Source organism: Lissotriton helveticus, chromosome 4_1 (genome assembly GCF_964261635.1).
Source record: "Lissotriton helveticus chromosome 4_1, aLisHel1.1, whole genome shotgun sequence".
Classification (NCBI taxonomy): Eukaryota; Metazoa; Chordata; class Amphibia; order Caudata; family Salamandridae; genus Lissotriton; species Lissotriton helveticus.
The window spans coordinates 149,198,847-149,487,204 of NC_136063.1; the positions used below are offsets into that span (position 1 = coordinate 149,198,847).

A 288,358-nucleotide genomic window follows, 5' to 3' on the forward strand; every position below is an offset into this window, starting at 1 on the left:
ACCATCTGGATGTAGTGGCCCTCCAGGAAACCCACCTAGCTAGGAGGGACGAACTTAGGCTTCGACACCGACAGTTTCCCCTCATTTACAGGGCATCTGCGTCCACTAAGCATAGAGGAGTGGCTCTAATGTTCAAGGCGTCCCTTCACTTTCAACCTCTGGGGGTGAGTGGCGATAAGGAGGGCCAATGGCTCATGGTGAAGGGGTCCCTGTATGGTCGACAATGTACTTTTGTGGTTGTGTATGCCCCTAATACTGGCCAGAATGGGTTTTTACAGGAGCTGATGGACAGGGTGGGGAACTTTGTAGAAGGGCGGTTGTTCCTCCTAGGGGATTTTAACATGGTTTGGGACAAGGGCATGGACAGCTCAGGTGCGCGCCGGGCAGACTCAGGGGTTTTTTCGGCAGAGACGCAGCGACAAGTAGAGGCTTTGGGACTGGTGGACAGCTGGCGCTTCCTACACCCGCAATCCAAGGACTATACATTCTTTTCCTCGGTACATCAATCTTACTCCCGTATAGATCACATTTTTGTTAGCCAGGCGCTTAGGGGGGATGCCCAGTTCTCTGATATATTCTCGATCTCGATATCCGATCATAGCTTGGTGGTTCTTGGCCTCCAATGGCGTGTGGGTGGGGACGGTTGGCGGAAGTGGTACTTCCCGGCGGCACTCACTCGGGATGAGGTGTCTTGTAAAGCGCTGCGGAAGGCTATTGGAGATTTCATGGCGCTTAATCCACCCTCTGATACCTCGGTTTATGTAACCTGGGACGCGTGCAAGGCTTCCTTGCGGGGCACCTGCCTCGCTCTTAACGCAAACCTCAATAAACTTAGGAGGACGGAGAGGGAGGCACTGGAGGCGGAGCTTACCCTCTTGGAACAAGCGCACAAATCCAACCCATCCAGAGTGACTCTTCGGCCGTTGACGGCGGTGAGGGGGAAGTTGAGGGCCCACTATAATAACAGGGCTGAATTCACTCTCCTCCGCCTCCGCCGTGTTTCCTACTACCAGGGGAACAAGGTTGGGAGGCACTTGGCGCGGCAACTTCATGATAAGCGCGAAAAGGACTACATTGGAGGAATACGAGACCAGGCAGGCTCTGTACAGCATGGTGACGCTGACAAGGCGGACCTCTTTGGCCGTTTTTATGCTGATCTTTATGCGAGTGACGCCCTTGACTCGGAGGCTCAATCTGCATTTCTGAATGATCTCCCGATACCGCAGGTCTCCAAGGAATGGAACGACTTGTTGGGTTCCCCGATCACTAGGGAGGAGGTTCTGACCGCCATCAAGGCGTTGAAACTCCACAAGGCCCCGGGCCCGGACGGCTACACTGCCCTGTTTTATAAGACATTTGCGTCAGAACTCTGCGATTACCTGGTCTCCCTCTTTAATACCATGGCGTCAGAGGGTAGAACTTCTGACTCTATGGCCGAAGCGTTAATCACAGTTGTCCCCAAGCCGGGAAAGGATCATACTGACTGCGCCTCCTATCGGCCGATAGCGCTCCTCAACCTAGACGCTAAACTGTATTCTTCTATACTCGCGGGGAGGATGCAGGACTTGATGCCGGCTTTGGTGCAGCCGGACCAGTCCGGCTTTATCAAAGGGCGACAAACTCATGACAATTTGAGGCGTGTGGTCCACCTGATCGAAAAGGCTACTAGATTTCGTATTCCGGCGGTCTTGATAGGTCTTGACGCGGAGAAAGCCTTTGACCGCGTCGATTGGAGCTTTTTACATCTTACTCTGACGGCTTTTGGGTTTTCATCCCGCTTCATTCGAATGCTTGAGGCTAACTATAGCAATCCTATGTCGAGGGTGTTGGTTAATGGCCACAGGTCTGGGCGTTTCCAACACTCACGAGGAACACGTCAGGGATGTCCTCTCTCCCCACTCCTCTTCGCTTTAAGCATTGAGCCATTGGCGCTTGCGATCCAGGAGCACGAAGGTATCGTGGGCATCCCCTTCGCCGGGGAACAGCATAAGATCTCGTTGTTTGCGGATGACGTGCTACTCTCACTTAAGGATCCGGAACTATCACTGCCTTATGTCCACACGGTACTCTCTGACTTTGAGAGGGTAGCCGGTTTCAGAGTCAACCTTACCAAATCATATATCCTGAACTTGACTCTCCCGCCTGAAGGGGTGCTTCGATTGCGGGCGCTTACCCCCTTATCATGGTCGAACTCTTCGCTGTTGTATTTGGGAGTGCATCTGACGCCCACACTAGGCGCCTTATTCTCGGCCAATTTTACGCCCATGTTGACTGTGATTCGCGCTGAACTCGAGAGATGGAAGCCCAAGTTCATTTCATGGCTGGGTAGGATTCATGCCCTTAAGATGGTCCTCCTTCCAAAGCTTCTATATCTCTTCCAGGCGTTACCTATCCCAGTGGAGATGGACTATTTTCGTCGACTAAAATCTCTGATGTTGAAATATGTGTGGCAGGGTGGTAGGGCACGACTCTCGTATGCAGTGCTTCGCCGTCCCCGTAAGGAAGGGGGGGTGGGGTTCCCGGATTTGAACCTGTATTATAAGGTAGCGCAATTGAGGGTCTTAGTTGAATGGTCGCAGCGACTTTCGGAGAAGCATTGGCTTCATATGGACCGGTGTGTGGCCGGTAGATCCATTTGGGATCTGGCCTGGAAGCCCAAGGCTGACCGTCCCAGGAATGCGTACATTAGTACCCCTACCAGCACGGTGTTGAAGGTATGGGATACGCTTCGTGGGGACGATCGATGGACCACCTTCCCCTCTCCCTTTACCCCTATTCATTTTAATCCGACCTTTCCCCCAGCATTGTCGGGCGGACCTTTTGAGGTTTGGAGGGAGGGCGGTTGCCGAGCGCTTACCCACCTGTTTCACGGGGCGGCGCCGCTTACCTTTCATAACTGTATGCGAGACTACGGGGTGCCGCCCACTGAACGCTTTCGTCACCTCCAACTCTTACACTGGGCGACATCGACTGCTGTCGGGGACGCCGCTATTAGACCACTGACGAAATTTGAGGCTTTTATTCTCCGCACGTCCACGATGAAGGGGACGATTTCCTTCTTATATGGGCTGTTACTCGATACTGCAGATTCCCCCCGTCCTCGATACATGGACCACTGGGAGGCTACCCTGGGTAGGGACATTTCTGACAACGAGTGGAGGAGCCTCTGGCGGGATGTGACGTCACATAACCATTCCGCGGACCTCCGAGAGGCTCATTTGAAACTAGTGTTTGACTGGTATTTATACCCCTCTAAGCTGCATCGGATCTTTCCGACTACCTCAGATAGATGTTGGCGGGGCTGTGGTCTGTTAGGGGATTTTCGCCACATTTGGTGGGACTGTCCCGCGATTCGTCCCTTCTGGTCCGAGATCCTGTCCCATATTAAAGACATACTGGGCTATCCGATTCCGGATTCAATGGATTATGTTCTGCTGGGGCTTAGAGATCCGTTGTTGGAACATCAAACGAGGGCTGATAAGCGCATGGTATGGCTGTGTTTAGGGGCGGCCAAATTAACGCTAGCAGCTGCCTGGAAGAACCCATCTGCACCGGCCATTTCATTGTGGCACGCACGGCTGTGGCGACTCTTAAGTATGGAGAGACTGTCTGATATATTTCTGGGGAACTTCAAGAACTTTATGTTTACCTGGGGACCCTTGGTGAGATTCCTATCCCGAGGTCTACCCTCTGCAGTTTGTCCCCCGGCACTTCGTGCATTACACCTATTTCAAGTTTAACCATTCCCGTATGAGAAATTGCGATGTGTGGATGATGGTCGCCACCACCAGGGGAAGGGTGTGGGGAGGGGGGGGGGGGGGGGGCTTGAGGGATGTTGGGGGGGGTTATAGTTCCTCTTGTTGCGACGTACCTTACATGTGGGAGTGACCTAAGTGGCGCTCCTGACTAGCATAAGCTTTGATTTGGGGACGCCTCCTCATGCCCAGTGGACAATCACAACAGACTTGCCGCACTCACTGATTCGGTGCTGATTGGCTACCACGAACATTGATATGGGCGGCATTGTGTCATATCTGTATGGAGGCTCTATAGCGGGGTTATTAGCACCCCCTGTGTGGGGAATTGTGGCGGTATGTCGCCAGTTCTATTGTTCTTCTCCTTCTTTTCTCCTTATTACTTTTCTTGCTTTATCTTTCCTTCTTGAGCAAATTCCAAAAATAAAAATTTTACAAAAAAAATAAATAAATAAAAATAAATGACCTCTTTAGTGTCCAACACCTTCCTCCAATATGGTTAGACTGGATAGGAGTAGTAAAAGTCACACCTTTAGTGTCCAACACCTTCCCCCAATATGTTTAGGCTGGAGTGAGAATAGTAAATGTCACCCCTTTAGTGTGCAATACTTTCCACCAATATGGTTAGACTAGAGTGGGAATAGTAAATGTCACCCTTTTACTGTCCAACACCTTACCCCAATATGGTTAGACTGGAGTCGGAATATTAAATTTCACCCCATTTCTGCCCAACACCTTCCCCAATATGGTTAGACTTGGGTAAGTATAATAAATGTCACCCCTTTAGTGTCCAACACCTTCCTAAAAATGGTTAGACTGAACAGTGATTGTCACCTTTTTTAGCATTTTAACACTTTTTAAAAAATTGGGGGGCATATTACCAATGGTGGCGATAGGCAATTATCACCGGTTTAGTGGCCGTTTTCGGCAGCTAAGCGGCGATAATTCTATCGCTCTATTAGCAAGCTGTCGCTAACTGATGTTAGCGACAGCTTTTAGGCGATAGCGAGCGGTTTGGGGCCCGCTTTGCATGTCAGCGATATTTATCGTTAATGACATGCAAAGTGGGCGTACCCAACCTGTTAGCGACTGAAAGCAGTCGCTAACGTCGCTATCGCCTATTAGCAAGGCAGGCGTAGCGATGGAAATATTCCAGCTATCGCCAAAAACTAACGCCTGCTCAGACCAGTTCTTAGCCATGTTATCCAATGGGAGGTGGATAATATGGCTAAGAGCATTTCGTCGCTAATGCGTGAATATCGCTGTATTCTCAGCGATATTCACGCATTTCGCCGCTATCGCTGGATATTTTAGCACAATGGAGAAACATGTTGTTAATAGCATGTTTTCTCCGCTAACATATCGAGCGATAGGCAGCGATAAAAAAAAACGTCGCTGAGCCTATTTAGCGATTAATATCGCTACTTGTTGGTAATATGCCCCTTAGTTGTTTTGTGTTATTATTTATCCTTAATATTTTAGTCTGAAATGTGTTATTTTAATTGTATTTTATGGTATATGTATAGTTTGAGTTGTTTTATTAATATTGTTGGTGTTTAGAACTATAATAAAAAAAATTATTTGTATGTTTGTAGGTAATTATATCAATAATAACTTTTTTTTACAGATTAACAACATGTAACACATTTTTCTTATTTCATTCATAGTTTCGAACTTTGTTTATTGTATGAATGTACAATTTTAAAGAAATATATGTACATAAAAACTTTTAAATAAAGGATAAGTAAATAGCCATTTTCTTCAATGTCTAATTATTATTAAAGGGCTTATTATGATACTGGTCGGAGTTGCCTCTGACCGTCACCGTCTCGGACTCGGACGGACCAACCTCAGGCCAACAGTTCCGACCACCTGATTACGATGCGATCGAGCATGTTCAGTAGCATATTCACTTTCCTCTATGGGAGCTTGTGTCACAGCTGTAAATCGGCCGTAATACAGGATCCTATAAAAAAATTAGGAGGGGGTGTAAAACCCTTCACTTGTGGTAGGCACCCCTTGGGGCCTGCCACACAGTGCAGGGTTTTACAGGGGGGTATGCTAGGTACCCCCTCAACCACCAGCCATAGCCATAGGCCACAGGGTGAAGGGGGCCCTGCTAGGGGCCTTTGAACTCGCTTTACTATAGCCTTTCCGTGGTGGAAAGGCTGACATGGAAAGGCTGTGGGAAACCAATATCGTAATCTCGGCGGCAGAAGCGCCATCCATAGGGGATTTCAGTGCTGTTCTGACCAGCTGGAAGACTCCAAGAGCCAGTCGGAACCAAGTCGGAATGACCGAACGGTTTATATTCTGACCGCCGGCATTGTAATCGGTCGGTCAGACCGCAAACCGACCATGTCGGTCCGAAAGTCTCAGACCACGGTCAGAAACCTTTCGACCGCGGAGAGAAAGCTTCAGACTAGCGGTCGGAAAGCTTCTGACTAGCAGTCAGAGGCTTTCCCACCGACATCATAATCGGCACCTGAATGTTGCATATTTTCCACTTTATTTTAACAATTTTAGTAACAGCGTATTAACATTTATTATATTGTATATACATGTTTTCAACATACTTTTATAGTATGTATTTGATATATGCAGATACTTCATTATTATTGAAGTCATACTTTACAATTATAAAACATCTTTAAACAACATTGTTTTACATGTTTTATATTTGTAATTTTTTTAAAACATTTTTTTAATATATTTATTCAACATTTTAACATTATTTTCCATTCATTTCTATGGGCAGGTTTGTTTTAGTTTCATTTAGTGGCCATTTTTATACCACTATCTTATGTTTTGTAATCTATGTGGCTGCTGTGCACCATGTAGAAAAATGGTACGGGGAATTTGGGGGCAGGAACACATCGGAGACTGAGAGTAGGGCAGGGGTGGGTGAAAATCAATGGAGGTCAGGGGTGATGGGGAAAGTTACTTTAGGAGGTGGAGGAGGAGGATGGGGATGAAGGAGAGGGACTACAGAGCATGAACTCTTGGAGTGCATGCCGCTATTTTTTTTTTTTTTTTTTTTAAAAGACTACCTGCTGGCCAGTGAAAGGACACTGGCCACAGTAAGAAGTACATGGTTCATGCTCCAGAGCATGGACAAGACTCCAAAGGACAGGAAGACGTCGGACACCAGGAGGGGCAGCTGGCCAATGGGAAGCAAGGAAACAAGTGACATACGAGCCAGCCAATAGTAAGTAAAGGGAACTTTTGGATGGGCTCTAAGCTCCCTTTAAGTTTTTTTTAAAAAACAACAATAGCTTTCGTTGACAGTGCATACACGTCACACTGTAGGCAAACTCTAAAAAGGGGGCCCCATCAGAAGGGAATTCAAGGAGTTGAGATCAATATGGTTACTGAGGTGAAGGATAATAGTAGCCTGGATCTGAATCCCAATGCAATGTTGAGTCAGGAGTGAAAAGAACATGTAATGGCCTACTCAAATATATTGTTCAATTTGTCAGTAAAGATATCAAAGTTATGGCTGACTCTTGTGCATAGCCTATCACTTTAAGAGCAGCCCAAGGTCGAAGAATGTGGAAGAATAAAAAAAGAGTGACCTGCAGATAACCTGGTGATTACACAAACAATACAATGAATGTTTTAGGACATTTTATGGATGATAAGAACTCCAAAGAATGCAGAACCTATGAGAAATGTACGTGGCAGTGGGTGCTATGACCAACTTATCTTGGGTTTGCCACACTAGGAAGAAATGGGAATCAGGTTAGACCCAAATGCTAACTTTCCAGTTCACATGAAAAAGTCTGGACAGAGTGATAACACTTTGGATGAAAGCCTTGGTGGAGGTGTAGGCAATATGTATGTATAGAATCTATTAGAGCGATCTGCTGATTTGTTTTAGCAGTAAATTGGGGAGAAACAGGGATTTTGAACACTGTATCTTATTGAAAGAACCTATAGAGGCAAGCTCAAACACATCCTGAAAGACCTTTGTGCCAAGGATATCACTGAACCTATTGAATCTCTGCTTTGGGTCACCAGTGTAGTAATTTCCCTCAAAAGTTCAGGTGATCTGTGTTTGTGAATTCATTTTCGAAAATTAAACAATGTGATGTGGGTAGGCCATTCCCCTTCCCAAAGACAGCCACGTTGGCTGGTGCAGCTGTCTTTTCAACTTTGCACATAGCAAGTGCCTGTTATCAGCTTGTCTCAGGAGTTTTGAGACATTTGACAGCATTTGCAACTCCTGTTCTGGATAAAAGGATGCCCCTTGGTCTAGCTAGATTTGACTGAAAGATGGAAGGGGTTGATGAAGTCATCATCTTTCAAAACAAGATAATCACATTTGATGTGGATCAAGCCCAAGGGAATAGGTGTTGTTACAACGCTAACCAATACTTTGCATGCTTTTACGAGATCTTCAGGCAGTTTTTGAAAAGGGATTAACTCTGAAGACTATTCTTAGTAAAAGTTGTAAACTCCTTTCTCAAGAAACAAACCGAATTTGTTTGCGGAGTAGAACAACAAAAGACATTTGTGTACATGCACAGAACCTTGGTGGCTCAGCCATTTTACGTTGTTTCTTTGAGGTGCTTGATGCATTTTCCAGACATTTCACAAGCCTCTCATAAGTATGGGCCCAGTTTATGGCAAATGGCCTCTTGTTCAGCCATGGGCATGGAATTCATTAGTCCATCACCCTGGTGGGAGGACTGCCCCTAGATTTATAAATGACAGACAAGCTGGTGGTCATTTATAAAGCGTTGGTAGGAACCACCATCACTGCAGTTCCTGCTAATGCTTTTTGCAGTATGGTGCAGGGCTCCGGCTGCACCAAACAGTTTACTTTTTTATTTTCGAAAAGAAGATCCTGAAATGGGATTTTCTTCTTGAAAATAAGAAAGAAAATGCCCCCCGCGCCATGAGTCAGCTCCCAAAGCGAGGGGGGTCTTATTCCTTTTTTAATGTCCGTCACTGCCAGTTTGCCTGGTGGTGACGCAAATAAAAAAAACAGCTATACGTCTTAACTAATTGGGTTGGCGGACTTATAGCCATTTCTCCAATGAGCTTTAATCCATCAGGCTATCAGATTTGTTTGGCTATAGTAGAGCCGGAGTAGGCACCACCGTAGCAAAACCTGGCATTTGCCTACGTCTACATCGGGCAGATGGATCATTATTTTGGCGGGAAACATACTCCTTTGCTGTTACAATAGAGTATGCTTACCGTACAGACTTAAATCGGACTCTATGTTATCACTGGGAGTCGGTAGCTTTTTTACAGTGAGACTGGCCAGATTGGGTGCTAAGCTTCAGGCTTTCCAGCTTGAGATAGAAAATGTGCCAGGAAAGAATAACCTGTAGGCTCACTGCATGTCCTGTCTCCTCCTGTCTTTGTTCAAGAATTGCAGGAGAATGAAAGTGAATGTGAGATGGCTTTCACTATTGAAGATATTGAGCTAACTCAGAGCCATTTGTTCAATGTGATTTTTACTGAGGAATCCTGGGATCATGCCAAGCATAGGGACTCCACTTTTATGGATATGATATCAAAAAGTTAATCACCTATTAATGGCCAGCGAAATAGAAACTACTGGGGTGGTTTAGGTTCTTAGGGCAACAATCCAGGTGGAACTGACCTGGGAGAAAGACATCCTCATGGGAAGTGATAAGGCGGCACCACCTTTTGACTCGAAGAACAGAATTTCTAGACTAGGAGCATTTTGGATTCAGGAGGATCAGTGGCAGTGATCCTCCTGGACCTTAGTGCAGCTTTTGACACCGTTAACCACCAGGTGCTGCTCCAACGACTGTCAGAGGTAGGCCTATCTGGAATGGCCTTAAAGTGGCTCGGTTCGTTTTTGCATCAACGAACCTATCAAGTGTGGGAAGGGAGTGCCCAATCTGCCCCATCCCCCTTCAGTGTGGTGTGCCTCAGGGCTCCTCCCTGAGCCCCACACTGTTTAATGTCTACATGGCCCCATTGGAGGAGGTGGTGGCACCTCTGGGTATTAAAATCATCAGCTACGCTGATGATACCCAGTTGGTAGTAGCCCTTTCCCAATTGGTGGATTGCCCAGATGTGTTGCACTCTTGTTTGTCCAGGGTGCACACATGGATGGGCAATTCAGCATTAAAATTGAACGGCTCTAAAACAGAGCTGATGCTGTTGGGACAAACGGGACCTTCCTTGCCGATAGGCAGTTGGCCGAGTTGCTTGGGTGATCCTCCTAGCCCAAAAAAGGAGATTAAAAGCCTGGGTGTGTGGCTTGAACAAGATTTGTCTTTCAAGACCCACGCAAAGAAAACAGCGGGAGTTTGCTTTGCACTGCTCCGATCAGCTCGTAAGATTTTACCTCTCCTCCCCCCAATGTCCAGGAAACTCCTTATTCAGGGGCTGATTGTCTCTAGGTTGGACTACGGTAGTGCGCTCTTTTTGGGCGCACCGGAAGCCACGCTTAATAAATTACAACAAGTGCAGAATGCAGCAGCAAGGCTGCTGATGAATATCCCTAGGAGACAGTCTGCAAAACCGGCACTGAAAGCATTGCATTGGCTTCCGATAAGGGAGAGGATAACATTTAAATCTCTCTGTACGGCACATAAAATCCTGCATGGGAAGGGTCCTCCCATTCTGGGTAACATGGTGATGCCCTACAAAGCGACCAGAGCCTTACGCTCTGACCACAAAGCTTTGCTACAAGTGCCGAGAGTGAAAAGAGCCAGAACGGGGGGTAGAAGATTTTCTGTGAACGTTGCCAAGCTGTGGAACGAGCTTCCCTCGAACTTACGGACAGAATTAGGTATCCTCCGGTTCCGAAAATTACTTAAAACCCATCTATTTCCTGCTTAATGTATCTCATCATAGGATCCTGTTTTTCGCCTTCTGTTTTCTCTGTGCCATTTCCCTGAGTCATGAACGAGCGCCGGGATGCCCAAGGGTAACTGCGCCCTATACAAGATTCCAAAATAAATAAATAAAATAAATTATCACTCAGTGCCACTTGTGGATATCCAGTACAAAGAGGAGAATTCAAAATATTTCTTGTGTCAGGCTCTGGATGAAGGAGTCCACAGATGGGTGAGGCAGTGTAAGTTCTACAATAAGAGTGCAAATGCCCTAAACCATGATTAGCAAGTCCCTTGCTAGTGAATCTACTCAAGGGTCCTAGTGAATCTACCCAAGGGCCCTTGGCGGAAGTCAGGGATAGTGAATCTACATATAGTGAATCTACCCAAGGGTCCTAGTGAATCTACCCAAGGGCCCTTGGCGGAAGTCGGGCATAGATATCACAGGCAGTATCGTTTTGAATTATTATTATTATTAGTGGCTGGAACGGGCAGTTCTAGGGAGTGTCATTTCTGATTTCACATTATCTTCTTGAAGCTAAGAGTCAGGTTCAATGCTTCCGCCATGTTATCACGAAATCTATTCAGTTAGTGATCCATGGAGGGATCAGTTGGAGTAAGTCACTTAGCTACAAAACCCCTCAAAATTTTGTAATGTGATTTTCACCATTATGACTCTAAAGGGCTGTAAAGTGTGATCACGGCTAGCTTCAGGGCGGTTGAAAGAGGGTAGTGGAATCTCTGGAGCTTCTGGACAAATAGTTTAGGAGAGACTATGAAGGAAGGTTTAGGAGAGTAAGAAGAAGATGGGACAGTATGGGTCGTGGTAGCGGGAAAAGGTTTCTGATAGAGTTCCTAGTGAAAGGGAGTTACTCCTTATCAGATTACATGGATAACTGGAGAAGTTACACTCACAGTGCTCTGACTCAGTTAGTTAGTAAAGTTTTGAATGCCGCTGTAAAAGTTGAGAGTACTGTTGTTGGTGAGCAAGACATCGAGCGTGAAAATACGATGGAAGATGTCTTTCTGGATGTTGATGCCTTTTAGCATTCAGAGCATTCTGCTCCAACACCTGACGGCTGTGAAGAGAATGCCAAGAGTCACAGTAAAGATGTAGATGTCCTGGGAATCACAACTCCATTGCAGATTTGATTCTATATTCAAAGCAGGGGATATATACTTACAAAATCCACTTACTCATTTTGTGTGGCAAATCTAAATCTGCTGCTTTCATTTTCCTCTAGATTCCACGCGTCTATACCCCCTGACGTGGACTATGAGAACCAAAGTGACTTTTATACAAAGACATTTGAATAGATATTGGATGCGAAGTTGTTTTTTAAGTTCTCTATTCTCCCAAAGTGGATCCTGAATTATTGTTTTTAATACTTTGGTCTTTTCACACACATTTTGGATCAAAATTCCTACATACACTATGACGCAGTACATTGTCCGTCAAATTGTATATCGACCACCCCGGTGTAGTTTTTAAAGGCTTTGGCTCCCCAAACGGTCCTGCATCTGCGGGAAATGTATTAAGAAAGCTGGGAGAAGTGGGCTATACCGCCTGACCAGCGGCTAGCCAGTATCGTGGTGATTCACAAATCTGGTAAGCCGGTAGATGATTGTAGTTCTTATAGACCGATCTCCTTGATCAATGTTGAGGCGAAGGTTTTAGCGAAGGTCCTCACCACGCGGCTGGGAACAGTAATATCTTCTCTTGTGCACCCGGATCAATCCGGTTTCATGCCTGGGAGAAACACAGCTCTTAATATCCGCCGGCTTCATAATGTGTTGGCGCGTCGGCAATATTTGGAAGAGGATGTAGTCATACTGTCACTTGATGCCTCTATAGCGTTCGAGTCAATCGAATGGCCCTATCTTTTTGAAGTTTTAGCGAGAGTAGGGTTGGACCCTAAATTTATACGGTGGGTGCGGCTGTTATACACCGATATCATGGCGCAGGTCAGGATAAACAACTATACGTCTCGACGGTTTGCTTTACGGAGAGGTACCAGACAAGGATGCCCTCTGTCGCCATTGCAATTCTCCCTCATGCTGGAGCCCTTGGCAGCATGGATCGGGCGCGACGTAATGACAAGAGGTATGCGATGGTCATACGAGTGCGAAGACCGAATATCTCTTTATGCGGACGATATATTGTTATATCATGCAAATCCGTATAGGTCCATCCATATGGTCCTTAACATATTTACAAATTTCGGGAAGTACTCAGGATCATAATTAATTGGAGCAAATTCGTGCTCTATGTGCTCTATGGGCAGAGCCCCCGTCTTCCGAGGGATTGTGCGCTGGTGGTCTCTGAGGAAGGCTTTAAGTACTTAGGAGTATACGTCAGACCGGACCTGGCTCTCTTTTTTAGCCGCAATTTGGCAACCCCGCTGGCAAGGCTGCGGGCTGATGTTAAACACTGTCGCTGGTGGGCCGTGCGGCCCTCTTTAAGATGTTGGCCCTTCCGCGATTTTTGTACATTCTCCAGAATTGCCCGCATCGGGTTCCGGACACGTACTTTGTTGCAGTAGAAGGGGAGATACGCACACTGCTCTGGGATGGAAAGGCTCTGAGGATTGCGCTTCAGAAATTAACGAAAGAATTGTATGATGGAGGCATCGCGCTGCCCGATATACGGCTGTACTATTGGGCCTCGCAACTGGTGACAGTTAATAGGTGGCGATACTCCCCGCTGGATGACCAGGCCTGTGCCCTGGACAGATATCAGATAGGTCGCACTGGGTATCTTGGGGATTTCTACTCCCACAACAGGAAGCAGCACTTTATATGACCCACTAAGCATACAGTACAGATCTGGAAATTAGCTCAGTCCCGTTTGGGCTGGGCGGGGGTGCTTACTAAAGCGACACCACTGTGGTCTTCACAGAAGCTCGGTATGCTCTGCAATCACCTGGGGTTTGACAGGTGGGATATGATTGGTATCTCTACAGTCCGGGACCTGGTTAAGAAGGGCAAGATCCTCATGTTCGAGGAACTACAAAAGACCTACCGACTGGCGCCGGGAGAGGTCTTTCGATATTTACAAGTCTGTCATGCCTTGCAGGCGGCGATCCCCAGCTGTGAGGACATACCTGAATCGTCCCCTCTGGAGGATCGACTGCTGGATGGGCAGTTGCACTCCAAGGCGATCTCCCTGACCTATAAAAATTCAGTAATAATATGCCTGATTCTCTCGGGAAGCTCAAGGAGTGCTGAGAAGTGGACCTTGGACCAAATGAGGAAGAGGATTGCAGACAGACACTAATGTCCTCTAGAGAGGCTGCCATCACACTTAGATTTCGACTAATTCAACTTCGTATCTTACATCGCTCATATCTGATGGGGATAACGCTAGCGAAAATTGGGTCTCGATCAGATGACTTGTGTTTGAAGGGCTGCAGACAGTCGGCCACCTTTTATCATATGATATGGGATCGCCCGCTGGTGCAGAGATTGTGGGACAGAGCCCTGACCCATATGCAATCTGCACTGGGGAAGAGGCTTACTTTGACGCCCGCTTGGGCTTGCTTAATATATGGGAAGCTACAGACCTTACTGAGACGGAGCAGCAGTTTGTGACGTTGGGCTTCACATTACTCAAGAGGGAGATAGCGAGGGGATGGGGCGGGGTGACACCGCCGGCAGTGGCGATCTGGCAGAAAGAGCTTGACAGATGCATGGTGGCTGAGAAAGAAGTGATTGTAGCTAGGGGGTGCCCGAAGAAGTGGGACAGGAAATGGTCCTGGTGGAATTCATACAGGGGGGAGATATGTGTGTCGCCCGTGGTAGAGTTGGAAATACGGAGACGGAGGGACGGGGAAAGCACTATTTAAAAATATATTTGATTGTGGCCTCAGTATGGTGCTGGCTGTAACTTGCAAATGTATTGTATAAGAAACGAATGTGTTGTCTGTCATGTAACTTTTCAATAAAAATATTTTTTTTAAAAAATTGTAAATCGACCCCTTATTTCTCTTAGATAGTATTGAGGTAAAGCACAGTGCGAGGACCAAACTGCATCTTGGAAAATAAAGACATTTTGCATTATCATGGTGTTCACCACGCTGAAGACGTGTTGCCCTCCGTAGTCGCTTTAATATGTGTGTGTGATTGGGTGTGTTCCCTTTCCTGGTTCTAGCCTTTGTATGATGGTCCATAGTTGTGTTTCTGTTCATATTCAGGTCTTGTGAATGCTGTCTTCATCTATGTTTCTATTATTTTCCTTAGTTTGGGTGTTATGTCTCCTGGTCAACGTTTTTTTTGCCTCCGTGACAGGCATAATGCTTTATGGAATGTTGAATGATAGAATGTTTTGGTGTATGGTGTCATCTGAGGAGGACTTTATACAAAGTCCAGCAGTTGGAGGGCTCTGTCGCGTCACACTTCTTGCCAGTCGCTCCCTTTGTACCCACCAGCCGCAGTCCATGCAGGTAACAGCGGTGGGAGGAGGGGAAGGGGGGGACGGGTAAGGGGAGATTTCTAGGGATGATGCTAAGGGAAAATTATTTATCTATTTAATTTTCCCTTGGCACCCTCCCTCGAAATCCACCGCTGTTACATGCACAGACCGCGGCTGGTACCCACATCATGCTGCTATTAATGCCTCTTCAGAAACTTACTTCTGTCCACTCAGTTATTTGTATTTGAACACCTGAATGCCAAATTATCTTAATTTGAGGTCGCCTTGCACTCTACAAATGTTTATCCATTCATTCAGTTCTGTATAACTCAGTGCTTCCCGTTTGTTGTTGCTTGCCCATGCGGTCCTGTGTCAATGCCTGTCTGCTGGATATAGATACTGATCTTTAATGGATATTGCTTGTTTTTTTAATCAATACAGCTATATTATAAAAAATGTGTATCCTCTACTATACTATGCCATTTTGTTAAAACAGGTAAAAGCCACAGTATGTTATAATAAGTTAGATCTACGCACAGTTAATACCTACCACATGTCCATGAAGGCAAGGAGTGGAAAACAGCCTCCTGCACCAAATATGGACTTGATATAAAATCAGATGCTACATTTTGGGCTTTATAAAGAACTGGCAGCACTGAAATTTTTCAATGTTTAAATCATTCACCATTTTGAACCTCTTTGTCATCCTCTGTATGGACAATTTAGGGCTTCCCCACAGAGCTGAACAAACACAATACTGGATATTCCTTCTGAAATATTCCAGACCCACACCCTGCACTGATGCTCCAACTTGTGTCCGTGTCAGAGCGCCCTTCCTGTGTCCACGTTTGAACTTTGCCGTGCTCTTCGGGGTGGAGGGGTCCCCTGTAGGCAATGTGTGTGTGCTTGGGGTTCCTATGAATTATATGTTTTTGTCAATCCATAGAAAACCATGTTATCTTCTTTGTAATGTCTACCTGATTGCAGATATTCATGTTTATTTTATTTTTATTTATTTTGACAGTTTTGTATAGCGCGAACAAGACCCTTGCGGGTATCAGAGCGCTTTCCAAGGCACAAAAAGGCGATATGATAAATGCATACGAGTATAGTGACTTAGCAAATACATATCTGGTAAAAGTTAGCGACTAAACACATAACAACAAGTATACATCTCAAAAGTTCAGTTGAATCTTGCTAAGAGGATCGCTTTGACTTCTTTTTTGAAGAATGCAGCGGACGCAATCAGTCTAGTTTCAGCTGGTAAGGCGTTCCAAATCCTGGGGGCCATTCCTGAGAAGGTGATGGCATGATGGCTGTAGATGTGTAGGTGACATGTTTAGGAAGCATGTTACCCGGACGCTTTTGTTGTAGCTATTTTGAACTGCTAACATGTTGAGACATCACATCGCTCTGACTATATGATTGCTACCGATGTTTCCACAGTGCACAGGGGTTCAAGCTTCAGCTCCACTCATGCACGTGGATTGTGGCTTCCCGTTGCCTGGTGACCTTCTCCTATGCAGTGGCTATATAATTGTGGGTTTGCAGTAGGCCTTGGGACTGAGGGTGTCTTGAGCATCTCCAAGCATGTCACATCCCGTTTCTGGAGGACTGTCTGGGGCATGTTTGGTACCCAAGCACCATTAAAAGATGAACTAATCAACTAAGGCGCCTTGATGCCCACGGGCTTAGTTGCACGTTATAAATTTCATTAAAAAAAAAAAACTACTGTAATATGACAGGCAATAGAACCTTCGCTGAGGACAACAGCGCTATCGCATCTGGTACTCAATTAAGAATCTTCAGTCAGTATTCTTTATCCACTTTGCCCTGGGACAGGACACTGCTTCCACAGTCAGGCCATCATGAGGCAACTAGGGACACTCAATCATCCCGGCAGGGATGGAAGTGTCTGGGGATATTCATGATCATGTATGTCCTAAACATGCTGACAGACTTGAAGCAGAGTGTGATCCTGGGTGAACAAGGTAGAGGCGTCTTATCGGGCAAGATAACAAGCTAGAGAGGACAGCTGTGAAGAAGATATGATTATGCCAGTGCCAAAGAGAAGCGATGGATCTTTAATGATCTTCTGAATTTGAGGTAGTCTGATCCTTATTGTACCTATAAATGTTTTGAGACCGAAATCTGGTTGCACAACTTTGAAAAGTTACCGACTCCTGAGTGGAGGTGGAAATGCATTGCAAAAAAGAATCCTTTCCTTTGGCGAACGTAAAAAAAGTATTGTAAAAAAATTGTAACCCAGCTTATTTTAGTGAAAACTTGCTCCATTAAAAACAAAAAAAGGTTACTTTATTTAAATGTGGTCACAGACATGGTTGTCTGCTGACGTCAGCAGGCTACAAGCCCTATGATGGGGTCCAGTCACTGTGAGTCATAATTTACAAAGTACCTCAAGAATGTTGATGATGTAAGTTGGATTGCAAGCCATTACGATCCAGAATTATTTGAACCAACCTATAGTGCATACATTGGTTCGTAAAATTTGCAAAATATAGGGTAAAATTCACAACAATCTTTGTTAGCGTTGGAAACCTTGGGTGGTTTCATGGGAACGCCCATGTACCACCCTTGACACGTCCCCATGGCGCAAAGTAATGCGAAGCAGCGCCATGCGCTGCTTCGCATTACTTTTACGTCATTTCCAGCGCTAAACAAGTTTAGCGTTGGAGTGTAAATTAGGAAAAAAAGATTTTGCGCCATTTTGTGTCACTTTTGTGATGCAAACAGCGCAAAATCTTAGTAAATCCCTTCCTGTGAATTGTGCAAAGCTTGTGTTGTCCAGTTTTCTCTGCAAATAGCTTCTTGATAGCCAAGGTAGCTGCCTTCATTCAGATGGGTGAAATTATGAAAGAAAGACAAATCCTTCAACATGAATTGTTGTAAATGTATTTAAATTAAATCCTTTAGCATAATGTAGCAATAGACTGCCAAATTGTCAAGTTACACTGAGTAGCAGTGGTGCATCTCTGAATAAATAAACATGCCATCATTAGTGCCTTATGCTAATGGGTGTTAGAGACAGACCAGGTCATAATTACCAAAGTGAAGGGTCATTGCCACTTCAGTAATCCAGGCCTGCTCCACGAGGCCCCAAGCATGAACTACCGGTGGTGCCAGGCACAACAACCAAATAGAAGGGGACCCCAGGGGGTAGCTGCCAGACGTGCAGCAGGTGCTGTGGTACCAGGGCCCAGTGATACTCCATCCATTTTATGCCTGTATTTTATCACCAGATTGGGATTAGAAGGACACTTTTCCTTGCATTTACTGTGGCCCCCTTGCTGTGCCACTGGTTGACGTCTGTGGTTGTTGGTGCTGGGGCATGGGTCCCTGGTGTTGGCAGCCAGACCTGTGTGCCCTGTAGGACATAAGATGCTGACCTTCAAGATTAGCGACACTGGGCAAGGCGGGTCCTGATAAACAAACTCTGTGGAGTGTCAGGAGGACAGCCTGCTGAGCAAACAGCCAACAGAATGAATGATCAAGAGAAGTTCCTGGCTAATGCGGTTTGTTTTGAGGCAGACATGCTACACTTTATGCAAATACTTTCTTTAGCAGTGTTTCTTATTATTGCCATAATAAGTTGTTTGCTCTTCGCAGCCCAGAAGGTGACTCATTTCCAGTTTATTTGCTCTCCTCGGTTCTGCTTTATCGTTTATTTGTGCCCGCAGTGGTGTTCTTTGGGAGAGATGGCGCCGCCCTTGTCGTGTGCAAACACTAACATCGCTACCTAGTGAGGCATCCTTTGAAGGAGGGATGCCAGAATGAATGGCATTGCCTAATTTGTGAAGTATTATCAGATGTATCCTTTTCTGCACAAGAACCAGTAATATCTTGCTGTGACTGCATTCAGTGTCAGACTTCTGCAGTTAGGAGCCTATTCACAAAATGCATTTTGTACTACGTTTAGTAGTAGTACTGTACACATACTACAAAATGCTATTCACTAACCTACAGGTGGAGGACTGCGCCTCTGCCTCTCCTGTCTTTTCTGTGTGTGAACCCCACACATGCACATGTACAGTTTTGTAGTTAAATGTGGGAGCGACTGGGTGGTGTGGCCGGAAAATGTGGAATATTTACAACTAAATGGTAGAGTTTTAGTTATTAGTCAGGAATGCTTACAGGTGGTTTAGGAAAGAACCTATGGAGGGACATACACCCACCCACATTAGAGTATGCCCCTTATGTAGGAGAGTAGGGTCTGCTTTCCTATGGTCACCCCTATTTGTGCTTTTTGCTTCACTGGTTTTTGACATAATGTGGCTGTGGGCCTGCTAATCAGACCCACAGCCTGCTGTTCTCTCTCTAAAATCAAATACAGGTACTTTAGGTACATCACCAATTTGGTACTGGACACCTTATCAGCCCCTGTACAGTGTACTATAGGTACCCAGGGCATAGGTGCATCCAAGGCCTACCAGGGGCTGCAGCATATCTTTTGCCACCCCTGGCTGGCCATCCAAACTGACACAACTGGCTGATCACTCAGCTGGGGCAAGGTCGTGTAATCACCCCTTGCTTAGATATAGTATACCTATATCTAAACCTATATCTGGACACATATATACCTATAAGTCACTCCTATGGCAGGCCTTAACAATCCTGGAGGCAGAGTGCTTGGTTTTATGTGAGATGGTGCTCTAGCATGAGCTGAGCCTGTCTGCAGCTTTCGGAACCATTTCCTTATAACTGTTCTAGGATACTGCCATACCATATACTCTTAAGTGCATTATAATCCTCGCGGTTATTGCTCACTTTGGTTTGGCTTTATCAAAACATGTCGTGTAAGGTGTCATACGCTTTGGAATACTACCCCCTCAACAGTTCTGGTGACGGGGGTAGCATTCCACCCTTCTAGAGGGAGAAGACATGTGGGTAACAGTAAACGCGGTTAAAACTAACCAGAGCCTCAGCATCACAAAATGGATGCTGCTGCCCCGACACAAGTCTGGTCTCCTGCTGCTGACCGAAACCTGGCAGGGAAGGCTTAGACAAAGAGTTTCCTGTCACAGGGAGGTGTCACACCACCCCAGACAGGAGATAGTGGATTGGAGCAGGGAGGGTTGAATGAAACTAGACACTGCCTGGGGCACACAAGGTGTCCCATGCAAAATTCAGTCAAACCGGGTCTGGGGCACTCCAGCCCCAGCTTTGGCGCGAAACTGGACAAAGGGAAAGGGGTGTAACCACCCCTTCCCTGGTCCCACCCATAGGAGGGACCTAGCAGGTAAACCAGTCCCTTGATTTGGAATAAAGGTAGTAGCTGTGCCCATGAGCATTAGATTTTTCCTGACTGAAACTTTGAAACAAAACTCTGGATCCTTCGACATCCCACTCGACGTGGAAGACTGAAGAATCTCCCTTGTGGTCAAGGAGTGACCACCCTGTGCAAACAGGTACCATCCAGCGCCCTACGGTTTGCTTTGTTGCAGTTCCCACCAGAACTTGAGCAACAGAGATCAACAAGACCCAGCGTTCCTGCCTTCCAACAGCCCGATCCACAGTCCCAGCGAATCTGAGACCGGTGGAGGCGACGTGAAGCGCGGGGCTGGCTATCTTGAAAAGACTGCGAAGTGCTGACCGTGCAGCTCCCGAGGCACCCTCGAAGTTGTGCATTGGGGTTTGAAAAGCCCCAGCCCCGAGCAGCTCGTGCACCGAAGATCTCCCCTGCACACTCACCGAGTGCTGCGTGGGGCCCTTTTGCATTTTCCTGCTTGACGCGTTGGTCTGGTCGCTTGCCCGTTGGCTAGTGGCCCCTATACCAACGAACCTTTAAATTTGCTCTACTAGTCTGGTTGCTCCAGACTAGCCCTCGCTCCCCTGAAAAGGTGCACCCTCTCCGACCTGGCTGGTCCGAGAAAAAAGCAATCTTCCAATCCTGCGTGGGTTGCCTTTGCCAAGGCCTGTTGACTCCGATCCGGAAACCGACACCGCCGACAGCGAGAGCCTTTGTAGGACAGCTTGTGATCCACTCCTGGTCATCCTCGATGCCCCAGAGTCCACGTGGCAGCGGAGTCAAGCTTCCTGTCAACCACCGGATTGCGCCCGACATCGCCTGGTTCTTTCCTGGTTCCATTCTGGTCACTGGCCAGTGACGTAGACTCTGTCCCCTCTGCTTTCAGGTACTCTACATCTTCGATCCACCCTTGGATCCAACCGGACTCTTCTCTCCTGGCCGCCAGCAGCATCTTCATCTCCAGGCTCCATAGAACTCCACGACGAAACCCGACACACTTTGGCACCTATGCACCCGCTTCCTGTGGGTGAGGTAACGATTGAACGCCGGTGCTCCTGTAGTGGTTTACACCTCTAGTGTCCTAGTTAAAACAGTAACTTTGTAACTTTTACGCACCATTGACTTTGCATTGGTGCATGCGTGTGCTTTTAGCGCTGCACCCGAATTCCGCGGGCTACTCCCGTCCTAACTGCCGTTAGTCCAGTGTAGTCCAAGCGATTCCCAAGGCCCTAGGCCTTACCATTGTTCGTAAAGTGATACTTATACCACTTATTTAGTATATGGTTTGAGTGGCCACCGGCCCTATCCATAATTGTGCAACTTGTGTATGTTGAATTTGAATTTGAATTTAAAATATTTGTATAGCGCAACATACACCATGCGGTTTCTTGGCGCTTATGAAAGCTAGTTTGACAGTGAGAACAACAAGCCAGTGAAGGGGAATTTAAAGTCAGAAAACGTTGGGAAAAGCCTGGGTAAACAAAAAAGTCTTGAGGTCTTTTCGAAAGAGGGAATAATGTCTAGCTAGACGTAAGTGATCGGGAAGGGAGTTCCAAAAGGATGGTGCCAAAATTGAGAAGTTGGTTCCGCCCCATTTCTTGCATCGGTAGCGGGGTACATGGAGAAGAGATTGGGAGGATGATCGAAGCTCCCGAACAGGGGTATACTCCTTTAACAAGGAAGATATGAAGGCAGGAGCCGTACCCTGGCGCGCCTGGAAGACCATGCAGCCAGTTTTAAAAAGGGATCGCTCCCTAACTGGTAACCAATGTAATGCCTTCAGTAAGGGGGTGGAGTGATGGGAACGAGGCAGACCATACACCAATCTGGCCGCCTGGTTTTGAACCAGCTGGAGCTTCCGCAGACTATACGCCGGTATGCCGTTGTATAGCGCGTTAGCGTAATCCAGCCGGGAGATCACCAGAGCGGACATGATTAGTTTAAGTGCAGGGGAGGAAAAGAAACGAGAAACAGAGCGAATAGTTCGGAGAACAAGAAAGCAAGAAGAGACAACAGAATTAATTTGTGAATGAAGATCAAGTTGATTATTGATCTTGACGCCCAAAGTTTTAACTGAGGAAGAGGGAGTGGGAGGGGATCCTAAGGAAGAAGGCCAGAATAAAGAGTTCCAGGGACTGGAGGGACCACCCGTAAGGACCAGTTCTGTTTTATCAGGGTTCAACTTCAGATGGTTGTGGTCCATCCAGTCCCTGATGAAAATCATAATAGTCTGAAAGTTGGAAATAGAATGGGAGGAAGGAGAGAGGGAAAAGATAAGCTGGAGGTCATCCGCATAATTATAAACGGTGACCTCCAGTTGTTGAAGAGCAAAGATCAGAGGAGAGATATAGAGATTGAACAAAAGAGGGGATAGAGAAGAGCCCTGGGGAACACCACAAGTGACCTTGAGTTGTGTGGTTGAAAAGTCCCCCAACCGGACCGCCTGGGTGCGGTCCCTCAGGAAGGATGATAGCCAAACCAGGGCAGAGCCCCCGACTCCCGCCGCTCCGACACGGGAAAGTAAGATGGTATGATCAACCGTGTCGAAGGCGGCGGAGAGATCGAGGAGTACCAGGGCCTGGTAGTTGTTCTGGTCCATACCCTCCCTGAGGTTGTTCAGGACCGACACCACGACGGACTCGGTGGAGTGCCTAGGTCGAAAGCCTGCCTGGCGAGATGCTAGGACTCCATTGGCTTCTACATGGGCACTAAGGACCGATGTTACATGTCGCTCCAACACCTTGCCCAAATAGGGCAAGAGAGAGATGGGGCGGTAATTAGCTGGAGCGGAAGGATCCGCACCAGGCTTCTTCAGGATGGGCACTATGGTGGCAGATTTAAGAGCTGGAATTACCACACCCTGAGCCAGCGAGCTATTGAGGAAGGAGATAGGCGGATTGGGACAAGTAGTATAAATTTGTTTTAAAATGTGAGCTGGGCAGGTATCTGCCGGAGATCCAGACTTTACTTTTGGAAGTATTGCCAGGAACACTTCTTCAGTAAGCCGGGTAATAGAAGAAAGACAACCATGGATAACCGGGAGGTGAGGCTCAACAAAAGTAGGGGAGGGAAGGGGAATGTTGGCTTTAATGTTGCTGATTTTTTCCAGAAAATATAAGTTTAAAGAATCACAGAGGGACTGGGTGGGGAGGGGTTTCAGAGTGGCCCTATCAGAATAGGCCAATTCGTGGACAATGGAGAAGATCTCCCTAGGTTGATTTTCTGCCACCAATATTTTGGCTGAAAAATATGCAGTTTTGGCACCTAATATGGCCCTTTTATAATCACTCAGTAGAGTCGTATAGTGAGTTTTTAATAAGGGGCAATAATGCCGTCTCCATTGTCTCTCGGCCTGCCTGAGAGTCAACTTTCTTTCCTTTAAGTTGTCGCTGAACCATCGATTGGACTCCTTAGGTCTTCGGATTGATATCCGGCGAAATGGGGCTACCTTGTCACAGCCTCCAACAAGCCAATTCTCGATTGCGGCGGCTTGAGAGATGGGAGGTAAACCCTCTAGATTAGGTGCAGAATTCAAGAGGGAAGAGGACAGTGCAGGTAGATGTACCCTGTTCCAGTTCCGCGCCCAGGTGTTTTTGGCAAGCGGACTCTTAGCTATCGACTTAAGGCAAAGGGAGAAGAAGATCAAGGCATGATCAGACCAAGGGCAGGGGGACACGGTCATGGAGGAGACCAAGATGTTGAGGGACCAGACTTGGTCAAGTACATGGCCGTGAATGTGTGTAGGAGTCTGTAAATGCGAGACAAAATTAAGGGATACAAGAAAATCGGAAAATTGCTTAGAGGCAGAACATTCGTGAAGGTCTAGGGGCCAGTAGTTAAAATCCCCTAATACCAGGATTGAAGTATGATTAATTGCTAAAGTGGCCACTAAGTCCTGAAATGCTGGTAAAAACAAATGGGATGACTGGGGAGGGCAGTACATTAATAAACAAGTAAGTGGGGGAGAAAAAGCAAGGGAGCGAGCCACCAGGTGCTCGGTAGGGATAATGGGAGAGGAGGACACAAGTTGAAAGTTGTGCTCAGTACGAGCTATAAGGGCCACGCCGCCCCCTGCCTTACCCCCAGACCGATCAGCACGGAGGGCCACATAAGATGAAGGAAGAGCGGCCAAAAGGGAAGGCAGGGAGGATTCACAAAACCATGTTTCTGTTAAAAGCAACATGTCAGGCTGGTGGGTATCAAGCAGCACAAATAAATCCTGGTGATGCTTAACAGCTGACCTGGTGTTAAGTAAAATAACGGACAGGGCGGGAAGAACGGGTAAGGGATCTGGGTCTGGGACAGGGAACAATGGAAGAATTGTGTGGGGAGGGGTAGTACAGTAAGGGGCAGGATTGAGCCCCAGAGCAGAGATGTGCCGAATAATAGGCGCAGGCAGAGGCCAATCCCCCTGAAAAGAGCGCAATGTCTCTGGAGAATAAAACAGGGCATTAGGACGCGCCCCTAGCCCCATCCGGCCGCGAAGTGGCGCCACTTCGGCGCGCCTTCGTCGCGCCCGCTGCGCTCGTCCGCTGCGCTTCCTCATTGTGCATGTTTAAGTAGGGGCGGAGCGCTGTGGGTGTGGCGCCGAGCTGGGTCGCCTGACGATCCCAAAGGAAGATGGCGCCCACACTCCACCGAGCCCCGACCAAGTAAGTTAAAACAGTTCAGCTCCTGTTGACTGGGAGCTATTTAAAACCAAGGTGAAGTCCTACGCCCCAGCTCTCGGTCAGCTGGGCGTAGCGTTCTATTCCGCCAAGCACAGTCTCGTTGCTCGCTGCAGGCGCGAACCCTCTGCCACCGGGGTCGCCTGCTTTCAGTGACAAAATGAAGGGGAGGCCACTCCTAAGTAGGGGCGGAGCGCGGTGGGTGTGGCGCCGAGCTGGGTCGCCTGACGATCCCAAAGGAAGATGGCGCCCACACTCCACCGAGCCCCGACCAAGTATGTTTAACTGTGCTTTTGTTTACACGCTTGTGCCTCTAGACTCATAAAGAGTACAGAGGATTATTCTAGTAATAAATACATATATTTTTATAATATATAACTTGTGTGGTGTCCTTTCATTTGATATTACAGGATTGCATATGGTAAAACAGCTGGCTCCACATGCCCTCTTGAGTTAAGCCTAAGACTGCTTAGTCCATGCTACCATTAGGATAGCTTGTCATTACGTTGACTTTACAACCACCACCATAAGGGATTGTTTGGACTGATACAAGGTGCTCACTAGAATAGTGAACATCATACATCAGGCCAACTTCTCACACCTTCCTATTAGCAAACTACACTCCTAAAGTTTCTACAACCAAAAAGGACCCAAAACAGAAGTAAATATACTTCAGCTCATACCTGGAATAAGTCCAGCTTTACCCATGGCCGCTCACAGGCTTTTTCAACACCTTCCCATAGAAAATATTGGAGGCAGGGACTTAAAATAAAACACCAATGAAAATAGTTACAATAAATTACTTCATTTCAACTTCAATACATATGTATATATTTATATATGCAAAAAAGAAGACCCATGTTTAGGATGAGAGCAGCTTTTATATAGAGAACCCAACAACACCAGGGACACTATAAATGTATATCTGCTTTTCTAGCAAAGTTTTTAAGCGTAGGATTAGCACGGTGCCATCATGGCAAGAGGGCATAAACTGTGGCTATTTAAACAATTGGGGTGAGTTATCATAAATGATAAAATTAGGAAATTAGGGAGTCATTCGATTAAAAAAACAAAAAGCCTGAAGCTATTTGAAAACAAACACAAGGTCACTAACATGGCTTAAGGCCCAGGGGCAAATATAAGATGTGATTGTGGCACAAGATGGGGGCATGATTTGAATCTATCTGGGGAGGGTCGGTTTGAAGAATAGGATTGAGTCACTAGAAAGAGAAACTTTATTTGATCGATACGACATTACTAGAATGATTTGCTGCACGCAAAGGATGCAGGTATCCATGAGGAAGTGCTTAATTTGAGCCGGTGGTTTCCAGTACTCGACAACGGCACTTATGACAGCTGCCACATGGTGGTGCTGTTTGTAGGATTTAGAGATGAGCACAACAACAATTGTTTATTAAATCAATATGCATTAAAAACAACTAATACCACCACAAACGACGTCGGCGGCTATGAGTGGCAGGGGTACGAGGGGTCAGCAGACCTCGAAACTGGAGAAGTACGCCTATAATAAGGACCCACCGGACGCTGCGAGGGGAGACTCCGCACGAACACCACCCCACTCCGGGGTAGAGGGAACCAACACAGAAAAGATCACTCTCCACGAAGTCATGGCGGCCCTAAAGACAATGCAATCCTCAATGGGCACCATCTCAACGGACATCTCCCTGATTCGCGCTGACTTCGCTAAAATGTCTGACCGCCTGGAGTCGGTCGAGAAGACAACTAAGGACCTTAAGGGAGACACGTCGGCGTTAAAGCGCAGAGTCCAACGGCTGGAGGACGACAACCTCATGCTAAAAGCGAAACTGGATGATCAGGAAGGCCGCTCGAGGCGAAATAATGTGCACCTGATTGGCGTTCCAGAATCAGAACGCGGCCCGGCCCTGGACCTATATGTTGAGGACCTTGTTACTAAGCAGCTCCAACCTAAAGGACTCTCGAAGTATTTCTCGGTGGAACGTGCCCATCGAGTCCCTGGGGGTCAGCCAAAGCCCGGGGCCCCGCCTCGACCTATCCTGGCACGCATTTTCAACTTCAGGGACCGAGACGCCATTTTACAGGCAGCGCGCACTCGACCTCCTATCCAAATTGACAACTCGGAGATCCACTTCTACCCGGATTACACAGCGGCAGTGGCTCAACAACGTCGCAGCTTCACGGAGGTAAAGAAAGAACTGCGTGCTCGAGAACTCAAATACTCGATGATTTTCCCAGCGAAGCTCCGTGTTGAATCCGAAGGCAAAACGTGGTTCTTTGACACGCCACAAGCGACTCAGGAGTGGTTGGAGGGATGGAGACCGGCGACAAACCCGAAGAACCGAAATCCGCAGCGCAGCCCTGGAGAGAGGAGCCCTCAACCTAACAACGAAGCAGAATGAGCAGGAGACGTCGCACTACAATCTCCGTTGGGGTCACCAAAATCTCTCAACCTTTGATTTCCACGACAGACACCAATCCCCTCACCAATCTGTTGGAAAGTGCTGGACATCCAGTGAGAAGGTGAGGCGGAAGGCCACTTGCAGAGGGCCGAATATGGTGGAACTGTGAATCAACGGGGCAAGACCCATGCAGGTATGACTATACGGTTAAGACTAGCACTGCACGAGTATCTACAGAGAGGGGGGAACGACAACGGCCACAGAAGTCTCACCCCCACGAACAAATTTCATGTGTTGGGACTGTAAGCACTCTGCTCAGTTGGGGAGGTGGAAGGTTCATTGTCCGCCGGACAAAGAGGCAGGGAGGGGGGTAGGGGTTCTTAATGTTTTTATCTTGTTTAGTTTTTGTTTTCATAGTCTATTTCTAAATTGGTTGGCTACTTACGGACACACGCAACACATACACGGTCTCTTCTTCATGCACTTAGGCTCGATGACCTGGCCGGAGCGACCAACCGGGAGCTTCCGGTCACGATTCCTTCAACGTGTCACCCACCTCACAGGCACACTGCTAAGCACACGGGAGTATGTTCTACACTACCACGCACCTCGGACCTCGGTCCGCATCCTGAATCCGATGACACTGCGACACCTGCTTACCGATGATCATGGCTGATCACGAGGTCTCTACACTGAGCCCCCAATCACAACCACTAGTTGGCCCAACACTCACAGTACTATCGTGGAATGTCAATGGCCTAGGCCATAAGATTAAAAGAGGGCTAGTCCTCCAATACCTCAAGAGGAAGTCGCCCACATTAGCTCTGCTACAGGAAACACATCTAGTAGGGACTACCTCCAAGGCCCTTAATCGCTGGGGCTTTAAGATGGTCGCACACGCCGAATTCTCGGCGGGTTCCCGTGGGGTGGGAATTCTGGCCCAAAAAAACGCCCCACTCCTCATTCAACGCACATGGGCTGATGACCAAGGGCGGTTTGCGGCGATCCATTGTCAATGGGAGGGACGACCCTATAATATACTTTCAGTATACATTCCCCCCACGCTACACCAAGGGGCATTCCAAGACCTGGGTAAACTCCTGCTTGAACTCCCGGAAGGCGAACTGATCATTGGAGGGGATTTCAATGCAGTATCGAATGCAGCAATTGACCGGCAACCTCCTCGTGGATCCACTAGATCTGACCGACTGTTTACCGACTTCCTAGAAGCAATAGGATTGGTGGACATGTGGCGACTTAAACATCCCCATGACCGTCACTACACTTTCCATTCAGGGGCCCGCAACAGTCTCTCTAGAATAGACTACATACTAACCCTGGCGATCCCCCCGGAAAAGATCACGGCCCTAGAGCTCCTCCCCAGAGGAATATCAGACCACTCCCCGCTGCACCTCACCTACACGGCACACCCCACTAGACGACGAAGAATATTTCCGATTTACCCCGGTTATCTTAAAAACAGGGCTATTTTGAAAGCTCTAAAAACCTCCACCACGCATTACTTTGAGGAAAACCCAGACTCGGTAGATTCGCCCTCAGTTCTATGGGAAGCATACAAGGTAGTACTCCGAGGACAGGCCATTTCTACCATTACCAGGCACAAAAAAGAACAACGGGCGGCTGTGGAGGCACTGGAAACGGCAGTCCAAACAGCAGAATTGGCCCATGCCTCAGTTAACTCGGAAGACACAGCTCACACATTAACATTGGAGGTACGGGAATACAAAGCATACGTAGAGGACATGACCAGAACAAAACTAACTGACACACTGCATAGGGTCTATGAGTTGGGTGACAAGACTGGTAAGATGCTCGCATGGATTGAATGTAAGGAAAGAGCCAATAGATGGATTGCCACACTAGAACGCTTAGATGGCACACGCACGACTGCCCCCCCGGAAATTGTAGAAGAACTGGCCACATATTATGAGACCGTATACACTGCACGGGGTGGGAAGACGGAAGAAGACTGCTCGCGGTACCTGCAGGACATACCCCTGCCCACATTACCGCAAGAGGACGCACAGACACTTGAGGAAGACTTTACAGGGGAAGAAATGGGAAAGGCAATAGCAGCACTGCACACTGGGAAAGCAATGGGGCCCAACGGCCTACCAGTTGAACTCTACAAAACACTCTCACGACAGTTGATCCCCTACATGCTCCCGATGTATACAGACTGCCTGTCGAGAGGTGAACTCACGGCCGACCAACGGCTGGCCACAATAGTCGTAGTACACAAACCCGGCAAACCACCTGTCCTGCCATCTTCCTATAGGCCGATCTCCCTAATGAATGTGGAGGCTAAAGTTCTGGCAAAAATTCTGGCGCTACGACTACAGCCCCATCTCACAGACCTAATACACCCGGACCAATCGGGCTTTATGCCTGGTAGGAATACCTCACTTAATCTGCGGCGCGTCAATGGGGTCCTGCACCGTATTTCCATGCTACGGGAAGACGCGGCCATCCTCTCTCTTGACGCCACCATGGCTTTCGACCTGGTCGAATGGCCATTCCTCTTTGCGGTCCTCAGAAAAATGGGATTCGGCCCTAAATTTTGCAATTGGGTCAAACTTCTTTACACCAAACCGACGGCGCAGGTAGTAGCCAATGGCCACACTTCCCGCACATTCACACTGGGACGAGGAACGAGGCAGGGATGTCCTCTATCCCCGCTCCTCTTCGCGCTTATTCTAGAACCCCTGGCGGTGCAGGTGCGAGTAGACTCCGTAATTAGAGGAATCACATGGAGGAATGGCTGGGAAGATCGCATCTCCCTCTATGCGGACGATGTCTTGATTTATTTGATGTCCCCCGCCCAATCCCTGGCGGCTTTGATGGACCTACTCAGGGCCTATGGTGAGGTATCAGGTTACACAATTAATTGGACCAAGTCACTTCTTTATGTCCTAAAAGGTAACACGCCGACGCTGCCCCCTGACTGCACCCTACAGACGGTCACCGGGGGATTCAAATACCTAGGAATCTATGTCACGCCGCTGGAATCATTATTCATGACAGAAAACTTGCTGAAACCCCTACTGAGGCTAAAATCTGACGTCACACACTGGCGCTCGTTACCACTTACATTGCTGGGAAGGGCCGCGTTATTTAAGATGCTATCCCTCCCTAGATTTCTTTACGCATTGCAAAACACACCCTTTCCGGTCCCTCTCACCTATTTTAAGTCCATAGACACGGAAATCTCAGCACTACTGTGGGATGGAAAGCCAGCCCGTATAGCACACTCCAAATTAATAAGGTCCTGGTATGACGGTGGGATCGCCCTGCCGAGTGTTAAATTGTATTACTGGGCGGCACAATTAATAGTGGTTAATCAATGGTTGCACGCCCCACAACTTGACCCAGCCTTCCGCCTTGACCGAACTGTACTGCCACCTGACCGACTCATGCGGGCGCTATACACGAACAAACGACGCCACGCTTTTACAGGCCCAACAGCTCACACGATCAAGATCTGGCATGTAGCACAGAGAGCCCTGGGATGTGAGGGAGTGCTCACGCTCGCCACGCCACTTTGGGACACGCGGCGTCTGGGTACACTGGCAAACACAAAGGGTTTCCGGCAGTGGGAATTAATTGGGATATCTAAAATCGGGGATTTATGGGACAGGGGTGAAGTAATCACTTTCGCAGCCCTTAAAGAAAAATACGGGATGGCAGACACCGAACACTATCGCTATGCGCAAATCAAGCATGCACTACAAGGGGCAATTCCGACGGGCACACAACTGATTGAATCCTCCCCCCTGGAGGACAGACTCCTTACTGACTGTCTAGAGAAAAAAGCGATCTCCCTTACATATCGCAAGCTTATCAATAACATGCCTGACCCCACAGCTGTCCTTCGAAGCAAATGGGAAATTGAACTAGGGGACATAGAGGATGAGGATTGGCTGTACGCGCTGGCATCTGCCAGGGAGGCTTCCATCCCATCACGACTCAAATTAGTGCAATTGAAAATATTACACAGAATATACTACTCCCGCACACTCCTACACCGGCTGGGCCACATTCCGGAACCTATCTGCCTGCGAGGCTGCGGCCTCCCGGGCACATTCTTCCATACCCTATGGGACTGTCCCAGGATCCAATCATACTGGGGCCGTATACTCTCTGAAATATCGGAAGCAAGTGGTGTTGAATTGTTAAGAGAACCCAGGTGTTGTTTATTAAATATTTGGTCGCCCACGGACATGAATCGGGGACTGCAGACATGGGCAACTTTGGGTATGGCCCTTGCTAAACGGAACATTGCCAGGAATTGGGGATCGGGTGTGACACCCACATGCATTCAGTGGGGAAAAGACATGGACATAGCTATGTTGGCAGAAAAGGCGGTATATGTTCACCGAGGATGCCCCAAAAAATGGACTAGAATATGGGGGAAATGGAATGACTATAGGGGCCAGCTGTGCGACCCCCCGCAAGACCTGTCTGATATTGAATGTAGTACGTGAAGGGAATGCCTTGAAGTGCTAATGACACAGTGACCCAGGGGGAGGTATTTGCCAAAGGGAGAGCCATGGACCCTAGATAGCTATCAACAGGCATGAGGGGAAACGGCTAAATATGAAAAACATTAAGATGTCTCTCTTCCCTTAGGTTGATGTTCGGGTGCACCCGTAGCCCAATGTGTTGAAGTATCACTAACTGTAGCAAAGGATAACTGCATTCTGCCTGATGTATGAGACAGAAAGGTACACTGCGAAAAATATATGGCATGTGTCTGATATTAAAACCGAAATGTCAAGTGTTGTATGTAACGTGTAAAAGCCAATAAATTATGTTTAAAAAAAAAAAAAAAAAAAAAAACAACTAATACCTGTTGCCCAGGCTATTTTTATAGCTTTGAGGGCCTGGAATAGGCTGAATTGTCACACTTGTAGCAGCCTGCTGGTTAGTAGTTGTGTAGGTATTGACATTGGCAACGCTGGCAATGGACGGCGCAAGCTGCAGTGGCCTTCTGACAAGAGCCCTGGCACTTATTGTTTGTACAAATTAAGCAGTGCCATGAAGTAGTGAGATACTTCCGTACAAAATTCTGGAATACTCACACTACTTACAAGTACAAAAGAGGTGGAAGAGCATCAGTAGGTGTGACTATTGCCTCTTTCCGCTTGAAGCAGAGGGGTTGTTTGCGTGAGGTGTAGGGCATAGCCCTACAACCTTCATAAACGACAGCCACAATGGTGAGGTTGGTCTCCAGTGGATTACAGAATTTCTGTTATATCCACTGTATGTGAGATGCATTACCTGAAGCACGGGTGTACATGCTCAAAAAGGATTGCAAAACAAAGATAGATACAAACAAATACAGCTTTATAACCAAAATCCAAACTTAAATAATGAAAAAACGACACTAGGTCTACAGAAACCACCTCTATTTGTAAAACCACACCTCAGCATTAACTCACCAGAACAAAAGAGTTTGAGTTCACTTCCTGAAGCAATGGAGTTATTCTTTCCTGTGCATTTACACAAGGAAAATAAGTGGGACAGTTTTCAACTCTTCCCCCTTTCTCGAATTTTGGCACTTGCCATAATATACTTAACCTTAGATGAGATTTACCATACTCGGGGAATGTAGCCGGAGTTCAGATACCTACAATTGTATAAAAAGTGACCTTTTCTAGAAAGGGGAGGAGTAAGACGATGCAGTTCATTGTCTTTTGCCGTCTGTTCTGCTTGCAGCTATTCTAGCGCCTACAACCGTGCCAGTCCCGTGTGCACACGAGAGCTGCTGAATAAATGTCTGCGTCACAGAATTGTGTTCAATAGTTCAGACGATGCTAGGGTTACATAAATCTGTGAGAACGCAAATGAACATTTGCAACGATATAAACAGCTGCTGACTGTTTTGTTTGGGATAGTTTTCTATAACTTTTAGTGCCTGTCCGTACTCGTGTTTACAAGGGTGACATACCTTACAAAGTGAGCAAGAAGAATGCCTCTGGCACTACTCAGGAAGCTAGACGATCTTCAGATTTCACTGTGAGGTGGAAGTATACATTTAGCAGAGGGACTCTGCAAACACAAGCCGCCTGCCCTCCAACCTCTCTTCAATCCAAGCATGTTGAAATCATCGGGGTTCTCTTTGGCAATGCTAGTCATGTGGTACCATGGGGGCGGGGGAGGGACTTGCAGAGTGTCACTCTGCGGAATTATGTGGAGTTACCTAAAAACTCAACGATATTCCGTGGAGTTCCGCGGGCGAAATTCGGCACGATGTGCTGATTTTGCCTCGCCGGGAGCTTGCTGTTTGGAGTCAAATCAGCGCAAATGGCACTACGTAGCGTGCCAGTGGGCGCGGTTTCTTTTGGCCGCTCGAGTAGATGTTCTACTCGAGCAGCAGAGTTCTCAACGTGAACAGTAGCGGCCTGCCGTGACCGCCAGCATTGAGAAATGTTGCCGGGAGGTGCTCTAGCACTTGAAAATTGTGCTACTGGACGCAAATTCTCGATCACTGTAGTATGTCGGGTTGCGCTAGCGCAACTAATTGCGGCGCCACCACGTTAATGAAACTCGGGACACCGTTCTTGGTTTCCTCGTGGCTCCGACTAACCTTGTCAACCACGCCCCCTTTATTATATAGCGGGCGCGTGACGACACGCGCCCGCGCTAGCGTGACCTCGCAGGCGCGGGTAGACTGCAACGCTACCCTGCGCCGGAGGACACTACATTCCTTCTAACCTTTATTGAAACAACAACACAATTAGACATAATGGAAATAACGACGATCTGTTACCAGTCACTAGACTTCAGTCTCTGGATGATCACACCATGAAATCAGCTAGCTGGGAGGATGGTGCTGGATTCTTGCGCAACCCATACCTGGACTGCTCCCCCCTTGACAATGGCACCGACTGTGTCATTCTTGGCGGAGTTCCGCTTTCCGGTGATCTTACTGGAGAGCTCGGCAGGCTATTCCCTGGGGTTACTAGCAGTGGCTGAGTGTCTGAGTTCATCGGCTCTCATCTTCGGTGGGGTACTGCCCATCGTAGTTCTAGGCCGTCTTCCTCTGTCAGTTGATGTGGCCGGGTCCTTGGGTGATCTGGTTCCTGTCGGTCTGGTGTTCCTGCGTGTGCCTTCTTGAAGAATGAGATGTTGCGAGTAACGACTTCAGTTCCCCTTTGGGCAGTCACCATGGTGCCAGTTCGGCGAAGAACGGTCCAATGCTTGTGCTCAAACGGGAGCCGGAATTTGCTCCCTGGATATCTATATTTGATGTACACGCTGTCTCTTTCTTGGATATCAGATTCCTTGGCTCGTCTCCTGGTGCTGGCTTGGTCATTAGAGTAGGTCCGGTTAGCCAGGGTTCTCTCCGCATCAATATGGGCGGGGGCCCAGTTCGGGTGGTTCGGGATAGTGTCCTTTACTACTCGGCCCATCGTTGCCGGCCCAGGGGCTGCCTCGGTTGTGAGGTGAGGCGTCAGCCGGTATTCTCTCAAAAAGCTATAGATGGCCCTTTCCAAGGTCGATCCGTCAGCATGTGCAATGCGTATCGTTTTGTTGAGCGTGCGCATAAATCTCTCCACCTCCCCATTGGCTTGGGGCCAGCGTGGAGTCACTTTCCTGTGATGGATTCCCCAGCTCTTTAAGCAGTCCGCAAACTCCTGTCCCTGGAAAGGTGGGCCGTTGTCGGTTTTGACCACCTCAAATATTCCGTGCGTGGCAATGGTCTTCTCGAACTTGGTAATGACCTCCGTGGCTGTCTGACTTCCTACAATCTCCACCTCTGGATACTTTGTGAAATCGTCGATGATCACTAGTGCATAGCGCCCATCGGGAAGATGTCCAAAGTCTGCGCTCACACATTCCCACGGCTTTTTGGGGTTGTCTTCAGTGATGACTGGATGAGGGCGATCTGATTGTCCTGCTGCTTGGCACCAGGTGCAGGTTCTGACCTTCTGCTCTACCATTGCGTCCATTCCTGGGAACCACACCTTGGCTCTCAGTCGGCTCTTGGTTTTCACCATGCCTTGGTGTCCCCGGTGTGCCAGGTCTACGGCTTGCTGAGCCAGGCTGAAAGGCATCACCAGTCGTGGTCCTCGTAGGAGGCAGCCTCGGCTGTCCCTAGATAGTTTGTCTTTAATCCGCATCATTGCTTCTAGTGCCGCTTTGGCTTGCAGTGTCCGTCTGCTCAGGGTGGCTTGGATCGGGCGCCAGTCGTTCGATTGGACGGCCTCGGCGGCCAGTTGTAAACATTCGTCTCCCTGGGTGGCTTCAATGATGGCTTCAAGACTCATGGGCAGAGGTCGGGCCCTTTCCAGTACTAGCCGGACGTATTCTTCGGTATCTTCTGCATCCTCTCTTTCCGCTTGAGTGGCTGTTCGGGGGTGTCTCGAGAGGTAGAGTGCTGGATTTGATGAGCCTTGTTTGTACTCTACCCGATAGTCGTATCCTTGCAGCTGAAGTATCCATTTCTCAATCCTTGGTGGGGGTTTGGAAACTTGAGCGGCTTGTGGTCCGTAGATACAGTGAAGGGATGACCATATACATAGACATGAAAGTGCTGGCAGGCCCAGTGGATGGTGATTGCTTCTTGCTCTAATTGTGAATATCACTGTTCTGTGTCCGTTAGGGAACGGCTGGCATACGCAATTGGTGCCCATTCTCCGTTGCTTTGTAGTTGGGTGAGGACTGCCCCTAGCCCATAGGGGCTGGCGTCCACTGCAACGTTGGTGGATCTGGTAGGGTCAAAGTAAAACAGAGTCGTGTCCGCCGACAGGGCTGATTTCGTGTCTTTGAAGGCTTGTTCCTGTCCCGGGCCCCACTGCCACGTAGTGGTGGACTTTGTCAGTTCCCTGAGGCGTTTAGTGAGATTGGCGAGTTCAGGGACGAAGCGTCCGCAAAAGTTCACCATGCCCAAGAAACTCCTGAGTTCCGAGATGTTGGAGGGGGCCGGAGCTTCTTGGACGTCCCTCACCTTGTCGGGGTCTGGGGCTATTCCGTGGTCCGAGAAGGTGTCGCCAAAAAAACTGATTTTGTTTCTCAGAAACTGACACTTCTCCCGGTGTAGGGTCAGACCGGATTCCTTGATCCTTTGGAGGACTCCTCTCAACCTCTGGTGGTGATCTTCTACTGATGATGCGTAGATAAGTAGATCATCGCTCACATTTAGAACTCCTGGGAGCCCGCTGAGGACTTCACGGATTGTGTTTTGGAATACCTCAGCGGCACTCGAGATCCCAAAGTTGAGGCATTGGTATCTTCTGAGGCCTACATGCGTGGAGAAGGTGGTTATATATCGAGAGTCTGGGTGTAGTGGTAGCTGGTGATAATCTTTGAGAACCATCTCGCGCCGTTCAATTCTCCCAGTATGTCATCGATGGTTGGGGTTAGGTGTCGTTCCCTCTTCACTGCTGCATTTGGGAGGCGCATGTCCACACAGATGCGGACCTGTCCCGGCTGTTTCAGCTTTCGGGCCACTACGATTGGGGCTACCCATGGTGTGGGCCCACTGACCTTTTCGATAATACCTTGTTTCTCCAGAGCCTCCAGCTCTTCTTCAACCTTCTTGCTCAGGTGCGCCTATGTCTCAGTGCCACCGGTTGGACCGACGGGTCGATGTGGAGGGAGACTTCCTTCCCCTTCAGGCATCCGATGCCCTTGAAGACGTCTCCGAATTCTTCCAGGATGGTGTCTAATTCATCTTCTAGTACCGCCATGGCGAACGATATGAGCCTCAGCTCTTCTGCTGACTGTCCGCTTATTAGCATGCCGCTGTCTTCCTTTGTGACGTACACAGTGGTGGGGACTTTGAGGCCTTGGTGTTGCAGCTCAGTTTTGAAGCATCCTATGAGCGGAATAGGTGTCTTCTGGCCATACGCGAATACTCTGATTCTTGCTTCGCGCAAGGAGGGCCGGTTACTAAGCTGGTTGTACACGTTGGCTGCCATCAGCTCGATGATGGCTGTCACCTCCTGTTGGTGAATTTTGATTCAGCACTTTGGTAGACGTGGCCTCTTCCGTCGTGGTTGATCAATCGCAAGCACATAGTGACCGTGTAATCACTCGTGTCGTCGTCCATGTCCTTGCTGTCTCGTTCCTCCACTACTGCTTGAGCAGCTTCCTTCTTTGACTTCGTTGACCGGCATACCGCCGCATAGTGGTTCATTCACCCACACGCACTGCACCTCTTCCTTTTTGCTGGGCAGTCCTGCATGCGGTGGGGAGGGCCTCCACAGTATCCGCACTCCTTCCGCTTGTCTTGCTGCTTCTTTCCGGCATTTTGGCGCGCTTTTGGTCTTACCACATTTGCTTTCTCCGCCACGTTGACTTGCTCAGTTTTGACTGGCCGGTGAAGGGCTGCTTCCATGTGGGAGGCTCTGGACTGCGACAATTCTTTGGAGCGGCCCAGGGTAAGGACGTCTGCTAGTGGCTTGCCGTCCTCCTGAAGGATGGTAACTCTGAGTTTTGAGAAATAGCACCCTTGGATTATCTGTCCTCGGATTTCTTCCTGTTCATCACGGAATCCGCACGTACTGGCCAACTCTTTCAAGCGCCCGTGGAATGCATCCAACGACTCCTCTGCTTCCTGCTTGGCCTGGCAATAGATGAACCTCTCATAGCCCTTGTTCGCCATAGGTTTAAAGTGCGCGTTTAAGGTGTTGAGGAGGGTGTGATATGTCTTGGGCGTAGCTTCCACCAATGTTTTATAGATACGGTGGATATCTTTGCCCCCTAAGTGGAGAAGTAGAGCTCTGCGCCTCTCACAAGCCGTGCCCGCCCCTTCGAAGTAGATCTGGAGACGATTAGTCCAGTCTCTCCAGCACGGAGCAAGGGACGATGAGGCCCATCCACAACAAACGGTTTGATGGCAGGGATCAACGCCATCCTGGCGCATGCGTGGCACTCCTCGCGGTACGTGCGCTGCTCACCTCTTGGGCGCACCGGTAGCTGCCTGGCCGAGGGTGGTTATGACGATGCCGGAGTTTTCTCCTGTGGCCGGCCTTCCCTCACTCTCGCCACGATGGTTGTCTGCCTTTACACTCTGCCCTATCCTTAGAGGCGGGCTCTCGTGGTACCCGGGAGTAGGCCAGCTCTTGGGCGTAGTATGGACTTTCCCCCTTGCAGGGCATAAGCAGGGGCCCCAGGGGACACTTCAGCTGCAGCGTTCAGGACCAGAAACACCTAGCAGTCAAACTCGAGGTCAGCGTGACTCCCGTGGGCCCAAAGTACAAGGACTCTCAAAGTGGCACAATCACGAGGTGAAGGAGGGATATTCTGCACAGCCTGGGGTCTTTTAGCCCCTCGCCAGTGTAGTATGTCGGGTTGCGCTAGCACGACTAATTGCGGCGCCCCCACGTTAAAGAAACTCGGGACACCGTTCTTGGTTTCCTCGTGGCTCCGACTAACCTTGTCGGCCACGCCCCCTTTATTGTATATAGGGCGCGTGACGACACGCGCCCGCGCTAGCGTGACCTCGCAGGCGCGGGTAGACTGCAACTCTACCCTGCGCCGGAGGACACTACAATCACCAACTTAACTTTGCTGAGCCACATGCAAGAAAAAATTATGCGAGGCTTCAGTTGGCTGAGTTTTTCCTGGAACTCCGCACTCCAAGTGGAGTGGGCAAAAACTCTGCAAACTCCGCAGGCAGAGCAGAATTTTTTGCCCACTCCTAGTGCCATTAACATTGCTTAGCGGTCGGCAAGTTCCTGCAGAACGCCAGAGCATCCCTCAATTAAGCGTCAACCCGAATTTACAAGATGTATTCAGAAGTGCGGCACACAAAGAATTATAAACGGTTTATGTTTTGCTCAATAAAAAAGCAGAAAGGGAAAAAAACAACATTTAACATTTCGCCACATCAATTGCGCTCTCTATTTTCCGAGCAAACAAGTGAAAGTGAAAATAATCAACTTCAATGTCTTTCAATGCAACATAATAATGCTCATATTTTGACCAGTGAAAATCAATTATGGTATATTCTCAATGTCATAAAGAAATAAAAAATGAAAACAGCTAGTTTAACACAAGGTTACTATCTAAAGCTAACACAGACCCAGGGAATTACATGTCACAAATAATTCTTTTTAGTACTGAGACACTAGTATGGTTACCAAATTACTCTGTATCCGAGGACACTATTCTCAAGTCCTAGTCTTTTCTTTTACACAGAGCAATGCAGCTATCAATTCTGCAGCAGGTGCAGTGTCACCGAGGCCCAGGTCTGTAAGGGAACCACCACCAATCCCGCTGAAGCTCTTTCCAGCATCCATGGTGTCCTGCGAATGAGGCTGCACACCTGTGCCTGAATATATGTGCGGGGTAGATGTACTAGGGTGTAGGCAGGGGTAGCAAGAGTAGGCTGGTTCAGGGGTATTAGCAGGTGCAGCCATTCCATCCTTGAAAGCCTCACTAAGCCTGTGGATAAGGGACCCTCCTCTTCTCTCCCCCTGAATGCCTAGGACCAATGACACTCCTTGGTAAAGCTGATCCCTGGGTACCACTTTCTATTGGTTGGCTATTAAAAGAGGCCTGCTTACTGCCTCCGATCCCAGATGCCAACCTACAAACCAGTCATCTCCCTGCTGACCCTACTCCCATCCTCACTGAGCCCAAGGAAAGGAGGTCAGTCCTATCCAACTTTCTGATAACCCAGAGGGACCAGGAAAGCTCAGCTCATTTATTCTCTATCCTGTACCCTGCCCAAAAATAAATTACTGCCCTCTAAATACTCTAGAATTACCTGCCTACATGGCCACTATAAAAATACAAATGTGCAGGGGGCTCTTCATATGCTAAAAATAAAAAAAAGGAGAACATCACCTTGAGGACTCCAGGTGAGTGAAACTCCATTAAGGGTGAATTTCAGAAATGAGGAAAACATTTCTTTGCAAATTTAGAAATATAAAACAAAACAAGCATTTACAATGCAATGGTCTTGGCATTATTAAAGGTAGAGCTATTGGTATTGCTCATAATTTTTTTTTTTTAATCATAAATAAATGGCATTGTCATTTACATTGCCAATATCTTAATCGTTAAATAAATGGCATTGTCATTTACAATGCCATTAGCTTAATCGCTCACAAATGCATGACCTATTGCATTTGCACCCACACAGAGCCACACACACACACACACACAGGGGAGCAAGCACAGCCAGGGAGAAGGGAAGCAAGCACAGCCAGGGAGAAGGGAAGCAAGCACAGCCAGGGGGTAGGGAAGCAAGCACAGCCAGGGGGCAGGGAAGCAAGCACAGCCAGTGGCAGGGAAGCACGCACAGCCAGGGGGCAGGGAAGCAAGCACAGCCAGGGGGCAGGGAAGCAAGCACAGCCAGGGGACAGGGAAGCAAGCACAGCCAGGGGGCAGGGAAGCAAGCACAGCCAGGGGACAGGGAAGCAAGCACAGCCAGGGGACAGGGAAGCAAGCACAGCCAGGGGCAGGGAAGCAAGCACAGCCAGGGGCAGGGAAGCAAGCACAGCAGGGAAGCAAGCACAGCCAGGGAGCAGGGAAGCAAGCACAGCCAGGGAGCAGGGAAGCAAGCACAGCCAGGGGGCAGGGAAGCAAGCACAGCCAGGGGCAGGGAAGCAAGCACAGCCAGGGGACAGGGAAGCAAGCACAGCCAGGGGGCAGGGAAGCAAGCACATCCAGGTGACAGGGAAGCAAGCACAGCCAGGGGCAGGGAAGCAAGCACAGCCAGGGAGCAGGGAAGCAAGCACAGCCAGGGAGCAGGGAAGCAAGCACAGCCAGGGAGCAGGGAAGCAAGCACAGCCAGGGGGCAGGGAAGCAAGCACAGCCAGGGGCAGGTAAGCAAGCACAGCCAAGGGCAGGGAAGCAAGCACAGCCAGGGGCAGGGAAGCAAGCACAGCCAGGGGGCAGGGAAGCAAGCACAGCCAGGGGACAGGGAAGCAAGCACAGCCAGGGGACAGGGAAGCAAGCACAGCCAGGGGACAGGGAAGCAAGCACAGCCAGGGGGCAGGGAAGCAAGCACAGCCAGGGGGTTATGCTTGGGTGCTATGCAGCAAGGGGTTCCAGAACCAGTGTGTTTTTATAAGATGACTGAAGCACAGAAAGGAGGTGTTATCCCCACTAGAAGAGTTTTCCCCAGAAAGGTCTGTGGAAGGTGCACTTCTTGGAATGTGGGATACAGCAATTTTTTTTTCTTTGTAGGATTGCGTGTTTCGAGAACTTTCGGCCAAGGATAACTTCTGAGAACGGTAACTGGGAGGGTTAACATGTATCTAGATATCTATTTTAATTATAACATAATTTGTGGCTACATCGAGGCAAAGGGCCGCAAAGGGGGTGGCACTGTATACAAAACACACATAACAAATCAGCCCTTTGCATTTAAGGGGCAGATTAGTAAAATGAAATTTTTGCACAACAATTAGGTGCTTTATATCAACACCGTAATGAGGTAGTCGAGGTTGCATTGTACCGGTGACATTAGGGCTCAAACGGGGACTTCCTTCATCATGTTTGTAGATTCTGTCCAGCGCAGCCTGAAGCAGGCCAGCTGAGATGTTAAAACCAGAAATATGAGTGCCTGGCAGTAATCCCCATTAGTGCTTATACTGCTGAGGTCACTTGAAAGCAAGTTGGGAGTGGACTTGCTTCCACTAGAGTTATGCAATTCATTAATGTTCACACATCTTCAACCACAAACAAAAAAGGAGGTCTACCTAGGAACGAGTTGACAATTTGAAAAACTAATAAATTTGCACGGGGATGATCTGGGAATCTGATGCAATCACGACTTGTGGTCTATGCAACCAGGATTCGGGCTCTGGGTGTGCTGCGCCTGCCTGGACAAGAGGGCTGCGGGCAGAAGGAAGGGGGGGCGAGGAGAGATGAAGGAGAGCTGCGGGCAGAGGAAAGGGGGGGCGAGGAGAGACCAAGGAGAGCTACGGGCAGAAGGAAGGGGGGGCGAGGAGAGACCAAGGAGAGCTGCGGGCAGAGAGAAGGGGGGGGCGAGGAGAGACGAAGGAGAGCTGCGGGCAGAGGGGGGCGAGGAGAGACCAAGGAGAGCTGCGGGCAGAGAGAAGGGGGTCAAGGAGAGACCAAGGAGAGCTGCGGGAAGGGGGGGCGAGGAGAGACCAAGGAGAGCTGCGGGCAGAGGAAAGGGGGGGCGAGGAGAGACGAAGGAGAGCTGCGGGCAGAGGGAAGGGGGGGCGAGGAGAGACCAAGGAGAGCTGCGGGTATAGGGAAGGAGGGGGAAGAGAGACAGAAACTCGGGATCAGGCTGGATGCTAACGCCAAGAAATAGATCGGAGAACGAGGCAATGGGTGAGCTGGAAATACGGGTGCTAATGCCAAGAAATAGATCAGAGAACGAGGCAATGGGTGAGCTGGAAATACGGGAATGGTGTGTCAGCGGGCGGTAGAATGGGTATGTGTGTACAAGAAATTGAGCAGCGGTGTTAGGGACAAAATACAGCGGCTTCTTTCGTTTTACCTTGACTGGAAGACGGACGGTGGCGCCCAGAGGAGATGCCACAGAGGAGCCGCTGTACGAAAGCAGCGGATCGCGTAAGACACAGTCAGGTCGGGTACAGTCATCGCGTAAGACACAGTCAGGTCGGGTACAGTCAGGTCACTGTAAGGAGGGCGCTGGCGGGTGTCAAAACTGGAAGTCTGCCTACTTGGGGAACACTGGACACCAAAAGCGAGGAGAAACAAGGGAACAGGGACATCTGGGGCAAAAGTCGGCAACGGCAAAATGGTGGCCGAAAAGCTCAGGAAATTTCTGAAAGCGGGGGCGTGTTTTGGCGTTCTGAGTGACGGGTGACGTCACAGGGCGAAAGAACACCAAAAACACGCCCCCGAATCCGAAAGAGACGGGGCTTCATGGGAGTGATGCCCCTCTCCTCCAATGGCTGGCCTCCGTTTAGGAAGGCAGCCAATGGAAAAGAGGTGGAGGAGAGAAGCGGGTTCCAAGCCCCGTCTAAAAATCATTAAATCTCCGACCAAAGACTGCGCAAGCGCGGTCTTTAGGTCCTCGACCTAAAAAACTGGAAAATGGGAGGTAGGGAATAAGAAAATCGCAAATAAAACGGTTAATGAAAATGGGGATAGGAGTATCAGAACCAGGCAGCCAGACTTATTCTCAACTTACCTAAAAGGCAGTCTGTTAGATTAGGCCTCAAACAGCTACACTGGCTGCCTGTTGAGCAACGGGTAGCTTTTAAAACCGGGTGTATTTTATTTAAGTCCTTACATCACTCTGGCCCTCTATTCATCAGAGACCTGTTTAAAAAATACGATCCCCCCCGGAATCTCCGCTCCATGCACAAATTCCTTCTGATTGTCCCCCCTTACAAGAGGAAACGTCTCGGAGGTTGCTGCTTTGACCACCTTGCAGCCACCTTCTGGAACTCTCTTCCCCTCCATCTCAAAACTTGCAATAACATTTTCAGTTTCAGACACTCCCTCAAAACATGGCTCTTTTCCCAAGCGTTCTGATGAGTTCCTCTATGCTTCCCCTGATTGACGCGTTGTGTTCCTGTCTATAGCGCCATGAAGCCCCCGGGCGTACGAGCGCTCTACAAATACATTTCAATATCAATATCAATATCAATATCAGAGAGGGGGCAAAGGATTCATGTCCAACGGGTCAGGGATTCATTTCAGCAACAACAGCAGTGCTGCACTGAGCTGGTTTACATCCAAGACTTCTCATTACAGTTACACTGGCATCCAAACAGACTGGATATGACGCAATCAATTCCAGTGACTGGGACCCTCACGCAGGAAGTGAGCTGGTGGAAGCTCAAATAGGTGTATCTCTGTTGACCTCCTACCAATAGCCCTATCAATAGGTACCAGTCATCAATTCAGGGGAAAGATGTATTGATCAGGATGGACAACCAGCTCACGAAGGAGCTTGTAAAGCGACAATGGTCTCTACATTAGCTAATTCCATGAGCCTGTGAGCAGATACTCATATGAACAACTGTCTATAGTAGACCCACTGGGAGAAGGACACGTGCCTCTGTTGAGTCAGAGGTTTCCTTTTAATATAGATCTTAATCTTAAGAAGGTGTGTCCAATGTCTTACCAAGCCTCGTAGGGAGGTCATAGTTGGATCTGTTTCCATCAAAGACTAATGCTCAGCTGCTGGTCTTCTGTTCAATGCACCAGTGTGCAGAAGCAGGGCCACTGGATGCCCTGAAGGACAGTGGGGGGGCTTGTATGCATTCCCTCAAACTCTCCTCCCGCCATAGATGCTCAGGAAGTTTCAAAGCGAGAAAGTGCACATCCTTCAGGTAGCACCATTTTGGCCAAGGGGGCCAAGGTTTTCACCTGAATTACCTTGATCCTCTGCATCTGCAAGCAGTCAATCTGGATTATAGTTGAATGTAAGTAAGTTGGGGAAGCTGTATGTCCTTGAGGCAGGGCCTTACTAATGAGGGCCTTTGAATATATTTTGGTATAACAAGTACCCATTCTAGGGGGTTAATCCAAATCCTATGATATTGATAAAGAGTATACAATTGGCAAGACACTAACCTTGGACTCCATATGTACTCTGTCACCAACGTTGGCCAGCTCCCTGATGAAGTGGAGGTTCTCTCAAGAACAAGTGATTTCCGAAGACTCTTTCTATTGCCTTATTGAAAATTTGTTGAAAACAAATTGTTGCCCAAAGTGTTCTGTAGCTGATGGCCTTCATCGTTTGACAAATAAAAGCTTCGGCATGCACTTTGCAAGGTTGGGGAAAATCAGTTTTATGTCCATGCTGATCCTAGTCCGGATGTTAGCTTTATTTATTTATATGTTTCTTTATTTATTTAATAAAGGGTGGTGTTACCTCTACTACAAAACATGGGGTTTCAACTCTAAAGAGTCATCAAACTAAAGTTATTCGCTTTTCTGGTGTTCAGTGCAAGATTTAATCCGTGTTTTATTGGTCTGTCCAGCCTTGACTACTTAAAGAAAAAGTTTATGTTTCTATTTTGGAATACTGTTCATCTAACGATACATTACATGCCATGCTTTAGTTTGAATGTGTGAGGGTTTGTTTTCAAATTGTACCCATATTTAATATTACTTGCAAACTGCAAATATTTTATTATAATTATTCACTTTATGCAAACGCATGTTTTTTTTTATCAGTGGTGCAAATACACTTGCACCTGGTACATTGATCCAATTAGATTTGTGAATATGAATAAAGATTGCAACTCCCACAATACACCTAGGTTCTTTCACGTAAAACAAGACCTTGTACAGTGTGACATTGCCTGGAGTAATCTGTACCTCTTACTCCATCGCCTGCCATGACTTGCAAAATGCAACCTTTAGAGTTCCTTCAATGGACTTCGATAGCCCAAACCTGGTACTTCATAGGAGTGTTCTGATCCCCGGAAGTGACATCCATTCCAGACGGAAGTCTCACACTCAAGCATCCAGCAGGACAACCTGCATAGTTGGCGACACTCTATAAATGCACTGTCTTGAGTATATTCTCTCGCCTGAAAATGAACTTCTGGGAGGCTTACAAAGAGCAGGCAATGAACTGAAACAACTAGTAAAATATTGGCAAGTTATTGCCTTTTCTAAGGAAGACATTTTGCAACATAGTGTTTAAGTTATTTTTTGCTCGCACCACGTTGTTCGCATTTACTGTGAATTTACCACATTGAGCAGGGGGGTTTCCACCAGATTTTTGCTGATGGCAATAGTCATGATGTTCATCGATGTATTCTTATTGGAATGTGATATGTTGCAATCCGATGTCACATATGTATCATATTTGGAAGACACATAAAAGCTCGGATCCTATTCCATTTTAAATTACCACCCATAGCTGTCAACTGACCCCATGTCACAAGGATGACTTTTAGTAAGTCCTGTTTTTTAAAACAACAGACATATATATACATGCACCTGCATACCACACATTCAACAAACATAAAACTAAAAAGTGAAACTAAATGTCTCCGCGGGATTGGCACAAAGACACCGTTATCAAAGGAGATCTGTTAGCCTGCTTGGTGATTCCATTGCAACATTAAGGCTCAAGCGCTAAGGTGTGTGAAAAAGCTGCATTTGAGGAAAAGTGCAGGTTAATTGAGTTTGAAGAATATCTGCATGGGAGGTCACTGCTCACTAAAAAAGTGAGCCTGGATGAAGAATGTTCAAATTCTACTCAACAATTAACCTCCAAAAAAAAGATAAAGGGTTTCTAAATTAGCTCTCTCGTCTATGCTACCAAGACACATACCCAGCGCTTTTCTGAGGGTCCACTGAAGTTAAGAGAATGCTTGCATTTCCTCTGTTCACAGTTTAGAAGAGATTGGGTACAAGTGGGTTACTTTGTTAGTTTCTTCCCTGGATCAGCATTGGCCTGGGCAATTGCTGTGGTAGCAACTTTGAAAGCTTGTGTGGAGACATATGGTGCATTTCTGTAAACATTTAAGATGATGCTTGGATATCCTAACTTGGAGTATTCTTCTGAAGGAGCTCTGAGCGATACCCAGCGAGGTGGCATTTATCAAACAGTATGTGTAAAGTGTGGCTAATCACCCGTGACCGTGAGGGTATCCAGCCGTTGAGTTGCTGGGCGTAGTCGAAAAGCCAGGTCTTGAGATTCTTCCTGAAGCCCGTCAACGAGGCTGATGTTCGGACATGGGGGGCGTTGGCTGTTTTGGCTTATCAGACTTGTTTTAGACAATTTGCAGCAGAAATTACCTAGGCTGGAACAAGACCTATCCGAGGACCGTTCTTTTGAAGTAGTTTGAAAGAAGAAATTAAGGACGGGTTGATTCTTTTGTCCGACATCATTTTCTGAAATGATTGGTTTAGAGATGAAAGGAAAAAAGGAAGGCCAGAGGAAGCGATTTTAGTAGTTTTCCATTTGTTCATTCAACGGTTCCAATTGAATTGTTGCCCAGAGAAGAGCCTGTTCAGGTTACAGCAGTCCTGGCAGGGGCGGCTCTAAGCTCATAGTGGCCCTGGGCAGGGAGCATAGGTAGGGGGGCCCCGGAAGAGGGGGTCCGGGCAGAGCGCGGAGACCAGTGAAGAGGGGGGGGGGTCAGGGTGTTTGGAAGTGGAACAGAGCCAGAGGCCACCAAATTCCTGCCAGGGGCCGCCACACAAATATGTATCCATCCTCAGAAGATTATTATATTAAGGATATATATTGGCGTGGTGGCCTCTGGGGTTGGGTGGTCCTGTGCAGGTGCACAGCTTGCACATGCCTAAGGCCGCCCCTGGTCCTGGGACCATTCATTGAAAATGAAAAGGAACACACGCGGAAGGCCTGTCGGTCCCTGTATTGTGGCCCAGCAGGACATCTGGTCTAGACTTGTACAGTACTATACTACCACAGAAGAATATAGGAGTGCTCACTCATCTCATGGGAAGGAGAAGACAACCAGGGTGGGTTTGCTTCCTCGTATTGAATGTTCGATGAACAACACTGACCATCATTGGTTTCTTCTACTGATTGCTATAAGAACAGAAAGAAAAGTGTAAGCACTGCGGCATTGTTAGATAGTGGCAATTTGGAAAGGTCATTGATGGACTACTAAAATCTCTATTCCAGAAAGACTGCTGAAATGATTCAAGCTGTTAATGGCTTTTCATTAAATTCATGCTGAAATGTTATCTTATGACCCAAAATTCTCTCCCAATAATGCAGTCCTTTTAGGAATTCCTTGTGTAAAGAGAAATAATCCGTATGTAAACTGATCTACTTTAATAATATCTTGCTCATCACAGTTTGGTCACTGTTAGGGTCAGTAAACAAGGGCAGGCTCACAGGATTCTGGGGCCTATGCACAGGACTGCAACTGCAGGACAGACACACACTAGGCGGTCCCACAGGACACATCAGTGCAGTCAGAAGGAATGACGTGCACCTTCAATGTATCTCTTTACCATCAGCCCTTCCAAGTACCACTCTTCAGTGGATAGGCATGCATTTTAGTGCTGGTGCCCACATCACTGTACTAAAATGCATTAGTTACCCATTATAGTGCCTTAGGTCACATCTCACGATGCTTGCTCTGCAGCCTGCCGCTGCTGCCTGAGAAACATGTCTCGTTCACAGTCAGTGTGCCAAAATCTGTAGGACTACAAGAACCACACTTGCGGTCTGTTTTGTTTACAGCAACACTCTAAAAGGCAGGCCAGGGATTCAGCTCCGTCATCAAGCCACAGCCCTTCTGACTTACCTCTGAATCGCCTCTGGGTAGACCACCCGTCCACATGGTCTGTCTCATGGGTGACACGTTCAACAGCTGCACCAGCATGTGGATGATCCCAGGTGGCACTTTGCCTCTTGTTTTCTGGCAAAGGTGGCACCCCACTGATGACCGGTAGTAGATTGGCCCGCGGAGGCACCCAGTTGGGCTATGTGGCTGAGAGACCCTTTACAGTAAATATGGGCATTTCTCGGCCTGGTGGTAGTCAGGGTGACGCTTTGCAGCCGTGGAATCTTCTGTGGTGATCACAGTCACACCCGGGTGGCCTTGTGCCAAAGTGGCAACAAGGCATCCAGAGCAGCACTGCTTTGGACGCACACAGCCACCAGCCACTGCTTGAGCTATGTCTGGAAATCAGCAAGTATTACTTGTCACCTTTCTCAGAGAAACATAATGGCCATTTCTACCTGGTTGCTTTAAAACTGAGAAAAAATGTTGAGTTTTCATCTTGTATTTATTTGTTGCTACAGCACGAGATAGAAGGTCAGGGCACTCAAGGCCTGCACCAGTAAGTCTTAAGTTTAGAAGAATTGGGCAAAGAGGGTAGTGCAAAGAGCTGAGAACGTGACTCTCCTAGTTACCACTAATTTGGATGACCAAAAACACAAGATGCACAATAGCTCAGCACCTACCCAAAAATCAATATATAACAACTAAAGTAATGCAATGCAACATCTGAAATACTAATCAAACATGAGATAATCTAAATGAATCAAGTCTTCAAATTCTTGTGAAAGATTGTTTTCCTTTTTTATTCCTTTTTGTGATATTTCTTCATCAGAAATTTTCTTCATAAAAACACAATACAATGTTCATAGCCATAGCCAAATAGGAGTGCTTGTAGTTTGGAGAGGGAGGTGTCGTTAGCAGAATAGTTAGTCATCATAGTATCATTCTTTGTTCCCGAATTTCCTTGAGAGATGCACCTTCCCAATTGAAGAAGCAGAGCAAAGTTTATGGCAGACACAATACAACTCCTTAGGTGGCCCAGTACCTTCCCCCCCCCTCTCCACCCCATTCGTTTGTTTCCCCAACTGTTACCTTATTGAGGTCAGTAACTTTACTCCGGCGTGGTCCGGGGCAAGGTGATTAGACCGGCACCCAAGCAGTGGATTTCAGAATTGATAAGTATTCTCTGAAAGCTATTGGTCGCGGAGTGATGAGATCAAGGATTCTACATTCAGTCTGACAGTGGTCATCCTCTCATCAGTGCCATTGGAGCATCATGCTTATTCTAGTTTTTTCCTCGGTCTTAAGGTTGTTTACTTCTGCCATATATGGAGTCTGATTGTGCTATTGCAGTAGAGCATTGTGCCATTGCCATGGTCTCTACTCTCCAACGTAAATGAAAGAGAGATACCGAAAGGCTTATATTTTGGATTAGCCTACACTGTTTAATGTGAAACAGACTTTAATTGGTTGTGCGGATTTGTACCTTTTATCATCAATTATTTTTTTTAAAGATAACTGGTGATATCACTCGTGTCACAGAAGAAAATCACAAAGAAAGGTTTGTCTTAAGATGATCAAGCAGAAAAAGATTTTTGCATGCTCAAGCTGATATTTGCTCGAGCTCCAATTGTTTTTTAGGTCGAGCCTATCCCATTCCGCAGGAATGGATAGGGGAGAATTATAGTGTGCAATATAAGTTCTCAAACCATCGGGCGGATTTCAAACATTTTACGTGAAATCACGTGAACACGAGCACGCGCATTTCCCCACATCAAAGCCATCAGCCTCCCTCCCACAGGTTTCCCCAGCGTGCGCAGTGCGCGCTGGCCTCACTTCTCCTCCCCCCTAATTTCTTGCACTTTCACGGCCGCCAGGCCGTGAGCTACGTCAAAGGGTTCCGCTGCCCCACCCCTGCTTCATTGCCACCAGCAGTATTTCTCCTCCCCTAATTATTCACTGCCCACAGCCGGCCCACCTTGCTACGTCACAGCCTCCACTCACCGACCCCTGGATAACATGTTATGTGAAAGCACACAACAGTAGCATCGTTAGTACTGCCAAAATACTGCATTACAGTTAACTAAATACAAAACAACCCCAATCTTTATTTAGCAGTAGGGGCAGCAGGTATTGTCTTCCAACCCCCCCTTCCTTTGGGCGTCCCTTGAATAGACCCTGTGCATGTGCAGATCGGCTCTTGTGAACACACAACAGCCCGGGCCTCTCCTTGCTGGGTTTGAGGTAGAGGCGTCAATCAAAGGGTCTCCGGGACTGAACCAGCTGTCTGAGGGCAACGCTCGCCCACCACCCCCCAAACAAAACTCCAGAAACGTATTATGCGCCTATGTTTGGTTCATCTTCGCAGCGCTGTAAATAAACACGGAGTGACACTCTCCAGACATGAACATATCAAACACATTGGCAATAAACTCCGGATTGCCCATGCAGTTATTTTCCTCCTGGTACTCTCCCTACCCCCCTTCCTGTACCGCCAACCCCTCCATTCTGCAGCCTCTTTATCCGGTCTCTCCCTACCACTCTCTCTAGCCTCGCTCACGCCCCTCACTTCGCCCCATTTCCTCTACCGATCTGTCCCAGACTTTCTACCTCGTCACCATCCTCTCTTTTACATTCAGACCCTGTCTCTCCCACCTACTCCCTTTCTCTACTTTTACTCAGGCTCTCACTGTTACGCGCTCTCTCCCCCTCCCCTCTTTCCTACATATTGCCCCTTTGTTTCTCTATTCTCTGCTTTATATCGACCGCCTCTCAATACCATTTCTTTTCCCCTCTGCCTTTCTCTTCAACTCTCCCCCGTCCACTGCTTCACACTTCACGGCCGTCAGGCCGTGTCTCGCATTTCTCCTCCCTCCCTCCCTCCCCACAGCAATGCCAATTTTTTTTTGTTACCACCTAATTAGGCGATGGGGGAAGGCTCCAGTTTTCCTGCTTGGCTTTGGCCCACCTTGCTACGTCACAGCCTCCACTCACCGACCCCTGGATAACATTTTATGTGAAAGCACACAACAGTAGCCTCGTTAGTACCGCCAAAATACTGCATTACAGTTAACTAAATACAAAACAACCCCAATCTTTATTTAGCAGTAGGGGCAGCAGGTAATATCTTCCAACCCCTCCTCCCCTTCCTTTGGGCGTGCCTTGAATAGACCCTGTGCATGTGCAGATCGGCTCTTGTGAACACACGGCAGCCCGGGCCTCTCCTTGCTGGGTTTGAGGTAGAGGCGCCAATCAAAGGGTCTTCGGGACTGAACCAGCTGTCTGAGGGCAACGCTCGCCCACCACCCCCCAAACAAAACGCCAGAAACGTATTATGCGCCTATGTTTGGTTCATCTTCGCAGCGCTGTAAATAAACACGGAGCAACACTCTCCAGACATGAACATATCAAACACATTGGCAATAAACTAAGGATTGCCCATGCAGTTATTTTCCTCCTGGTACTCTCCCTACCCCCCTTCCTGTACCGCCAACCCCTCCATTCTGCAGCCTCTTTATCCGGTCTCTCCCTACCACTCTCTCTAGCCTCGCTCACGCCCCTCACTTCGCCCCATTTCCTCTACCGATCTGTTCCAGACTTTCTCCCTCGCCACCATCCTCTCTTTTACATTCAGACCCTGTCTCTCCCACCTACTCCCTTTCTCTACTTTTAGTCAGGCTCTCGTTGTTACGCGCTCTCTCCCCCCTCCCCTCTTTCCTATATATTGCCCCTTTGCTTCTCTCTTCTCTGCTTTATATCGACCGCCTCTCAATACTATTTCTTTTCCCCTCTGCCTTTCTCTTCAACTCTTCTCTCATCTCCCTGCTCTCGCTCTCCCTCCCTGCTTACACCCTCCCCTCTATCCACACCCTGTGATGTCAGCTTACAGGCCCTCTTGACGCACATGGAATCTAGCCGTCTCTCACTGAGAGTGACTATTTTAAGTGAAAGTCGATGACATTATGTAAGGCACTGGATTTTAAATGCCGCAAACTTTTATCCCCCTCCTGTGATGTGAACCTAATTTCTGGACGTGGTCGCCTATCGCCACCTGCAGGCCAAAACTGCAGGCCTCCACCCTCTCACCCTCACTCACCCTCACACCCTCACCCATCCTCACTCACCCTCACACCTCCTCACCATCACACACCCGCACATCCTCACACCCTCACCCACCCTCACCCACATACACCCTCACTCACCTTCACACCCCCTCACCCTCACCCTCACTCACAACCCTCTCACCTTCACCCCTCACACACCCTCACCCTCACCCACCCTCCCTCCCACCCTCTCACCCTTACCCACCCTCACTCACACCTACTCACACCCTCACCCACCCTCACACCTCCTCACACCCTCACCCACCTACCCACCCTCACATACCCTCACACCCTCCCCCCTCATCCTCACTCACCCTCACACCTCCTCACCATCACACACCCTCACATCCTCACTCACCCTCACACCCACACCCTCACACCAACACACCCTATCGCCCTCCCTCTATCTATTGCCCTCCCTCTATCTATCGCCCTCCCTCTATCTATCGCGCCCCTCTATCAATCGCCCTCCTTCTATCTATCTATCACCCTCCCTCTATCTATCTATCTATCGCCCTCCCTCTATCTATCTATCGCCCTCCCTCTATCTATCTATCTATCGCCCTCCCTCTATCTATTGGCCTCCCTCTATCTATTGGCCTCCCTCTATCGCCCTCCCTCTATATATCGCCCTCCCTCTATCGCCCTCCCTCTATATATCGCCCTCCCTCGATGTATCTATCGCCCTCACTCTATCTCTCTATCGCCCTCACTCTATCTATCGCCCTCACTCTATCTATCGCCCTCACTCTATCTATCGCCCTCACTCTATCTATCGCCCTCACTCTATCTATCGCCCTCACTCTATCTATCACCCTCCCTCTATCTATCTATCTATCGCCCTCCCTCTATCTATCTATCTATCGCCCTCCCTCTATCTATCTATCTATCGCCCTCCCTCTATCTATTGGCCTCCCTCTATCTATTGGCCTCCCTCTATCTATTGGCCTCCCTCTATCGCCCTCCCTCTATATATCGCCCTCCCTCTATCGCCCTCCCTCTATATATCGCCCTCCCTCGATGTATCTATCGCCCTCACTCTATCTCTCTATCGCCCTCACTCTATCTATCGCCCTCACTCTATCTATCGCCCTCACTCTATCTATCTTTCGCCCTCACTCTATCTATCTTTCGCCCTCACTCTATCTATCTTTCGCCCTCACTCTATCTTTCGCCCTCACTCTATCTATCTCTCGCCCTCCCTCTAGCTATCTATTGCCCTCACTCAATCTATGGCACCACCACAGCATCACTCGTCGCCACCACAACATCACTCAGCGCCACCACAGTATCAATCTGTGCAACCATTCAACAACAACTGGTTCATATATGTTCTCTCAATGTTTCAAGCTTTATTACAAATGTCACAAAAAGATGGTAATATTTCACTTCTGTTCTTGGATTTTCGTCACAATAAAATACGCTGAACGTAATCTTCACAAAAGTTATTTACAAAAGTTTAAGCTATTGCCATTATAAATTACAATAACTTTTTCTTAAGTATTATTTAAAATTAAAAGCCATTGTTATTTGTAATATCAATACATCTAAGTCATGTAAATACAAAACATGTTGCATTACAAATGCTATAGGTGTCACATTTGCAAATGATAAAAGTATTGGCATTGTAAATGACAAAGCTATTAATATCACTATTTTCAAAACCAACACATAAATAAAAAATGTGTCATTTACAAGACCAATAGCTCAAACTTTCCTAATGCGAGACCTATTGCATTGCAAATGCTTGTCTTTCAAGGCGTTATTGAATCTTTTGACATAACAGAAAGTGAATAGTATTAATGAGTTCTTGTACTATACAATCAATGCAATACAAGAGACAAGCAGTACACAATGAGTGGTAGACTTGGGCCTTCATATAGTAGAAAACAATTGCAAGTAAGCATCCATACGATACAATTACAGATAATGATTTAGACAATATGTAGGACTGATTTATTTTGTTGAAGTACACTGCTTAGGATGTAAAGTCTAAAAAAAAATATTTATTTTAACACAAATATTTGTTGAAATAAACTAGTTTCCAAGAAACCTTCTTTATAGTGAAAGCTGTATGAAAGTTGTGGAGATGTAATGGCTGTTAGTTTGTATGGTAAACTAGAGAGTGGAGGAGGAAAGAAAAATAGATAAGGAAGGATCCTGAACAGGAAATGTATATCCACTGTGGCTAGAATTTGTTAGATAGAGTCAACTTCACATTATTTATAGATTGCTGTTTAAGAGTATGGGAATAAGTGAGCATAGGGGTTGAAAGTATAGTGGCGACAACAGCATGTTTATCTTCTGAAAATAGGTGTCTAACTTAGACCATAGGCTTGTTGGTGAGTCTAAATGGTCAGCTTTAGTATATATGTGGTCACTACTTCTTCGGAAGCAAATCCAAACCCACCAGGTAGTTCTTCGGAAGCAAACCCAAACCCACCAGGTATGGAGGGAAACATTATTTGAGATTTATTATTGGTTAGCAAAAGTCATACATTTAGTTAGGATACCTGGTTAATCATTACTTGGATCTCCTCCCAAAAATGTTAAACTAATCGACTTGAGAAATATATGTGATCCATGTCTCCAGGGAACTCTTTACATTTCTAGCATGGGTCAGATTTCAGAAGGCCTGGTTTGGCCAGTTTGTCTGCTACCCAGAAAGGCAAGTAAAGGAGCCAACATTTGCATTGTGCAAGTGTTGCTGCAGGACATGTGTTTCAAATCTTGGCCCAGGTTTCAATTGAGATTTGTGGTTGATTTGCTTGTGAAAGAGCAGTGTTTCATTTGTTTTGTGTTCCCAGGTTAGAGGATGATTTCTTTGAGTTTATGAGCTTACAAGATTTTAGTTCAATAGGTCCTTGCAAGATAAGTTTCTTGATTAGTGAGGGGGAAGTAGGGTTGTATGATTTTTTTACCATTTTAATTAACCCCACTTTAAGAGAATGGAATTTTATACATTTAAATTGAGTAAAATATATTTGTCTTGATTTTCAGGGTTAAGTGTACCTAAAAGTCCAATATAAAGGATTCATTTTTTTGCCCAATCTTGCCACTAAATGGTTTTATTTCTGATTTTAATGTTGAAGTTGATCAGGACTGCGGTGTGTCACTTTCTTTTTCTTTTAATTGACTTACTCCTTCAGGAGTGTCAGTTAATCTGCAGTATTCTTGCGGATACACAGAGTGTCCTCCCTAAATATATTTGTGGATCATGTGGAGTCCAGAGCTAATGTGTATCAATAAATCAGGGGAATTATAAGCTACGGTTATGATTATCATGTTGGGTTTGAGTAAAGCCGTCAGTAAACATTTAATAGGGATTGCACGAGACGTAATGCAGAATGGTAGTCAGATCCGTGTGAGACCACAGACTTCGGTCCACGGTCGTCACTCTCCCCACAGCGCTGCGGCGAGCTGCTTGCCTTCTGCTAGACAACACTCTGCCTCAGGGTTTCAGCCTCCCCTCAGCCCGCTCCCGCCCACGCTAGTTGCACTTTAATTTAATTTATTTCTCCTTTCACATCCCCTCTCAGCCTGCTCTGCTATTTCCCATTTGTTCTCCTATTTTGATTCTGCCCGCACTCCCTGCCTACTTTCCCGCCGTTTCTTCCCCCTCCCATCCCGTGTCCCGCCCCGCTCCCGCCTCTCAGCCGATAGTCCCTACCCCCCCCCTACATATGTCGGCCACTACGCTGCCGCGCCGATGGGGCAAGCCAGTCTGTGCCCATCCGCGCCTGAACCACGCCCAGCGCCAGAACCCCTGGCCCCCGGAAACAACACAACGCCCGAATGCACTACGACACCAACACCCTCCACGCACTCAATCCTGGTCGAGAACACACCTGCTACCGGGCAACCCTGAAGCGCACCCAGGGACCCTTCACCTGCCGGAACTGCAACTTCTCCAGCATCCAGCCAGCCTCACCGCCCACCAAGGAAGCCAACTACCTCAGATGCATCCTCCTCAACACCCGCTCTGCCCGCAAACACGCCGTCGAGCACTGGGACCTCCTCAACTCTACCTCCCCTGACGTCGCTTTCCTGAAAGAGACCTGGCTGAACCCTGCTTTCACACCCGACATCGCCATCCCAGAAGGATACAAGATCACACGCAGGGACCGCACCAACGGAACAGGAGGAGGAGGAGGAGGAGGAATCGCCATCGTCCACAGGAGCACCCTCGGCACCGCCAAACACATGCACTTCCAGATCCACACCGATCCCAACACCACCCTCAGAGGAACCCTCATCTACAGAACCCCCGGACCCTGACCACAGTTCAGCGACTCCATAACAGACTTCATCAGCACACACGCCCTACCCCATCTTCACCGCAAGCCCCCACATCTCCTTCAACCGCACCACCGATCTGCACTGGACCGACCACTACTGCATCCACTTCACCTTCAGGAAGACCACCAAGGACCACCGCACCCAACTACTGCCTCGACAATGCTGGAGCAAAGTCACCGTTGACCAGCTCACCACCGCCCTCACCCAGAACGCACCCTCCAACACCACCGACTGCGACACCGCCGCCTGCAATCTCAGACAATGGATCTATGACTGTGCCATAGATCCCCCCTGTGCGCCCCCCCCCCTCAGCACCTTGAGACCCTCACGGGTATGTAGTGCGCTTTACAAGTGTCCTGATTGATTGACTGATTATCTTGTGGAATATTGTGGAATGTTATGCAGAAGTTTTGTATTTCTTACAAGTTTGGGTTACATATACGTGCTATGTGTTGTGAGGGAACCAGCAGCGGAGTACTAAGTTGTGTATCAGAGACGGCACTCAGTAACCCTTAAGTGAATTTGTTCCAGTTGAGGAGAGCCTGTTATGTAAGAGTAGCAGTTCATATATAGCGTCGCTGGTCCTGCAAACTATAAGGGAGAGGATGTGTGTGGGTATAGTGCCTGGGATGAATGGTTCTTTGTGTGGGTTATGCAAATGAGTGAGCCCGCCGGCTTTGTCATTGCAACAGTTAAATAACCTGTAGCGTTCTTGCCACTCATTGCACCAGTGTGTGCTGCAAGCCTCCTCTTCACTCAATTGGGTAATCTCTTGCACGATAGGATATATCTCTTGTGTAACAGTGGTCCATCCATGGTGAGCACCTCCTGGTTGATAGTGCCCTGCGGCACAATGCTCACCGCTGCAGTCGCAGTCATGGGATGATATACCCAATTTTGCCATCATTATTGCCCATAGTCATGGATACTCTTGGCGTATTGTGGGCATCAATTCACATGTACGGCCAGCTACATGCACGTAAACCTTTGGGTGGTGGGGCATAATATTTTACGATACGCCAGCTGAAACTGATAAAATAGTTGTTGGACCTGGCCCTTTTTGCAGGGTCATCCCAGAACCTTTTGCCTTCAACCTGTATTTTATTCTGACCTGTTGTTGGTTTTATGACTTTGGGCACTTTACCACTGCTGATCAGTGCTAAAGTGCATGTGCTTGCTCTTGTAAACTTGGTGAGATTGGTCTACACCTGTTTGCCATATTTAATTTACCTGCAAGTCCCTTGTACAGTAGTATCCTATATACCCAGGGCCTGTAAATTAAATGCTACTAGTGGGCTTGCAGCGCTACTTGTGCCACCCACCACAGGAGCCTTTCAAACCTGTCTCAGGCCTCTGCCGCTGCAGGGCCTGCGCGCGCAGATTACTGCTGCAGTGACGTGGCATGTAAAGTGATTTGCTTGTCTGAAACTCCCATTTTACTACATTTAAGTCACTCCAAATGGTAGGCCCTAGCTAGCCCTTTGGGCAGGGTGCTGTGTAGGTAAAAGGTAGGACATATGCCTTAGCTGTGTGGCATGTCCTGGTAGTGACAAACAGCCTATTGTGGTTTCTCACTGCTGTGAGGCTGCCCTCTCATAGGTTTGCATTGGGGATTCCCAGATATGTGCTTCAGTGGTAATTTCTGATATGAGAGCGTGGCCATGTTTGGAATAGTAGTGATAAACCCTGCTTATTGGTGAAAGCAGATTTGTCATTACCATTTTAGAAATGCAGAGACGTGGGCATTTCTGTGCGCTTATGGATCTTTGTGCCCTGCCTGGATGTGTATTCACCATCTGGTTTTGACTGAGAGGAGAGATAGGTTGTGCATTCACTCTAGACCGTCTCAAGGGGGGTTGAGGTGTGTCCTGCCTTTCCTGGTTGACTCGGCGCTAGGTTGAATAGACCAAGGCTGCATTTAGAGTAGTGGGAGAGATAGGTTATGCATTCACTCTAGACAGTCTCAAGGGGGGTTGAGGTGTGTCCTGCCTTTCCTGGTTGACTCAGCGCTAGGTTGAATAGACCAAGGCTGCATTTAGAGTAGTGGGAGAGATAGGTTGTGCATTCACTCTAGACAGTCTCAAGGGGGGTTGAGGTGTGACCTGCCTTTCCTGGTTGACTCAGCGCTAGGTTGAATAGACCAAGGCTGCATTTAGAGTAGTGGGAGAGATAGGTTATGCATTCACTCTAGACAGTCTCAAGGGGGGTTGAGGTGTGTCCTGCCTTTCCTGGTTGACTCAGCGCTAGGTTGAATAGACCATGGCTGCATTTAGAGTAGTGGGAGGAGTTTAACTTGCAATTGAATAGGCCTAGTTTGCATTTGGAGTGGTGGGAGGAGTTGCACCTCCACCTGAATAGGGCTGTGCCTGCCTTCTAGAATGCTGTCTCAGCCCCCCGTGGTGTGTCTGGGGTGAAATGTGAATGTGGTGTTGTGCACCTCTAAACAGTGTTTGAAGTGTCCCCCAGAACAAAGCGTTTGGAATGTACAGGGGATGTGACCCCATGAAAGGAACTGCGTGGACTTCTACTCAGCCGATGCTAACTCTAGACTGCAGCTTGCCAGAGGATTGCCAGGAGGAACAGCAATTGAACTTTATTGCTTGGAGTGCTGCCCTGCTGGCCAGAGAGAACGACTACAACTCTTACTACAGAACCCCTTGTGCTGGTCTGCTTGCACCCTGGGGTTGGTGCTGCCATTGTTCTCCCAGGAGGCCTAGCACAGGAAGAGAGCTGGTGGCTGCCCTTGATCCCTGCAACTAGAGCGCATGGTGAGAACTTTTGGATTGACCTGTAAGAAGCGCTTGTAGAGCGCGGTATTGCTTTCTTTCGTGTTTGAGGGAAAATGCGTGGCGAGTGTGGTAATTGCTATACAGCGGGTAGAGAGCGCTAATTGCCAGTCCCAATACTGGCTCACCCTAGTGTTTGTAGGGCGGCACCTGCCCACCGTGGCCGAAGGAAACCAACTGAAGTGCATGGTAAGCGCTGGAGGGGGGCCTCTGCACGGGGAGGATCAAGGGCGGAGTAGGTGCCTCCGTTCAGTACGGTTGCCGCTCCGTAACCGCCCAGAACCAGAGAAGCGGTGGCTAGTTGCAGCCCAGCAGGATGCTGTGCTGAGCCACAAGCAGCAAGGACGCTCCCCAGGCGACCAGGAAGCAGCTGGAAACCAGGAGAGGTTCCGGGTAGCAGGTTTAAGCCTGGGTGTGGGCGTGGCCAGCCGGGACCGCATTACGGAGAGCCTCAGTTGCTACCCTGCTGTGGGCTGGCAAGGACTGCTGCATTCACCCTCCGCAACCAGCATCAACCAAGGAGAGCGGGAGCCGACTAGAGGAAGGATCCTTGTGACTCCTGTGCACCCCAATCGACGGAGAACCCAGGAGCTTTGGGGTCTCATGGTGAGCAGGTGGGTGGGTGCCCACGGAGTCAGATATTGCATAGCTGTGGCCTTCCGGGATTCATGCCTCTTCCCTGGGATTACAGGGGAACCCAGCAAGAAGTGGCCAGGGGCAGGGACAAGCCCAAGCCCACAGGAACCCGGGTGCACCCAGCTCCAAGGCTCCCAGGGAGCCGCTGACCACACTTTGGGCTCTCCCTGACCGAGGGAGGGTTTGTTTACTGTGGTAACCTACACTGAAATTAAGTATAACCCGTTTCTTAGTGATTGGGGCAGACTGCGCTGGGCAGTAGAAACGATTTATGGTGCAGCCACTCGTGAAATGTGAATGGCAAGGCACAAACAGGGATGCTTAGGACAATTGCCAACTGCAAGTGATATGTTTGGCAAATTGACATTGTTTCTTTACAAGATGATTTATTGGTATTATATGCATTATTATGACATGTGCCTAGTGGCACAGGGATTTATGTGAGAGGTGGTCTAAATGTATTTTAAATACTACCAAGTGATTATGATCTATGTGACGTCATGACTAGCACCTGGTTGCACAGTGATTTATGTGACTGTGGTCTGTATTTTTATGAATAATAAAAAGGATATTTTTATATAAACTTGTGTGGAGTCTTTTTGTGGTGTGCCTAGTGCTTCACTGGTGTGTGTGTGTGTGTTGCACAAACGCTGTACACATTGCCTCTGGTATGAGCCTGACTTCTCTGGCAAGCTACCAAGGGGGTGAGCAGGGGTCATCTTTGGTGTACAACTCCCTTGCCCGGACTAGAGTGGTGGGATCTGCCTGGCTTAGGTGCATGCCCTAGCCAACTAGAAACCCCATTTCTAACAATGGTTGTCCTATGGAAAAAGAAGCCAGACCGAATATTTTGGCATTGTATAACGTGTTGAGCACATTTGTTCGTCTATATATTGCCACCAATGAAATAGATTGTTCGAGAGATAGAATAGAGGGCTACCAGTTGACTCAGTGTAGCGGAAGCCAGTGGAGTAAATGCTGTGAGCAAATTGCTGTGGTCATACCAGACTAGACCTGCATGACAGATTAAACCCCGTTTATGGGTTTTAAGGGGAAGGAAACCCAGAGTGTTTACCAAAGGTGTGAAAAGAAGAAAAATGTGTGAGAAGGGGCTTGAGGCAGTACCTAATTTGGGCCGGGATGAGTTGCACGTGCAGGTTTAGGTTCATAAAAGAAAATGACGAAGGGACAACAAGGGGTGATCGAAGTTATCCTAGTCACTCATAGTACGGAGGATGGACCCAAATACTTGTTTTGTTGAACGCCAAAAATGTGTGCAACAGAAAAAAGAGGCAAGATAGCTGGAGTGCCTTATGGCAAAAAACAAAAAAAGGAATCAAAGTGGAACAAATTCAGTAATGAGACTCTTGTGGAGACGGAAGGCGCAAAGATGCTCCTTGGAGTGAACGTTGCGCTTTATAAATACCATCATTCATTCAAAGCCTGCATCAGAAATGGGACTTTCAGGTACCCAAGTAGTTCAATGATTTTGAGATGTATTAGTTAGCCATTATTCAAATGCATTCCGCGCCGGTGGTGAATAAATCTTCATGTATTTAATCTTCTGTTTTACCTCTTAATTTTGTTCGTATTTTAAGGGCCAAAGATGTTTTGCATCCTGCTCTCTCAAGGAGAATGTTGTATGAACATTCTCGTCCTTTGGAATGTTGACATTGAAAGGGAAGCTCCTTCTGTTCTGCTGGCTGCTAGGCTCCCTCCCTGTAGCTATACTCTTCAATAAACAGCTAATTTCCTTACCCTGTGCTTAGGTATCGTTTGTCAATGGAACTTCTCATGCTCATGCGAGCAGGCACTTCATACTGTAAACAAATACCTAAGAATGTTGCATATATACCTGGGAGAACAATTATGTTGTATCTGAGAGAACAAGGGTGTTGCATAGGTTTCTGGGGAAACAATGGTGTTGTATTTGTGCCTGAGAGAACAATGGTGTTGTATTTGTGCCTGAGAGAACAATGATGTTGCATATGTGCCTGGGAGAACAATACAATACAAAGCTGTTGCATTTGTGCCTGGGAGAACAATGATGTTGTATCTGAGAGAACAAGGATGTTGCATATGTGCCTGGGAAAACAATACAATACAATGCTGTTGCATTTGTGCCTGGGAGGACAATGATGTTGCATTTGTGCTTGGGAGGACAATGATGTTGCATTTGTGCCTGGGAGAACAATGATGTATCTGAGAGAACAAGGATGTTGCATATGTGCCCGGGAGAACAATACAATGCTGTTGCATTTGTGCCTGGGAGAACAATGATGTTGCATCTGTGCCTGGGAGAACAATGATGTTGTATCTGAGAGAACAAGGATGTTGCATATGTGCCCGGGAGAACAATACAATGCTGTTACATTTGTGCCTGGGAGAACAATGATGTTGCATTTGTGCCTGGGAGAACAATGATGTTGTATCTGAGAGAACAAGGATGTTGCATATGTGCCTGGGAGAACAATACAATGCTGTTGCATTTGTGCCTGGGAGGATAATGATGTTGCATTTGTGCTTGGGAGGACAATGATGTTGCATTTGTGCCGGGGAGAACAATGATGTATCTGAGAGAACAAGGATGTTGCATATGTGCCCGGGAGAACAATACAATGCTGTTGCATTTGTGCCTGGGAGAACAATGATGTTGCATTTGTGCCTGGGAGAACAATGATGTTGTATCTGAGAGAACAAGGATGTTGCATATGTGCCCGGGAGAACAATACAATGCTGTTGCATTTGTGCCTGGGAGAACAAGGATGTTGCATATGTGCCTGGGAGAACAATATAATGCAGTTGCATTTGTGCTTGGGAGAACAATGATGTTGCATTTGTGCCTGGGAGAACAATTATGTTGTATCTGAGAGAACAAGGATGTTGCATACGTGTCTGGGAGAACAATACAATGCTGTTGCATTGGTGCCTGGGGGGGCAATGATGTTGCATTTGTGCCTGGGAGGACAAGGATGTTGTATCTGGGCCTGGGAGAACAATGATGTTGTATCTGAGAGAACAAGGATGTTGCATACGTGTCTGGGAGAACAATACAATGCTGTTGCATTTGTGCCTGGGAGGGCAATGATGTTGCATTTGTGCCTGGGAGGACAAGGATGTTGTATCTGGGAGAACAAGGACATTGCATTTGTGCCTGGGAGAACAATGATGTTGCATTTGTGCCTGGGAGAACAATGATGTTGTATCTGAGAGAACAAGGATGTTGCATATGTGCCCGAGAGAACAATACAATGCTGTTGCATTTGTGCCTGGGAGAACAATGATGTTGCATTTGTGCCTGGGAGAACAATGATGTTGTATCTGAGAGAACAAGGATGTTGCATATGTGCCTGGGAGACCAATACAATGCTGTTGCATTTGTGCCTGGGAGGACAATGATGTTGCATTTGTGCTTGGGAGGACAATGATGTTGCATTTGTGCCTGGGAGAACAATAATGTATCTGAGAGGACAAGGATGTTGCATATGTGCCCGGGAGAACAATACAATGCTGTTGCATTTGTGCCTGGGAGAACAATGATGTTGCATTTGTGCCTGGAAGAACAATGATGTAGCATTTGAGCATTGGGAGAACTATGATGTTGCATATGTGCCTGGGAGAACAATAAAATGCAGTTGCATTTGTGCTTGGGAGAACAATGATGTTGCATTTGTGCCTGGGAGAACAATGATGTTGTATCTGAGAGAACAAGGATGTTGCATACGTGTCTGGGAGAACAATACAATGCTGTTGCATTTGTGCCTGGGGGGGGCAATGATGTGGCATTTGTGCCTGGGAGGACAAGGATGTTGCATTTGTGCCTCGGAGGACAAGGATGTTGTATCTGGGAGAACAAGGACATTGCATATGTGTCTGGGAGGGCAATGATGTTTCATTTGTGCCTGGGAGGACAAGGGTGTTGCATTTGTGCCTGGGAGGACAAGGGTGTTGCGTTTGTGCCTGGGAGGACAATGATATTGCATTTGTGCCTGGGAGAACAATGATGTTTTATCTGGGAGAACAAGGATGTTGCATATGTGCCTGGGAAAACAATACAATGCAGTTGCATTTGTGCTTGGGAGAACAATGATGTTGCATTTGTGCCTGGGAGAACAATGATGTTGTATCTGAGAGAACAAGGATGTCGCATATGTGCCTGGGAGAACAATACAATGCTGTTGCATTTGTGCCTGGGAGGGCAATGATGTTGCATTTGTGCCTGGGAGGGCAATGATGTTGCATTTGTGCCTGGGAGGGCAATTATGTTGTATCTGGGAGAACAAGGATATTGCATATGTGTCTGGGAGAACAATGAGGTTGGTGCACAAAGGCCTCTTAGCTGTCCCTTGCTTCAGTATATCACTCGGGGCAAAATGCCCAAGGTGGAAGGAGTAGTCTATGGAATCAGCATAACAGAAAGAAATTCTGCAGCTTTAAAAAGAGGCTGAAGACTTGGCTTTTCAAACGGGAGTGGGCGAAACAGCATCATTTTTTCTCCACAGTTGCCCATTCAAAATGTTTACTTGAGGTTTCTCCTGTTATTTGAAAGGCTCAGGAGAGTAGCTCTGACGTATTGTCACTCCAGTTTCTAAAGTTACGCAGGGAACGTGGTCAGCACATCATATATGGCTGTGGCATTTATAGTTATATAGTTCCCCTGTGACATTTTCTACCCAGCATTCCAAGAGCAGAAATGACAGAAGCAAGCATAGAGAAACCAGAAATTACATATGAATCGCATATCCCAATAATTGGGGTGTAAATGTGATCACCCTGTTGTAATAAAAACTGCACACCTATTTGTTATATTTGAGTGCTCTAAAAGTGTCATGAATGGGACAGAATCTGTGCTAGAGAAAAGTGCTGCACCAGGTGGTCATCTGATCACCCCCACCATGCACCTATTTATTCTAGCACTATAGTGGAGCCAGATAGTCATGTGGATTACATAGCAAAAACCCTTTATGCCAGAATCCAGATTTTATAACAGTTTCTCTGAAAACCCATCTATTTGCATTAGATGAACTGTTTATATTTTAATGCATTATTCTTTACTAACTCCCCCTGTTGCAGAAAACGTAAATGCAAAACAAATGTTCTCAAAATTAAATGAAAATGCAGATGGATTTAATATTTTTGAAATTGAGTCAAAGGAACAATTAAATAACACTTATTTTTCTTAAACACGTGTAGTGCACATATATAGTGAAATAAAATTGCAATTCTGCACATTTCTACCCATCATCAGTCATGATACGCTCACAGTCAGCTTTGGTTTTTAGTCAGGTGCAAAACGCCGGGTAGAAGCTCTGCCACAGTGTATGTATGCAACCAAGTTCTATACATAAAAGAGATGGCAGGGAATTAACTTTTGTATGTCCATCTGGATAAAATGTCAATATAAATGTGCTGCAAGCTACCATGGCAGACTTTCCACCGACCTGGTCTCTTATCACAGGGAAACAACAGGAACCACCCAGGGACCAAGACTGCTGCTTTCAGTTCCAGCATACTATGTGTAGTAGGGCATCCCGAATGACCAAGAATTTGGAACAGTATACGGTTTGTGGATGTCACCGCAGAAGATGGGTGAGGACCTGGGGCTAGTTCAGCCATGTCAGCTTCTTTACCAGGCTCACTTGGAGAGGAGCCGGTCTGTGTCTGGGAAAAGTGAAGGTTAGTTTTGGACCTTGAATGTTTGGAGCACTCTAGTGCAGAAGCAAAGAGTCAGTAACTCACAAACTGATTTAAGTGTTCTGGACAAAGTGTTGACTACAAAGTGGAAATAAATCAGACCGTGGAGAGCTCAGTTGTTTTAATGCGCTATTCACAAATATGTACATAAGAAGGAACAACTAGCCACAAAAGGCAGACCAGCGACAAAGTCCCATAAACTTTAGGCTACTTGATCAGTTTCCCATAACCATAGTACTTGTGACATTTTAGTTCATCACTCGCTAGGATTCACTCGACAGGGAGCAGTAGATTTATCCCTCCACCGACAGCACCCACACGGCCGCAACCAGCCACTCAAGTTTGCCAGGACTGGAGCCCGGGAAAGCGTCCATAGACCCAAGGAACCAGCATCCTACAGGTGGCGTCCTTTCATTTTCTGGCCAAGTCGTAGTTGGCGTTGAACCAATCGCAAGACTCTTGGACAGCTGAAACAGAGAGAGACAGAGAGAGGAGAAGGTTAGACTTACATAGCGGTCTTCCATTTTCATATATTTTAAGGAAAACATTACATAAAGTTGTTCATGAGTGCCACTCCCCTTATTTCTAAAGGAAAGAACACAATTAAAATGATGTATACTGCCGAGTCACATTTACAAGCATAGATAAACAGGACAATAGTTATGAGGCAACAGACCACTGAGAAAGGTTCAATGTGGATAGCAACAACAGAAATATTTGGAGATCACTTACCGACCTAATGAGCTATTACCTTTTAAAGACACAGCTGAAATATTCCAGGAATAAATCTACACTGTTTAAGCACCAAAATGGTCATTACTAACCCAAAAGCATCTTTTTGTCCTATCATGATCACAATTCATTTTAAGCCTCAGATCTCATATATTAGAGGCACACTCCCTCTCTTAAAAACAGACACTGAACTATGCTGACCACCCAGTAGAAGCACCCCCTTCATTTCCTTAAATGTGCCTAATCTATGTGCGATAGAAGATGGTGGGATGCCTATGTGAGGCTTCTTTTAGGCACCTACATATAGATTTTTTGCCAGTCAGTCATATTAAGGACTACTCTTTAAGAGAAATAAGTTTTGGAATGTGTGGAACTAGAAAGCACACTACTGATGTTTAAGCTGTGAGGCAGTCTTGCGGTGGATTGTGTGGCACCTGACTCAGCCACTGCCATAATGTACTGTGTGGACAAGGTGGAATGGAGAGAAACAAGTATACAACGCCTTGCTATCAAAATATATAAAAGTTACTCTAGCCTGCCGCTGCATGTTCCTACAGTTTGGCAACATTGGGTTGACCCCTCCATGGTCACAACATGAGGAACTCAAAATGTGTGTGGGCAGGATCTTCGTGTGGGGGCCACTGCTCGTGTTAGTGAGTGCAAGCTTCTCGATGGCAAAGCCATTTGCGAAGATGCCGGAGATGTTGGTGATGCTATTATTTCTCCTTATTATTGAGGATCTTGTGCTTCAAATGGTTGCGGCCGGCGTAAGCTTGGCATCATGTGCACAGTTCCTGCTCACTGCCAGAGTTTCACGCGCCATGCATAGCAGCCATGTTGGCTTGGTGCGTATTCTGCAATGTACATCATCTCGAGCCAAACTGGATTGGGCCGCTAAACCTTCTCTGATATCACGGGAAGTCATTGCGGTAATTTGTGTCAACTGTGATATGTACACTGTAATATAGCCTTGACAATTCTGCATTGTGTGGTGCTGAGTCTCTGATAGTTTGCATGTTGTTGGCCTCACTGATATTGTGTAGATTTGGCAGTGACTTGCACATCTGTGAACGCAACACTACTAGTTTACGTATATTTAACATTAAATATTTTGACGTGCCTACGAGTGACACACACACCTATTGTACTGCAGTACATTTCATGAGGACACTGCATCTTGCAGCAGTACTTTGAGTGTGTATTCACCGGTGGCACGCACACCTGTATTGCAGCTCCTACAAACATCTGTAGTTTTGGTGAGTGTTCAATGGTTATGCCTACACCGAGATGTGTGCTTCAATATATTCTCTCTCTCCACAGTATCCTTTCCTCCCTCATCCTGGTGAACCACAAATTAAATTGATGGGGTGGAAGGAGTACTTCCTCAATGATATCTCTGCCATTGAGGAAGTGTGTGTGGGCGAATTTACTCCTACAAGAAGGAAGAAAATGTAATTACGCTGTTTGGGTCCCGAAGGGCTGCGTATCTATGCTCAAATGGAGAAGCCCAGGGCTGATGTTGGTAATGATGTTTTTAAAACTGCCTTAGAGAATTGAAACGGTTATTACTAATCAGCAGTCAGTGCATACATTGGTAGGTATACTTTTTCCCAGCGTAAGTAAGGCAGTTTGGAGACTGTGGACAATTATGTATCAACATTTTAAAATGGCTTTCAACTTCTTGTAAATTTGGTCCACTGCATGATGAACTCATACGGTATAAATTTTTTAATAAATACTAATAATTCTAATATACAGGAAAAGTTGTGGGGATTCTTCACCTAAAGAAATAATTGCCATGGTCAAGAAGGCAGAAATGTCAGAGATATGCCGAGGCAGCCATAAAGAATTCTGAAACCGTGGCAACAGGTTCCATAAGTAAAGTGTCTGGAAATTTCTCGATGTTTGCGATTAAAAAACAGCCTAACAAGAGCTCGATCAGGAATAAGCGGAATAACCAATCAGGCAGTGACAAGCGTCCTACTTGTTACAGATGGGGAAACAAAGGACATTTAGCTGTGGATAAACATTGTCAAGCTCTTAAGTCAAGATGTACTTACTGCAGGGTCGTAGATCACTTAGCAGAATGAGTAATACTTCCTGTAATAATGCAGGAGGTCCAGGAAAGGTATTGCTACTGCTTTGGCAGAGTACTACCGGATAGTAATGGGCAACATCTGTTTGGCACCTGCATGGACTTACCAAAACAAGTTCCTCTCACATTACAAGGGTAATGTGTGTGCTTCCTCGGGTGCTCTGGCACAGAGATCTTTATCCTGGCATGATTTGCTGTGGCTGTTTGTGGTTTGCATTAAAATCCACTTTCTGATTTATTAGAATAATTAACCAAAATTGCATAGTTCTAATTTTAAAAACTTTGGAAACTGGTAACCTTGTATCCATGTCCCTCAGTGCAGTTTGTCCAGAACACACACAGTTTTCTATTTTTGCATTATTACTAAGAAGCCTGAAATCAGTAAAATAATGACTTTTCTATGCTGTTATTAAGGACCGTTAGCTCATTCCTAATGTCCTGGCGTCTAGGGTAGTATAAAGCCTGCCGACGGGGGCATTAGAAAGGCTTCTCTTGACATAAGAGGTAAAGGAATGAGTAAGGAGTAACATCTACCCCAAAGGGGTTAATGATCACTCTGATGAGGTATTTTCATGGACTTCCTACTCGAACCTACAGTTTTTAATTAAATCACAGAACATATTTCCAGGTCATGGAAGAAAAGATTTGACTTCTGAGGAAACTGCTAGCTTTTGAGTGACATTTTTGTGTTAGGAAAAGTCTCCCACAATTTAAGTTATATCATTTTGCTGGATACAGAGGGTGTAGGGTTTTTATTACAGACTGTATTTTCCTTTTAGATTGTTCATCAATACCTGAACAAATAAAAAAGGAAAATTATTCCCTCAACCTTTTGAGGATCTACTTTGTATTTGCCAGGTCAACCACTTGAGTTTGGTTTCTGGAAAGGCGACAAAGCAACGTTGGAACCATTCTACCTTTCTGTGCTGGTTTTCATTGAAACGGAGGTAATGCAGCAAAGGCATTTACCTGCTTGCGGAAACTTTTTTTGCTTTCGGAAGCTGTGGCTTGAGTAAGGTCCTGTGAGCCCTGAAGATCCTGCTGACCGGTGCGCAATGACAAATTGTCTAGATGTGATAAAACCTCACAGCAGACTAAAACCATCTGGGATGCTACTGGATTCCTGTATTGAGTCATGCTTAAAGCTTCTTCTGTAATATGCCATATTCATTGTTACTAGTTAAAGGTAAACCTAAACAACTGGGGATGCCAGAAATATAAAAAGAGAGTAATGGAGTGCCCTTAGGTAATTTGTTTTATCCAAAGTCTTCCAGTTTCTGAGCACCCTTGGGTGGAGGTACCCTAGAGAAAATTCTTGGGGCATTCATCTCTTGGTGGCAGCTTTTGATGAGATGTATTAAGACTTCATTGTGGCTTTTCCTAACCATCTTTACTGGCACTTGAAAATTACAGCATGTACAATACTGATCAGTAATACATATTGAAAGTGGCCCACCATTATAAACTACACAGTACAAGATATGCAAATCAAGGCAATATGACTTATGTCATAGCAGAATATTTGGCGGTCACTATTACCAGACTGAATGCATAAACACACCCTTTCAACATGCGCAGGCAACGGATGAGCTATTTTACGTCATGTTACAAAGTCTGGATCTGGTGATATGCACCAAGTGCAGGAATTCTATGCTGGATTAGGCAATGCTGCACCATGATAACCCCTTCCATATGCCATATGCAGTTTCTTGCAAACCAAACTTCCTCAGTCAGGCTTTTTGCCCGCCACTCATTGATCCGTTTCAGGGTGGCAAACATTCTGGGGGACCGAATAACTAGTGCCAGTATATTTGTGAGATTTTCCGACAGTAACCAAGAGTTTGAATCCCAGGAGGCTGAACTCAGGAACCACTTTCTTTCTTTCACATATGCCCTAAGCTCATGAAATAATTGTATTAACCCGTTCTGTGCTCATGACGAGCTGAGCTCGTCATGAGGCAGAGTGCTCAGGTGCTCATGACGAGCTGAGCTCGTCATGGCCCGTGGAACGCTCACACGCGGGGATAATTCCCCTGCTTTGCTGAACGTTCCACGAAAACGGGTGCGACCGTGACGAGCTCAGCTCGTCATGAGCAACTGAGCACTGTGCCTCAGGACGAGCTGAGCTTGTCATGAGCATGGGGGCACTGTGCACGCCCCCCCGGGCCCCCAGCAAAGCGGGGCGAATTACACCCGCATGCAAGGGGTTAATAAAGTTCATGTTGGTGCAGGTGAAACTGTTGGCAGGTCTGTGACAGACTTAACATAATCACGTTGCACACCGACTCCCAGTTTGGAGAGGCCTATCAGGCCCCAGGCCATGAAGCACAAAGCAAGATGCGTCATCAGCCAGGTACTAATCAACAAAGGCTTTTCCTTGGTTACCGACACAGGAATCTGGCCCATGGGAGAGCCGCTTTCCTACTAGTTCAAAACAAACCCTACGATTGTCGTAACAAAGTTAGTTGGGGTGAGTCCTCGATACAGGCCTCAGCCAAGGACTACAGCTCCAGATGGGTCAGATGGTCATGTGCTGTGAAGGCAGTAATTCAACACATAATCTCAGACAGGTTAGCCCAGAAATCCGTCAAAAGGGAACGGGAAGCATTTACCTAAATAGGTTCTGGGTACCGCACTCGCCCAGAAGAAAGAGCATATTTGAGCCAGAAATCTTCTGGAAGAAGTTCCCTTCAATGAGATACGGTAGTCTTGGAGGAAGTAAAGCAATGAACCAACAACGTTCGGATTACCAGTTAGGTGACTTCATCCACCTGTTAAGAATTTTGATGTGGACAGCAGGTAAATCTCTAAATCTGTCAATTATCTTAAACACCTGTGAACCAGACGGTTCCGGTTGGCTCGGATACAAGGGCATATTTTTTCGCTGTCAAAACACAAGGATCGCAATCCAGGTCTGGCACCTGATAATCAGCTGGAATCCATTCAGCCAATAGCTCTGCTCCTACTGCAAAGAGGAGGATATGAGAAGACCTTTGCAGCAGTGTGCCACTACCCAATGGGAGTGATGGTGAAAACTTAATTCACCCTCACTCTGGTGAAGGTTTGTTTGCATAAGAACACCCAAACCTGGAACAGCACAACACTACACACAAGCAAGTTGTGTGTGACGCACCGCTCATAAGAATATGCCCACCCGTCCAAGTTATCTCATGAGGAATGAGAAGCTAGTTCTCATGGTGTGCACCTCCACTGCCCCTGTTGTCCCCAAGGGGCGATCGCATTGATCAAGCACTAATCTTCCACCCACTGTGGATTGCACCACCTCACACCAATAACTGAAAAAATTAATGGATTCCAAAGCAAATGTCCATCCAATAATGATACAATTTCCACGTATTTCTTTATTCGTTTCAATTTCATTGGACAGCCAACGCGTTTCGTTCGTCCACTAATGGATTAGGGTGTCTAGGATATGTATAGACTAATGTTCAAAGTAGTTTTTCCTGTCTTTGTATAAATAGATGTGAATGTTGTATATAAAGCTATTTGTACATATTGTTATATATGTTTTTAAATGTTTTTACAGCCCTGATGAAGTTCTTTATAGAACGAAACACGTTGGCTGTCCAATGAAATTGAAACTAATAAAGAAGATTAAAGAAATACGTGGAAATTGTATCATTATCGGATGGACATTTGCTTTGGAATCCATTAATTTTTTCAGTTATTGGTGTGAGGTGGTGCAATCCACAGTGGGTGGAAGATTGTTTGTATAAGAATTTAACATACTGGAGGAAGATAGAGGCTGAGTTAATCTTTTAGGAGAGCAAAGAGATCACTCCATTCTAGTAGGTCTCAGAGTGTTTCAAGGTCAGGGAGCGGTGATAGTGCACCATTCATGCAATGAGCTATCAAGACGAGTTTGAGTAAATGATTGTGTTTATGTTGGTTTGAGCAGCCAGGCATAAATCGGCTATGATCAGGTGGATAAAGAAGACCATAATTCCAAGCACATAGTTTCTAGGGCTTTGTCAAGCGCCCAAGCAATCTCAATTCGATATTCTTTACCAAGTATAGCTTTTTCATGGGTCAGTGGTAGTAATTCTTTTTTATACAATTCTGTTGTTCGCTTTAATTTCACACAATTAATTCCTACTAAACATACCTTGCACAAAGGGGGTAAATTTAAAGTCTGGCAAATACTTCCTTAGTTTGCTGTTGCTGGCCGTCTTCTTAAACTGACCGTCCGATTTTGTGGTATCAAACTGACAGTGACAACAGTTAAGGAACAACTATTGCATAGATACTTTCCAACCACCACCAACCTTGACCTGTGAACTATAACGACAGCCCCTATCGATATACAGCAATACCCGAGAGCCCATAAGAGAAGTCACTTGAATACTGCAAGCTACATTTTCCCCAGGAGAAAATGTGCTGTGCCACCCCCATACAAAACAGTTTCAAAGTGGGAGTCCCCAGTGATGCAATAAGGTATGCCCCTCTCCTCACATTTCCTGCTGGCACATGCAGTTTTGTGGTTCTCACTATGGGTGCAATTGACTTACACTTGCCTTCTGTCAAAGCACTTCAGTCTTTTTAAAAGGCATGTACCACCAGCTTGAAAAAAGGTTCAATCATCTAAAAAAAAAAAAATAATAACTAAGGCTTCTCAGCAACCAAATCCAAATATACACTTGGCCACAGCAAAGCAAATACTTTGAGAAATGAAATTATGGAAAATTGAGTGGCTACAAGTACCATAAAGTCATGCATGAAACAGAGACTAAAAAAGGCTACACCTGCCGCGGCTTACAGGGGGTGCACACTTCAGAAATGAGACGCAAGAGGATTCGTTCATGGAGGAAGCGGGGGGACTGGAAGCGGCAACTTTAATTATAAAAATATAATCAGTTTAAATGCGTACACTCCACCATATTTAGTATGGATCATTCCATTCCTCCGAAGACCATAGTGAAAGGTGATGTACATCAACCTGGAATAGCAAGTACAAAATGGATGAACAGGAACATTGAATTTCTATTTGTGCCATAATGCCAAGGCTGTGACGAGCACTTGCCCAGCTACACAGGGTTCAAACAGAAAAATTGTTTAAATGAAACGTAAAGATGAAACCAAAATGACAAAATGTGCAAAACTGATATGGACGTGACCACACCGCCGTTTCAATTATATTTTCTCAGAATAGTAATACAAAGTAATACTACAAATAAGGTTGGTGCAGCCCATCGATTTTACACTGGTCACATTTTTACTAGGCCTCGAGACGACACCAGCTTAAATTCCATCTAAGCTGAGTGGCAGTCATGCGTCTCAGATCACGAGTCACAGGACCGGTGCTCTGTATTTTCATTCCTATCCTCCCGCTTAGAGTCACAAGTTCACAGCCAGTACCAGTGGATTTTAATGAAAGGATACAATGACCTCGCCTTTGAAGTCCATGGCTTTCACAATGCTCTCGGCGGCCTCCTTTATGGAAACTTCATCCTCCTCGCCAACTGGAATAGAAGAAAATACAAGTAAAATTAAAATAGATGGTCTCGAACGCGTTTACATACCGGTCACAATCGGTCTACAGTTTTTAGTGCGGGGGATTCACATGGTATGTACTCTCCTGCCACCTAGTGTTTGGTCAGGAATATTACACTTTTAGATGTAGATCGAAAACAGTCCTATCCCCGAGATCCGCTGTGACTAAGCCTTCGATTGTATTGTAATTGCATTTATATAGCGCTTACTACCCCTGACGAGGCGTCGAAGCGCTTTTTCGGCGGGTAGCACGCTACTCCGGGACCCATAGAGGATTAGTGTTGAATTAGTATAGTGAAACATGCAAGTACATTTTAAGTGGTGGATAGGTTAGTCAGTTATTTGGATTTGGAATGATAGCAGAAGGATAGGGGAGGACAAAGGTGTGTATTTATTTATCGCGTCAGACCACATTACAGTATCAAGAGAGGCTACCGGTCAATTTAGAACACTACATGCTGTAAACCCATTGTTACAGACAAGTAATGTTCCTGTTTATATGAGGTGTTGTTTTAGAACCCATCCTGTACACATGCTGCAATGCATACCTCCCCTCTCAAACGAGGCCTTGTGGAAAGCTGTGGTAGTTATAAATAACATTTTGAGAACTGTTTGGCCAAGTTGTGCTTGCCTAGTCTGCATCTCTACACATTAGTGTTTCAAGAAAGTGTGAGGTGTCCAAGCAGCTGCAGCACAGCTGTTTGCTAATTGCATTATCCGTAAAATAGCAACAGTGGTTCGATTCCTATGTGTGGAGTGAGCTTGTGTGGTGCCCAAAGTGCTTGCTTAATTTTTATGAAAATGTAATACATTTAACAACCCACCTAGTTATAACTGCCTTAGAAATTGGATGGGGATGGCAATAAAAAGCCAATTTGTCTTGCAAACTGAGTGTGTCTGGTTAATGGCACACACAAGTGCTGATTTGACATCAAGTGGAAGTTATGGCTTCTCAGAGATTTTGTGGACCGGTCAAGAAATGTTGGTGTGTAACTCCGGATTGCTAACTGAGAAGAGGACAAGGTATGGACGCACACATTTAAACCAATGCTTTGTTAGGTTAATACAGTGTCAATGTGAAACCTTTAACTTATTTCCCATAGGAATTAGACAAAGTAACAGGGTTTTAAAAACAGAAATGGGAATGCAGTGTTCAAAGTAGTACTGAAAGCACACTGGTCATGAATTCAGTCAGTGAACCTAAACCAATTCAGTAAGATGAAAACGAATTGAATGATTAGAAATAAATAAAATCACAAATTGGGAGTCACAGGATACATACATTTTTTAAGAAAATGTCAAACGACGCATATAGTAAACAACTGAGGATTAAAGTCAATGTTTGTCTACGTGCATTACTAAAAGTGCCCACCAGAGGTCACTCCTGCACCACAACATCTGGAAGAGCAGAAAAGTGCTTCCATGTGGCACAATCAAGTGCTTAACGAACATCACAAAATTCATGCGGCGAGACTGGACTACTGATTCTTCTGCTGGACACCCCAGCCAAGGGCAGGTCCCTGCTTTGTCCAAGCGCTTAATAATTTTTAGCCAGATAGCATCTCCTTGGCCACTTTTAGGGCTTTCAAAGTGTGGTGGAGCGCTCAAGCCCTCTCTCCATTCAGGGTTTCCAGAACAGTTCCCAACTAGTCTGATGGTTCCACTTCCAAGATGCTGTTCCTTTGCCTGAGGATGCAATAGTCTGGCACTTGACAAGTTGGGGTACAAACAAGGGTGGCAAGTTCAGATCTTAACCTTTCTCCAGGTAGATGCAGCAACAGATTCTCTTCTTCTGTTCTTCTTCCTAACCCAGTAACGGCCAGAGATGCTGGTGGTGGGAAGACTAATTCAATCCTAAAACAATGCCTACAGCCAAATCAGACTTTTTTGCAGCACTTCCTGTCGATGTACTGAAAGCTGACTGGAAATACTCCAAAATGGCTGGTTAGGCTGTAGGAATTGTCTTATGATTGGATTTGGGTTCAAACTCGACTGTAAACATTCCCAGGAAACCTAGTTCCGGGAACTTTCAAGATGCCAGGATCCCACGGTCTTTGTGTGAGCTCTGAATTCCCACCCAGGGACTGCCCTGTTAAAATGAAGAAACGAGGCCAGGTCTTCCCTATTAGTGATTGAAGAAAGTTTGGTTGGGAACATGCTATCAAAGGCCTTCCTCTCCTACACCCCTTTTACAATAAACATGCAAAGAGCACTTGACCCAACATGCTGATCATTGGGATACCATCTGCAGTTCACACCCACTCCCCTCTCCCACATTCCAAGAGAACTTGGGTGTACGGTCTGCAACTAACACCTCACTGTTTACTCAACATGACCATCCAAGGCAACACATCATGCTTCCATACCCAGAGGATGCAGACGAAGATTGTCAAAGAGCTCCCAATTAGCACCTGGAAAACTGTCACATGTGCCCTCATCACAAGCAAGCTAGACTACGAGAGAACTTTCTATGCCGGGGTCAACAAAAGGAAAACTCACCAGAAGATTGTAGACCGTTCAGAACTTTGCCAGAATCACTCTGAACCTCCCAAAGTGGGCTCACATCACCCCACATTTGAAAGAGCTTCACTTGCTCCCCCTTACACAAACAAGCACAATTCAAACTCCTCACAGACAATTTCAAGGCATTACATATCACTAGCATACGTCAACAATCGCATCTGCCTTTATAAACCATCCAGACATCTCTGCTCGGCCCGACTCCTACTTGCACACATCCCACGCATACAGAAACTCAGATCTGGTGGTCGCACCTTCTCCATCGCGCCTAAAGCATGGAATGACCTGCAATACACATAAAAGCCTCCTCCTCGCTTCTTGAATTCTGCAAGAAGCTGAAGACTTGGTTTTTCAAGTAATCCCACTTGGCCCTAGATTCACACCAGCTCAGTGCCAGGATAACCTCTCAGGTAATAGCGCGCTCTACAAATCAGCATAACATCACTGGTGCAGCAGATTCAGAACTTGCCTAAAACAGGTCAACCACACTTTAACAGAAACCTAGTCCAGCTCAGCGGCATCCTGCACAAACCCAACCTGATATCTTACCCCCACAGCTATCCTTCATAACACCGTTACAGGTGGTCTACTAGTAAATCTAGTAAGCAGGATATCGGGCACTATAAGTTATTTTTTGTGTCCCTAGGGCCCTTACAGAAAAGACTCTTTGCATGGTAATCAGATTGTATACCCTCAAACAATCATCACCAACAAATTTCGAAGAGGACTCATTTAACACATGTCCAGCGCCAACTTGTTCAACTGAAATTCAAGAATGAAATGTGCTCAAGCTGGACCTTAGTGAGCCAGGTGGAAACAAGCAGTAGTATTCTCATGTAATATCACCTAGGTTTGAGGATAATGAACAACCAGAACCAGGAAAACTACTAAAACAATATCACATCATAGTCAAAGTTTTAGATAGTGAAAATAGGCAAAGAAAACACTCAGTAACAAAAATCGACATGCCATACAGCGTGTAGATCTGTAGAAACTCAACCTACAAGGGACAGTAGAGAATTTTTGCTGTAAAGCTATACCAGTGTATTTTACTGAACACACGTTTGGGAGCCCACATCTTAGAATTCAGGAAGAAAGAGACACAGGCACTCTTAAATACAGACATAACTGGACCACCATAAACGAACATGTGACCCAACGCAGCTAGATCTTCAATAGACGCCAGCAGTCCATAAATCGATATTAGGCAGTGAAAAACATGGAATATACACACTATTGAAAAGATACAGCTCCCCTGTTGAGTAAAGGAGTTAAGTTCACCAAGTTTTGGGCTGTTCCGATCATTCAGTAAGACTGAATCTTATTGTGCCCATAAACAGATACACGATGACTGCTTTATCAACTGTTCATGCACTTTTCTTCTTGATGGCGATGAGTCAATGCCTATTTCCTACCACTTTCACTTTATCAACTAAATGCTTTGACGCTGCCCTCTGACAAGTATTGAAAAATAGATTTTTTTTTTATTGGACTTGCTGTTGCAACACTTAGTGATCAGGTGTACGTCTACAGTTGATATTTCTCACCTGAAAGGATGATGGGGTCTATTTCATCGTACTCCCGGAGAACCCAGATAAAGAGCTTTGCAAGATCCTACAGAGATATGAAAGAAATAGAACACTTAAGCGACATTTATTTTTTCAAGGTCTTCCGCACTATAAATTGACTTTCTATGAACAATGTGTTTGTGAACCAGACATAAAAGGGCAAGACCTATGTCAAAAAGAATTTCAACTCCATGATAGGTGGGCAATTCAGAGACAACTGACAGATGTCATTTAAGATGTGTGAACGGGAGAGGTGTGAACGGGAGAAATGTGCTTATCAGTAAAGAGAAGGTGTTAAGAATTGAAGATGAAATTGCCTATTAGGCAATCTCATTTTCCAATACCACCTCTTCTCTGTGTCCATTGTCTGAGAGATTATGAATTCAGCATGAAAATGTAGGCTATCTTCAAGGCATCTACATCAAACTGAGCATTTCTTCTAAGCCTTGCATGTCTCCTTAGCAGTAATATATTTCTAAAGAAAAATTAGGCCAGCGCATGGTTTGCAAGGAAACTGACAACTTTGTTGAAACAAGTTACTTGCCCTAAGACACCTCATGACATTTTTTAAAGAAACAGGTTTAATTGCTCAAAAGAATGACTAGGGTAAAGATGTGACATTCAGGTGCCTCAAATATGATTTGCCTGGTAAGCAAGTCTTGACTCTTGGCTAGAAATTAATAGGAACACAAACTACTTGTATTTTAATGTCTGATTAATAGAATAACATTGGCAGAGCCCTTGTGACAAATCTATAAATTCGTAATAACTTTTTGGAGGATTTTATGGACAGCTCTGCCACACATTTTTAGGCAACTCTCCAGTTCAGTGCAGCACCCAGTGCTTCTGCCTACAGACACTGCTGGTCACCAGTTCCCTGCCCTGTTAAACCAACAAAAAGATGCTTCTTCAGCAGTCCCTCCTACACAAAAGCCTCTGTCCGGTCAAGAGCTCTGCTGTTTTGCAGCTATTTGTGAAGGGAAACTCTCTGCACTCGATTTCTTTGATGGGAAAAGATATGGAAGATTCTCTCTAACCGTAAGCGCGGGGTACTGCTTTCATCCTAGAGTGGTTTGAAGAGGTGGCTCCAAGACTGCTACAGGAGGCAAAGAATATTTACTTTTTAGGTCTCGCCTACGTAGCGCGCATGCGCTGCATAGGAAAAAGACCTTTAGTACCCGCTTCAGCTTTGCAGGCAAAAACGTGCATGTGTTGCATTGCTTTGAATGGCAACGCTTAGACGTTTGGCGATTCCCTTGCGGGAGCGAGCTTTCAAAACCATCTGTTTGTAATTAACAGATGGTTTCAAAGCTCGCTCCCGCAAGGGAAACAGGCGCAGGCCCCCCTCTCTTCCTATCCCCCTGCTGCCTCCTCCTCTTTCGGCACGCATGCTTGTTCTTCTTGTTTCTTCCAATAGTACCTTAATTGAAGGGGTTCACAGATTCTCTTGGGTGTCCCCAAATGTACTTTAGGGTCCAATACCCAGAATACCTTGTGGTCAGATTGCTGTATTCCCTGCTCAAATGTCGAACGTAAAGTTCAAGGACTCTATGTAACTGTGTAGTTTTAAATGCGTGCAAGTGAATACAACAGCCTTTGGCCGAAAATGGCTTCATATTGCTGTTTATGCAATGCTAAACTCTGGAGACCACAGTCCAGAATTACCCAGGTAGCGCATTATTTTAGAACGATTTTCATTTCCTCTTACTCCTCGTTACTAGATGTCTATAGTCCCACAATATTGGCGAGCTGGGTGAAAGCGTGAGCCCTTCTTGTCCCTCATAAACAATCAGATAAGTGGAAACATTTTCTGTTAAGAGGGGGGAAAGTGAGATTACCTTACAATGGATGGAGATATTCTTCTTACCAGATTGGCTGATTGAGCTCTTGTCAATTATTAATTGGTTGCAACAACAGAAGGCTTGCATTTTGTGGATTGTGATTGGCTGAGAAAACACATACCAGCTAGTCATTGGCTAAGAGGTTCTAGAGAAAGCATGTTACCAGACGAAGCATTTAGTTGCTGCACGCCCCGCATTCCGTCGGGAGGGAGTGGGGAGGAGGGGTGAGATAGCTGCGAAGACAGTGCCGACACGCCTACTTTTTTTACTGGGTGAACTGTGTGTCCTTATTTGCCTTAGTGAATTTAAACACGAGACAGTTGGAATATTCTAGTGATCCGTGTAAACTGGATCACTGCTGTTGAGTACTTTCCCTTAAGGTTTCAATCACACTGCGACCCCTGTCCTATTTGTCAAGATCCATCGAGAGCCACCCGGTCAGTGCCTTTATCAAGCGCACATAACCCCAGGTGCCCCAACCTCCCCCGCTCCGCTCCTTCCTCGCTCCCGCCTGGAAGGTCCCTCTCCTGCTACCCAGTCACGGGGCTGCACCACCGCCTGGGCCGCTACTAGTGCGGGGAGTGCGAATTGCAACTCTTGGTTGTTGAGAGTAGGGCACCGACTGGCGCGTGGTGATGGCCTGGGATGCCCCCAGACTGACCACCTACCCCTCTGCGAGGCCGAACGGTCTGGTTCTGCACCACCGCTCCGTGGGGGCAGGGCTCATCCTCCTCAAGTTTCGCCAACGACGCAGTGTGGGGCTGCAGCTGGTCAGCTCCCACCGCCACACAGTTTGTGATGGAGCTTCGCCGCAGCGTTCCAACTCGCTACCCCCAGGCCCCACCTGACAGTTAGGGGTTGCTGTTGGATGCTTGTAATTTTTACGCCCGCTGAGAAGGTGGAAGAGAGCTCATCGGGTTTACTACCAGAGCTCCCTTTTAAGCTCATTTGAATGAAATGGACATGAGGGTGAAAGTACAGCCTTCAATTTGGCATTTTAAGCTTTTCTGTTTGTAAAAGTAATCGTCGGCTTCGTCTCGCATACATAGGTTTAGAAGCAAACGCGTCTTCATTGTGTGAAGTAAAACATCTTTAATCTAGCATGTCCGTGCCGCAGCATTCTTTTTTCAATTGTTCACTGGTGGACTCGGGATAATTTCAATAACTGCAAAATGTTGTCTTGGCAACTATACATTTAGTGGCCACGAGCTGTTGTACTTGTTCTGTCGAGGTGCCAAAACAGGGTCACACCAAAAGGCAGATTTGTAGTAACATGACCTCTAAACACGTGCTGCAAAGGAATGCAGATGCCCCCGAAAGGAATGACTTCTATTCTGGGCAGATAAATCCCTGATTATTATTCAAAGTACTTTGTAACTTTAAAATGCGAATGAGCGAATCTGCAGTACAATTCTGTAACCTAGTGGCTTCCTCCACGTTAATACTGAACGAGCGCTTCGTTCATGGTAAATACATGTTTTGAAGGAATCTCAGCAAATCAGCCGGCTGGGCTAGTATACGACGCATGTGTGGTGTGGTGTGGTTAGAAAGGATCCGCGTCTGTTCCTAGCTCCTGTCTGATCTGCACGCGCTAGCTCTGCATGTGGTTTCAGACTTTGTCTGTGGAGAGCAAGTAGCCTTGGCTCCGTGCCACTTCCTCCCTCCCCCACCCTTGTGCTCTGCCTTGTCCCAGGGACGGCTTCCTCGCTGTCCAAGTTCATCCATGTCTCGTGCTGCTATATTAAATGAGCGTGTGCAGGCAATATGTTAAAATGATCATGTACGTCGTTTTCTTTAACGTCGACCAGGACACCTGAGCGCTGTGCAGAAAATGGGTGTCTACTGCCTAAACGGAGAATAAAACAAGCATTTGCAATGCAATAGGTCTCCCATTTACGCGAGTTTGAGCTATTGACATTGTAAATAACATTGCCTTTTATTTCTGTTTTCGTTTTTAAAACATAAATAAAAGGCATTGCCATTTACAATGCCAATAGCTTAAACTCGTGTAAATGCGAGACCTATTGCATTGCAAATGCTTGTTCTATAAGGTGCCCAAGCACGACAGGAACTGACCAGGAAGCTGATTGACAGAGCTATGAGGGGAATGTGCAGAAATTCAAACTTTATTCACAACCACATTTAGATTAATATTATAACAACTGATTTAACTATACTGCTGTTGCTTTGGACTGAGAAAAAAGATGGCCTGCTTGAAAGACTTTGAACGGTGAAGAACTGAGAAGTGGCGACAATGTTGCATTTCACCTCATTTTCGGGTTGTAACATTGTCTAGCACTCTAGAACTATTTGGCATCAATGAAAGATAAACCACCTTCATAATACACTTACTCACATTGAAATGCCTGGCAGACCAACACCAGCAAAAGTAAGAAACAAAGTCAACAGATACAATGGAGAGGTCTGGGTGTGGTGTAACAAATTCAACCTGTTCTCAACCCTAAAACAAAATACAAGACCAGACACTTTAAGCAGCTGGAGTCGGTTATGGGTTTGTCTTCACAGCTCTTCTGCAGCTCTATCAACCATCTGACCTTCATAAAAAAGTGGAACCACACCCATTTTAAAATCAGAGAAGCTACACTTATCTCACCCCACCTCTTCCAAGTCTAGTAAAAAAATTTCTCAAGAACACTTCAAATCCATTACGAAATAAGGCGTTTCACAAAATGGGATCTGCTAGAATATGTCCATTCAAACTCTCAAAGAGACACTTAATCACATCACATTTGACATAATCACTGTGGATGGTGTGTTATCCCCAAGGCAGCACCTGGGCCGGTTCAGCCCCAAGTAGCAGAATCTGCAGAAGCAGTACCCCATCCCGAGCCCTAAATGGTCCTATTAGTATACAAATTGCTTGGAGCTGCTGGAGCAGTGCAACATCCATCCTGTTGCATGAATGCAATGTGTACTGTTTTTCTGCTGCTACATATCTGATTGTAGTCCTGCTGCACAAAGGTGGCTTTCCTCGAGGACTTTAAGCACCCCAACAATATTCTGCATCGATATGCTTGAAGCAGTAACAGGAGTTGGTTCAGATGAGAATAGCAGTGTTTGCGGATTAAGAGCCACACACACCCATGAACGATTGGCCATTTCAGTATAAAAGTAACTTGGAGGGATGCAACAGTCGGACTTAGTACAATGGTGTTGTGCCTGGTTTCCTGTCTATTGAGGCCAGCGTCCATGCCAGGCGGATTTAATGTGCTGCAAGAGAATACTGTTATATGTATGTCTGGCTTCCCTCAAATGCGACATCATGAGGCAACCAAAAGCTAGCATCAGGCGGGCTACATCCAGAGACTAAGCTGGAGAAGGAAAATATAGGAAAAAAGAAGAAATTACATTTGTGTCCAAAGGCATGAGGGGTGCTAATTCGCCTCCCCCCCTCCCATTTTGAACTTCTTCACAAAGGCATACTTAATTCGCTATAACCCCAATGTTTGAATTTTCAATAGTGATATCTGACTGCCTTGTAGCCATGTTGCATTCTTATATATCATTGCCTATTGTTAAATAGAAAGCACAATGACTTCTTTCAGGACAGGTGGACATTGTGGTGTACTCTGTGCCTGCCAACTCACCTTATCTAACAAGATACCAGTTGAACCTCTGCGAACGCTATAAATGACCCTGTGCAGTCAGCCTACCAATTGTTCAAAACATTTAGGCTGACCACCTAGTTCCAGGTCTTTATAGATGCTTTCTCCAGCCCTGAAATGTCCACGCATGGAAGCAGAATCTATATTGACCTGGACAGAAGCACTCTAGAAGCTTTTGATTCTAGTACAAGCATAGTAAGAGTGGTAAAAAGAAAAGTGAAACAAGAGCTGCAGCCAGCAAATGACGCGGTTCAGCTCTTACACTTTACACTAAGGGTCCTTCACATCACAGAAGACTTTGCCTGCGGTTTCATCCTTTGTTATTTCATGGGCCGGATCTGTTGGTTGCGCATTCTGATATGTTGCGGAGAGCGCATATAGACTGGATCACTGAGAAGAGACTGCAGAGTTGCTGCTCAAGGAATAGGTCGCAAGTGCAATGGAAGATGTAGGATCTGCTTCAACAATATAAAACAGTGACGGCTACTCAAACACAGAAACTTGCTTACCAAGGAGTAGATGAACTGTCTTCTGGGTTTCCCTGTACCCCAAATGGAAAGTGCTGTGCCATTTTCTGCAGACATTTAAAACAACATCGGTTAGTTATCTATATCCTGTTTTCTGTATATGGTTTAACCTAAAAAACTCTTGTTAAGAATATCTTAAAATGATAAGTGTTATTTCCATTTGTGCATTCTCTTGGTAAACTTTCTAATGCTATATACATGTCTCCTAGAGGCTTAAATTGACAAACATCTACAAACACCATCATCCAAGGCAATTTCTCCCAAACAAATTGAATCACTCAGGCCAGATATTGGTTTGGAATTCACTCGGCACGATTAGGATTGGCCCGTTGTTTGCCTGTGACAGGACCACCGGACGCAATTTTACTGGCTTGGATTTCCAGCTAGTAAAATGTCATCAGGTTTTGACTGCAACAGCAGCTCAGCCTCTGCCCTTGATCCAGTCCAACCTTTTTCTGCTGGAAGTGGGTAATGCAATGCTCACCCACCCCTGGCAGGACACTGTTCCCCTTCTCTACCTGTCCATCCCCAAACTCGTTTCCGCAGAGAGCCCCTGCTCTCATTTACCACCTGCTCAATGCATCCATTAACTTCAAACTTACTCTTTGCCTGGTAGACTTTGTGGATGAGCCCTGGAAGGACATGTCCATCCTGGATGTTGAAGTTATCGTGCGGCCCGAAGACATTGGTGGGAATCACAGAGGTGAACTTGCAGCCATGCTGTTGAAAGTACCCCCTGAGGCAGGGAGCGGGGAACAAGAAATGTGAAAGAGGAAGTCAGCTAGATTATACAAAGGAGGGGGTGAGAACAGACTGAGCCAAAGGAAGGAAGGGAAAGAAAGAGCAAAAACTGAGGGTGTGAGTGTGAAGAAGGCACTAACTGCATTTTTGGACATTTTGCCCCCAACAATCAATTTCATCTATGCAAAATGAAGCGAAAATGGGAGACACCGAGGTTGTGATTCAAAACGGATACACAGTCATGCACATTAAATTGAGAGGCCGGATGATTATTCATCGCAGACAACATAGTAATGTATCTCATTCACTACAGAAGGGCTATTTAACCCATGCTTTTCACAAGATACACAGTCCCTAGTGTCAAATATGGGATTCTAATCCACTCCTGAGATCTAGACACCTAAAAGAGAACATTAGAAGACTTTCATAAAAAAAAAGGACATGAAATTGGAGGAAAAGTGAATTGCATATACAACATCAAAATGAAAGTACGAAAATGCAGGTTATTAGATGCCTGTTTGTGATATGCCAATTGGTATTTGGGTTGAAACAACTGGCATATTTTGTTATTTAGATTTGTAAAGCACGGCTTATCACCCTGTAGGGTATCTAGGTACTACGAATCTCTACCTGCCACATGCAGGATATGTTGAGATTATGGCATTTCTCAAACTGAAGCAAATTAAACAGACTAAAATATGTTTATGTGAAATTACATCAATATCTTCAGCAGCTGCACAGTAATTTTCTGTACAAATAACATTTTCCAGCGTAAGTAAACATAGCAGGAATTTAACATTGTTTATGAGCTCAGTACTCATCTGTTACAAAGCCAAACAAATGAAGTCTCTTTCTCTGGGATACATGTTTTGTGCAGTGATGCAGAGTCTGGAAATTGAATGACCACAGGGCTTGGGAAGCTTCCAAGATGTTGCTACTGTAAACTGGTGACACGGTAGTGAACACGGCAAATGAACATGAATAGGCCTACATCTGAAAGGAGGGAGGGATAACCTCTTCCCCACTTGTCCTATGCTAGTGAATAAATCTGTGGAAGCTGTAGGTGCCCAATAAAAATAATTTGCGGTTTGGATTTTCAGCCTGTTACATTGAGAAGTTGTGCACTAGTAAGGAGAACCAGGAAGCAGGCAGGAACATGTACTTAACTCAGGCACACCATCAAGAGTTAAGGAGTCACCAGCTCAGCCACAAGCAGTAGATTGAAAGTGACAGGGATGCAACACTCACGCGCATTCAATTGCACACTCCACACCAAGGCTAGGCAAGAAGACCGGATACTACACATTTTGAAGGTCAACCAGCTTAGTAAGTGTGATGTGGGCCATTTGAGTAGCCTGTGAGTAAGTAGTAAAGGGCTTTGGCTCTCCTTGTTTCCTAACAGTAAGTTAGCATCTCATTACTATTAAATAAGTTAGAGTAGAAACCCTACACTTTCAACAAGCCAATAACAACCGCACATCTCCACTTGCATTTATTTTGAGTCTCCCATAGCACCCAGTCAGTGTCCGCATGTTGGGACTGTACCTGTTCTGCACATCTATCATTCTCTTGGCGTAAGAATATCCGAAGTTAGACTCATGTGGAGGGCCATTGTGAATCTGTAAAAAAAGGAAAAGCATTAGTAGGTTCATTCATTTTAGAAGCCACATGTCAAGCACATTTCTACATGGACTTTAAGTGTTGCAAGAGCAGATAATCAGGTGAATAAATTAAAAACAGGAGGTAGAGCCTAGGAAGACCCTCCAATGTAAGAGAAGCTGCAGCACTGGTTTGCACAGGTATTCTATGGGAGAAGCAGCAGCAACTTGAATTACAAGGATCTGGTATGGGAGAAAAGAAAGTGACAATGGATTACAAGGATCTTCTACGTTAGAAGATGCAGCAAGATTTGATTATGAAATCGATGGGAGAAGAGACGGCAATATGATATTACAAGGGTCTTCCACAGAAGAAGAGGCAGCAATATTGGCTGGTAAGGGTATTCTAAGGCACAAAAGGCAGACAGCAAAAATTCTGAGTCAGAGCAGCACCAACCTTCAAGAACAACTACCCAGGATTCTTGATTTAGAGCACGGCGTAGACAGTCATAACTGATTGCAGATTGTCTCCTTCTGCCTGCACCATTGGTCCCTGACTGAGTGGCCATTTCCCTAGGATGCCAGCTCGGCAGAGTTGTAACGGATGATGAAGAGGGCACCTACATGGTGAGGCTGTGCAGTGAAGCCTCACTAATTCCTTCACATAATAAAGAAGGCGGATGTGTGCTCTGAAGAGACACAAACATACATAGGGAAAGGATTTCATGACATTATTGAGGTTGGGTGTGAACGAGTGACAAAATGGCATCTGGAAACACATAGGGAAATGAAGGGGTGCAAAGTGGGTTGAGATCTTGGAATAAGAAGACACAAGGAAGCAGAGGTTTGCGACACACACTTGGACCCCAAATATTTTAGTCTAATTTTCTACACATTCAACAATGTGGAAACCCAAGATGACCGCGTCAGTGAAAATCACTGATGTACATTTCCACATTTGCTTTCAATACCCTTTCAGTTTCCCCAACAAATGGCACTGTTCCTTTCTCCAGTAAAATGTTACTCCCATTTACACAAAAATGGCACAGAAGTGGCCTGCTCATGTTGATATCCTTTCAGCGCAAGGGAAGCATTGAGCAATTTTTTTTGCCGCCTTCGCTTCCATAGGGTCTTTGGAAAGTCAAAGAATCAAGAGTGTCTACAAAGGAAGAAGAGTAGTTTATTGGGGCTACAGATGTCTCGCTTGTGTGGGAGGCATTACAGGTGCAATAGGCAAGTCCTACTTTTAGCAAACACATTAAGATGGACCAAGTGCTGAAACGTTTCAAACACTCATCCCCAGTCACAGATCTGGGTTCAATCCATCATCGTTCTTCTGCTTACTAAGCCAACCCAGTTTGGACCCAGCCATATGCAAATCAGTCTTGACCCTGAGCTAATGGGAACAGTCCAGCCAGAACTGCCAGGCCCTCCCTGGACTGGAAATGAGCATCCTGGGACCAGTTTTTGGGTTTCATCCATCATCAGCCAGGCTTGCTTGAATCCAGCTGCACAGTGAGCACGGGACCCACGTCAGGCATACCATGGCCATTTAGGGCAAACAAGATGGACGGAGCGCTGAAACTTTTCAAACAATCACCCCCCCAGTCACAAATCTGTGTTGAATCCATCATCATTCTTCTGGCTGACTTAGCCACCCCAATTTGGATCCAGGGTGGCTGGATCTGAACTGGGGTGGCAAAGTGAGCTAAAGAACGAGGAGGGATTCAACCCAGATCTGTGACAATCAATCAATCAATCAATCATAACACTTGCATAGCGCACTACTCACCCGGAAGGGTCTCAAGGCGCTGACAGGGGTGAGTGTCTGAAAAGTTTCAGCGCTCCGTCCATCATCTCTTTGTGTTTGCTAAGTCCTCCTTTTAGACAGACTGAAATTGTCAGTGTCTTCCTGTTAAGAAGAAGGACAAGGGGACTACGCCGTGGCCTTATACAGGATAAGGCAGTGCCAGCACAGAGATTCAAAGGATCAATCGGCAGAGGCAACTCAACAAGACATTAGTGATCTGATGGTGTAGGCAGTGCTGGGACAGCGATTACAATGATCTGGTGGCATAGGTAGCATCAGGACAGATTACAATGCTCTGCTGGCGGACGTAGTGCAGGAGCAGAGATCACAATGGTACACAAAGTGCAGATGCTGCTATCACTTAGCCTTCCATGGAAGGAGAAACAGCAGTGGAGGTGAAGTGAGAGGAGATGCAGTGGGAACAATGATAATCTACAGAAAGGCAGGGAAAAATACAAGAGTCCTCCTTAAAAAGGCAGCCGCTCGAGAGGATGGAAAAGTTGTACATTGCAAATGAGATACAGTAAGTGGAGTCATATCAGGGGAGAAGAGAGTATGGGGGAATTCTATAACCAGAATAGCGTGGGGGTAGCAGACATCATTCACTAGGGTGAGGGGGCAGGTAACTATTATGAGAAAAGTGTAAAAGCCAAAGAGAAAAAACCCACTCACCATGGTCTCATCAATAGGGTAGCTGGTTTTATCTGGGAAGATGCAGGTGGACAGGCAGGAGACCACCTTCTGAACTTTGAGCTCGTATGCCGAGTGAAGGACGTTATCGTTGATATGAACGTTGTTCCTCTGCCAAAGAAACAGATCATTAGACACACTGCAGCAGAATTTTAACACTATACTTACTGATTTACGCACACAGGCAAATCACATTATATAGGTTTTGAACAGGGCGGGAGAGAAACGACCCTTCAATATCTGCATGCCCAACAGATAGCTCTTGCAAGGGTTTAGTCAATAGAATTTCTCACTGCTGAATTTAAAAAAATTTGATTAAACTGGACATTTACATTTATTTATAAAGAAATCGTTCTGCTTTTTATATGGACTGACTTCCTAGCTTGGATCACACAGAGCTGTGCTGGACTCTGGCTTCCAAATTACTTGGAGCCTCCTACCATCTTCTCCAGCAACTCCTGATGAAGACCCTGACAACGTAGTTTATGTCATCGCATATCTTACTGTCTTTATATAATATGAATGCAAAATCACCTACCGCAAACCGAAAGAAGGAAAATTAATATAAGTGCTTCTTTTCAGGACATTAGTATGTGAACGTGCCCCATAATGTGCACTTCTTCTTTGAGGACAACCTTACACAGGATGGAGTCCCCAGCGTGTTCCTACCTTTCGAAACAGGAAAGTTGGACTTGAGCTACTCCAAAACGACTTGGGTATCCCTATTTGAGGTACTAGGATCACATGGTCTAGGGTTGCTGGCCTCTGCAAGGTTTCTTGGTACAGAAGAAATCTATGGTGAACATCTAACCTGTGGGTCCTATAGTACTGAAGGTAAAGATCTGTAAAGCAACAGGCTTTTTGCAGGTTCACCCCCACCTTTTGCTCCCAGGTGGACTACTAGGTACCGGTGTAATGGCTCTGAACTGCCTGGAGCCCTGCTAAACCGGGCTCAGTGAAGGTGCTCTGACCCTTAAAATCGTACATGTTTAAAATCACATGTATGTATATTGTCCTGTCTCCAACTGGCATAGCTCAACTTATTTGTAAGTCCATAGTATATGGTACCAAGGGCACCTTAGGCCTGTAAGTTGAAGTGTATCTCGTGGACTGCAGCACTAGTTGTGCCAACACAACAAGGTTAAGCACGGCTTCCAGTCTTCCAAAGCAGACTGCAAAGGGAGATTAAAACTGCTACCTCGACTTTGCCATTTAAAGTAATGGCAAATCCCAAAACCTCCCTTTTTAGGGCTCGGCTAGTAACGCGCTGAAAGCGCGTTCTCGCCGAGAACTATTGTCGGCGTCTCAGCAGTCTGAGACGCCGAAGTGAGACAAGACCTGGCCGCGCGCAGCGTTTCCCCATAGGATAACGTTGTGCGCGCGGCCAGGTCTTGTATCCACAGCATCGCTGGGCAGACAGGATCGCGTCGCGCGCCTCTCTGGAATGCAGGGGGAGTCTGCAGAGGGGCACACGGCGCTGTTCACGAACAAGCTAGCTGCCTCTTCTCTCACCCGCCCTCCCACCTTCAGCCTCTCCCTCTTCAGCTGTTAACTCCTCCTTGTTGCAACAGTATTTGATGGCTGCAGATTTCACACCCTGAAAGCGGTAGCATATCGTAAAACGATTTCTTTATTCCTATTGCCAATTCCACTGTATCGTGAAGGCCCTTGCCTTACTTTATGATAAACTGATTTTTATTGATTTTTATCACAAAGAGGACTCTGAGTCAAGTAATACAATAGAATCGTGTCAGTTGTGAGTTAACAAACATATACATAGCTATAGTCAGCAGAGCAAGGTTTGTAGCCCGATGTGGACCCTCTATTTTCCCAGACATTTTTATGTCTAGAAGGGCAGCACCTTGCAGCATGGATAGGTTACTTCATCTTTGCGCACTAGTTTTTTTTTTTAGGTCTTCTGTCTGCATGTTAGTAATGTCGGCACTAGACACACGGTGAATTGTGCAACCCATAGACGCACGCTATTGTTGTCTGAAGTAACACAACGTTATGGAAAGAGCAGTACTTTTAATGATGTGAAAACTGACAGAGAACAGCAGCTTCTTGTGAACCACAGAAGGGCACGAGGCATGTTCAGTACACCACATTCTTCACAGAGCTGCAGCCCTCTGTCTACAGCGCGCTGCCTTTCAGCACACCACAAAGTTAAATATACTTAATGCACAGACCCCGTGGAATCCCACCGGGGCCCCCTGTGCTGGCAGGATCTGCCATTACTAATCACAGGCCTCGGAAACCGTCGGATTTAGCAGTGGCACAATAACAAACAGCTGCGCAACGAAGACACGACGGTCAAACCACTGCCATGCACACACAGACACCACCACTGTCATGCACACACAGACACCACCACTGCCATGCACACACAGACACCACCACTGCCATGCACACACGGACACCACCACTGCCGTGCACACACGGACACCACCACTGCCATGCACACACAGACACCACCACTGCCATGCACACACAGACACCACCACTGCCATGCACACACGGACACCACCACTGCCGTGCACACACGGACACCACCACTGCCGTACACACACGGACACCACCACTGCCATGCACACACGGACACCACCACTGCCATGCACACACGGACACCACCACTGCCATGCACACACGGACACCACCACTGCCATGCACACACGGACACCACCACTGCCATGCACACACTGACACCACCACTGGCATGCACACACGGACACCACCATTGGCATGCACACACGGACACCACCACTGCCGTGCACACACGGACACCACCACTGCCGTGCACACACGGACACCACCACTGCCGTGCACACACGGACACCACCACTGCCGTGCACACACGGACACCACCACTCCCATGCACACACGGACACCACCACTCCCATGCACACACGGACACCACCACTGCCATGCACACACGGACACCACCACTGCCATGCAGACACGGACACCACCACTGCCATGCAGACACGGACACCACCCGTGCTTAATTTGTAAAAAAAAAAAAAAATGCCAGGGCTTTCAGTTGTAAAAAATTAAGTGAAAGGACACTCGTCAGGAGGCTACTGTAGTTTGCCATACACATTACGCGACTTTGAGCTAATGGCATTGTAAATGACAATGACTTTTATTTATGTTTTGGTTTTTAAAACATAAATAAAAGACCTTGTCATTTACAATGTCAAGACCTTAAACTCGCGTTCATTTACAATGCTAATAGCTCTAACTTTTGCAATGCCGAGACCGTTGCCTTGTAATTGCTTGTTAATGTATGTAGGTCACCCCTTGGAGGCATAATGAGAATTAAGGCAGGTTGTTGAATGTTAAAAGTGGAACATGTACTTTTACATGTTCCAGCAGTAAAAGTCCTATATTGTCGTTTTACTGAGGAAAGGCTAGTTGCCACATTCACATCTCGGCCTTCTAACTTTTGAATTGGACTACTAAAGTGAGTACTGTAAGGTGTCAGAAGAGTCAGTGCATAAAATCCGATTTTATGGTTAAATCAAATTTAAATGTCATTGGGGGTCAAAGTGCAACTTTAAAAGTTGCCACTTTAGTTGCCCAAGATTTCCAGTGCGTGTTTACTGTTGTACATGGGGTCTGTCATTGAGAGAACTTTCTGCTCTCCTGGGGAGACATGGTAACAACTCTCTGGGAAGAAGACAACCGAAGCCTGCACTGGAGAAATGTATTACCTACCTCATTCGGGAAGCCACAAGGGTGTTAGTCCAAAGGACGAGCTTCAAAAAGGAGAAGCCACTTTGAAAGGCAAATGTGTAACACTTGGTAGAGGGTCTGTTTTATTATTAAGATAGAAAGGATGACACTAGGTACAGGAGAGAGGAAACCTGCTGTCAAACAGTTTATGCAGCCACTCTTCTGGGTTGGGCTAGAGGGCTCTGAACACCAAGAAAGGGGTTCTGCCATGTTATAAGTGGGCAGAATTGTGATCTTACGATAGCCAAATGCCACGCTTCACAGGAAGTGGTCATCAGGAGAGGGAGAGCCTGGTATCCCATTGGGTATCTACCACATTCTACCCCAAGAGCATTTTCTGAGCATAAAAGGGGCACCCAGAACTTAGATCTCAACAGGACTGGAAGAGGGACCGAAGAAAGACTGCCTTGCTGCACCATTGAACCAGCCAGGAGAAGCTTCACTGGGGTGGACTGCACCTGTTAAACTTGGTGGCTAGCAAGGAGAAGGGAATTTGCCTGCTGTGTCCTGCTCCTGGAGGAGTAATCTCTTGTGTCCAGCCGAAGCAAGAGAATCCAAGGGTCAGTTGGCTCATCTCTTGTTTGCAGCAAAGGACTGAAAAAGCCTGCTTGGGCAAGTTGGTAGCCCAGAATCCTCAGATAGTTGCCAACTGCTAAAGTGCAGATAGTTGCCAACTGCTAAAGTGCAGCACCAGAGATCAGGATAGACACTCAAAGTTGCACCGGAGGCCATTGGATCCCGGAGAGTCCGAGTGCTGCTTGGTCACCCAGAAGACAAGTGATCCCCCACAGAAGGATTTAGCTGTGTACGCGATACCGGGCGAGGAGTAGTGCAGTGGTGACTGGACTTTTGCCAGGCCTGAGAGAACTTTGAGGGATGACGACCTGTGGCCAGGAAAAGCATCAGCCCCTGCGCAGATGAGGAGTAACTGTAGGAAACCCTCATCAACTGCACTGCATAAGCGTCTTCAGTATTCTGTGTCCCTTATATCAGGACCACTTCCACAGGAACCTATAGCAAAAGGATAAAAGTTGCTGGAACCGCCTGAAGAATGCTTCACCTACTGAGGTAGCTCTTTTTGAGTGGCTAACTGGTCCCCCTAACTGGTTACTTGTCAGAGATGGACACCCAAAGTAACTTTTACTGACGCAATACAACTAGCTAAAAGTATTTCCTCAAAAAAAGTTTCTACGTTTCAAATCTGTTAAATTTGCTAATGCTTGTTCATGGTTGAGTAAAAAGTGCATATTTACTGTACCGTACATCTATATCTCTGGAACCCTCTGGTGAATTGTATTGGTTGTGGTGTCTAAAAATAGTCTATTTTTTAATTGATGTCTGCTTTATGGAGTGTCTAGTGTAATTCTTATTGAGTTGTTTTGGTGCTGTATAAATGCTTTACACTTGTTCCATTGTGTAAGCCTTGCAGCTCCCAGCCGGGGCTGCCCAAGGTTGAACTAGAAGGTTTAACAAATGAAACAGGTTGGTAAGTATTAAATGGTGAGGCAGCACAACCACACCATATAATACACCTTATTTCCTCACAAAATCCCTCCTAATGACAGACTCATAACAGTATACAGAGTTATAGATATTAAGTAATCATATTGTTTCTTGCAGTTTTATACTAAGGTAAGCTTTCCTAATTAAACTATACATCTCACAGTTTCTCAGTTTGTTGGAAAGGTTTTTAACTTCCTTAAAGTGCACAAGAGTATGTTTTCCATATACTTTCTTCAACCTGAACATACCCTCTCAGTCAATCAAAGTGAGGTTTTGTAGGAGAAGGGAGGGATGCGGACTGTGAACATAGGAGTTTCAACACTTTGATAAGAAATTGATTGCTGTCCACATAGTTGATTTGAGGATCAGAGAAGGGGAGTATCTCTACCATGACCCAAAGTCTGACGTAAGACCCACAAGGGGAGCTAAAACATACAACAGCTGACCGAGAGGAATTTCTCATATCAAAAATGGTATGAAACATGTTCCTCATACTCATGAATCTGTGAAACACTGCTGACCACAAAATTGTGTGGGACAGGCTAGAAAAAAGGCTAAGGATAAGGACACCGTCATATCCTTGCAGTAGAAAATGAACTAAAGCAAAATTGAAATCAGGCACTCAATTTCTAACTTCTTCTTCATCATCTATGTATGCGACTTGGCAGAGCTTCTTCTGCCGCATCAAGTAAACTCTTAGAGGTATACATCCAATGTGACAGCAGACTAAGAAGTTCCTGACATCTTGTATCATGTATATATGCAGGATCACAGCTTTTCCATTTTTCCATCTGCAGGTTATACAATATCACCTGCAGAGGGAGCACTCAAGCACATCTCTACCTAGTAACTACTAAAAGTTCAACCTTGGGCTGGTTGTCTTCATCGATTACAGACGGATCCATCAAGGTTCCCTGGTCTTCATGTTGTCCAGCATGGTACCGTATTCCAAAAGTCCTGCAGAGAATATTCCAAGAAATATTCCCTGCCTGGTGATCAGAAGCCACCCAGATGAGCTTTAAGACGCTATTAAGAAATGCTTTATAAACAGGCCTTACAGATTTTAAGGGACAGCAATCACAGATCAGATCTACACTGGTCTGAAGTAGCAACAGGTTGTACGACAAGGTGGGAAAAATTTATCAATTTCACGAAAGAGGCTCTGTATCGTTCAAAAGGATTTATATATAGGTAGAACATGATTTCGTAACTAAGAACCGTTATTGAGTTTTAATCAAGTGATGAACCATAAATATAGAGGGGAAACTCTCTTCTCTGGGGGATATTTGTATTTAAGAGGCCTGCCCGCTATTTATAGAATCCATGGCCAGTGTGAGGTGAAGAGTATTAGCCAGTTTCTAAGATAGTTCGAGTGGTCCACCCGGATGTGTTTTTTTAGCGTTATAGAGCGATGCAATAGTTCGCAAAGCGAAAGAGGTTCCACCCAACGTCACTGTAAAGCATGTACGCAGTTGCTTGGAAAGCGTTGGTGGGGTCCTACTAAATGTGACTTACAGAGAGGCCTAAAGTGTTACTTAGTTTCTAGGGATAGTAATCTCAAGCGTACTCCACAGAACTGCAACCTACACAGAACAGAGATTTATTCAATTCTCAAGACGGGACAAACAAAATACATGAAGATCCCACCCACTTCAAAATTACAAAATATACACGGACAATGAAAATTAATGAACTCACCATCACTGGGAAAGATATTTGAGAGCTCCCAGATGGGATCCGGAAGAAACTTAGGTGTTCACTATATTTGTAGCAAACAGGTTTGCACTGTGAGGAATATCCGTGTATAGAACTCTGATTTGTGAAGAGGAGTGGAGCTGATCATTTTCCCCAATAGGTATTTGAAGGTTTCATTCAGGTGCACTTTTCACAGAATTTCGCTATGCCTGGCATAGAGTAAGTGCAAGGTTCGTAAAGAGGAGATGTGTGAGAGAATAAGGAGGAATATTGTGTACCCGGTGAAGGCTTTGTAATGATTGTACAACAATGTATGTTCTGTTTGTATCTTTTATGCAATGCACGTAATCCTGAGTCCTTATGTATCGCAACTGGTTCTTATGTAAAGCGCTCCGACACCTTCGGGTAATGTCCGCGCTATATAAAATTGCATTAAAATAAAAAATTAAAATAAAAAAAATTCCTGGTATGTGAATTATTATTAATACATTTATAAAGCGCCTGGTTACACTAACTAGTGTGTCCCCGCGCTAGGTCTGACCCCTATTAACTTGTTCCGCCAAGATCTTTAACGACATGTCAAATGTCCTTTGAGAACAGAAAGGTTTTTAACTCTTTACGGAAGGCCTGCTCTGATGTTTCAAGGCGTAGTTTCTGTGGTAGTTGATTCCATTGCTGCGCAGCGAGGACTCTGAAGGAGTGTCCACCCATTCTTACTCTGCTAAACTTAGGAACAGCTACACGTCCAGTTCCGCACGATCTTAACGGACGGGTAGGGTGATAGGGACTAACAGATTACGGAGATAGGTGGGTCCTTTCCCCTGATGCGATGTCCTACACACAGGGCTTTGAGTTTCACTCGTTCCCCAATAGGTAACCAGTGCAGGGATTGGAGTGCTCTCTTAGAAGAGGCCCTCCTAGGCAGCAGGAGAACCAGCCGGGCCGCCGCATTCTGTACCCGTTGTAGCCTAAGAATGCATTTTGCACTGGCCCCCAAATACAGGACGTTTCCATAGTCCAATCTGGATGAAATAAGGGCGTGCACCATGGTTTTTCTGGCAGGAAGTGGGAGTATATCCAACGTTTTCCTCAAAACTCTCAGGATGCCAAAGCAAGTCCCTGCCAATTGTTTCGTCTGTTGCTCGAAGGATATTTTATTGTCGAACCAAACCCCTAAATTTCTCACTGGGTTACTGGGGGAAGGTAGGGGACCCAGCTCAGAGGGCCACCATGCCGAGGTCCATACTGATGGCGTCTTTCCCACAATCAGAACCTCCGTCTTATTGCCGTTGAGCTTGAGGCAATTACTTGCCATCCATGCAGCAAGCTGCTGCATACACAGGGTGAAATTTGTGGCAGCCAGCTCCTTTGATTGTGTTAAGGTTACGACCAGTTGGGTGTCGTCTGCATAGGTCACGGCCCTTACTCCAAAAGAGTCCGTTATTTTTGCCACAGGGGCCACATACAGATTAAAAAGCGTCGGGCTCAAGCTAGACCCTTGCGGCACTCCCGGTTTTAAACTAATGCTTTTAGAGCGAAATTACCCCTGTGCTACTTGAAAGCTTCGATCAGACAGGAAGGATTTCATCCAATCCCATGCCTTACCTACCACTCCTCCAGTCTTCAGACACTGTAGCAAAGTGTGATGGGCTACAGTGTCGAAGGCGGCACTGAGATCTAGCAAGATCAGTGCTGCCGTTTGACCCTCGTCAGCATATTTCCTTAAAATCTCAGTTGATACCAGAAGTGCTGACTCTGTCGAGTGGAGGGCGCGGAACCCCGATTGTGTGGGGTGGAGTAGTCCATTTGTCTCAATATGAGCAATATGTGAAGCTACTCAGTTCCTTGCGACTAAAAATGTGCACTTACAAGGTATAACCACATTCAATTTCCAAGAAAAAGTAAAGGTACTTAGTCCATGGAAGGTACTAATAAATGTCCTAAAGCATGACATAACACGCTGCTCTGCTGCTAAAAAAAATATTTTGGCTGTACTAAGGTGCCATTCACAGGAATTAAGGGTTTTCGAAAGTTACTTCCCTGCTCGTGAAGGTGTTTGTGAAAAAGGATAAATGTAGCTACCTCTTTCCCATCCCACCTGGTACGAGAGGTGAGAGCTGAAGGTACCAATAGTTACCGATTTAAGGTTGTATTCTTTGTAGTGCAATGGTTATAGCACAGTGTCAAGCATGAGAAGCAGGCAGAGAAAAACTGCTCTTATGCAGATTTAGCAGTAGAGGTTCTTCAGGGCTTCTGGCTGGAAAGATTTGCAGCTTATTTGTAGAAGCAGCAGGTCAGGAGTAGGCCCCTCCAGCTACCAACAGGTGAGCTGCATCAGATGAGACCCCTTTCCTGGGATGCCCATACCAAAGGACATCCAAGCGATGGACTTCACAAGGAGAGTAATTATATAGATGAATCAATCACCTGGTGAGCCGCTGATACACAAACACACCAATCAGTGAGTGGTCTGATGAGGACATGTGACCTCAGCAACCAAAACCAATGATAGAAGTATTTTGGGCAGGGGTGGGAATAATGTAATCTGCTTTATTCAAAAAAAGGATATTAGCCAAGCTAAATGGCTTTGATTTTTGGGGATGGCAAGGAGTATAGAGGAGCAAAGCTACACCAATGGTTAAGTGATTGGAGAGCTGGGGAAGGGGCTGCAGCAATCGTGCATGAAGTGTGGATTCAAGGCTACACAGGTGAAAAAGGCTTGGTATTAACAGAAGCAGGCAAGGCTACTCAGTGTTTGTGGTGAAGAAAAAAAGAAACTGGGTGCGACTGGAGGACTGGGGACCGGGGGAGGGGCTCATTTGGTGTGTCTTTGTGGGGGGCGGAGGGGTTGGCCGAGGTGAATATTACATGATTTCAGCAGTCTATCCCCCTTTGGTCTGGACGATTTAAGAGCAGGTGATGGTAACTATGGACTATTATATTATGCAAGGGAAAGGGCACAGCACCCGGAAAGCAAATATAGGTGTTACCGTAGCGCAAGTGAGAGTGGGGGGAGTCGCAGACAGGTCACATGCCAGCCCACAAATGAAGCAGAGCTCGTTAAGAGCAGCCCCAATCTTACACATGGAGGAGGTGGGGGGAGGGGTCATGTGCCCAATGGAAAGGAGCTTGTAAAGACCTCCAACAGTCATCTATACGGTAGAGATGGGAGCAATAACCAGGCACAGAGCAGTGCACACAAAGGCAAAAAGCTCCTGATGTGTAGTCCCAACTATGCACATAGAGAAGCAGAGGTCTGGCGGGGAGAGAGGGCGGGAAATGGGAAATAGTGGTGGGGAAGGGGGGGTGGGATCTTGGGAGGGAAAGGCAAGGAAATGAGCGAGAAGGAAAAGGGAGGAACAAACAAGCCCACACAGGGCAGAAAAGTCAGAACAATTACCCACACCATGCATGGATTTTGGGGGTAGGGGTGCCCTATTGACCACATGGTTCATATGATAGGGAGAATCTAAAGAGGGCTTTTATGGAGTGACGTGAAGGGGGCAGGGGTACGGAGAAGACCAGACAAGGAGGAGGGGCCTAATACACAGCACCCCCAGTCATGCTGACAGAGAGCACACCATACAGGACACATCAGGAGGGTGTCTGAGGATTAATGAGGGACGATGAAAAAGGCAGGGCACTCAAACGGCACCTGCAGTTAAACGCAGTCAGTCAAAATCCGAATAATTCCAGCATATTTGGAAGAGAATTGGGTCAAAGGTTTTCCTCCCCGAAGAGTAGGCAGAAACCAGTGGGAAGTTGAAGATTTCATTCCCCTTGCACCTCTTTCTGGGGCTCATACGGATAAGAACTTAAACATGAACTGTGGACCCGTCCCACACTAGGTACTGCCGATGCACTGGTGATACACTTGTGAATGAGAATGTAACTGTATGGGAAAAAGTAACAAGCATTGGCATAGCCAATAGGTCTCGCCTTTGGGACCTTATAGGTGTTTAGTTATCCAGCACAATATCCTTGGTGCAACAACATCAAGTGTTGTATGGCTAAACTCTTATAAGGTCCCAAAGGTGAGACCTATTGGCTATTGATCCAGCGGGCTATAGAAAATATATCATAAACTACGCTACCCAACTTCATAACCTATAAACAAAATTCTATACTAAACATGGACCCATTTATGAACCTGATATATTTTGGGCCTACTGAATCAGGTGGTCAGAATAAATCTATATACACATTATTTACAAACTATAAACAATTTATACATTTGCAGAAAGAATATTGTCATTAGAATAAAACTCAACCATTTAAACGACCACCATAGGCGACGTGATCTAGCTAATGGTAACCTATACTTCTAAATAACCAAGACCAGCTTGTTTGTCAAAAGTAAGATTTTATTTTCTAAATTATGGTATATATGTTGTAAGTCTTATAAATGAAATTTATTTGCAATAAAGCAAGCATGATGGTAAGAAATAAGAAAAGTACAATTTAAGCAATTGAATTAACTTCAAAGAATTATATAAAGTTTAGCATTTCTAAAACATATTTTCCTAACTGAGCTAAATAGACAGAAATTAAAGTAAAGATCTTTGAGGATTCTTACGTGCTCCACGCAAAGTCCAGCAGCACATCACCCTCATCGGAAAGTCAGAAAGCAGCAGCCAGCCCAACCCTAAGGGCATGACTTTTTATACCTTTCTACGCTAACTAAACTAGCAAAGGAAAGTTTTCAGAAATACTCGACGTCCCATTGGCTGAGAGTGACAAGTGACATGTCACCCGATTCTTAAAAAGTTCCACAAAATCATGTCTTACAAAGACCATTGTCTCTTCCACGTGAAGCCAGAGGCTTCCTGCGATTGCAACTTTGTTTTAAGTCATCCTCGCAGCTTCCATAGTCTTACGGTGCAACTTCCGCGGATGCCAAGTTAAGGACTGACAAAAAGTTCACTTTCGACCTTGGCCATGTCCGACAGAATGATGTCAGCTCATCAGTTTTTTCTTTGTGAATGCAGCTTCAATAAACGTTTTAATTCAGAATGGGCGTCTCGTGACTTTCTGCAGAATTATAGTTCAACTCTCATTTTGCGGCTCAAATAGCTAGGCCTCAAAAGCAGGCAACTTATGATTTCTAGTATAAAACAAACACAAGAAAAGTATTAATGTAAGAAATAAAGTATATTCTGTATCCACCCCATGGTTTACTAAATAATTAACCCACCCGATTAATCAAAATGTTACCTAGCCATTGCAAACAAATAAAGCAGCGTTTATATTTACCAGTCTCCGTTTTTCTATGAGACCCATATGCACCTAGAATAGTAGAAATGACATCACACAGACAAGAAAAAGCAAAACAAGCACATGCTTATTTTAAGTATGCAGCAGTTAGTAATGACAAAAACGAAAACAATAAATTATTTTATTATTTTGCACGAACAAAAAGATGCAACAAATATGCACGTTTATGAGCACACATGTTAGTCCCCCCACGTGTAAAGTTTAATCTAGGTTGTATTAGCACGACATATCACAAATCATTAATAATTTTATTCATGTTATGGAAATGTGACTTTGCGAGTTTAAACAAAATTTTGTTTTCTATCTCGCTCCATCAACTCCCTCATCTGGTGATTAACAAATCACCACACCAGCACTCAAAATTTTGGTAAATTTAATTTATATGAAATCGATCCAAATTCATTGTATTAGTAAACCTAAAAGTCTGTTTCAGCATAATCTTTACAATTAACATGACGCTCTCTATGTAACTCCTGCAACTCAATCTCCCTTTCCTCTTCTTTTCTGAGTTTATAGATTCTTTTCTTTTCTCTCAAATGCTTCTTTCTTTTATGCAACAAACAACCTACTTTAGTCAAAATAAAAATGAATACTATTATAATCAAAGGTGCCAGAATCTTGCCAAGAATTGAACTTCCGATATTATGAAACCAGTTTTTAATTGCTTGAAACCTATTTGAAAGTTTCCCAGTAAAATCTTCTTCTTCTAAAGGAATTATTTCAGAATGCATTTGTGTAATATTCTTAATATACATTTCAATATTTTTACTTTCATCCGGTATATATGTACAGCAATGTTGGACATGTAAAATGCCACAGACTCCTCCCTCTTTTGCTAGGAGTATGTCTAAAGCAAGACGGTCTTGAATTACCATGGATCTAATTGCAATAACTTCAACATTCACTAATTGAAACCCATCAGCAGTGTCAGTTGATAATCTATCAACTATAGTGGACAATTTTCTGATTCTCCCTGCATTTAGGGTTATACCAACAAAAGGTATTACAGCTTGAAAAATATCTCCCAGAACTTCAGTAAAAGTTTCTCTTTTAGCTCTATTTACATAATTATGAATTTTAAATAATCCTTCTGAATCTCTGTCAACATGAAACACTTTAGGAAAAACAATTCCCACATAACAAGTTCCATACCAATGGTCTGGAAGGTTGTAGTAGGCTTTGTCACCACAAACAAAATAAATTCCAGGAAAGATAGGATCTTTTCCACCTTTAAATCCCCAACCTCCCATAATCTGATAAGTATCTTCACAGTTGCTTGCACCTACAAAATAATTATCAAAAAGTGTGTTATCTCTTCTAATGCAAAGCTTTCCACTAACAGGTTTGTCTATGTGAATTGCAATATTTTCAAGCATTTTGCCATTTAGTTTCTCATCCTCTTTTTGCCAGAATGATGACTTAGTCTGCTTGACTAATTCATTTCTCTTATAAATTGCTCTTCTCTCCTCAACCATATTCAGAAATATCTTCCCTTCAGCACTTAATTTACATGTTAGATTATTCTTGTAAGCATACTCATAAGTGAGTTCGTTAGTAACAAGGAAATATTCTCTCAATTGTTTAGCTTTCTTATGCTTATTTAAAGCATTATCAATCTTGACATTAGCAAAAATCTCATCATAATTTGAATAGTAATATTCTAAACGACCAGTTTGATAAAATAAACTAGTTAATACACTACATGTAACAGCATAAGTGAGAGGAAGCATATTATATGTTACTCCCTCAGAAACAGAAGCGGGTAACTTAACGCATACATAACAATCCTTTGCATCCATTACCTTTACATATTCACTCAAAAGCTTTGTGAAAGTATTACTTGAAAAATCACCTATTGATTTATCTTGATGAATGTTAGGCTGATGATCAATTACTTTTGCAGATGCACTATGTTTAGTTTGGCTAACCAGAGCTTTGCTTGTTAAATTAACTTTGTGTAATTCTCTATTCATTTCTAAAGGTATAATCACAGCTAGTACCAACCAGAGCAGAACTAAAATGAGCAGACACACCAGAGTCATCTTACAGCATCTTTTAAAAACAGAGCATTTTGAAGTGCTCTCCTTAATGTAAGGCATTTTTAGGTTAGTTTTAGCCTCAAAAATAAAATAAAAATAAATTTTAAAATTTATATACACCCCCCTTTTAAAATATATTTTTCTTTTATAACCCTAAACAAGATTTCTTCGACCTTATGTCATACATAAGTTTTCTTCTATTAGACAGTTTTCTTCGACCTTGTGTCAACTAACAGGATTTCTTCAGCCTTATGCCAATTTAATAAATTTGTACTTCAATCATTGTCACTAATTTCTTGGATTTCGTTTTCTTCTTCACTACTATCATATATGTCTATAACAGGTGGAATTACTAAGTAAGTCCACTCAGGAGACTTGTATTTCTGGTTTGGTCTAATTATTCTCTTCCCTTTTCTTGATATCACTTCTATTTTCCTTCCAACTCCAACCTCTTTTCCAGGACTCTTTTGACTACTGATTTCTTCAACTTGTTCTATTGGCTTTTTAATCAATCTGACTCTCAATCTTCCACCAGGCCAGTAGTCTGCTTTTCTCACGTACTTTTTCTTTGGTTCAGAATTATTCGATTCAGATTTCCAAGTCCTTTTCTTTCTGCTTTCACTTCCACCTTCTACGTCACTTTCCTCAGTTTCGTAGTCTGAAATTTCAATTGACTCAGGAACTTCTCTATACGGCAATTTCACTCCTTCAGGAACTTCACTTTGTCTTCCATCACTGGTACTCGGTAATTCGTTCTCCTCCTCTTCCTCAATTACCTCTAGCTTCCCAGATTTCGGATTTTTGTTCCTTACTTCAGAGCTTGTTCTCTGCCTTTCGATACTCTCCTGGTCTGAAACTTCTTTTGGTTCAGCTTCTTTGTCTTCAATATAGACAACCGAATCCTCAGTTATCTTTCCTTTTAGCAGATTCTCTTCACCTTCAGAATCTATTTCAATTATTTCTAAGTCTTTTCTTGTCAGATTTCCATTCACTGGCACAGTTTCCAGATGTCGACTTTCTTGTCGATCTTCAGAATCTGGAATTACTTCACCTTCTGTTCTGTCTTCTGCTTCAGAATCAGAGTCATCTGTGGTATCACTTTCAACATCAGAATTCTCAGGAGTTGGTATTGGAATAGTATGACTTGGATGAATCCAGCGCTTCAATCCTCTGCACTTTACAGCATTAGTAGTGATCAAGATTACCTGCCTAGGTTTCTGCCATCTAGGAGATAGACAATTCCTCCTCCGATGTACTTTCGTTCTGACCCAGTCTCCAGGTCTCAGATCATGTGTCAAAACTTTGTCATTTGATTGTGCTTCAGTTCCCACCTGATTAGACACAGAAGTTACCATATCAGATAACCTTTTACAGTAATCCAAAATTGCACTGTCATTTATGCTCAACAGTTTACCTACAGGTACAAAAGCTTGCCTCATAACTCTTCCCATCAAAATTTCATGAGGACTCAAACCTGTCTTTTTATCTGGTGTACTTCTTATTGACATCAAAACAAGTGGAAGAGCATCAGTCCACTTAACTCCTGTCTCTAGACACATTTTCCCAATTCTGTTTTTGATAGTTCCGTTTATTTGTTCAACTACACCTGATGCCTCTGGTCTGTATGCACAGTGTATTTTCTGCTCAATACTCATAGCTTCGCAAATTAATTTCAACAGTTTGTTATCAAAATGACTTCCTCCATCACTCTCAATAGTAACTGGAAAACCGTACCTTGGGATGATTTCTCTGAGCATTAGTTTTGCTACTGTAATTGAATCACAATGTCGTGTAGGAAAAGCCTCTACCCACCTTGAGAACAAGCATACAATTACAAGTACATATTTCAAACAGTTGTGTAAGGGCATTTCAATGAAATCTATTTGTAACCTGGTAAAGGGACCACCCTCTCGACCAATTATTCCTGTCCCCACCACTGATTTTCTGTTTGGATTCATTTGTTGGCATGACAAACACCTTTGACAAAAAGATTCTGCAATGGTTCTAAATTTGGTATTGAACCATGTTTCTCTAAAAAGTCTGACCATAGAATCTCTTCCTAAATGTGCAGGACCATGATATAATCTGGCCATGTCAGAAATCATGCAATTTGGTAAAACTACTCTGCCATCTTTGTAAACCCACACTCCATCTTCATCACGTTGTCTACAATCTGATCTTAACCACTGGTCTTTTTCTTCATCATCTGCTTCGTTTTGTAAATCTCTAATCTCATTCCATGTTTCTACAATAGTTGTTAGCATTAATGAATTTGAATCAGTTTCTGTACTTCTATTCCGATTGTAAGAATAATTTTTCCTTGCGCAGTACTTTGCTGTTTCATCTGCGAAGGCATTTCCTTTGGAAATATAATCAGTTCCTCTAGTGTGTGCTGCACACTTGACTATGGCAATTTCTTTTGGCAATTGTATTGCTTCAATTAATCTTCTAATGAAAACTGCATTTTTAATTGGTGATCCTGTTGATGTCATGTATCCTCTCTGTGACCAGAGTTGTCCATAATCATGCACAACTCCGTACCCATACTGACTATCAGTAATGATGGTAACTCTTATATCTTTTGATATTTCACATGCACGAATTAAAGCAATCAATTCAGCCACTTGTGCTGAACGAACTCCTTCAAGACATGATGCTTCTTCAACATCTTCGACTGTACAAACTGAGTATGAAGCTTTCAAGACACCACCTTCGGATCTTAAGCATGAGCCATCTACAAAGTAGACAAAATCCGATTCAGGCAAAGGTCTGTCTTTGATGTCTTTTCTTGGTTTTGTGCAGAATTCCATGACATCTAAACATTCATGTTCTGTCTTAATGTCATTAACGATTTCTGAATCAGGCAGTAATGTAGAAGGATTCAGATTCAAACATCTTGAAATCGAAACATTATCTGCTCCTAGTATGATTTTCTCATACTTTGTCAATCTGCTACTTGTTAAATGTTGAGTCTTACCTCTTGTCAGTAATATTTCAACTGAATGAGGCACAAAAACTTTCACAGGAAATCCCATAATGATTCCTTCACTTTGTTCAAGACTGATACTTGTAGCTGCAACTGCTTTTAAACAACCTGGTAATGCTTTTGCAATTGGATCAAGAACTGCAGAGAAATATGCAATAGGTTTCTTTAGGTTTCCATGTCTCTGAATTAACACAGATAATGCACATCCTTCTCTCTCACTGCAATACAGTTCAAAATCTTTTTCATAATTTGGCATACCCAAAGCAGGAGCTTGGCATAAGCTCTTTTTCAAGTTTTCAAAAGATTCCATCTCAACATCATTGAGAATAATTGGATCTTTTACATCTGATTTGGTCAGTCTTTGTAGTGGTTTCGCAATTACTGAAAATCCACTTATCCATTGTCGACAGTAACCTACCATTCCCAGGAACATTCTGACCTGTCTTTGTGTTCTTGGCGGTAACATTGCTTGAATCATTTTTATTCTCTCTATTGTTACTTGTCTTTTTCCCTTTGCAATTCTGTGACCAAGATATTTCACTTCCTGTTTGCAAAACTGTAGTTTTGCTGGGGACACTTTATGTCCTTCTTCTGCAAGGCGATTTAACAGAATTATTGTGTCTGTTACACAATTTTCTCTTGTCTTTGCAGCTATTAACAAATCATCAATATACTGCACCAACGTAGACCTACCTGGTAAGTCTAAATCTTCTAATGATCTTTTTAACAGTTCGTTAAAGATTGAAGGACTTTCTGTATAGCCCTGAGGGATTCTTGTCCATCCAAGGGTCTTACCTTGGAATCTGAAAGCAAAGATTTCATAACTGTCTGGGTGTAGAGGAACAGTAAAGAATGCATTGCAAAGGTCAATGACTGTGTACCATTCAGCATCATATGGAATCTGAAATAGAATCACTGCTGGATTTGGAACCACAGGACAACATGGAATAACAATTTGATTAACCTTTCTCAGATCTTGTACGATCCTAAATGTTCCGTTAGCCTTTTTAACTCCCATAATTGGTGAATTACAAGAGCTACTCTTCATTTCTTCCAATACACCTTGCTTGATTAATTTTTCAATTACAGGTGTAATACCTTCAATTGTCTCTGTTTTCATTTTATACTGTGGAGTGTTTGGAAATTCTATTCCCTGCTTCAATGCAATTTTAACAGGATCTACGTTTTTCATCAGACCCATCTCATTCCCAGTAAAATCCCATATTTCAGATTTCACTGTTTCTTTTAGCTCTTCAGGTAAATCTTTTTCTTCAAATGCAGGAAACAATTTTGTTTCTTCTGCTTCCATCATCATCATTGTCATTCTGTACAAACCATCTTCCTCCATTGTTTGTAACTCAACTCCTTCAGGAGAACAATATATTCTGCAATTCATTTTACATAGTATGTCTCTACCTAATAGATTTACTGGACTACTATTACAAACCACAAATCTGTGTTTGTCTCTGTAATTTCCAATTTCAACTGGTACTGGATCAGTTAAATCTGTTTTAATTTGCTGATTACTTACTCCGACAACTTGGATGGTATCCCCAGAGAGAGGTAGGTTTTCAATTTCCACTGATCTAACAGTAGAACGGGTAGCACCAGTGTCCACTAGAAAAGTGATGTCTACATCATTAACTTTCCCGTTTACATAAGGACCAGACTGGTCAACCTCAAGAGTGGCTCCAACAACACACTCTTCCTCCTCTCTCGGGCACCGTCAGCAATAATCATCAGAATCACTGTCTTGGCTTTCGGTTAATAAAAATTGTTGTGAAGCATTTTGCATTTGAACCCTTTGCTGCTTTTGCTGTTTTTGTGGTTTTATTACCTGTTCACATCCCTGAAATCCCACGTTTGGATTATATTTTTGAACTCCCCCACAATTCGGAAAAGGTGGTTGTGGCAACTGGTCCTGACGATTATTCACCTGTTGTTGTTGCTGTTGTTGTAATTGTCGCTGAATATTAAATTCATTTAACCCCTGTTGCATCTGTAGCTGTTGCTGCACGTTAACACCATTCTGCATCTGTGGATTCAATAAGGGATTCTTTAAGTTTCTAGGAGGATGAGGACACTCGTCCCTCCAATGTCCAATTTCGCCACAATTAAAACAAGGTAATCTTTGTTTCAGCTCTTCTATCTTTGGGCTAAATTTCTTTTGGAAATTATTACCTTTAAACTTTCCTTGTATCTGGTTCGTATTTCCAGTTTGAACAAAATTAGTGTTCTTATTTCCCATGCTGGCAATCTGTTGCTCAGCCACTTTTACCTGTGCCCACATGGCTTTCTCCTTCAGCTTCTTCTGTTTTACTTCTAATTCATCGCTACAATATTTTGCCTTTCTCAGAATATCATCAATAGATAGTGCTTGCCATCCGACAATGCTAGTTCTGATCATTTCTCCAATTTCAGGCTTTAGTCCATAAACAAATCTATAGATAAAATGACTCATGTCTTTCTCATCTAATTTTTCATAACCACTGTATTGTTTAAAGATTAACAGTAGTCTTTCATAAAAAGAATGAACTGATTCTTTTGTTTCCTGCTCTGTTCTTTCTATTTTAACCCAATCAACTTCTTTGGGTGGAATTTTGTTTTTCATCCAAACAATTACTTTCTCGTAAAAATCCATTACGAGTGGATTTGGGGCACCTGTTTCTTTGATTCGCTCAGGTTCTGTTTTTGGCCAACTAATAGATATTTTACATTCTGTCCAAAGATCAGATGGAACAACAATGTCAAAAAATCCATCCAAATCAATCCACAGAACTTTTGACACTTTGATAAATCTATCGACTTGCCTGTACCACTCAACAGGTTTCTCTCTTAATTTAGGAAAATCATTTGTGAATAACAGAATGTCTTGTCTCGACCATGGGACATGAACATATCCTCCACCTGCAACTTCTCTCATTGGAAATTGTTTTGACATTCTTTCTAATCTTTCATCTTCCTTCCTTTTAGTCCATTTCACTCTCCATTTGTTCAGTTCTCCTAGCTTTTTGATATAGACAATTAAATCTTTAATGTGAACTATTCTTCCCATTGAGTTCAAACTCTCAATGTCGCTTTCTGAGAAATCTAATCTGTAATGTTTTGCAAAATTCTTTTGTTTACTCACATCGATTTCAAGTTCTGCAGCTAGATCCTCCAATTGATCATATTTATTTTTCGTTTTCCATTGAATACTTTTGCAAATGAATAATAGTTCATCATCCCGATAGTAATTTAAACTATCTGGGCCAATTGTTCCAATTATTAATTCTTCTATATTCGCTTTTAATTTGGCCACATCAAGCTTTGGTGTAGTTACCCTGACTTCAGGACTTCCTACATCTGACATAGCACCCATTGGTGTTTTTGGAGATAAATCCTCATTAAAGGTTAAATCAGGCATTCTCGATCTAGAAATGTTTAATTCTGTCAAATCTGAATAAAATTTTTCAGCAGGCTTTTGAATTTCTGTATTTAAAGGAATAGTTAATCCAGTTTTGTTTGTATTTCTTTGATCAAATACAGGCTGAACAGGACCTATTGTTACTGGAACCGTGACAGCTTCCATGCTTTTTGTCATTCTTTTGATTAATTCTTCTTTAGACCTTAAATATTCATTATAATCATCATCCTCAACATTTCTTGTCTCTCTTGTATAATCTTTTGGAGGTTCCCTTGCTCTTGGAGTCATTGAAAAATGTCTACCTTCATTTCGAGCATTCTCAAATTCTGGTCTTCTAGGAGTTTCAGTGATTTCACAATTATTTGGATAAAGTTTAGGAGCTTCATTAATTGGAGGTGCACTCGGTGACGTTTCAGTAGAAACCACCGGAGTAGACCATGATCTAGGAGGTCTCGAAGGCTGATTAGGCTGTTTCTTTCTAGCAGTTGTATATATTTCTTCCATAACTGCATCCTCAGATTCACTTTCCATAGATTTTCCTGTAGGAGAACCCATTACCATTTCATGAATTAAATACAATCCTTCACTCATGTTTCCCTGTCTCCACATTCGTAATCTATCTTCATGAGTTTCTCTTTTCCATGATGGATTTTTAGAAGGTCTTTTAATTCCACTAGCTTCTCTTTGTAACTGATACATCTCATCTTCCCACTCAACTAAAGCTTCAAATTGAGTTGGTCTCGGTTTTGGAACAAGAGCATTCATTTTCTCTCGTAAGTTTCTTAAAACTCTTACATTAAATGAACCATCATCAGGCCAAGCCAAAACACCATCGTTTTTAGTATAACGTTTCCAACTGTCGAACCATAAGACAGTATGATATCCGTATTCACCTTCCATGTACGCTGTAGGTGTTTTATACTTATGAAGTAGTTTACCACCTCGCGTTTCGATTTTCTTGTCAGGTGAAAATAAATTCTTAAATTTCTGAAATAATGTTGTCTTTTTCTCAACATGTTTAAAATGATAACTCATTTTCAAAAGTAAAATTTAATTCACAAAATCGTTCGTAAAATATTTCCGGGATGTTCCGTAAAACAACCAATCCGTGCGCGAAACACACTAACAAGCCAATGGCGGTTGAGCTACGTCAGTTTTTTGCTCAACCAATAAATTTGGAGAATTTCCGAAGGACCAATCAGCTCACAGGCCGTCAGAGACTCAGGAGCCAATCAGAATACAGCTTGTGACGTAGGTCACCCAATCCCAGCGCGGCTCTGTGACGTACACAGCAGCTGCGGTTTTTCGCTTCTCACTCCTGGCGCTTACCCCTCCTTCACAAAATCTTTTCACAGCGCCATTTTAAGAACACTTTTCAGTGTAAATTAATTCTTAACAATGACTTATAAAGACAACATCTGTTCGTTTCACTAATTAGGATAGTTTACATACATTCAAGTATCCACACTTCGGAATAGACGGCGCTATTCACACTAAGGATAATATTCAATTGTCAGTAGAGTAACCTTACCCCACCCTTCAAGCAAGTATAATTATGAACTCGCTTTGTTCTGAACCCACCGCGAAGTGAAAGAGCTAGTCAGCTCTGAACTCCCGTGGCACGTTAGCAACCGTTAGCAAATTTCTCCAAAAAGTCATCTTTTTAGCAGTTCAATCCAAAACCTTTCAAAATAAAAGCTCAGAGGCCTTTTCCATCCTTCTTGGAATTATTTTCACTTGAGCCATTTTCATCATTAGGCCTCTTTCAGAAAGCGTCAATTTTCTGCGCCACTGTCCCTGCGTCACTTTTAAAAGGGTACTATTTTCCTGCAGCCATCTCTAAGCTTCACTTGTAAAACTATTATATAAACAAACACAAAGAATAATTAATGAAAGAAATACAATTTGTTCTGTTGCCTCCCATCATTGCTAATTATTAACCCATTAGTCTAAATTACCTAGCAGTAAAGCACAAATAAAGCAGCATTTTATATCTACCTGTCTTCATGAATCCATAAAGCCTTATGTGCACCTAGAATAGTAGAAATGACATCACATAGACAAGGGAAGCAAAATAAGCACATGCCATTATTTTAAAAACAGCTGCTATTAGTTATGACATGACAATAGACAAGATTATTTTATTATTTTCCACATACATAAGAATGCAACATAATGCACATTTATGAGCACACATTTTAGTTTCCCACATGTCTTTTGTGTATGCAACTTTAAACTAGGTTGAATTATTATACACACAGCACAAGTTGTTAGCATTATTAATTTATTTATGGAAGTGTGACTTCATGGGTTTAAACAAATTTTTGTTTTCTATCCCGCTCCATCAACTCCCTCATCTGGTGATTAACAAATCACCACACCAGCACCCAAAAATTTAGCAAAGATTTTATCTAAGATGAACATGATTCAATTTCACCTGTGTTAGTATTTCTAAAGACTTATCTCATCAGTTTATCTACAATTCTCATACTGAGTTTTAAGAAACCCCTCTAGTTCTATTTCTTTCTCTTGTGTAACATACAACTAAGTTTCAATAAAAGTGTTGCAAAACTATAACTAATAAAATGTCAGTATCTTGCTTGTCATATTGACCTTAAACTTCTCCTTATTAATTTCTCAAAGAACAATAACCTAAATTAACCAAAGCAGAATTATATTTGCATTAAGCTTGCAAAGAAAAATAAAACAAAAATTTTAAAAAATTTACCTAAATTTTCTAAAAATTTCTAACACCCCCCTTTTTCAATTTTTTTTTTTTTTTTTTTTTTTTATACTCTTTAAACCTTCTAACAGTTTTTCTTCGACCTAATGTCACAAATTAATTTTTCAGGTAACATAATTTCTTCGTCCTTGTGTCGCCTAACAAGATTTCTTCAGCCTTATGCCAAAAACAGAAACCTAAAATTTAACAGGTATGTACTTCAATCATTGTCACTTTTGTTTTCAATCTCTTTTTGACTCTCATCATTTACCTCCACTACAGGTATCACTTCTATTTTCTTTCCTGCCTCACTTTTCTTTTCAGAATCCCTTTGACTTGATATCTCATCAATCTGTTTCTTTGATTTGTATCTCAATTTGAATTTTAGGCCTTCAATTTCTTCTGACCAGTTATCACTTTTTCTTAGTGATTTCTTCTTTTGCTTGGTCACATTACATTCTGTTCTCCAAGCTCCTTTTCTGAATTTTCTTATTTGAGAATCTTCATCATTCTCATCAGTTTCAGTGTCAGACATTTTCACTCTGGACTCAGGTACTTCTTTACTCAGCGGTTTCACTCCGTTAGGAACGTCATCTTTGTAGCTGGTACTTGGCAATTCATTTTCTTCTTTAATTACCTTCAACTTCCCAGTTTCAGAATTCCTGTTCCTGCTTTCAGAGCTACTTTTCTGCTTTTCAATACTCTCCTGGTCTTGAATCATAATCTGATCACATTCTTCTTCTGCTTCTTTTTCTGGCAGATTTCCATCATTTTCTGAGTCTTCAGTCACAACTTTCAAGTCTTCTTCAATCAAGGCTTGTTTTCTTTTCGTGTTCTCCAGATGTCGACCAACTTGTCGATCTTCAAGATCTGGATTCTCTTCAGACTCTTCTTCAGAATCTGAATCAGCAGTTGTGACACTATCCTCATCAGGATTTTCAGGTGTAGATACACGAAAAGTATGGCCAGTGTCAATCCACCTCTTCAGTCTTTTGCACTTCTCTGCATTTGTCGTGACAAGACTGACTAGCCTCCTTTTCTGCCACCTTGGCACTAGAGAATTTCCTTTTAGACGAACCTTTTTCCTGATCCTTTTACCTGGTAACTGATCAAGTACTTGCTCTTTTTCTCTTGTTTGTACTTCAGTTTCATCTTCATCAAACACAGAAATCATTTCATCTGATAAATTCATACAATTCTCCAAATTGATGCTATCATTGATAGTCATCATTCTTTTCTCTGGTATAAATGTCTGTCTCATGACCTTGTCCATCATAATATCACGTGGACTTAAATCTGTCTTTTTATCAGTAGTGTTTCTCAGAAACATCAAAACAAGTGGAAGGACATCTGTCCACTTTGTACCTGCAGCTAGGCACATTTCTGCATCTCTGTCTTTTATAATAACATTCTCATGCTCCTCAACATCTGTAATTTCTAGTCTATCTGTACATTGGAGCAATCTGTTTTCAATATGTTTTCTGTTATCTGATAACTTCTGAAATGTTTCAACCCATTTTGTAATCAAACCGATAATCACAAAAATGTAGCACAGTTTTTCATGCAGTGACATCTGAAAGAAATCCATTTGTAATCTAGTGAATAAACCACTCTCCTGTAATTCTGTTCCCATTCTCACAATTGTTCTCCTAATTGTGTTCACTTGCTGATAAGTCAGACACCTCTGGTAAAGAAATTCTGCAATTTTATGGTATATTCTGTCCATATCAGTAATCATGCTATTTAGCAAAACTACTCTATCATCTCTGTGTATCCAAATCTCATCCTCATCTCGCTGTCTAAAATCTGTACTCAACCATGTGTTTCTCAACCATGTGTTTTTCTCCTCATGAGTTGCTTCATCTTGTAAATCTTTGACTACCTGCCATGTTTCAACTACAGATGTTAGTATTAGTGAACTCAAAGCATGTTCATCATTCATTTTGTATGCTGCACATATCACGACAGCAAACCTTTCTGCCAATTGAATATCATTAATCAATCTTTTAATTAAATTTGCATTTCTGAAAAGTGAACCTGCAGAAATCAAAGTTTCAATCTGTTGATCAATTGCGTCCTTTACTTTGATGTCTTCACTCAAAAGAACATTATTTTCATTCCAAAATTCTGGAAATGTATTTAATCCTTTTGGACTGTTTTCCTGTTCTTTATTTAATCCTGTATCTGTTTTCTCTGTCTGTTTATTAACAAAAATGTGTAATGGCAGTGAAGCCATGTCAATCTGCTGAACCATTACCTGTCGCTGTATTTGTAGCTGTTCATTCAGCTCATTTATCTCAATCTCCTTTTTCTTTGAGCATAATTCTGACTCGTCTGACTGTGTCAATTTCATTAGGTCAATGTCAGACTTCTCACTTACCAGAACTGAAGTCATCTCTGTTCCTTGCTCGGTTACAATCCCTACTAATTCAATTTCAAGTACAATAGAATAAACCTTTTCAGTTAATGGGACCTTTAAATTTGCGGAATTAATTTCATCTTTTCCCAGTGTAGGCACTATCTCTGTTTCCATATATTTCATGGACTCCTTTAAATCATTTGATGAATTTACATAATCAGGAATATTAATTCCAGAAGTACTAAGCATTTCATCATGCTTTTCTGTTGCATTATTTTTAGTAAAATTCTGAGCTGGCACTTTATTAATCTGATCTGGCACTTTTGGCATTGCATTAATCTGTTCTAGGGGTCTTCGTGAATTTCTGTTCTGATCCATATTTACAACATCAATTTTACACTGCTCTACATTTTCTACTCTGACACCTTTATTATTTATTTTCACTAATTTGGGAATCTTTAATTTACTCTCACATTTAGCTACAACCTTTTTCATTTTCTTATATAAGGTAGACATTTTCTTTAATTAATTTGGTAAATGTACTCTCTAAATTTGCTTTGCAGCGCTTGCTGATCAATTAATTAATTAATTTAATACTATCAGGTGTAGAAAACTTAATAATTTGGTCAATTTAATATATCTCCTAATTTACCTGTATCACTAATTATAATTAACCTGTAAAGAAAAATATCAATTTGCAAAAACAGTAACAACGCAAAATATTTATTTATAACAATAATACCAACATATAATCACATGTGTTTTAAATGTACTTAATTTTCACTTACACACCTTCTGCAACGTATACCTGTGGAAAAAGAAAACCTAACTTGTTTTGCCTTAATTTACATATAATTTCTTGCTTGTAAATAACTCTTTACCCTTTAAATGTTAATTATATATCATTATCGTATTTCGTTTTGTGACATAATGTTTTACTGTTTCTGCTATAACCTGTATTTAATTTACAATTTTAATGATAACTATTTATTAATTAACTTTTATTTAATAAACTCTAATCACCTTTGCTGTTATTGTCAATTAAACAGGGTAACTAGTTACATATAATATTCAATGTTTTGTAAAATTCCACTTTTTAATGTTAATCAGTTATTAAAATATATTTCTGGGCATTACTAGCATAGCGTTTGATAGGAAATAAACAATGTGCATCAGCACAACAGGTGTTTTAATCAATCATCGTGTGATTACCACAATACTCAGCTGACCAGACTGTTGCTAAGGCCATGAATCGCTATTGCTTCTGTCCCACTCGCCTTACATTCAAACCTCTGCATTAAATCAAATCTGGGACATAAAAAAACCTTTTAACATACAACAGCGCTTTATCTAATCACAGCGCGATTTTGCTGTGACCTCAAAAACACCTCGTCCAGTCAGAACACAGCTTTCACGTTATTTAATAAATTTCAGCGCTGCTGCAGCTGACAGTCTCTCCAGCGCTCGTCATATAACAGCTATGACATGGAAATCCACTCTATCAGTCACAGAGCGGCCCCTTCGTAACTTTTTCAATCTCGAGGCTCACGAAGCCTCGACCAATGAGGTCGCGGCCTTTGTGTGACGCTACGCGTCAACAACCAATGGGTGCACAACCTCTTAAGGCTGCACCGGGAATTAGGGGTGTGTGCTTCACCATCCAATGGGTGTACAATTTTGTTATGACACGACGGGACCTCCTACAATGGGAGCGCGGCGGCTGACGAAGACAGTCGCTACAGATGACAGCTCTCCCACTCGCTATTTAACAGCCCTCTCTCCTTTACAAATTGCTCGGGACACAATTTAATTTAATAGCCAGTGGTGCTATTTCAATAAGAAAAACAAAATAATCTAGCAAATTAATTTAAACATAAAAACGAGCAGTAATGCTGTAGATGAAGCGGACTGGTGCGGTCTAAAAGAAAACAAAACCTAACACTTGACAGGCACTTTGTCAAAAAGATAAGGGGCTCAAGTTTAATAAAAGATTACTCTCCAATACAGCGCAATTTGTGCCAGACACTCCAAAGCATGTATAATCAATTGGGAGAGCCTCGCCCAATCAGAGCGGGGCTCACGGAGCCTCAACCAATAAGGTCGCGGCCCTTATATGACGCTGCGCGTCAATAGCCAATGGGTGCGCGGCCTTGCGATGACGCGACGGGCCGTTTTAGCCAATTACAGCACGGCGGCTGACGTAGGGAGCCGCTGCAGGCAGCTCTCTCTCCCACTCGCTCCTCTCTCTCGGCAAACAGCCCCTCCCTCACAAAATTTGTTTGCAACGCAGTGCGCTATGCTTATGGCACGCATTAATCTTTAGAACAAAACGGACGCCTAGCCAATTACAGCATCACAGTAACGCTTCAGTCAATCTGGGAATACTTTTACTGTAATGCTCCAAATACACTTCTCCTTTCTACAACAGCGCCTCCAACAAAGAAACTAAACGGGGGCTTATTACTATATTTGTGTGTGTATTATAAACTTGGGGACACTTATAAAATGTACATAAAATGTTCGGCAGGCAACCACTAAAAACACAGGAGCGCCGACAGCGAATCACAACGCAGCCTTTCACTTTGCCTCAGCCAATAAGAACACTGCTTTGCTTTATCCTTTCAGACATATTAACCAATCAGAGCGCGGCAAGCTGACGCATGCAGGAGCTGTGGCTGCAGGCTCTCCCCTTTTGCGCTCTCATACAGTAAACAGCCCTTCCTCTATAGAATATTATTATAATTTCTTGCCACACATATCAGCCCTGTTTTAAACCATATAGCTAATGTATTGAGGGAAATTTGGGAGTAGTGAGACACTTTCTCGGCAGACAGTGGTTATTTTAATCTAACATCGAGCAACAACCAATCAGAGAGCAGCTTTTCATTAACAATGCTGACGCTCTAGCCAATCCGAGCGCGGCAATTCTGACGTAGGCAGCTGCTGCAGCTTCTGTCTCTCCCTACACGCTGTTTCACTCGCAAAACCAGCCCCTCCCTTACAATTTTCGATCGGGGCACATTTTAATCGTTTTAAACTAGGGAGAACAATTTATTATTATAATTAAAGTGAGGAATGATTATAAAATGAATACTAATCGCTTTTTACTTGCTTAAAAAATGTTTATCAACGTGAAATACCTTAATTATAGCCTAATTAACACAGAACATTCTAAAATGCTCCTGAATGTTTTAAAATAGCACAGTTCACCTTTTTATACTTTTCAACTATGCTGAACACTTTTGAATTGAATTTTATTAGCGTGCAGAGCTTTTAAATGTATTTAAACACTGCATAACATCATAAAAAGTCTTAGAATGGTACAGACTTTATCCTGAACTTTCCTAAGTACCTTAGAATTACTTTTGGTACATTTTAGTGAATACATAAAACGAAACTCATCTGTCTGCTTCTCTAATTAGGATAGTTTACATACATTCAAGTATCCACACTTCGGAATAGTCGGCGCTATTCACACTAAGGATAATTTCCATTTGTCAGTAGAGCAACTCTTACCCTACCCTTCTAACACGTAAGAATATGAACTCATTTTCCTCTGAACGCACCGCGAAGTGACAGTATCTAAGAGTTCCACTTGAACATACCTTACAAAACAATCACGCACTTTCACACTGAAAATTCCCTAACTTCAGACACACATGAAATCCGTACAGGACTCTCACCTGTTTATAGAAATCATGCACCGTTAGCAAAATAACACCGTTATCCGTACAGGGCTCTCACCTGTTTATAGATATAAAACATGTACCCGTACAGGACTCTAACCTGTTTATAGATAATCATGCACCGACATTACTCTACCCTTCACTCAAGCTCGAATATAACTAATACTCTTATCACAGTGAGTTTTATGGAAGGCGCTTTGTCCCTATTCTCATGCTGCTCTAATTTCTTAGAAAACCCTCACTATACAAGATTCACACCTAGCCCTAAAACTGTGTTGCACGGCGACAACACTGTATTGCACGGTGACAATACTTCTGGTACACGGCGATACCAACAGTGATACTCGGCGATATCACAGAAACAGATCAGATATTCTGCATGACTACTTTCTCATCACACAGTTTTTGTACCGGTACACACATAGCACAAAATAAACAAACTCAACATGTGTTAAAACTTAATCCTATGAATTTACCAACATATATGTATCATGCATGTAACATGTATGTCAAAAACAACATATATAAACCGTCCGATGGCTACCAGAAATTGATCCAGCGGGCTATAGAAAATATATCATAAACTACGCTACCCAACTTCATAACCTATAAACAAAATTCTATACTAAACATGGACCCATTTATGAACCTGATATATTTTGGGCCTACTGAATCAGGTGGTCAGAATAAATCTATATACACATTATTTACAAACTATAAACAATTTATACATTTGCAGAAAGAATATTGTCATTAGAATAAAACTCAACCATTTAAACGACCACCATAGGCGACGTGATCTAGCTAATGGTAACCTATACTTCTAAATAACCAAGACCAGCTTGTTTGTCAAAAGTAAGATTTTATTTTCTAAATTATGGTATATATGTTGTAAGTCTTATAAATGAAATTTATTTGCAATAAAGCAAGCATGATGGTAAGAAATAAGAAAAGTACAATTTAAGCAATTGAATTAACTTCAAAGAATTATATAAAGTTTAGCATTTCTAAAACATATTTTCCTAACTGAGCTAAATAGACAGAAATTAAAGTAAAGATCTTTGAGGATTCTTACGTGCTCCACGCAAAGTCCAGCAGCACATCACCCTCATCGGAAAGTCAGAAAGCAGCAGCCAGCCCAACCCTAAGGGCATGACTTTTTATACCTTTCTACGCTAACTAAACTAGCAAAGGAAAGTTTTCAGAAATACTCGACGTCCCATTGGCTGAGAGTGACAAGTGACATGTCACCCGATTCTTAAAAAGTTCCACAAAATCATGTCTTACAAAGACCATTGTCTCTTCCACGTGAAGCCAGAGGCTTCCTGCGATTGCAACTTTGTTTTAAGTCATCCTCGCAGCTTCCATAGTCTTACGGTGCAACTTCCGCGGATGCCAAGTTAAGGACTGACAAAAAGTTCACTTTCGACCTTGGCCATGTCCGACAGAATGATGTCAGCTCATCAGTTTTTTCTTTGTGAATGCAGCTTCAATAAACGTTTTAATTCAGAATGGGCGTCTCGTGACTTTCTGCAGAATTATAGTTCAACTCTCATTTTGCGGCTCAAATAGCTAGGCCTCAAAAGCAGGCAACTTATGATTTCTAGTATAAAACAAACACAAGAAAAGTATTAATGTAAGAAATAAAGTATATTCTGTATCCACCCCATGGTTTACTAAATAATTAACCCACCCGATTAATCAAAATGTTACCTAGCCATTGCAAACAAATAAAGCAGCGTTTATATTTACCAGTCTCCGTTTTTCTATGAGACCCATATGCACCTAGAATAGTAGAAATGACATCACACAGACAAGAAAAAGCAAAACAAGCACATGCTTATTTTAAGTATGCAGCAGTTAGTAATGACAAAAACGAAAACAATAAATTATTTTATTATTTTGCACGAACAAAAAGATGCAACAAATATGCACGTTTATGAGCACACATGTTAGTCCCCCCACGTGTAAAGTTTAATCTAGGTTGTATTAGCACGACATATCACAAATCATTAATAATTTTATTCATGTTATGGAAATGTGACTTTGCGAGTTTAAACAAAATTTTGTTTTCTATCTCGCTCCATCACTATGTCAATGGTTATTCTGGGTGGGGTAGAAAACAATACTCAGTTTTTCTGGATGGTAATTCTGGCTGAAAAAAAATGGTACAGAAGCAGCCTAATTTGTCTCTTTTTTAAATGAGATAAAAAAAACTTCCTTCCCCCCTCCTCTTTCTGCCATTACCCCACCCACAGGTCCACAGGTCCACACTTGGCACCGGCTAAGACCAGGGGGCACATGCATGCGTTAAAACCCATTCCACGTGATTTTATGTCTGGAAAAATCAGTTCCCCATGTGATGGGATTTTACCTACAATTGCATGATACAGTTGCAGATTTCGAGATGGTAATTGAATTGTAAAATCGCATGCGACTTTACCCTTACCCAGTATGATGCAACTTGTATTCAGACCCTAGGAGAGAATCGCTTTCATTCTGCCACTAAATAGCACATGGCAGAGGTTTGCAACGCTTGATACCAACAGAGAGACTTAAAAATGTAAATTACCGGAGTTACTACAAGTGACTAACTTTTCCTTTTCTTGCAACGTAAATTACCGGAGTTACTACAAGTGACTAACTTTTCCTTTTCTTGCAAGCCTGATCGATGTTGGGGTGCCAGATCTAATTTCTTTAAAACGTGAATAATTCTTGAACTTTTAAAAATCATCATTTATATTTGGAGAATGCCCGAACACTGCCTTCTCAAGTTGATCTTTTAGGTTTTAATCTTCTCTCTTGTTAATTTTCTGGCAGCAAACAAATAATTAAATCCCAGGGAACATTGTGAAAGAACTGGTTTGTACAGTAATATGACTCCTTTCATCGCCCACGAGCATGGTCTCCTTTATGTCCCCGTTGTTCATTTTCACTCCAGGCAACAGCATGTGCTGTGCCAGACCTCTAAGTATTGTTTGCGAGACAGGCATTGATATGGCTTTCTGGGACAGTCGCGTGTCAGCCTGGCTCTACATGCGCGCGCAAAGGAGCAAGCATAACAAAGCCGTCCGGGAAGGCTCCCAGTGTTAATAATTTCCAGAACTCCCTTATGGTGTCAACTCTAACCTGAGTTTACTGAAACTGGAAACTTCGATCTGAGCTAACAATTTAAAGATAAATCACACAATCAAATCCAAAAACCTATATACCTACGCTGGTTTTGTCCTTCTTCGAACAACTTAGATAGGTGGTTTTATCTTTGGAAATAACGAAGCATATTGCATGCAGAACATTCTACTCATATACTAATAATGCAAATGTATTAGTCGTATAGCACTGATATCATGGGCCCCAACTCAAGCATGTGTAGTGTGCCACAGTGTGCCACCCAGATGGGCAGCAAAAACATTCATAATTGGAGTGAGACCCTACGATCCTTTAGCCTCTGTGCCATTGCACCCCCTGCACTAATGATGCCCAAAGTACCAAAAGTGGCGAGGTTCAACACTCAGAATGTAATTGCTGTTGGATGGGAAAGCCTGGAGTGTCTGGGTGTACCGTACAACACATCTGCTCACTAAATAGGTACACTTCCGAAACAATTGACGAAGAGGACACAGAAACAATTTTAACAGCATCCTAAGCCAAGACTGGAGATTCTCGTCCATCCAGCAGACTGCTAGTAAGATAAAAGTTCCAAAGTCAAAATTGTGATAGAACAAGGAGGTACACTAGTTAAAACGTTTTATATATGTGTGGTTGTAATGCAGTCTACTTTAATTATGATTAAATTAACACTCCTGATAAAAACAAAAAAGAAAATCTGTGACTTGAAAGACAAGGTTTTGTCACGATTACGCTTAATTATTTGTATTCACGCCGCATTTTGACACCTTCATTAACCTCGCCGGGGAGGCTTCGGTGAAGTGGGGAGTCTGTGGAGGGTGCGGGGCATGACACCCTGTGAAAAGCTCACACGACAGAGCACTTAACATGACAATGGCGGCCGCAGAAAAGCTCCCCTGGAAGTGCTGGGACACTAAGTCATCACCACCTTCAGTGAGGCGACAGTCCATGCCGGTAAGAACCGTCTCTCATCGCCCCTGACTGGGCGCGCAGACAGAGGGCGAGCTCGGAGGCCATCTGGCAGAAAGGGGGGACAGGCTGCAACTGGGCTAACGACGGGAAGAGCTCACTCACCTAAGAGCTGGGGCGCAGGGGTATCTTAAAAGACAGGCCAATCACATTATCAAGGCCTCCTGAGCGCCTGGAAGCTTGGATGAGTAACGGCGGGCTTGGAAGGGTTCACATTACCTCACATGTATTTACTTTAGGAGGAGTACATTGCAACGTGAGGAGGGGTGGAAGGAAAGCAAACAGCAGAACACACAAAATGGCAAATTTGGATGTAATCAGGCCACAAGTCCTATAAAAACAAGCACACGCGCCTCGCGCTCAAAGTAAAAAAAAAAACCAAGGAAGCACATCTGGTGAGTGGTGTGCGATGTGCGCGTGCTGTAAGGGTGCCCACGAGCGATGCGCTTAATGAGCCATGATGGAGGAAAGCCAAATGGCACCTGTGCGCATAACCGCACACTTGAGGCCACACAAAAAGAGCATAGTCGGATTTTTGAAGCCCACTTATTAAAAGTCTCGCCAGAGCAACGCATGCGCTGGCTCAGGCGAGACCTAAAAAGCGTGATCTGTGCTTTTAGGACTTAATTAGTGGAACCAGATCTTGAGCTACTTTCCTCGAGCTAAACCTCATGTGGGGGCCAGGCACGGCTTCTCAGAAAGAAGCACCTCTCTCCAGCACTACCAGCCTTCACAAGCGAGCAACAACCTTCCTAACATGGGTCTAAATCCACCCACTGTAGAGAGACGACTGCAATGCAGTCACAAAATTGTATACCTAGCATAATTCAACAGAGACAGCATTGTAAAAAGCAACAACAACAAAAAAGTCTAAGACTGGGTATCAAATAAAAATGAAGCCAGTTCCATAAACAGTTTGTAAAATAAGAGATAAAAAAGAACAGAAAAACACATGGGTTAGAAGAACTTGTGCAATAAAAGTAACAGCACTTCTCTTAATCAAAGATTTCTGAACTATGTTCCCACGAGATCAGAAGTGTATTGCGAACGCATGTATGGTGTGAATATGACATCTACCGGTGTCTCAGAACAGCTGTGAATGGGTAGAGTATTACTTCCCACGGGCACCATTCATTGGAATCACTGGATCTTAAAACAGTGAAAGTGGAATGTGTGTGGAGAACAACGGCCATTACTTATTTGTTAGACTACAGCATAACATGGCAAACCAGCCCTGTGACCTGCAGTCACACAGAAAATAAAGCAGATGTTCAACCCAGTCAGCTATCTGATCCCAAGGTGGCCTATAACGAAGGTCGTTGCTGTGCATGCTCTAGCTCTGAGACAACACTTGCAATTTTGAGCACCTACCTAACTGATGAGTAAAGTGTCCAATCCAATTCACTTGTGGACGTCCATCAACCATAGCATTCATTCAACCCACAGAGGGGCAGCACGAATGCAAACTATAGCTTTTCATACAGAGTCTGAAAACACGAGTAGAAATAAACCCTTCAAAGTGGATAGTTCCTGGTGAACAACCATCAAAAAAGGGCTCGAGTTTCCACCTACCCTACTAAGCCCAGTGCTGTATCACACCAGCCTTGCACAAAGTAAGCACTTACCCAGAAGTCAAGGTTGTACATCATGTTCCTGAAGAGGCCGCCCACCATCGCAGCCAGGTGGATGACATGGGTGGGTTTGTGCTTGTTGAACAGTGCCTTGGTTTCTGCAGCGTTCCTGGTGATATACAAAATATATTATAGTCAGACTAGTAGTCATCAGGAGCACTCATGTCCCACTTACATCCTATAAGGGGTGCCCCCAGCATCAAGTAGAAGTCCCAATGAAGAATTCATGGCCTCTCCTAGGCCCTCCCTAACAGCAGTTACACAGTCTGAAGTAATGACCAGAGGCCTGTGAGGTTTCCAAAGTTTGGTTAATTCATCCCGCAAGGGGATTATCTGCAAAGGAATGCCCCAGGACCTGGGGCATGCAACCGAAGAGCTTGGGAAGCCCTGCAAATTCTCAATATGCGCCAACGGCCTAGCTTCCCAAATAGCAATTATCGATTCAAAACTTTTGTAACCTCTGCTTGTGAGGCACATTGGCTTGTGCAAGGTGCTCTGCAGAAATGATAGTGATTTAGTACAACATATGCAGCCACGTGAAGGATGACAAAAGACACAAATTAATGCACAACCAGGGGCATGGGTGGAGACTTAAAACACCCCGGGGCACATGGACCAGATTATCATACCCCGCAATAGGAGTTTGAATTTCATGCCAAAGTCTAGGGGTTAAAATTAAATGATGCAATCCGACAATGGATTTATTTTCTTATTGAGCAGCATTTGCTCATAAGTGTTTCACATAGTAGAAAGTACTGTAAAGAGATCAGTGACTTGGGATGTTTGCCATAGTTTAGTTTCATTAGTTGTTAATTGTATAGAAACACATAAATAACTAATATATAAATAACGTTAATACATATATCACTAACAGAAGATTACAGGCTGAATAGAAACATTTTTACAACACAAGGGGGACAGTAATCAGTCTATTTTTGAGTAGCAAAATCTGACTTTTCAAAACTATTTTGAGCTCTCCTAATGGGGGAGTAGCACCTGTATGGTCCCACTACTTCCAATGCAAAGGGCCAAGAAGATGGGAGTGCCAGACATTTGAGACGCCACTAGGTGGGTTACATTTTGCTAGGTGTTTATAGTTGATGGACTATAGGTAAGATAAACTGGAGTATTGTCCACAAAATGATGTTGTAGGGTCTCTGGGTTATTAAGAAGAACACCCAAAGATTTCTATGTGCATAATAAAGTGAGGTCAAGTACAGAACATCGTGAGAACCCCTGTGACGGCAACCGCACTACAAAATAAATTGGCAGTTTCAATCTCCTATACCAGGTTTGTCAGATAAGAGGTGAGCCGTTTGAGGCCAGTGCCTTCAATGCCAATGTATCCTTAGAGAGTATTCCTTAGGAGGGAGTGAATCACAGTATCAAATGCTGCAGAGAGTTTAAGAAGCACAAGGAGACAAGAGATGCTAGAGACTAGGAAATGAAATGTTTCAGCTACTACCTGGAGAAGGACGGTTTCAGTGCAGCCTCCCAGTCTAAACCCTAACTGGACTTTGTCAAAAGTTGATTTTGAGCGATAAGCTGTGCAAGTTACATACTGATGCAGACCTCTAGAACTTTTGTCAAAAGGACAGCACTAAGGCAGGACAAAAATTGTTGAGGTCAGCTTTATCTGCTGTTTCTTCAGTAGAGTGGTGAGTTTCCCAAATTTAGGGCTGTCAAGTAACACTCTGGGGGTGGGTGGGTGGGTGGGGAAGAGGTTCGCTAACTGGGTAAAGTGAGGCAGAAGTTGGTATATTGGCTATTTGGCAATGTTCTCCAGACAAAAGTCTAAAAAAAGATTAGAAAGCTTAACTTTTGCAAACATTTTTAAAAGACCATTTTCTGAAAGAGCCAAATATAAGTGATTTTTTTTGGGTTTTGCATGAGAGGTTCTTCAAGGCTTGGAGGGGGGGGGGGTTAAAGTCCAATGGTGCTGACTTTAGCAAAGTACTTGGCAAATTCTTCAGCAGCAGGATTCTCAAATTTAGGAAGGGAGAAACGTATTGCCTGCCTTAATGTTAATGAATTGTTTTGGAAGATGTTTGGTTGTGTTGATCAGGGCTTTAATGTAGCAGGTCTTACTCTTGAGGGTATTTCCCATGTAATGTCTCCTGTAAGCCATATGGTTTCTGAAGTTGGATGAGAAAGGAATCGGTTTCCAAATGTTTCCAGAGTTTATAATGACTTTCTTCAAAGAGTGCTTATCTCTTCACTGTACCTCTCTCCTTCTCCTGGTTCTTCCCCTCTTTCCATCTCCCGTTCCCCCCTTCTCTTTTCCTCCTATTGGAATATTCCTCCTGGTGGAATATTGGTGTGAAGCTCACGTAGAATATCGGTGTGCTTCACTTGTGAGACGGTTGTTAGAGGATCTATGTCCAATAAACGTCCTCCCCTCTTCACCCTGTGTGAGGCGTTTACTTAACATTTTGGAGACAATTTATGCTGTTCTGGGGGCAGCCCTAGATCCTCTCCCCAGTTGCTTCCACCGGCTGTCAGCTGGTCTACCACCTCACTCCTTTCAAGTGTGGCATTTTTGCGAGGTGGAGAGTGCCGTTTCTATGAGGCTATTCACTGAAGAATTCTTCCTCCGGGTGCAGCGTTATGTGGTATATAAATAAATAATACCGGATCTATTTTTGAATGAATGAATGAATAACAGATAGCTCAATAAAATAAGAGTCAAGATTCGAGGTAGTAGGAGTTTCTGCAGGTTTATTACAGCATAAGGACAGGATCAGGACAACCTGCATAGAACAGAGGTGACAGGGCCCAGCAGGACAACTGGGGCCCAGCAGCTGCCGGGGCTTGATCTGGGATGAGCGCGCTAACTTTTAATAACAATACATGGACTTATATACATAGCGCAAACACATAGCATTACATTGCAGTAGGCGTAACAGTGGGTGGAGCAGAAGGCGTGACGCGTAGCAGTCGCGAAAGATAACAGTGAAAATAGGTGTAACTGGGCGTATGCATAGACATGTGGTGCATACGTAACAGAATATGTCATGAATGGGGCGGAAACATTGGAGGGGGCTACCTAAGGAGCCGGGACCTCTAACCTAATGGTGCGCGTAAACTGGCAATGACGTGTTACTAGGAGAAGCTGGGGGCTACGAACTCTGTGCTAGGAGCAGAGACTAGAGTCTGGAGGGTCGGAGCGACATGTACCTAAACCCTATCTGGTATCTAATGTTTAGGGAACATGTTGATATAAACTAGAAGTCATGAAGGGAAAAGCTAACTTGACTCTAAGACTGGACCATGCATTATTCTTCATGTAGTGCGTGATGAAGAATATTAAATGACCATTAATACAGTATTTCTCTAACGTGGAGCCGAATAGGCTAGACAATGACGGAAACTATTGATGCAGTTCAGTAGCTTAGGAATGCAGAGAAGGAGGACTGAACTGATAGCTGGAACTATAACATACTTTTGGCAGACTCAGAGGCAGAGCCAAGCTGCACCGGGCACTGCGAGGCAGGAAGTAAGTGAAAGGTCGAGGATACAGGTGGGGGCTGTATCGCTCCTTAGCGAGGCTTTTCAGGAGACAGGAGCTGAATCTGATGTCCGGGCCCTTTTGAGGCCTGGAAACGGGGACTTTATTATGGAATAACGTGCACACTGAGAAACGTGGCAACATAACTTTACCTAGGCCTGATATTCGTAGTATTCACGAGGACTGGAAAACTGGCATACTAGAGGTGGACACAACTGTAATTGCGTCATTAATCAGACATGGGGAATAACATATGCATATTGGTCATGCACACAACATATGATGGATGAGGCGTAGGGACACAGAACATGGCAAAATTTACTTTTCCACATTCCCTCCTTGTCACTACGTTTCCATCAGGAAACATCAATATTCATGATACCGTCTATCATTTCATACAGTACCATTTGTTCGTCTCGAATTATCTTGGAACGGGATTTAGAACGGGGCTTGGGACTAGGAATACAAGAGGTAGCACACATGCTGCAAATCGCAGGGCCACATTGTATACAGAGGCAGCAGCTAAATATGATCGCTACTGCAATACCTAAAAAGGACAGGACTTTCCATCCCCATGCGGAAATTATATTCCAGAACCAACCTGACCATGTCCAGGTGCCTGGATCTTGGTGTAACAGATGGGCAATTTTATGGAGTCTGGTTATAGCTGAATAAACAGACGGTGCGTTATTTGGAATGAAAATGCAGCAACTAGATCCGATGACTCTACAGGCCCCGCCCCTATCGGCCAGTATGACGTCAAGGACGAGACGATTTTGCAAAACGACAAATCTCATAGCAGATTGTTCTTCGGTTAGGTTACCTAGAGCAGAGGCAGTCTCATTTACTACAGCTTCAAGGGTTCTTGTTAACCTACGGATCAGTTTACTATTCTGGACAGGTCCTACAAAGAAGAAGAAACCTTTATTGAAATCTGTATACTGTTCTAGAGTAGTTTCAGTATAATCGACAATTGGGGACTCCCTTCTATGTCTAATGTGTACTAGATGTGTGTTTCTGTGATAATCAGATGGGGCTAGGAAAACAGGTGGCAGTAGGAAAGCAATGTAACAGGTTCCCTCCCAATCGAGGGGCAGACGAACATATGCAGTTTGACCACAAACAAAATAAGAATGACGTGAGGCTTTAAAAATAGATTTCCCACTGTCACTGTACTGGATAACAGTAGTACATTCACTATGACCTACATGTACGGAACCATAACTACGGACACATAATTCGCCTTTGACTGGTAGTACTGAAATAGCAGGTAAGTCTGGAGTAGTATCAGACTGAACATTCAGGACCATGAAATTCGACGAATAATTACCTAAATTATATACTTCATTTTCTAGATCTAAACCTGTTCTGTGGGGGAGACCTTGCTTGTCTGGAAAACATGTACTGTTAAGAAAAGACATATCTGTTGAGGATGACGTTAACGTGGACCATGCTCCACACGAACCATTATGTGAGAATGGATAAGGAAAGAGTGGCAGAACTCCCTTCGGTATCTGGAAAGGGGGGAGTCGACCACACACCCAACAATTAGTGGCATTGCTGGTCTGGTGTGAGTAATGTAACATACGGATAAATGTGTTGTTGCGCATAGCGAGGCGGTATGAATATTCGTGAGGAGGCAGATCACTAAACGTGTGCTCTACTGTAGCATTAACAGACATATTAGCATGAGGAACTGGAAAATACAGATAGAACGCATAGCTGGTGCAGGAAATCAAAATGCTGATGAATAATACGAAACTCAGAAAAACGATACATTGAATTGAGTTATTACTGACTCTCTCACTATGGGGGTCTATTTTATACATGTCAGAAACAGTCTAACCGTTTCACCTAGGGGAGGACTTATACAATCAAACTGACTGACTTATTTTACTAGACCTGAGCTTTAACTTATACTCCTGCTGCGGAGTTTTCTCTAACAAGGGAGGGGTTGTAATAATGTCTTTTGCGGGACAGTCCTTAAGAGCAATATTTTGGCAGTCCTTCGAATCCTGGGAAATGTTTTTAGAAACAGATTTCAGTCCTTTAAAAAGTTTAACATGAGACAGGTGGATCCATCCTTTTCTGCCTTCCAACTTCACGGCTGTACGGGTGGTGAGGAGGACCTGACGGGGCTCCTTCCAACGAGGTTCCAGCGGACTTGATCTGTCGAAATTCCGGACCATCACTAGGGAACCTGGAACGATTTCATGCGGTGCCACCTCGGTATTGTCTGGAAATGCGGCGGCAACCTGTGAACGACATGAGTTGAGGGCAGACATCAAGGAAGCTAGGTAATCTGTCAGCATATTACATGAAACATCGGTAATACTTCGGGGTCTAGGAGTACCCCACATGTTAGGGGGGCGGCCGAATACGACCTCATACGGGGACAGACCTGATCTGGAATGTGCGACCATGCGCATATAAAACAAAGCGACTGGCAGAGCTACTAGCCAGTCCACACCTTTTTCCTTACAAACCTTGGCAATGCGGATTTTCAGGGTCTGATTATGTCTCTCGACTAGACCGGCTGCTTCAGGATGGCGTACACAATGGAACTTCCACTGGTACCCTAACAACAGGGAAACGTGCTTCATCAGTTCAGATGAGAATGGCTGACCGTTATCAGAATATACGACTCTAGGAAGTCCATATCTAGGGAAAAATTCACGAACCAACTGCTTGGCAGTGGTCGCGGCTGTGTAATCTGGGACTGGATAGGCTTCTGTCCACCTGGACAAAGCGCATACAACTACAAGGACATACTTGAAACCTCGACATCGCTCCATCTGAATATAATCCATCTGGAGGACCTCAAAAGGGTGGTCAGGGGGCTGGAAACCACCTTGTTCCACCGGGACACTTTTACCTGGATTAAACTGACAACATATCATACAGGTACGGACTTTCTGCTTGGCTGCAGCTCGTAAATGCTTGTTGAACCAAATGTTCTGGATACTGTCTAACATAGCTTTTTCTCCTAAATGTGCTGGACTATGTGCGGTACTGATAATGACTTGAACCATAGAATCGGGGAGAAACCATGTGGCTCTACCCTTCGTTAACCATCCTTGATCTGTCTGGACCCCTCCTTGTTCAGACCATTTCTTGATTTCTTCAGGAGTAGCATGTAACTGGATATCTATGACATCTTGAGTAGGGTCCTTAACTGTCATGCATGTAGTCGGATCTGGAGTATGTGTCTGATTAACTGGAATGTCTGGAGTCTGTGCTGTAAGCTTGGCTGTGCGGTCTGCTAGATCGTTGCCTTGGGAAATAATGTCAGTAACTTTCGTATGTGCTTTACATTTCATGATAGCAATGGATGTCGGTAAATGTATGGCATCTAACAGAGCTTGAATAAGGAGACCATGCTGAATCTTGGTTCCATGAGAAGTCATGAAACCTCTCTCCTGCCAGAGCACTCCGAAGTCGTGTACAACTCCGAATGCGTAACGTGAATCTGTGTAAACATTAACTTTCAGGTTCTTGGCATGTATACAGGCTTGTGTCAGAGCAACTAGCTCTGCTGCTTGAGCGGACAGAGTATCAATACGGTGTGTCTCAATAACTTCGGTGTCAGTAGTTACTGCATATGCTGCGACTAGTTCTCCTGTACTAGTTCTCATACATGAACCATCCACATAAAGTGTCAGGTCGGGATCTGGTAACGGAATATCTGTCAGGTCTTGTCTTGGCTTTGTCGTAATGTTGACTACTTCCATACAGTCATGTGTGTCTGGATTTGAATTAACTGATGGTAACAGTGTAGCAGGATTCAGGACGTTGCAGCGTCTAATTTCTATGTGTGGCTGGAACAGTGTCAATTCATAACCTGTTAAACGTGCAATTGTCAAGTGCTGTGTTTGTGTTCGGTTTAAAAGAACTTCTACGGAATGTGGAACTTGTACTGTCAGGGAATGTCCTAAAACTATGGAATCACTTTGTCTGATAGCTAGTGCTGTGGCTGCAACTGACTTGAGGCACGCAGGCAACGCCTGGGCGACTGGATCTAATGTGCTCGAAAAATAAGCACAGGGCTTGTATTGTCCTGCTTGATCTTGTGTGAGAACAGATAATGCTGTACCTTCGCGTTCAGTAACGAAAAGTGTAAAAGGCTTACTGTAGTTCGGTGTAGCTAGAACTGGAGCTTGACATAGGGCTTTCTTTAACTCGTTGAAACTAAGTGTATGGTCAGATGTCCAAGGGAGGACAGTCGATACGGCTGCCTCCTGTGTCGTTAACTGTATCAGTGGCTTAGCTAGAAATGCATACCGGGGAATCCATTGTCTACAATAAGAAGTAAGGCCGATAAAGGCACGTACCTCCTTCTGGGTTCTGGGCTGGGGAAGACTCGCTATTAACTGGATACGGTCTGGTGTCAACTGCCTACCCCTCTTGGACAGCAAGTGTCCTAAGTATACCACTTGCTGGACACAGAATTGAAGCTTCGAAGGTGACACCTTGTGCCCCATCTCGGCTAGAAAATACAGGACTGTAAGTGATGCTCGCTCGCAAGCACGTTCAGAACGGGCTGTGATCAGGAGATCATCGACATACTGGAGCAGGGCAGTGTCAGTTGGCATGTGAATATTGTCTAGTTGTCTCTTAAGTGCTTGACTGTAAATACTAGGGCTTTCTGTGAAACCTTGAGGAGCGCGTGTAAACATATAGCTCCTTCCATTTAAACAAAATCCGAAAAGAAACTGGCTGTCTGGATGAATCGGAACACTAAAAAATGCATTCTTGAGGTCAATAATAGTGAAGAACGTGGCTTCGGAATCAATGGCCGTTAATAGGGAAGAGATGTCTGGAACAACTGGGTACTGAGGAATAACACATTTATTAAGCTCTCGTAAATCAATCACTAATCGATATACTGGGGGTGCATTTGGATCAGTGCGTTTCATGACTGGAATGATCGGAGAATTGCATACATTGGAGTCAGTTTCTACAACTACTCCTTGGGCCATGAGCTCGTCTATAATTTTGGATAAGGCTGCTACAGCCTCGGGTGGCAATCTGTACTGTCTGATTCGGGGTAACACTACACCTGGTTTGAGAGTCACACGATGGGGTGTGATTTGCATGTAACCTACATCAGTTGGACCTTGCGCCCATAAATGCTGTGGAACATTAGACAATCTTGAATCAAAATCTCGTAATACATAGTGACCCTTAAAGTCACGTAGGAACAGACGTATTCCCTCTGGGGAACAGCAAATAACTGCACCTAATTCTTTCAGTGTCTTGATGCCTAATAGGTTTTCTGGACATGACTTAGTAAGTAACAGATCAGTAGTACGGGACAATGGACCTACTTCTAGAGTAACTGGCTTTGATATCTCATTAACTATTGGCTTTCCTGAAAATCCAAGGGAAACATTTCTTGAGCCTGAGAGCGGAGCCCCTGGAACTTCGGCATGACTAATTGTGGTCCTACTTGCCCCTGTATCGATCAGAAACTTTCTGTCTTTCCCTAATACTTGACTGTGAACATAGGGACCTTCTTGATCTACAGGTATCTCGATGAGAGGCAAGCCTACCTCCCTCTCTAGGCTGTTTCATGAATACTGCTGGTACTCCGGATACTCAGACTGTGCATACTGGTACATCTGTGATGTGACATGCTGTGTCGCAGCAATAGGCTGCGGTACTGTAACTGTCTGCTGTGCATTCTGTGACTGAGGAGTCTGTGAAACTTGTTCTTGTCTCGGCGGACGTGGTCTTTCTTTAGTCTTACCAGTAGCTGTGTTGTGTTTCAGAACTGCACACTCGTTTATAAAATGACCTGGCTGTTTACAATAATTGCAGTTCCCTTTAGCGGGTGCTGCAGGATGACTGGCTTGATTCGGACCCCTCTTCTGACTGTCTTGAGGAACAGATTGTGCAACTAGCACTTTCATTTTCGTGTCTTTCATACGTTTTCTTTCGTGTTCTTGCTCTTCTCTGATTCTATTCTGGTGATACTGGAGCATCTGGAGCATTTGGGACGGAGTATTTGCTTGCCAGGTGCTTTCGACTTTCAAAACTCGGTTTTTAATTTGTGGACTTGAATTCTCGACTAATTTGGTAACAAAAAGGTGAGGGTATGACTCACTACTTGTCTTGAGACCACTGTTGATACTGAAACATTTTTCAAATCTAGAATAAAAATCACTAATATCTTCGTCTTGTTTCTGTTTACAGGCTGAGATTGCATCCCAGTCTTCTTTTCTCGTTGTCAATAATCTGGGTAAAACTTGAATCAATAATTCTGGTAATTCTTTACATTTATCTCCAAGACCGGTACCTGGTACTCGTGCCTTGTCTTCAGCTTCTAGAACTGCCCAATCGATCTTTTTCTCTCCCACCTCCCATTCTTTTTCCTTTAACTTTTCATACACCCCTGCGGGTAACAGGACCTTTAACATTTTAATGATATCTGGGTAAGTGTATTCACCCATACGGAGCATGTCTTTTAATTCTCTATGGAACCCTGCTGGATCTTTGTCATGACAGGGAATTAATTTCTTCATTTCAAGAAGTTCCATCTTTGAAATCGGAGTGTATACAAACACTCGTTGCATTTCGCCACCCGCCCCTTGGACTGGGTGGACTTCTCGTAACGGATTCTGTCTGTCTATGTAAAATGATTTACTTTCTGGGGGTGAGACATGAACAAAATGCGGGTTCAAAAACGTTCTATATTTGTGGCGCTGTTCTAGAATGACACTAATTAAATCGGTACCTAGACCTCTCCATCTATACTGGAGTAACTCGTTCAGGATATCATGCAACGGACCTGGATCAGAATGTTGACCCTCATACAGAGTAATGAGGTACTGGATCATATACATACCCACCAGTCGCTGCTCGGCTGGGGGCAATTTCAGAAACATTTGTGCCACTATTTCGTCTGGAAAAGTGGTAGAATCAGTAATCCATCGGACTGCTGATCGGGCTAGTTCTTGTTCATGCATGGTACTTAACTCACTATAACCGATTCGTGATTTCAGAATGTGATCGGTAGCTTGAAATACTTGTTCTAGAGAACCTTGTTCTGGTGCTGGATGATGAAAAATAGACTTGTGTTCTAGACGTAAATGGCGATCTGGAAATCTGGATTTTCCTACATACGCTATTCTGGCGGGATTCTCGTTCTCTTCCTCTTCAGGATCAGAGATACTTTCTTTCTCGCTTACTTGTGCTGCTTTACGCTGGTCGTGTAACCTTATTATTTCTTTACGAATTTTCTTGTACATACTCTCCATGGCACCGACGGTCTTGTGCTTACCCTCGGCTATATTATCACTCCACCTTGTCAGGATTCTCATTTCGGCGGAATCTTTAGACGGGTAATCTTGTTCTCTTATTAGACAATTGATCAGGAACTTTAATATCATGAGCTGGATCTCGGCTTTTCTTTGAGACATAATCTCGCCAATACTTTCTGGATCATCCCCTGTACGGATGAAACGATATATTCTGTCTAGATCTTCTTTCATATTCGGTAAGGTGACTAGATACTCGGTCACCCTCCTTACGCGTACGGAATATAAAACCATATTATACTCGCCTGGGACTGCGTCATAGACACATTCGCCAAGGGCTTGTCTGATTTCTGTGACAGACTTATTACTTTTAGGAGTACGCTGTGATGCTTGAGCATGTAATTCGAGTGCTGATAAACGCTTGTGTGGCGGCGGGGTTTGAGGAGTAGCTCCTCCTGCGGCCCCTAGACTGGAGTCGTCTACTGAGGCTCTACGTCCTGGCAGAGTGGGAAATGGAACTGTAGGCTGGACCGGGGGTACCGTAACAGGTACTCTGGTGTCTGGAGGAGCGGGAAGTGCCTGATTTGCAGGGACTGGCGGAGCGCGAACAGGATTCGCATATTCTGGGACTGTGTCGTCCAAATAGGACGAAATAAAAATATCAGCTGCGGTCTGTTTGTGACGTAGCTTGGTCGGAACTAGTGGTGGCGGGAAATTACTGGATGCCTCTGGGGTCGCTTTTGGCAAGCCCTCGGCAAGGAGAGGATACATACCCTTAATAAGGGCATGCCTCTGTCTGTCTGACTGTTCGGTTTTGACTTGTTCACCTATCTCGATTAATTCTCTTTCTTGGGCTCGTTCTTGGGATTCTCTACTTAACTCTGACTTTCTGACTTCTTTCTCGGTCCTTCTATGAGCTTCCTTACGCCATAACTCGATGGCATCTTTCTGTGACTGTCTGGCTTTCTTTTTCCATAATGCTTCTTCTACTCGCATGATACATTCGGCATCCCATGTACCCGATACGGGCCATCTATGCTTTTCGTCTAACTGTTTGGTATACTCTACCCATAAATCTAGATACAATATGGCGCTTATGCCATGTTTCTGATACATAAAATGACCTGGACTGTCCCTGGGCGGGACAGGAACCGCTTCCTCTAACAGACCCTTTCTAGTTTTTAACTGACGTAACTTGGAAAAGAGCGGCATGACTGAACTGTAATCTGGACACAATACAATACACAATGAAAACACAAAATCACGTCGCACTCATACCACAACAGTAAAATACATGAAGAACATTATAAATAACAGTTCGAACAGAATATTACCTGAAATACTGAGAACAGAAACAGAACAGAATTTCTCGAGAACGGAACAGACTAGAGTTACTGGATGCACTGCTGAAACAGTACGGAACATACCGGTCCCATAAAGGGACGCATCAAGACCCGTATCCACCTAGGTGAACACTTCGTTTGTGAGTCTGGGCACCACCAACCCACGGACCAGGAGTCAATTTTAGATTGGTCCTGTCTAGATACTACCCCAGCAATGGTACTCACCGGGCAGCACGGAACGGAAGGCCTCGGACTGGACTGGACGACGGACTTCGGACTTCAGTTACAGGTGGGCCTCCGGATACCTCGGACCTTGGACTCTCGGCTTGGGCTCTGGTCGGGACTCGCCGCGTTCCTCCACCGTCTCGTTTGGATGCTGGACCGCCTCCTCCGTCTCCTCCGTGGGCCTGAGGGATACTTGGAGCAGAAATATCTGCCAGTGCACGGTATGGTTCCGTCACGACTGCAGAGGGTCAGGGGGTCGGCGTGGCTTCACCGACGCGTGGGGAAAGGGCAAGTCCCTGTTCGGGCGCCATTATGTGGTATATAAATAAATAATACCGGATCTATTTTTGAATGAATGAATGAATAACAGATAGCTCAATAAAATAAGAGTCAAGATTCGAGGTAGTAGGAGTTTCTGCAGGTTTATTACAGCATAAGGACAGGATCAGGACAACCTGCATAGAACAGAGGTGACAGGGCCCAGCAGGACAACTGGGGCCCAGCAGCTGCCGGGGCTTGATCTGGGATGAGCGCGCTAACTTTTAATAACAATACATGGACTTATATACATAGCGCAAACACATAGCATTACATTGCAGTAGGCGTAACAGTGGGTGGAGCAGAAGGCGTAACGCGTAGCAGTCGCGAAAGATAACAGTGAAAATAGGTGTAACTGGGCGTATGCATAGACATGTGGTGCATACGTAACAGAATATGTCATGAATGGGGCGGAAACATTGGAGGGGGCTACCTAAGGAGCCGGGACCTCTAACCTAATGGTGCGCGTAAACTGGCAATGACGTGTTACTAGGAGAAGCTGGGGGCTACGAACTCTGTGCTAGGAGCAGAGACTAGAGTCTGGAGGGTCGGAGCGACATGTACCTAAACCCTATCTGGTATCTAATGTTTAGGGAACATGTTGATATAAACTAGAAGTCATGAAGGGAAAAGCTAACTTGACTCTAAGACTGGACCATGCATTATTCTTCATGTAGTGCGTGATGAAGAATATTAAATGACCATTAATACAGTATTTCTCTAACGTGGAGCCGAATAGGCTAGACAATGACGGAAACTATTGATGCAGTTCAGTAGCTTAGGAATGCAGAGAAGGAGGACTGAACTGATAGCTGGAACTATAACATACTTTTGGCAGACTCAGAGGCAGAGCCAAGCTGCACCGGGCACTGCGAGGCAGGAAGTAAGTGAAAGGTCGAGGATACAGGTGGGGGCTGTATCGCTCCTTAGCGAGGCTTTTCAGGAGACAGGAGCTGAATCTGATGTCCGGGCCCTTTTGAGGCCTGGAAACGGGGACTTTATTATGGAATAACGTGCACACTGAGAAACGTGGCAACATAACTTTACCTAGGCCTGATATTCGTAGTATTCACGAGGACTGGAAAACTGGCATACTAGAGGTGGACACAACTGTAATTGCGTCATTAATCAGACATGGGGAATAACATATGCATATTGGTCATGCACACATAACATATGATGGATGAGGCGTAGGGACACAGAACATGGCAAAATTTACTTTTCCACAGTTATTTTCTTCAAGCTTCAGCAGGTCACTACTCTGACTACTTATGAAGAATTCTCCCTCTGTGAGCAGTCGTACTTTCTACATGCCTCTATTGCTGAGGTGAGCTCTACACACTTTATACGCATATTGCCTCGCAGACTTTCATAATTTACCCCTCTCCCTCAGTGCTGCTCAGACGGCGTTTATTCACCTCAGCGGGTCCACACAAAAAACACAACCCTTTGCTCTTACCTCTTTCCTCGAGCGCTGTGTCGTCTTCGCTTAGGGAAGGGACCGTTTTGCCTCATATTTGGGATTCCGCCGGCTGTCCCAGCGGTTACAGCTTCAGGCAACGTCTCCTTCCTGGTTCCAACCCACTCTCCCCAGCTGAGAGAAATTGACTTCTCCGCCCTTTTCACCTCAGCAGTTCTTGGATGACGCATAGCGGCGCTCAGCTCAAATTCCTCTGAGCGTTGAGCGCTGTGTCAATTTTACCGAGGGAGGGGCAGTGAACTCCGTTTCGCCTCCTGCTGCCTCAGTTTTCACTTGTCACGCTGTACATTCTTGTTCTCTCTTCACAACGCTGCCTCTATTCACAGTATGAGGGGTCACCTTAGTTCTTCAGCCTGCCAGAAATATTCAACGCTGACAGGCACAGCCTGTTATTGGTACATAGCGCCACTCGCTCTTTTCCTTAGAGCCTGGCGCTACTTTCCATTTCCATGTGAAGAAGGCTGCCATTATTCAACCCAGTCTGCCAATGTTATTATTCACCTCAGCCTGCCAGCAATTATCATCGCTGACAGGCACAGCTTGTTTTGTTCACCTTACGTGCACTTCAAATATTTTACTCAGGAAACACATTCAGTTGTGGTCACAGTTGACAACCTCAGGCCACAACTAACTTAGTCAGCCTGCCAGCAAACTCATCGCTGACTAGCACAGCTCGTCTTGTATACTACAGTGAAATTTTACTTTATTTAATTACCCTACCGTTTGACCTTGCCTGGTGCCGTTATCTTAATCTTTAGAGAACTGTTGCTGAACTTTTAAGTTTCTGTGCTAACTTTCTGAAAAGTACATGGATTCATTTTTATAACGCAAAATAATAAGTTGTGCACTTACCACGTCAAAGGTTCTACTTTCCCTTATTCTGCCTTCACTACGCGGACAGGCACAGCACGCTATACCATTGTAAATCTATTCTATTGGTACTACTGCATATTGGTATACTCACTGTTAACTTATGGTGTGCTTATAGTATCCTAGTAATTGTCATACCTTATTACTATCAGGAATTTTAACTGTGGGTATATTTTTGCCTTGCTGCTTCTTACGCAGTTACAATTGTACCTCTACTCTTTTCTTTGTGTTTTCTCTTTTCATTTGTATTCTTCGTTTCTTTCTACTTGCACACCATTCCTTCTCTTTTTCTTCCTTACTTCTCTCAGCCTTCATTCCTCCTTCCCTATGGCTACATTTGCAATGTCTCAACCTCCTTCACGTCTTAATGAAGCTGGGGAACCTCTTATACCATAGAAGAAATGGGTAAACCTTTTCAAAACTTATTTAATTGCCATAGAAGTGATATTTAGGAAAAGATGCTAGAGAGATTTTTGATGATCTTCCAGATTCTATAATTGAAAGCGAAGATGTTAATGGGGAAGAGCATGGTGATGTACAGCATGATGTGTATCAAAACACTCTTAAGAAATTAGAAGCACAATTTAGGGAAAAGATTAGAACGGCACACATTATTTTCACGATCGTAAGGAAAGTATGATAAAGTGTGTAATTATGTTGCTGTGTTGAGGGGGTTAGCATCAACCTGTGATTTTGGAACTTTGACCAAATCTCTTTTCAGAGATCAACTGGTCAGATGTACCAGTGATAAAAAGATACAAGGGAAACTATTAGCTGATGCCCCAGATTTAAAACATGCTATTGAGATTGCGAAAAGTATAGAACATACTGCATTTTGCATGAGTGAGATGAGAGACGCAGTTAATGTCAAGCAAGTGATGGACCAAGAAGTATATAAAACATCTGCAAAAGATGATAAAATCAGGCCATCATCTACAGAGGTAGTGAAACAAAAAACTGAAATTAACAAATGTAAGTGCTACAGATGTGGTAATCCCACTCATTTAGCCAATAACGTCAAATGTCCTGCCAGAAGTGTAACATGATGGAAATGCAATAAAAGAGGAATTTAGAAGAAATATTACCCATATGGTCAGTAATGAACCCGTTCCTAGTGAGGATATTGTTTGTCAAGTAGCAGACAATAAGGAACCCTCTTGCACCAACTACCCCAAATGTGCGATCATGCTCGATGATGTCGAGTATATAGTGTTTGCGGACTCGTGTTCCCCTTACACTCTCATAAATGAATCCACAATCCACATTTCAAAAAAACTCAGGTAACAAAGACTATATACTATTGCCTTCTTACATCAAACTGGGGGAGTACAACCATGATCCTATACCACTTGTGGTGATGCTTCTAATGCACATCGATTTGAAGGACAGATCTACTTTGGGGAAAGTATATATCACGAAAAGTGGCTGAAATTTATTAGGGTGGAAACACCAGAAAGACCTGGCGATCAAGCTGGATCCAAGTGCTCCAGAACCAGTATTTCTTGTGGAAAGATCCAAGTTAGAAAATAAATATGCGAGCAATTCCCAGAAGTATTTTCCGATAAATTAGGTCTGCTGAAAGGTTTCCTACACAAAATCAATCTAAAGGTTCAGCACAAACCAGTTGTCCACAATTCCAGATCGGTTCCTTTGCTTATAAGGGACCCTCTAAAAAAAAGAACTTGACAGATTGGAAGCTAGTGGTGTAATAGAACGCATTGAAAGCTCTGAATGGTTGGCTCCCCTAGTGGTAGCAACCAAGGAGGGAGGGAAGAGCATTCATCTATGCGTCAGCCTCAGAGACCTAAATTCCAACATTTGGGTGGATAGACATCCCCTCCCTAACACCAACGAGATGCTCAGTGTCATACAAGGGGCAAAGTTCTTCAGTCTGATCGACCTCTCCTCAGCTTGCCACCAGGTAGCCCTCCACCCTGACTCCAAGGTTCACACCTCTTTTATAACTCAGCTTGGGGCATATCAGTTTTCTAGGATGCCGTTCGGCCTAGGATCTGCTGCGGCAGTGTTTCAACGCATAATGTAACACATTCAACAAGGGACAGACATAGTACTGTGTTTTCAGGACGATATCCTAATTTATGGAGAATCAGAGGCTGAACATAGCAGAGTTCTAGCGGAAGTTCCAAGCAAACTAAATAAAGCTGGGTTCACTACACAAAAGGACAAATGCAAAATAGGCGTAGAATCAGTAGTTTATCTAGGTCAGACCATATCAGGTGAAGGGATTATAGCGAAATTTAGCTTAGTAGATTCAGTCAAGCTAGCTCCTGCTAACTACAAATAGAGAAGAACTAAAATCTTTTCTGGACCTGGTCGAGTATATATCCAAATTTGTGAAAAACTTTGCAGAACAAGTGCATTCTCTCAGAGTTACTCAAGAAAGGTACCCCATTTGAACAGAACTCCCAATGCCAAAATGACTTCACGATTAAACAAGCCATAGTAGAGGCACCCATCTTAAGAATGTTTGACCCTAATGCGAGAACCACGTTAACGACCGATGCCATCATGAAAGGTTTGGGAGCCTCATTTACACAAAACGAAAAAAGTCAAGAAAAAGTGATAGCCTTTGCGTCAAAGACCTTGAAAGAACCAGAATGCATTTATTCCACAACTGAAAAGGAGGCTCTTGCTTGCTATTGGGCGATAAATAATTAAAACATTTTCCTAAAAACGGATCATAAATCTTTGCTCCCTTTGTCCTCCACTAAATGCATTGAAAAGACCACTCCCCGTATTTCTAAATAGATCTTAGGACTACAAGGTTTTAACTACTCCATGCGTTATGTATCTGGCAATGAAAATCTAGTTGCAGACTGTCTCTCCCAACTCCTTATTACTAATGAGAACTCACAATTTATCCTCCTGGTGAGACCATTCTTTCAATTGATATCCCTGCTATTAGCAAAGATGAAAGGGAAAAATCACATGAAAAGTGACAGCCCTCACTGATCTGAAAAACACTATCTGCAAGGGGTGGCCGAAGAGTCTTAAAGGGTTACCAGAAAATCTTAAATCCTTCTGGGTAGTTAAGGAAGAGTTGTCAGTTATAAATGACCACATATACAGAGGAAATAGGATTCTTCCTCCAGAAAAAATGTACGAACGCATAATTGAGATAGCCCATGACGGCAATCTAGGTAGGAGCATGACTAAAAGCAAAATCAGGAAAGACTATTGGTTCCCCAACATGGATTCCATGGTAGAAAGGACGGTGAGAGACTGCCTGGCATGTGGATCCAGCTACAAATCAATAGTCATTCGCAAAGTTCCACTCATTCCTGTACCTATCCCCACCAAACCATGGGACAAATTAGGCCTGGACATTATAGGACCATTAAACTTGCTAAACTTTTCTCAAAGATTCATGTTCGTACTTATCGATTACCATTCCCACTGTATTTCCACAAAGATAGTGACCACCATCAACACATCTTCATTAATTGAGTTCCTTAAAGATATCTTTTCCAAGGAAGGGGTACTCAGCACATCGATCACAGACAATGGTGTTCAATTCACTTCTGAGGAAATGAGGCATTTTCTGACCACTTTATCGATATCCTATCTCAAATCTCTACTCTACTCTACTCTACTCTACTCTACTCTACTCTACTCTACTCTACTGTCCTAAAGCCAATGGTTTGGTAGAAAGAGCCAACAGGACGATGAAGGACACTATTTAATTGGCGTTGGAATCACGTGAACCTGTTGAGGAAGCCATAAGACAGATGCTATGGCCGTACCACATCACACCTAATGGAATTTCAGGTGTTTCTCCATTTGTTTCCCTCAAAGAGAGAAATCCTGGTTCCAAACTCACACCCAATTGGCTAAATGGGGTGTGTCCTGTTTGGGTTGACAAAGTCTGTTATGGAAAAAGTGGGGGCACCATCAACAAGATTATCAATCCAGATACGACCAGAAATGGGGTACGGTCAACAAGGACTGGCAGGAAGGTCAATGGGTGGTCATCAAGAGGCCGAACGTTCTTCGAGCCAAAGTCTCATGATTTTCTAAACCCATGAGAATAACACAAGTCAATAATAACTCTGTTGTGGTGTAAGATGGAAGCATCTGGAACATGGACAATATAGCTCGGTGTTCCAAGGTACACTCCTCGTCATCTTCTAGTGGGGAAAGTTGTGACGAACCATCCTCCGTCCCTCAAGGTTCTAAAGAGTTCAGGTTTCGCCGACCTCCAGCTTGGTGAGTGGATAATGAAATTTAAATCTTTTGTATTTTATATACGAATGCATTGATATTTCCATTGTGAATGTTATTAACTGTACTATTGTTCTTTCCTCAGCTTTCCCTCATTCAAAGGGAGATGTGTTGTAACTAAGTGCTTATCTCTTCCCTGTGCCCCTCTCCTTCTCCTGGTTCTTCCCCTCTTTCCTTCTCGCGTTCCCCCCCCCCCCCATCTCTTTTCCTCCCATTGGAACATTCCTCCTAGTGGAATCTTGGTCCAAAGCTCACCGAAGAATGTTTGTGTGCTTCACTTGTGAGCCGGTTGTTAAGAGGATCTATGTCCAATAAACGTCTTCTCCTTTTCACCCTGTGTGAGGTGTTTACTTAACAGATTATTTGAGAATTTGAATATTGAAGCCTTTTTCCTTTCTATTTGAGAGTACCAACATTGTTGAGGACTTCTAATAAACAATTATGAAGGATGCTGATGAATTTTTAAATTGTTTTGACCAATGTTTTCATGTGACTGTGGACTATCGACAACAGAAGCAAATGATGATCCAACCATTGTACAGGAGCTAGTTACCCAGGTACACCAACCTTAGGTATTACAAGATCCAGGCGAGAGCCTCAGGTGTGCAAATCCTTAATCCAGTGTTGTGTTCCAAAGAGGCATAAAGGGAGACATTGACTACAGTGTCATTGGGGTCAACCCACTAAAGGCTGAAATCATGTAGAAACATTTTAGTACCAGATAAAATAAATTGAAGAGTTTGACTGTCACTTGGAGGATGGTAGATCACATTTAATCTTGTGAGAGAAATGCTTCAATCTGATTTCTCATCAGTGATCAAGCACTAGAAGAAAGAGAAAGAGTCAATAGCAATCTTTATGCACTGAAGAGAGTTCTTAAGCATTACTTAACCTTTTCTCCAGGTTTGCCTCACAATCAAGTTGTATAAGGGAATCATTGTTCAGGAGAATAAGATCCATGATATTGTGTGATGTGTCAATGACCTACGTCTCTGTGAGGACAAGAACATCTAAATCATGGTTGACAACAATATCAACAATTTCCACTCCATGTTTTACTGCAGATCCACAGGGACGTAAAGGACAACGCTGAGTTGAAGTTACCATTTTAACAAATAACATAGTTAAAGGTTCCACTACGATCTGGAAGAGATTATGATCCCCCTCTGAAGGGGCCAAAACTTCACAGGAAACCTTTAGCCATTTTCAGCTGGAAGAGACGGGTTAGAGAGTTTAGTTAGGTGTTGAGACCTTATCGAAGCCAGGAGAAGAATTGTTTGAACCTGAAGGAGGAGGATGACAATTGCTACTTTCAAGAGAAAGTACATCTTTCTAAATTAGGAATTGTTAGGATTTTGGTTTTTTTCTGTTCTGGGCATCTCCCTTTTAGCATACACATTTTAATCATTTAAATGTGAAAATGTACGATTAATGTGGAATGCACATTTGTTTTATTTCATTTTTCTTTGCAACATGAACAAGTCAGCTTCTATATATTCATAGTATTTAATCTGAGCTGACTGTGATAAATAATTTTTGTTTAGTTGTGAACAAAGTTTCAAGTAAAAATGATAACAACATGCTTTGCTTATTGTTACGGTACAAAGAACAGAGTCTTGCAAAATGAAAACAAGTAAGAGGGCATCAGGCCACTCTCTGCTAAGTGTTTATCTTGAAAGATTCAATAACGACTGAATAATTTAATATAAGATAGGCACAGGGTGTGAAGAACCAGAGAAGAACTCGAGCCAGGCAACAGATCGTGCATAATCACCTCACCTACTTTGGCTGAAGACTAACGGGTACGCCTTCAGCATTCACTTGCAGCGATCATCAGGCCAGCTGCCAGCACAAGACAATAGGAGACTATATTGAAGCTAAAGCCTTATTGCTCAAACAGGTAAGCAGGTGTGAACTATCTCCGAGACTCAAATTAGCTGTTCCTTTTGGAGCTAAGATTAACTTAGTAAACAGAAGAATGAGGGTTAATTGTTATAAAGCAGCAACCATTCTGTGTATCCTTATTTTAGTGTCAATTCATATAGCATACACTAGTATAGGATTTTGATTTTTAAATAAAATATTAGAATACATAGAATTTCCCAGTGTTCTTGACTGTGTTAATTCCTTAATGACAGAAGGTTTAAAATCTACAAATTATTTCTGTGACGTCTTATAGAACGGATCACAGTGCAGCTTTTGATAGGGTTGATCGCGGAAACCTGTGGGAAAAACTACACACTTGGGGAATCCCCCAACTGCTGCTAAAAGACATAATATCCCTATATCAGCGGACCTGGGTCCGCATTAAATTCAGCCAAACATTAGTCACTGCTAAGGTACCAACCAATAACGGCTTAAAACAAGGGTGCATACTTGCCCCTATACTTTTCAATCTGTATACAGCTGATCTAGGGAAAGCACTGGAGGGAGCAAGTTTATTTCCCCCCAGACTGGGAAAAACGCGGCTTCAAATACTCCAGTACGCGGATGACATTGTGATTATGGACCACACGAGAACTGGCTTACAGAAGGCCCTAAAAGCCTTGCATGGATATAACCAACAGAACAAACTCCTGGTGAACCTGGAAAAGACCACGGTACTTATATTTGGGAAGTACCTGCGTAAGAAGACCACGCATTGGCAACTTGGGGCCCTGCAAATTAAAACAAGTATGAGCTACAACTATTTGGGCTTTTGGCTATCGGAAGGGGCAAAACCTGCAGCCCATCTGAGAAGGAAAGCGGCTGGCATAATTTTCTCTTTAAAAAGCCTTAATCAGCGACTTCATAGTCCAACTGCTGAACCTATTTGGAAAGTTCTTAAGGCTAAGCTAGTGCCCTCTCTTAACTATGGCCACTTAGTTTTCCCCGGTGCCTTCAATAAGTTCCTCGCGAACCATCAAATTTTGGCTTACAAAAAGGTCATACCTCTCCCTAGGCCAGGAGAGCAAGAGTAAGGCTGAAGTTGGGTCTCACTAGTCCGGACATTACTTGCTCAGGTGATTTAATAAAATATTATATCAGGACCACGCGAGCACCAGAATTGTCATTAAAAAGACAAATTAAAATGCTCTTTGAAGAGGAGGGGTCCCCATGGCAGGTGCATCTGGCAGGAGGCATTAGATTATTTGACATCAACATCCAAAATCTGCATAACCCTGACATCCCGCTAACAGCTTGGAGGAAGACAGTGAATACCCAAGCCAAGAAAATATCCTTTGAAAGGGACTTGGAAAGCCTGCATCACCAATCAAATCTCTCTTCGCTGGACTCCTCATATACCATGGGAACACCGCCACCCTACCTAGAGCAAGCTTTGACAGTCCTGGCCCGTGGAAGAATCTCTTACATGAGACTGCTCGCTTTGCCCATTACGGATTTTAATTCAACCTGGGCCCGGCAGGATAACTCAGTGGCTTGTCGACTCTGTAATTACCATCGTAAATCCTGGCTCCATTTGTGGTGTTGTTGCCCAAAGTTAGTCAGTGAGAGGCAGCGCTTGGTTCTCCCTTTTTGTAGGTTGCTTGGCCTACAAAGTTGCAGTGAAGTATCCGACCTGTGCTTCTCTACTAAAACACCTCAAATTGTGGCCCGACTAGGGAAATTCACTGATGCTATCCGAGCCAAACTGAAACTGAAAACTGAACTATAACAGGACTTAGTCAGCCATTGAGAAAGAGAGACTATGATAACAACTTCTTTCTAAAATTCTATGTACAATATTTTACTGCCAGTTAAGAAAATAATTATAACAGTCATTTTTATTATTTTAAAGCTTTTTTAAACGATTACTTTATTCTTAAATAATTGTTTGAGTTCTTAACCAAGCTTTTGTTTTATTGATAGAATATTGTAACAATTTTAATTAATTGAACAATAAAGATATCTTCTTATTCTTAACGGATCCTTACCTGAAACACATCTCACTCAAACCTTGCTAAGTGGGTTGTGGCGTGGTTGTAGTCCAACTGGTTTTCTGTTTTGGGTTGACACACTGACTAAGTCATTAGTGTCTAGATGGCTCAAAATTAAAAATATGGGCTGTGTGCTAGATTATGATCTAAAATCCATATCAGAAGGGTGCTCTATAGGGCAGTGGCTCATGGGTATCTTTGGATTACTGCTTTAAGTTTTTTATTGTCTTTGTGTGAGGGTGCTGAGAGACAGAGTGCAAGAAGGGTTACATGAAGGTTGGATACGAAATGTTAAATTTGAGGTAACAAATTGGCTAAGAGATCAAGTTTATCAGAAAGGTGTCAGATAGGGGGTTACAAATGACGTGAGCTATGCTAGTGGTCATTTCAGACGTCAGGATTGAGATTGGAGGTGTCTGATAAGAGAGGTAACCCCGAGCTGCTTCCATTATTAGGGGGTTAGGACTGTTCCATACTAACGTAGGTTGGGAGAACTGGATTGTATCTTGAGTGCCTGGTGTGTTCCTGAGCTCTAGATTCTTCCATTTGTACCAAATTATCCAGACTGTGTTTTAAAGTACCCCTGCCATGGTTAACCAGTTGGTGGACATTTGGACTCTGCACTATAGTTCTAAAAAGAGATTCATTTGCGCCTAACTAAAGTGCCCTCCCTGCCCGAACTTTTATCAAGTAAGTCCTTCCCCTTGCCCTTCCTAGCCCCGCAATGAGACACACATAAAACATTTACCATTACGATCAGAAACCGACTAGCTGCGACTTCCTTTCTCTTTTTAGAACTATAGTGCAGAGACCACGCTAAAGTAAATGTAAGTGCATCCTTATTTTTTCTTTGTATTTGGGAGCTGTTGATAGAACCGAAATACACATAAGCGTTGACTTGGCGTTTTTATTAACTTTTTCAACAGTTGGTCATCGTCCGGTTTCTTCTTCCGATTTTTCAATGGTGCACACTCATACCATAGGTAAGAGGCTTTCCTAGAGGTGGCAGCTTGTTCTTCCTAGCATAGTTTCACTGATAGTGACCCCGATCTCATTTCTTTCCCCACAGTTATGAGGTCCTGATGAGAACCCCCGCATTCAATTGGGGTTCGAAACGCGTACACCGCCTATGCACACCATTAGGATGCTCTTCATGAGATAGCTGTTTGATCAGACAAAATATTCTAAATTGACAAAACTGATCCCTCTGGTGTTTTTGTAAATTTATTTTGTGACATTTCTCAAATTGTAAATAATTCTTCACGTATGTATGGTTTGAGAGAGTGAGATTCGAATGTGGAAGTTGATCAACTATGGTTGTTTGCTAATTTCTCACTAATGTGCACTTGTTTATGTAAATGTCATTTTTATGCAATTTGTATTTTGTAGTGTCTGTCTTTTGATAAATTGTTGTCAATTGTTTGGTGAACCCTAACCAACAAATAAGTTTAAATTGGTGAATAATAAATAAGATTTTATTCCTGACAAACCTGTCCATACTCACATTCAGTTCAGTTCTTTGTGTAGAGGAAATCCTTGTGCAAGCTAGAATTTGCAGTATTGGCTTTTGTGTTGTTGCATATCATGAATCCAGCATGTATTGAAGAGAGTGCAAGCACTGCCTAGGTGAGACCTAAAAAGAACACACATTTGGCCTGCATATTTTTGTGGAAAAAAAGTTATGAAGGCTCAAGCGTGACCTGCTCCTAACATCACAAAACGGGCCTCAGCACTTGGGGTGAAAAATCCTCCAGTGCTAAGGAGTTAACGTGAAAGAGATATATTCATAAAATACTTCGAGAACCAAAAAAATACATTAAAATGTAATATTATTCTAAAGAGCTCTTTATGCAGGGGAAATATAATCTCCTTTACTCAGGTGAAAAAGCAAATGCACTAATGCATTTTCTAAAAGCTGCAATTTTGCCAAGGTATATGATGGTAGAGGTACACAGATGCTTTCACAGTAATTAATCCTTCACAAAACCTAGTGGGTACGAAGATCCTTTGGAAAAAATAGAATATGCCTCAGAAGTTGCCTAAGATAGAACAAGCATTTACAATGCAATGGTTTCGCCTTTGGAAAAGTTAGAGCCATTGGCATTGTAAATGACAAATTTTGTATTTATGTGTTGGTTTTGAAAACAGATAAATAAATGGCATTGTCATTTACATTGCCATTAGCTTAATCTCTTGCAAATGTGAGACCTATTGTACCCTACGGACGAGCTCAGCAGACAGCAATTACTACCACACACACACACCCAGAGCCACACACACACACACCCACCCAGAGCCACACACACCCACTCAGAATATTAATATTTGGCTTTTAAGGACTAAAAAGAATGTATTTACCATAACCAGGATTCCGATTTATGTACAAGGTAATGTGAGAATCTGTATTACTTGATCGAAAATCAGGTTCTGAAATGACCAAAGGGGTAAATATTCATACTAATATTCTCCTAGATTATTAGATTACAAGCTTCATATCTATTACCATCAAGACCTGTCAGGGGCGTAGCTAGAGCTTGTGGCGCCCGGGGCTATCCCTCAGGTTGCCGCCCCTTGGAAGAGGGGAAGGTGCTGGGGGAAAAAGGACGGTGAGCACAATTAAGAGACAAAATAACAGGCCCCGCCATTGTGTGCCAGCCATCTTATTATTAAAGAACAACAGACCAGGAAGCAGTGTTGCAGCCTTGATTGGATGACTGGTGTTATTGTGACACTGGTAACCTTTCCATGAGTCAGTCCTGTTTTATAGGCACACGGAGTTCACTAACTAGGGTGTAAGGTGAAGCGATTTTGGAATGAGCTACAATATTACTGTGCCCTTTAAGATATAAAGGGAGGGTGACAGGGAACGACTTGCACAAATCTAGCTCATAAAAGCCCACCACTGAGATCCAGATTGTGTCAATATTTCCACCCTTCCTCGTGAATAGAAAAGTTGCCTGCATAGGAGGGATTATGGGTATATTACTTCTCTCCCCCCTCTGTGGTAAAGTGGACGATGCCTAACTAAGGGATTTTAAAGTAGTGGTTCATAGCTGCCAAGGTTTCAGATTGCTTTGTGTGACATTTTCATAATTTCAGCGTAATTATGAGTGACATTTCAAAAACTAGGTGTGACACTTTTTCCGCAAATCAAAACCATGGAATTAGAACGAGGGAAACATAAATATCAGACATTACACCCATAGGGGTCACAACCCGGACACAGACTGTACTTTATTTCAAAAAGACACAATGAGCAGTTTAATAAAAAATCAATTTGCGGATTATAGCAGGGTTCGCAGCCCCGCTCATTATTTATTATTTACCCGAGGCTGAAAATACATGTTATTGCTATTCTAAGCCATTACCATACGACACAGTAAGGCATCGGAGGGAGGGGGGTGGGGCAGGGCAAGCCTCAGGAAGAGAGGCTGACTGAAGTACACATGGCCTAGTTCAGAGCCCGACTGTAAGCTGTATTCTCAAAAAAAATACACTTTTTGAGAGAGTGAGCAGTTATATTCATAAATAGTTGCACGCCCGTCAGCCCTGGCCATGGTTTACTGGTATGTCACCGCCTCTACCTAAGAGTACTTGCACCAGTGCGTGTCATGCAGGCTGTCTAAAAACACACATATGGCACAGAAGTCTTAATTTTAAAACATACCGGCACTCTCTCTCTCTGGTACATACTTCATTCTGATGACCAATGGCTTCGTGTGGCAGCTGAGCCCAACTCCAGCACTTCTCCTACGGGGCTCCATGCGTCTCCGGGCGGGACTTCCGTCAGCTGGAGGAACACAACTCCGCTCCTGCCGTCTCTTCCCCCGGGGCTCCCTCAGCACACGGGAGCCCCGCACCCTCCAGCACTTCTCCTCCGGGGCTCCATGCGTCTCCGGGCGGGGGCGGGACTTCCGGCCTTCTCTCCCACGCACCATGCCAACGGTGCTTCACCCTAACCCCCGTTTCCCCTCCCTTGCCCCACAGGACTCTGCTGACTTGCCTGACGCTGCGGCACCTGAGCCCTTCGAAGCATTCTTGAAGGGAGAGGACACGGACGGCGGGAGTGGGCGGGAGGGGACACGGACGGCGGGAGGGGGCGGGAAACGTGCACAGGACAGCGAGGGGGGGGGCGGAAAGGCACACGGAGGGGGCGGGACGGACGGCGGGAGGGGGCGGGAATAGTAGGATAGTGAATGAAGCTCACAACTGAATATTGCAGTCAGTCTTACCCTTTAAGAAATAGAGCGCATATAATATAAGGCCAGCAACATTTTCCGAGCGTTTTCAACATTCTTTTGCTCACTGTAGCTGAGTGTATGCAGAACATATTGAGGGTAAGTGGGCCGTGCATAATAAGCAGGTGCCATTTTCAGAGATGCATAAAAATAGTAAAAGTGGAACAGCTGCTGAGTAAAAACATACCGGCGTGTTCTTTTGAGAAAAGAGAACACTAAAAATGATAAATTAATCTACTGCTCTCGTTTTGAACAAATTTATCATTGAGATTCTTTTTACTAGTAATAGTACATAAAGTATTTATAACCCAGATTAAGAAAAACAAGATTAAACGTGCTTAGATGACTGAGCAAAATGTACAAAATCTCACCCTCCGTTCCTATTGTACCACCAGATTCCAGTTTTCTTAATTACATAAAAATGAATCGGATATGAAATTATAAGCGTACCTTAACAAGCTAAGTGAAACGCAATAATGTAGTTTGCATTGACCGTGGATTGGACTCTGTTGCAGGAAATGGCCCTTTCTCCCGCGTGACTGCTGGCCCACATAATGCCTCGACTTCTGAGCGGTGACGGGTGGCGTTGTCTTGGATTGCTAGATGCGAGTTATGGTATGCGCTTCAGCTTCTCCAAACGCAACCTTGTCCATAGGTTCCCATCACAGACTCCTTCACTTAAACCGACCACCACTTCTGCCTCAGAGGACACGGACGGCGGGAGTGGGCGGGAGGGGGCGGGAGGGGACACGGACGGCGGGAGGGGGCGGGAGGGGACACGGACGGCGGGAGGGGGCGGGAGGGGACACGGACGGCGGGAGGGGGCGGGAAACGTGCACAGGACAGCGAGGGGGGGGGCGGAAAGGCACACGGAGGGGTGGGACGGACGGCGGGAGGGGGCGGGAGAGGACACGGAGGGGGCGGGAATGGACAGCGCATCTGAATTCACTTTCAGTGAAAGGGGAGGGAACGGGAAAAAACGTAACTCCGCCCTGGGAAAAAATCTCGGGAACGCCCCCGAATCTGGTCCGGCCTTGACGGACAGATCCGGCACTCAATGGCTAGCCTCCATTTATGGAGCTAGCCAATGAGAGCCGGGGGACGTTCCCGAAGTGCTTAGTGTCGACATAGGATTTCACCTGCGCTGAAAGCAGGCGAAACCCAAAAAGTACACCAGACTGCATTAACCTGCAGGTTTATGGTGACGTCCTTATCTAGTATCATATCCAAGGGTATAACATGTGGAAGGGAGGTGGGAACATCTCCAAAACTGGTTGGCGAAACTGGTTGGTAAAAGTGTGCCTTCCCATCATTGGTTGTACTTGTCCAGGATAAGGTTTCATTTTGCTGCCTGTCTCGCTCCAGACAGCTTTGTGAGGATATGGGTTTCAGTTATCTAGATTCGAGACAGACAGACACTCATATTTTGGTTTCGTTCGACACACAAAAAACAGCTGTTTCAAGCAAGAACAAATCACATGAATCAATCCTCACCCCACAATGTCACTTTACTCCACTGTAGTCTATGAAACTCTACTCCTCGTCACTATGCCATACCACTCCACAACTCCAAACTATGACACTCTACGCCTTGCCACTACACAACACTTTACTCCATTTATTTATTTATTTGAAATTTGTATAACAGCGCACAGCTACCCCATGGGGTTTCCCGGCGCTGACAGTGAACAACAGAGAGAAAAGGAACTATTGGCTGAAAAGCCAAGTTTTTATAGATCTGCGAAAAGACAGAAGGTCAGACTGTAGGCGGAGGGGCAATGGAAGCGAATTCCACAGAGAAGGGCCAAGATAAGAGAAAGAGCGCCCTCCCATGCGAGATAGTTTGACACTCTACTCCATACATCATGCATCTCCACTCTACTTAAAGCCACTCCATAAAACTCTACCCTCCGACACTCCACTGTACAACGCTCACTTTTAGCCATGCTGGTGTACTACATAGCTAAAACATATGGGCAAAACCAATAGCTCTTCCACAGGCTAGGGCTGTTGGCTTTGCCAATGCTCATTTTACATTTAAAGGAACCAATGATGGAAGACAGTGGTTGAGTACAGATTTTAAAAAGCTTTGCTGATATTAAAAGGCACTTGTGAAACATTCAAGGAGACTGGGATGGTTTTTAATCTACACTTTGCTGTCAAGAAAAGATGAAAACTGTGGGTGCATCTTTCCATCAGTGTCAACCTCCAGAAGAATCACATCTAAGATTGCTCTCATCTTCTTCAGGAGCCATGACCAAAGTAGTTAGGTCACTCTTCTTACATACCAATGGGACAGCAAACATCAGCCTGGAAGGGACCGGATGCACAGCAGCTACGAGGGACTGAATCGGTTATGGAAAATGTATTAACCACTATGATAGAAAGGGGACACTGTTGTCTGAGAAAAAGAACTAAGCCCCAATCCCAGGTCACAAGAGATTCTGGTCTCAAGTCCAGCCATCTATCAGTTCCATTAGTGGGAGGCACCCTAACATGAAGCGCCATGATGGCCCGCCAGTAAGTTAAGAAAAACGGATATACAATAGGGAATAGCTTTTGAACTTCGAATAAGTCTTCAGATGAGTGTAAGTATGAGAGTACTCGGGTAGGATGAACATTCTTAAAAGGAATGCAGAACCTGGACAAAGGTGTACAATTACTAACAGTAGCCTCACTGCTCAGAATGCAGACATAAGGTTCAGTGCAACTTTATCAATTAGTTTGAGTTTTCGAAGTAGAGACAGGAGCACTCAGAAAAGGGGGTCCAGAGCGAGTGCTTGTAGAGCAAGTAGTAACATGGTTCAGTAAAGCATTAACCCCCCGCCCCCGAAGGGTGTGGCCTCCTCTGCACCTCCAATCCAAAGTGGACAAAGTGCAGGAGAATTGTATTAGACTAGTGTGACAAAACACAAAAGTCAACATTTAAAATGTCTGCTTTCCATTTCTGAAAACAAAGGTTTCAGTTGGAATACAGAAAATCAGGATTATTTATTGTTTTCTATAGTCTGACAATGGTACCAGATTTACTCCATTAAGTTGTGTAATGTCAGTACAATATGAAATATAGCAGGGAAAACATGATTTGTGAAACATTATGCAAGTCCAACGTGTAACATCCATAATAGATGTATGCTTTTTAGGAAAGTAGGTTAAAACACAGTAACAATTAAAATTAAAAAAATAAAATAAAGGTACTTACGTTAGGTCAGCATCTTTGGAGGAGAGAAATATCCATTCCTCGTCCGGCCTGCCTTCTCCCTCAGCCACCACTCTCTCTATGGCTTTCCCCACCAATCCAGATCCACCAGTCACAAGAATACGCTTGGATTTCACTTCTGTGGGGGCAGCCATGACTATCAAATTGAGGGGGGGGGGGAAACAGTACAGTTCAATTACCTTGCAACAAACTGTGCACATTAATCTAAAAATTATACTAGATTTTACAGCTGGTGCAATGCAATTTAGCATTTTTAGGTCGAAGCGCACCACAGCCCAGCTGTCTAGTTTGCTAACGAAATCTTGGGGCCATTCTGAAAGCTTCACTGGGAATGCCATCCGCCCATTTCTACAATACGCTTTATAATTTTTTAACTTACATTTTCTTGCTTTCCATTTTCTAGCTTTATTTAATTAGGCTGTCCAGCTCAAGTTAGTCCCTCCCATAGAGCATAGCCTATTTAATGTATCCCTCCACGGTTCGCATTCTGCAAACACGCCTTTAAATCTTGTTCTTATCTTGTTACATTTGCTGGCAATTCAAAGATGGAGATCAAATGTCAGGTCCCATCATTCGAGGGAGCTCAGTGTTTACTTTCCTTCCTCCAACTTTAAAGTGAGAGGATTTATGTAGCAATCCTGCTGGGTACTCATGCGAGAAGAGAGGCTGTAGGATGGTATTTTTTCTAGCACAGAACAAAATGGAAAGGTCTGTAAATGAACTGATCAAATATTTCAGAATATATCAGAATTAGGAAAGAAAAAATGAAGCACTATTTTTTGTAATTCTGAAGTTTGGTAGAAGCAAATATTTCAATATGATCAAAACAAGTCAATACACTTGTTGATGCCGGTTTCATACATTATCGTTTGTGTGCTGTATAGTTTTATCAGTAAAACTGCATGTCTGTACAAATGGAATGGCCATTTCAATTGGAAATATGTTGCCTGTAATGGCAGTGCGCTACCACACCATGCATACTCCAAAGTACGTCAGTTTACTCTACAACACTCTACTCCATGACACACACTAGTCCCATCTACGCTCCTCCACTCCACGCTATGCCACTCTACTGCATTCTACGCCTGCCATGCCAATCTGACACTACTCAATCCTACGCTATGCCACTCCATTCGACGGCTGCCATACCACTCTGAAACTCTACTCCATTCTCCTGGACAGTCTCTCCCCCTGCAGGGCCAAGTGCACTCCTTCCATTTCAACAGGTAGACCGGCTTCTTATTATATTCTACTGGTCATTACTGTATTGTAGTAATATTCATATAGCGCTTCATACCCCAGATAACCAAAGGAAAAAAAAAAATCAATCTTGGGGATGCAGAATGCTGGTAGCCTAGAAAGATACATATTCGTCAAATTATAGCTCCCATTAGTGTCTGAAAATCCGGACATCTTCTGCTGAGGGAAGCCCTGCAAACATTATGAGAAGGTAGAGCTACTTACCACCACATGAAAACAAGCAACTGCTATAATGATGCACCTGGTGGGGGAATGTCTTGTAACAGTCCAGTATTCAAGTATATATCCAATATTTTCTAAATGAAAGGTCTAATTGAGATTAGGCTGAAACAATACCATATATTTATATTGTTGGCCATGACTAAGCAAGCCTATCAATCAGTCAAAGTGACAAAGTAGCAGCTCTTACATCGGTGGCAGTTCGTGTCCTTGGCTGTGTGGATGCAAGACTTGAGAACGGGGACACATCAGAATAGTTATTTTTATTTATTATAAAATACAACATTTACTCCAAGGAGCAAAGTATTGTTGAAACACCAAAACAAAAAGAGACACACACTACAAAGAAGTAGCACACTAATGCAGAATTTGCCAAAACAGGTTAGCAGAAACACCAGAGTTTCAGATTTTTCTGACACAAACACGATTTTGCACCCTATAAAGCTGATCAGGTAGGTAATTTCAAAGTTTAAGAACAGATGTCTTAAGGATCTAACCCCAGCATGCAATGTTCTAACAAAAGGGTTTTTAATGAGGGTGCACAGAGGACTTGTCTTGAATTATTTAAAGGTATGATTTATCCATGCCCCAGAAGATTCTGTGCATTAAATGGAGTGTCTTGAATCACATCTACCAGTTGCCAGTGAAGCCTCTGTCTTGTTCTGAGCCACTGTTGGGACCGAGCATGGCCTGCCTGCATGGCTCGTGAGAGCATGCACCCCTCACTAAAGTTCTCCAGACCAAGCTACAGAATTTTAACCCCGTCTCAATGCATGCGACCTCACATATGCAACAATCATGCATGTGTGTGCTGTTGCCTTTCTGTATGGAGTGAGACTTAGAGGAGGGCTCGGAGGTCAGAGGGGCACACTATGTACACCCTCTGCAGGAGGGCCTCTTCTGTTATGTCACTGTGGTGTAAACGACGGGCAGCGATGGCAGGGAAACTAAATTCTGTAACATTTATTTACAAGTTTTATCTTTCATTTTCTAACAAGAAGCCCTACGGCATCTACCACCTTTTTTCAATTTGTGTGCCACTCTCCTTCAACTAGGTTCTTTAAGTATTCAAGTATGATATAGATGACGCATGTGTGATCGTGTATGTGAATAAGAGGAGTGCATTGAGTATCTGTGATTGTGCAGGAGGCTAGACCCTCACTTGCTTCTATTTTGAATGCAGCCAAATTCAGTGGTACCTAAAGATGGAGGGAGATGAAGAGAGTCTAGACAGATGATCGGATTTTGGGGAGGCCCTTACAGATCTCTACAGTGGGACAGACAGCCAAGTTTAGGACACTGTTATTATTATTATACAAATTTTTTATAAAGCGCGTAGTCACCCGTAGGTATCCCAGCGCTAAGATCCCTGTAACTGGGGGTCAATGGAAAAAAAGGGGGGGGGGGGGGGGAGGTCAGACTTAAGGGAAGACAGAGTTAAGGGAAGAGATGGGTTTTCAACCGCTTCCTGAAGCATAAATAGTTTGATTCTGTTCTCAGGTCGCGGGGAAGTGCGTTCCAGAGGCGTGCGGTGTGAACCGAGAAGCGCCTTCCACCCGAGCGTGCCTTCTTGACTCTGGGGATGATAATAAGAAACTCCTGATCAGATCGGAGGGATCTCGGGGCTCTATATGGTCTGATGAATTTTCTTAAAATGAGAGGGCCTTTGTCTTGAAGCAGTTTGTGGGCCAGGCAGAGGGCTTTGAACTTCACTCGCTCCCTCACTGGGAGCCAATGGAGGAGCTTCAAGGCTGGTTTGGCCAAGGCTCTGGCAGGAGTATTAGTGAGGATCCGAGCAGCGGCGTTTTGGATCCTTTGTAGCTTGTTCAAAGTTGCCTCAGGAGCGCCTAGGTAAATGGAGTTATTGTAGTCTAGCCTAGATAGTATCAGGCCTTGTATTAACAGTTTTTGAGAGGAGGGAGGAAGTAAGGGCAAAATCTTTCTCATTGACTTGAGGAGCCCAAAGCATATCCCAGCTACTTTTTTTGCTTGTGTGGTGAATGACAGATCAGTTTCGAGCCACACACCCAGGCTTTTCACCTCGGGTTTCGGGTCTGGGGGGGGGGGGGGCAGACAGGGTGGCCAGATGTTCTGTGGGAGGGAGAGCCCTTTCTGACCAAGGAGGAGAATGTCAGTTTTTGAGCCGTTCAGTTTTAAAGCTGAGCTATTCATCCAACCTTGTATCTGCGTCAGACAGTTGTATAAGTCCGCAGGTTGTTGACTTGGGTGAGATAAGGACACCACTAATTGTGTGTCATCAGCATAGCTGACGATACTCACTCCGAACGGGTTGACAACCTCCTCCAATGGGGACATGTAGATATTAAATAATGTGGGGCTCAGGGAGGAGCCCTGAGGAACGCCACATTGGAGGGGTGTTTCGGAGGAGCGGGTGTTATTCTCCCAGATCTGAAAGGAGCGTTGGCCCAGAAAGGACGAGAGCCAAGACAGCGCGGCACCTTCCACACCGACCCTCCTAAGCCGCTGGATAAGGAGCTGGTGGTTGACGGTGTCGAAGGCCGCACTCAGGTCGAGGAGGATCACTGCCACTGATCCTCCTGCGTCTAAAAGTGCTCTGGCCTCCTCCACCGCCGCAAGGAGGGCGATGTCAGTGCCCTGCCCTGGACGGAAACCTGTCTGCGAGCTTTTTAGCCGATTGTTGGTTTCCAGAAATTGTGATAGTTTCCTATTCACAAGTTTTTCGGCAATCTTGCTAGTCCCAGGGAGAAGGGAAATTGGCCTGTAGTTGGCCAGGTCCCCAGGGTCCAGAGATGGTTTCTTTAATAACGCCTTTACGACTGCCGCCTTCCAGCTAGGGGGAACGACTCCCTGTTGCAATGAAGCGTTGATAAGATGGGTAAGGGGGGGAAAGATAATGGGCGCTACTTCCTTGAGGATACGTAGCGGCGCAGGGTCCCTGGGAGATCCGCTTTTGATGATATTTAACGTGCTTTCAACCTCTTCGGCGGTCACTTGTCCCCAAGAAGATAGGCAGGGGGAGGTAGGGGTATTTGAGATCTCATTTTCCTCGCTCGAATTTATGGTCGGAATCGAGTTGAGGATTTTCTGGATCTTCTCTTTGAAAAAGCTAGCTAGTTGATGGCATTTTTCCTCATCTACCTTGGGGTCTGGTGGGTTTCTCGGTCCGGGGTCTGGAATCTTAAGGAGTTCTTTTAGGATAGTAAAAGACTCTTTGCTGGAGCAAGCAGAATTCTCTATTCTTTCTTGAAAGAATATACTTTTTGTCTTGCATAGGGCGATCTTGTAAGTTTGTAAAGAGGTGAGGTAGACGTCCCTCTTTACATTAGTCTTATCCCTCCTCCAGGAACGTTCTGTCCTCTTACATTCCTGTCGTAGAGACTTAAGCTCTGGAGTGTACCAAGGAGCGGGGGGCACTCGTTTGGTATGTTTGAGAGTGGCGGTTTTAGGGAGAAGTTTGTCTAAAGAAGATGTGACCCAAGAGTTGAACTGTTCATCGGCAGTGACAGGATCTGTGGAAAGGACAGGGCTAGAGTCTGAAAGAATGGTGGCCATTCAGCTGGTACAAGCTTGTGCCAACGCCTGTCGGTCACCTGAATTTTACCGGTTTGAAGGGGTACTAGGGGTAAATCCCAAAAAATAGGGATTAAAAAGTGATCTGTCCATGGAAGAGGACGGGGGGGCCAGGTGGTAATGCCCGCGATGTTAGTAAGGACAGGGTCTAGGAGGTGTCCCTTGTCGTGGGTGGGTTCATTATTGACCAGCCGGATGTTAAATGACATGAGGTCCAGGAGAAGGTCGGATGCTGTCCGATCTGTGGGGTCTGTAAAGTGAAGGTTGAGATCGCCCACGATGAGGAAATTAGGGGCGGAGGAAGCTAATTGTGACACCATGTCCGTGAGAACATTAAGGAATTTCCCTGGTGTACCCGGGGGGCGATAGATCAACAGTCCTGAAAGGGAATGTACCGGGGAGGTTTGAATGGCAAAATGGCAGCTTTCGCAATCTTCAATGTTGGCGTTGCTTATTCTACAGACAAGGTGTTCTCTATAGATTATTGCCAGCCCCCCTCCTCTCCCTCTAGGTCTGTGCAGAGCTTGAATAAGATAGCCTGGTGGTAGAGCGATGACAATATCAGAATCTGAGCTAGCAGAGAGCCAGGTTTCTGAGAGAAACAGTACGTCCAGACCATGATCCTGTATCAGCAGGTTGGTTTCATGCGCATGCCTGGGGAGCGAGCGGCAGTTAAGGAGGCCTATCTGTAGTCCAGACTTACCCGGGGTCTGAGTAACTGGATTACAGCGTGTACAGTTGAAAAAGGGTTTACCTTCGCCGTTGATATAGCGACACTCCTGATTTTTTTCCGGTTGAAGAGCCCGGAGCATGTCACTCGTGTACACCAAACGGTCGTGAGATAAGTCCAGCAGAGTCCCTGGGCCTGGGTCCGGCCGGGCCCAGACGGGCTTGCCTTAGGCGCGCCTTCGGCGCGCAGACGGCGCGCCCGCTGCGCCCGTCCGCTGCGCGTCCAGTGAAAACACATGATAATATGGGGAGAGAAGAGGGAGTGGCCTCAGGCGCGAGGGCGTGTCCAGCACCGGGATTCCCTCTCCCGCGTCAGCGCTGACCTCGGCTGCGCGGGGGGGTCAAGTCTGAGTAAGTGCCTGAGTTTAGCAGCGTTTTAGTGCAAGCGGCAAGTAAAAACACAGTATTACAGCAGAAATTAAAATTCAATTAGCCCAACAGTTCAAATCTCCCAGCTGTGCCTCAGGAGTTACCAGGTATCTGAGCGCGGCTCGTATTCAGCGCTGTGGGGCTTTTGAAGTCACTGTACTTCCCCATCTCCTGTTCTTTGGAAGGACAATCCTCCTAATGATCAACAGGTAGCCAAGTGGGTCGGCCCACATATTTTAGTACGCTTGTTTTTGGGTATCTCCTAAGAGGAGACTCCAAGCTCCATCCACCCACTTCCCTGTTGACACTTTTTGACAAAAACCATGGCCGACGCAGTACACCTCGAAATCACAATACTGCAGATCTGCCCAACAACAGTCACAGAATTCGATGTCGGATATACACAAAGCTGTCTGTAACTTGGAAATAAAGATCGAACAGTATTTTCCAGTTACTGTGCCAAGATTTCCTTACCAGAGGCCTGGGGCTCCACACCAGCAGAGGCCGTAAGAAGGCTTAGAGAGTCAAGTCTGGAGTAGCAACCGCCAACTCCTCCTGGCAGATGTAGAACCAATAACTTAGGGAACCTCTGCTATGGTAGGCCACCTGGATCCAGCTCAAGAAAAGGGGGGACCAACTGCTTAGGAGATGGTCTGGAGGTGCCCTTCCATGAGAGGACACTGCTACGAAAGCGAGAGCCTGAGAAGGAGCTTGGTGAGACAACTTGAAGATATCACTCCGATATTGGGAGAGACCTGAATCGCTGTGCCATGGGTGAGCCTCCGAGTGCCAAACGTATCCCCAGCAGAGGAATCCACCAAATCACGAAGGTTGGAATGTGTTGGGGGAATAGAACCTGGCAGAGCGAGCTCCGAAGAAGTCATCTTTAGCATTGCAAAGTACTTCTTCACTGGGAGAAGGTGATGCCATCTGTCTTAATCAGGATCACAAGAAAAGACTTAAAAGACCCTTGAAGAGATTGCCCCTGGAGAAGGGCTGCACTGTTGGGAACCCGGGTGGCAACCTAGCATACTTGGGAAGTGATTAACTGAATGGGCCGAAGGAAGAGCTCCAGACGCAAGGCTACTAGCCTGTAGCGAAGGCTCCTCTTCACATGTGCTGCCATTTTTTATCCAGTGGCAGATATGAGAGAACACTGTAGCTGGGCCAGGGCTGCAAGCAACACCAGCCTCTCTGCTTGCGGGCTGCATCAGAAACTCCTCACCGGGGCAGAGTCTTGCGCAGACATCGACAAGTAAGCCTAGCCACAATGCAAAGCGTATAGGCTTTGGGCCAGCCAGAAAAGTACGGTGTACACATGGTGAGGGAACAGACTACACAAACTTCCTCTGAACGTGCCAATGGAACATCTTAAGATTTACCTTGGCTTGTACAATATGTACATGCATGTGCCAAGGACAGTAGTTTTCAAACTTTTCTATACTACGTATACCTTCATATAAAAATGTAATTTGATATTTACCCTCCCACCAATAAAAAATGTCCAAAGTAAAATACTTAGTACTGTGTGGAAGATCAAAACATTTTAGTGTGGCTAGAGGGCACCAGTTCCAATAAATCTACACAAACCTACTACTCAGAGGGCTTTTCTATTTATTTTAAGAAATAGTAGAAAAATAATACCAGCAAGGCGACGTATTTAAACTGAAATTAGGTTTCCAGCTGTCAAAAAACTGGAGTTAGCTGTCCAAAAACTCTGTTCTTTCTAGCTTTCTTTCAATACAGTAATCATGTTAAATAAAGCATGTATCACAAGTAATGGGCTCTAGGGCATGTAAGAGACCTTAGTGATGGGAAGAATAGATCATCCAGGAAGTTCACCATTCATTTTCTCACAATACCATGTGTAATAATTTGAACATAGTACTGATGCCCACTGATCTCCTTTGCAAACACATTTTTCCAACCACAATGGCGAAATTTCTACTTTTTTCAGATGTCCCTGTGAAGTGACTGAGAAAGTTTCCTTCCTTCTTTGCCATAATCTGTGCTCCTAGCAACGTAAGCCCACAATTTGAAGGCCACTGCCTTAAAAATACCTTATGCTGAGGAAAACTGTATTATACATAGAAGCATACCTCAGCTTTAGAGATCTCTGAGTGGGAAAACTCCTTCTGCCACAAAAGTCTGTCCAGAGGGTATCTGCCCTTCGTGAGTTCCAGGTAGAGGTAGAGGGACCTCTGCATGTCCAGATGAAGGAGGGCTCATTCATTGGGAATAAAGTCAGAAGACAAATCAGCTGCTAATGATGGAAGCCAGAGACTAAAGAAGAAGCATTGCCAAAGCCCATCGGTCTCACCATTTGGCATTGCTAATACAGACCTACTGCCATTGCCAATGGTTTTTACCAATGCTTAATAGTATTAAAAAAAGTGTGATGTATATCTGTGATGACACCTGAGCACGTATGTGTCAAAACCACGGACCACAGCGTGATGACATATGCATGCATCACCACGTATGTGAATACATATGTCATGCACGGCTGCACTCTCTTTTTAACAGTTTCAAGATGGCAGATGTCAATCTTGGAGTGGTGAATAAAAATAAAATATGTGGGAAAAGCCATGAAAAAGAAAGGAAGAGCCTGGTAGAATATGATAACTGCTGGGTTCTCCCAAAATGTCTTTTTTTATTTTTTTGGGTTTTTTTTTTTTTTTAAACGGAGGGGAACGGTGGGGAGGTTTATAAAAAAAATATTTTTATTTTTATTTTTTTTTAAACAAAAAGAATCAAGATGAAGTAGTGGAAACGCTGTGGAGGAAGCAACAAGGAGAGCGCAGCACCCGAGAAGGAAGAGAACGTACAACATGCACTTCGATGGAATGCTAAAAGAACAAGCATTTGCAATGCAATAGGTCTCGCATTAGGAAAGTTTGAGCTATTGGTATTGTAAATGACACATTTTTTATTTAAGTGTTGGTTTTGAAATTAATAGCTTTGTCATTTACAATGCCAATAGTTTTAACTTTCGCAAATGTGACACCTATAGCATTTGTAATGCAATATTTGTTGTATTTACGCGACTTAGATGTATTAATATTATAAATAAAAATGGCTTTTAATTTTTTTAATAATTAATACTTTAATAAAAATTATTAAAATGTATTATGGCAATAGCTTTTCTAAATAACTTTTATGAAGATTATATTAATTGTATTTTATTGTGACGAAAATCTAAGAATAGAAGTGAAATATTAACATCTTTTTGTGACATTTGTAATAAAGCTTGAAACATTGAGAGAACATATTTGAACCAGTTGTTGAATGGTTGCACAGATTGATGCTGTGGTGGCGCTGAGTGATGCTGTGGTGCCGACGAGTGATGCTGTGGCGTTCAGTGATGCTGTGGTAGCGCATAGTGATGTTGTGGTGCCCCTGAGTGATGCTGTGGTGGTGCAGAGTGATGCTGTGGTGATGCGATAGATAGAGTGAGGGCGATAGACAGACAGATAAGAGTGAGGGCAATAGATAGACAGATAGATAAAGTGTATTTATGTTGCATTGAGTGGAGTGTAAGTATGAGGTGTGTAATTAGATGGCACTGAGTGGTATTATGTGGAGTGTATTTACGTTGCATTGAGAAGAGTGTAATTATGTGGCGTGTAATTATGTGGCACTGAGTGGTAATATGGGGAGTGTATGTTGTATTCAGTAGAGTGTAATTTTGTGGCGTGTAATTATGTGGCACTGAGTGGTATTTGGAGTGTATGTTGCATTGAGTGCAGTGTAATTATGTAGCATATAATTATATGGCACTGAGTGGTATTGTTTGGAGTGTATGTTTCATTGGGTGCAGTGTAATTATGTAGCATATAATTATGTGGCACTGAGCGGTATTGTGTGGAGTGTGTGTTGCATTCAGTAGAGTGTAATTATGTGGTGTGTAATTATCTGGCACTGAGTGGTATTTGGAGTGTATGTTGCATTGAGTGCAGTGTAATTATGTTGCATATAATTATGTGGCACCGAGTGGTATTATGGGGAGGTTATGTTGTATTCAGTAGAGTGTAATTGTGTGGCGTGTAATTATGTGGCACCGAGTGGTATTATTTGGAGTGTATGTTGCATTGAGTGCAGTGTAATTATGTAGCATATAACTATGTGGCACTGTGGTATTATGTGGACTGTATTTATATTGCATTGAGTAGAGTGCAATTATGTTGTGTGTGGCGCTGAGTGGTATTATGAGGAGTGTATGTTGTATTCAGTAGAGTGTAATTGTGTGGCATGTAATTATGTGGCACGGAGTGGTATTTGTAGTGTATGTTGCATTGAGTGCAGTGTAATTATGTAGCATATAATTATGTGGCACTGAGTGGTATTTGGAGTGTATGTTGCATTGAGTGCAGTGTAATTATGTGGCGTGTAAGAGTGGTATTTGGAGTGCATGTTGCATTGTGTGCAGTGTAATTATATGGCGTGTAATTATGTGGCACTGAGTGGTATTTGGAGTGTATGTGGCATTGAGTGCAGTGTAATTATATCGCGTGTAATTATGTGGCACCCGCACAAATGTGTGCGTAAGCAGGAGCGACACATTTACATTAAAGCGCAGTTGGATGAAACAAGTTTTATAGGAGGAAATGAAAGTGCAAAATAGAGAAAGTTGTTAATAAGGACAGGTTTAAGGAGCATAGGAACAACGCGAACGAACCGAACACGAGTGGTTCCAGTTCACGTCGTGTGATTTAGCAAACCACGTTTTGCTTCCAAAATGGACCTAGGACGGATTTCACGGAGAAAAAAAAATAGTTTTAAAAGTCAATTTGGTATTTTGCAGATTTACCGAAGGGAATGACAGAAATTTTGCACAGACTTAATGTGCACGTACGTACTTATGTCTAAGTGTTTTCTTTCCATACACACCTAGCTGACAGCCAGAGGGGTGCAAGGGCTAGGGGGTAGCCCTTAGGTGTCCTAGGGACGAGGCTGGTGGATTTTATTAGCTGAGTAGAATAGATGCTTCTTGGCTCCAGCTCTCTTCTGAACTGCAGGAGTGATAAACCACACCCTTACAGCAGCAGAGTGGTAAGTGGCCGAGGATGCATTTTAGAGCATATATTTGCACATATATTACTTAGGCATGGCGTAGAAGCGAACTGAATTTACAAACTGCACATTTCCTTTGAAATGCCCAATAACTTTGCACAACATACAGTTTTACTGAAATATCTATAAGTTTATCAACTTTCAGGGAATATTTCTATTTTCGCACCTATCAGAAACTTTGTTTCCGTCACACTTTAAAATTAAAAACGTGCCTCGTGTGCGCTTTCCTTCCTACTGACATATTTTTTTAATTATGTGTACAGTTTATTTCCAAGTGTTCAAATGTTGCTGTGTGTTAGAAAAAAAATCCCAACCTACTACCCTTTCTTTCACACTCCCTGACCCCAGATAGGTCACTTTACAAAATCCTCTTTTTGCAGTCACAGAACGAAAAGTTAACAGCAATATCTCTTTGCCAGGAGCCGTTTGACCCCTGACCTTGAATGCATTGCAAACGCACAAGATAACATCAAAATGTAAAGCCCTCTTGACTGCTCATTCGATTCCTGAACTGCAGCATGGCAATCCTGGGGGTCGGCGGCAGTCTTCACAAGCCTACTGCCACCGTCTATACTTTCCCTTGCAGGTCAGTGGGGCTGGGGTGGAGTCCGTCACACTCGGTCCGAGGAGCAGCAGCGGCCTGCCTAAACAATGTGAGCATTCAAAACAGGCACTTTTCCTATCTGTGAAGGCTCAGTGGAACCGGTAAGCTCTCTTTTTAAGTACAAATGACTCTGCACCAGCCCCGCCATACTTTTACCCATCCACCCACCACATACAGATTATGCATTCTGTAGGAGCTCGGCTTTTCATCATATCGCCGTTTAACCCTTTCACGGCCACTTTCAACGCCCCTGCTGCAAAGCTCCGTCCTCATTGCTGAGGGCGAGTTGGTTCATTAAAATAAAATATGCCGATAATGAGCCGGCTGAACGGCTACTAAGACAAGCATTCACCAAAAGAACAGAACAGCTAGCTGTATAATATCTAACACTGATAAGACATTTTACCTCTTCATTCGCAAATAGGTTGCTTTCAATAGAAACACGCATTGTGTAATCAGATTCTTCTACAAACTAAATCACCAAAGTTGCTAATTTCTTGTACTAAATTGCTACGCATCTCAGGGTAGTATGGGGGGGGGGGGGGGGGCAGTAGAAAGTGTTCTTTGTGCCATTTGTTCGGATTGACTGCTAGGAGCTGCTCCTTTAACAAGAACGGCGCCCTATCCATACATTGTAATGGATAATATTATGCTACTGTTGTTACATTTATAGAGCGCTTACTGCCTCATACGAGGTGCTGAACTGTTATATAAGCACAAAGATTATCTGAGGCAGAGAGAGGGCTGTGTTCTAACTCTGTGCTCAGCGTGCCATGTCACGGAAGGACTTCCGTCCCGTAACACTCAGCCTTTGACAGTCATGGTTTTAAACCTGAAAAGCGGGCTCACACTGCCAAGGTGGATTGTCGGAAAGCCAGAATGGAGGTCTATGAGTGGCAGAGAGTCCAGGGAGAAGACATAATGGCCTGGAGGTGCCCCTGAACGCACAGGCATCAGATGACCATCTGTGGCAGGCTGGCCGTATTCCGTACGCCTCACTCCAAATATGGATATCCAGGGAGTTTTCTGTCACGCACTGCCAAGCAGAGCAGCTTTACTGTAAATACAACTTCAGGGGCTAGCACATGGATAAAACCTAACCCCCCACTTAGCCTACTGTACCTGCGAGAAACGTGAAAAGGAAGAAAAACAAGTATTTCTAAACAGGGTAGAAAAGTAGTAATTTTGAATTGGATAAATTGCTACCCTGCCGTCGCAGCTCAGGACAAACCAGATTGTAAAAAAAAAAAAAATGCTTGCACGCTGTGTTGTAAAAACACAATGTACTGCTGCAGACACAGAGCTTGCACGCACAATACACGGAACAGTCACCAAAATGCACGCAACTCAGAAAACAAACATGCAGAAGCAGTACACTGTAAAACACGTCATCTACGCCCAGTACTGTACGCATATAGAATGCATATGTAATTTGTTGGACCTAGAGTGGTCAGGTCACCTAGGGTAGCCTGGCCTAGGGTAAGACAGTCACTAAATAGAGGCACATGTGTAAAAGTTGCACACCACCCAGCAGTAACTCAATGCAATTCCACTCAAAAATGACACTACACCGGTAATTATGGAAAAATAAGGATTGTTTTTATAAAAATAGTTTCATTTCACTTTATCTTTTTACACCATTGTTTCTCCTTTTACTTCTTTCCACATTTGAGGTTTGAATTCACATTACAAGGTCGTTCTATATTTTTTTCCAACACTTTCATAAAAGTTACGCATACACTTTTACCCAGCTTAAAGTAGATACAGCTAGACAGGCTTAATGACAGGTAATATGCTACTGGGATTTTCCCAAAGGACCTTCACCTTGACTAAAAAGTTCTCTACCACCTTTTCTTTAGGCAAATGACACAGACCTTGAATCTTCTAGAAAATAGCAGATATCATTCACTCTACCATCTAGATTGAACCATATATTCACTTCTCCTAGAGGAACTTGGCATGAGAAGGTTCCGCTTTCATCTGTACATTTTCCCCCTCAGGACGCCTGCTCAACTCCGCTCGAGGCTCCCCCAGTACGTTTCAATCAAAGGCCCAGTTAGTGACTGACAGAGGGGTCTTTGTTTCGATAGGGTGTTTGGTAAAATGTCCCCTACTTTCCAGTTCAGTGTACTGTCAATCTTCTACTCCCCACCGGGTCTTTTCCGGACTACTCAGCAGTTTACACTTCTGGGAGGCAGCGCTGTAAGCTTTGAATGGAGCCAGGCTCCGCTAGGCACTCACCACAGCACTCCTCGCCGGACGGCTCTCTGACCGGGTGCAAGCCCACGGAGCAGCCGCCTATGCCGGGACCGCCCCGCACTTCTCACCTCAGCGCTCCACAGGGTCAGCCTTCCTCTCAATCGGCACCAACGAACCTGCGCACTGCTCCACGTCACCGAGGCGCCGCTTCCGACGCCGCCTCACACGGCGGCTGGGTCTGCGCACGGCACGTTGGGGAGACACTGCTCCTGACGCTCACCCACTGCTCCTGGGCCTGCACTCTGCACGTCGCGGAGACACTTCTTCTGACGCTCTTCTCCGGCGGCTTCCTACTCACTGCTCTCACTCGTTGACTAGCCCGTTTCTTCTGTCGAGCTTCCTCAGACGTCGCTCCACCTTCCTCGGTTATCCACAGGGAAACCCAGCGCCAGGCAGGGCGCTCACGAGCTCACTGGATCCCTGCACAGGGAGACCTCAACGAGGGTCCAGTCTGCTTCAGACAGAGAGATGGGGTTCAGTTGAGACCCGACACTTCCAGGTATTGTCCTGCATGATTGAGGGGGAGGGGGTTTTCTCGTCCCCTCAAAGGCGACACCTCGGTCACAGACACCTGGGCCCTTTACCTTAGGATTACTAAGGCGTTGTTCAGGGGTTTCCAGGTGGGATCTTTGATGGCAGGGGTCGGTCAGCACTAGGTAGGGATGGGTCAGTACAGGAGAACGGCTGGCCCGCAAGTCAATCCTACTCCCTGTAAGCACTATTCTCCACCTCAGATTTGCCTCTCTCCACACCAGTCCCACCCCATGGAACACTGGGTACCAACAAAATGGCTGCCTAGCATTCCGCCTTATATAGACTGACCCTCTAAGGTCCAGAAGGGACCAGAAGGTTCTGGAATGCTCCTATTTTATCATATGGGTCAAGTCTAGGCAGTGGCAGTTATTGACCACCATTTTGTAGACTTGGGTGAATTCCAGTCAGAAAAAGCACCTAGGCCTGAGGTGAAAAACTATGAGGGCAAAAGAGCATCTATCCCCCAGGCCAACTCCATAAAAATAGTCCAGTGGACACAAAAAGATAGATAGGGAATGAGGGGCAAAAAGGGGACAAAATAAATAATTAATAGGAGGAACTACCCAAAGGCAGACAGGTCTAACATAATTCAAGCTGACTATACTGTTTGAAAACAGCCTGCAGACACGTGCTAAACACAACAAGCCTTACATAAAAACGCTCACTTCCTGGTGATCACACATTAAGAGCCCGTCGAGCAAAAGCGTGAGTGCTTCGGATAATCAGCACTGTCAGCATCTGGTAGGAGACGTACAAAAGGAAAGACGAACCGGAAGACAGCAGACCACGAGTGACGGGAGAACAGGGAAAAAGAAACAAGCAATCGCGATCGGAAAACAAGCTCTTTTAAAAAATGCCCGCCCCCTGCTTCATCGGCTTTCCAGAACGATGTGAGAAGGGGAACATGGAACAGTTTCTCACTCAATGGCTAATGAGCTGGATGCCCCCAGAAGCTCTATCCAACTGCTTTGTCGTTGAACGCGCACATCGTGCCCTGACGCAGAGGCCGCCGGAGGGAGAACGGCCCAGGGCAGTAATAGCCAGACTCTTGAACTATCACGACCGTGATGCCATTTTGAAGGAAGCAAGAACCAAGGATGCTATTCTGTACGAGAACCGAAAGATCATGATTTTTCCGGATTATACCAAGTTCGTACAGCAACAGCGTCAATCCTTCATGAACGCAAAGGCGAAGCTGCGGGGCCTGAATCTCCAATACTCTCTGCTGTACCCGGCTCGCCTGAGGGTGATCTTCCAGTCTAAAACGCTGTTCTTCGATTCTCCAGAGGAGCTCTTCAAATGGACTGACGAAACGGTGGCACTCAGGCCGCATGCCCAGCCGGGACTGAGCCCGGGCTCTTCGCGGGGGTCATCGCAGGAACGAGGAGACCGAGCGGCCAAGAGCAGGAGACATCGGAGGTCCAAATCACGGAAGCGGTCGGCTTCTGCCACTGGTGCACATGATGGCGGCAGAACAGAGGACTCTGACCAATCTGGAAGAGAACACTGAAGGCCTCAGGTACTCTGTGCTCCCTGTTCGGAGGTATGGTCCCCGATGGCTGGGGACGGTGCAGTTGCGGCCCAGTGGACTGAATGCGCCATCAATGCCTCAACGTTGACTCGAGACTGAGTTATTGAACATGGGTGGGGTTGTGGAGTGTGGCTCGGGTTTGACCCATTAGGGGCTGCCATTCTCCTACTACGGTGGGAGATGTTAGGGGAGAGGGAAAGGGACTTTCGGGCTCGGGGAGTTGGGATCCATTGGCATGGTTGGTCTTGGGCCCTCCGTTTTGGGCTCGAGGCTACCCATGCCGCGACAGGTACTTCATAGTTCCGTGAGGTATGGGGGGGGGGGGGTGCGAGTTGTTGAAAAGGGAAGGGTTGAAGAGGGGGGAGGTTGGGGGGTTTAGGAGGAAGCAGATGTTGCCTTTCTTGTTGTGTTCGGGCTCAGGGGTAGGTGGGGGGGAATGCACGTGTTTTTTACAAGAATATTGCCGTTGGTGCGCAATGAGTGGCCTACGTCCATGAAAAGCAGTGGGTGGACCCGCAGGGCCGCTATCTCTTTGTCAAGGGGATGGTGGGCACAGAACCTGTGGTCTTTGGAAGTGTCTATGCCCCCCCCCCCCCCCTTTGCAGTGGGCCCTAGCTGAGAGGCTGTTTACGGTGTGGGGAGACATCCCGGAATCCTTGGCAGTAATTGGGGGGGATTGGAATGAGGTGATGGATGTCTGTATGGACCGCCAGAGGCCGCCAGGAGGTGCTTGGACCCCCCCCCCCCACTAGGTTACATGCTGTGAGTGAAGGATTGGGCTGGGTGGACACCTGGAGACACATTCATCCAACAGAGCGCGAGTACACGTTCGTATCTGCTGTGCATGGTTCCTTCTCACGATTAGATTATGTGTTTGTGCCCAGAGTATGCTTATGCAGAGTGAGAGCGGCAGAGATTTTACCGAGGGGACTGTCCGACCACTCCCCGGTATCGGTCAGGGTGGAGCTCCTTAGAAAACGTCAACCCTTCCGGTGGAGGATGTCCTCATGGCATCTCCAACAGCCCGGCTATGTCCGACATCTCCGGGAGGCAATAGATCACTATTGGCGAGAAAACCTGACAGATGAAGTTGACGCAGAGGTGGTGTGGGAGGCCTTGAAGCCCACTATACGGGGGGTGGACATCACGTGGTGTACTGCGGCTCGCCGCGGGCGTCGAGAGACTGTCACGGCGGCGGCTGCGCTGGTAGAAACACTGGAGCAGCAGAGTCGGGGAGGAGGTGATGAAGTAGTGATACGCTTGTTTCTTCAGGCGCAGCAAACATATGCATCGGTCTTAATGGATGAGGCCAAACAGGCGTGGCTGGCCACGCGGAGCAGAATTTATCAATGGGGAGATAAATCATGTACACTGCTTCATAGACTTTGTCAACGCAGTCTTCAACCCATTACGCTGCCGGGTCTTACTGCTGCCGACGGGATGGTCATTACTGACCCGAACGAATTAGCAGCGAGCTTTGCTAGCTACTTCACGACACAATATTCCCCGTGTGACCGCTTATCTGCTGACGAAGTGGCTAAATTCATAGATGATCTGCCGCCTAAAGCGGTCTCGGATGAGACCAGAAGGGCCCTCGATGCTCCCCTCACAGTGGAGGAACTGGGAGACGCCCTGGGACAGCTCAATGTAGGCAAGGCCCCCGGGCCGAGCGGCTACCCTTGTGAGTTTTACAAGAAATTCCATATACAACTTGGAGCCCACTATCGTCGTGCACTTGAGACTGCGCGTACACGGGGCAGGCTGCCTCCAGACTGGCGCCATGCCGAGGTGGTGGTTTTTCAGAAACGAGGTAGACCCCCGGATAGACATGACTCCTATCGCCCCATCTCCTTGCTTAAAGTGGAGGCCAAAATACTGGCAAAAGCCCTGGTGAATCGATTGCTCCCTTACATAACGGACCTGGTCCACCCGGACCAGGCTGGTTTTATGCCTCTCAGGGCGACGCGCCATAACATTCGGCGTGCACAGGCCGCGGTGGATGCCATGGGGGCCTCGGGAGAACAGGCGGCTTTGTTGCTCGCCGATATAAACAAAGCCTTTGATTCAGTGAGCTGGACATACCTATTTGCGCTCCTATCCCGCCTTAACCTAGGCCCAATATTCCTGTCGTATATCAAACTACTCTATACCGACATCACGGCTGCGGTGCGAGTCGCGGGAGCGGTGTCCGAGACATTCCGCATTGGACGGGGGACCCGACAAGGGTGTCCTCTATCCCCCTACTTGTTCGCCCTCGCCATGGAGCCTCTGGCCGCTTGGGTGCGCATAGATGCACAGATGCGTGGCTTTGTGTGGACTGGGGACCTCTCTGATAGAATTGCGCTGTACGCGGACGACGTCCTATTTTTTCTCACTGACCTACGACGCTCGGGGCCGCGGGTGTTGGAGATACTGCGGGTCTTTGGAGAGGTCTCGGGCCTTTACCTGAACCTGAGCAAATCCACCCTATGGGTCCTTGGGGGTGATGCGGTGACGGACCCCTGGACATCGGGACTGCAGGTAGCTGCCGGCGGTTTGAAATATCTGGGGGTGTTCCTATCGGAATCGGCGACCCTTACCTGGGAACGTAACATAATACCTGTTTGGGAGCGGGTTCAAGCGGACGTGAAAACGTGGTCTCGGATGCCCCTTACTATCTTTGGTAGGTCCGCGATCTTTAAAATGGTGGCGCTTCCGCGCCTCTTATATCAGCTGCAGAACTATCCCCACCCCATCACAACTCAGTGGTTTCGGCAGGTCAACTCTGTCTTAGGACACTTCCTGTGGGCTGGGGGGGCTGCCAGGGTGGCGCTGCGCACGTGCTTTTTATCTACATATTGTGGAGGACATGCCACCTCGGACCTTCTGTCCTACTATCAAGCCTCTCACCTGCTCGTTTTAAATGACTGGTGGTACAGCGATAGTAGTGATCCGGCTTATGCCCTAGAGCGCGCACTGATGGGCGACAATACCCTACACACGATCCTCTACTCGGCCCGGCTGCGGCGGACATTGCCCAGTGTTACGAGGACGGTCTTCGCTGTGTGGCAGCAGGCGCTACGTCGTGTGGGCTGGTGGGGCAGACTAACTGCAGAAACACCGCTGTGGCATAATGGACGTCTCCCCGAGCTTGCCTCGCTGTCAGGATTCGACGGTTGGGACGCAATCGGGATCTCGTTGCTGGGACATGTAATGACAGGGACTACGCTCAAATCGTTCCAGGAGCTCAGTGCGGAGTTCCACATGCCCAAGACCCAGTTTTTTCGCTATCTGCAATTTAGACATGCACTGACGCCCAATCAATCAATCAATCAGTGACACTTATAAAGCGCGCTACATACCCGTAGGGTCTCAAGGCGCTGGGGGGGGGGGGGGGGGGGTGCCGCTACTGCTCGAACAGCCAGGTCTTCAGCTTCTTCCTGAAGGAGAGGTGGTCTTGGGTCAGGCGCAGGTCGGTCGGGAGGGAGTTCCAGGTCTTGGCGGCCAGGTAGGAGAAGGACCTTCCTCCTGTAGTCGCTCTTCGGATGCGGGGGACGGCGGCGAGGGCGTGGTTGGCTGATCGGAGGTGGCGTTTGGGAGCGTAGAAGTTGACTCGGCTGTTGAGGTAGCTCGGGCCTCGATCGTGTAGAGCTTTGTGTGCGTGGGTGAGGAGGCGGAAGGCCCAGCATTGCCAATCTAGACTCACTCCCTGAATTTAGCCCAATTGAGGCAAAGGTCTTCATGGGCGACCTCGGGGATAAAAAGGTCTCCCGAATATACCAGACGCTGGTCACCCACTGTTCCTCTACCCTTCTTCCCCTGCGGACGGCCTGGGAGGCTGATATTGGCTCCATGGATGAAGATGATTGGAGGGAGGCCCTAGAGTCCCCGCGGGGAACAGCCATTGCAATACGGCTCAGGTTAATTCAATACAAAATTCTCCATAGGGCCTACCTTACCCGTGAGCGGTTGTGGAAGGCGGGACTGATTGGTTCACCGGAATGTCTGCGTTGTGGGGCGGCAGTAGGTACACTGCTCCATACGGTATGGTCGTGTCCTAGAATAGCTGGTTTCTGGAGGGGTGTGTGGAACTGCCTGTCTGAAGTACTGGGATGGGACCTTCCGTGTACTCATCGTCTAGGACTACTTCACATCCTTGAAGGGGTTGGTGGGAACATATATATATATATATATATATATAAACGCCACTTGTTGCTGTTGGGGCTAGTATTGGCTAAAAGAGAACTAGCCCGCGCTTGGAAGGACGAGAGCCCCCCCCCCCCTGTGTGTATGGAGAGCTGGATTGGACTTTTGTATGGGTCTAGAATGACCAATCTTCGAAGCACGAGGATGCCCCTGCAAGCACTTTAAGATATGGAAGAGGTGGGCTGACTATAGGGAATTGCCACTAGACCCCCCAGCAGACCCTGAGGAAGACCCCTAGACACACACCTTTGATTAGGCCTGTGAAATACGTCATAACTGCCACACCACGACCAAGCACTGATGCTTCTTCTACACACGTGCATAGGGTTAGGGAGGGGAACGGGGAGGTAGCGGGGTGGTGGGAGTTCCGGGGGGTAGGGGAGGGAGGGGACTTTTCTATAGTTCATATTTGACCATAACTCTTGATTGGACTCTGGCCCTATAATGTTCATTGTAACAACATGTCTGGTGGTCTCTCCTGACTGGAGTGCCACATTATTGCTCTGCCTAAATTCAATCAATAAAAACCAGTTGTGAAAAAAACAAAATGCCCGCCCCCTTTAGCAATAACGAAACCTGATCAAAAACGAAACCTGCCGTGGGGCGGGACTTCCGTCTTCGGGAGCCCGCGCCCACGGAGTGCCTGGACAGAAAAGCAGTGCTGGTGACGCGGGGCTCCCATGCCCGAGGGAGAGCCCCGCGGAGGCTGCAGAGTCCGGCGATGCGGTGAGTGGGGTTGATCGGGGGGTCGTCTTTATGTGGGGGGGTCGTCTTTATGTTGGGGGGGGATTGTCTGTGTGTATCCTCTCGTGTGTGGGCGGCGCGGCCGGAAGGGGGGGGGGCTGGGGAGGTGTAGTGTGTGTCTGTATGTGTGCGCTCGTGTGTGTGTGTTGTGTGTGCCTGCGTGTGCATGTGTTGTGAACAGCCTGCCGGAATGTATGTGTGTGTGCGCGCATGCGTGAGTGTGGCTGTGTGTGATTGAGAGAGGCTGCGAATGCGAGGCAGGGGATGTGCACGGTGCCGTGCGCGCCCTCGAGGACAAATCTGAGACAGCAGAGGCTCGTGCACCAATGCGGTCTCAGATTCCCCCGAACACGCCAACAATAGGTCCTTCGCTACGCTCGACCTAAAAAGGGGGAAAAAGTAGAGGTCCCTGAATACAAGCAGTACCCCATACTGAATACAAGCCGCACCCCAACGGACCCTACAATAAGCCCAGCTCTCCTACGCCGTGGTACCCCACACCAGAAATGCCAGATCGGGAGGCTGCTCCTTACTCGTGGCCAAGGCCTAGAACGCCCTTCTGCTCCACTTCAGACAGACAACACCGCTTCCCATCTTCACTAGAAACATCAAGGCCTGGCTCTTCGACAGACCTACTCCTTGATGGACTGGAACCTGCACCCCTCTCACCCCCAGCGCCTTGAAACCCTTATGGGTGAGTAGTCGCGCTGGATAAATGCATGATTGATTGATTGAGCAGTGGAAGGACACGAGCAGTGGAAGGACACGAGTTATCAAATACAACTACACTAAAGGAGTAAAGCTTTAGACACAGGACAAACAACAAATAGGGAGGAAAGCCATGAAATAAGGAGACAGACAAGAAAACCATCCAATCAAAAGTAAGTGACTGACCTAAGCCAGCGATTTAGGCATATATATTTTAAAATATTAGACACAGTAGGTGTTGAATAACATCCAGCTAAAGATGTCTGCAGGAGAGCCCGAAAAAGCAGTGAAACACCCACATAACCGTGCTAAAACCCAAGCAGGACTGATGTTGCTAGTTTTCCATGTCACTAGTTGATGGCTAAAACAGTCAATTCAGCATACAGAAGTATGTGGTTTATTAACAGGGGTGAACAAGTGCAGCAGTCCAGGAAACATCGGCTTATCAATGTTCTATGGTGAACTAGTTTGATTCACAATTCTTTTAAAGTCTTATCACTGGGCAGACCGCAGAAGACTCCACCCAAGTACTGGACTCCACCCGACATGCAAGTGACTTGTGCACTGTCACTTCCTCCAGTGCTGCTGCTGGGTGGAAAATAAAAAGTCAGTGTTGAAATCTCATAAGCTACTTCTTCAGGAACCAGGTAGACTAACTCAAGGTTGGTGGATGGACTATTGATCCATCCTGCTGTGATAGCAGGCTCATGTTGTAGGTGTAAAGTAAGAGGGCATTTGTAACTGCTCTATTCTGAAAGAAGAGATCCCCAGAAGCGTTCGGCCATCCTGAAGCTACCATCACCGGGTACGCCTTGTATGCAGGCAGGTTTAAGAACAGGCGGAGGGGGGTGGGGGGCGAAGAAGTAAAGAAATATATCTTTGAAGCAGATTAGGACCATGTTCTTTAAGCGACAAGATGTCCTTGCTTATTCCTAAGGTGTTAGTGGCCTCTGAAGTAAGTCCACATGAGGAAAGTCCCATTACAAGCAGAGAAACATCAATCTCCCTAGCCATAAAAGGAGCTGTCTACAGACAGCTCTGTGTAGTCAGATTTTTTGTCTCCTTTCCCTTGCTGCCCTGACCTCCCCACCCCTTCCCTACAGAAACCACTGTCATTTTTAGACTGGAAATTGCATGCACTTGAATGACAAAGTGAGAAAGGGGTTGTGAGCAAAAGTTCCTCCTTTTGCAGAGGATATATCATCCAGTCACAGGATAATTCCTCATTTGAACGCAATAAAGTACAGGTAGGTTCATGTGAAAATGATTCTTTTTATTTACTGTTTGTTTCGGTCCATTCACTTCTTATTAAATTTCCATAGAAGTTGTGGTGTAAGTAGAGAAAGAACAGCCAACACGTGTTTCGCCCTGTTTGGCAAGTGAAGCCAGGGCGGATTAAACCGAGGACCAGACGTAGGATATCGACAACAATATTTAAAAAAATGTGATGCTGTACATAATATCATTTATCATGGCCGTGGAAATGTAAACGATCAATATTGTTTGGAATGAAATGACTAGCCTTGAGAAAGCCCTGGCTTCACTTGCCAAACATGGCGAAAAACTTTGTTTATTCCATGGTAAGTGATGCACTTGTACAGCAGCTTTTGAACGTATGAGACACCATGTTAAGTAACCAACTAAATATTAAAACATAAAAACTTTTGGCTAATTTAAAGCGGCACTCTTTTGAAAAATCAGGGTTTTGATATGGAACCATTTCCAGATGGCCTGCCAGTAACCAGTTTTGCAAAATATGATCATCAACAGTACCACACAAGTACGATAATGATTTACATTTTAAATAAAGAGGTCAATAAAAATGTGAATAAGACTTTTAAGAGCTAGGTATGATGTATGAGCAAGACAACGAAGGATGAAGCCAGGCTCTGGTTAAAATGTTGCCTCTTGTTCCACTCCGGTTTCAGAGAATGTATAGCATCATTAGCACTTAACATGAACTTTTAAGATTTGAAAAACGAAATTGTAGTATATAAAAAAAACGCAACTAACTGATATGTTATGCACAGGTATACATCAAATCCAAAATGTGAATTTCGTTGAAGTTCTCCCCTGAAATTGTAGTACCAATATGGTACAAGGATAATGATGGATTATCTACAGAAGTGGTGCCCAACCTAAGTTCAAGAAGACTTTAACCCGGCCACATATTCAAGACATCTACTATGACAAACAACAATTTTTCCTGGAAGTTCAGCCTAGACTGTTCTTATTTATGCATGTCTAAGCCTGATTTTTAGTAGCACAGAGAGCAAAAAATGAAAGACTGGAATATCAGGTTAAGTGCTCACCAGTGACTGAAAATAATGAAATTATTCCTTCCGTCACTTTGTTTTCCATTGAGGTTGACGCCCTATGTGCGTGTTCCCAGAAGTGGGTGCTGTGCGCGCGATAGCACAGGACTCAAGATACTTCACTGATGAGCCCTAAGGAGGCTAAAACTGGTCTGGGGTTACTTCTGTTGTTGTTTAAAGGGAATAAACCCTAGCAGTTCAGGCTTGAGTGTTTCTATTTGAGCAGGACAAAAGCTGATTTACATACAAGTGGCTGAAAAACAGTGAATTTAAATTTGTTACCGAGCCAGTTGCTGGGATTCACTGCAGGCAAATGTGCATTATGTGTATATCCTGAATAAGTGGCATGGATCTGCCCTCATGCACCAATACTCACATCCTTGATCAACAGATCATGATCAATTTGCCTCCATGAAAAAGTGTAACTTGAGGTCAAGTGCTATGGAACATCTGAACTCACTGTTTTTGCTGTATTCCTTAATTGTACTTTTTCAGTTGCTACATTGTTTTCCAGAAACAGATGGAAATGGGCTTTAATGCTCTTAAGAAGTCTTCCTGCATTTAGGTGCAACATTGAGAGAGTTTATTTGTGGCTACACTTTAAATATGTCATTCAGGCACTTAGGTAAACTAAAGCTCACCAGGAGCTATTGATGTTTCCAGCTCAGTATCCAGGTCCTCTCTGACCTGTCCAACAGACGCTTGTGGAATCAGGGAAAGGGAACAGTCTACAAACAGACAACAATCCTTGCACCAGACCACAAAGTCAGTGCAGGGACACACAGGATACAGCAGAACACCCCTGAGCTGCAAGGGGCTCTGTGTATAAAGGCACATGTATTTTGTAATTAAGGTGATGGGCTTAGCTAGGAAAACCCTGGTACATGCCTTGGTAACATCTCGACTGCACTATGGAAATGTTCTTTACTTAGGAGTAACTAAAAAATGCCTTCATAGGCTGCAATGCATACAGAAAGCGGCAGCCAGCCTAGTTCTGAAAGTGCCCAAGAGAGCTTCTACGGGGAAGGCCCTCGACGACTTGCATTGGCTGCCGGTTTGGGAAAAGAGTCCTCTTTAAAGCTCCATGTATTGGCCCTCGTAGCTTACAGGGCTACACACCATTGTGCTGTAACCATGTGCTTTACAAGTGTTATTATTAATATTATAGCATGGTCAATTTTCCCAACGTTGGCTGACTGCTAAGAGAGAAACGTGTGTCAGTCTCTACCCACAACGGCTGTTTTGAATGTGGGACAGGCTGCAGTATTTTTGGACAGCTGTCAGCAAGCCTGCATGTTTTGCCTCTAAAAAGAATACTATCACAGCAGCTGCAACCCCAGTCCCTTGCTGTGTGCTTCCTTTCATAGGGGAATGAGAGGGGCATGCAAGGAGAAATTAGCCTTTCACATCGAATGTAATACCATGCATCCTATAGGTATGGTAAAAGGTAACAGATCAACTTGGCTTTCCAATTAAACAATACATGCATCTTGGTAAAGATTTGAGTTGCTCAATAAAACACAACCACCCATATTATCTCTTAATCTTCACCATACAAACAAAATGAATCATTTACATCATAAAGGACATTATCTTTACTAAACATCCGAGTTGGCCATAATATGGGGACAAATGAACGTGACAAGAAGTTAAATCAGGAGGTCACATAACTGTCATACTGGGAACGAGCATGGCAAAGACAATAGGCCAAAGGTTTAAGACAAAAAAAAAACAAGCAAGGAAGTGATGGCGAGCCCACAGCGACCACGCCATTTTGTAGGCACACTCATGCGTCATTATGCATGTGCACCTACAAAATGACGCGGGCTTTTTATTTACTTAACCAAGATAGATCTGTAAATTTAAAAAATAGATAATAAGTAGTGCAAGGGCCCTTTTCTTTTTTTTTTTTTTTTTAGACGACGGGGCCGGCAGCAATTTGAAGCTTGGTCCTCAGATCCCCTCAAAAAACAGAAGATGGTGGGCAATGAAGGAGTAAGGGGGTGGGGGGGAACATTTACAACGCAACTTTTACCACGCAGTGCCTTTACGACGCAACTTTTACAACGCAAACCATTACAACGCATTGCGCTGGGGGGCGCTCTAGGATAGGGAATAGGTTTAATTTACTGTCCAACACCTTCCCTACTATCCACGGGGACTAGAGTTGGAATAGTAAATTAAACTATTCACTATCCAGCTCCCCAAAGCACTATGCGTTGTAATGGTATGCGTTGTAAAAACCGCGTTGTAAAAGCATGCGATGTAAAAGCATGCGTTGTAATGTCATACATCCGGGGTGGGGAGGAACACCGAGTGGGCAGGGACGGGAAAAAGCAACAAAAAAAGGGAAATCAACTTGGGAGAAGCACATGAGAGAGCTAGCATAATGAGGGAGACAGCAAAAGAAAGCAAGGGTTATTTGGCAGGATTTATCCGAACTATACACTGGAGAGAGCTTAAACACCCTTGCACGCTCATAATGTGCTTAAGCAAAAAGAAAAAAGCAAGAACGGGAGAGAAGTTAATAAATGGAAAGCGAAGAAGCACCAAATTAAAATTATGAGACACTTTATGAAGGAAGGAAGGATGCCCAGGCCTTCAATACTTAATCTAGGTTCTCAGATACATAAGGTTCACAAAGGAGATTTATTTCAGAGCCAGGAGGACTGCTGAAGATAGCTGTGTTCACATTTAGAAGGCGCATTAAGACGCTGAAAGGCAAACTCCAGCCAAATTACTCTTACTGTACTACACTATAGATGCCTGGTTATTTCTTGTTCTTGTGAAAGTTTCATCTTTGAAAGGACTAACCTCAGGGAAGGCTCCTTCATTGGAGCAGAGGAGCGTTGCCCCACTAAAACGCCCCTAGTTGAAAAATAAAATGGTAATTCATCATTACCAGTTAATTTTTCATCCCAACACCCTCCCATCCTGAATGAGCGTCAAGACGAGTGCGGGGCCGCTGCCGAATGACAGCAGCAGGGACTGGGAGGAGGGCGAGTTGTATGTGCACCTTCCAAAGTGTGCATGTCTTTTTGGCCGGCTGTCTTGCGACGGCCAGTCAGACATGCACTCTTTGAAAGCTCTAACCCATAAAAGCAACTGCAGGCCTCCAAAGCGCTGGGGAGCCGCTGCTCTCATGCTGGTGAGAGCAGCGCCCTGATTGGTCGAGGGAGGTTCCTGGTGGCCGGGCTGCTGCGCAACGAGGTCCGGAGCACGAAGTCCTGTCGTCAGGTGTCTCAATGTATGCGGACGATATTACTTTATTTGTCCGCCACCCTCATGAGAACCTTCACCCTCTGGTCCGTGAGGTGATACGGTTTGGCGGCTATTTTGGAATCCAGGTCAACTGGAGCAAATCCGTATTATTCCCACTCACTGATGCCACGACACCATTCGATTCGGAATATCCTTTTGTGTGGGCGACTGAACCCACCAGGTATCTCGGGATATGGCTTAGCAGGGACGTTTATGAGCTTTGGAGGGCTACATTTGGCCACAGGTTGGACTGGCTAGAATCTAAGATACCCCTTTGGAGCCATTTGCCCCTATCTTTAGCCGGACGCATATCCATTGCCAAGATGGTGGTGCTCCCAAAGATCCTTTATCTCTTTGTGAATATTCCCATTCCCCTCACAGCTCATTTTTGTCGCAAGCTCTGCTCGTTGGTGATCGCTCTGGTCTGGGCCGGCCGGCCGGCAGCCCAGGATTGCATATAATATTTAACGCTTCCCATGTCGTGTAGTGGCCATGGCGCCCCTGATTTTAAATTCTATACCCTTAGTGCCCAGGCCAGCTTTCTTCATTTCTGGCTCCACCCCACTCAGATCCAGCCTCATGTTGCAGTCGAGGCAGACCTGCCTGCCCCTTGGCCGCTTCCCACTGCTTTATTTGTCCCGGCCCGACCCCCGCGTGCTGGGATTGATACGGGCGAGACCCTTCGCTGGGCTTGGGAGGGGCTCCGGAAACTCTCAGGCCCGGACACGCTCTCAGCGGCCGCAATGCCTATTGCTCAACACCCGGCTTTCCCTCCTCTTAAATCTCCGGCGATGGCGAAACGTGCCTTTCACCTTGGACTTTCTACTGTGTCCGATTTTTATCCTGGGAACAAATTCTATTCATTGGTTGCTGGTCCTGGCCCCATGGATACTTTGCTCTATTACCAGTTAAGGGTGGTTTGCAGGAAGCTTCATCCTTCTTTTCCTCAGCCCACCCCCCGAACCGATCGCCACCGTGAATCTCCTTTACACATCCTCCTCTCCACTTAAACTGATCACTAGAATCTATGCTACCACGTTAGGGGCCTCATCTCCACTGACAGGGCGCCTGTTGCATGGGAGACGGACCTTTGCATCACAATATCCCAGGCCGACTGGCTGTACTGCTGCACCCAGATTAAACGTCTCTCCCCTAACTATCGACTGCGCCTAATCCACTTTAAATATCTCCACAGGCTCTGCCGGACCCCCATGCAATTGCACAAAATGGGCCTCATTACCAGTGACAGATGCCTGCGCCCGCAGCTGACTTCTCCCATCTTGCTTTGCTATGCCCTAAGATCTCCACTTATAGGTGTGAGGTGTGCGCTGTTATTTCTGACATCCCTTCATTCCCGCTCCCTCCTGACCCTCTGCTTTGCCTTTTGGGCTTTGTCAAATTCTGTCCAGATGCCTCTCGTAGGCTGATTGCTATGCTGCTTGTCCTTGCGCAGTGCAGGGTTTCCATGTGCTGGGGTCGCCGATTCACACCAAAGGTGTCCCTTTGGTTAGAGGATGCTTCCCACTGTCAGTCTCTCTTATCCGAATTTTGGGACCTAATGCCCGCTAAAGCCAGCCCGCCCGCCGGATATCTGGGTCCCGCTTGTCGCCTATCTTCCAAGTCACACTCCCCAGCGCTCAGCGACCTCTCCTGCGATTCCAGTCAGCGCTTCGCCCGCCAGTGCAGATCCATGAGTTTCCTTCTCTAGTCTTCTCTTTCGTCCCCTACCCCACACTACCCCCCCACCTATGTTTAGTAGCGGTGCCTTCCCTGACATTTTCTCTGCACTGATGTTGGTGGGTTTCCGATCTATGTCTTGATTATATTGATTGCAGTGCTTGTAACGGATTGCTCTTTATTACGTACAACATATCGTAATGCATATTATTCTGCCATGGTGTAACTATGATACTGCTGTGTCTAACTCTTCAATAAAGGTTTTTGAAAACTTTAAAAAAAAGTGTTTCTTTTAATATATTTTAAGCTTATATTTGTCTGTGTGTGCCTGTTTATTTATATATTTTTTTAATTTTATTTGAGCGTGCACCTGCCCCACTTCCCGTTGATGCCAGTCGCAACTGCCTAACCGCCACTTCATTTAAAGTTGGATTCGAAAAGTTGGTAATGCAAATACCAAACAAACAAGAATTGGCTAAGCCAATATCTGCCCTTTGGGACATATTGCTTTGCCAAATGTCTAATGATTCTGTAGAGCATTCCCGGTGCTGTGCTGCATGGCTAAAGAGAAAAAAATGGTGCTATGGAGGGAGATGCATCATTTTGTAGAAGAGCATCACCACACATGCACACCTACAGAATGACGCAGAAGTTTAAGTAGCGGAAGAGAGAGTTTGTTTTCCTCTCCTACCAAACCTGGGAGGTGAAAGCAACACCAAGGGCAGCGGCGGCGAAGAAATAGACAAGGTGCATAGCTGCAAGTTTCAAAGGTTAATCTGCGATGTCCGCTCCAGTCCAGGATTTGTCCTTTGAATCCGTTGACTTATCCAGTTTTATAATGGAATATAAAAGGCTACAAGTCCCAGAGATCAAATAAACAAGCATTTTCAATGCAATAGTTCTTGCATTTTCGAGAGTTTAAGCTATAGGCATTATAAATGACAATGCCTTTTATTTAATTGTTTTTAAAGCGAACACATATAAAAGGCATTGTTATTTATAATACCAACAGCTCAAACTCTCGCAAATGAGAGACTTCTTTAATGTTGGCCACGCCCCTTTCTTTAGACACTGCTCTCCGTATTCAGGTTACAGTGAGCAGCATCTGAAGAAAGGGGCGTGGCCAACAGTACTTTCACCCAAGAAAATATATATATAAGAAAATAAACAATGTAGTTCTGCCGCTAAGCTTAAAGTGGACCGCACTGGAAAATTAAATAAAGAAGCACTTCCGCTGTAGTAAAAATTGGGCCGCGCTACAAATTAAATAGATAAAAAGTTTGTCCACTATAGTTAAAGCAAATCTTCAGCCATTATTATTAAAAATACGAAAGTGGACTGCGTGCTGCCTTGTAGGAAATCACGTCGTGGGTGGGACAGTGGAAGATCATTAACACCTTGGCTGGGGCGCGAATTCCACCGCGGTGCTGGACATTCCATTCTTGGGCGTGGTTCGGACGCCCCCCGGCCGTCGTGCGCACACCCCCACCGTGACTCATGACGGCCGGAGGCCGTAATGAGTACAGAAGGGGTTAAAGAAAACAGTGCTTACAGACTACATAAAAGCAGACCGTGTAACAACACAAGTAAAAAGTCCAGTCCTTATGGAAGGTTACAAATGCAGACAAGGTGGTACCAAGGAGGGACTACTAAGCCTATTTATCAATCAAAAGCAACAATTTTGAAAGGACAACACCAGGAGCCAATTGAAAAGATGTGCGGAGCTTATATTCCATACCTCAATACAGCAGGCCTCGCAGAGCAGCGCATGAGCTGCCCAGACTTGACCTAAAAACTTGGATTGGAGCACATCACGCATGGACCTGGGAAGCGTGGCAGGGCAGAGGTACGCAACACAGAGGGAAGGAAGTTGAAGCAATACAGGGGGATAAGGGGAACAACAACACAGAGCGAGAGGGAAGCAACATGGAGAGGGAGGCAACACAAGCACAGGTGTGGGGAGAGAAGCACACGAGGGAAACAATTGGAAAACTCATGAACTCTCAAGTGTTTAAGCAAAAAAGAAAAAGTAGAACAAGTAGTTCTCAAAAAGTGAGCAATGCTAGGATACGAGTAAAGAGGGTAGGCTCCAGGGGAGGGGCAGACCCAAGATGGACAAGATAAGCCATTGAACATGAAGTAGGCAAACAAGACTGGCAAGAATGCCAATAAAGTCTGGTAGCCAGTCAAAGAGCAAGCTGCCATCTATCATAAATTCAGTTGTAATTTACCAATCACATCATGAAATTAAATAATGCGCATACTGAAGGTATTTATGAGAATTTCAATTCATTCAGTTGTTTAAGCACTCAATGAGGATTTCAAAAAAGACATCATCATTGATGACATACTACAGTTATATACAATGATCCACAAAAATCAAAATGTTTACAAAAGAAAGCATTTAAATCTAGAAAACTAAAACAAACATTTTCATTTCTAATCAAAATGTGCCCAGCCGTCTGGTAAGCTCGACCTAAAAAGTGCCTGTTATACCTGTAGCTGCACTGTTCTTTTCTAAACATCACTTATGTAACTCTTAACTGAGGAGCGAACCTGATCCAGTTTTTTTAATTCACTTTCCTAAAAAGCCAAAATGCAGCCATTAGCTTCAAAATGAGCGCTCACAAAACAGGTTTATATCCATTGCATTCAATTAGATTTTCTTGTTAAACACCCGAATCTATTCTACAGTCACCAAGTGAGAAGGCGTACCTGGTGGTACGCTATCATGACGGAAGGTGGGTGGCCAGGAGTTCTCTGTGTATTAACAGGTGCCAGTCGTTCCCCACCCACCCTTTGGGTACTTTTGTAAAATAATATTCGCGTGGCTAGGGCATTTGCGGAAAGTAGCAAAATCAGTTTATAGTCAACAACCTCACGTATAACTATAATTCTAAGGTGCCCCTTGCAACCTACCTAGCAGCGCTCAACAAGCACAGGTACCTCCTTCCCTGCAACGTGTTCGTTAAGCCATCCTACTTCTCCGCCAAGGACTAAAGGGGCTCCGAGCGTGTGGCACGCTGGGAAATGTAGTCCTCAAGTCTACAGAAACCGCTGCCAACATTTAAAGAAGGGCGGACACAAACTACGCTGCGACCGGCGGGCTTAGGGTCTGGTAATAAGTACGCCATCTTGGAAGGGAGCGTAGGCCATCTCTTGCCCTCAGGAAACAGGTGGCTGGTTGTAAAAGAAGAAAGAAAAAAGTATTTTACTCACATTCTTTGTTGTTTTGCTTTTCGTGCACTTCACGCATTGTTAATCAATCGATTGATCCCTATTATTCAGTTATAAATTAGGTAAGGCGTGCGTTTATTTTTTATTAATATATTCGAGAAAAATATAATAAACATACGTTAATAATACAAAAAATATTTTCTTTTACAAAATGTGATTTGTCTTCTGTTACGAATATTTACTTTTACATGCCTCGGCTCCTACTCAATTAAATACAGGACCTATTCGTGCTGTGCGTCTTCTATTTTCATCTGCAATGACAATTGCAGAACAAGCATTTGCAATGCAACAGGTCTCGCATTAGGTTGAGTTAGAGTTATTGGATTAGTATATTTATGTTGTTTATTGGTGTTGTTTTGAGTTAGTTGGTATATAGTACATGAACTTAGGCAGGTCAATTGTCGTTGTTTAATATTGTTTCGTAGACCTTTTGTCATAGCATATAAACATTTACAGTGAATAGTTTAAACACTTGTTGAGATAGGGCATGAGTTTGCTATAAATCAACCACAGGCAGAGCATGTGCATATAGGAAAGGGTAAAAAATGACGTAGGCAATGCACTGCTTATTGGCTTTTAGTGAAGTTATATTCGTTTTTATAGTTTACAGTTATTTAGAGGTGCTCCAACTGGTGGCGTAACCGTCCGTTTGCGCCAACTATATAACTCTCAATGATGTGTGCACACGGCCTGTGTGCACATCCCAGTATTTGGGCACTCCCTCTGGTTCAACAAGTGTGAGTTGACTCCGTACTGTTTCAAAGTTTCTTTATTTTAACATGGTTACATTCAGCCTTTTATGAACGTGGATTAGTTTCATCAACTTCAATAGGCTTAATCATGATTTAGATCAAACAGCATGGTTGCTCCGATGCATTTCGGGCCAACTGCCCTTTCTCAAGGAGCTGTGTTTTCACTGCTATCATTTAAAGCGATGCGAAGTTCTAAGGTGGGACTAACGCGGTCTCCGTGTGTGTTGAAGGTTAGGTGAGGCTGGTGGGTTTGAATGTCAAACCCACCAGCCTCACCAGCCTCACCTAACCTTCAACACACACGGAGACCGCGTTAGTCCCACCTTAGAACTTCGCATCGCTTTAAATGATAGCAGTGAAAACACAGCTCCTTGAGAAAGGGCAGTTGGCCCGAAATGCATCGGAGCAACCATGCTGTTTGATCTAAATCATGATTAAGCCTATTGAAGTTGATGAAACTAATCCACGTTCATAAAAGGCTGAATGTAACCATGTTAAAATAAAGAAACTTTGAAACAGTACGGAGTCAACTCACACTTGTTGAACCAGAGGGAGTGCCCAAATACTGGGATGTGCACACAGGCCGTGTGCACACATCATTGAGAGTCATATAGGAAAGGGAACAGAATGCTGTACTGTGGTATGTCGAGACAAGAAAAGCGAAGAAAAGAAAAGTAAATGCCACGAGGCACAAAATAATCACAAAGGACTTAGTAAAGAAAACAAGTTTGAGCTATTGGCATTGTTAATTACAATGCCTTTATTTATGTTTTGGTTTTAAAAACATAAATAAAGGAACTGTCATTTACAATGCTAATAGCTCAAACTCTTGCAAATGCGAGACCTATGCTTGTTATTACTACAGTGAATAGTATTCTCCTTCTACTGGCTAGGTGGTGTCTACCTGGTTTGTGGCAGTTAATGCAGGTTTTTTACCCTGCTCCTTACAATTCCTAGAAGCAAGACTCTTCTTTTTATCGGAGAGCATGCAGTACATATGAGTAGGGATGCTTGTGTGCCATCACTGAAGGGCAACCCCTCCTCTCTTTCTAAAACCACTGCAGAACAGATGGCTGGCTTTGGAAATGTAATCCACATCTTGCCCTAGCCAAAACCAGTTCCTCCAGATCAGCCGCAAGAACTTTAGTTTCAAATCCTGTCCTGAATAAAGTTGTACCCCTGTCCAGCTACCTTCTAAACAGTACACAATGAGCCCTGCATCCCAGCACTTCTAAACTGTTCATCCTGCTGGTGCTTTCCAGAACTTGTCCTGGTCTATCCCTAAGGCTGGGACCAAACCTGCGGAGCTCTTCTGAAGATCATGCTGCTTTGTCTGCCTTTCTTAGGCACCAAATGTAAACACGGCCACCAGCAGAACACCATCAAAGGTCGCCCACAGATCACCACGTGGTGTTCGGAGGCTTCTTAAACATGGAAAAGTAGAGTACTGGCTGCCCTTGGTGACCAAGAAAAGTGCAGTGAGCCCTCCCTAGAGTAGAGAACTTGACTGGGTCCACTGCCTGCATTATGAGTGCTAAATGGGACATCACTTACTTTGCTCCTCCATATTAGCTGCATGGCATGATATTGATCCAGCGCCCCTATAGAAAATCTGTCTCAACAACGCTACCTAACACCAGATACTCACCATTAATCATAAATCACTTCACAAGGCCCATAAACCAACGAGACACATTTTGGGCAACTGAATCATGTGACCTAATTAATCAGAACCTATTCACAAATTATTTACACATTTATATACAACTGCAGTTTATCATATCATACCATGGATTTCGAGCAAATAACATTTAATTAAGTCACTAAGGTAAATGGATCAACTGATGATAACAAGACCATGAATAAACAAGACCAGCTTGTCGTTTCAGAATCTTATTTATTAACTTTATTCTCAAAGAATGAGCATTTTCTTTATTGAATCATTATTTTATTAGCGAATAAGCAGCATTTTATTGAGGAAAGGCATATTAGACTGGCATTTCAAAGCAAATCAATCAGTAAGATTTTATTAAAAATTAATAGTTTTCATTCCCTAAATTCTATTTTCCCTGTCTAAAACTCACTTTACCTTAAAGAAATAATCAGTAACCCTGTTAATCCTTACGTGCGCCAACAAGTCCTTCGGCACGTCACACCCATCAGGATTCGGAAAGCGAGAAGCGCCCTCCTACCCACGGGGGGAATTTTTACTAGCTAAAGTAACTCAATTTTGCATTCTTTCTGAAAATCCAAACTTGTGATTGGCTGAGCCCGTCAGTCCACCATTAGGTCATTCACTCCTGACCAAGTCCGGGGCCTCATCATAAGCCCTTATTGTTCTTAGTTTCTCCATCTTTTTTGCTTCCTCAAAAATGTTACATTCGCCCAAGCACAAAACTTTACTTCCTAATCTTGGCAGGCAATTCAAACTTCCTGTCCTTGTACTTGTCTCCAAGAACACATTCAACTCGACCAAAACTGCTTCTGCATTAAATGTTGATTGTTCAGCAAAAAAGCACTTCTTTACTGCGCATGAGTGAAGGCTTCACTCTGGTCAAGTTTTCACATTCTGCAGCTCTGCCAGCCATTTCTTAGGCCCATTCGAAAACTATTATTTAAACAAACACAAGACATCAATTAATTAAAGAATTAAGATTGATTCTGTTACCCACCCCCTTTGCTAAATATTAACCCGTTAATTAATGTTACCTAGCTGAAGCACATTTAGCAGCATTTATATTTACTTTCTTCTTTTAGACCACAGGATTCCTCCTCGAGCTTGTGCCACGTAAAGACGAAAAGACATAACATAAGCACACACAAATAAGCACATGCCTTTAGTTAAACAGCCGCATTAATACTGACAAAGACAACAGACAAGGTTAGTTCATTATTTTTTCACGTACTTGCAATTGCAACATAAAGCACATATATTAGTCCCTTATGTCGTGTATGCATTTTAATCTAGGTTGATTAGTACATTTCATTCACAGACTTCATTAATATAGTTATGTTGTTATGGAAGTTTAACTTTGCGAGTCAGAACAAAATATTATTCTGAACCTCGCTCCATCAACTCCCTCATCTGGTGATTTCAAAATCACCAAACTACACCCAAAATTTAGCAAAGTTTTAACCCCAGAACATATTTTGACTTACTGTATTAGTATCTCTAAAGTCTCGACTCTGCTGTCTGCTTATAACTCTCATATTGTGTTCTACGAAACTCTTCTAGTTCTATTTCCTTTTCTTGTTCCTTTCTGAGCTTATAAATCTATTTCTTTCTCTTGTGTAACATGCAACTGATTGTCAACAAAAGTATCACAAATACTATAACTAATAAAGGTGTCAGTATTTTGCCTAGAATTGAACTACCAATCTCTTGAAACCAGGTTTTGATTGCTGCAAATATTTTGCTCAAACGTTCTGAAAAATCTTCATCTTCTAAGGGTACAATTTCTGAATGTATCTCTGAAATGTTTTTAATGTACATCTCAATACTCTGGCTCTTATCAGGGATATAGGTGCAACAATGTTGGACATGCAAAATTCCACAAACTCCTCCCTCTTTTGCTAGCAGAATGTCTAAAGCAAGACGGTTCTGCATTGCCATGGACCTTATGGCAATACGTTCAGTATCCACTAATTGGAAACCACTGGCAGTATCATTTGACAATCTGTCAACTATTGTGGACAATTTTCTGATTTTAACTGCATTCAGGGTTATACCCACCAAAGGTATTACTGCTTCAAAAATATCTCCCAAAATTTCTGAGAAGCTTTCTCTTCTAAATCTATTCAGTTGATTGCTAATTGCAAATGAACCCTCTGCATTTCTGTCAACATGAAAAATCTTTGGAAAAACTAAACCAACAAAGCAAGTCCCATACCAGTGGTCTTGGAGATTGTAATAGGCTTTGTCCCCACACACAAAATAAATTCCAGGAAAAATTGGATCCTTGCCACCTTTGAATCCCCAACCACCCAAAATTTGATAAGTATCCTCACGTTGACTGGCACCCACAAAGTAATTGTCAAAAAGTGTGTTGTCTCTCCTAATGCAAAGCTTACCACTAACAGGTTTATCTATGTGAATAGCAACATTTTCTAGTGTCCTACCATTTAGCTTTTCGTCCTCAATTTGCCAAAACTTAGATTTGGTTTGTTTCAGCATTTCGTTCCCAGGTTGTTCTAAGTAGCTAGTCTAAGCTACTTTTTTCTTCATTCTGGAACTTGTTCCCCTGATTGTGTAGCTGGATAAAAAGCACTACAGGTTCCAGAATGCAAAGCTAAAGCATTCACTGCCAGCGTTAGGTCCTCAGGGAACAGGGGAGCTTGAGAGGCCCTATAACAATTACTGTTACAAAAAATTATATAATACCTGGGCACACCTGTCAAACTCTTGACTCAAAAATGCAGGTTAAGTCAGGCATTGAAGAGGCTTATCCTTTTAGGATGAGGCTTTGTCATGTGACAGCGAGCTAGCAGTGCAGGACTAGCCCACTCTAGGACGCTTGCTTCATTGCCACTCACTCTCATAATTGGCAGCTAGACTTCACTTAAGAAAAGAAAGACCAAAGAGAGAAAATCCTACGTGCCCTCTACCCAACAAGTATAGTGTTTGCCGCCATCTTTTGTTATGGCCCCAAACGCTTTCTCAAGCATCATGGTGAGCAGTTACCACACTTGTAGAGCATGGCTCGGAGAAGCATGCTGGTCGTAATCAGTTCAATTCGTGTTGAGCTTTGGTGTCATGTGAGAGGCCCAGAGAGTGTGCTTCAGACTTGGTGCAGCATCATGTATGTGTGGCATGCAGTTGTGGTTGTAGGCATAGGAGTGGGCTCAGCATCATAAGCAACATCTGCAAACCAGTCAATAATTGTGGTGTGGGATTCATTTAAGTCCAGTGTTTGGAAGGAGCCAGGTCCTTATTGCTCCCATGTTGGTCATTGATGGTTCTTATTCCAGAGCGTGCATGTCTGTTCTGAGAAGGTCCTTACACCATTTTGAGGGGAAATTACCGGGCGTGGAGCCGCTTGATCTAAGGTTTCTGTGTTGGATGTATGACCTAAGTTTAGATGATTAGGAGACTGCTCCTGTCTCATGAATTGCACATATATAGTCATGGTGTATAGATGTGGAATAAAAAAAAATCACTAACTTGGCCCCTTTGAATCGCCTGGGCCATACTCCTCAGATCCATCATCTTAATTGCCAGCAAGGTTATTTACGATTTTTGTGAAATCTTGGATCAAAAATGAGAATACCCACAAAAATTAAATAACTTAATATGAAACAGAACTGCAATGGCCCAGTGGCTATTTCGCCTGCAGCTGCTAGAGCAGGGAATCCACAAAGCCTTTGGCTGACACTCATGCATTCTGTTTCAGCTTACCTTGTAAAATCATGGCACAGTATTTTGTTTTCAGCAAGTGACTGACTTAACAATGGTGAGAACATAGACTCCCCTAACATCAAAAGCGCCCAATAAAAGCAGAAGTATTGTATCCATGCACTTCCCCGACATTCATAAAACCAAGATCCAGGTTGGGAAAATCATTTACTATATATTACTTTGTGCTCAGAATCTGTCACGCTATTTCCGACTGTTTGAAGAAAAATGCAGAAACACCTCTCAGTGCAGGCTGAATTGCACAAGCCACATGTTAATTACCAGCGCCATTTTCCAAAGGCAACTGCACAACAGCAGTCCTGCCAAGTACCACCCATCAGGTGTTAGACTAACGCGTCACTGCACTGAAATGCAAAGTCTCACATAATAGCCATAGGGCCTCCTCCCTTGCTGTCAAGCGGACTAGCGCTGCTGATCATGCACCATTGGAATGCTAATTAAAGCTGGGATGACAGAGCACCATGCAGGCCAGTCGGAACCCACACATATTCCAAATAGATGGCAGTTTACGCCATCCGGATTATGATGCACGGTTTCCAGCAGCGTTTCCGTTCCGGACTTTCAAACATGTTTGGGGGCCCCTAGCAGAGCCCCCTTTCCCTTGCGGCCTCTGGTTGGGGGCCAAGGGGGCACCTATGGTGCCCAGCTGTTAATCTCTGAACCCCATAACACACACTTTGTGCAGCCGGCCACAGGGTGCAGGGATTAACACCATCTTTCATTTTCCTATGGGAGCATGTACTAAGGCCGGTATACAGCCGTAACACATGCTTTCACAGGGAAATGTTGGAATGCGACCGAACATCGTGATCAGCCCCTATGTGTCTCATGCTGATGTAATTCTCTCTGTCCCCTGAGCTTGCACTCACAGCAGGCACGCAACACCCATTGGCCTCAAAGGGCTTCAGCCCCCCCATCGTGTGTGGCAGCCCGGGATGAGACACTTCCCGGGCCCGCTCACAGCCGCACCCGAGCACTTCACAGGTCTTTAAAATACCTTGTGCATGTTAATGGGGCTTTGTTGTTGTTTCACCCCTTCTAAGAGCCCCTGCAGCTCGACTCTGCCGATTGCCTAAAGATTCAGCCCCACCCCCCCAATTTTTTTTTAAACCGACTCCCCCCCCCCCCCGAAATTTGACTCTAGTTGCGCCTCTGACTCACAGCACGTCCAGGCTGACAGCGCTGTAGCTCACAAATGACGCCAGCAATTGTGGCCTTAATTAAAACTACGCAGCATATTTAATATATAAATAAAATGCCTTACACAATTATTAGCCGTCCTCCTAGAATTCTGTATAAACAAAGTTCATGTTTCCTGCTTTTCACATACATTAGTCAAATTTCAATATTAACAAATTTCAATATTATTGAACAGACCCATATTCCTGTATCTTCTCTGTATCCCCTCAAGGTGGTGCAAAAGGAACATTTCTCACACGCTACTCTCGGGCGACTATGCAACAGCCTCTTCCATCTGCACTTCACTTCATACACGTCGCCATCTTCTCACAGCTTGTCTCCTACAAACGCCTGATTTTAGCTGCTTATAGGGGTCGTTACTATCAGTACTACTTCAGTTGCTTTGTAGGGCATTTGGCACTGGTAGGGTGCACTTTTCTTCTGTTTCTTCTCATCTTTTCCTAACTTGCTTCCTCTTCTGTTGCTCGAATTACTAGTGCCATGAGGGCACAAGCCATCCTCGTCGCCAATGGGATAAAATGGATATATGACGTTATAACGCAGGCTATTACAACGCCTGCCTTTACAACGCGGTTTTTACATCGCAAACCTTTACAACGCATAGCGCTTAAAGGTGCTGGATAGTGAAAAGTTTAATTTTCTATTCCAACTCCAGTCCCCATGGACACTAGGGAAGGTGTTGGATAGAAAATTAAACTTATTCCCTATCCTAGAGCGCCCCCCAGCGCAATGCGTTGTAATGGTTTGCGTTGTAATGACCGCGTTGTAATGGTAGTGCGTTGTAAAAGTTTCGTTGTAAAGGTTGTTCACCGGATAAAATGGCTTTACCCCACCCCCGCAAACCCCCTCCATTGCTATGGGTTGAGCTGACGGGCCTGGGGCTACTGGCCTCGAAGTCTGAAACAACTGAAATATTGTACTGGACTGGTCAGACCATGTTTAGTACTTAACAAAAGCTTGTTTTTATTTTTTCCTTTCTCGGCCCTGCACCTGGCTCTCTCCGCCCAATCATTTCACTTACAAAAGGACCATAAGCATCTTGGACTCTAGGGCAGTGCTTTAAATGGGAAAAAATAAGTGCAGGTACTCATCACTTTAAGCAGTGAATGGAGATGGGGCTATTGTGGGCAGGGCTAGAGGCGGAGCTTGGAGGCAGGCATTTTAATGGGAGCCACATTTCCTTAGTGCCAATTGTGCTTGCTGATACAGAAATATATCTGCTATCTGTAGAGTATTTGGTTTTTCCTCCCATGTGCAAAAGGTTACGTTTATTATTGTGGGAATGCCATACCAATGCAGATTGTCTCTGAGCCTAGGCACATATGAAACATAAAAGTCATTTGCCCAGAATCACAGGATGTTGATCTGAAGCTGGGACTCAAACCTATTTCCATAGTTCCTTATTAGGCAGCTCTGACCCTAACATTACATCCTTTCAATTTTCCTATCTGAGAAAGATGCCTCACAGTCTATGCAAACATAACCCCCCCCCCCCACCAAGGCCTGAAAGACACTGGAGTGAAGGTGCTAACAACAACAGGCACACAGCAGCGCCAATTCACTAACTCTCCCTCTTTCCCAGCAAACTATAGCTTCAGGGCCCTAGCCTGGACAAGCAGGGAAGAAAAGCAGAGAGACCCTTAGGCACCATCCCATCGCCCAATGTCTGCCCTCCCAATCTGATGCTGGGTAGTGTGTGAAACCCCTCCTCGCAGAGTTGTGCTGAGAGGTGCATTCATCTCCGGTGTCACGCTGTAATTCGATTTGTGGGGTAGGGGATAGGTTCGGAGTCCCACACCTACAGTGTGATTGACTGGGCAGGGTCTGATTGAACCCTTAACTTTTATTCACAGAGGGCCGCAGGGCCACAACCCTAAACAGCCCTTAAGTGATGCAAATGAGCCGCTGCGGGATTTCTCAGCAGCGGCTCCATTCAGAGGTGTACACTGCCCCTCCCTCCATTCTGTCTTTTCTTTTTCGGCAGCAGCTGAGCAGAGCACAGCCCCCAATGCCATCAAGCCCGCACTCCCTGACTTTCTCCTAAGAGTCCCGATACTGTCCTGGGTGAAGGAAAAGTTCCGGTACTCAAAGGGAGAAAAATAAAAAGTGGCGGTACTCTGTACCGGTGAGTACCGGCCCATTTAAAGCACTGCTCTAGGGTCATATTGACTAGAAGGATGTCGCAGCACAGCAAGTTACGTTTGCTGCGCTGCCTTGCATCATAGGGAAAGTGCAGAAATGCACCGTATTTTACAAATACAACGCAGGCACCTTTGCACCTAGGTGCAAGGATGCCTGCATTACAGGTAGGATTGTTTTTGTGCAGGATTGTTTTTGTGCAGGAAGGGGCACCTTCCTGCACAAAAACAATCCATAGAGAAGTTCTTCTCTTTCTTTGTGAGCTGCAGAATGCAGCACACATAGAAAGAAGAAAAAAGGAGGAGAAATGAACATGTTTCTCCTCGTTACGCATCACCTGGGGAGGCGTAAGATTTTGGCGCATTCCCCGGTTTAGAAGTCCTTGTAAATCTGGTATTGTGTCAAAATCCATGGGAGTTGCCTGAGGATACCCACTGCAACCCCCCTGGAACACCTTCCTTGTGCAAAGTAAGGCAGCACAGCCATTTATGCTGCATTGCATTACGCCTTTTTTGTGAAACTATTCCAAGGCACGCAAAGTGGCTTTGCGTGGTTTAAAAAATATGATGTGGGGCTTTGAGTCGTGCATGTACCACATTGCATGGTGCAAGCCTGGCGCCAGGCCCTCATAAATTTGCCCCTACATGTACCAGAGAAAGAACAGAAAGGAAGGAAAGAGCTTTTATCACTTCCCCACCTTAGTCACAAATATGCGGCAGGGAGTACAACAAAATTCAAGGTCTCATCAGAATGTATTCAAGAGAGGGAGACAGCATTCAAAATAGAAACATTTTGTAAAGGATTTATCACTTGAACGAAATTATTTAAAAAAAAAATGTTTTACGTTGTATTGTAAATGCATTTATACGTGTAGCACAACAAAATGCATAACACAAAGAAGCTTGACTGAAAAGCTAAAAGCAAGACATGGACCAAGACACCAAAGACTTATTTCACTACAATGATATATGGTATATGAATACTTATTTCACACAGGCACCTTGACTGAAAACAAACCATATTTTCTCTAAAGTAGCAATGAACACCCCAGGACCCAAATCTTTAATCTGCATGTTTTATTTTCCAGCGGGGCAGCACATGTGAGCACACAGAGGAGCACTGACAATTACAGAGAGAGGCACAGGGCTCTTAAATTTAGTTCCAAGGTTTATTTTGCATTATAACACCATAATCTAATTATTCGTTAGGCCTGTCTCCATGGGTGCATCTTTCTACGCCTGGCACCAGTTAAATCTGCTTGTGATCATCATATCTCACAGTGGCAGTGGCTGCTGGTGATGCAGGTCTGATTGCCTGGGTCACTCAAGAAAACACAGGTTGATTTTTGGAATAGTTCTAATACAGAACGAATCACCTCCAGCCACTCTATCCTTTAAACGAAACCCTCCGTTCATTGCCTTGATATGCACAATTTGAGTATCACAGCCATGACACTATGAGGTGGAAGTTACCCCACACTATCCCCTATAAGGTCGTCAGTTGCTTTATATAACAACCCACTTTTAATACCACTGTGGGGCATTTTCAACAAATAAATATTGTTTGTATAAAATGCATTTATTAGCATGTAAATAAAACAAAACCACTGGTCACAGATGCACATTTCAGGAACTCTCCAAATTCAATGCCTAAAATCCTGTCCAACAACATCAAGTAAAAGTAATTAGGCACGGGAAACATCCTTTACATCGCGGTCTTTACACCGCGAGGCCTTTACGACGCAGCCACCACAACGCAAGTCATTACTATGACTTGCGCTGGATGGCGCTCTTGCTCAGGGAATAGTTTAATTTTCTATTCCAACACCTTCCCAACTGTTACGTGGGCTGGAGTTGGAATAGAAAATTAAAATAATCCACAATCCAGCGCCCTCCAACGCAAGTCGTTGTAACGACTTGCGTTGTGATAACTGCGTTGTAATTGTAGCGCGGTGTAAACACCGCGTCGTAATGACATACATCCATTAGGCACATAGGAACTAATTCTAATATAACACGTCTCAGGAAGGTAGGTCACCACAGTCTTTACGGTGGCTCATTCAAAGCAGTACAAGAGAAGAGATTAACTGAAAAACATAACTAAAGCATGCTAGGCACCCTCTCTCATCCCTGTAAGTACTGTCCCCATTCCAGTAACTTCCCAAACCTAGGGCACACTCAAGACATTGAAGCCCCCTCAATATACTCGGATCTGCGCCACAATATTCAGCTGTGGTGAGACACATAAAGTCATCGAGTTCCTGACTCTAAGTTCCCTTGAAATGCCTTTGCAGGGTCAACCTGAGACAAGATAAAGCTCTTTCCCCCATGGTCAATCATTAGCAGACAGTGAAGCTACCTGAAGCTTTAAACCCTCCTGACGCGTTGTCTCATATAGCCTGCATCAGGACCCTCTTCCTATAAAAATAATAATAAGTAATTTATAAAGCGCCTGGCTACACCAACTGGTCTGTCCCCACGCTAAGAGGTGAGTGCAGTGGGATGCAAATTCTTGAGAAAAAATAAAATGCTTTTCCACCAGCAGAACTTTAGGACTGCCTGACACAAAATCCTATTACTCCAATTATTAGATTCCACTACTACTAACACAACTCCTCCTCTACCCATCTCTGATTTTCTTGGTTTGGGTGAAAGTTTATCTGCCTTCCAGATCACTTGATAAGTCTCAGTCGGTGACAGGTTCTACACATTTAATATCAATGGTGCTGGTAGCTGTCGTCCCATTGACTGTTGAGACATGGATACAAATCACAGGGAAACTGTGCCGCCTCTCATGTCTGCTGCTCCCAGCATGCTTATGTGGCATACCTCAGGGCTAGGCCACAGTCCCCTTCAAACTATGACCCCGGTTTGGTCAGCAATGTCCTGCAGCACTCTCCAGTTGAAAGCTACCTTGGTATTTCCCCTTCTGCCCCAGCTTATATTAGGGTAGCACCTACACCTGGACTGCTCTGATGCAGCTAGTGCTGATGCATAGGTCAGTTTGCAAGCTGGAAGGTAAAAGGTACACAGAATGGATGATTCTGCCATAGGGGTGCACATCAGAACCCCCAAGAGAGGTCCAGCCAATGTCCCTGAACACATGTCCTCCACATGCCTTCCTATGCAATAACAAGCTGTTCTGAGAAGATGCATCACCAAGAAAACAGGGAGCCAGTTTGGGGTGCTAACAGAATGTGACCATCCTGGTCCCCCACCAGCTCCACCCTCTCTGTTGCATGATTGCTAGACAATTTTGCGGGTGATGCATGCTAGTAGCAGTCAAAGTATTATATTATTTCTGTCTCATTTCAATGGCAAGATGTTATTCTCAGCTCAGACTATGTGGATAGTAATGTATATGTTTTGCACTGGTGGCTCAGTAAGCCGATCGATTGATTTATTGATTGACTCCATGCATCTGCGCTTGACCCTCATGGTCATGTGTTGGAATGCTGGTGCGCCAACTAGGCTTTATATTCTTCAGAGGGCAATACAATTGGTCCCATTGAGTTGAGTAGCAATTAACATCCATTGCAGCTCAATAGCACATAGGGATGTACTTGGCGTGATGTCGCACTTTGCAAATATCTGGGAGCAAAAAACAGATAAAGTCTCAGGAGTGCGGAAACCAAAGCTTCCTCCACGAACAGCAGCGCCAGTATCTATACTGTGTGCCTGAATACAGGCAGGAGAAACACATCAAGGACACCACACAGAAAGAGCGTTAGCATGGAGGCACCCAGTCCACTGGAAGGTACCACATTACTGGATCCACTATTACTGAAGCATACAGCCCTAAACTGACTGCTGACATGTGGCACCATCCCCAAGACACCTGGGAGCCCAATTACTCCTAACCTGACTCCTGAGGAAACTTGGAGACAATCTGAGTACCTGTTCCATTTGCATTTAGTTTGGCCACATTTCTGACACTGAACAGATTGCTGGATGCAAAAAACGTCTCCAATCCACTTGGCAGGTCCACTATGCTGGGAACAAATTAAACAAGCATTGAAAATGCAATAGGTCTGGCCTTTGATTAAGTCAAAGCTATTTGCTTTGCTAATGGTATTGTATAGCAAAGCAAATGGCTTTAACTTAATGAAAGGCAAGACTTATTTCATTTTTAATGCTTGTTTAATTGATGTTAAACAGGAAATAGGTGGAGATGACAACGGTCTGCTTTCCAGGAAATGTGTTCAATTTAAATTGCTAATAGGTGAATATGTTTAGTTATTTAAAACAAAGGACATGCTAAAAAGCTGTACTGCCCTGAACAGTGTGTCCCACATTCCCGCCTGACAGGTTTTACTGCCACTCTCTAGCCAAACTGTTTAAGATTCAAGGATCAACTAAACATCATGCAGCCACACCTCTGCGCTAATGAATTTCAGAGCAGCACATGCTGATTGCTGTGTCCTGGTGAAAAGGGGTACTGTTCTGGTGCTCTTGTGCCCGCTCAGCCCGGGCTTCCACTATGATTGAATCAGTCCATGATGTGTTGAAGAACACCACTGGTATCGAAGCCAGGCCCCTATGGGTACCGCTACTCTCCTTATTCGAGAAGTTCTGGTACTCAAGGCAATAAAGTGAAAAAGAGCCGGTACACAGTACGGTAAACAACCTTTACAATGCAACTTTTACCACGCAGTGCCTTTACAACGCAACTTTTACAACGCAAACCATTACAACGCATTGCGCTGGGGGGCGCTCTAGGATAGGGAATAGGTTTAATGTACTATCCAACACCTTCCCTACTATCCACTGGGACTGGAGTTGGAATAGTAAATTAAACAATTCACTATCCAGTGCCTAAAATCACTATGCGTTGTAATGGTATGCGTTGTAAAAACCGCGTTGTAAAAGCATGCGATGTAAAAGCATGCGTTGTAATGTCATACATCCGAAGTTCCACCTATGCAATGTGCAGGGATTTTGCCTGCTGAGTCTATAGACTTACCCCCTGGTTAAATTATGGTTGTTTCTATTCTATGATAAATAAATTGCTAAGGAAGGCAGTCAGCCCACCAGTAGGTAAGGGAAGTCCTATGAAATTAGAGTGTTGTACATTTTTTGTTTCTCCCGAACCAATCAGAACCAAGAGCTACAATGGCATCCATTTAGAATTCCACTTCGGTCTTCAAGTGAAAAGTAAAACAAAAAAAGGAGAACTTTTCACGAGAAAAATCAATAAAAAGAGAGTATTTTGGGTAAGTGCAACAGAAAGCTCTGGACATTCGACCTTACACGTGAACTCTTAGGATATGAGGAGAATAGTTCTGGAGTGCAAGTGGTTGCCATTCATGCAGGAAGTCATCACCATAAATCTAGAAGAGCAGACTCTTTTGGGAACCCTCTTCCCCTTCCCTAAACGAGAGACAGTCACACCATAAGCCTCAAGGCTAAAAAAAGGCTGAATGAACACTGAAAATGGAAACGAGCTGTTTGGGTAATACTGACTCGGGTGCAAATGGAATTTTGCAAAGAAATCAGGATTACAAGTTGTACACAACTTTATCACTATCATGACATGTATCCACACAAATTTCGACTTACAGACTTAACCCATGTTCCACCGTCTATAGTGTTTCAAAACGAATGAAGTAATTCACTATCACACTACTGAAAAAAACCAGGGTTGCCACCAGCTGTTAGTGGTGGTACGTATGCAGAAATTAAAGAAACTAATGTGAATAGTATTTTAGAAGATATTCCCCATCTCTGGACGGCATTCCGAGTGCCACGATGTTTGAGGAGGTAGTACCGCACCTGGAAAATACAGGCAACTCATGATACAGAATTTCTCATGTATTACACTGCCTCCCATTGCAAGATCTGTCCATTAGAAATGGAGGATAACTTGATAATAATGAGATGCTACGTAGAAAAAATGCTAATTCAGAGGTGAGTCAAGCATTCCAGGTGCAGTAACGTAATTATTGCATGGATAGTATTATCGTGGATTTAGCATGCGCCATGATTGTCGGTCACAGTGGTATTAGTGAAAGGCAAATATAGAAATTGCTTTATTGTATCAATTCCGGATATATGAGCATCACTTATTAGACCATCTCCTGACAGCTCCAGTCCCCGAATCACTTTGGCTGTAATTCCTGTTACAGAACCATCCCTGTGATGGGAACATCTCTGCACTAACGCAACTCACGCCTCCCTATGGAAGTAATTGCTGTAATAAGAATCTATACAATGAGCAAATCTTTTGACAGGCAGTGCTCTGACATTTGCGCAGACAGAATGCTCACCCCAGGAGCTCCTCCAGCAGATCTGCTCTTTACCGTTGAGCTAAACGGAGACGTTCGGGGAAGTGAAGCAGAAAGGCCTGCACATGGCCTGTATTTCCAGCCAGCTTCATGAACACCAGCAGGGCATTTATTCCTGATATGTAGACGAGCCGTCACTCACAAGGGCATGAAAGTAAAGGGAGCGAGGCACGTGGGTCGGAGGTCACCGCATGATGGCTCCCAATAGAAAACAAGCAGCTTTTTATTAACCCGACTTCCCTACAGACGAAGGAGAAAAAGGGTCGTCAGCAGAGAGGATTAATTGAGCTCTACGAACATGGAGAAGGCTGGATGTCTGAAGAAAGCAGCGCTGGAGGAGTACAGTGTCCTGGAAGGTTTTCTGCGCCCGGCCTACTCATACCCTGACATAACAAACAAGCCCGCGAGCAATAGAGACGCCGTGCGGTGCACGAGCACATGTACTCAAAGCTAAGAGGAGACACCTTGCCCGTGCACTTGGCCTATCTGTGCGCGCACATGGTTTGTCTCCCTTCCGAGCCCAAGTCGACAACAAAAGTCTCGCCGAAGGGAAGCAGCGCTTTGCTAGGCGAGACCTAAAAATGAATGCAAATGAAAACATATTTGCAGAGATTGAGCATCTAGTAATATTAGGAGAGGAAGTGCTGACAGGATAAGGGTGAAGAAAGAATTAAGTGGAAGGGCTGGAGTGGACGATAAGGGCAATTTTTGACAAGACCGGGATAGCGAGAAGAAAACTGGGGGAGAGATTGGTGGATGGCAGTCGAAGGGTTCTCGGAGAAAAATTGCTCTATGTAGTAATTCTTTTGTTTCAAAAGTTAGAAATAAGTAACTATAGGTACCAAAAGCTTTGTAACAGCCTGCCACAGCACCGCCAAATGTCAAAGTTGAGGAATACCAGGGCAGCCTAGTCTTGATTCCACCACATACCTCTTACCTTCACCACCCTACACTTCCAGCATATTTATCTCACTATTGTAGCTTCTTTGTCATTCCTGCCTTTGTCCTTTGTCACCATGTTCCTACCTTTCTCCTCATTTCTCCCATTTTGGCCTTTCTTTCTCTTGCTCTGTGTCAAAGGCCGATGATAAAAAATAGGATCTGGTGTCCACTACACTGAAACCACCTTCAAGAATAAAGCAGTGGTTGTGGGGCTGGTTATGACCCAAAAGAGAAGAAAAGGATAAGAACTGCCAAGAGAGATGGAGATGGAGAAGGAGGTGCTATGTGGGTGCATGATGAGGAGCAATGGAGGAAATAGTGGGTGGTGTAGGACAAAGGGTTAATGGGCAGTATAAGTAAGAGGTGGGGAGGATTGAAAATTGAATGAGGAAGGGATGAGAGAAAAATAAATCTTTCTAAATTAACTAGTTGTCCATCTCGCCGCTGAGCACACAGGGGCATAGCTTTAGAGGGGGTCGGTGAGGGGGAAGAATCCCTACCTTATAAATGTATTTTCTGGTAAATAGTTGGGTGCAGGTATTTTTAGTCAGGTGTGGTGAAGTGTCTGTCGGGTTTCACCACAACTTTTTACATACACACAGAAAAAAACACACATATGCTCTCACTCTTGGTTTTGAAAGTCTTTAAAAATGTTGATTATTTTACAAAATACCTACCAATCTGCATTCCTCTCCCTTTTCACTGCCCCTTAAGCCCTTCTTGTGCACCCTGCTTGTAGTATAATGGATTTTAACATTTTATTGCTGGTAAATCTGAAGCTCACCCCCCCAGTCCCACCCTCCAAACTTATTGATCAAGCTATGCTCCTGCATGGCCAGACCAAGACAGAGGCCCAGAGAGAGACAACAAAAGACAGAGAGGCAGAGAGTGATGAAAAGAAAGACCGAAAAAGATTGTACCACCAAGAGTGATAGCAAGCGAGAGAAACCTAGCACTCTTTAAAGTAAACAATTTAGAATGCCAATGCAAAGGGGCCTTGATTGTTGACAGTGGCTGTCCTAAAAGGTTATGGGCCTCATTTATGAGGCCGTGCGTCACTTTTACGCCACCGGTGCGTCACTTTTTGTGACGCACCAGCAGCGTAAATAATGTGCCTTGTTGCACCATATTTACAAAGTGACGAATCTAGGTAGATGCGTCACTTTGTAAACCCCTGCGCCACATTATACCTGCGCCAGGTATAATGTATGCAGGGGGGGGCGTTCTCCTGCAAAAAGCCTCGTAGAAGGGACGCAGTGAAATCTATCAGATTTTACTGCGTCACTTCTAGGACGCCGTTGCGTCAAAATCTTGCGCCTGCCTCACAGCAGGCGTAAGACTGACGCAGGCCCTTTTTACATGGGGCTTGCCCCATGTGAAAGGATGCATTGCTGGAGTTGCGTCACTTTTGTGACACACTCCAGCAATGCGTCACTTTTGCGCTTACAGATACGTCAGAAATACTGACGTATCTGTAACTCCTTGCGACATGATGCGTCATACTGTAAATATGACGCATCAGGTATGTCGCAAGGAGTGCGCACTGAGAAGTGACGCATCGCTGCTTTCACGCAGCGATGCGTCACTTTTCATAAATGAGGCCCTATGTTTCTAATTTTTCAGTGACTGATCAAGCGGAAGCGGTGTCTGGCAAACCCTTTCTTGATACTTGCCCTTTCTAGTGTAGCTTAAATCAATTCGTCAGGCCCAATTTCCTTATTCAACTTATGACAGTTAGAACCTCATATCAACTGCTACCAACATCACTTTTGTCCTACGATGGATCTTGCGTTGAGCTATAAGGGACTAATATGCTCGTAGAATGAACAATTATCCTATGAGGACCTGGAATAGATACTTGTTATCTCAAACTATTTCTCCACATAACTTAGCACCTTTACAGCCATGAATACAGTGAATTCTAGTGACAAAGAATATCACCAAATGAATGAGACAGAATCGATAAAGGTAGCTTAGTAAGAACATTTATCTAATGCCTCAAGAATATGGTAGAAACCGAAACACATGTATAAATCAGATTTAGTAACAAGTGAGATTGCAAAGAGCACCAAACAGTACATGAAATTTCGGGTTCAGTGATGCTCATACAAACCAAATCAATGTCTTCTCAGGTTCTGTCCACAAGATTCCAGTTTGTGTCCATTATGCAGCTTCAATTGCCACGTCAGGAGTCAGAATAACCCCTCCGCCGAAAAAGGTTATCTCCCTTCGCTCGGTTGCCAGCTGGCAATAGCACAGGATAAGGTCTCAGTTTGCTTAAAGTTCAGCTTGTTAGAGTCTAACAGCCAGATTCATCAAGCCCAAAACGGCTCGCAAAGGGCCAGATTCTGAGAATCTGGCCCTTTGCGAGTGCTATTGTTGCATTTGGGATTCATCATCCCAAATGCAAAAATCGCATTTTTAGAAATCGCTAAATTGCGAATAATTGCATTTAAGGAATCTCAATTTGAGATTCCTTAAATGGAATTCATGAACCATTATAAATTTGCGAATTCGCAATCTGGGGCCGCTATTTACCGCGAAGTCTGACAGTGACAGTCTGACAGTAAATAGCGAAAACTTAGAAAAATGCACTTTAGTGCATTTTTCTAAGTTGTATGTTACACACACACATGTCCTTTGGACATGTGTGTGTGCAACACCAGTGTACATTACCATTTATGGGGTGCTACAGGGTGTCCTTTGGACACCCTGGCACCCTTGAAATCGCTTCCTTATTTGCGATTCGCTAATTGCGAATCGCAAATAAGGAATGACTCCCTATTCATTCCTATGGGCCTTTAGGCCCATAGGAATGAATGGGAAAGCCATTCCTTATTTGCAATTAGCAATTAGCGAATTGCAAATAAGGAAGTTGTAGGAATCGCAAAAAATATTGTGATTTCTACATGAATCCCGTTTTGCGAGTCTTTAATAGCGATTCCTTAAAAATCGCTATTAAGGACTCGCAAAATATGACAATGATGAATCTGGGGGTTAGCCACTCGGAACGAGTGATTAGGGGCACGACAAGTAACATGTGTGGATAAAGAGAAAATCAACAGCATGTCGGGCAGGGAAAGGACAGACAGCAGGCAAGTCAGTCAGTCAGCCCCCTCTTTAATTTGGACAATTACAATCCAGAACATCCAAGTTTACGCCCCTTAAAGTATCGATTTCCGTCCATGGGGTTTCATTGGTCACCCACGATGGGCTATGCGGTGATCGTAAAATATACAAATCCGGTAGAGTTAAGTAATCCTTTTCTAACTTTTTCTTTACGATCATTATAGTCCATTTAATTAGTGTCTAGTAAGATCGTCGAAAGTAGGCAGTGCATTTCCTCATTTGTCATCAGTCCATTCCCAGGCGCCTTTTCGACTGGGTTGCAACAGAGTTGTAACAATGTGATTAGAACGTGCAACAAGTGAGAAACGAGTCCATTGTAAATGAGAATCCGGATCGAAACCTTACAGAAAGTTCCCATAGGGCATCGGTGACAGTTTTCATATCACTTAACATTAGCTAAGGAAGGAAATCCTTTGAGACCTAAGCAGAAAACAGCTAAATCACAAAATATTAATAATATTAAAGAGCACACATTTCTAAATGCATTTAGCCTTTTCTTATTAATTCAAATACGTCTTCCTTATAAAATACATGTCAGTATAAAGCACTACTATAAATGTATTTTCTCCCCCTTGTCATTATACATACGTTATTGTGCAAGTTTGAAACTCAGCGTTTCACTTTTCAATGTATGTTCATATGTGAAGGTTACAGATGCTTTATAACATTCTATGCCGTTCCTTGGTTAAATGCATTCTTTACACTCAATCAGTGTCAATACACGAGTTTCTAGTGCAGGTAAAGGACACTATTCAATGCATATTATTTATTTGTCATAGTAATGGTGAGCTGGGTTTATGGATGCACAGAGACCATCTGGGCTGGCAATGTCACCTCTTTAATTGTGTCTAAGAGGGCTACTGGGAAGAGCATGGCGAGAAAAAGGGCAGTACTTCAATAGATAAATCTAGATGCAGGTGTTTACTGTCTTGGGGTACAACCTCTGCGCTCAGATAAGTCATTCTTCTACCTCCTGAAAATCAGATAGGAACAAGATTAGGGTTTGTGTGCTTATTTCTAGTATCCATGTTCCTGAATACCACAACATGGCAGATCCTAGGATGTCTGTAGCTTTCTTTTCCTCACATGCACTACTCTTGTTTTGTTGATCCAAAACTTTTTTCAATTCTTTTCTCTTATTAAGCCCTACCTCTCCTTTTAGAAGCTAACTTTGTGCATTTGCAAGTTTTGTTCCTGCAGGAAATTTGCTACACCATTATTGGTCATTTACAGAAGAAGTCTTATTTCATGATAGCACCACCCAGTACAAAAATCACACTGAAATACCATTACTGTGCCATCAAAACATTTGTAAATAAATCACAGGCCAGCTCTGGCATTCCTCGTGTACTGCTGGTAGATATTTTCAAATGTGGAATTGTATTCAGCTGCTACCAATATTAATTGGCATGTTGAAACTTTAGATAGCTTGTCTTAGCTGTGTCAGCGCTATATATACCTACTCTTGGTGATGGCTTTTGGTGCTTTGAGTTGTTGTACAGACAACGTCATGCCAAATGTGGGGCCTCATTTATGAGACATGACGCATCGCTGCGTGAAAGCAGCGATGCGTCACTTCTCAGTGCGCACTCCTTGCGGCATACCTGATGCGTCATATTTACAGTATGACGCATCATGTCGCAAGGAGTTACAGATACGTCAGTATTTCTGACGTATCTGTAAGCGCAAAAGTGACGCATTGCTGGAATGTGTCACAAAAGTGACGCAACTCCAGCAATGCGTCCTTTCACATGGGGCAAGCCCCATGTGAAAGGGCCTGCGTCAAATTTACGTCTGCTGTGAGGCAGGCGCAAGATTTTGACGCATCGGCGTCCTAAAAGTGACGCAGTGAAATCTCATAGATTTCACTGCGTCACTATTATGAGGTTTTTTGCGGGGGAACGCCCCCTCTGCATACAGGGGTTTACAAAGTGACGCATCTGCTTAGATGCGTCACTTTGTAAATAGTGGGCAACAGGAGGCATGTTTTACGCCGCCGATGCATCACAAAAAGTGACGCATCGGAAGCGCAAAACTGACACAAGGCCTCATAAATGAGGCCCGTGGGTTGCATCTCAGGCATATCAGTTCAATAATATTGAATGGCAGCTGGATCTCTGGACTGCTCTGTGTTATGGAGTGCAAATTCAACATCCTTTGTGTTACAATGCGCAGACATGAGGTGTTGTTCTGCCCATGACAGTATGACGTCTTGTGTACATCGACTTCTGCAAATATTTTAAAGAAAATGTATGCTGGTAAATGTAATAGGAACAGAACATTAACTAAACACATGTACTGAAACTTCACATTTAGCCAGCAATTTTCTAATTTAGCTTGAGGGGAGGGGGATTAGGCAAATAGCCTCAAACTTTTTTTAAGCCTTGTTATGCTGCAACCAATTCAACTGGGCCCAGGCCATCTGCTGATTGATTGTCCCAGAAACTGGAAAACAAACATGGCATTTCACTTCCTTCGAGGTTTACTGCCACAGTGTGCACTAAAATGCAGCATTTAACAGTGTTGAATTATTAATGGGAGGGACCATACATCATTTTGATGCATGTGCTGAAGTTGATTCCGCCCCACTGTTCAATAACTTGGCTCCCCCCCCAAAGTTTGTGTCTAGTTGTGCCCCTGCCTGACAGATACTGTGGACAGCAGATACTAGAGGCCATACTTATGGCCAAGTCACTCAGTGCAGCCCAGCAAGTCACCTTACTGCACTGCGTGACAGGGAAAGGGTAGGAATGCACCATATTTAATGGCATGCAGACCATTCCTATCTGCAACATAGTGCCTAGTGCCAACACAGACACCCTTGCACCATGTTGCATGGGTGCCTGTGTTGCATGCAGAATTGCTTTTGTGCAGGAAAGGACACCTTCCTGCACAGAAATAACCCTGGGAGTCATATTCTTCTTTCTATGTGTGCAGCACACACAGAAAGTGGAAGAAACAAGGGAAATAGAGATATTACCCCTTGTCACCCCTCACCTGGGAAGATTTTGGCGCATCCCCAGTTTTACAAGTTTTTGTAATTATGGGGCTGCATCAAAATCCATGGGAGTTGCGTAGGAACACCCACACAACTGCTACTTGAGTTACAAATCCCTTTAAAAACAGAAGACAAGAGGCGTTTGGCAAAACAGGAACAGTTTGTTTAATTAAACATTACGGTCGGGAGAACAGTTACAGGCACAAGGTCTGAGGACTGCCTCAATTTACAATCCGTATGTGTCCTTCCTTTATACAAAACATGATGGTTTGTAATAGTGTCTGACTTACCGGATATGGTGAGCAATGTTGGTTGCTTCCTTTGGAGTCGTAAATTAATTATCTAATTGTCTAAGGGAGATGTATGACGTTACAATGCAGGCTATTACAACGCCTGCCTTTACAACGCGGTTTTTACATCGCAAACCTTTACAACGCATAGTGCTTTTAGGCGCTGGATAGTGATTTATTTAATTTACTATTCCAACTCCAGTCCCCGTGGATAGTAGGGAAGGTGTTGGATAGTAAATTAAATATATTCCCTATCCTAGAGCGCCCCCCAGTGCAATGCGTTGTAATGGTTTGCGTTGTAATTACTGCGTTGTAATGGTAGTGCGTTGTAAAAGTTTCGTTGTAAGTGATGTTTACCGTCTAATGGTTACCACAGCTGGGTCTCAACCTCGCGTGGACACGGTGTGGCCAGTGGAAAATGTGTCCAGATGTCTGACATGGGGGTCACGTGATCACTGTGTGTGCTAGGACCTGAGTAGCTATGTGTTCCTAACTCATGTTGCATCTGACTTTTTATGGTCTTTTAGGAGTGCACGTACCCCCTCTTACCATGTGTGCGTTATTGGGGCAATCTTCCTTGACCCTTGTATGTCACTGCGCTTATTCATGGGATTGATCAAGTGTTTCCTACCCAAGCATTTGCCTGCCAGCTACACACCCTCCCACCTGTGGCCTATCAATCAGCAATCCCAGGTCTTGGTCTCAGTGCCTGCTTGACCGCATATTTGCGAGTTGAGGTTGATGCGCAGTTCACAATGGGAGCCTGTCTGTCTCCTAGGAGATTCTGAACAGGAGAAGCAGCTGCCCAGCCCCCACCCCCAGGCCAGCAGACCATTGGCTATTCAGCTACCAGGCAAGTCTGAGCCCTGCTCTCACACCTGCCCAGGCCTCTTAAGGCCTTGCTGGGTGCACCCCAAATCATTCTCCTCCATCTTGTGAGTTGCAGCCTCCCTGTGCCCCAGATTGCTGTGAGCAGAGTCCAGGAAGTGGTAAGGAGACAGACTAGTGCTGTCTCTTCGAAAGACAAAAGGTTGTTTGAAAAACGATTTTCACTTTCTGTGTTTACTGTCTATGCCTGTGGTTGTTACAGTTCAAAATTTTAGTTTTAGCCTGCCTGTTATTGCATATTTTATCACCTGTTTTGTGTTTTAAATTTGTGATTTTCCCTGCCCATGATTGGCTCCATTTAGTGTGTTGAATTGTGTGATTTCCAGTCCAACCTTTGTAGTTTGTCCCTCTCATTCCTTGGTGACAATTCTGTTTTCCCTTCAAATTTCTCCTTTGCTCTGTGCTAAGACCTGTATGTTAAATTAGTGCACTCCCAGCCACCATTTAGTGTTCACAAGCCATTGAAACCAGCCCCCCTGTCTCCCCCCCCCAGCAACAGGGATTTGTCTACATCAGAGGGTGCTTCTGTGTTTTACTAGGGCCTGTGCACTTCGTTTTTTGGCCAGCAGGGGGAGTAAAGTTTTATTCAAACAGTATTGTTAGATTTCAAGTTAGTGAGGCCCTTACCTGCTAAGGTCCTAAGTGTGGATTGAGCCTGTCTGTCTCCTAGGAGATTCTGAACAGGAGAAGCAGCTTTCAACTCCCTGACCAGCAAACCTTGTCTGAGGTCGCTGGGACCTTATATGGTCTGCTAGTGGTTGGTACATGTCTACACTGATTGGTGGCTGTATCTGGTGTTTCTATTGGATTAGGGTTATTGTCCTCATTGGTTGGGTATTTGAGGGTTCTGATTGGTTTCTGGGTCTGTGATTCAATCATTGTAGGGTTGGGACTAGGGCTAGGGTTAGGATTTCTATTGGAAGTAGGGACTAGGGCTTCCAATGTTATTGGTTGTTGGGAGTAGGGTGGGACTAGGGCTAGGGTTAGACCTTTAATTGGAAGTAACGATTAGGGCTTCTGGTGTGATTGGTTGCGGGACTAGGTGTGGGACTTAGTGTAGGGTTAGACTTTCTATTGGAAGTAGGGACTAGGGCTACCTGTGTCATTGGTTGCATGGACTTGTTTTGGGACTACTGGTAGGGCTAGGGCCTTTATTGGACGTTGAGCTCAGGCTTTTTGAACTGATTGGGTGCTTGGACTAGGGCTAAGATTGGCTGTAAGGTCCTGGTCTCCTATTGGTTCCTAGATTTTAGGGCTAGTGTTGTGATTGGATAGTGTTAGGGCTAGGGTTCCCATTGGCTGAAGTGGTCACCTGATTACTAGGGCTATAAAAAAGGCCAGGCTTAGGGCGCCTCAGCCCGGGCGTCGAGGCTAAGGCCAGAGAGGACAAGGGCAGTTTCCTGTTTGAGCCTGTTAAGGGCAGAGAGGACAAGGGCAGTTTCCTGTTTGAGCCTGTTCAAGACTGGTCGGGACTAGGGCCAGAAATGCTGCCCTTTTTCTCATTTAGTAATACCCAGCCCACACCATCCGCATCCACAAACAGAGCAACACACTCACACCAAATGTACACCACGCACAACACTATGCACAGATTAATGTACCAGTCTGCACTACAAACCCAACCAAACCACATCTACACACCCTACTATCCCAACTACCACACATATCCACCATCACCTACAAACAGTACACAACTCTATCCTATACCACTAACCAGCACACTCATCACTAACACAACACCAATCAACACCATACATAACTACATCCCATTCAGACACACTCTCCCTGCTGTAATTACACCTAACACACCACCTTTTCTCACTAACAAACGTATAATCATCCTTCCATCAGTTGTCCAATAAACACCCTCCTCTCCCTTCTACCATAATAACACTAACGCACAACACACATACTGCACACCACCACACTTTGTAACTCTTGCAACACATATACTTTCAATGTAATTATTTTTCTACATATTTATCACTTTCTTCTAATTTAGCATTTCCAATGCACTACCCTATTTCTCAGCCTATACTTCGCTCAATATATCTTCTAGTCCAACCTTCTGACTCATTTCAAACTTATTCTACTACTCCTTTCCAATGCACTACCCTATCTCTCATCCTATACATCTATCAATATATCCTCTACATCCACTCTCTCATTTATCCCAAACCCCATACCACTACTATGATTGCCAAAATAACCCTTTCTAGGCTCTGTCCTACTCTACCCCTCCTTGTATCACCTGACACCTCTTTTACTATACCGATCCCCTAAAACAAACCTTTCTAAACTCTTTCCTCTGAGTCCTCCCCTTCAAAACTCCTTTTTACTCATCCAAAAGCCTCCTCCTATTTCTAAGACCTAAACAAAATAAAAAATAAAAATAAATCTTTCACTCTTTTATCCCTCCACTATCCTTTTCAATCGAAATTAACAGACTAACATGTTCACTTCTCAAATTCCATATTAAACTATACTAATATACTACCCAAATTACTGAATAACATATCCACTACTCAAATTACTTCATATTTTTTTTACTATACTAATTTTCAACAGTAATCCTTTATCGTCCGCCTCCCACCCTTCCGATCCGAAGCCACCATCTGCGGCGTCCCCCAGGGCTCATCCCTCAGCCCAACGCTGTTCAATGTCTACATGGCCCCCCTCGCACAAGTGGCCCGCCATCACGACCTCAACATCATCTCCTACGCTGACGACACCCAGCTCATCCTCTCCCTCACCAAGGACCCACACACCGCCAAAACCAACCTCCATGAGGGAATGAAGGCCGTCGCCGACTGGATGAGGAGCCGCCGTCTGAAGCTGACCTCGGACAAGACGGAGGTCCTCATCCTCGGACCCACCCCCTCAACCTGGGATGACTCCTGGTGGCCGACCACACTGGGAACAGCACCAACACCCACCGACCATGCATGCAATCTAGGATTCATCCTTGACTCCTCCCTCTCCATGTCTAAGCAGGTCAACGCCGTCCCCTCCTCCTGCTACAACACCCTCCGCATGCTCCGCAGGATCTACAAGTGGATCTCGACCAAAACAAGAAAAACCGTGACACAGGCCCTCATCAGCAGCAGACTGGACTACGACAACGCACTCTACGCAGGAATCCCAGCCAAACTCCTACGACGACTACAACGCATCCAAAACCCCTCCGTCCGACTGATCGGCAATGCCCCCCACCGCAGCCACATCACCCCCTCACCTGAGAGACCTACACTGACTCCCCGTCGGCAAGAGGATCACTTTCAAGCTCCTCACCCACACACACAAAGCACTCCACAACGCCGGACCAGCCTACCTGAACAGCAGACTCAGCTTCCACACCCCCACCCGCCAGCTCCGCTCCGCCAGCCTCACCTTGCCGCTGTCCCCCGCATCCAACGAATGACCTCCGGCGGCAGATCCTTCTCCTACCTCGCCGCCAAGACCTGGAACACCCTCCCTACCCACATACGGCAGACCCAAGATCTACTCGCCTTCAGAAGACTCCTCAAGACCTGGAACTTCGAGCAGTAGCAGCACCCCCCTCTCCCCTCAACACCTTGGGATCCTCACGGGTAAGTAGCGCGCTTTACAAGTACTCTGATTGATTGATTGATGGGTTCCGGAGTGGCGTGCTACTCGCCAGAAAAGCGATTCAAAACTCATCAGGGGTAACAAGTGCTATATGAATGCAAATCTTTCTTCCCCTTTTATCCCTCCGCTATCCTTCTCACTCCAAGTAACTGACTAATATCCACCACTGAAATTAATTCATATTTCACCATATTAATTCACCAATAATCCTTTGTAGGCTTCCTGAATAGCGTGCGTCAACAAGCGCTATATAAATACAAACCTTTGTCCTCCTCTATTCTTCTGCTATCATTCCAAACCAAATAACTGACTAACCTATCCACCACTTAAAATGTACTTGCATTTTTTGTCTATACTAATTCAACACTAATCCTCTATGGGTCCCGGAGTAGCGTGCTACTCACCGAAAAAGCGCTTTGACACCTCGTCAGGGGTAGTAAGCGCTATATAAATGCAAATACAATACAATACAATACAATTCTTTTAATTAGGACGAGATTTCATTTTCATTGATAAATGCATTGATTTCCATATTAATACAACACCTATGGAACACCTTCCCAAGGCAGAGTAATGCAACACAGCAAATTTTGTTGCTTCGAGTTACTCCACATTTTTGAAGCCACACAAAGTGGCTTTGCTTGGCTTAAAAAATCTGACTTAAGGTTTGCGGCGCTTTTGCACCACGTTGCATGGTGCAAGAGCGACACAAGCCAGGTCATAAATAAGCCCCTAGATATGTAGCAACATATAATAAAGAACATAAAAGGAGGCATGAAAATAAATACAAGAGACGTGGAGCGAACTCTCTGAAAGCTGCCAGGCACTTCCGGTGCACCATTTCTATATGACTGAGCTGTGATAACTTGGAAAATCTTGTGGGACCGCAGCTGGGTTGGAATTAGGCAACGCAGACCTTCAAATTAAAGACTCAGGGCCAGATGTAGGTAATTCCGATTTACCTACTCTTAAATACCGAATCATACCGAATCGGTATTTAAGAGTAGGTAAATAGGAAGTAGGCAGATGTAGGTAATTTTTATTTTGCAATTACCGAATCAGTAAGATTGGGTATTTACCGATTATTGCCCATTGATTCCTATGGGCCTTGAAGCCCATAGGAATCAATGGGAAATACCGAATCGTTATTTACCGAATCGGTAAATACCGAATCCTGGCAGGGGGAACGGGGTGTCACTTTGACACCCTGTAGCACCCCAATTGCAGGCTTGTGTGCCATGTGGCACACATACATGCTGTGTCACATGGCATAGGTGTACATGCACAGATGTGCATGTACACTGGAATTCGGTATTTTACCACCCAATAGGATTGGGTGGTAAAATACGAAATCCTAAGGGCCTGTGGCACTGCAAACTGTGCCACCTACATATGGATTAACAGAATCGGTATATTTACCGATTCGGAAAATACCAAAGTGGTAAATTTACCGAATCGGTAAATATACCGATTCTGTAAAATCCGAGCCACCTACAAATCAAAAGCCAAATACCGGTCGGTTACGGACGAAATCGGCCGTTACCGACCGGTATTTGGCTACCTACATCTGGCCCTAAGGGCCTTATTTATGAAGGCCTTGCGCCGCCAGTGCGTCACTTTTTCCCATTTTAAAAGTGACGCACCGGTGGCGCAAGGCCTTCATAAATAAGGCCCTAAACATTTGGCACACACAGTGCAGCGCCTCATAATCGACAAGTAAAAGAAGGTGGAAGGTAATGACCCTCAATAGTATTGAATCAAAGGCAAACAGATGGACCTTAAAAAAAGATACCTGCGCTTGGTGTAGCATTTAATAAAAACTAGAAAGGTGGAGGATGCAACCTGTAGGTAATAAAAAACACACGCACATAAAATAACAATAAAACAAGGATACCTGTCTTACATAGGTGTGTTAACATGTGTAGAGTTAACCCAATATTTATGGGTCACAGGGCAGGAAGTGGGGTGACCGTCATATTGGTAGGGGCTAAATCAATCTTTACTCTTATAGGTGAAATCTGTACCTCGATGAAAGTAGATCTCGCATCTTAAGGTTTGGGACAAGGATGACTGAAGAGAATGGTAATATTATTTATCTAGAATATATATAAGGTAAAATATGTTGGCTGTCCATGGAAAGATCAAACCTGCATGTTCCATACATAGCATGGCGTTCCTCTCTCGAGCAGTCTTCAGTATTTCCACTAGAGGTCAGTGTAGTACCGTGGCAGAGTTTGCAAGCAGACTCAGTGAACAGGAGCGCTCCTATCTATATTTGTTGCATTACAGCTCTTGTTGTCAGCATGCTCCATTGATTTACCTGGGGAATTCGTGCCGTGCTAATAATGTGATAAGCGAAGAAAGTAGCCAATTTCAATAAGCAAATTCTTGATTTTTTTTGTTTACCAAATATGCGCAGATAATATTTGACCCAGGAACAGATTCGCCCATGACTGTTACTGGCCGTATATGTGGCGACATGTACCCAGGCCCGACAACGGGATTTGGGATCAGGATGGGCCCTGAAGAAGAATGGGTGAGCCAAAGATAAGTGGGTCTGTCCGGAGATTGAGAAGTCAAATGAAAGAATACACTCCTCGTTTTGTTCTGAATCCACACATTTATAAGAAATGCTTCACAGGCCAAGTTTCAGCGTGGAGGCTCAAGCCTGACTCCTGCCGGGGCGCGCCAGTATATTTCTGTAATTGAATCATCATGGGAAGCCAAAACTTTGCCATAGTCAGTTTTTTGCTTAACATAGTGCCATAAGCAGGGCCACCGGAAATATGTGATTCAGAGGCTACAGCTTGTTCCCCATAATTATCGATTTACCGCTTTTGTCACATAACCCATCATCTGCTCAATGATTTGCTGATTTTCTAGACAAAAAAAGGTTTCTGGCTCAAATTGATCAAAAGTTACTAAAACGCAGTGACATGTGTTGCTTTGCAGTGGACACCCTGCGCAAAGGCTGACTGGTCACCTTTCAGTTGCCTACTGCTGCACTTTAGTGTTAAACTGGTACGAACGAGGCGTCACCTTTAGTGTTAAAGTGTAAAAAGAAAGAAATACTAGCAAAAAATAGCCAAATTACACTGTGTAATTTGCCTTTTCTTGCCACATAATTTAGTCAACCCTGCCGCATAATTTGATTTTCCATAGCCGTATAATTACTGTTATCCCAGGCATAAGTAAGGAATAGCATCACAGCAGAAAGAAAATAAAACAAAACAATACTAAGGTGTGTATCCTGATTGTATGGGATTTTTCACTTACGTTTCTTGTTATGGCAATATCTTTCACACTGTTTTTGACATAAAACTGTTTTCATTTCTTAATTACTGTGTAACCGGAGCTTGTGGTCTCGATATAGTGGGGGTGTCTCCAGTACCCCTTCTGTTTACACTTTCACAGTAACAGCAACCATCCTCTGTGATCTCACACATGCCCCCCAGAAACTTAAAATAGCCCAAGGCATTGGCATTATACATGAAAGTTACACGATTCGGCTTTAATAGAGAGGCTGTAGGCATGTATGATTGTTACATGAACATGAACAAAATATGTTTTCTGCTCGTGAATGGGCATTGGGTGGGCGACGGGCTATCTTGGGCGGGCCTGGCCCACCCTCTAGAACCGGGCCTGTTAGCTACTACCCCAGAGCGGTATACAACCTTTACAACGCAACTTTTACAACACACTACCATTACAACAAAACTTTTACAACGCAACATCCATTACAACGCATGCATTTACAACGCAGTCATTACAACGCATGACACTACAATGCACATCACTACAACGCATGCCATTACAACGCAGTCATTACAACGCATACCATTACAACGCATAGCATTACAACACATAGTACCCTTACACTATCCAACACTTACCCTACTGTTGCACCCCCTGGAGTTAGAATAGTAATTTTTACCCCTACACTATCCAACACTTACCCTACTGTTGCACCCCCTGGAGTTAGAATAGTAATTTTTACCCCTACACTATCCAACACTTACCTTACATGCAATGCAATGCAATGTAATGCGTTGTAATGGTATGCGTTGTAAATGTAGTATGCGTTGTAGTGGAATGCGTTGTAAAGGTAGTTTCAAAGAATTCGTTGTAATGGCATGCGTTGTAATGGTGTGCGTTGTAATGGATGTTGCGGTGTAAAAAATGCGTTGTAAAGGTAGGCGTTGTAAAAGTATGCGTTGTAACGTCATACATCCCCCCAGAGCGTGTGTCATACTCTTCACGCACAATGGTGTGGCCCCCCTCCAGAATATGACGAGGAGCCCCCGAGTATCCCACATCTCACAGATATTCATGGGCCTTGGACGGTACGCCCCCCTCCTTCGAGGTTGATGGGCCCCTGAAGTGTACGGGCCCCCATGCACCGCAGAGGCCGTAAGTCACGCCGCAGGCCAGTCATAGAAAACAAGAACCATTGTTTATTTGTTGTGTGGTGTATAGTTCCGGCAGGTCACCTTGCGGATATTTATTTTATTTTAGAGTTTTATATAGCGCAAACAAGACCCAATCGGGTGACAGAGCGCTTTACAAGAGTAACAAGGGAAGTGTGATACAAAAGCAACAGGCAATATAATAAAACCTTGAATAAGTCAAGAGGGGAATAATTACAGGAGCAAGAGAGATAAGACACACCATAAGTCAATCAACAGTAATGGCCTGAGTAGAATGTGATGAGGGTCAAACGGTGCAGGGATATGAATACAGAGCGGTAAGCATTAGACAGAAAGATGATTCAATGTAGTAAGAGATGAGGACAATGTTTACAAGGGTGAAAAGGTGCGAGGAGAGAGTGGAACACAAGGACAATTATAGATACTGGCATAGGCAGTGTCTGATGGGCGTCAGAAGGGTTGGAAGGTGGAGGGCCGGGAAGCACTGGAAGACATCGTGGATATCGGGAATATGTGCAAAGGTGTGATAAGGATTTTGCAGAGGCAATGACATGTGGGGAACAGTTCATGGCAGTGTAATGTGGGAGCCAGTCTTTGATACTAGAGGCGAGTGGTGAGATCAAAAATAATTCTGTCTTAAGGGCATTCAGTTTGAGGTGGTTACGCATCAGCCAATGTTGCGTTTTAGTCAGGGTGTTGTTGAGGGTATTGATATCTTCAGGTGAAGCGATTTTTTTTTTCACCTTTTTTTTTGGGGGGGAATATTTTTATTCGTTTTCCAAAACAATGCAGCACATTTTTCAGTAGGTATACCGAACAGGTTATGCACAATATCCTTTCATCAGAAACAAATACGATTATTACATAATTACAAATATATCTTAGGTGAAGCGATTTTTAGGAAGAGTTGAGCGTCATCCACATACACATGGTATAAAATGTGGGCAAGTTTAAAGTTTTCAGTTAAGGGCTCCATGTATAGGTTAAACAATGTTTGTGAGAGAATAGAACCTTGAGGTATGCCTAGTGACAATGGCAATTGATAGGAGAGGGCGTGGTTGATTAGGATGCGCTGAGATCTGTTATGAAGGATAGCTGTTAGGGGAGAGGATGTGGTCTCACAGCTAGACTGCCGAGATTGAAGCTGGGAAACCGAGGATCGAGCCTCGGGGTCGACTCCACATCCTGTGATTCTAGGCAAATCACTTAATCTCCTCGCGTCTACCCAAAAAAATGAATGTGTCCTTCTGTAACGTAACTTGTGTTCATGCAAAGCGCTTCAATACCTTCGGGTCGAATTTGCGCTATATAAATCTGCAACAAAAAAAAAATGTAAGGAGGAGAACCATTTAAGAACGGTACCGTAGAAACCCATCCTGCGTTCTAGTAGGTTCAGTAGGGTATCATGATTGACCATGTCGAATGCCGCTGGCAAGTCAAGTAGGATTAATAGGCAGGATTCATTATGGTCGAGAGTGCGTAAGGCATTGTCAACAATGTGGACCATGGCTGTTTCGGTGCTATGGGCCAGTTGGAGGCCAGATTACCATTGGTTTAGAAGTTGCAATTGCTCGATGTGATTACGGGGCTATGAGTGCACACATTTTTCTAAGAGCTTCGCTGAAGTTGGAATGTTAGCGATAGGGTGGTAGTTGCTGCGGTTAGACTGGTTGGAGTCGGATTTTTTTTAGGTTAGGGGTAACCTGGCCACTTTTGAGGCAGTCAGACATGGAGCCTTGGGTGAGTAAGACATTGATGATCTTAGCTCATAAATGGAGTAGAAGGTAGGTAGCCTCATTGTGGAGTTTTTAGGGAAGAGGATCATTGAAGTGATTGGAGTATTTCAAGGAGGTAAGTAGTTTTAGAATCTCCTTTTCATTGAAGGATTTGAAACTGGACCAGGCGGCGTTATTTTTAGGAATGAGGGGATGGTTTCTCAGGCATTGACCGTGATTGAATGGGGTGAGGTGTAGGGAAGGTTTGCCAGGAGGGAGTTTCACATTGTTCTGGATCTCGTGGCGGTAAGCATAGTTTTATCCACAAAGAAGGAGGAGAAGGTTTTGCAGTTAGGTAGTGTCTTGTTGTCTGAGGATGATGTATAGCTTTTTCGGATCTTCTGGTTTTTAACAATTTCAAACTGTTTTTTAGGTCAAATAATTGCTGTGTCAGGTTAAGTTTGGAAGAACGCTGCTTTGGAGTTTCTGATGTGTTTGTTGTAGGCACTCCGGCTTTGTCATTGAAGTTTGAGGTTGGACAATGATGACCATGAGGGGGTGTATCTCCATGCTCTTGCCACAAGTCTGAGGTATCGGCGTTCCTCGTTAAGGTCGCTACTGAACCAGGTGTTGGATCTTTCAGATGGGATTCTCTTTAGCTGTTTTGGGGCCAGGGTGTCCATGATATTTGACTTTGAATTGAAGTAGTGTTCAGGGACGTCATGAGTGCCATGCCTGGAGAAAGGTGGGAGTAGTAAGTTGTTACTGTAGGCAGACAAAGTGAGTGGGCAAATGTTGCGGGTGTCTCTGACCCAATGTTTTGCTTTTACTGGTTGGCCCTTAGTGATAGTTATCCTTTCTGAAATGAGAAAGTTGATACAGAAGTGGTCAGTCCAGTCGCAAGGTAGGATCGAGTAGATTCGTATGATGTTCTCCCCTGCGATGATTAGATCTAAGGTGGCCTCTTTATTATGATTCGGGCTGTTGCAGGCTTGGATATGATTGAGGTCCGGGAGGATGGATTTAAAGCTGGTCACGAGAGGTTCACTGGAGTTGTTCAAATGAATGTTGAAATCGCCAAGAAAAATCTGGTTGTTCTGTTTGTCAATGTTAGAGGAGATAATCTCTATGATTGGTTCAAAGAACATGTGGTTATCTCTGGGCACATGGTAGAAAGTGTGTCGAGAGTACGCAGAGTTGTTATTGGTAGAGATGCTGATCTTAAGGTATTTGCAGGCAGGCAGAGACAGAGTGTTTGATTGTTTCAGAGATAGTCTGGATATGTGTACTGTAGACGTTTCTTTACAAATGGATTACTTTGAGCTAACATTCAGTATTCCTGTATCCCTTCCATATCCCACCATGACCAGACTGAGGTAGTACAGCCATCTCCTCTAGACAGCATATGACCCGAGCGAAACATCAGAACCCCAAAAACGAAAGAAGCACTACTTCACTTCATCCCACACAGTCTACTCAAGAAACCAAAAGGAACCGGGGATGTACCATCCTTTTATCACCCCAGTGATTGCAGGGATGTTGCCCTGAAGGTATGCAGTAACAACAGCAGATTAGAGCTTGGGGCGGCCCATTAAGGGGAGGTATGCTTTATGCCCCCTGTGTTTTGGGAGGGTGGTGCAGTCCAGACGGACTGCAAAAGAGGATTGGTAGGCAGGGTCAGCGGGGTGGGGCTTAGAGGGAGTTGAGAGACCTGTTATCCAGCCATGTAATTTCTTGATTGGAAAGCAACACAGTGGCTGCGGGTATAGTTAATGCCAATTTTTGGAAGGCCCCCCCCGTCCTCCCCTTTACATGAGGTTGAAGGGTGTAGAATGGTAGGCCTTCTGGGATCGGGCAGGTGGTGCACACTTGTGGGAAGTGATGTATAGCTTTGATGCATAGCGGTTGGAACAGATGTTGGAGGATTTACAAGACTTGCATTACCTTTTTGGGGTGGGTGAAGGAGTTTGAACAGCAGGTTGGCATTCTTTAGAACACGAGAAGTTGAAGGTTTATGAGCACAGGAACCTAACAAAGTTCAGGAGACTAGAAAGAGATGCTAAGACAGGCAGTTATCTTTAGGGATGTTTGAGGGTGGTGTTTAGGGGTGGGATTGGTGGGGGGATTGTTGAATAATTCTGAAAAATTAGGCTTAGTTGGGTTATTCAGCGTTTGGCCAGGTTTATGTGTTTTGTTAAGGGGCACAAGCTTCATTAAAGCGGCCTTTCTAGTACTAATATGGAGTCAGTGTGTCTGCGTGAGCCCTCTCGCCCAAATGTACAATGCCGACATCTTGTGGCCATGTAACCTAGACCAAAGCAATTTACTTTTCTCATTCATCCCCCCTCACCCGAAGAGCATATAAACTATCTCATCATTCAATAGCTTATATGCATGATCTTTCCAGAGAGAGAAGCCTGAAGCTATTTAGTTATGCAGTACCCACTTTGCAAACATGATAATATGACATTACACAAACATGACTTGACTCTTACTAAATCTCCCAATTTGTTCTATCCATATTTCTGAAGAACAGGTATTCCCAATTGGGCTGGTCAATGCTGATCCCATCGGGAATAACAAGTGATGCAGTGTTACAGCACTCGCTCTCCCTGGGTCCATATATTCCGCATGCATTACCCGAGACAGATCCTCTTGCTCTCTGGAGGGAATTATCCCGGGTAAAAAGTTCTATGGCAATCAGTGCAGAAACGTCATTCCCCATTGCATACTGTACTAAAGGAGAACAACTTGCGACCTCCCATTAACTGAGACCCCTGTATAGGTAACAATGGATTCCATATTAAAGGCCTTTAAATCCAAAAGACACGTTCGGAGAGCCCTAGTATTTCTCCATTCATGCTGTGTGTGCTTTCTGGAACAAGAAGGTAGCTATAGGGCCATGCATCCAAGCACATCCTACTGATGAACAATGTCTGCCTTCCCCCCCAGTTTGTTTGTGTTCTCTGTCCTTGTCCAGAGCACGGTGAAGATGGTAAGGGGAAGGACGGTACGGCAGCAAAATATTTCTAAGGCAACCCGACTGATTAAAAGAACAACCAGACTCCCCCGTGCACCCCCAATTGTTCCTGCAGTTACTTTAGTCTTCAGCACCAAAGCCACCTAGGAACCTACCAACTGAGGTCTTGTCACCGCAGGAAGGGAATGATCTGGAAGAATTGAGGAACCAGTGAGTATCTTCTAGAGCAGGACAGTTGGATCCTACGCAGGCCCGGACTGGCCATAGCGGGCACTGGACAATCCCCCGGTGCGTTGCACAGGTGAGGGGCCGGTTTGGGGCCCCTGGATAGCTGCAAAATTGGCCCTATAACAAAATCGGCCAAAAACCGGCCCTTGAAAAGAGCTTGGCGGCACCCCCAACCCCCCAGGGGGGGGGGCGGCCGAACACTTTGCCAGGGCCGGTTTTGGTTCCCAGTCCGGCCCTGATCCTATGTGAGCAGATCTGCCGCACAACGCTGTTGTGCTGCCAGAAGATGTAATAACTGCACACCAGGGGCCGCATTACACGAAATGCTCTGGAGGCGCAGCAGGCATGTGAGCCCGCTTTTTTTACCACTAGGGCACTTTGGTATTACCGAAGGGGCTGCAGATACAATACAGTACAATCTAGCGGTACTGAGATGTGCTGAGGGGGCAGTCCACACCGTAACAGGTAGCCTACTTATCAAACAGGTATATTTTCAGCAATTTATTGAAGGTAAGTTCAGAGGGTGCGAAGCACATTGTAGGCGGTGAGGAGTTCCAGAGTTAGGCAGTCAGGTAAGAAAGAAGCGTTCACCTTTTCTTGTCTTGTTGTTCCTCAGGACACATCAAATCTTTTGCTTGTTGGACAGGAGTGCTCTCACCTGATGTTAGGGAATTAATCTCTTTCTCAGATAGCCAGGGCCTTTATCCTCATATGCTCCATAGGTAAGTGTTAGGGATTTAAATGTAATGCAGCTAGCAATGGCCAGCCAATGAAGGTTGCGCAGGGAGGCTGTGACAGAGGCTTGAGCAGGTAATTTCAGGATGAACCGGGCTGCCTCATTCTGGATGATCTGTAAGTGGTGGAGCAGGTAAGCTGGCAAACCTAGATACAGGCTGTTTGCATAATTAAGTTTTGATGTCACCAGTGCATGGATAACAGATTTGTGTCTCTCCTCCGGCATCAAATGAATCATTTTCCTAACTGATTTTAACATCAGAAAACAGCTGGCAGACACAGATCTGACCTGAGGTTCAAACAAACAGTTGGAAACAAATTTGACCCTCAGATGCTTGCATCGCCGTCTACCCTCACCCCTTGTACTACAGATCGCACCGATGCTCATATGGCACTGGCACGATCCTAGGGGGTTGTTCCCCATGATGGAGGGCAGATCTTTAAACCTCAGTCGCTTAGAAAACTCGTCATACAGGAGACCCCACTGGTCGTATGGACCTTTGATTGTCGCCTTGAAGTGAGTGTCAGGAGCTCACATGAGCAGGACATTTCAACTACCATGGAACCAAAGTGGCTCCAAAATGAAGATCAGAGATGATGGTCCAAAACAAGAAGATTTATTAGCAGATTAGTCAAATGAAAATTCAAATTAGTTGGCGAATCTTATGAAATGTATCATTGCAGCTTAGATATTAAAATGATCAAGTAATCTAAATTTAAGTATTTAAAAGAACAAAAGGTTAACCTCAAAGAGAAGGCAGAATACCCAAATTAAGTGTTCCATAAAGACACTTCCCTACTCTAAATGAAGGCTTGAAAGTGACAAGGGATTTCTAAGAGAAAGGAAAAATAGGTTTCAGCATCAGATGAACTACATCTAAGTGAGTTTTGCTTTTAAAATTAGCCTAAATAGTTCTACTGGTGACTCTTGATTCTCTTAACAATAATCGCTCACAATATTAAATTAATATAAGGCGTGCAAATGAATACAGTTAAACACTCATTGATTATTTTTGTATATATATGATGTATAAAGAGGGAGCTCTCAATTACTCTGCTTCACCTTCTGTTCATGGGACACGGACCACTGCAAATGACGAAACACTTTGCCTCCCCATGTTACAGATATGTGCACAGGGCAAGAGAGCAGGTAGGAGGGGCTTTGACTGTGTGCTTCAAAGAGGTGATGCACTCCTTTCAAATGCAGGTCAGGCTGGGTCGGGTTGTCATCTTCATAAACAGACTGGTGCCTTCAAACAGCTGATCCACCTTTTACTAATATGCTGGCCCCAGGGCAGTTGCACATTTGTGGCTGGACTGGGTGTAGGTCATTACCTGTAACAGAGCACACTGTCCTGGTTGGATCCCAGTCTACGCTGTTGACCTCTTAAGTGGCCAATGGCCTACACCCGCACTCCCTCCCCAGTGTATCTGACTGTCATTGACTGATGCTGGGGCCGGATTAAAAAGACCTTCTGGAGCTTGAGCACTGAAGCCATTACCATAGCCAATCAGCTTGTTTTACTTTCACTACTTTAGTGCTCAGGGTGTATGTATTGTCCCCTGAGCACTGATTGAGTTGTGGAAGGTATCAATGGAAAGGAGAGACTCTCCCCTTTCCAATTGTATGTCTACTCAGTGTGTCCCTGCATTGGGGTCGCCACAGCAGAGCAATCGCCAAGAAGGATCCACCCACTAGACACCAGGGTTTTTGCCAGGAGGAGCGGTCCCTTAGTCAACGACTTGGGCCCCCTCAGGACCCTTCAACATGTTTCTATCTTTCTGCTCCCCAGGAGTTTATGGTGGTGATTATCCCCAATCAGGACTTTTGCCCTATCTGCCTCCCCGGGGTGGGGCAGAAAGCCCACTAGACACTAGAGATATATGTAAAAAAGATTTAAATATGGTGCCAAAAGGATAGCGTGGCATCCTCTGGCATCGAGCCATACAACGTCCCCGAAGGGGAAATAGTGTATTTCTGCACCCCGGAGGCTTTGGTCAAAAAGATGCCTCCTGCTGGGGAATAAGCCCACTAGACTACAAGTATTTTGAATTTGGCCCCATAGAAAGGGGTGTGGGTGTTCCACTCTGGCATTGGCGATACCCCACCCCAAAAGGGACAACCCAGTCTTTCTGCTACCCCAGGGACATGCAGGGAGTTTGCCCCCAATTTGCCCTTGAGGGACATAAAACTCACTAGACACCAAGAATTTTATAATGGCATCAAAACAAACAAAAGGGTAGGGCATCAAGCCATACCCCCACCGCAGAAGGGCAACAGTGTATTTCTGCCCTCCTGGGGGCAGATAGGAAATTTTTCCCAATTTTGGAAGCTACCCCAAATCTGCCCCTGGCGGTAAAGAAAGCCTGTTAGGCACCAGGGATTTTGAATCTGGGACAAAAGAAAGGGGTGCTGGTATTGCACTCTGACATTGGGCCATACTCCCACCCTAAAAGAGGCAACCCAGTATTTTGAGCTTCCTGAGGGGCAGACAGGTACTTTGCTCCAGTTCACCTCCCAGAGGGGTAAAAGCACACTGGATGGCTGGGATGTTTTTTCACATAAAATAATGGGTTGGGTCAGGCCTTCCCCCCTAAAGCCTCGGCAGTCTTTCTGCTCCCCTGTGGACTAAAACAACCCTATCCCAATGGCAAGCAAGAGGACATTTGATTATTGTAGGTGTTGCTTTTACATGTGGCCCAGGAGAGTGGGCGAAAGCACAATATTGCACTTCTTGCCATGCTGAATGTTTACACTTTTTGGGCTTGGATAGGCAGCCACTTGGAGAAACCTACCAGACTCAAACGTTTCTGACAACTTTGCCTTGAGTGAATTCAATGTTGTTCTCTTACCCACAATGCATTGCATACCTCAAACTCTGCCAAAACTCATACTTTTTTGTGCATACCCTTCTTGTACTGGTGGGCCCAGTATCCATGGCCGGAAAAGGCCTAAAAATTGGAATGTGGAGGCATCAACATTTATTGTCATAAAACAACCTTAGTTTGCAATGGTGCATGATACGTTAACTGGGCCCTGGCCCGGCTAGCACCTATGGAAACCTACCAAACTCAGAAATATCTGAAACTAGACACTAGGAGGAGTTCAGGAAAATGTGTTTCACATGAATCCCACAAAAATTTTCTTACTTCTTTCTACAAATGTCTGCGGTTTGTAGGTTTCCATAAGTTGGTGGGCGAGCACGGCTCCGAATACCGCAGCTACCCCTATTGCTTATCTCTCCACTCACAATTTGTGCAGGATAATTTCGATATACGCTCATGTCTTTGCTCATGGAAATACAGGCACTCAATATTTTTTGTTTCTAGTACTACACAGCTCCACCAGAGAGTGACTCCAGTCATTATCCATACACCAGAGCTCTGCCCTCGGTGTTAGCCAGACTCATTCAACACTGTGCTTCTCACAATTCATATTAAAACAGACTCTGCTGCTAACAATATGCAGAGGTCTCACTTCTGACAGAAACAAGTACATCAACGCCCAGAGGTTAATGACCTTCCATGGGCGTAGATTGACTCATTTTTGAGTTTCACAAACGTTTCACAGGTGACATCCTTAAAACTTCAACAGTTGCAGGTGTCCACATTTAAGCCTGGAAAGCTTTGTGAATTAGCAATTGTAACAATGAAAAATGCCTTCTATGTGTTCGACTGTGCATAGTGCACAATGGCACATACCTTCGCCTCCAAACAATGGCTTTTTTTTGTGAAGTATCTCTACTTTTTTTCTTTGATGATACCCCTTCCCTTCGACCCTATATTCAATTGATATAAGGCATGCAAATCAATACAGTTAAACACTCATTGATTATTTTTGTATATATATGATGTATAAAGAGGGAGCTACACACAAACATACTCACGGTACATTCCTTCTCTGTAACACTCACATCCATGGCCTTACATTTCCTCACATGGAAAGTTTTGTATGAGTGAATCTGTTCAGGAGATCAAAACCAAGTGCCAGAACTAGAAAATAATTAGGAAAAAACTGTTTTCCCCCGGATTAAAGCAGTGCATAGCCGGAAGTAGAATGTGTTATTCCCACAGTGGAGCTCAGTGAGAGCCACACACAGCACCAGGTTTTCCAACTGAGCGCCTGCCCATCATATCTATTCAATGGAGCTTTCTTTGTGGGAGTGCTTTGAGAGAGGTTTATTGTTATGTTATTTATCTTATATTTATTTTGCACATTTTCACCATATACGAGTGCACCTTCCTATGAATTCGTCAATGTTATAAGTTGTTTGACATCACATCATGGTACGTCATCAATATGCAAAATAGTTCTTATGCCTACAAATTCTAAAATGTTTATATAACTCTAAAACTAAGGCCTAAGCAATAATCCATAGTTATTTTTAAACAGAGCAGGAACTGAGAATAGTGTCTCCACTCTATGTGCTCCAAAGAGCTGCAGCCCCTGCAAACGCTGCCTTTTTATAGGCAGGGTCACAGCGTGCAGCAGGGGTTAACCAGTCCGCCATGGAAGACAGAAACAAGAGACCGGAAGTGAATTGATACATCCTGTGTGAGCGCGCAGGGCCTTGTCAGCTGCCCAGACAGTGAACATTACCCAGGGGCTTTCGCCAGGCCTGGCAATTGACATGTGCTGGATGTCACCTTTATTATTTCTGACAGCTGTGACAGCCATGGGAGCCATATGAATCCCTTATTAGGAAGAAGAGGGGGATTCTGGGAGCTGTTGGAGCCCCATTGGCGCGCAACAGCTAACCGGGCGGCCTTAAGTGATCCCTGGTCGCCATACTGGAGTCATGCGGGCTGTGCACTGCAGTGCCCCAGGCCCCCCCTTCCTGCTTTGGAGCCCGCAGAAGCATCTCAGACTGAGATCTGCTGGTGGGGACGCGCCACTCTAAAGGAGATGAATCAACTGCCCTTCTACAGTCCCATCCTGGAAAAAAAGGAATGTGACTACAAAACGCATGGTTTAAATGCTGCATGAATCCCTTTCACAACCATGACAACGTATTCCATTGGAGATGCATCTATTGAGCGCGTCCTACCCCTAAGGATGCTCTGAAGCGCATTTGAGGGTGGGTAGCACCTATTGAGTGCCCCATAACCCTAAGGATGCTCTGAAATGCTTTTGAGTATGGGTAGCATCTATTGAGCGGGTCAAACCCCTAAGGATGCTCTAACGCGCATTTGAGGATGGGTTGCATCTATTGAGCGTGTTCTACCCCTAAGGATGCTCTGACGCTCATTTGAGGATGGGTAGCATCTATTGAGCGCATCATAACCCTAAGGATTCTCTGAAGCGCATTTGAGGATGGGTAGCATCTATTGAGCGTGCCAGACCCCTAAGGATGCTCTGAAGCGCATTTGAGGATGGGTAGCATCTATTGAGCGTGCCAGACCCCTAAGGATGCTCTGAAGCGCATTTGAGGATGGGTAGCATCTATTGAGCGCATCATAACCCTAAGGATGCTCTCAAGAGCATTTGCAGATGGTTAGCAGGCTACTTTGGGAGTCCTGAGGTTGGAAGAGAATATGTATATTAGTGGGCAAAATTGTTCAAACCAGTCCCCCACTGCAACCAGGGGGCAGGAACTAGAACGAGGCTGCAGGAAGCAAGCCTCACCTGCAGCCAACTGGGAAAAAGTCAGAGTGGGGAATGGCAAATCCGGCCCTTGTGTAAACTAAACTGGTTCAGAGGTGAGGTTCACTCATATCAAGGAAGTCCTGATTTCCTGTATCTGTGGCACCCTCCCCTTCCTACGGCACATACATACAATTCCCAGCACCCTACTTCTTCAACAGAGTTGTCTAATATCTGTTTTACACTTCATGCTAAGCAATATGATCTGCATGAGTTCATGCCATGAAGAAAGTTGTATCCTTTATTGTTTTCCACAATGCATATCTCCAAAAATCTGTTTATTTTCTTGTCACCAACGCGTTTCATTATAATGGCATTCTTCAAGGCACTCTCTTGCTGTGGCGCCGCGGCCAGGTTGACTGACTCCGGAATCTGGGGACCACGGTTCGATCGCCAGCGGCAGATTAGCCCAGCACCATGTGACTCTGGGCAATAGCTTGCTTAATCTTTCCGACGGCCCCCAGCGCCTAGAGACCCTTACGGTTGATTGTTCGCGCTTTACAAATGTGGATTATTATTATTATAAGTACCTGTGTGCTTTCTTGTAGTGTATAATATATCTTCTTCCTGTGTGGTTTCTTAATGGAGTGTGGGTGGCCTATCCAATGAATTGCACAATTATGTTACTGGCAAGCCATGGGTTGGTTTTCTGAAGATCTCATTCGATGGGATCCACTTCTCTTGTGATTCGAGAGAGTACCCTAGGGCATATTGATGCTCAGTACAGGGTCCTTCAGTGTTTGTCTGATTTGTCGCTGACATATAAAGGAGCTCGCATCCTGATCTGGTTTGCAGAAATATTTACAGGTTTTGCTTTTTTTTTTGTATAGAATCATAGTATATAGTCCTAACCTAAAGTTAGGACTCCTAACATCTGTGAATACTGAAATGAATAAAAGCCTTCTGTGAATACCAAAATGGTAGTAAGTTTAGGATTTTGTCTTAAGTTAATTCTGTGAATCGAGCCCAATGCTCCCTAACCCTAAATGTGTAGTGCTGAGTAGGGCCCAGGGCTAGATTGCAGAGGTCCTGCATACCCTGTGTCACCCACCTGCGTCGTTAGCCCCATTAGTGCTGACCAGCAGTGCAGTGTCACCCTTTTACTGCCTACACAGAGTTCATCACCTCCATGTTCCTCCAACCTGTCTTCATTTCTGGGCTTCCTGTACCTTGAATGGGCTGTCACCAGCACGTTCTAAGAGGATCTGTGTTGGAGTGTCTGAAATATGGCCCTGTGCCCGCTGTCCAACCCCTGGGGCCCTGAGACTCTAGGACAGCTATATAAGGGCCACTTCCAGGATTTGAACACGAAGGACTGAGGAGGGGTCTTCTTCACCTACCCAGGCATGCTAGCTTTGGTGGGCCCTCAATTAAAATCTTTTGCGAGGCCTCTCTTAGATACCTGATATGAGAAGCAACTCGTACTAGTAATACACAACTTTAGGGAAAGTGAAAAGATGGTATATACTGCCACCAAGAGCTATTGCTGTATTAACTCCATAAATAAAAGAACAAGTCTAGTGTTTTTAGGGTGACCAACTGGCATATGTGCAAATTCAGGACAATGAGTATAAAAATTCAGGACAAAGGGTCAAAATTCAGGACAAAAGCTCGGGACAAAAGGTACGTCTTACAGACACATCAGAGGAGGTCGCACAGTAGTACATAATTAAGTAAATAGACAACCAACATAAGTAGAAGTCAAAATAAGTTTATATTGGGGGGAGGAGCCAAGCTCGCGTCCGCGATGGCCGCGTTTTAGCTCGGCTCCGTTCACTTTCCTGTTTGGAACGTCTATCCTGTGTTTTATCCTGCCCCGGGAAGTATTCTTTGATAGACTATGGAACTGAGACATTTTGCTGGCACTTACCGTCTGATCCGTCTGTTCCTGGATGCCGCGGATCCTGAGCTGCGCCCTTGTTCGCTTCGGGGCCTCCGGAGCGAGCGGGCCTGAAACTCCTCGGCGGCGCCCGGGTGGGGCGGAGCGCTGTGGCCGGCCCTTGGTGGCGGTGTGGGCTCGGTCGGAGAGGCCGATGTGCAATTAGACCGGTTACGGATCCGGCGGTCCTGCGGCCTGGTGTTGGGGCGCTGCCTTTCATGGACGGGGTTGACCGTGTATGTGGCTTGTCTCCCCTTTGTTCTCCGGTCCGGCCATTTTGAGTCCCTCCGCCCGGACTCGGAGAACGGAGCCGGTGGCGTGGGGGAGCCGGCGACCCTCCTTCTTCTGGTGGCCCGCCTTCCTGCTCTGGAGGTGCCTCTGCTGGTGGTCGGCTGTATCCTGTTTGCCCCGCTTGTGGCCGGACGGGGGTCGGATAGTGCCGCGGCCCCGCCGGGCTTCCAAGATGGCGGACGGCTCCCTGTCTCTCAGCCTGGCCGAGACTGGCGACGCTGGTCCGCCGCATGGCACGTTTGCTGAATACTGTGAAGGTGAGCCTACGCTTGGCGACATTCTCGCCGCCTTGCGCTCCTGGAGTGCTCCCATGGCCGCACCTATCGCTGAACTGGAGGAGGATCGTTTTGCCGGGCCTGCCGGGCCCCCCGGGTGTGTGCGGCTTCATCGCTGCTGTGTGCTGCTGGAACTTTCCTGGAGGTCGTGGGCCCGGCGGCTGTCGCTTGTGTGGGTGTACGGATGCCCGCTGCCCTCAATCATCCTGTGCTCCCCCCTGTGCAGGGGGTCCGCCGGCCGGGTCCCGTCCGGACCGGTCTCGTTGTATCTCCCATTCCTTTTTTGCCTCGAATGGCCGACCGAAGATCCTGTGGTTGCTCCGCCGGGTCGACTTTCCTCCTGTTGTCGACGGAACTGTGCCTGCATTGCCTGAGGTGGTTGCTGTCCTTTCCTGTTCATCTGGGTCGCAATCGCTATGACTTGTGTGGATTGACGATTGGACTCCCTGTTATTCGCCTCTGGTTCCTCCTGATCTGGTTCCTTGTGCGTTGGACGACTACAGCCTGGGTTAGACAAGGACAGGGTTGAGATGAACTTGCCTCGGTGGACTATTATCTTGCGGTATGGTCGGATGATCCGTTTGTGACTGTATGACTATGTTCGACTCTCCTTCATGTTCCTGGAGCTTATCCTTGTACTGACTATCTTCCCGTGGGCTCTGAGTATGTTCGGACAGGGGGGTGGGAGCTGATGGGTTTTGATTCTGTGGCTCCTCTCCCGTTGTTATTCCCCTATTTTCCCTTCTTCTTTTTGTCTTTGTGGTTCTTTCTTTACTTTTAACTCTTCTATATTTCGGGTCTGGTTAGGGCGACAGGCACGCTGCGGGGGGGTAGGCCATAGCCTTCTGCAGGGGTGCAGGGTGGGGTGTGCGGGGTGGGGGGGGTCTGTCATTTTGTTATTTCCCCCCTCTTTTTTCCTTTTTTGGTTCTATGGCTCTTATGTATCCCCTTTTTTCTGGACGCGGTGTCGGCATGTTGGCCCCCTGGGGTGTTTCTTGCTTTGCATGGGCCTTCGGGTCTCCCCGCCGTCACGGTTTACTACGCATCCATTACTCCTGTTACCACCGGTTCCATGTGCCGATCTATTTTTGAGTGCTTCGTTAGCCATGGGGCGCCTGCCGTGATGCTGCGTTCTTTCTTCCCCTCTTTTTTTTTTCCCGAAGTCCCTTCCCTTTTTCCCCCTTCCCCCCTTTTTTCTTCCCTTCCCTCCCCTGGGTTGTTGTAGCGGAGGGCTCTTTGTTTTGCAAGCCTCTTTTCAGTTCTTGTATCATTGTGTGCTCTTGTGGTGGTGGGTGGGCGCTGGGCAGCGGTTGCAATTGTTTATTGCTATGGGACTCACGTTCTGCCTTTGCCAAAATGTACCTGTTCTTTTTGAATTTTCCTGTTTTCTGTACCTCTGCTTGCTCGCGGCCCGCCACGGCCCTCTGGACTTTAATGATTGCCATTATTCTGCTATACCCTTTCTTATATGATAAAATTAACCTTCTCTCATCCTGCCCGCTGTGGTTGCTCTGTTGCTTTTCGCCTTTGCTTCCCGTTTGGATTGCTGTGATATCCTGCTGGAGCTTCTGTACTGCACACTGTGTCTCTATACGTGTGGTGGCCGGCCCGATGGGTTGTAGGCCCGTATTTGTGAGCATTTTCTGCACAATAAAGGTTTAAAAAAAAAAAAAAAAAAAGTTTATATTAGTTTGTGACAATCGTACACATCACTTTCTGTTGCCGCTTTTGGCTACTTTGGCACCCTTTAGCCCCCTACCCACAGCTGCATCACAGTGATTATTCTCTCTGTGTTTATTTGTTATTCTGTCTTATGCTGAGCTGAGAGCCACAGGTCAAAGTCAGAAAGGGCCAAGAAACACGTGACACACCCACTTAAGCAGATATAGTGGGTGCTTCACTACCCCCTTGGCCCATTGTAATTCTTTATGTGATAATCATCCACGGTCAGAATGACAATGGGCCTGTCCACAGACTGAGCGAGGACGGGGAGGAGCTGCTGCAGCCTCTAGAGTTCAAGGAGAAGTGCGAGCTGGATCAGTTTCTCACAGGGAAACATCACAGTTTGCTGCCATCTCCAACATTTCAGACAAAAGGCGTCCGTGAAAGAAATCCTCATGGACAAGAGGCCCAAATAACTGGCAGTCCGTGAAATTTACAGACGGTTGGTCACCCTACAGTGTTTTATTAAAACATGTTTTAACTGGAGAGAGGACTGAACTAATGCACAGGGTCCAGGGCAAAAAGCTCTAATGCCCTTGTGACGCCCTTGCCCCTACGCCCAACCACCGGTTAGCAGGGCCACAGATGCGCAGCGATGACTTCCTACTGTCTCTCTGGAAAGCTCTGATGTCTTCTAGACTAATTCCGGAGACACAGCCCCAATGCTGGGGGAGGGGCACTGCTCAGAGCGGAGGGGCTCCGCTGCAGCGTGTACATTACACTGTCTGAGTCATAGAGCAGTGCTGTCTGATACAGGGCGCTAGTCTCCCAGAGTGACTTACTGCTTCTGTCTTCAATAGACAGTTTGTGTTTTACACACCCGTTCCCCCAAAATAGAAACAGACACAGATACAACAAAGGAAACATGTTTTTTAGTTAGGGGTGGGCGGAACTCGCGGAGAACTCGCAGAGTTTCACTCTGTGGAATTCTGCATGTCGTGCTGCTCGCACTGATTTTACAGTGCGGAAGTAGCACCTGGCAGCACACGGCGCACCAGAGAATGTTGCTTCTTTTTGCCGCTTGAGTAGGTTTTCCACTGGAGCGGTATTTTTCTCAATGTGAACGGTTGGGACCTGCTATGACAGCCCCCATTGAGGAATCTCACCGGAAGGCATTCTAGCACCCGAAAATCACACTAGGGGATGCAAATTCTCACTCACGCGAGCCACCATAACATTGGTGAGCTGAGCATGAGAAAAAACTAATCAGCAGAATGCGGAGTGCACAAAACTCTGAGTACTCCGCCGGTGGAGAGGAATAATTCGACCACGTCTACTTTGTTCTCTGCTTTTCTGTGTAGTTTGGAGATGTCTTTGGATTTACAGGTTTGATGCCTCTCCGCCCGTTTCCCTGATCCATCTGGTGAATCGAGGTGGTGACCTCATAGTATGCTAATGAGAATGTGGGTGGTCATTGCAGGTATGTGCCCCCTCAACCTGCCCAGTGCATGAGTTGTCATGCTACTATCAAGCGCCAAGAAAAGTTACAAAAGCATCTCATTGGAAAGACAGTCTGGATTATGGTATGTCAGCAGTATTTGTATAGCGCTCATGAGCCGTCATTATACCTTTGCAGCACTTTGCGTTGTCTTGAGTGTATATTTCTGCCTGGCTCTAGGCTTCATGCAGACCATCTCTGGATTGGGAAAGTTTGTAGTGCTTCTGTGTGAGTAGTTGTCTGATGGGTCCAGTTTATCAGTGTAGCCCAGGAGTGTTTTATAGTGTGCAGCAGTTTGCTGTGGGTAGTGTTGGTGTAGAGAACCCTGTAAATGTGTTAACAGAACACTGGAGGGCCACTGGCAGGCAGGCCCGGCTTTAGCATTCGTGCTCTGGGAGTGCCTTGAAGATGAACAGGGTAGCCTAGTGCCTCTGGATCTGGGCATTTTGGATGGTCTGGTGGTATGGGGGTGGACATAGGGGGTGGGCAGCATACGCTACCTATTGCCTGTTTGCATCTGCTAGTGGGGTTTCTGTATTTCTGGTGGTTTATTTGAATGCACTTTATCTCTATGTAATGTAATGTAATGTAATGTAAGATGACATTTATACCGCGCGGCTATCACTCCAAGGAGCATCTTGGCGCTTACACATAGACCAGAGTGGAACTAGAGTTTGGTCTGGCTGCTAGCTGTAGTGGGACCAGGGCCCTCATACTAGTGCACGAGCGCAGGTGTCCGGGAGACTGAAAATCCAGGTCTTTAATGCCTTTCTGAACTCAGATTCCTGTTCCAAAGCACGGAGGTGTGGAGGGAGTTTGTTCCATGCTTTGGACCCCAGGACTGGCAGGGATTTGCCACCCCTAGAGCAGAGTTTGAAAGTCGGGATAGCCAGCAGATTGGCATTAGAAGACCTTAAGGTGCGCGATGGATGGTATCGGGAGAACCTCCTTTGTATATATTTAGGTCCTTGTGAGTGGAAAGCCCTAAAGGTGATTATCAGGACTTTAAATAACACTCGTTTAACCACCGGTAACCAGTGGAGAGTGTTTAATGCAGCAGATGCTGAGGATCTCTTTGGCCATTTCAAAACCAGCCTGGCCGCTGCATGCTGCACCATTTGCAACCTGTGGGTGACCACCTTGCTGGTTCCCGCATATAGACTGTTACAATAGTCTAGTCGTGATGTCACCAGGGCCACCGCTACCATTTTCCTTGCCGATAGAGGGAGTAGGTCAAATCATTTTCTTAGCCCTTTAATAACATTGAAACAGGTTCCAGCTACTGACAGCGCCTGCTGTTTGAACGATAGAGCGGTATCAAACTTGATGCCTAAGTTACGTGCGGCGTTGGTAGTACTAGGCGGTGCCTCCACATTCTCAGGCCACCATAATTTGGGAATTAAATCATTTTGTGTGCCCAGTGGTAGGATTTCCGTTTTTCTGTATTGCACTTCAGGTGGTTTTTACCCTTCCACTCAAATGTGGCCGTCAGTCAGTGTTTGAGTTTCTCTTCCCAGTCCTTAGTGTCTTTATCAAGGACTAGGATGAGTTGCGTATCGTCCGCATACGCGATAACATCCATCCTAAAGGACGATATCAGCCTGATCAGGGGGGTGGTGTAGACATTAAAGAGCGTCGGGCTCAGACTAGATCCCTGAGGCACTCCTGATGTGATTGATTTTTCCTTTGAGCAGAAATCACCAAGGGTGACCACTTGCCTTCTGCCACGCAAAAAATTCTTTAGCCACTCCAACACGACTCCTGTTATGCCTGATGTTATTAGCCAGTCAATCAAGATGGTATGTGAGACCGTGTCGAATGCTGCCAATAGATCTAATAGTATCAGGACAGCCTTCTTACTCTGATCCATTGCCATTCGTATAGTATCAGTGGTGAACAGGAGCGCGGATTCAGTGGAGTGTTGTTCTCTGAAACCTGATTGATTGGGGTGCCAGGCATTGTTTTCCTCCAGAAACGTTGTGACTTGTTTGTTCACAAAGGATTCTGTAAGTTTACCTAATACGGGAAGCAATGAGATAGGTCTAAGATTGGACAGAATGGTAGGGTCAGCAAGTTGTTTTTTCTGCAGTGGCTTAACTGCCGCAAGTTTCCATTCAGAGGGGAGAGTTGCGGTGGCCAATGAAGCATTAACAATGTGATTAATCACAGGGTTAACGGTGTCTACAAGCGCTTGTAGGACCGTAGGGGGGCATGGGTCAAATGGCGATCCTGACTTGATCGCCAGTATGGCCTGACGTGTTTCCTCCAAGCTAATAGGCCGGAAAGTCGCCATGATGTCCGAGTGTGATTTTGGCACGCTCCCTTCATCCACTGATTTTATGGTAGGGGCGGCAAAATCTTTGGTAAGAGCCTACTGCTCTCTCCATCTCACCCTTCGTTCTCTCTGCGTCCCCCTCCTCTACTCCTCACCTCTACCTCTGCTTCCTCCCTCCTAATACTCTTCCCTTTTCACCTCACCCTCCTCTCTCTCTGCCTCACCCTTCTCTCATCTTCCTGTCTCCCTGCCACGGCCTCCTCCCTCTGTCGCCCTTATCTTTCTCTCAGCAATTCCAAAGCGGGATTTTCTTTTTGAAAATAAATAAGAACAATGACCCCCCTCGCCACAGGAGATTTCACTTTCATTGTGTCGTTTTCACTGCCTTTTACTGCTGGGTTTTACCTGGTGGTGACGGACAGTGAAATTCAGGTCATGTTTTCCCCACTTTAAATTGGGCGGAAGAACACCTGGCCAGAACACTAATGGCCCCTACTCCTTTGGGGCATCGGAATCTAAGTAGGAGGCAGAGACAGAGGAGCTGAAGTAAAGTTCTGCCCTTATTCTAAATGAGGCAGGCAGAACTTTGCTTTGGGTAGAGGGAACCCCGTTGCCGTAGCAACAGAGTACCTTCTCCGCCAAAGTCTAAAGGAGACCCTATTTAATAGCGTTATAAACAACACAAACCGCGCATATGGGGCCAATTTAGCATGTACAGTTTGTTACTTTTTCCCCATTTCCACAGCTGTTTGCAGCTGTGCGGCAAAGTCAATATTGTACACACTCAAGGGAAAAAATTTGTAGTGCGCAACTTGAATGAACAAATGGGCAAATCACCCCAAACATAGGCCATGGTTGTTTTGGAAGTGTACATTCGAATTATGCCCCTCCCCTACTGAGAGAAGAGCTCTCCCTCATCATTGGTTGAGGGTCAATAACATGAAGACTGCAAACTCCAAGAAAGAAAGCACACATTTACATATGATTACCATATTTATCATTCTGATCCCAAGTCTATTAAAACAGCATCTGGGTCTGGGAACTGTTCCAGGTTTCCTAAATGTCTAGATGGCCACATAGCATACATTCATTTAATTATAAAAGCATCAGGGTGAAGAAACCTCTATTCAAGGCCTGGAGCTGTGTATTCTGCTGTTGCTTGTGAAATATTAAGCCCCTCAATTGAAGAGTGTGAGTGACTTGAATATATAAATACCAGAAGAGGGGGTTCCCATAAAATACTATGGTATAATCAGTTAAGAAAAACAATTAGAGTATAGGAAAAACATGCGCCAGGTAAACTCCATTGACGTCACCCACCGCAGCATTGAGGGTTTGCGAAAACGCTGGTATGACTTGCACCAGCGCTCAAAGGAAAAAGGTTGCTGCCAGGATGGAGGAGGCTAAAAAGACCGCTGGAGGGACCTCCACTGCCACCGCTTCCACGCCACTGGAGGAAATGGTAGAGGGGACCCTGCTACCCCTAGAATGTGAGGGGCATGGCAGACCTTGACAGCTCAGACCCCCAAGACCCAAGACAAGGTAAGAAGCATGCCAAACACACACCTGATACCTCCTACTTCACCCCCACGCCCAGGAGAGACCAAGGCACACAAAAAAATGCAAGTCCAGTGCAGGCACACAAGCACCCACAGCAATGCATTATGGAAGATGTAGTCACATGCACCTAACAGTGGAGCAGTGAAACCCAGCTAGGCTCAAGCAGTATGTGTGCATCAGTAACAGCAAAATACAGACAGACAGGACCCATGTAACTACAAATAGTGTAATTTATTGCATTTAAAATGCAAGGCAGGACACTAAATTAATGTGCATTTACGTCCATTTACATCCACAGCACCACAAGAAACACAGGGACAGATGACCGGAGGGGAGGATGAGTCCCACAGCGCAGCAGTGCCAGGGCAAGTGGAGGAAGAGGAGGAGAAGGGCAGCCCAGTCATCCCTGCAAAATGCCCCCGGTGCATCGCAGTGGCACCATTGCCACCGCTGGAGGATGAAACACAGGACACTGATGATGATGCCCACCAAGTCCAGGGACAGTCTGAGCCACAACCTGGAGCTCGATCACTCCCAAGTCCCATTCCAGCTATACCATCCAGGCGCTGGGCACGTCCATCCACAAGTTCATCCGCCGCAGGAGAGGAGACAGTCTTCAGAGGGCTTGAGGGGAACATGCTTGAAGAGCAGCGCCTGCAGGGAAGAATTCAGAGACAACTTAGGGTGGGCTTCAGGGGCATTACCGGTGCCCTGGAGGCACTCTGTGCTGAGATAAGGGAGGACTGTGCTGCTATGTGCAGGGAGGGGCAGCACCTCCACACACGCCTTGACTTATTTACAAGGGCTGACAACTGTCTGACCTCAGCCACCTCAGTGCAGTCCTGGCACAGCATCAGCATGCAGCGTGAGTTGGCACACTGCAGCCAGGACGTAGTCCAGTTCACATGTGCTGTGGACCAGCTGCGGGCAGTTGTCACTTATGGAACAGGAGTCCTCAGTTCACTGGAGGAGGACACCCAATCAAGCAGGAGCAGCATCACTCCACCGCTCCCACAGGACAGGCGCCGAAGTGTGCTTCATCACTAATAACACCACTGGGTTTGGGCTCCCAACAGTAAGGCCAAGCCTCTGTACAATATCTAACTAAACAACCGCCAGTACTGCCATCTTATTCATTCTTAATTTGTACATACAAGTTGAACCTCCTACAACAAGTATACTAGACTAATAGTTCTGTCTGAATCAATCTTAACTTTTATTGTTTTCTTCTCAAAGTCAAAGCATGAATGCAATTTTTTCTTTTTACATTTTTACATCATAATTACAATAATAAAAAACATTCAATACTACAAATATAAAGCTTCATACATTCATTATCTCATTCTACCTTTCCATAGGCATTCACCACATCTCATCCACTCACGGCACAAAACAACAATATTTACAATTCAATTCCTTTTTATACTTCAATTTTTAGACAATGCCATAGAACAAAAAGTTTTTCATGCTTTATATTATTTGTGTCTTGATCAAAAACGTATTATTCAGCACTCTTATGGCTATCTCAACATGGTCTACGCATTTCAAACTCGTAGTGGTTTTTGAGTTCTCATCAGGACCCAAGGCTTTTTCACTTGAAACCTTATCTTCAACCGACGCCGGACAATCCACGATTCTGGGGTGCCTTTCCGGGTGGCGATGTTATGCAGCATGGCACACGCAACCACAATCTTGCAACAGGTCTTGGGCTGCATTGTAGTGCTCCTCCACTCTTATGCAGGCAGCGGAAACAGCTCTTGAGTTTTCCAAAGGTCCGCTCAATGGTACTGCAGGTGGCTGTGTGGGCACAGTTGTACCTCCGTTTCCCATCGTTGGCAGAATTCAGGTACAGAGTCAATATGTAGTCATGGACAGCATACGCACTGTCACCTGTGGGGCGAGAGAAAATAGGTTAAACACTGTCCTGCCACTGCTGTACTTTACTAGTGTGTCCTTGTTTCCAATGCAATTACCTAGCAGGTAGCCCTCACCAAACTCCCTATTTGTGAGTCGACAGTGGATCCCACTGTGGCGGAATATGAATGAGTCGTGGGTGCTGCCTGGGTATTTCGCTACGATGTCAGTGATAATGTGCTTGGCATTGCACACCACTTGTATATTCAGGGAATGGCAGGACTTGCGATTCCTGAACACATACTCGTTCTGGGAGGGGGGGGGAGATAGCGACATGGGTCCCATCAATGCAACTGATGACATGGGGAAATTGTGCAGTGTGATAGAACTCCTGCTTGGTCTGGTCTAGTGCCTGTTGTGTGCAGGGGAAGTGAATGTGGTGATGCAGCCTCTGAATGAATGAATGAATGAATGAATGTCAATTTGTAAGAGCGCAACTTAACCCGGAGGCATCAAGGCGCAAAGGATGGAAGAAGGCAACTGAGTGGTCGGAGGCATCAGGAGGAGGCAGCACTTAAGGATATGATAGGGTGAAAAGCCAGGTTTTGAGATTTTTACGGAACAGGGCAAGAGATGGCTGGGTTTTGAGGTTGGTTGGAAGCGAGTTCCAAAGCTTGGGGGCGAGGGAAAAGAAAGCCCTCCCGCCCCATCTAGCCTTGGTGATCCGGGGGGTTGCGAGAAGATTTTTATGAGCAGAGCTCAAGGCTCTGCCCGGGGTGTAGAAGGACACGAGAGACCCAATGTCCTCGGCTCCCAAGCCATGGAGAGCCTGATAGGTCAGAACCAGAACTTTGAAGTTGATCCTAGCCGGGACCGGTAGCCAGTGGAGATTTTTTCTGATTTCTGTGACGGAAACACGTCTAGGGGCACTTACCACAAACCTGGCTGCAGCGTTCTGAATCGTCTGTAGGCGGCGGACAAATTTATTGCAGATACCAAGATAGAGGGCATTGCAATAGTCCAGGCGGGGTGAGATGAGGGCCATAACCACCTGTTTCCGGGCGTCGAGGGAGAGATAGTGTACTAGCTTCCTGAGGACCCTCAGGACCCCACAACAAGTTGACACGGTTTTGCCAACTTGTTTGTCAAAAGCCAGAGTGGTGTCAAAGGTAATCCCCAGATTTCTGGCAGCTAAGGACGGCAGAGGGCAGGATCCGAGGGAGGGTGGCCACCAGTCCGAGGACCAGAGATCTTGTTTGCCACCAAAGATGAGGATCTCGGTCTTTTCACCGTTTAGTTTGAGGAAGTTCGTAGACATCCAGTCTGCCACGGCTTCCATGCAGTTTTTGAAGTTGAGGGCCGTGTACTCCACAGAGTGGGATAGGGAGACCATTATCTGGGTGTCGTCGGCGTATGATAAGACTTCCAGTCCAAAAGATCTAACAAGCTTTGCAAGAGGAGACACAATTATGTTAAACAACGTAGGGCTCAAGGATGAGCCCTGCGGGACCCCACAATGCAAAGGCTTGGCGGAGGAAAGGAAGTCACCCAGTTTGACTCTTTGGGAATGTTGGTTAAGGAAAGAAGTCAGAAGACTAAGGGCAGGCCCTTCCACTCCCATTTCACCGAGCCGCCTAGAAAAGATGGTAGGAGACAGGGTGTCGAAAGCAGCTGTAAGGTCGAGCAGGATCAAGATGGTAGGATGACCTCTGTCGACCTTAGCGCGGATGTTGTTGACCACCACTGTAAGGGCTGACTCGGTGCTGTGCGCCTTTCGAAAACCATGCTGTGAAGAGTCAAGCAGGCTAGCTTTGTCCAGAAAGGTGCTGAGGTGGAGGTTGAGGTGTGACTCCAGCATTTTGGCAGGGGCAGGCATAAGGGATATGGGACGAAAGTTTTTGAGAGTGCCAGGATCTAGGGTAGGCTTCTTCAATAAGGGCTTTACAATAGCCATCTTCCAAGATTCAGGGAAGACACCTTTTGAAATTGCCAAATTCATGACCTCCAGGTAAGGGGGAAGAAGGACTTCTCTGCAGTCTTTCAGAGTTTTAAGAGGGCAGGGGTCGGAGGGGGAGCCAGATTTGAGCTTATCTAGAAGAGCATTTAAGCCTTCAAGGGAGAGGGGAGGAAAGTTTGACAATCGTTCAGGAGGTGCTAAAGGCAAGGTAGGGTTGGGTATAGGGTCTGGGGGAGGGGGTGCACTTGAGTGGAGTTAAGGGATTCTAGGGCAGAGTGAATATCTACTATTTTGTTGTGAAAAAACATGGAAATCTGGTCACAGAGTTCTTGGGTCGGGATAGTGGGATCCGGTGTCGGGGTGAGAGAGAGGGAGTCCACAATTTTAAAAAGATCTCTAGGAGAGCTGAGGGAAGTGGTTAGTTTGGTGAAATAGGATCGTTTGGCCGCTAGTATTTCGGCCTTATAACTTATGATGAGATTTTTATGTTTGACTTTTTCCTCAGGGTCAAGATGAGTTCTTCAGAGTCTTTCCTGTCTCCTACATTCCTGCCTACGTAGTCTGAGGGAGTCAGAGAACCAGGGGGCCGAAGGGCGTTTCCTGGCGCTATAGTGGAGTTTCATAGGGGCTAAAGTGTTGACTGCTTCAGCGATGGTCTGAGTCAGCTCAAGAGCGGCTGCATCGGTGTCGGGTTTGAAGGCGGAGAAGAAGTTATCGATAAAGGGGGTGAGGGCTGCGTTATTGATGCCTCTGAGATTCCTTTTAAGAATCCAGGCACTGTTTTCTTTGAGAGGCGGATCCCTTGGACCGGGTTCGAAGTAGAAGGGAACTGCCATATGGTCGGACCACGAGAGGGAGGGCCCACTTCCAATCTGGTGTCATTGGAAAAGATCCCGTCTAGGATGTGGCCAGCAGAGTGGGTGAGGCAGTTAACCTTTTGTAGAAGGCCACAAGAGGCCAGGGAATCGACAAGCGAACCAGTGTCAGATGAGTTGAGGCTTTCCAGATGGAAATTGAAGTCCCCTAAGATGGTAAAATTGGGGGCATCAATGAAAGGTTCAAGAATTTCCAAGAGGCTGGTGGGGAAGGCCGACCTTGGCCCAGGGGGTCTATAGATTAGAACACCCGTGAAGGAAACAGTGGGAGAGGGGATGAGGGTAAAATGGGCGGCCTGGAAGAAGTTTAGGGGGGAGGGAAGGCAATCAATGCGACAGCGAGAAGTAGTTTTGTGCAGAATGCCTATACCACCTCCTTTCTGGCCGACTCTGTCCTGTCTAACGAGGGCATAGCCGTCAGGAATGGCATCCACTAAATCGAGACCAGCAGAGTCTGAGCCCCATGTTTCTGTAATAAAAACCCAAGAAGGCTTCCTGTCAGAAACGAAGTCATTAAAAGCAATGTTATTCTTCACCAGTGAGCGGGCATTGATCAGAAAGCCAGTCTCATTGGATTGGAAAGAAGGGGTATGCGTTTCAGTGATAGTGGTCGCCGGTGTATGAGAGGGGATGTGCTGCCGATCAATCTTAAAACAAAGACATTTGCATCCTTTGAGAAGTTCCTCCGGACGGTGTTTATGGTGGCAAGGTAACCTAGGAGGTTGAAGTGCCTTCAAGGTGCTAAGGGCGAATGCGGTATTCAGAATGGGAGAGGAGGTGAGGTCTGCAGCCTGACTGGCCCCTGGCGCCTCCTTGGCGCTGACGGGTGCAGACGGGCAGGACTCTGGCACGACTCCGGCACGGTTGCGGCACATCCGCTGCTCGCGTCCGCTGCGCGGAGTCATGACTGTCCCCTTTTAAAGGAAACTAGAGCGCGTCACAGCGCTAATACTATCCCAAGATGGCCGCTATGTTTGCACCGCCCTGCCGAGAGCGATCAGCCTGTAAATCGGCTGAGGCGTGGGACGGGCAGTGAGGCGAGGCGAGGGGGAAAGGTAAGGCCAGCTAACAGCTTTGAAATCAGCTTAGTAATCAAGTTAGTGACAGAATTAAAAAATGTTACAAACGAGCAATAAGTAAATTTTAAAATTAGCAAGTGCAGAGCAGACCTCTTGGCTTCCGCCTCAGGAGGGTAGCGAGCACACAGTCAGACACTCGCTGCGTTCAAAGGGACCCCTTTTAAAGGAAATTAGAGCGTGTCACAGCGCTAATACTATCCCAAGATGGCTGCTATGTTTGCACCGCCCTGCCGAGAGCGATCAGCCTGTAAATCGGCTGAGGCGTGGGGCGGGCAGCGAGGCGAGGGGGAAAGGTAAGGCCAGCTAACAGCTTTGAAATCAGCTTAGTAATCAAGTTAGTGACAGAATTAAAAAATGTTACAAACGAGCAATAAGTAAATTTTAAAATTAGCAAGTGCAGAGCAGACCTCCCAGCTTCCACCTCAGGAGGGTAGCGAGCACACAGTCAGACACTCGCTGCGTTCAAAGGGACCCCTTTTAAAGGAAACTAGAGCGCGTCACAGCGCTAATACTATCCCAAGATGGCCGCTATGTTTGCACCGCCCTGCCGAGAGCGATCAGCCTGTAAATCGGCTGAGGCGTGGGGCGGGCAGTGAGGCGAGGCGAGGGGGAAAGGTAAGGCCAGCTAACAGCTTTGAAATCAGCTTAGTAATCAAGTTAGTGACAGAATTAAAAAGTGTTACAAACGAGCAATAAGTAAATTTTAAAATTAGCAAGTGCAGAGCAGACCTCCCGGCTTCCGCCTCAGGAGGGTAGCGAGCACACAGTCAGACACTTGCTGCGTTCAAAGGGACCCCTTTTAAAGGAAACTAGAGCGCGTCACAGCGCTAATACTATCCCAAGATGGCCGCTATGTTTGCACCGCCCTGCCGAGAGCAATCAGCCTGTAAATCGGCTGAGGCGTGGGGCGGGCAGCGAGGCGAGGCGAGGGGGAAAGGTAAGGCCAGCTAACAGCTTTGAAATCAGCTTAGTAATCAAGTTAGTGACAGAATTAAAAAATGTTACAAACGAGCAATAAGTAAATTTTAAAATTAGCAAGTGCAGAGCAGACCTCCCGGCTTCCGCCTCAGGAGGGTAGCGAGCACACAGTCAGACACTCGCTGCGTTCAAAGGGACCCCTTTTAAAGGAAACTAGAGCGCGTCACAGCGCTAATACTATCCCAAGATGGCCGCTATGTTTGCACCGCCCTGCCGAGAGCGATCGGCCTGTAAATCGGCTGAGGCGTGGGGCGGGCAGCGAGGCGAGGCGAGGGGGAAAGGTAAGGCCAGCTAACAGCTTTGAAATCAGCTTAGTAATCAAGTTAGTGACAGAATTAAATTTTTTTACAAACGAGCAATAAGTACATTTTAAAATTAGCAAGTGCAGAGCAGATTCCCGGCTTCCGCCTCAGGAGGGTAGCGAGCACACAGTCAGACACTCGCTGCGTTCAAAGGGACCCCTTTTAAAGGAAACTAGAGCACGTCACAGCGCTAATACTATCCCAAGATGACCGCTATGTTTGCACCGCCCTGCGAGAGCGATCAGCCTGTAAATCGGCTGAGGCGTGGGGCGGGCAGCGAGGCGAGGCGAGGGGGAAAGGTAAGGCCAGCTAACAGCTTTGAAATCAGCTTAGTAATCAAGTTAGTTACAGAATTAAAATTTTTTACAAACGAGCAATAAGTAAATTTTTAAATTAGCAAGTGCAGAGCAGACCTCCCGGCTTCCGCCTCAGGAGGGTAGCGAGCACACTGTCAGACCTCTGGACCATTGCACCAAGGAATGCGTGGAAAAAACGTGAAAGTGTACTCTGTGAGACCCCTCCTGCTATGGCTATCGCCCCGTGGAAGCTCCCTGATGCCAAGAGGTGCAGTGAGCACAGGACTTGTACATGGGTGGGGATGGTGTGTGTCCTGTGTGTGGGGTGTTCAAGTATGGGTTTGAGCCCCTCTTTTAAGTCCAGGATGCTCTCTTCATCCAGCCTGTAGTTAATATGGATCTCCTCCCCAGTCCGCTGGAACAGGGTAAAGCGTGCCCTGAAGATCCTTTCCTGGCGTCTCCTACTCTGTTCAGCAGCTCTGAGTCGCAGCCCCCTGGCTATTACAAACAGCCCAGCCATTGTGGAAAAATACTGTGGCATTGTGGGCCTCTTTAAATAGGTTGCACCTGGTTACCACCTGACTTGGTGGTAATTGCGATTAGCAAATTTGCGATTGTCTTGTTTTTCACAAATTGCGATTTTTTTATGCATTCCGTTTAGCGAATTTGAAAATTGAGAAGTCCTCAATTGCGATTTTCGCTATTGTGGTGTAGCTGATTGCGAATTCGCAAATATATTCGCAGAATCCATTTTTCGCACAATTGCTAATCGCTAATTTAGCGATTAGCAATTTTGTGATCAGGATGTCTCTCATGCATAGCAAAGGTGTGTTTTGCGATCGCAAACAATGTTTTTTTGCGATTCGCAGTGTTTGCCATCGCAAAACAGCTTCATACATATGGCCCTTAGTCTTCAGCCTTTGTGTTTAAACCTTTCAAAGCTTTGCATATAGGTTGTAAAGATTGAAAAATGATAAAATTATGTAAAATAAATCCTGCAAACATAGTTTGTACAGTAAGCAATCTGTATGAAAAAAAATGTAGGGCCTGATTTAGAGTTTGGCGAATGGGTTTCTCAGGCGCAAAGGGACAGAAATCCCGTCTGGCTAATTATAAGAGCCATTGGATGTAATGCACTTGTAGTAAGGTGGACAGGATAGCCGTCACATTTGTGTCAGACTAACATCTCTGCCAAATCTAAAACAGGCCCGACGTTTCAAGCTCCATCCCAGACAGTTGGGTTGCAATGATGCAATTGGTCCTGATGCATAGAAGGAAAGAGAGTTCCTCTGGCCCTGTACGTGGGGGAAAATGCATGCTTAAATGAAAACTAATGGACCCTTCACACCCCTGTGCCACTGCACCTGCTGCACCAATTGATGCTAAGTCTGTAGGCTCAAGGACAAGGCCCTGCTACAGACCCACCTTGTGAAAGCTTGTATTTTCAGGATGTTCCTTCTCAGTTCCAGTGTAGTCGGGACTATAAGCGTATTTGTTATAACAATGTGTATACAAACAGACGCAGGGCCGGTTTTTGGCATAGGCGAGCTGGGCCCGTGCTTAGGGCACCAATCTTTAATGCAGACAGCATAGTGCCAATATCGGCCCGCACACCAACCTCCCCCCAATAAACATGTTGTACATCAATAAATAAAACAGACAAGACAACTTGTTGTTGGGAAAAAGTAGCTGTAGGTTTGTTAGCATACATATGCCAAAACATGGTGGGTTAACTTACAGATGATCCAAAGGCAAGCCGCCCCTCGCAGCTTGCCACCTAATAGGCCAAGTAGCCCGCGACCTTGGCCATACGGTGCTTAGCGGTTGTGGTGAGAGGATAGCCCCTCCCATGTCCGGTGAAACCATTGGTCCACCCTCTAGTTCACCCCCCCCCCTACGAGGGGTGGAGCGTTCAAGCGACCCCCGGTTGTCCAGGTAACCAACCGCCCGTAGGATAATGGGGCGCCGTCGCACCCCCAGGGTCCACCGCACAGATCCGCCGGGGATATTGGGCCTCAGCAGCCTTTGTGCTTTTGCATAGGGTACTCCTTTCGCCTCTGGATCATCCTTTAACTCCTCCCCAGCCCTGGATGTGGCGACAGTCACAGTCAGGGCCCCCCACCTGAGCTAACCTTCCTAGACGCAGCCTGCTGAAAGAAGGGCTTCCTGAATGTCCAACAGAAATAAATCCATGCCTACTTTGGAAAGGTGGACTCCTTCCTCGTCAAGGCAACCAGTGGATTTTGCGTGAAGTTCCCCATGTCGAATGAAGCCAAAGCCCATCAGCTCCGCGAATTTATGCATTGCGCAATTTACCTTCCTTCGCGCCACTTCTATCGCTTGCCCAGAGCGAGCCCCTAGCCAAACCCGGCGTGGTGTGATCTCAGACCACCATAATTCACAAGATCCTAATAAGTTGCTGATCTTGGTAATGTTCGAGGGAAGTAGGAGACGACAAAGAGGCCGCCCCGAGGGAGGGGGAAGCCTAAATACCCCGACCCCCCCTACCGGAAGTGACGTGCCTGCAGCGGCAGCCAGCCGCTGAGCACCAGAAGGAAGGTGCGCTTGCCATCTTGTGGCACTACGGTGTCTGCCCTCTTATGAGGGTCCTCTGCGGCGACGAGTCAGGCGGCCTGCAGAGTCCCTGTCACCTGGCTTCAGTGCTTTCAGTTGATTTTTAAGTTGAGCCTGCAGCAGCACAAGTGCTCCCACTTGCAAGAGTGCTGTTTACAGTAAAGGACTTGGAGCCCGCCCATACTATTTTTTGCCATCAATGCAACACTTATTTGCTGCTCCCGAAAGCCAAACGTGACTTCCGGTCCTTTCAGTGGTGCACGGACCAAGCACTAATTGATTTCACTTAATTACTGCCTATACACTTGTGCAGTAATTGAGGTACTTTTGCTTCTTTGCCATCACACCCTACCTCCTCCATGCTGTTGCTTTTACCATCTCCCGTTTTTTGCTGCTCCCACACGTCCCTTGTGATGGTTTAACCCCACTCCCCCCATAGGCGGCTTTTTTTTCTCCTGTTGATTGTTGTATTTGCCCTAAATAACTTTTACAGACACTGAACTCATCAAACTAAACTGTTCTTGTAGGGCACTTTCTAGTTGCTGTGTTTCGTTCGTTTTTGATTCTTCCGGGATTATCCCGATAAAAGCGCTAATGCAAAAACAGGTCTCTGTGTCTGTTCATTATAGCTGAAGAAATTGCGCTTACTTGGTGTTACCGCCAACATTTTGATGTTCGCAACAGCGAGTGCAAAAACTGCAACTGGAGGCTGTAACGCGTTCAACAGAAACAAAAAAGGTTTGCAGACGTAATTCCCAGATATCTGCGCTGATCAGCAGAAAACACTTTGAGGTTTATGCTAAAGCCAGCGATCTTAGCTGGGTTCCATTTTTAGGTCGAGCCTAGAGCAGAGGGCATGCGCTGCCCTAGGAAAACGACCTCTTGAAATCACTCTGGACTTTTCACAGGGTCGTGCATGTTTTTTTTAGTATTTTTTCTATTGGGCTTTGCGTGCGTCTTTCTAAAAAAGACAGCATGCAATTGGGCAAAGGCTGGTGCATGTCCCACCTTTCCCAGGAAATGTATCCACCCACGCCTACTTCTTGCGGTTCCAAGCAGCGGCACGCAGTGTGCCCACTGTTATGTGTCAGATTTCACACAAGCGCGTGTGCACCACTCGCGGACGCTGCAGCTGCGCTCCTCGCATCCCACTATGGCCCCTTGTTCTTAATCCCAGCCTCCTTTTATGTCAAATTATGTTTTTTAGTGAATCCTGTGTCATTACTTTCTTTTGTTGGACTACACTTGCCTCAAGGCTGCACTCGTAAAATAGCAGCACACTGGCTCGCTCGCTCCGTTGGCTGCGCCGGGGATTACCTTTTTCTTTCCCAAAATGGCCGATACTTTAGCAAAGCTGTATTTCAAAACGTGTCATTTTCGCACTAACTAATTTTCTGTTTTTGGTCTAACTGTTATCTTTCTGATCGTTTTGGGAGGTCGACCTCTGACGCATCCAGAAAGTTGTTTAACGTACATGTAAAACGGCGGACCACGGCAATTAGACAGCGGTGTCACTGTTTCTGTTCCAGCATGGTGACTCCCCACCCGGTAGTGTTTACTGTCCGTGTAATTTCAAGCTCACTCTCAGCTCTCACTCGGAGTCCGGGCTTTCATAGCAGATGACCCTTAAATACTAATATACCCTATAATAATGTATAATGTTATATAATGTTCCTTCTGCTCTCACCCTATCTCTTCTCTTCACAGCTTTACTTTGCTTGTTTCCTGTTGGCACTCTCCGACCCCTCACTGCTAATCACCCTCTCCACTGGGACCCTTTTCGGACGGTTTTTTTCTCGCTTTTTCTGCTTTTCTTCCTGTCACGCTGCACCCCTTTACTCTCCCACCCAGGCCTCTTACACGAACTGACTGCCTACACCCCGTTTTACACTTTTTTTGTCATTTCTCATGGCCTTCTCCCCCCACTTTTCATCTGACATAACTCAACCCCCCTCCTCTCTCTGATATAGCTTTCAATGGTAGCAATTTTATTTTCTTTCAACCGCATTTCAAAGGTAGCGCCAAGGGGCCCTTTCGAGCCCGAAAGCGCTCTATAAATGACTCACTTTTCTCTGGGGTTTGTTGCTCAAAATCTGTAGGATTTCTTTCACCTCCTTCGTCCCACCCCTCCTTCATTCCTTTACACCTCGCACCCTCTACTCCCCGACTCTTGTCTTCGCTCCCTCACATTTTCTGTCTCCCTCTTTCTCCCTTCATTTCTACACATTCTTCTCTATTTATCAGCCAGCTTTTTTGTGTGTGGTTTTTTGCAGTTTTATTTAGCGCTAACTCGACCCGATAATATTGGAGTGCTTTACAACTCCCCCAATTCTTTCCTCTTTAATGATCTTTTGCCTTCCACTGCCTCCTCTATGGCAAGTCTCCCCACTCCTCTACTACTGCCCTCGCGCCTTCTCCTGACTAGACACCCTAACTGTCATTTTCTATGTTTCTCTCCCCGTCCTTTCATCAGCTCTTCTCCTAACTTTCCTCTCCCTATTTCCCTTCTCGTGACCTCCACCAGGTCTGTTCCCTCTCCCCGCACTCCTCTTTCTTTTCAACTTTTTCCTACCTCACTTACCATCCCGCCTTCTTCTCCTCCACTACTCTCACCCCTGCATGAGCCCGTCACCTCGCTACCCATCGACGCTCCTTCCTTCCCCTGCTGTCCGCTTTTAGGAGAGTTCCAATGTTTTCATCTCCCCTTTCATCACAACTACCCTCAGCCCTCCTCTTCATCTCTTCCCTCTTCATCTCTTTCCCTCTTTATCTCCTTCCCTCCATAAGCCTCACTGACCTGCACTCTCCCTCACCAGCATACTTCCCTCCTTTGGGGCCATATGTATCAAGCCGTTGCCTTTGCGACTCGCAAACAGAAGTTTTGCATGTTTTTGAATGTATGAAACATTCCCAAAATAAGGAATCGCAAAGTTGTGCGATTCCTTATTTTTCCATAGCATTTAGGGAATCGCAATTTTGCGATTCCTTAAATGCTATGTATGTAGCTTTTTTGGCTTGCGAATTGTGGTTAAGAATTCGCAAATTACCACCAACCTGTAGTTGATGGTAACTTGCGAATTCTTCCAAAAATGCACAATTTGGCATTTTTAAAGGTGGCATGTGATGCACACACATGCCCATAGGGCATGTATGTGCGCCATATGCACACACATGTTCTTTTCAGGGGTGCAGCAGGGTGTCTTTGAGACACCCCTGCACCCTTGCAATAATTCTCAAATTGCGATTAGCAAATTGCGAATTCGCAATTTGAGAATTATTTTGCATTCATTCCTATGGGCCTCCTGGCCCATAGGAATGCATTGGAAATTATTCCTTATTTGCGAATTCGGAAAATGCGAATTCGCAAATAAGGAATATTAAGGAATCGCTAAAAAAACCTATTTTTTTCATACATACCATTTTGCAATTCCTAAATAGCGATTCCTTAAAATTCGCTATTTAGGAAATGCAAAATAGTTCCTTGATACATATGGCCCTTGGTCCTCTCTGCCTGGTCTACTCCACTCCTCCCGTGTCCTGGCTGGACTTCCCTCTCCTCCTCCGCTCCACCACTCTCACTCCCAATCTCAGCTGCCCTCCGCCCTGTCTATCAACTGAACTTTCCACTCATTCACCTCGCCCTCAAGCCCCCTTTTTCCGACTAGCCCCCGTCCCTTCTACACCTATCTTCTCTCGTCCCTCGTCTGCTTTGCCCTCTCCCTTCCGCGATCATGCCACCTCTTCCCACCCTGTCCATCTTCCTCTCATCTTGACTCTCTCACATTTACTGCATCCACCCCCCTCTTCATGTTGCATTCTCCGCCTGCCCTCTACGCCACAACCCTACTTTCTACCCCTCCCCTATCCGCCGCTCACTCCCTGTCTACTTCCCCTTTCGCTTCTCTTTCCTTTTTATGTCTCCTCTTTTCTCTCACTGCCTTTCGTATTCAGCCGTCCATACCGCCTTCTTCCTGTACCCACCCCAGTGTTCATTTTCCCCTCTCGTTTCTCGCCCTGCCTTCCCGCCTCATCCAACCGCCCTACATTTGACATCTCTCCACCATCTCTCCTTCCTCCACCCCTCTACTCCTTTTTTTCTTATGTCAACCCTTTACTTTACTATAGCAAATGGCATTGATCAGAGCCTCAACATAAGCACTTGATGCGCATGCACAGGTTGCAGCTGGCTCAACATTCTCGAACTTTGTACAGATATTTTTTTAATGCATTTTCGGGCACGAACTTCCTATCTAACTTCAAAACAACACACTGTACCTGGGTTTTCAGCACCACGGGCATGATCGATACAAGCTGCTTACTTCAAAAGAGATTTTTTTTTTAAATGTATTTTTATTGCAGAATCAGGAATAGACACAGCCAACAAACCAACCCAAGTACCAGCGGGTCCCATCAGACAGCAGTCCAGCAATGCAATACACAGCCGATTAGCCCACATCCCGGAGGCTGGGCGGCGCGTCAATAAAGCAGTTCGCTGGAGGCACCCTGGTACATGCCCAATGCCGGACACGGGTCAAGTACAGCACTTCGTTCCTGCTTTTATCCCAAAACAACCAACCATCTTCTCCCCACCCAATCCCCGGTCACTTCAATGTCACATCACAAAATCAACCCGACTATGTTCCTGGGTCAACCGGTTCCGGGAAGTCGCTGGCAACCCACCCCATCCCACAACTCCTACTCTAATCCCTCCCCCAACTGCTGCTAACGCGGGTATCTCCAGGCCCCTCCTGCTCTAGGGTGACAGCCATCAGGAAGTTGTAACGAACAAGTGGTCACATGGAATCCTGACTCACAACTGATCGGTCTCATCACTGTCAGTTAAGTGGTCCCTCAATGCCTGCACCACCATCTCCCACGACCGTGCCAAATCCAAGCTCCTCTCATTACCCGTTCTAGTCGCCTGGCGCATCCGTGACACACTCTCACAGCCCGACCACTTCACCAACTCATTCCTCCACCTCCGTACAGACGGCCCCTCTTTAGACTTCCAATGCCAAGTGAGTTCTCGCTGCGCCAATATCAGTCCTAACCCAATGAATTTACTCGTCACCTTTGTCTTTTTGGTATGCGGGAACCACAGAAGCAGACACGTGGCCATGTCAAAGTCCACCTCCCGATCCGTGACAGCATTCAAGAGGTCCCCTACCTCGGCCCAGTAGTCACCCAACCTCGGGCAGCCCCACAGCATGTGGTCAAAATCCGCTCCGGGCTCCAAGCATCTCGGGCACATGGCGTCATGCACCTGGAAGTGGCGACGTAATCTCTCCGGGGTCAAATACGCCCTATGGAGCACAAAATAATGCACCTGTTGGAATCTCGCATTCCTCGTCTCTTTCCAGGCCCTGTGTAGCACCTGACCCCAAACAGCGTCCGGAAGGGGCTTACCGATGCTGGCTTCCCAACGCAACTTCAACTCAATCAACGGAGCTAGACCCTCGTTCAGCATCCTATTGTGAAGGCAAGTCACCGCCTTGACGGTGCCCGCAGCCATCACCACATATTAGCACACCTCCGACACCTCTGGTTCAGCCAATCCGCCCCCCCAGTGCCGCCGCAGAGCCGCGACCACCGCCGCATGCAGCAAGAAGGAGCCATTCGGCAGGCCGAACTGCTCCTGCAACGTCTGGAACGGGGCCAACGTCCCATCCACATACAGGTCACCTACCATCAGCAAGCCCAGGTCCTCCCACTCCAACAATCTGGACCAATCACCCCCGTGCGGCAAAATAGTGAGCATACCCAGCGGGATCTCCGGGGCATACGGCCGGCGCTTCCCCGCCCTTTTCATATATCTATTCCAACACAATCTGAGGGTCCACTCTTCCATCGTGACTTCCCTACTGGCCAGCCTCTGTTGCATCACAATGGACGACAAGACCTGCCGCTGAACGCCCACCCCTCGGCCAACCTCGGGCCCCCTGAATTCTCTAGCCACATTCTGCGTCAGGACCTGGAGCTGCGCCGCCAAATAGTATAACTCGTAATCGGGGACGGCCATCCCTCCCTCACACTTGGGTCTCAGCAGGGTGGTCAGTGCTACCCGTCTGCGACCATGGCCCCAGAGAAAACCAGTCACCATCGTCCTCAGCTCCCTGAATATGCCCTGCGGGATCCACACCGGCAACGTTCTAAAATAGTAGAGCAGTCTCGGGAGTGCCACCATTTTCAACAGCGCCACTCGGCCCAATACAGACAACGGGAGGGAGGCCCAGAAGTCCATACTACCTCTCAACGCTCTAATGCAGCGTCCCACATTCCCGTCAAGGAGGTCCGCTGTAGCATGGTAGATGCGTACCCCCAGGTACAGAAAACAAGATGGTTCCCACTTCACAGACCCCACGAGCTGTGGGCAGCGCGTGGCCTTCCGCAGCGGAAACACACAAGTTTTAGTCCAGTTCACCCTGAGGCCCGACAGCTCCCCAAACCTGCTCAACATATCCACCGCGCCTTCCAGAGCCTTTCCAGCGTCCGCGAGGTACAGCAATAGATCGTCAGCGTACAACGATATATAATGCGAGTCAAGGCCCTGCATGATCCCGTCGTAAGCAACTCCCAGCCTCGCCTGTGCAGCTAGGGGTTCCATCGCCAGAGCAAAGAGCAAAGGGGATAGCGAGCAGCCCTGCCTCGTACCCCTACACACCGGGTAAACCGAGGAGACCAGTGTCCCTAACCGCACCCGTGCTTTGGCCGATGAATAGAGCACTCTTGTCCAGCCTCGGAACCCGTCCCCGATCCCGAACTTCGCCAGCACACCATCTAGAAAATCCCACTCCAAACTATCAAACGCTTTCTCAATATCAACCGCCAGCACCACCGGGCCCGGATCCGACAAGGCAGCACTATCAATAACCCCGATCAGCCGACGGATATTCATCGAGGTACTCCTGGAGGGGATGAATCCCGCCTGATCCTTATGTACCAAAGAGGTCATCAATGGCAAGAGACGGGTGGCTAGGATACGGCTCAGAATCTTATAATCCACCGTCAACATAGACAACGGACGGAAAGAGGCGACATCCAAAGCATCCCTGCCCGGTTTCAGCAGGGGCACCACCAGCGCCTCTGTCATAGACTCAGGCAGTCGCCCCAGCTCCTTCGCCTCCACATATACAGCCTGCAGCCTGGGCGCTAGTACGTCGATAAATTTGGCATAGAACTCGATCGGCAGCCCATCCACCCCCGGGGTCTTATTCCGCGCCATGTGGCTAATCGCCCCTCTAATTTCGGCCAGGGTGACAGGGCCTCCTATATCCTGGGCGTCCTCCTCAACCAATACCGGTAGAGGAATCGGATCTAAGTAGTCGCCAATGGCCGTGGCCTCCACTTCAAGGTGGCTGGTATAGAGGCCCGTGTAGTAGGATTGAAAGCGCTCCAGGACCGCGGCCTGCGAGCAAACCACCACCCCGTCTCCCCTTCGTATACTCAGCACCGAACAACCCCTAGGGGTCGGATCAGCCAACTTCGCAAGGAGCGTGCCCACCTTATCACGTTCCTCGTGCACTTTCACCGCATACAACTTATAGTCATAGCACCGCAGTCTCTCAGTCTCATTCGCCACTGCCTCCTTAGCACGCAACAGGTTGTCCTGCAGCTCAGGCTTCTCCGGACGCCGCAGTTCCACTTCTCTCAGCACCGACTCCGCTTTCGCGAGATCAGCCAGCACGGCACCCCTCACAGTCAGAAACCGGCCCATACATACCCCTCTCACCACCACTTTCATCGCATCCCATTCATTCGCTCTGGTCGCCGTCGACCCAGCATTGACCGCGAAATAGTCGTCAACGCCTTGACGGACCGTATCGCAGAACGCTGGGTCCTCCAACGTCTCTGGACGGAGTCGCCACGTGGGGACCGCCGATCTCGCCAACTGCCACTGCACCGAAATCAGCAGCGGGTTATGGTCCGAGATGGTTCTAGTCAAGTACTCAGTGTGCCGCACCACCCTCGCCAAAGACTCACAACACAGCACCGAATCCAAACGAACATGCAGATCATGCAGCGCCGAGAAATAGGAGTAATCCCGGGTGTCGGGGTGCTGCGCCCTCCATACATCCACCAAACCCCACCTGTCCTGCCATTCCCGCCTACGAGTCGCAAGTCTGCGCACCGGGGAATCCACCAAAGGCGGGTGAGACCTGTCCAACTGCACATCCGTAATAGAGTTAAAGTCCCCCGCCAGGAGGATAGGGCCTGCCAAGTAGCACGCCAGTGAGCGCGACAAGCTCTCGAAAAAGTGGGCCTGCTCAGCGTTGGGGGCATAAATGGTACACAGCACTACTTCCCTTCCATACAGCCGTCCCTCCACCACTACATAACGACCCTCCGGATCTATTTTCTGACTCGTGACCTGGAATGGCGTGCCAGCTCTGACCCAGATCAACACTCCTCTGGCAAACGCTGAGTAAGTCGTGCCAAACACCTGGCCCCGCCACCTCCTCTGCAAAGCCCCGCATTCCTGCTGTGTCAAGTGAGTCTCCTGAAGCATCGCTATCTGGACGCCCCGCCTCACCAAGTAGGCATGCACCTTGTGGCGCTTGACCATAGTGCGGAGACCCCGGACATTCCATGTGACACATTTCAGATTAGGTAACGTCCCCATAGAGCATCAAACCCAACAGTAGCACATGCCAAGAAATGTGACCCGCATCGCAGCAATTGTACAACCCCCTCAAAACATCCCCTACAACACTCACCCTCCCATTCCCCAGGACAGGGCCTAGTAACCCAGCTTCAGCCCCGTTCCAAACCTCAAACACCCCACACATCACACTAAACTGTGGTCGACACCACAGAGGACCTTAGGGGTCCGATGGGGACTATGGAGCCCCGAACCAGGACGACAGAGCAACCACCCCGCGCCCACAGCCCCTCGCTGCCATTGCAGCCCCATACCTGGCAGTCCATGAAAAATCAGGAGCGTCCAGGCCATGTCAAAGTCCATCCACCAAAGGCCTCATCCATTAAAGATACCATCGGATGTCTGTGGAGTAACCTCCGGCCCCAGCGCTCCCCCCACCTCCGAGTCCTCATCACCAGTCTTCAAACCTTCACTCTCCGACGCCGAACCCCTGGAGGCGTCCTCTTGCTGCGACCCCGTTATATTCGCTGTGGCTTCCAACGCACTCCGTCTATCGGCCAGCATTTGCGCCTCTCGCTCGGCCCGTTGGCGTCGATTCCGGGAGCGGATGCGCTGCGACTTCCGGACCCTGACCGGCTGCTCCCGATCCCTGGTTGGCCTGTGTGCCCGATCCGTCCCTGCTCGATACAGTTCCAGCCAGGACCAAGCTTCATCGGGCGCGTGAAAAAAGTGAGTCTTGCCATCAACGACAATCCGCAGCTTGGCCGGAAAAAGCAAGGAATATTGAATCCCCTCCTCTCTCAGCTCCTTTTTCACAGACAGGAAAGAAGCCCTGTTCCGCTGCACCTCTTGCGTGTAGTCCGGAAAGATGGTCACCTTACTGTTGTCCACCTGGAAGGGGCCACGATCCCTCGCCTTCTGGATCAGCAGATCCCGATCCTTATAGTGCAGCAGTCGGACCACCATCGGCCGAGGCGGTCGGCCCTCCAAGGGAGGCTTCGCGGGTACCCTATGCGCTCTTTCCAGGGAGAAGAAGGGGGAAAGGCCCTCAGGCGCCACCACAGTGCGGAACCAGTCCTCCAAATAGGCCACTGCATCATCCTTCTCAATCTTCTCCGGAAGCCCTACCACCCTCACGTTGTTCCGGCGGTTGCGGCCTTCCGCGTCCTCCACCCTACGCTCCAAGGTCGCCAGTCGACGGGCAACGTCATCAAGTTTATGTTCCGCCGTGACCACCGCCGGTTTCAGTTCCTGGAGCAGTTATTCATTGGATTTCACCCGGTCCGAAAGTTTGGTGTGGTCCGCCCGCAACAGGCCGAGCCCCGACGCCACCTGCGCAATATCCTGGCGCAGTTCCTCTTTCGTGGCGGTTATCGCGGCCAAGATTGCGTCTAGGCGGAGGTTGAGCCTCTGTTCTTGCGGCGAGGACTCCGTCTGGGAGCCGCCAGCCAGATCTTCCTGCCTCTGGCTCCCCAATCCAGCAGGCTCGGCGCCGCCAAGCCCCTGTGCAGCCATCTTGGATGCAAGTACTCGGCCACACGAGCAGCCCCTCCAATCAAAGGCGAGGCCCACCAGAAGCACCCAGCCGAGCACAACGCACCAAACCTCAGGATAAGCGGGTGTTCGCGGTGCCAACAGCACCCCACGCACTGCTCTTCGATCAGCTCCCGGGTGGTAGTGCGCTCCACAGTGTCCCGCAGCCACTCAGGGAACACCCGCAGCCCTCCCGGGCCAGTGGGAACAGAGTCCGCGAGAGGGGCGGGCCGCGAATCCGGCGAGGCCCCGGGCTACACCGGCCCCTCCGCTACACCACTTGCTGTAGGGCCCAACACTACACCACCAGCTCGGTGCGTCTTCACCGCCCAGCGGGCGGGGCCCCCACCTCTGGTCGGGCGGACCGCCACCTCCGAACCGCCAGGCCCCGGGACGTCCAAGCGCCGTGGGCGGCCGCCCTCCCCAGCTCTCCGCCGGCCGATAGTTCACTCCTGCGATCCGGTGGCCCTATGGTGTGGCGGCCGGTGTGAGGATGGCCTCCCAAGCCCACAGCGCCCTCGGTGGCCCAGCACAGGGGCAGGCTCCGCTCCGCTGCCGTCTCAGCAGTAGGTGGGGGAGGGGCGCCTCACACGCCTCACTCACCGGCAAAGCACCGCCGGGCCCCCCCGCTGCTCAGGGTCCGCTCCGATGAGCCCCCGCACCGCACACCGCTGCCGAAATGCTCCGCCTGAGCCTGTGGCCGCTCCAGTGCGCCGCAACACACCGCTCTCGGAGCCCTCAGGGAGGCGGCGCCGCCATCTTGGCTTCGTCCGCTCGACAGGCGCGCCGAGCTCCAGGTCCGCCCGCTGCCACCGGCCAGGGTCCCGACGGAGCCGAACGCTCCTCGAATGCTCACCAGCCCTTCGGACCACGAATTCCGCCGCCAGGCAGCGCGGGGCGACGGACAATCAGGAGAAAAGACGGGGCATGGCGCGGAGCAACTCGCTCACGCAGCCATCCCGGTCGGCGCTGTAGCCACGCCCTTCCTGCTTACTTCAAAAGAGATTATGTATTCCTCAGAGTTTTAACAACAAGCATTGGCATAGCCAATAGGTCTCACCTTATAAGTGTTTAACCATGCAACAGTTAATGTTGTTGCACCAAGGATATTGTGCTGCATAACTAAATATGTATAAGGTCCTAAAAGCAAGACCTATTGGCTATGCCAATGCTTGTTGTTGGTCTGCCCCACGGTCCGCATAGCTGTTCTCACAGTACTTCGATTGTAATTGCTAAAAATCCTTCACCTCTCCTTCAGTGGTGGCTGCAGTTGAAGAAAAGTGGTCGGTCAGTGAGGAAAAAAAACCTGAAAATCAATAAATAAAAGTACTTACCTGTTGGCAGCCGCCTCGATATGCTAGTCTTCTTCTGTCGACTACTGGGAGTCCATGGGCTGGTGCTCAGGTTCCCTTATGCAAACGCAGACACTGCTCTCGTGCTGGTAATACTACTACCCAGCATGAGAGAAGCGATGAGATTGCTCTGAGGGGCTGGTGTGGTGCTCAGCTAGGGCCTGGGAGCCTGTCATGTTCTCCACCTGGCTGTGCAGCACAGCTCGGGTTAAAGGAATCTAAATGCGCATGTGGGTTTGGCCGTCCTAAGACAGCTGTCCAAACTGACATGCGCAGATACAGTGCCCACCACCACTCCTCCCTGCTGCTGTCCGTAAAGATGACCTGCCCCACCCTACACTTGGCAGTTTGAGATAAAAAACAAAATCATAATAACATTGTTTTATTACCATTTTATTTTTCATGTTTGCACTACTGAGAGAGCAGTGGGCAACGCTCCTTCGCCTTAATGGAGGAGCTGCCACTGCTAGCTTTGATTAACCCCTTGAGTGCTCATGACGAGGTCAGCTCTTCATGAGCTACGGCGCTCCAGTGCTCATGACGAGCTGAGCTCGTCATGACCGCACCTGTTCCGTGGAACGCTCGCATGCTGGGCTGATTCCCCTGCTGTGCTGAGCGTTCCATTGGAACGGGTGTGGCCATGACAAGCTCAGCTCGTCATGAGCGCCGTACGCGCTCCCCCACCCCCCAGCACAGCAGGAAACCCAGCCCCGCACGGAAGGGGTTAAGGAAGGGCCTGGAGAGCTTACCATGTAAAAGAGTACTGCAGCAACAGCGCGCTTCATTCCACTACCTTTTCCACAAGGCTGTCCTGAGAGGCCATCTGGGTTGTTATAGAACATTATTATTTTTTGGGGGGGGGGGAGTTGGATGAGAAAGTCTGGCTGATGGCCCGCTGGCTTTGTCCCTTCTACCACGATAATGACATTGCGGCAAGTGGTGCATGAGCCGACAGCACAGTACAAGAAAAAACAACAGTTACAACTCATGCATTACAACACATGCTTTTACCCCACATGCCATTACAATGAAAATGGCTTGCTGTAGGGGGCACAAGGTGTTGGGTTTAACTCCAACACCTTTTCTACTCGTGCACTGACTGGAGTTGGAATAGTAAATTATACTATTCCAAACTCCAGCACACCCCCAACAGCAAGTCGGGGTAAACAATTGCGTTGTAATGGCATGCGGGGTAAAAACATGCATTGTGACGCCATACAACAAACTACAAGGGATTTCCAAAGGAAATTAGTGAACTATTCATTCTTTACACTTCACTTGTAGTGATATTAATTAGTAACAGAAATCCATGGATTGACGAGGACTCATGGATATAACCGTACTGCATTTATGTAATGCATATCAACAATTCAACTAGATACAGCAAAACTTTAAAGACACTTTTATGGCTTTGAAAAAGCTTATGAGCAGAGTTTGCCCTAGCTAAATAGGTGCTGGCTGGTCATTTGCAAATAATACTGCCTTGCATGGATTTTAATCTCTAATAATGCTGATGTATAAATAGATAACTAATTTGACCCTCCAAAAATGACTGGACATATTTCCTTGAAGGTACTATCTGCTCGTACTCCACTGGCCACCCTTCCCAGGTCCTAAATTCACTTAGACATTCACATAGGGGTCACTCCGATTTCAAAGTGGGCTTAAAATCACCCAGTGCTCCTGTGGGCACTGGGTGATTTTAAGTGGTTTTAGTTGCTGCACACAATTACCAAAACAAGAGAGTAGATCCAGTTTCACAAGCTAACCTGCAGGCTGCTTAATTTCGCTTGTGAAGTCACTGATTCCTTGAATGTATGGGTTGATGCTGGGAAAGGCAGGCTCCCATTTTAAGTTCATATCAAGTACAGTCCATCATTTACACTAGAATTGTCTAACCACGGTCCAGGATGGTCCAATCCAAGCCAGACTCTCCATTTTACCCATGTATATATATATTAAAATAAATTAGACCAAATGGAGATCATTTGCTTAGCAGTTATCATGAAAATCAGAAGTGGACGGGAACTCCATTGAACACCACTGTTAAACAACATTGGAACATTGGAATATTGGGAGCTCCATTGAAAACAATGGAGTGTTCCGGCTTATAATGGCTGGTGTAAGCCTGGAGCTCCAACGTTCCAATGCTTCTTTGTTCACAGCTCTGGCTGTGAACAAAGGCTTCAGGGAGCCTGAGGGGATTCCAATCCCCTCACGCTCCCATAAGGCTTTGTTCTTTTTTGTTAGAACATTCTGCCCTCTAGTGGCAGTATGGTCTAATAGCCTTATAGCCCTTCGTAGCTGGGCTATACAGGCTATTAAAGTCCCTCTCCCTTGTTAAAGGCCTTCGCCTTCGGCTCGGGCCTTTAATAGCCGGTATAGCCCTCTACGGCGGGCTATAAGGCTATATTATGAGTGCCAAAATGTAGCATTTTACAAACGGTCAACTGTTAAATAAATATCTAGGTTTCAGGCATTTCAGCTTTAGGATTAGTTTACCATCCATGTCCCTAGAATAGAACCGTTTTCACATGGAAAGCAATGCATTAGGAAGTGTCTGCATATGAGTGCAGGCCATGAGGTACGGCCTCATGCCCCTAGTCCAGTTATCACGCCCATCTGCTGGGTACTTTCAGGTCTTTGGTTGTGCATGTGAATCACTGAAAACGAAAAATAAACGCCACACAATGCCACTCCACTCCAGTCTATGCCACTTTACTGTATGCCAGTCTACTAGACTCTACACAACTCCACTCTATTCCACACCACTTTACTCTACTCTATACCACTCTACCCTATACCAATCAACTCTATGGCAGGCCACACTACTCCACTCCAGGCTGCGCCACTCTTCTCTATCTCTAAAAAAAGAGAGGGGTCCAACACTCCAAAGGCACAGTACACCACAAAGACAATTAGGTCTAGAAATAATTCCCTTTGGGGTATTATGTTAGCATACCAATCATGCACTCACAACACACATGCCTCTCCAACAACCACGGGTCTGTTTCTCAGTTGCCAGTAAGTCAAATCTCACTCCAATTTCTGAAAAAATATATAAACATTATTGGTTTTATTCAGTTAGTTCAAGAAAATATATAATCATAAAAACATCTTATTCAAATTAGGAAGAATACATCATGATGCACGTTAAAAACACAACAAATTAAAACGTTATAATAAAATTTCATTTGCAACAAATAGTTCCAAATTAGTTGACGTAAGACACACAGTAGCATACAACAATGGTTTCAATACTGTGCTCTTAGATTCTGTCAAATAAAACGAAAACAACATATATTCATAGGCCAAGAAAAAGCGACGCGCTTCGGAGGATTTACAAGGATCCAACCTCCTTCTTCAGGCTTCTTAACACTTGGTTGTGACAGCAGTATCAGGATTAAAAAATCTCTCATGCGTGCACGCTGCCAATATCGAACTGTATGAGGCTGTTTAAATATTGAGACCATTCTTCGCCCATATGCATCAAATATCAACTCTGATGGATATATAGAGGTTGAACTTAGGAATCCATTCTTAGTGACTTGCACTGGCAGCAATCACCTAGCCTGAATTTATCAAACCCTGGAAGGACAAATTCCGATCCAAACGATTTCGCAATACAATTTATGGATTGAGTGATAACCTGATACTGCTGTCACAACCAAGTGTTAAGAAGCCTGAAGAAGGAGGTTGGATCCTTGTAAATCCTCCGAAACGCGACGCTTTTTCTTGGCCTATGAATATATGTTGTTTTCATTTTATTTGACAGAATCTAAGAACACAGTTTTTAAACCATTGTTGTATGCTACTGTGTGTCTTACGTCAACTAATTTGGAACTTTTTGTTGCAAATGAAATTTTATTATAATGTTTTAATTTGTTGCGTGTTAACGTGCATCATGATATGTTATTCCTAAAGTGAATCAGATATTTTTATGAGTATATATTTTCTTGAACTAACTGAATAAAACAATAATGTTTGTATATTTTTTCAGATATTGGAGTGAGATTTGCCTTACTGGCAACTGAGAAATGGACCCGTGGTTGTTGGAGAGGCATGTGTGTTGTGAGTGCATGATTGGTATGCTAACATTATACCCCAATGGGAATTATTTCTAGACCTAAACCACTCTTCTCTATACCACACCTCATCACTCCACACCATACAATGCCACTCTACGGAACTCTATGCCACTCTACTATATGCCACTCCACTGTACGCCACTCTACTCTATGCCACTCCGCTATGGGCCACTCCATTTCACTCTACATCACTCTGCTCTATGCCACTCTAGTCTATGGCACTCTATCATACACCACTCCACTCTATGCACTTCTACTCTACGCCACTGTTCTCCACGCCCACCCCACTAATCTTTAGGAGCCGCAATGCTGCACAACTTGGCTAAAATACATTGGCAAATCCAATAGCTCTAACATAGGCAAGAACTAGTGGCAATGCCAATGCTTATTTAAAATGCTGCAGGCGCTGATTTTTAACACCATGTCAGCCTACTTCTTGCCTTTCTATTTTCCTCTCACCACCTGCTGCCACCCAGTATTAACCCCTTGCCCACTTCCAACAAACAGCTTGGCACAAGCATGATGAGCTAATCTGTGAGTGTTTCAGGTGAGCAGGGGAGGTGCAGAGATGTATGTGTTCAGAGGCCAGTCACAGTTCTGATGTCATCAGCCAGTGACTGACTTTTGTACACAAAAGGGCCTCTCTGCTGCCTCATTTTATTGACAAGCAGCAGAAAGGGTGCCAATTATTTTTTTTTACTCTCATGGGGCTATCCTTGCAAAGGCTGACTCTTGATATACACTTAAGAACACACACGCATGTTGGCACTCTGACATACACGTACTAGTAGTCGCACCTGCACGCACACACAGCATTTCGAGAATATTTCCATACCTTCTGATGAGTCTCTGTTGCTCTGGCTCCATCGACCTCTTCCCTGCCCTCTCCCTCTGGTGCTGTTCTTCCCTCACATCTCCTGTAACTTTTCCAATAAGTGCCATCATCCAAACCACACTACAGTATGAATGACTGCACATGTCCTTGGTTTTCTGCTGCCCACCTTACTCCACGTGTGGTGATGGGTCACGCTGATAGGCAGAGCTGAGAGGCCAGTTTGCAAACCCACTTCTTCAGAGCTCTGCCTGTCAGTGCTGTGAATACACAATCTGCCCATGTGGTCGCGCTTTGGCAGTTTGAATCCTTAGCCCCAGCATCTGGCCATCATACAACAGCTGTCTCAATATTGCAGACTGGTGCTAAAGTGCCACCACCATGTCTGTGTCCCACACGTGCTCTCAGGTTCTGGTTCTGAAGGTTGATGCTGGCTATGGTGGCATCATAGAACCAAAACTGGCCTTCCAGCTTTCTGGCCTCCTGGGGAAATACCCTGGGGCAGATTTACAAGCCCCTTGAGCCACTTTTGCGTCACTTTTCCCATGCTAAAAATTACGCAAAAGTGGCGCAAGAGCCTTGTAAATAAGCCACACAGTGTCCAACATGACCAGTCTGGCACTCTCTACCTCACTGTCCTCACACTCCTCACTATTCCTCTTTCTCTCTCCCTCTGCTTTATGCTTCTCCTTCTCCCTCTTCCCCAAACCCTCCCACCTAGCACCTTCTCCTCTGTCTGCTTCAATGTCTTTCTCCACTTCACCCTACTCTCTCTCCACTTCCACCCCTTCTGTCAGCCTCACCTTAACTGCTGCTTCATACATGGTTATGATTTTGTGTATGTGAGGGAAACATGAACTGCTACTATTCAAGTGTGTGTGTGTACTTGTGTGGGTGTGTAGATGTACATAACCAGACCTTGCCTGTACATGTTCTTCATTTGCAGCCCTCAACATTTTAAACAGTGGCCGACACCATGGCCTGGATTATATAAAGTGTGTTTATGTACAAGAGCTAAAAAAACATGTACAAGAGCTACAAAAAACCATGCACAAGAGCTACAAAGACCTGGAGGTTAGAGAAAGCAAGGAGCTGTGAAACTCCCCTCTTTTATTTAATCTCTACATGCAACCCTGTCATGTAGTCTCTTTAAATATTATTGGAATTGTTGGCCTCCTACATTCTGTACTGTACAGGATTCTCTTCCTCATCTCTGTATTGGCAGTTACTGAGGAAGAAGTCCTGCGTAGGCTGTTACCTACCTTGCTCCTGTGCTCTCTCTAATAAACCTTTAATTATACTTCTCATGCGTGGAGTCAACATTACAATTCTGGCGACGATGGCGGAGAAGCACTAGGAAACCCACGAACCTACGAAGACCTCGTATTGAAAATTTTCGTTGTTTATCAGATATTAAGGAGATCGAATTCTACATTCACGGTTTTAATTTAATAATAGCATTTTAGTTTATTGTAGAATTGAACACTCATTCGTGAAGCGGAACCGAGCTGAAATTGATTGAACAGAATTGAAATCAGTTGTCTCGGAAGAAACTACTTTCCGTGAGTTGCTTTCTCTAATATTTCCTTTTAATTCTAGCGCATTTTGAAATTGACTTTATCGACTAATTGCGCAAAGTAAACTTGTGGAAGGCCTTAAAAAAGCGCTAATTATTATTGTGCATCATTCAAGTGGGGAGAAAACAGTTACCTTCAGCGCGCTCTCCCGAACGCTGCCTCCTTCACGTTCTTCTCTGCTACATTCTCCGCGCTCCAACCGCGAGATCTGACGTCCTCACTTGTCACACGCCACGCGAACGTGATGCACGCTGCGCTATGATGTAAGACGCAAAGCGGCCATTTTAGGAAATTACCATAGCAACCGAAGAAATGTTTTCCTGTTGAATTTATTCGCTTCACATCACTCGGAAATACATTATTAAACCTGCACCAATTGAATTTTGAATTACAGCGCTTCATGGACCTTTTGACTTACATATTTACTCATCCCATTTACAAGTAAGGAGATTAATTTTTTAAGGCGCCTATTTTCAAACTTTAATTTAACCCTTGCCTTTGACTATTTCTTTTCGATATGGCCACGCAAAACTTTACTATCCAGTCACCACAAGCTTTTTGGCCTTCAGGATTAGAACCCTGTATGAAGTGGCTTCAATGGAAAGCATACTTTTTAAACTTTATTGACACCATTGATGAAGAAGGAAAGATGAAACCAGAAAGAAAGAAAAAACTGTTTTTACATTCATTAGGTGCTGGTGGCTTAAAGGTTTATGAAGAAATGTCAAAGTGTACAGGAAGTGGTGATTCAAATGTATTTTCTAATATTTTGAAAGATTTTGATAACCATTTTTCTCCCAAGGTATGCATTGGTATCACCAGATACAAGTTTTTTCGCAGGAAACAACAGCCTGATGAAACTATTGACTTATATGTGGCTGAACTTAAAAAAATGGCGGAAGACTGTAAGTTTGATCATCTCCAAGAACAGTTTATAAGGGATCAGGTAGTTATGCATGCTTCAGATCCATCAATTCAAGACAGACTTTGGATTAATGGAGATTCTGAACTTAAGGATGTTTTGGCCATTGTTAGAAAGGCAGAACTCTCGGGTCGCAGTGCTAAGGCTATTAAAGTTGGTGAAAAGTCTACCACTGAACAAAAAATAGTCCCTGACCAAACTATTTCTAAAGTCCAAAGTAAATCTAATTACAAACAAAGATATCCTGTTAAAGTTAAACCTGCTGAGATTAAAAATAGTGATAAACGTAAATGTTTTAGGTGCGGTAGCAGTTCACATTTAGCTAATTTTAAATCGTGTCCAGCCATTAAAGAAAAATGTTCCAATTGTGGGTTAATTGGACATTATTCCAGAGCTTGTTACAGAGCTAAAGGAAAAAAAGTTAAGGTTATTTGTGATTCAACTTCAAGTGATGATGATGAAATAGTTAAAAAAGTTATGCATTGCTCTGTTCAAGACGAATACGTTAACAAAGTTATGTTTTGCTCAGTAAGTGATGAATGTATGGAAAGACCTCTTGAAAAAGTTTACATTTACAATATCAATGATTCCTATAAAAAAGATTTTCTCAAAAAACCCATTTGTAATATGCCACTTTGGAGTTAAATCTGTAACTTATTTGGGTCATGTATTATGTTCAGATGGTGTTTCTAACAAACCCAAATTGGTTGATGCTATTAAAGAAGCTCCTCCCCCCTCTAGTAAAGATGATGTTCGATCATTCTTAGGGATGGTAGAATTTTATTCGAAATTTATCAAAAGTTTTTCCAGCAAAGTTTATAATATAAGACAACTGTTGAAAAGTCACATTTGAATGGTCTGCTCTTTGTGAGGATGAATTTAACAGGATTAAGACAGACATTATTAATGCACCTGTGTTGTCTCCTTTTGACCTTGATCTGGATTCCGTGATTACTGTAGACGCCAGCAACAAAGGTCTAGGTGGTGTACTTTCACAAGTAGATAATTTAGGCAAAGAACGTATTGTGGCGTTCACTTCCAGGGCTCTTTCTGTTCCTGAAAGCAAATTTTCTGTTATTGAGAGAGAAACTTTGGCCGTTGTCTGGGCTTTAGAACACTTCCGGAGTTTTGTGTGGGGCAAGAAATGCGTGGTTAGATCGGACCATAAACCCCTGACTAAGCTTCTCTCCACTGATGGTCTTTATAATGCCACTGCTAGAATAGCAAGAATGTCTATGCGTTTACAGGATTTTATAATTAAAATTGAGTACTTTCCAGGCAGGAACAATGTGATTGCTGATTTCCTTTCACGCATGCCTTCTGAATTACAAGAATGTGAGGTGAGTGAGTGGGACTCTTTTCAGATTGCTCTCATCCATGATGAGAATCCTTTTTGCATTGAGAAGAAAATGTGGAATGAAGAATATTTAAAAGACAATGTCTTAGTCACTGCAATTTCACTTATTCGTGAAGGTTGGATAGAAAAGAAAAAGTTAAACTCAGATCTCAAACCATTCTGGGAAGTTAGAAGCGAACTTACTGTTTTGGATGGTACTATTTTTCGCGGTGATAGAGCTGTTCCCCCCTCAACCTTGAGGAATTCTATTTTGCAATTATGTCACAAAGATCATTGTGGCATAGTCAAAACTAAACAGAATGTGAAACAATGGTACTGGTGGCCTGGTATTGATGTTCTTGCTGAAAGAACTGTACGTGAGTGTATAACTTGCGCAAATTCTGATAAGGTTCTCAACACTCTGAAACCTGAAATGTGTGAACCCATCATTCCTGATGGTCCTTGGCACACTGTGGCCATTGACATTATGGGGCCTATAGGCGTCAATCACAAGTTTATAATTTCTATTATTGACATTTTTTCTAGGTGGCCTTGCATCACCATTGTAGACAAAGTTGACTCAGCCGCTGTATTAGATTTCATTGACAAAGTGTTCATTGAAGAAGGCCTTCCCACCCAAATTATCAGCGATAATGGGGTTCAGTTCATGTCCAAATTAACCAAATCTTATTTTGACAGAACTGGTATCATCCACAAAACTACTTCGTTATATAATCCTAGTGGAAATGGGTTATGTGAAAGGTTCAATAAAGTATTGAAGAACGCTATCCAAATTGCCAATCTAAATAAAGAAGATTGGGAAATTTGTATCTACAAAGCTGTTTGGTCTTACAGAACCAATATCCATGATGCATTAAAAATGTCACCTTTCGAAATTATGAGGGGTCGCACTGCCAGAACCAAATCTAATCCTAATTGGTTACATAAAAATTCTTGTCGGGACATATGTATGAACAAAGTTAGATCCGATATAATTGAGAAACATTTACAGTATAAAAAAAGTTTTGATGGAAAATGTAATGCTTGTACTATGGATGTCAAAGCTGGCATGTGGGTCAAAGTTAAAAAACCTTGGAAAGCTAAAAAAGGAGAATCTCAATATTCAAAACCATTAATGATTAAGAAAGTTTTACGCAATGCAGTTTTATTAACTGATGGTAGGGTGTGGAATATGAGAAGAATTGCCATTTACAAAGGAAAAAAAGATTCAACTACCAATTCTTCTTGCTCTTCACATTCTCCTACTGCTACTCATGAACCTCATTCTGTTCATAATGAGGATCAAGGTGGTTTTGTTGTTTCAGAAAGTATCTCTGATGAGTGTGTAGACTCTGCTAACAATATTAATTCTGGTTCATCTTCCATAGTGTCAAATGAATGTTCTTCACAGAATTCCGTCTCCAACAGTTCCACTATTGTAGATTCTGATAGTGTTAATAATGCGAATGTATGTGAAAAACGTGTTTGCTCCAAACCCAAGTGGTTACAAGATTTTGTTTGTTAATCTATTATTTTATTTTGTTCCATAAGGAAGAAGATGTGTCATGTTGTCTCTTTAAATATTATTGGAATTGTTTGCCTCCTACATTCTGTACTGTACAGGATTCTCTTCCTCATCTCTGTATTGGCAGTTACTGAGGAAGAAGTCCTGCGTAGGCTGTTACCTACCTTGCTCCTGTGCTCTCTCTAATAAACCTTTAATTATACTTCTCATGCATGGAGTCAACATTACAAACCCCTTTTGGTTTCGCTCCGTCACGCCCCTGTCACTATTCTGAACTACGCGGACGATCTCCAATTGATCTTCCCCGTGGATTCATCCCCTTCTTCTTGTTCCAACTTTCAATCAACCATGCTGGAGATCTCAGAGTGGATGCAGTATAGCCAGCTGAAGCTTAACCCTAATAAGACGGAGTTGGTACTGTTGGGTGGGCCAGCCAATCCCTGGAACTCTAGCTTCTGGCCCCCCTCCCTTGGGCCTCCACCTTGCCCTGTCAAGTCGGTAAAGAGCCTTGGGGTCATCATTTTAAATGATCTGTCTATGAGACCTCAAATCAATGCGGTAACATCATCCTGCTTTTTCCATCTTCGCAGGATCTGCAAAATCCGCAGGTTCCTTACCACTGAAGCACTTATTCTGGTTGTCATGGCCTTGGTGACTTCACGCACTGACTATGCCAACTCCCTCTACGTAGGTATTCCGGCCTATCATCTTCACCGGCTACAGCTGGTGCAAAATCAGGCGGCTAGACTGGTATTCCATCTCCCGAAACACCAACACATTTCACCCTTGTTGAACAGATTGCATTGGCTCCCGGTGGCCTACCGCTGCCAGTTCAAACTTGGCTGTCTGGTGTTCAAAGCCCTCATTGGCCAAGCACCTGCTTTCATTATCTCCAGCCTCCAGCGCTATACTCCATCTAGAGCACTCCGATCCACTTCTCATAACCTGCTGACGATCCCTAGGTACAAAAGGAAAAAGCATGGTGGTTCCTGTTTTTCCTTTTTGGCCCCTACCTTGTGGAACTCCCTTCCCTCCTGTCTTAGACTCTGCCCTCAGTATAATTGTTTCCGTAAATTACTCAAAACCCACTTTTTCAAGCTAGCCTACTGAGCCCTCCACAGCACTGTCTCTCCCGCTTTTGTCTTGAGCGCCATGAAACCTTTTGGTGACCGTGCGCGGTATAAATGTTTTTAACATAACATAACATAACAGATATGTGTGAATTGGTAACCCCAATTTGCAAGGACTTTAACCCCCTTATAAGTCCCTAGCAAATGTTACCAAGGGTACCCAGGGCATGGGTGTTATAGCAGTCACCAGGGCTTGAAGCACTGTTTGTGCCACCCTGAGTTACCCAAGTAAACTACTGAGAGCAGCCCTTCCATTGCAGACTACAGGAGCAATGCAAACTGCTCAAACTCTACTTTGCCCTCACCATGTGTGGCAAAGTCAATGCACTATTTTAATATATGTCAGTCACCCCTAAGGTAGGCCTCCTAAGGTCAGGAGTCAGGGTGCAGTATAATAAAGGTATGGACATGCACGTGCAAACATATGTCCCTATAGTGGCCTATACATTGAAGGCTACTATAAGTGATAGGCGGTCCAAAGGTTAACATGGGCTGGTGCCTGGGACAACCCAAAATTGGCAGCTCCATTATGGTACTGCTGAAATATGTTGTTTGGTATCAACATTCCTCATCACCCCTGACGTGAATCTCATGTTGAGGATGATGTGGCATGCACCCAGGTGGCTACCTTAGAGGTTGCCCACCTGGTTGCCCCAGCTGCTGCCACTAAGACAGGATTCTGACCCCCTACCAGAAGGTGTGAACTCTCCCAGGAGTCAAACGCAATGGCTTGCCCGGGAAGGAGGTCACACCGCCCTCCCTGACAGGATGGCTAGTGAAGTGAAACATGAAGCAGTGAGGTCCAAATACTTCACTGCCTGTGCTATGCCACAAGGGTCCCTCCCAAAGGAAGAAACAGCCTTTCCCATGCCCCAGTCACATTTGCACCCGGGCAGGTGGGAAAATGAGGTATTCATGAGGTGTACACCCCCAGGAGGCTAGCCACAACACCTCCAGAGTGGGTTACCGGGTCAGTACAGCTAAGGAAGATTCTTGTTATTTTAAAAAGTGGTAGAATAGAGGGTTCTGGGTAGAGAAGGTGACTCACTCCCCCAGATGTGAACACCTCAAGGGTGGGTTAGCCACTGAGGCTAGTATCCCATTGGCCACTTGCAGCCACACCCCTAAATAATGGTTTTAAGGGCTACCCCTGACACCCGAACCTCAGTTCTGATCTGACTTGCAACAAAGGACTTAGAGAAGACCTGTGTCTGCAACAGCATGATCTGCACAAAGCAAAGGTGTGATACTCTGCACCTGTGTCAACCTTCCTGCATCTGCATGACTGAACTAAAGCTCACTTCCCCCAGACAGAGGGACCCCTTTGAGAGCCAAAGGCAACTCCAGACCCGCCTGGACTAGTGGCACTGGTCCCCTGCACACTGCAGTCAAAAACAACACACCGGAACCAAAATCGCTGCTCATCTGGCCCGCCGAAGGATCGCTCAAACGTCGATTGTCCAGTGCATTGTGGGAAATGTAGTCCTGACCTCCACCGAGTTTCAGGTGGCTACCATTTTTCCCCAGACCTCACGCTTCCAAGGCTTGTTGGCTACCAGTCCAGCAACCACCCCCCTTACTCAAAGCTGCACCTCAAGGGAACTCCATAAAACCTTCACTCGAAGTCAGCAGTGACTTCATTGATGACTTTATGTACCCGGTTCCCCACCAGCACCATGTAAGCAATAAAACCAGCACCAACGACAGCCAGGACAACTCTGCACCTGGGCTTCTCAAGCCAGGTAAAATTGAACTGACTGTTGTGGATTGGTCCAGGGACCAGCATCCCCTTTACCCGATTGTCACTATTGCTTTTTACCATTGACTGAAATGATAAAGTTGTGCAATACTGGTTAGCACTTTTTAATGTTGCTTCTGAAATCCTTAACTCCAGTTATACTTATCTGATTTACTTAGTTTTGGTGTCTAAATATGAAAATCCGCTTTATTTTTATAAATTGGTGTTGGATTTCTTTCAAGTCGAGTTGATTACTTATTGTCCATGTTAGTATTCTGATATGCTTAACACATGTTCCTCAAGTAAAGCCTTATTGCTCTTTGCCACTCCACAGGACTGAGCTAAGGATGTATTATTGTGAATCCAAAGACCATCTTCGGGGTGCATCACCACATAATACCCCACCTTCCCCATCTCACTCTCCACTCGCCTCTCCCTTTTGTTCTGCCACTCACTCTCCTCCAGTCTCTTCACTCTCCTTCTCTGGGCCTCACAACAATACTAATCCTTTGTTCATCTCCATTGTCTCTGCCCGCCTTCTTGTCGCATCACCCTCATCCCTCAACAGCCTCATCTTCCATCTTCAGCCTTCTCCGCTCCTCTCGCTAGCTCGCATCACCCTCTCCTAGTACATGCCTCCACATTGCCTCACCCACTCTGCTCCTCCTTCTCCTTCTCCTTCGTCTTACTTCCTCAAACTCCACTTATGTCCTCCACCATCCTCATCTCACATCATCTTCATCGCTTCCTCTACTTTATGACACTCATCACCCTCCTACTCCTCTATAATTAACCCTCCCTGTCATACTTCTTCTCTTGCCTTCTACTCATTCCTTTACTCTTATTTCATCCACCCCTTCCCTTACTATTGTGTCTTATCCTTCCTTAACTTTTTTCATACCCTAATTTTTCTGAGCTCACCATGTCCTCTAATCACCCTCCATTTCAAATCTCTCCACCTTCATCACTATTTCCTCTAGTCAAAATTCTAGAATTTCTTATTTTATTGACTAGCCTTTAGTGCCACAGCTGTTAAATACTGTGGCACTGTTTTTCAGGACTTCTGATGAAAGGACACTACCACATCCACAAATGTTAGTTAATGGGTAGCTAATACCATTTAGTGATCTACGTGAGTTATGCTCTCCACCTTTACAAATGACACAAAATATCACACTTCTACGAACCTCAAATAAGTGTATTGTTTATCCAGACCAGGGACACCTGGCAGCTCAGACATAAAGATTTTTTTACAGCACTTAATGTCGCACTCCTGTGCCGGAAAGAAAAGGTTATCTAGCATGACCTGAACTTGCGAAGCCACAGATTGTAGGAATAGCTCAGCAGTAAGGGCACTAGCCCACTATGTTATCAGTTTACAACCCAAGGGGTTACAACAGCCCTGTAGTCCATTTCTAGCGACTCATGTAACCTAAAGAGAGAATTTGATGGTTGATAATAAATGCACAGGCACAGCTACCCCGAAGTGTGGTGTCTGTGCCTTAAATTTCATCTGATTGTATTGGCAGGCTCACCTGTCTGTCTGAACCTTGGGAGATTGGCAGTAGGCAGAACATTGGCAGCAGATGTTGCACAGTGACAGCATTTATTGCCAGACTGCCACATGAAAGCCACCAGGGCTGCTCTTTGTTAAATGGGAACTTGCACTGCTCCTGGGATTATATTCTGAAACTTGGCAAACCTTTTCACTTTAGAGAAATCCAAACCTGTGGGCATGGCAGTGTTTTTTTATATAGCCTGCAAGTTAAGAATAGTATCACAGCAGGAAGAAAATAAATCAGCCTCCTGTTGGGTACCCAGGTATCTGGTTAGTTGAATATCCTGGCGCTGGCGGTTGTGTGATTAGAGTTCTATATTTATGTGTAAGTTGTTTGTCTAATCTTCAGCATCGAAGACGCAACTTTAAAATCACAAAACATCTTTGCCAGTACACATCCAACACCAATCGAAAAAGAAATGCCACCCTCCACCACACAAAAAGGGTATGGCACTGAAAAATAGGGAGTCTGTTTCGAGCCTGAGGTGAATGAGGACATAATGCCATCAGATGAGGTCACAAGCTTCTGCAGTGTCTGGTGCCAGGCTAACTGACTAAGGGCCAGATGTAGGTAAATATATTTTACCGACTCATAAATACCGAATTTTACCGATTCGGTATTTATGAATCGGTAAAATATAAGGAGGGAGATGTAGGTAAATCCAGATGTGGATTTACCGAATCTGTAAAAGTCGGTATTTACCGATTCGGTAAATACCGACCGGTAATGCCCATTCATTCCTATGGGCTTTGAAGCCCATAGGAATGAATGGGCATTACCGATTCGGTATTTACCGAATCGGTAAATACTGAATTTCACAAGGGTGCAGGGGGTGTCTCTTTGACACCCTCTAGCACCCCCAAAACAGGTTTGGGTGCCATGTGGCAGGCATACCTGCCCTAAGGGCAGGTCTGCCTGTCATATGGCACAGGTGTGCATGCACACATGTGCATGCACACCGGAATCGGTATTTTACCATCAAATTGAATTTGATGGTAAAATACCGATTCGGTAAGGCTTGTGGGACTCAGAAGAGTCCCACCTACATATCAAATTTACCGAATCAGTAAAAATACCGATTCGGTATTTTACAGAATCGGTAAATTTACCGATCGGTAAATTTACCGATTCTGTAAAAATATGCCCCCTACATCTCAAATTCCATTTACCGGTCGGTAACGGCCGATTTCGGCCATTACCGACCGGTAAATGCCTACCTACATCTGGCCCTAGGTCCTTCCAGTCAGGAAGAGCAGACCATCGGAGTGTGTGTCCTGGGATTCCGATGTCTTGTAGGCGTTAGATAAGGACAGGGTGGAAGACCATGTTAAATGAAGGATACAGTGTTTCCTCTCTCAGAGTCATGCGAATGTCACCTGTGGTAGCAATGAGTGCAGTTTCCATGCTGTAGTTGGGTCTGAAAACAGACTGAGTGGTGTCAAGGAGTTGGTGGCTGTTGAGGTATTCAGTGAGGCATCTGTTAATGAATTTCTCTAAGACCTTGGCCAGGACTGGTGGCAGGGAGATCAATCTGTAGTTGATGAGCGTTGAGGAGCCTGCGTAGGGTTTCTTCAGCAGTTGTATATTTTCAAGTGTCTGGGAAGGTCGCAGATGAGGTGGAGGCATTCAGAGTGGGTGTGAGCATGGCGTTGATGGACTGCAGTCCTCTGGAGTAGGCATGGGCCTCCTGAGTGGGTGAATTTGATTGTGGCAGCAGTTATTTCTGGGGTGATGATGGGGAAAGTAGTTAGCATTGGTTGTTTGGATAAGCTGAGGAGGCATCTTGGCAAGGTCTGTCACATCCAGGAGTCTATAAACATGTCTCGTGGTGGCAGGCTGATGTTTACCAGTTAAGGAACCCACCAAAGGCTGGTTGTTTTTCAGGGAACATCTCTAAGATACCCTCTGAGTGCATGGTATAATAAATCCCACCTATCATCAGTGTGGGTTTATTATGCTGAGAAATTTGCTACCAAACTTCCCAGAATTCAGAAAAGTCATTATGGTGCTGTGGAGTTCGTTATGACAAACCCTCAGCCCATATACTCTTTATGGCTTTACTGCACTTACAATGTCTAAGAATGGACTTAGACATTGTAGGGTTACAGTGCTCATAAAACTGTACCCTCACCAGTGGTATAGTGCACTTAACTAGAGGTGTGTCTTACCTATACCATAGGCAGTGGGTTGCAGGCATGCCACATAGGAATGTGTGCCATGTCTACTCTTCACTTTTCTCTGCACCAAAGCATGCTGCCTGCAATGGCAGTGTGTGTGTGCTAAGGTACAGGACCTCTAAGGGTGGCACAATATGTTCTGCAGCCCTTAGAGGCCTTCCCTGGTCACAGTGCCCTCAGTACCCATGGTTCCTTTTACAAGGGACTTACATGTGGCCAGAGAGGTGCCAAATGAGGGTACAAAGGTACAGTTTTGGTAAAGAACAGAGGCCCTAGGAACCTGATTGGCAGGGACCCAGGGCACATGAAGTCAAAGTACATCAGTAATCTAGCAAAAAGTGTGGGGGGGAGGATACTACAACAGAAACCCAGCATCCTACAGTGATCCAGTTGTTGGAATTCTTGATGGCTTTGGGAAGGCTTTCTCTGTGCTTAGGTCGGTGGGTTTTGAGAGCCGAGCTCCAGCCTTTGTCAGTGATGCTGTTACAGTTTTGGTGGGCTGGTGTGGTGGTGGTGCTTGTGCATTGAACTGGGATGAGGATGCTGAACTTGATGAGGGTGTGGTTTGCCTAGGAAACTGGTGTGGGCTTGTCGCCTCTGATGTTGTCGAAGGTGGTGAAATTAGGGTTGTGTCCTGCGCTGTAGGTAGACCCTTTATTCGATGGGTGAGTCCCAGGCTTCCAAGTTCTTCAATGAATGCTTTTGAGTTGGGGTTGGCGTAGACTTCCATAGAAGTTCAGGTCTCCGAGTGGGATGTAATTGCTAGTGCTGAGGGCGAGTGGTGCAACGAAGTCTGTGAGGGTGTCAGTGAAGTTGGTGTGTTGTCCTGGTGGTCTGTAGATGACCCTTAGGATGAAATTGGATGTGACATTCAACTTGAACGACAAGTGCTCCATTTAGGAGGATGGTGTGTCCATGGGGGTGGCGCAGCAGAGGGTGTTCTTGTGCATGATGGTGATTCCGACTCGAGGCTTGTGCAGTCTCTCTTGAAGAGCATTTCACTGTGGGACTCCACATGTTGGTCAACAGATTGTCAACTGCGCTAGGACCGACAACCACCACCCATGCCAAGTACCTCGGGATTGTCATCAACAGTAAACTAGACATAAATGCTCAAGTGAATGGAACACCTCAATAAAACAATTTTAAAAAAATGAAAGCCCAAGTGAATGCCATCACCGCCTCAGGCTTCCATACACTGAAGATGCTGAGAAAGTTTCAATTGGTTCCCAATCAGCACCTGGAAAACCTCTGTGCACGCCCTGGTCACAAGCAATCTGGACTAGGGGAACACCTTCTATGCTGGGATCAACAGTAAACACACCAGATTGCTGCAGACCAATAAATAGTCAGTGGCTAAAATTACTCTCAAACTCCCATGACGCACTCACATCACACCACACCTGAAGGAGCTCCACTGGCTCCCTAAACACAAACAAGAACATTCTAACCCCTTACCCACACTTTCAGGTCATACCTCAACAATCGCATCTGCTTTCACAAACCTTCCAGACACCTCCGCTCATCTGAACTCCAACTTGCACATATGCTATGCATACGGAAAACCAGATCCGGCAGTCAAGCCGTCTTCTACATAACACCAAAGGCATGAAACAGCCTGCCACTACACATAAGAATATCATCCTCACTTCTTGATTTATGCAAGAAGCTGAAGACCTGGCATTTCGAGTAGCCGCTCTAGGCCCAGGGCTTGGGTAAACTCTCACCTGCTCAGTGCCAGTATTCACTCTACAAATCTGCATAACATAACATAACTTTGTGCAGTATGGTAAAATACCAGTGAAAGGCCTCCTGAATGCAAGTAGAGCTATTTCCCTGTGTAAAGTCATAGTACATGCAGTCTGTAAGTCAATAAGCAGTGTTTTTCTAATGTTGATTTTGCTGCACCCTGATAAAAAAGAGGAATTTGACATTTGTACTACAGTAATAAATGTGTGATCATGCACTGGATGCTCACAAGGCAAGTGGGAGCCCTCTGAGGACCACCATCACCCTCCTGGAGTGTGAAGTGTTGCTGGTTGTCAACAATATAATCCATAGAAGCTAATCTTGTAGCTACTGACAATGTGTTTAGTAGAACAATGTATGCATCCCAAAGATCGACGGTGATAGAGCCAAGTCAGGAGGGACCATGTGTGTTATTGAAGAGATGGAAGGGTCATGGTTCAACAGTGTAGATGGTACAAGTCATTGTAGAGTAATGCCTTCCACATCGATAGTGTCCTTCAGGCGGAGGAGTAAGATTTAGTGTTCAGCTTTATCAAAGGCTGCAACGAGTCAAATCACAGTCATCACTGTGGTCTTCAGACATCAACAGATTGGCATCAGTACCATGATGATGTCCTATTAGGTTGATAATCACTTAGTCTCCCCAGGAGCACCCTTCTCTAAGGCAGGGATCTCCAAAGTTGGTCCTGGAGGGCCGGATCCATGCCAGATTTTTAAAATAAAATCTAGAAACACGTGTCTAGAGATGAACAGCACTATCTGCGCCAACTCTGGTGAAAAACTATAAAGAATAATCAAGTTAGCACAAACATTTTTACTGCATTTCACATAATGTTGAGGGGCGAACTGTGCTGTGATGTGAGGCAGGGTGCTCCCACCCCACTGCTGCTCTAGATTTTTAAGATAACTACATTTATCTAAATGTGGATATGCTACAAAGCGGGCATGGATCCAGCCCTCCAGGGCCAACTTTGGAGAACCAGGCTCTACAGGATTGAAAGGTCTCTCCAGGACATTGAATTGCTTTATGCGCTATGGATGGTATCTGACTTTAAACCCCGTCTGCCTCCTGTGCAGTTGGGCCATATCTGCAGTGACATCATCCCTAGAGTTGCGTTAATAACTGGCCCTAAGGGTTTATTAAGATTGTTGGTCACACTTTCCACAGCTCTAACTAAAGTATAGGGAGCTTGCGAAATAATTCCCTTTTATGAAACAAGACTTGTGGCTGTATCCTTTGGTTAGGCGCTATCTGCCTGCACATCTGGATTAAGGAAAAGTCCCTTTGTGGGCACTCAGGACTGCAAGGCTCTGCTAGTGGTTTCTATTGAATTATGGCATACTGAGCTCTGGCCACTGACAACTGTTTAGAACTGTCGTTTTTTTGCCCTCCGTGTCACGTCACAGAGAGAGCAGCCATATGTACATTAATCATGATCCTCTTGTAATATAAACAACCCAGCCAGTCAACAGTTCGCCTCCCAGTGGGAGCTGGCTCAGCCTTTCATCTTTGTGAGGTGAATGGAAAGATTATCGATGGTAGTAACTAATGACAGTGGGGGCGTTAAAAGGCTAAAGGGACGCAACCTGGATAAGAGGAGTTCCGCCTCTGGTGGAGGTGGGGGAAAGGGGCAGAGAAATCCTCTTCTACACTGGATAGAACATGCTGCATTTGTTGGGGAGGTCGAGGCTTAGAAAAAAAATGTTGTGCAATGTGCATATGCCAGAGACAGCACTGCTACAGGTGCTCAACCCAGTGAGCTGAGATTGTTTGTCTCTGAGAGAATAATTCTGTTTTTCAAACTCTGCCCCCGCCCCCTTACTTTCACATGGCTTCTTAGGGGCCACATTTCACTACACCCCCCCCCCCCCCTACCCGCCTGAAAAAACTGTTTTAGCCCCTCATCAGGGATAGTTAAGCGCTATGTAAATATACCCATTCCATACCATTTGGTCTCTGTCTTATTCAGAATTGAGGCTTTGTCGCATTTCTTAGTGAAACTAAATCTAACGGCTGGCACCGGTTCCCGCCGTGGCCCCACTGGCCCTTTCTCCTGAGAGCCTTCATGCCAGCCGCAAACATTCAACAGGGCCCGGCCTCCCCGCCTCAGGCCATCACCCCCCCCCCCCCCCCCCTTTGTACCACTCCCCGCCTCAGACGCACAGCACAGCAACAGATCCGCAGCGCGTTCTCAGGGGGATTCCACTCACAAGAAAAGGATTTTTCACGCTTTGCTGAATTTAATCTGGGGGCGACAGCCTTCTCAGAACTGAGGCCGAGATGGCATCGCTTTGGGGACCCCGCCTGGCTCCTGCCACGCGCTCTGTGCAGTCCAAATTAGAAACACAGAAAATGACGTCTCTCATCCCTCTAATGGAGAGTGACTGCAACCCTCCAGGGGCGACGGAGTCACGGCTCGGAGACAGGGACAGGCTCTGCCACGGGCACATCCGGCCTCCCTGCGCTGCCGGAAGTGAGTCAGGGACTCTGATGCAATTTTACAGTGTTTGTTCTCTTTTCCCCATGTCTCCTTTCCACTTAGTTCACAAACCACCCAGGATGCATAGATATTGATGGCATTTACAGACAGTCAGATTGAGGAGACAGAGAAGGGTGGGGGAGGGAGTGGGTGTCCCGACACAGGGATCTGAATGGGATCTAATGGGGGAGCTGGGAGTCTTAGATAATAAATGTATTGTTTAGTTAATCCATTTAAATTCTTAAGGAGCTCTTTACATTTAATTTATAAGTGATTACATGTTATATTTTCTATCCACACTTTTCTAATAAAAATATATAAACATAATAAACATAATAAACATAATAAATAGCACATGTCGAGAGCAGCCTCAGACAATGTGTTTCGTGTCACGGTCACGATCAGCCCTTCTTCAGGGCTGATCATTTGGCTTAAATTTTCCCGTATGCATATTAACTATATAGATGCCTATGTTGGGTTTTATCTTCCTAAATTGCCAGTATAGCGTATGGATTCCCATGGAGCAAGAATAACTTGCATCCGCTGTCAACTTATATGGTGCCACCGCTTGACACACAAAATCAACTTTTATCGCATGGTCTCCCGGTGAGGAGCCGATATCACATGATATCACATGGTGCAGTGAAAACGAGATGAAACCACTGTAAATAGTAATTTTCCAGCTTGTTTTCCGAGGCTTTGAACTGCTGATGTCCATTCAGGGGTAAGAAAACACCCCAGGACATCTGCACCAGCCTCAGCAATTTGTTTCTGGGGGGATGGGGAGGGAATGAGTTTGGGGGTGGGGTTCACAATCTGATGCAAAGTATCACACAAACTTATCCAACTATACAATCATCCTCCATTCCCTTCACCCTTACATGATGGGAAACAGTCTTTATAATGCGGGCAGATTCACGTGTGCCATTTCTCTGCAAGCGTAACAACGCTTGCCTGAACCACACATCTACCTTAACCACGCATATGCTTGGTTAAGGCGGATATCAGTGTAGTGTCCGGATGGGCATGGGACGGAACAGAAAGTGTCGTAACATCAACCTCCAGACATGGACATGTAAGTCAGGCTGGGGCTGGTTTTGGGGTGGGGGTAGTTTTAGGGGGAGGTCAGTTTTAGGGCTCAGGGTGGCGTAGGGGTCGGGGTAGAGTTTTTAAAGTGGGGCAGGGTTTTAGGGCTCAGGATGGGGGAAGGGGGTCAGGATAGTTTTGAGTGCTGAGGCAGGGTTTGGGAGAGGGCAGTTTTTAGGGGTGAGGGTCCGTTTTAGGGTTCAGGGTGGTTAAGGTAGAAGTAGTCTTCTTAAAGGGGGACAGGGTTTTGGGTCTCATGGCAGGGAGGTCGAGGTAGTTTTAAGGGCTGAGGCCGGATTCAGGGGGAGGGTTTAGGGAAGAGGTTCCATTTTAGGGATCAGGGCAGGGTAGTTTTTTTAAAGGCGGGCAAGGTTTTGGGCCTCAGGGAGAGTTTTTAAGGGCAGGTCGGGGTACGTTTTCAGGCTCAGGGCAGAGGGCTGGGGTCTGGGTAGTTTTAGGTAGGGGGCAGGTTTTTAGACCTCAAGTTGGGGAGGGGAATGGGTAGTTTTAAGCAAGGCGGGTCGATTTTAGGGCTCAGGGTGGGGGGGTGAGGTATGGTAATAGGATTTTAGGGCTTAGGGCGGCGAGGGGGTCATGGGTAGTGGTACATTACCACGCATATCCCTTTAGCAATCAATCAATCAATCAATCAATCACTGCATTTCTAAAGCGCGCTACATACCCGTGAGGGTCTCAAGGCTCTGGGGGGGAAGGGGGGGCTGCTACTGATCGAAGAGCCAGGTCTTGAGAAGTCTTCTGAAGGCCAGCAGGTCCTGGGTCTGTCGTAGGCTTGTAGGGAGAGTGTTCCAGGTCTTGGCGGCGAGGTAGGAGAAGCATCTGTCGCCGGCGGTGGCTTTCCGGATACGAGGAACTGTGGCGAGGGCGAGGTTGGCTGAGTGGAGGCTTCGGGTGGGGGTGTGGAAGCTGAGTCGGTTGTTGAGGTACGTAGGCCCGGTGTTGTGTAGTGCTTTGTGTGCGTGGATGAGGAGTTTGAAAGTGATCCTCTTGTTGACGGGGAGCCAGTGCAGGCCTCTCAGGTGGGGTGTGATGTGGCTGCGTCAGGGAACGTCGAGGATTAATCGTGCCGAGGCGTTCTGGATTCGTTGTAGTCATCTCAGGAGCTTGGTTGTTGTTCCTGAGTAGAGGGCGTTCCGGGAGTCGAGTCTGCTGGTGATGAGGGCCTGGGTGACGGTTTTTCTCGTGTCGGGGGGGATCCATTTGAAGATCCTGCGGAGCATTCGGAGGGTTTTGAAGCAGGACGCGGAGACGGCGTTGACTTGCCTGGTCATGGAGAGGGTGGAGTCGAGGATGACCCCCAGGTTGCGTGCGTGGTCTGTGGGTTCAGGCCAGGCTGTGCCTAGCGATGTGGGCCACCAAGAGTCATCCCAGGCTGATGGGGTGGGTCCGAGAATGAGGACCTCCGTCTTGTCTGAATTCAGCTTCAGTCTGCTGTCCTTCATCCAGTCGGCTACAGCCTTTATTCCTCTGAGGAGGTTGGCTTTGGCGGTGTGGGGGTCTTCGGTGAGTGATCAGCTGGGTGTCGTCGGCATAGGAGATGATGTTGAGGTTATGTTGTCGTGGGCGAGCGGTGCCATGTAGATATTAAACAGCGTCGGGCTGAGGGAGGATCCCTGTGGGACGCCACAGATGATCTCGGTGGTTTTTGAGCGGAAGGGTGGGAGGCGGATGCTCTGGGTACTGCAGGAGAGGAAAGATGTGGTCCAGGCCAGGGCCTTCTCTTGAATTCCGGCGTCATGGAGGTGTGCTGATAGGGTTCGGTGGCAGACTGTGTCAAAGGCTGCTGATAGGTCCAGGAGGATGAGGGCGGCTGTTTCTTCTTTGTCCATCAGGATCCTGATATCGTCAGTGGCGGCGATGAGGGCGTTCTTGGTGCTGTGGTTGCTGCGAAAACCGGATTGGGAAGGGTCCAGGATGTTGTTGTTTTCGAGGTAGCGGGTTAGCTGTTTGTTGACAATCTTCTCTGTCACTTTTGCCGGGAACGGGAGCAGGGAGATGGGCCGGAGGTTCTTGAGGTCTTTGGGGTCCGCCTTGGGCTTCTTCAGAAGGGCGTTAATCTCGGCGTGCTTCCAGCTTTCCGGGAAGGTTGCTGTCTCGAAGGAACTGTTGATTGTTTTCCTGAGGTGGGGTGAGATGGTTGTGCTGGCTTTGTTGAAGACGTGGTGAGGGCAGGGGTCGGATGGGGATCCGGAGTGGATGGAGTTCATGGTTTTGATGGTATCTTCGTCGCTGACGTGGGATCAGGCGGTCAGGCGGCTGGTGCGGGTGGTGATCGCAGGGGTGGTGGACTCGGTGGTGGGTGCGGCGGTGTCGGAGTTGAAGCTGTCGTGGATGTCGGCGATCTTGCAGTGAAAGAAGTTGGCCAGGGAGTCGCACAGGTCTTGTGATGGTGGGATGTCGTTGGTGTTGGAGCTGGGGTTGGAGAGTTCTTTCACGATGCTGAAGAGCTCTTTGGTGTTGTGTGCGTTGTTGTCTAAGCGGTCCTCTTGGCGGTCCTCTTGGCGGTCCTGATGAGTTGGTGGTGTCTGCGGGTGGCGCTTTTGTGGCCTGTGTGGCTGTCTGGTGTTCGGTCGTGGAGCCATTTCTTCTCCAGCTTCCGACAGGTGTGCTTGGAGATCCGGAGGTCTTCGGTGAACCAGGCAGCTTTCTTGGCGGTGTGGTTGGTTGTGGAGGTCTTGAGAGGGGCGAGGGTGTTGGCGCAGTCGTTGATCCATTGTTTGAGGTTGGTCGCGGCGGTGTCTGGGTCGGTGGGGTCGGCGGGTGGTCTCAGGGCGAGGGTGGTGGTCAGTTGGTCCTTGGTGACCTTGCCCCAGCAGCGGTGTGGTAGCTGTTGCGTGCGGTGGTGTGTGGTGGGTTTCCTGAAGGTGAAGTGGACACATCTGTTGTCGGTCCAGTGGGGTTCGGTGGTGTGGTTGAAGTAGACGTGGGGGCTTGTGGAGAAGATGGGGTCCAGCGTGTGTCCAGCGGCGTGGGTGTGTGTTGTCACGAGCAAACATACCTTTACAGAAAAACATTTTTAAAGGCATGTGTGGTAAAGGAAAACGTGGTTAAGACTGATTTGTTGTTGGGAACGCTTTGAAGAGGCACGCGTGGTTCAGCCATGTGTGTTTCTGTCATACAATCTTCCACGATAACTCCAGGAAAAAGCACTCAAATCCAAAACATCAGTATAAATCTCCATAGTGTGCGATGGTAGCTTACAAATTGGAATGGTTTTTTGATGTCAGATAGCACTTAATTGGAGAAATACATCTTTTATGTTTCTATATTTTTATAATAAAAGGTTCAATAGGAAAGATGACATATAATCACTGTCTGATAAATGAAATGTAAAGAGCTACCTACAAATAGAAATTGATTTGTTTACAATTTATCGATCAGTTTGGGTTACTGACCTAGTAGATAGCAGCTTGCGCAGGGGCGCTGTCATCGAAGTACCCAATTATAAAAAGCTGTGAATTATTTAGGCTTCATGTTCGTCAATAGGACAGCATGGCCAACAATGTAATATGATAAACACAAACCTATGTTTTTTTTTGTAGTTTTGTATAGCGGATATTGGAGATTGCACTATTTGAATTATATAAGGTATTTTTTTGTTTTTCTGTTAAGACTACGCTGGGACTCTGGGTTCCCCAGGTCCAAAGTTGGCAGTTCAGCCCTAACGCCACACCCGCTCCCATTTGATATTGACAGTTTAAATTAAATTGGCCTTTACATGTCTTACCTATGGATGGCTTTGTCGAAAGAATTGTGTACAATACAAATACATAGTAAGCATTGGATTAGTGCATTGCAAATCTCTGGTTGTCTTTCTTCTCAATCTCAGTTGCATGATGACATTTTTTTGTGTTGTCCCACCCATGGAATATAGCTTCTAAACTATCCTGTTGATTAAATGACTTTCATCTTTCCATTGCTTACATTCAGAATATTACATTTTTCTTTTCCTTGAAACACTCCATGGGAGTGCATGTGTTTTCTTGCTGTCTCTCTTGTGTGCTGATTTCCACCCCCTTTGTTGCTTCCTCCACCTCTTCTCCCTGTTTCTCCCTGGCATTCTGTTGTTTCCCCCTCTGCTCCTTTGTTGCGCTCCATTTCATTATTTTCTATTTTTACTTTTTTTCAGAAGGTCTGTACGCTGTAGTTTGCTATCAGAGCGCTCATTTCTCTATATTGCATTTTCTGTTTTTTTATTTACTGATCCAAGATGGGTGCCTGCAATTTTGGAAAGGTAAACTAAAATATGTGCACATGTGTTGTGATATGCGTGGTAAAACATCCACACATATATGGCATCATGCTGAGGCCAGCCATATAGTAAACAAATATCCACATAGCATCATGCTACATACATGCACATGAGTCATGATGCGTGCGCATGTATGTGTCATTAAGCAGGGGTGTCATTTTCAGTTTTTGTCTTTGTGGTTCACCATCAGCAACAATTTGGAAAGCAACCAACTGACGCAAACCTCCCAACTTCTTATCAGACTTCTTCCAATCCCTATAGCCTCAATGATGGCTCCCTCCTGACTTGCTTGCAGTTTTAGCACACTAAACTCAGATGAATTCATTCTTCACATCAGAGACCAAGAAACTGATATGCGGTGTCCCACAGGGATCATCCCTCAGCTCCACCCTTTTTAACATATT

At 45.5% G+C, this 288,358-nt stretch overlaps 1 protein-coding gene across 1 annotated transcript; it reads right to left on the reverse strand.

Moving 5' to 3' along the window:
- Positions 1-66,110: 66,110 nt before the first annotated feature.
- On the reverse strand, positions 66,111-187,073 carry GFUS (GDP-L-fucose synthase). Its single transcript, XM_078686618.1, has 11 exons — positions 186,957-187,073; positions 155,000-155,153; positions 124,392-124,506; positions 89,246-89,374; positions 86,711-86,784; positions 85,027-85,160; positions 84,407-84,471; positions 78,410-78,476; positions 74,232-74,311; positions 72,958-73,057; positions 66,111-66,471 (listed from the first exon to the last, which is right to left on the reverse strand). The coding sequence occupies exons 2-11, from the start codon at positions 155,149-155,151 to the stop codon at positions 66,416-66,418; spliced, it is 972 nt and encodes a 323-aa protein (XP_078542744.1). The 5' UTR covers positions 155,152-155,153; positions 186,957-187,073; the 3' UTR covers positions 66,111-66,415.
- Between the last annotated feature and the right edge of the window lie 101,285 nt (positions 187,074-288,358).

What these genes read in the sequence shown, in the direction of transcription:
- GFUS (XM_078686618.1), bottom strand. Translation starts at nt 155,151, where the DNA reads ATGGCTGCCCCCACAGAAGTGAAATCCAAGCGTATTCTTGTGACTGGT. An exon ending in GACAGTTCATCTACTCCTTG is followed by an intron (nt 78,477 to 84,406) that starts GTAAGCAAGTTT and finishes ATATCTCTGTAG; the next exon opens with GATCTTGCAAAGCTCTTTAT. An exon ending in AGACCCCATCATCCTTTCAG is followed by an intron (nt 74,312 to 78,409) that starts GTGAGAAATATC and finishes CTTCTATTCCAG; the next exon opens with TTGGCGAGGAGGATGAAGTT.